The 288,358-nt window shown below is 42.0% G+C and overlaps 3 protein-coding genes, 2 long non-coding RNA genes and 1 other non-coding gene across 11 annotated transcripts; 2 read left to right on the top strand and 4 right to left on the bottom strand.

Annotated features, from left to right (window-relative positions):
• Positions 1–51,687: 51,687 nt before the first annotated feature.
• On the top strand, positions 51,688–83,843 carry LGI2 (leucine rich repeat LGI family member 2). Its single transcript, XM_077136520.1, has 8 exons — positions 51,688–51,900; positions 53,860–53,931; positions 55,599–55,670; positions 57,612–57,683; positions 63,587–63,658; positions 64,395–64,564; positions 70,813–70,977; positions 78,402–83,843. Exons 1-8 carry the CDS (start codon positions 51,698–51,700, stop codon positions 79,217–79,219), a joined length of 1,644 nt encoding a protein of 547 aa, XP_076992635.1. The 5' UTR covers positions 51,688–51,697; the 3' UTR covers positions 79,220–83,843.
• A 50,386-nt stretch (positions 83,844–134,229) lies between these two features.
• On the bottom strand, positions 134,230–146,184 carry LOC143663518 (uncharacterized). Of its 2 annotated transcripts, XR_013165987.1 has the most exons (5): positions 146,144–146,160; positions 145,413–145,547; positions 140,539–140,675; positions 134,483–134,547; positions 134,230–134,387 (listed from the first exon to the last, which is right to left on the bottom strand). It is a non-coding gene; the product is annotated as an uncharacterized LOC143663518 (long non-coding RNA). The 2 variants fall into 2 exon arrangements; XR_013165986.1 differs by lacking the exon at positions 145,413–145,547 and having other exon boundaries at positions 146,144–146,184.
• An 8,514-nt stretch (positions 146,185–154,698) lies between these two features.
• CCDC149 (coiled-coil domain containing 149) lies at positions 154,699–279,344 on the top strand. 5 transcript variants are annotated; one of them, XM_077136519.1, is made up of 13 exons: positions 154,699–154,900; positions 195,515–195,676; positions 197,438–197,476; positions 218,864–218,971; positions 232,345–232,461; positions 233,252–233,424; positions 234,112–234,184; positions 235,990–236,074; positions 239,222–239,366; positions 249,254–249,330; positions 250,677–250,709; positions 255,139–255,255; positions 274,494–279,344. In XM_077136519.1, the coding sequence occupies exons 1-13, from the start codon at positions 154,853–154,855 to the stop codon at positions 274,925–274,927; spliced, it is 1,611 nt and encodes a 536-aa protein (XP_076992634.1). In that variant the 5' UTR covers positions 154,699–154,852; the 3' UTR covers positions 274,928–279,344. The 5 variants fall into 5 exon arrangements, with proteins under 5 accessions (XP_076992634.1, XP_076992630.1, XP_076992633.1 ...); XM_077136518.1 differs by lacking the exons at positions 154,699–154,900; positions 250,677–250,709 and adding exons at positions 178,867–179,016; positions 186,143–186,212; XM_077136516.1 differs by lacking the exons at positions 154,699–154,900; positions 250,677–250,709 and adding exons at positions 178,867–179,016; positions 184,314–184,444.
• On the bottom strand, positions 158,179–164,674 carry LOC143663517 (uncharacterized). Its single transcript, XR_013165985.1, has 3 exons — positions 164,460–164,674; positions 163,417–163,486; positions 158,179–158,359 (listed from the first exon to the last, which is right to left on the bottom strand). It is a non-coding gene; the product is annotated as an uncharacterized LOC143663517 (long non-coding RNA).
• TRNAD-GUC (transfer RNA aspartic acid (anticodon GUC)) lies at positions 271,854–271,924 on the bottom strand. The gene has a single exon. It is a non-coding gene; the product is annotated as a tRNA-Asp (tRNA).
• Positions 279,345–282,677: 3,333 nt separating the features above from the next.
• Positions 282,678–288,197, bottom strand: SOD3 (superoxide dismutase 3). The gene is made up of 2 exons (XM_077136514.1): positions 288,039–288,197; positions 282,678–284,287 (listed from the first exon to the last, which is right to left on the bottom strand). Exons 1-2 carry the CDS (start codon positions 288,194–288,196, stop codon positions 283,525–283,527), a joined length of 921 nt encoding a protein of 306 aa, XP_076992629.1. The 5' UTR covers position 288,197; the 3' UTR covers positions 282,678–283,524.
• Positions 288,198–288,358: the final 161 nt, after the last annotated feature.

The raw sequence follows: 288,358 nt of genomic DNA, 5'->3' as shown, positions 1-288,358 counted from the left end.
TGAGGAAACTGAGTCACTGCGTGGTTAAGTAGGCAACCTTGGAATGATAAGAACTGGGAGGGAGGTTCCCAAAGATGGGGGAAAGGGATGGTTTGAGAGGGTGGCAGCTGGTGGTGGGACCTGCACCTGTGTTTCTTGCCTCTTTCGGTGTGAGTGGCACCTTGGAGAGACACATGGAGCATTGGTTCCTGGAGACTTTCTACCTGGGACCCAGTAAAGAGGTTCCCAGGCTCTACCTTCCAGGAGTCTCAGACAATGAACTTGTCAGCTTGTCCAGTGTGAACCAGAGACCAAAGGGCCCTCTGGAGATGTTCTAGATTAACTTAGAACTTCTGCTTCCTCCTGCCTACCTCTCTGAAGGTTCCTTCCCAGGGAAAGGACTCTGACGGATAGATACCTGACTGTCCTTTCACTTTACATATAGTAAATAAAGCAATTATGATGCTAGAACAAAACTACCTACTCTAAAGTCTGGGAGCTGCATGAGGGTCACAGGATCCTGGTGATTTTGCTTTGGGGCCTCTACCCCTGCTTTGACCTGAACCAAGTTCAAACTCATTGCAACTCTAGTCTAGCTCCGAGAGCATGTTCCCAACCTCTGCCCCCCTGAGGCCCCCGTGGCCTTGTCTTTCCCACCAGTGCAAGTAGCCCCAGCATGCCTCTTGCCTCAGCCTGCCCGGATTGGGTTTGTTTAGGGAGATTAAGAACCAATCCTGGCTTAACCCAGGCTGGCACCAACTTGTTATTATCACTCACCACTCCTGAGCTTCAAACCGGCCTGAACAAATTCCTGTCAGCCATGGTTAAAGGGCCACCCCCCTCCCCATTACAACACCCCATCACACTTCTTGGCAGGTACATGCTAGGAAGAAATCTGCATTTGATTCTTTCTATTTGTGTTTGGTTTTGCTTAACAGGATTTAGAACGTTTGAGGGAAAGGTGTGCTTTAAGAGAGAAGCAGGGGTGGCATTGGACCGGCAGGTGAAGGGAAAGAAACAAATTGGCCCCTCCCTCACCTTTGCTGCAGTCCGGGAGGTCTCAGTGGAGCTGGCTGCAAACTGTAAACTAAATGATCCATGTGGGGATGTGGCAAGTCCGAGGCCCACATCAAGGAAATCACAGTAACAGGAAGTTAATACAGCAGGTGCGTGTTATCTAAGGAATTTAACAGTGTACCGGCCACCACACTGTTGCCGGTGCATTAGCTCTGTTACTCCTCTTGCCCTCATTGCACAGATGAGGAGACTGAGAACCACAGAGAATATACAATGCACCCAGATCCCAGGGCTAGGGAAATGCCGGGACAGGACTTACGGCTGTGGTCTGTGCAATAAGCTAGGTGTTTAAAGTCTTCCTCTCTCCACACCCAACCTGGCTTCTCTATGTCACCCCACCCCCAAAAATAAACAAAACTTCCTCTGCTGAGCTCCATCCCTTTAGTGAATAAAAATCCCACGAGCCTCCAGTACTCAAGTCAGGCAGATGTTTAAACTCACTCTTCTTTAAGAGGAGCTTTTCCGGCAATTTATTTTCTGTCACAGCCGGTGTTTTCTGCCTATGAAGGATGATATTTTGTTCACCTTTGGTGACTTTACCCATCGTAGTCTGCAGTAAATGTCCCCAAACAATGCTTGCACCATCCATTAGGTAGGGCTGTCTTGACTGGCTGTCATCCAGCAAGGCTGCTTTTTTCCAGTCTTTGGTCTAAACCTAATGTCATTTTTTCTTAGCACATCACCCCCTCCTATCTCCTGTTGTGTGCGTGTGTGTGCATTTTTAAAAGATGTTTCAACAGAGTGTTTCTTCTCTATATCTATATGGCATGCATCACAAGACATAGAGCAAGCTCAGTGCTTGATAACACTTTTAAAGCTTGGAAGAGGAAGGTGTAGGAAAATGGTCGAGACAGAATATATATCTGAGAACTTGGAAACAGAAAAGTGAATTCACATATACAGCATCAGTGATAGCAAGAAAAAATATCAGAAATTTTTCCGTATTATGAATGTCACAGGACAGCAAGATAAGTACTTTTCAATCCAAGCAGTGAAATAGAATAGGGCTGCTAGGTTTAGCAAATAAAAATACAGGGCACTCAGTTAAATCTGAATTTCAGATAAACAATGAAAATTTCTGATAAACGTGAGACATACACTAAAACATTATTTTATCTGAATAATGTTTTATCTGAAATTCAAATTTAACTAGGCATCCTAGAATTTATCTGGCATCCCTACAATAGGGCAATGGTTCAGCCATAAGTTTTGGCTCAGAGTGCTTGGGTTCAAACTTTGTGTCATCCCTTACTGGCTGGGTAAACTTGGGTAGACTATTTAACTTCTCTGTGCCTCAGTTTCTTCATTTCTACAATGAGATAGTGAAAGGAGCTGACTTATAGAGCTGTTGAAATGAGAAGCTGCAAGTAAAGGACTTGCACATTGACTGCTAGGCAATAAGTGCTTGATATGTGTCCAAATCACAATGGGCAGCTGTGAGGGTGGCTATTGTCTCTCCAAACGCCTATCTACCTGGAACCTCTGAATGGGACCGTATTTGGAAACAAGGCCTTTGCAGATGTAGTTAGTTTGGTTAAGATGAGGTTATGCTGACTTGGGATAGGATCTAAAGCCAACCACCAGTGTCCTTAAAGAAGGGAGGACACACAGAGGCACATGGAGAAGAATAAGAAGAAGTGAAGAAGGAGGCAGAGAATGAAGTGATGTGACCTCAAGCCAAGGAATCCCTGGGGCCAACAAAAGCTGGAAGAGGCAAGGAAGTTTCTTCTTTAGCATGTTCAGCCCGGCCTAGGTGACATCTTGATTTCAGACACCTAACCTCCAGAACTGTGAAATAATAAATTTCTGTTGGTTTAAGCCACCAAGTTTATGGGGCTTCGTTACAGCAGACCTGGAAAATGAAGACAATGTCTAAGGGGAAAGCAACAGCATCATGGAGAGCCTCCTGCGTGTTAGGTACCAAGCTCTGGGTGCTCCAGAACATATTTGCTGTGTGGTTGTGGGCAATGTGTTGATCTCCCTGAGCCTTATTTTGCTCATCTGTAAAACAGAGCTAAGTTCATCTTCCTTTCGGGATTGTTATATGAAGCATCTAGCATGGGGCTGGTGCTCTTGCTTCATTCAGATAACCATTCCAGCAGGCCAAATTATTGCCTCTTCTGCAGAGTCTTTCCTCCAAAAGGGCTTGGGCAGTCCCCCAAGTTACCTAGAACCTGGCTGAGGAGAGGATGGAGGAGGCTGGGAAGGGGCAAAGGAGAAATGGCACCAATTGGGAGAAGCAGAAGATGTAAAAGAAAGCTTCTTTTTGCAGGAGGAGCTGAGTCTCTGTCTTAGTGAGTGGTGCCCTCTATTTTCTCTTCACTCCCTCCTCCTTCCTGGCTTGCTGATATCTGAAATTCTTTTCCTACAGGACCCAGCCTCTAAATCAATTTGGTTCTTTAAATATTTGCTAAATACCTACCACACTGGGGTGGCAGGTGGCAGGGAAGCATGCATGGGATTGAAATAGAATCAGAGTCTTAGGCTAGAAGGAAAAGCTCCAATGGTAGAATTTGAGAAACTGGGAGAAGCACTTCTGGAAGGAAGAAGAGTTTTTCTGGGACTTCTGAAATTCTATATAATTTATTTAGTCATCAGACATTTTTGAGACTTATTATGTGCCTGTCACTGTGCAGGGGCCTGGAGAAGTAGATGAATAAGAGCCAGCTTCAGTCCCTTACCCAGTTGTTCATGGTCCACTAAGCAAAGCATTAAAAATAACGTGACAAGTGCTATGATAAATATAAGAACAAAGTGCGATGGGAACCCGGAGGAGGGACTGTCAACCTAGACCCATAGGGGATCCCAGAAGGCTTCCTAAAGAAGGTGACATTTTTTTTTTTCTCATTCAAGACATAGTCAATAAAAAATTGACTATGTCTTGAATGAGAAGTGCATGTTAAAGAGGAGGATGAAACAAAAGAGAAAGGCATTTGGGGCAGAAAATACAGCACACACAAGGACACAAGTATCACCGATATATGACCACTCAATAAAAATAGTAAAACAAAAATCATAGCAACGACATTTCCTAAATGCTTGCTGTATAGTAAAGCAGTTTTCATGTACTATCTCATTTAGCCCTCACAACAGGCCTTGGAGATGGATAGTATCAGTTTTCCCGTTCTCCAAATGAGGAAACTGAGTCACGGCTGGATTAGATGATGTATGTACCCTAGAAAAACCATGTTTTAATCCTAATCCCATTTTGTAAAGGCAGCCTTTTCTTCTAATTCCTATTCAGTATTGTATGCTTGAAACTGTAATTAGATCATCCCCCCGGAGATGTGATTTAATCAAGAGTGGTTGTTAAACTGGATTAGGTGGAGGCGTGTCTCTACCCATTTGAGTGGGTCTTGATTAGTTTACTGGAGTCCTATAAGAGAGGAAACATTTTGGAGAATGCAAGCGATTCTGAGAGAGCAGAATAACATAGCCATGAGAAGCAGAGAGCCCAGCCAGTGATCTTTGGAGATGAAGAAGGAAAATGCCTCCTGGGGAGCTTCATGAAAAGAAGCCACGAGAGAAAGCTAGCAGATGACACCGTGTTCACCATATGCCTTTCTGGATGAGAGAAAGAAACCTGACTCTGTTCACCATGTACTTTCTTACTTGAGAGAGAAACCCTGAACCTTATCAGTCTTCTTGAACCAAGGTATCTTTCCCTGGATGCCTTAGATTAGACATTTCCTTAGACTTGTTTTAATTGGGACATTTTCTCGGCCTTAGAACTATAAACTAACAACTTATTAAATTCCCCTTTTAAAAAGCCATTCTGTTCCTAGTATATTGCATTCTGGCAGCTAGCAAACTAGAACAATAATTTGCCCAAATCATCAACCCATCAGCATCAGAGTTCAGCACCAAAACTGGCTTTTCCAGTTCCCAAAGTGAAACTCATAAAGCCTCTTCCATACTCCCTCTGAATCCTAATTTGGAAGTTTCAGCCAGGAGTTCAACATTCCTCCATCATCTTTCTATATATTTACAGTTCTTTCTTCTCTTTGGTGAGAATATCTGGCCTGGTCTGAAGCCCCTGCTACAAATCAGAGTTCCTGTCCTTCCTTTCTACCCTCTTGCTGCCCAATATTCCAGCCATCTGTCTTCACAAAGCACTGAATCAGAGAAAAGTTCTGGGAAAAACAAAATCGATGGCAGGATGTCACCCCCAGGTCTTTAATGAAATTGCGGTGATGCGTGACTTGTCTTGGCCTCCCCCTTCCCCTCCCCTCTTCCCACTCCATACTCCCCAAGCATTTAGCTGTTCTTATCGATTCAGGTTGCTGGAGATGGGAGCCCATTAGGAAGAGTTGCTGAAGTCTGTTAATTTGCCTTCCATTGAGAGTTTATTTTTCACTTGTTGACTTTCCTTATCTCATTTCCCTAGTAGCTCCATTTAGAAATAAATATTGTCACATTAAAAAAGAAAGAAAAAAAAAAAGGAAAACTGCATTGGTGTCATTGCTCCTGAATCCATTCTCTCCTCTGCTCTGCTCTGTGTTAGGGGAAGGCAGCTGGTGGTGAAGGCTGCACTTGCCAGGTTCCCTTGCAGCTGGCCACTGCTGGATTTGGTCAGTGGGAAGAAATGACGGGAGACTAGAGGGTGGAAGGAAGGTAGAAGTCCAGGTATTTCTACTCCCTCTGTATCCCCAGGGCTCCCTGTAGTGGGGCACTGGCCCTGCTCTTTGATAACATGGGTTCAGCCTGGGACTTGACTTACCAGCCCCTGTTTGCCTTCTCAGCTCTTTCATCGATTGAGCAAACAGTCCCCTGGATTAAATTCCCTCCATTTTAAAAACTTAGCGTGGTTTCTGTTTACCTGGTAGTAGCCTGACTGATGCAGAAAGAGAAGCCAATTTGCTAAGCAAAGATATCTGGGACTCAGCTTAGTCTGTAAAGCATTAGCAATCCTATTCAGTATGATTTAGTTCAATCCAATTTAACTCAACCTAATTCAACTTAATTCAAGCCAACAAATGGTACTATGCTAGGTACTGGGGATTCAAAATGAAGGGAAAAAACACTTGCCCTCAAGGAGTTGACAGTATAATTCTAATGGTAGAAACAGGCAAGAGGACTAACAATTAAGGTATTCTGCATGGGGAATTGTACACAGGTATTATCAGATGGGCCCTGGGGAGAGGCGCCTCAATAAACTGGGGGCAAAAAGGGGGCTTCCCAAGGAAGTAAAACCCAAATAGAAAGATATAGAAGAAAGGCTGCCAGATCAGGAGAGCACCGCTATAGAGTAGCTTGGTAAATGTGTACTTGTGAGGTCTGAGAAATCTAATTTCCAGAACACATAGCATGGCACTAAATTCTCAGCTTCTAAAATCCATCCAGGCATGTGGATGAATGGAGCAGAAGAGTTAGCTTAGAAAGAGACACCTAGAGTAAGTTTTGTACTTGATAAAAAGAATAAAAGGGGAAAGAAAAGATTGGTAAATAAATAATATTGGACAGCTGTATAACTATTAAGGTAGAAATAAAGATTTTGCCTCAGACATTTTATAAAAATTATCAGTTAAAGACTTAAAAGCTCCCCCCACTGCAAGAAACCAGAAAAACCTAGAAGACACTGCAGGTTAAAGTTTATAGGATTTGGGAATGAAGAAATGCTTTCTAAAGCATGGTAAAAATTATGAAGAAAAAATTGTTCTACAACTTAAAACTCTATAAGCAATATGGAGGCTGAAACGGAAATAAGCTACGATAAAGAGTTTGCAAAATATATGAAAGACAGAGGATTTGTATTTGTAATATGTAAAGAGCTTTTACAAACAAATATGAGGAGACTCCTATGAGCTATTTGGGAAGGTATTGCCTTAAACAATAAGAATTCCAAAAAGAATGCCTTCTCTCCTGGTGTCAGCCTTATACTGTGAAAGTAAAGCCCTTCATCCTTCCTGGACAGCAACTGGAAGTACAGCCCATTCCAATGACCTGGAGGCTGGCTAGCAGATGCTCCTGTCAGTTTCTAGCATCTGCTTGGTTTTAAACTTTTCTCTATCAGTACTTCCCACATAGTGAAAATGGGGAAAGAAAGTTCATGAAATCCCACCTTTAAATTCTTACAGATAACAGGGTGCAATTGAAGGCCAAACTCAAAAGACAGATTTTCTGCAAATATCTGTAATAGCCCCTCCCTGAAATATATGGATAACTGTAGAAACTGGACATTGGTTGTGCAGATATGCACACACACACCTGGCACTCTACCTACCATCCTGCATACATTTTTGCCTACATTTGTTGGGTGACTATGGTGGTTTGGAGCTGTATGTACACCAGAAACACATTCTTAAACTTAATCCTTTCATGTGGGTGTGAACTCATTTTAAATAGGACTTTTGCATGAAGTGACTTCAGTTAAGGTGTGGCCCATCTCAATCAGATGAATCTTAATCTTATGATTACAGCCCTTAATCAACAGAATGAAATTCAAACACACAGAGAGAAAGCCACAGAGGAAGCACGCAGAAACTGAACATCAACAGAACCTGGAAAATAAGGGAAAGAGACCAGCAGATGCCACACTGTGCTTTGCCACGTGACAAACTAAGGGCCAAGGATCACTGGCAGCCAGCCCCAGAATGCTACAGTCTTCACGGAGAAAACATCACCTTGATAATGCCTTGATTTAGACTTTCTTTTAGCCTCAAAACATAAGTAAGTGAATTCCCATTGTTTAAGCTGACCCATTGCATGGTGTTTGCTCGAGCAGCCTAGGAAACAAAAACAGTGACCATTGGTGAAGCTAATCTGGATGTCCATGAAAACAGTTCCACCTATTACTGTAACATTCTTTATATAATAAATAAAAAAAAAGGAAAGAATTGGATTTGGGTTTGTAGGGCTGCAAGCTGTGTCTGGTAATAAGGCCCTTGGTTTATAGGTTAATTTTTACAATTGAAGAGGCTTCTCAGGCATGTTAGAGAGAGGAGAATTTATAACCCAAGACACTGCTGTCGTTGGGAATGCGGGTAAATAACCACATTGCAAATGTGGTGTGAAGGGGTCAGGCTTGTGTTCAAAGTTGCCAGGCAGAGGGGTGCAAAGGTGAGCTCGAGGCCTAGGAGACAGGTGTGAGAAAAGACCACCCAGCTGATGTGTTTGGACATTTCTCATTTGGGGACATTGTCAGGGTCATTTGGGAATCTAGTTATTGAGGCCCAGTTAAGGAAGGGATAGAGAGCTAGTTGCACATTTTGGATCCTATTTCTGTCATATCACTGAGGGCTTTAACCCCAGTGCAGATAGCTTGGTGACAAGTGGGCTTAAAATGCCAGGCGTGCGACCGTTCAGTAAAAGCTGGCAGCTAACCTCCAAGACCCTTATTATCCACTTGATTTTCTCGAAATTAGGTGCCAGCTGAAGATGAGGTTTTTGATCCTATATTTTAAGCTCATGGCCTCTGGTGGCAATTAACACTCTGAGCCCAAGCCTGGGACGAATTCAGGAAAGATCTTTTCCTAACTTGTGCCCCACCGTTCTACCCTTATATCCATCTTTGGGCACTGGTCACCGCAGTTTCATCTATTAGACCTCTCATGTATTTTAGGGTTAAATACTAAGCTAATGCAATGTCCATAAAAGTACAGAGACCCAAACAAGACTTTTTCTCTCTCACGTGACCCTTCAGGTGTAAGAGGATAATCCAGGTTGGGTGGGAAATTCCGGTATTTGAGATCTGGTCACTGCAACCCTGGTTAATGCTTCTAGCCTGATGCTCAATCACTCTCTAAAGCAGAAGTTAGCAAATTGTTACTGGAAAGGACAAGATAGCAAGTATTTTCAACTTTGTGGCTTATATGAACTCTATTGCCACTCTACACCTCTGCCTCTCTGGTGCTAAAGCAGCCATAAACAAGTGGATGTGGCTACGGGCAAATAAAACTTTATATCCAAAAACAGGCAGTGGGCAGGATTTGGCCTGTGGGGTGCAGTTTGGCAACAACGGTGTCCAGCAGAAATACAATGTGAGCCAAAAATGCAAGCCATGCGTATACTTTTTAATGTTCTATTAGCCAAATTTAAAAAGTACAAACAGGTTAAATTAATTTTAATATTACCTGTTAGTCCGATATACCTAAAATGTTATTATTTTGACACGTAATCAATATTTAAAAATATTAATGCACCATTTCACTTTTTTTTTCTTTTGTACTGAGTCTCTGAAACTCAGTGTATATTTTATGGTCCCAGAACATCTCAATTTAGACGAACCATATTTAAAGCCATATGTGGCCAGTATACTACCATACTAGATGGCACAGCTTGTTACAGTTTCCTAGGCTGCTCAAAGCCAATACAAGGAAGTGGGTTGGATTAAACAACGAAATTTATTTTCTTGTGGTTTGGAGGCCAGGAAAATGTCCAAATCAAGGCATTATCAAGATGATGCTTTCTTCCGGAAGATAGGCTGCTGAGTATCCTTGGCTCCTCTGTCTTATGGCAGTGCACATGGTGGTCTGCTGGTCTCTCCCTTCAAATTTTATTAATTTCAGCTTTTTACTTCCTGTGGCTTTCTCTCTCTGTGTCTGAATTTCATTCTCTTGTAAAAGACTCCAGTAATAGGATTAAGACCCCCCTGAATGAAGTAGGTCACAGCTTAACTGAAGTAGCCTCATCAATAGGACCTACTTACAGTGGGTTCACACCCACAGGAATGGATTAAATGTAAGAACATGTTTTTCTGGGGTACATACAGCTTCAAACCACTGCACAACCCTAGAGGGTTGCTCTTGTCTACAAGGTCATCACTAACTCCTTGGCCCCTCTTTTGCATTGCAGCTCATGGGAAAAGGAAAGAGAGCAAGGAAGCATTTGTCCAATTGGCTTAAGGTCAAGACTCCAAGACTGCACACATCCCAACTTAATACTGGGAGGAATCCAGTCACATGGATACATCCAGTCACAAAGTTTGTTGGGAAATGTTGTCTCTAGCTGGGTGGGCATGTGCCTTGCTAAAAGTTGGCAAGGATACTTTTATTAACAAAAGGATGAAGGGAAAAAGTATTGGTGGTCAGTTAGCAATTTTTGCGATGCTGCCTAAGTTTTATTTATTTTTCCTATGGAATTTTCTCTCTGATTCTGAAATCATACGTGGCCCAAGGGTGGTCCAGCCATTGGATTCTGGGCCCATACTAAATCCAGGATGATTGCCTGTCAAGATCCTTAACTACTAATTACATCCTCAAAGACTCTATCTACAAAGAAGGTCACATTCTGAACTCCTGGATGGATATGTATTTTGGGGGGAACACTAGTCAACCCATTACATCGTCTTACCAGGGCTCAGAATCATAGTCGGAAACCCAACCACCATCCCCTCATAGCCCCAGATTTCTGCTGCTCAAAGTTTTTGAATACAGGATACCCAGTGCCAGGGAAGGATTCAGGGAGCTTCATGAGGACCTCCCAAATGGCAGGAAGAACTAGAAAAAAAAAACTGGAGAAGGATGTACAGAGCAGATGGTCCCTCAGCACCAAAGGTAGCAGAAGGGCGAAGGGGACAGGGAGTAGAGAAGCAAAATTGATGCTTTGCTCACCTCCACCATGAATAAGGGTACCCACCCCATTCCATAGATGGAAAAAAAAACACTTTACATCCTGAGATAAAGCAAAAGCAAAACAAAAAAACTAAAAGAACAGATCACCCTATCTAGTTGTAGTACCCCAAATAAATGAATCCTTGAGCATCTCCTGACAGTTGCTGATTACCTATCCAAGCACCTTTATTCCTGACTTGTGCAATGTTGATGTCTGAGGATGTGGAGGCAATAATCACGTAGCAAAATTGCTGTCATTCCACCATGAACAGACCAATGTAAAATGTGGTAATCTTGGTAGTTTTGCAGGGTTTGTTTTCCTTTTATATGCCTGTTGGGTTTTTTATGTTCTGGTTTCCTTGCAATTATTTACAAAAAGATGCCTTCCCCAAGATCAACATTCAAAAATCTGTAGCATTTCTATACACTAGTAATGAACAAGCTGAGGGGGATATCAAGAAACGAATCCTATTTACAATTGCAACTAAAAGAATGAAATACCTAGGAATAAATTTAACAAAGAGACAAAAAACATATATAAAGAAAACTACAAAAAAATGTTAAAAGAAATCACAGAAGACCTAAATAGATGGAAGGGCATACCATGTTCATGGATTGGAAGACTAAATATAGTTAAGATGTCAAACCTACCTAAATTGATTTACAGATTCAATGCAATACCAATCAAAATCCCAACAACTTATTTTTCAGAAATAGAAAAACCAATAAGCAAATTTATCTGGAAGGGCAGGGTGCCCCGAATTGCTAAAAACATCTTGAGGAAAAAAAACGAAGCTGGAGGTCTTGCACTGCCTGACTTTAAGGCATATTATGAAGCCACAGTGGTCAAAACAGCATGGTATTGGCATAAAGATAGATATATCGACCAATAGAATCGAATAGAGTGCTCAGATATAGACCCTCTCATCTGTGGACATTTGATCTTTGATAAGGCAGTCAAGCCAACTCACCTGGGACAGAGCAGTCTCTTCAATAAATGGTGCCTAGAGAACTGGATATCCATATGCAAAAGAATGAAAGAAGACCCAGCTCTCACACCCTATACAAAAGTTAACTCAAAATGGATCAAAGATCTAAACATTAGGTCTAAGACCATAAAACAGATAGAGGAAAATGTAGGGAGATATCTTATGAATCTTACAATTGGAGGCGGTTTTATGGACCTTAAACCTAAAGCAAGAGCACTGAAGAAGGAAATAAATAAATGGGATCCTCAAAATTAAACACTTTTGTGCATCAAAGAACTTCATCAAGAAAGTAGAAAGACAGCCTACACAATGGAAGACAATATTTGAAAATGACATATAGATAAAGGTCTAGTATCCAGAATTTATAAAGAGATTGTCCAACTCAACAACAAAAAGACAGCCAACCCAATTACAAAATGGGAAAAAGACTTGAATAGACACCTACCAGAAGAGGAAATACAAATGGCCAAAAGGCACATGAAGAGATGCTCAATGTCCCTGGCCATTCGAGAAATGCAAATCAAAACCACAATGAGATATCATCTCACACCCACCAGAATGGCCATTATCAACAAAACAGAAAATGACAAGTGCTGGAGAGGATGCGGAGAAAGAGGCACACTTATCCACTGTTGGGAATGTCAAATGGTGCAACCACTGTGGAAGGCAGTTTGGCGGTTCCTCAAAAAGCTGAATATAGAATTGCCATACGACCCAGCAATACCATTGCTGGGTATCTACTCAAAGGACTTAAGGGCAAAGACACAAACGGACATTTGCACACCAATGTTTATAGCAGCATTATTTACAATTGCAAAGAGATGGAAACAGCCAAAATGTCCATCAACAGAAGAATGGCTAAACAAACTGTGGTATATACATACGATGGAATATTATGCAGCTTTAAGACAGGATAAACTTATGAAGCATGTAATAACATGGATGGACCTAGAGAACATTATGCTGAGTGAGTCTAGCCAAAAACTAAAGGACAAATACTGTATGGTCCCACTGATGTGAACGGACATTCGAGAATAAACTTGGAATATGTCATTGGTAACAGAGTCCAGCAGGAGTTAGAAACAGGGTAAGATAATGGGTAATTGGAGCCGAAGGGATACAGACTGTGCAACAGGACTAGATACAAAAACTCAAAAATGGACAGCACAATAATACCTAATTGTAAAGTAATCATGTTAAAACACTGAATGAAGCTGCATCCGAGCTATAGGTTCTTGTTTTGTTTTGTTTTGTTTTTACTATTATTACTTTTATTTTTTTCTCTATATTAACATTCTATATCTTTTTCGGTTGTGTTGCTAGTTCTTCTAAACCGATGCAAATGTACTAAGAAATGATGATCATGCATCTATGTGATGATGTTAAGAATTACTGATTGCATATGTAGAATGGTATGATTTCTAAATGTTGGGTTAATTTCTTTTTTTCCGTTAATTAATAAAAAAAAGAAATTAAAAAAAAAGAGTGGGCTAGAAAGATCAAAGGTGACGGTGGAGTTATACAGAGAATGTAGGATTTAATAAATGAATATGAGTGCTGAATTATTAAGTTAATATTTCTTTTGGTCTCCAGTATCTTAGAGCAGCTAAAAGTAAAACGAAATTGTGGAACCCTAACCCATACCAAACTCTGAAATCTGTTCTACAACTAATTGTTGTGCTGTGCTTTGAAATTTATTGTTTATATATATATGTTATTTTTCACAAAAAAATAAGAAAAAAGTCAATTGTGATGATAAAAAATATTTATTTCTTCTAGCCTCCTATATTTATTCCTTCTAGTCTCCTATATTCTGGAGCAGCTAGAAGGAAAAATCTGAGAGGATCATATGGTAGCCCATGACAAACTCTGGAATCTGTCCTGTAACCACTTGAAGTGTGCTTTGAAAACTACTGCTTTTTTTCTTTCTTTGCTCTGTATATATGTTACACTATACAATAAAAAAAAGTTAAAAGGAAAAAAAAAAAAAAGACGCCTTCCCTAAAAGCTTTCACCTCTGAATCTTCCTTTCATGGCCTTAGTTGTCAAGGGGTGTGAATGAGAGTGGTAACCAGGGTGAGGCCACCCTCTCCGGCTGCAAGCTCTATTTCCAAATTATCTCCTAATTCTATCCACTTCCCTCCATCTCCACTCCATTAACCTTGCTCAAGTCTCACCTGGCCTATTGCTACAAGCTTCTAATTGGCAAACCTGCAACTTCTTGACTCTCTAGAATCCATTTTCCACAGGGAAGCTAGAGTGATCTTTCTGAAATCTGAACCTGATGACGCCATCTTCTTCTTAATAAGCTGCACTGTATCTCTGCTGCTCTTAGAATAATAGCAAATATGTACTGACTGTGTGCCAAGCAAAGTTCTAAAGTTTTGCACCCACTAGTATTAATTTAATCCTCTTAATAATCCTCCTATTTTACATGTGGAAACAGAGAGATTAAGTAACACAGTTAAAGAGTGACAGAGCCGGGACTTGACCCCAGGGAGACTGGCTCCAGGGTCTGTGCTATAATTTGATGCTCTGGAAAATGGCCCAGTGCCTATCAAAACCCTGCAGGATGCTCTACCATCTTGCCAGCCCCCTCCAATCCAGTGACACTGGGCTTCTTCCCCTTCGTTGTATCCACCCCTCCTGCTCCCATCTACCACGGGGCCTTTGCACACACTCCATCATCCTCTGCTGAAGATGCTCTTCCTTCTCTTAGATGCCATCCCTGGTCTCCTCGAATAGATGAAATCCCTGAACAGAGGCCCCAGGAGCACCAAGAACTTCTGCATAGCACTTGCCACTATTCTACCTCTATTTAATTAGGACAATTATAGAAAATGCCCCCACCTCACCTCCCTTGACTTCTTCCAACTCAGATGCTCAAGTTGTAAGTTCCATGAGGACTGGGAGTTTTGCTCTACACAGGTCTAGCTGATTAGATTTGAAGAAGAAAGAAGTGGATGAGCATGATGTTGATGAATCAGTGGCATTTGATATCATGTTACCAGAAAGGTTTTACCAATGTAGAGTACAGAAAAGCTACAAAAGAAAGAGAGAGGAACTAAAAATGTGGTTTCGTTGAATGACCATAGCATTGTTCTCAGGGTGACCTTCCACAACCATTCACATTTGGTGCACAAGCAGGGAAAGAGCAGGCTGCAGGGGAAAGAGCCTGGTCTTGGGATGGGAAGATTTTGATCTGAACCCTTTCCCCAGGACTGGTGTGCTGTGGAATTCTGTGATTATAGGTGTTCCTTTTTTTCTTCCAATTTTAATATTTTCAAAAGCAGAATTCATCTTACAACTAGCTATACATTTAATGAAATATATTTCTGTTAGTCCCCTGTAAAGCAGCTAGCCCAATGACTGGGAGCTTTAATTCATTAACAGAAAGTCAGATTAGTTTTCGCTGGGATAACCCATGCACTTTCATAATCGGTCACATATTTGGCTACTTGCAATTTTAAAAAGAGAAATGAAAGATGATTTGAGGGGAGCTCTGTCTCTTCTTTACATTTTCATTAATGCTGAACAAAATCTCTTTTGAGTATCTACTTTGTGAGGTCAGCCTTCACCAGCAGCAGCCATGGTAGAGAGAGGCACTGTTAACTTGTCACTAGGCAGCACTCTTAAGGCTCATTTCTCTCTCCCAGTCACTTCCAATGACTCAACAAATATTCTACGTAAGACTGTGCTTCTCCCCCTCATTAAAAATTATATGGAATTTGCCTCGTCTACAAATCATATCATTTTTTTTTAACTCAGAGCCATTACTTGTTCTATTTCTACATTTAATTCTCTTTCCAGGTTATTCTTGGTGAGCATTAGTCGATAGAGCTATATTTTGGTAAAGCAATCTATTTGCTCCGAACCAGTAACTGGAGTATAATCTAAAGTCTTCACTGATGTCACTGTTTGCTCTCCCATTGACTTTCACCAGAATATTAACAATGATAGAAATTATGTCTTCAGGTGATTCTGTGAAAATTATGTCTTTATGAGGGACCTCCCCTTTACCCCTAAAAATGTCACAGAGCCAACAGATGTCTTGACTACCTCTAACTTGGCAGACTACTATGTACGAAGCATAAATTAGAAAACGTATATTCAGATTGAAAACAGAAAGAGCAACTACAGAGTTAGTGCAGAGGAGAGATATATAGAATGGATTGAGTATAACTTTCAAGTAAAGAGATCCAAATTACTTTTCTGCTGACCAGGGGGATTAACCATGGTGAATGACAGAGTTCAAGGCACTGAACCAACTCTGCAGATGTCAGCAAATCATTTTTCCTCTCTGTTTACATTGCTATGACAAGGTTTTCCATTATTTTCAGTGAAACACATTCCTTGCTTTTAAAAAATTGATTTAATTTTTAGAAACAGCAAAAAACGTTCAGAGCTAAGTCGGGTGAATAAAGTTGGTGATGGAGTGGAATCATGAAAACTGTGTGTGCACATGTAAGAGATTTTCTTAACTGACTGCGCTAGTTTGAAAGGATTTATGTACCCTAGAAAAGCCGTGTTTTAATCCTAATCAATCTTGTGGGAGCAAGGGTTTCTTCTAATCCCTATGCAGTACTATAGTTAGGAAACTTGATTAGGTTATCTCCACAGAGATGTGACTCACCCAACTGTGGGTATTAAACTTCATTGGATGGAAACATGACTCCACCCATTCCAGGTGGGTCTTGATTAGTTTACTGGAAACCTTTAAAAGAGAAAAATTTGGGTGAAAGCTTCAGAATACCGCAGAACCATGAAGGAGAGAGTCCACCAGCCAGTGGCTTTGGGAGATGAAGAAGGAAAATGCCTCCCAGGGAGCTTCGTGAAGGAAGACGCCTGGAGAGAAAGCTAGAAGATGCCACCATATTCACCATGTGCCTTTCTAGATGAGAGAGAAAAGCTGAATGCCACTGGCCTTCCTGAACCAAGGTATCTTTCCTTGGATGCCTTAGATTGGACATTTCTATAGACATGCTTTAATTTGGACAATTAGCCTTAAAACTGTTAACCTGTAAACTCATTAAATTCCTCTTTTTAAAAGTCATTCCGTTTCTGGTATATTGCATTCTTGCAGCTAGCAAACTAGAACACTGACTATAAAGCAATGAAAAGTTTGGCTTGAAAACTGGGTTTTAAGACAATTCTCCAAGAAAAATGAATTTCAGAAATAATTTGAACAGTGGCCATGTCCTGGATATAAATGACTCTTTTCTTCCAAAGTCCACTTCAAAATAATTTCTCACTTCTTGTATCAATCAGGGATCACCTAGGAATATAGAAGACACTTTGAGTATTTGCACAAAAGAAATTTAATACAGGAATTTATTACACAGGCAGTGGAGAAGCAGAGAAGTCAAAGAAAGACAGAGATGTAACCCAGAGGTTAGCAGGAGCAGGAAAACACTGGCATTCCTAGGAAGAAGGTGGTATTACAGAGCCCAGGGTCAGGGTCACCTACAAGAAGCTGGAACCATGACAGGTCTGTGTGGTAGGAGATGGAGCTGCCACAGGTGGAGAGGAAGTGAGAAATACCCTAGCTCCTCCATTCCTCCCCACCACCTCCCCACATATCTATTCCCTCTTCAGTCCTTCCCACTGGCTGGAAACTGCCTACAGGGGTTAGAACAAAGAAATGGGGACAGCAGCTGAGGACAAAGCAGCCCAGGACCTGGACCCTCAGGCAAGAACATACTTTAAGTTAAACTGCTTAGAGAAAGGAATCACGTGCTATTTTTTCCCCCAGAATATTTGGAATCATTTTTCTCTTTTTTTATTTCCTTCTTTGTAGTAGATAGCATATCAGTCCCCAAGATGTTTGCATTTAATTCCCAGAACCTGTGAATATATAAATTCATGTAGCAAATGGGATTTTCAGATGTGATTAAGTTAAGGATTATGAGATGGGAAGATTATCCTGGATTACCTGGGTGGGTAAGAGGGAGGAAAGAGGACCACAGATTAAAAAGCAGATGTGATGATGTGATGAGGTTAGAGTGATGCTCCCTGAAGATGTGGGAAGGGGCTGTAAGCCAAGGAAAGCAGGTGACCTTTAAAAGCTGGAAACAAGGGAGCCAATTCCCCCCTAGAGACTCTAGAAAGAAATACAATCCTATTGGCACCTTGACCTTAGCCCAGTAAGACTGAATTTTGATCTCTGGCCTCAGAACTGTGAGATAATAAATTTGTGTTGTTTTACTCAACCAAGTATATGATAATTTATTACAGCAGTGGTATATTTTCTACTTTAAATATTAGGATAAAACATGGAACATTATTATTTCTCCAGCTGTTATAATGTCCAAACTGATTCACTTTATTTTTCACTCTTTCCTCAATGTACCTCTTCACCATGAGTGTTGAGGGTAAAGTTAGATGGCCAAGAAAATAATGGCAGTGACTCCAAAGACTTAAGGCCATACTATTTGTAGTAAATGGTATTACAGTTTTTGGTTTAAATGCTAGATTTGCAGCTATCAGATAGCATTTAAGCCAATATCTGTATTCAGCAGGTAATCACACTGTGTCCTGACAAATGTCCTTTCAGCACTTAGGATTAATATCTACTGGTTGGTTGTTTGGTATTGCTTTGGCTGATGTTTATTGAAGCTATAAAATGCCTTGTGCTATTACTTGGGTGTCTTCATTAAACGAAGCAGTCTTGATTCAAATATGTTAAGCAGGTAAGAATATTTCCTAAACTGATAGCTTATGCCTTTGTAAAGGTTTTTTGCAATCTAATTAATGGAGAGCCCTATGGTACCAACATCATTTTCCTTCCTTCTCTGTTATGGGGGGAAAATGGAAAGAGAAGACAGATTCTTTTCAGACAACAGGATAGCAGACTAACAATAACAGCATCCATAACATAATAATAACAATAGCAATATAATTGAACTATATAGAATCTGTGTTTAGAGAGTGATTTTTTTCATTCTTGCAACCTAAGGAAGCAGGAATCATTGGCCATATTTTGCAGCTGAAGCAGTTGGGGCTTAGCAGATTAAACGCACCCAGGTGACAAGCATCAGAGCTGGAACTTGTGTGACATTGTTAACTGATACATTCAGAATCTCTTTTTCAACTTGGCTTTCCATAATTTGGATCCTGGAGAACACATTGACTCTACAATAATCTATATACAATAGGCATTTGCTAACTATTTATTGCATTAATGTGTGAATACATAGATGGAAATTGTTCATCCGGCCACTACACACCACTAGGTCTGGTATGTGCCAATTCTAGGCCTGAGCAATGTGTTGCAAAGAAGCAAAACTGGTGCTGGTTTGGAAAAGAGTGAATGGGTTGAAATGGTCATTGAGCTCATTCATCCATGAATTCATTCAATCAATCAACCATTCACTCATTGGACATACATCACTGAGGGTTTACCATGAACCAGGCACTCTGCTTTTGGTGGGAAATCACAGATGAAGAAGATATGATCCCTTCTTTCAGGGATATTCAGTGTCTTTTCCATAGGGCCAGAATCCTCAGTCTCCCCTCATAACTTGGAAAAACCCACTATACCTGGGAGAGAACTTGGAGAACATCTTCATATAGGAGGGGATACAGCTGAGCAGCTTCACTGTGATTCTGAATCAGAGAGCTCTGTGTTCATATCCTGGGTCTGTTACTTACTAGTAGACCTCTTTTACTTAACTTGCTCAAAGGGTCAAAGGGAACCATAAGAGTTTATACCCTATTGTGTTGAGGTAGGAGTTCAATGAGATGACATTGCTTAGCCCAGGATCTGTCCATACTAAGTGCTCAATAAATATTTAACCCCTCTGTTACCATCTCTACCAGGCTGTTGGTCCATATGCACGCCCTACTGCCATTTTTGATTGTTTAACATTTGGATGTCTTATCTATTTATCTGTGTTGTAAATTGGTCAAACAAGGGCAAATAGAATATGATGAGATAGAATATTTTTTTGTAATTCTTTAAAAATTAGATTGCACATTATAGACCTCCTATTACGACAACTCCTAGTCCAAGCCACTTCCATAGCCTTGTCTGGCTGCCCCTACTTGTCTGCTATAGTGTATTCTCTACACAGCATGTCCTTTGGAAAATATATCGCAGATCTTGTCATTTTGCTGTCTTCTAGTGGCTTTCCATTGCATTTAAAATGAAACCCAAACTTTTTACCATAGTCTGCAAGTCTCCTACTGACTTTTCTGACATCAAGCCTACTGCTTTCCACATGGATCTCTTTGCATTACCCACCTCAGCCTCCTTTCTTCTCCTTGAACACACCATGCCTTTTCTTGCCCAAAGGACTCTGTCATTCTATTGAGAATGACTTTCCCAATCTTCCTTGGAATTGCCCTGTTTTATTAAATGCTATCTCCCCAAAGTTTGAACTCCCTTCTTATATCCTCTAAACACTTGTCCTGTACATTTTCCTCCATGACACCAAGTATTGCTCATATTTCCTGTCTGTCTTCCACAATGGAAGGGAAACTCCAAGAGCATTAACTGCTTTGTCCAACATTACATATCTCAGGGCCTTAAACAGAGCCTGGTACATGTTAGGTGTACAATGAATATCAGTTTCATGAATGAATTGATGAACCCTCACCACAGTGGTTTTGCCAATCTGAGGTTTGAGGAAACCCACTTCTATAATTCAAAAATAATTTTTTAATATCTAAGATCTTTTTTTTTACTACACGCACTTGAGTTATAATACTTTAACAGTAATAGCAAAATGTTGAAGGATAATTACTGTTTGTTTCTCTCACTGGCCTTGTGGACCATATTAGAGAGACTGGCAAGAAGATTTCTGTGTGTGCCCCACCCATCCAAAATGCCAGTGAGGAAAATTGTGTCCTGAAGCTCTGTGATTGCCTGTGAAAAGTCCAGGAAGTTACCTAAAACTAGGAAATATGCTGGTACCAAAGAAATTAGATTTCAAGCCATAAAAGGCCAGTTCCATAACTTTAAAATGGGTATAGTGTGTATACCATACAGCATGCAAGAGCAGGTGATTTAGCATCCTCAAATGTACCCTGATATCTCCTGGACATTGAATAATGTGACTTGGGAGTAATATGACATGCACAGTGAGTTCTTAGCACTGATGGTTTAATTTGGAGACGGGGCAACCTAGAACTTGGTTTCAGTGGCAGATGTAGAAAGATAATAAGACATAGATCATGCATTCTTGACATGAAAATTTTTTTTTGTGGGCAAAAAAAAGACTTACTGTCTTTATGCATGAAGTACAGTGCTCTAGTTTGCTAGCTGCTGGAATGTGATATACCAGAAACAGAATGGCTTTTAAAAAGTGGAAATTAATAAGTTGCAAATTTACAGTTCCAAGGCCATGAACATGTCCCAATTAAAGAAAGTCTACAAACGTGTCCTTTTAAGGCACCAACAAGAGATTACCTTCACTCAAGAAAGGTCAATGAAGTTCAGGGTTTCTCTCTCAACTGGAAAGGCACATGGAGAACATAGGTACTTCTGCTAGCTTTCTCTCAGGGTTCTTGTTTCATGACGCTCCCCCGGGGGCATTTTCCTTTTTCATCTCCACAGGTCTCTGGCTGTGTGGGCTCTCATGGTTCTCATGGCTTTGCTGTGGCTCTCTCCAAAATACTTCCTCTTTTAAAGGATTCCAGTAAAGTTAGCAAGACCCATCTGGAATGGATGGAATCAAATCTCCATCTAATCAAAGGTTAACACCCACAACTGGGTGTGTCATATCTCTATGGAGATACTCTAATCAAGTTTCCAACCTATGATGCTAAATAGAGATTAAAAGAAACAGCTATGTCCATAAAATGGATTAGGATTAAACCATGGCTTTTTTAGGGTACGTATCCTTTCAAACTGGCACATATGGTATACATACAGGACACAAACAGATATATGATATATTTGTGATATTACAATTTTATGATGGGTACTTAGGAAAGAATGCCTATGTGTTATCTGTAATTAACCTAAAACTGCTCTGAGGTTGACCACTTCATAAATGAGGAGACTCATTCTTGGATAAGTAAGTGGACTTCTGAAGTTCACCCCAATATAAATGGGAGAGAAGGAACTGGAAGTTCTAAAGTTCCATAGTGTTCCAATAGAAAATACTTCTCATAAAAACTCTAGAAGGTATTTGGGTTCACTAAGTGCTATTTGATTACCCTGTTAACAGAGACTTATGGAAAATTGGGAGCTGGATGATTGTTATAGGTTGAATTGTTCCCTCCAAAAGACATGATCAAGTTTTAACTATTGGTACCATTAATGTGGTACTATATTTGGAAATAGGATCTTTGAAGATGGGATTGGTTACAATGAGGCCAAACTGGATTAGGGTGGGTCCTAACCTAATACAACTGTTATCCTTTTTAAAAGAGGGAAATTTAAAGAGGGAAACACAGAGACACAAATAGGGAATTTAAGAGATTGAAGTATTACAGATGCAAAGCAAAGAATGCCAAAGACAGCCGCCAACCAGCAGAAGCTGGTAGAACTAAGGAAGGTGTGCTGGTTGAAAGTATTATGTACCCCCAGAAAAGCCACATCTTAATCTTGATCCAGTCTTGTGGGAGCAGCTGTTTCTTTTAATTCCTGTTCAGCACTGTAGGTTGGTAAATTTTGATTAGATTATCTCCATTGCGATGCAGCATACCCAATTGTGGGTGTAGTCTTATGATTAGATGGAGATGTGACTCCACCCGTTCTAGGTGGGTCTTGATTAGAATACTAGAGTCTTTAAAAGGGGAAATATTTTGGAGACAGTCAGAAATGACAGAAGCCTCAAAGCCTACAGAAACTTCACAGCAGAGCTAACACAGATGTGAATATGTGTAGAACAGAGACACAAATATTTGGAGATGCTTGGAGACCAGCAGCTGTCCCTATGATATATTAAGCAAGCCAGAACCTCAAGAGAGCCAAGGGATGCCAAGAGATGAAAGCCAACCCTGGGGACATAAAGTGAGGACCCTCCACAGGGACAGAGGTGAAAGCAAAAGAGTCCAGGAGCAAGGGACCAGCAGATGCCAGCCTCGTGAATTCCCAGCTGACAGAGCTGCTTCAGACAATATCAGCCTTTCTTGAGTGGTGGTAACCTTTTGTTGGTGCCTTAATTTTGGCACTTTCACTTACTTAGAACTATAAACTTGTAATTTATTAAATTCCCCTCTTTAAAAGCCGTTCCAGTTCTGGTACATTGCTTCTAACAGCTTGCAAACTAACGCCGAAGGCTTCTTCCCTACAGGTTTCAGAGGGAGTGTGAGCCTATTGACACCCTGATTTCAGATTTGCAGCCTTCAGAATCGTGAAACAGCAAATTTCTATTGTTTAAAGCCACTTAGTTTGTGGTATTTTGTTACAGCAGCACTAGGGAACTGAGACCACTTCCTTACAACTTCCCAACAGGAAACTTTCTCAAGGCTTCCAGAGACCCCCATCAGAGACCCACTTATAAACACAAATGAGATCTCCCATATATGCCATTCATGTGTTTTCAGATAAGAACACCGGGTGATAAGCCCTGGAGGAATTAGGTCAACACAACAAAACACTAAAGAGATATATAAAGGAAAATAAGAAAGAAGTGCTAAAAGAATAAAAACAATCAGCTTACTAAATACAGGTCTTTGGGCCTATGAAGGACAGTGAATCGCATTTCTGCTTCTTGTGAGCTGTGTGACCTGGACAAGTTACTTAACCTCTCTGAGCCTGTTTCCTCAGCTGTGAGGACTCAATGAAATATTCTATGACAATAAGCCCCCAGTCTCTGCTAGAGAAGATACTAGTATCCCTGTGCTTGTCCTCCTATTTTCTAAAATGAATACCATTTCCTGGTTCTATATAAAACCAAAAGGGAAAACTGTTTCCTTTTCCTTAATGTTCTCCCACTTCATGGCAATGTTGCATATGTCCAAAAAGGATTCACTGAGTAGAGCGGACAGACACCTCTGAGCCCTAGCTTAAGTTTTCAGATGTATCTATTTACCGTGGGCCTCACTAAGGGCCATCAGTGACCCCCCAACCCAAAACAACCAGCCAGAGAAAGAATAAAGCCAGAAAGAATGTTGAAATCATGTAAAGCATTAAACTGTTATCAACACTCTTGAATACTTTCCAAGCCCCTATTCATATGCAATTGACATAATAATTTCTAATCATTCTTCCTCCTTCATTAGATCACATCTTTTAAGAGCCTTTACTCAACTACACTTTTTTAGCCTAGTTCTTTTCACTCCATGTACTTGAATGTAATTAAATTCCATATTTGACTGACAGGAAATAAAAGTTTCTTGTTGCTCCCCTCTAGTGCTTTTGGTTTTGTCATTCTTCAGCCCAATTTACCATTTTCTCATCGCTCCCTTTGCTCGCTGTGGCAGATTCAGTTAAGAACCCCAGGGGAAAAAAACCAAGTTCTTAATCATAACACACATCCCTCAGGTTGGGAACCCATTGTAAACAGGACCTTTGAAAGATGTTATTTTCAGTTAAGGTGTGGTCAAGGGAATCAGGATGGGTCTTAATCCTATTAATGGAGGCCTTGGGAAGAGGAGAAGCCAGAAGTCAACGGAACCTGGAAGAGAAAAGAAAGGACATCACCATGTGATAGGAAAGCTAAGAGAGTCAAGGATTACTAGACAGCCAAAACACTACCAGAGAAAGCAAGTCTTCTAGCCTCTTATACCATAAGCCAATATATTTCTGTTGTTAAGCCAACCTATTGCATGTTATCTGTCATAGCAGCTGGAAAACTGCTATGTCGTGTGCTTATGAGGCAGCACAGACTGCTAGAAATCCCACGCCCCCTAGAGTCAGAAAGAAATGGAGTTGAATCTTGGTGTTACCACTCCCTGGATGGGAAAACTACCTAAATTCTCTGAGCATCAGTTTCCTTATTTGTGGATTAGAAACAGTGACTTCTGTTGTGAGAATTAAATGAGAGCTTGTGTGCTTTGAGAATTCAGATTCTCAGTTGCAATTGGTGGAAACAGAATTATTGACTCATGGAACAAAAATGTCCAAGGGTATCTGATGCTAGAGACTCCACTAATAATATCATCACTGGAAACCCCTCACTCGTGCAGTGAGGGAGAGAGAAAGGAGAGAGTGCAACTGCCCTGGGTTGTGTGAGGTTTCACCATTCATTACTAGAGCTTCATGACTGAAAACCCACTATGTGCGTTCAGTGTGTGGATATTAAAGAAAAATGATTCTTTTGGTACTCAATTCAGATATTGGAAAGCTTTTAAATATGTTTTTTAAATTGCTGTATATATGAATCTACTTTTCAACTGGGAATTTTATGAACGCTAGATATGAAACAAGTATTTCTGATGAAATTTAGTGCTCTAAATATAAAATACTCCACTATATGTTATAATATAGGTATAAAATTCACCAGTGAATTTCAAAGACTTAGTATGAAAGAAAAGGGAAAATATCTCAATCTTTATATTAATTAATAATGAAATGATAGTTTGGGTATCCTAAGTTGAATAAAATATTAAGTTCATTTCACTTGTTCCTTTCGCTTTTTTTAAAAATGCGGTAACTAGAAAATTTAAAATGACCTATATGGCTTTCGTACTATTTCTATTGGACAGCACTGTGCTAAAGGCAAAGTACAGGGGCTGTAAGTATAATATGAAACAGGGAACCCTGGGTTGGGGGTCAAGGCAAGCTTTCTTTTTTTTTCCTATATTTTTATTGACAAATCTTCACACGCATACAGTCCATACATAGTGTGCAATAAATGGCTCACAATATCATCACATAGTTATGTATTCATCACCATGATCATTTTTAGAACGTTTACATCACTCCAGAAAAAGAAATAAAAAGAAAAAAGAAAAAACCCATACATCCCATACCCCTTACCCATCCCTCTCATTGACCACTAGTATTTCTATCTACCCAATATATTTTATCCCTTATCCCCCCTCTTAATTATTTATTTTTATCCATAGTTTTTTACTCATCTGTCCATACCCTGGTTAAAAAGAGCAACAGACACAAAGTTTTCACAATCATACAGTCACATTGTTAAAGTTATACCTTTGTACAGTTGTCCACAAGAATCAAGGCTACTGGAACACAGTTCAACAGATTCAGGTACTTCTCTCCAGCCATTCCAATGCACCATAAACTAAAAAGGGACATCTATATAATGCATAAGAATAACCTCCAGGATAATCTATCAACTGTGTTGGAAATCTGTCAGTCACTGAAGCTTTGTCTCATTTCTTTCTTCCCCCTTTTGGTCAAGAAACCTTTCTCCATCCCATGATATTGGGTCCTGGCTCATCCTAGAAGTTCTAGGACAAGCTTTCTTGGAGAAGTGATCTTTAGAGTGAGATATAGAGAATCATTAGGGCTTAAGCAAGTGAGGGAGTGGGACAAGTGTGGTGTGGAAGGTCAGAGTATTCCAGGCAGAGAGAATGCCTTCTGCAAAGACTCAGAGCCTCAAGTCAAGAAACAGCCCAGCTCTTACCTGAGCCTTCCCATAAGACATGCCAAAAGTTGTTCTAATGAAACAGTCCTCTGCACAAAGTCATTCAACTTGCACGCACTTGGTACTTTATTCCAGGCAGTAAATTACTCCCTGCAATCCCAACTCTGGCTGCTGAGGGGCACCATGGTACAAAATCACAGGATGGAATTGTAAAGGGAAGTCGCAAAAGAAAGTCAAAAGCTTATGAGAAACATTGAGTATAGATTAAAAGTTAGAGTAAATAACTAATCTAACAAACATAGATGCAAACCAGTCAGGCACACTTAGAGGCTGAGGTGAGCCTGTTATAAAATTTAATGATTTTCAGTTACTAAAACTTTTTAGTCATCACTCAAAAAAAATAGCTTCAATTTACCTCCCATGACTCAGTGGAGGCCATGCCTTCAGGGTATCCTTTTCATAAGAGGCAATAGGACTAGTTTTTATTAAGTTAGCAGAAATAACAACCCCAACAACTCCATAAGGATTTTACCGAGTGAAAATCAAGCAAGATCTACTAGATTCTAATCTCTTTGTCCCCAAAAGGAATTCCTCTTCCATTCCAACACTCATGGATGAGTCTCTGCTCAAGAAGGTGACAATGAAAGAAAGAGGAGAGAAAACAGATTCCCATATTTATTTCCATGTTCAGCCCTGCTGCACTTAAATAAGTCTGGTTTCTTAATTTTTGAAGAAGTTTCCCTTACATTTTGAAATATTGAAACATAGATGATTTAGCACCAGAAGAACATCTTTGGGGCAATCTAATTTTGTCTGCAACTAAATCCCCCAACAAAAATGCTCCATTGAAACTTGGAATGACTGAAAGTCCCTACACCATGATGTTCATGTTCATTCACTCATTAATTCATTCATTCATTCAGATAACCACTTATGGAGCTCTAAGAGGTGAAGCAATTGAACAGAAGTCACATTTGGTTGAAGTACCATTCCCAGTGATGGAAGCAGAAGTTAAGATGCCAACCTTCACACTTTATGACAGAAACATCCTCATCTTAGACCAGACAATGATGAACATTGGTACATTCTTCATTCTTTCACTTATTCAACAAATATCTGAGAGTCCATAATATGTCAGGCACTGTGCTCGGCAATAACAATGAAGAAAACATCACAATCTTTGCCAGGAGCGTACAGTCTCAATGTCATCCACTAATCTACTTATTCTCCAGTATTTATTGAGTGACTACTCAGTACCAGATGCTTTCTAGGCCTTGAGGAGACAGCAGAGAACAAGGCGAACAAGGTCCTTGCTTGTGTTGTATTCTAGCCAGGAAAACAAATGTTAAACAAATGTATAGGATGTCAGGTAGTGAGAACTGCTTACAATGAAAAAAATTGCATGAACAGATGGAGGGTGCTGGAGGTTCATTTTAGACAGGGTGGGCTGGGAAAATCTTACTGAGGAGGAGACACTTGAGAAAAGATCAGAACGAATTGAGGGGGTGAGCCATTGCTGAGAGAAGGTGAGTAATGGGTTATTATTCCTCCCCAGGGCTGAACTGACCTTGAAGGAATCCTGTGGCATCTTTGTCTCTGTGATTCTTGAGTGGGGACAGGGTTTATGGGGGGGGGGTGAGAGCCTTCCCAGGATACCTCATCTCCCCACCCACCCACACCCCAATCTGTCTGAAGTTGATCAATGTCCTCTTCAGCTGAGGACAGGGCACACTGGGAACTGTGGCGAGCCGGCTGGAATATTCAAAGTCAGAGGGACAAAAAGGCTCACCCCATGAAATTGCTTACTTTTACCTCCTGGGAGTCCTTTGTCTGCTTAGGAGAGGAGGAAGGGCATCATTTCCCAGAACTGCTTAATCAGAACTTAATTATCTCTGGGGTCATGAGTTTGAGCAGTGGGATTCCTGTCACCTATCATTGGGAAATGGGTCAGCAACCAGAACAGACTGTGCCACCCTCACAAAGCAGGAGGCCTTGCCGAGTGGGCCCCTCAAGGCTTTCCCACTCATCACTGGTACAGAGACATTCTCCCAATTAAACACATCTGTGCTCAGCACCTGATTAAAAAAGGAATCATGGACACTTAATTTCCTAGTCTGGAGAACAGTGGCCTGCTCCTAGTACTCTCCCAAAAGGCACCTACCCCTCCCCAAATCCAGTAATAAGTGGGTCCCTGGCCTTGTCAAGCCTCAGCACTTGACGACACCAGCTGCAACCTCCTTGCAACTCCCTGTTTTGCTCTTGGCTCCCCTCCTATCTTCCTGACTGCCCCAACAGTCATAAACTGAAAAGTGTCTCTGGGGTGATGGGGTCTAGTGCTCTCAGATGGGGACTTGAGACCCAGAGGGACATTGTTGATTTATCCAAAGCCCAACAAAGCCCTGGTGCTAGGCAAAACCAGGCTCCACTTCCCTCTGCTCCATGTCACCTGTGTGCTCTCTTGATTCTACCCTTTGCCCAAATCTTCACTGGATTTCGGTTTCTCTGCACCTTCCTAAGTGATGGCCTTAATCAGCCTGTTCTCTCTCAGTCGGGGCCCCTTCCTCCATAGAGAACATGGCAGATTGGACTTGAATCTCCATTATGTGAAAGGCCAGAGCCCTGCCTATGATTTCTGTGACTTCCCAGGACTGGGATTCTCCAGGTCCCTCTGCTTTGGGCCTCTGCTCCAAGTGCACAGTCTCTGTTTCATCGGTGCTGACCCTGACATGAAGAAGCAACTTGGCTGGTTTTCACCAAGAAAATCACTTCTCCAGACCTATGTGCTTTGGATAGCTTTGGGGACTGCAGAGTCATGAGGAAAAGCTCCTAGCTAGCAGTGTCCTTCCTTTTCTCTGCCTATTTCTCTACCCCACCTCCACTTGTGGTAAAACTTATGCTGTTCCTTTTCTCCCACAAGGCGTTTGGCCAACCTTTGGAGTCTCCTGTTCATATATTGTTTTTCCAAACAATTATTTATTTGTTTTTCTCCCCATTTGAATAAATAAATTGACCCATTATTCTCCCTGAGTAATTAAACATATCTCCCCCTCCTAACACCACAATACTCTCTCCCATTTCTTTCCCAACCCCTTCATAACCCCAGCCCCTCACCTGCACTTCAGATTCACATTCCCAACTGGCTTCTGGTCGTGTCCACCTGAATATTTCATAAACAACCCAGCCTAGGAGCCACTGGACCCATCCTTCTCCCCAGGAAACCCTCCTCTTCCTCCCCCTCATCTGCTAGGTTCCCTTCATGGCCAGTGATATTGACCTCAAAATTTCCCAAACTGGAGGATAGTATAGGGTTGGGAGCTTTCAAGTCAGATGACCTAATGATGAATCTCAAATCTGCCACTGCCTACTCAACTTTAGACAAATTATAATAACTTCTCTGAGCTTCAGAGACTTCTTCTATAAATTGAGGATAATAATACTTCCATGGTAGTTGCTGCACAAGTCTCAAGTAAGGAAGCTTACATAAAGTGCATCAGAAAAAGGTCAGCCATTATTCTTGCTGTGGTTACTAATCTGTTGCTTTGCTCATTCCATGCAAAATGTCCCTTTCCTTGTTTCTATCTGTTTAGATCCTACCATCCTTCATGGCCAGGCTCCAAAGAGAGTAGCCTTGAGAAGGCCACTCTGACCTTGTAAGTCAGAAGTAATCATCCCATACTCTGCATCCATGGCCCTTCATGTGCACCTTTTAAATAGCAATTGTCCTATGACTTTTGCATTTCTTTAGTTATTTGCACATGTTATTTATCTTTTGCTTAAATGCAAGCTCTTTGAACGCAGGGCTTAAACCTTAGGGATCTTTGTAGCTTCACCTCTAGTCCAGGGCTTGCTATAGTCAAGGAACTGAATAGACATTTATTCAAAATGCTCAATAGATGTTTATTGAATTAACTGATAAACTGTGAATGAATAGAATTCAATAAGCAGTAGCTATCAACCCCTGTAAAGCAATAAATTTATAGGAAGAAATCACTGCTAATATCCCCTTAGGCCCAGAAAGGCCTGGAGATCTTCCATAACAGCTTTTACTGAGTTCCTCTTAGTTCATGTCAACTGCCCAAGCCCAAATGTCGTTCTTGCCATTTGTAGCAGATCTGGACAATTGCAGCTCAGATTTCCTTTTAATAAAAGACTGGCTGCCCAGTGGCCAGGAGTGGTCTCAGCTGACAGACACCAGCTGTTATCTCCTTCAGGTTCCATCTCAGCCGATAAACTGAGGTCACAATCCTTTCAGGTAACCACTGTGACTAAGGAAAATGGTGATGCAAAGTCCTGATTATTTCCGCCCAAGGCAAGACTCCTCCAATAGGCAGCCTCTGCTTCAGAACTGCCTGCTAGGCTGACAGAGTTTTGTCTGGTCTGCATGGAGGTGTGATGCCTTCCATTGCCCCGACCAACTCTTCACCCCTTTCTTTTACAGATGTTACTCCCAAATAAACCTTTGTCACTTTCACCTTCACTTAGCTCCTACTTCCCAGAGATCCTAAGCAGCACACTGCTGTAGTCCAGTGTCCCCAGAAAGCCTAGAAAGAGCCAGAAGGAAGACTGATCTCATCTTCCAGGAGTAGTGCACATTTATTTTATGGCCAGTGGGGAAACACAGAAAATTGAGCTGATCTGACAGTACCCATTTTGTCCAAACCCTGGCCATCAGAAGCCTTTTCCAGTGGCCTGCACATATACCAGAAAAGACACTAAGTGTCCTTCGGTTTTTATAGGGAATCCGGCTATAATTACATTGTCCAAAATATTATAGTAAAATCGATCAGAGAGAATGCTGTTCTGGTGGCAAACTTTCTGATTTCCCAAATGAGTCTAGAAACAAGACATTATGGATGAATTCTATTATTCTCTCTCAGAAGGTAAAAATTAAGAATAAATAGTGTTGTCTTGGATTGTACACCCCAGGGAACTGCTACAGCTTGTGCTGGAATGGGGAGGGGAAAGGGATGTCGAAAGTGGCTGTGGGCAGTTTCCCCAGCAGGCCCTGGTCTGGAGGCGCCAGGATAGTTCCTGATCCCCAAGGGTAAGTGTACCTTTCTCTTTCCCTCCCCATGTCACCCTTCAGTAATTCCCTCTTGGTTCCCAGAGCTTCTTGCCTCAAGCCAGACCTTATTTGGGTCATGGGGTAATTTTCAGCAGGTTCTCATCCTGCTACTCTCCCTGTTCTCTCAGCTGGTACCTCCTGGATATTTGGACAGGTTCACCTTGTAGTTTTTATGTACTCCAAAGTCATTAATGCCCATCCCCAAGCCTTGAAGAATGGTCATATTTGACACTGCTTGGGACAATGTATTAGTGAGGGTTCTCTAGGGAAACAGAACTGACAGGAGATATCTGTGAATATTATGACATTTTTATAAGAATTGTCTCATGCGACCATGGAGATTCACATTCTGTAGGGCAGACTGCAAGACAGGAATGCCAATGAAAGCCCTTGATGAATTCTCCCAGAGAAGGTGGCTGGCTGAAGTAGAGATGGAAATTCTCTCTTCTGACTGCTGAAGTCATCACTTCTCCTTTTAAAATCTTCAACTTATTGGATGAGACATCTCTCCTTGTTGAAGGCAATCTCTTCAGTTGATTGTAGATGTAATCAGCCATAGATGTGATCAACATGATGATGAATTAACTCCATGTAAAATCCTCACAGTCACAATCAGGCCAGTGCTTACCTGACCAAAAACTGGGCATCACAGCCTGGCCAAACTGGCAGACAAACTTAACCATCACAGACAATGTTCCAAAATCAAAGATAGGCCTTCTAACAACTTGATATAAAATAGGGGAAGGAATAGCAGGGACTCTGTCTTTTAGAATCTCATAGAAGGCACTAATGCCATTTTTTCCAACTCACTTATAACACTTACACCAATACCCTCCAGCGGTATTGTTGGGTTAGGACAGCTCTGTCTAGTAGTCTTTGACACTTTGACATTGGCTGCCTAATTTGGACAGTCCTCTTCACATATCCCAGCCTCAGTTTTCCCCTCTGAAAACTAGGAAATAGAACAATTTTGTCCCAGTGTGGTCATAAGATACAATTGAGACAATGAGGGTGAAAATCGTGGAATTACCGTATGAACATCAGATACTGTGTTTGCACCCTCAAGAGTTAACTCCTTCTAAGAAAGATACATATCTCCACACAGGGATGCTTCAGATAGAAGCCATCCCAAAATTTAAGTATAACTGAGGACAAGCTCCATTTTAGGAGCTAAAATGGCCTGCTGGGGACAAACTTGGAATTTACAACTTCCCTCTTCTTGAAATGACTGCTCCTGTGTGTCAACATTTGGACTAACACGCTTAAATGCCCTCACTTAAATGATGCATCACCCATTTCTTACCCAATTAGCAGCCTTCAAGAGTTACTTAAATTCTGAGCTCCAATGCCAGACTAATGATTCAGAATGTGGAGTCATAGTGTTTGTCTAAGGGAAATTTATTTCAGCACAGTGGCGGGTCTTGTCTTCCCTGGTATAGGAGATGGGACGGGGGAGTGTGCTGGAGTCTCCAACATCTTAGCATCTGGCTGGACTTCTGAGATACTGTCCAGTTGCCTAGTGGCTGCCAGTCCAAGAGCCCAGGATATCTACCTGGCTTTGCTACACCATAGAGCAGGCTGAGGCTGCAGGACCTACAGCTGGACCACATCTACCTACTCCATTGCATTCCCACTGTCTAGTACAGTGCCTGGCCCAAGGAGGTCACTCAGTAAATGCTTGTTAAATGGATTAAACTGATATTTCCAGCTTCCAGATAAATGTACAGATTCCATCTCTTGGGGCTGGGGAAGAGAATATTGGAAGAAGAACTAAGACACTTTTGAGATTCTAGCAGGCTTTTTGACATAGAAGCATCTCATTTCCTTGGGTAGATTTTAAGCTTCTTATGAGAATATACAGATATCCAATTGTCTCTATATCTACAGCTATATCTATCTCTACAGTGATTTGTTGCTCCCAATGAAAAGGGAGAGACTAGCTGGCTTACCAATTAACTTGTGCTACCTGCAAAGAGTTTTCACATCCTTCAACTGGTTTCATCCTTCAGACAACTCAGGGTGATATGCATTGTCCACCCCCATTTTTTGAGGAGGAAATCAGACCCTAATAAGATGAGACCTACAAGAGTCCACTGCTGATATGTGAAACTGGGATTCAAACCAGGCCTTTGGACAACACATCCCATGCTTTCTTTGCAACACTACTGTCTCGTGGTACTAGGTTTTGAAAAGCTCAGGAAGAAGAAGAAAAACTAGATTTTGAAGGGCTTCAGAAGGGTTCTGAAAATAAGCTCTGCCTACTTTTATTCATAGAAGCTCTTCTTACAAGACATGTTGAAGTGAAAAGGGAAGACTCAGAGCAGGGACTGTAGGGGATCCTTGCATCCACTTTCTGATTTCAGGAATTCAGAATCACCAACCTCACCCGACCTCCACCTCCCCACCCCTCAGCATTTAGGTTAAGTTTGAGAACTAAGCTCGAACACAAATGTCCCTGGGAAGAGTAACCAAATAAGTAAGCAATCATTGGGATTATATATGGATGCATTCGAATACTTCCCTTAGAACATATTTTAACGTGGGCTAGGGTAGTTTGGGCAGAGGAATAAGATTGTGCAAAACCTTAGATGCCGGGGAATAGGAAAATAAGTAGCCCCAGGAATCTTTAATTTAGCCTAGATTAAAATTAAGTTGAGACCAAAGGACACAGGCTTCAAAGCAGAAATCTTTACAGGATATAAAATCTTTGAAAATGCAAAGCACTGAAATACTGATGCTATGCGTAAAAGAGGAATAGAGGATATTTATAGACCATTATTATGAATTCTATTTAAAGCTGTTCTTATTTTTTAGTTTGTTTTCTTCCTGAAGTAGAATTTCTGTCTAAGTCTATTTGCTAAGAAGAGCAAAGGAGATTTCTCATAAAATTATAATGTTGAGTTGTAAATTTGAAACTGTGAAATTTGTTACACAAAATACTGTGCTTGTCTTAGGAGATTGAGCTGATCCATTGTCTGTGACCTTACAGAAAACTCGACCCAACTCAGCTAATCAATTCTTCTCAATTAAAAGTTTGGACAGTTTTCCCTTTAAGTAGAAACAGAGCTAAAGGCATACCATCTTGTAAACATATATTTTACATCAAAATAAAGTGACTTTAACTGATTAACTTTTTCATTTAATTTTATTTTTATTGATATATATTATGTATTTACCTATCATGTAATCATTCAAAGTGCACAATCAATGGTGCACAATATCATCATATAGCTCTACATTTATCATCCCAATTGACTTTTCTTCCTTTTTTGTGAAAAATAATGTATATACAAAAAAAATCAGTAAATTTCAAAGCATTTCACAACGTTTAGCTGTAGAACAGATTTCAGAGTTTGGTCTGGGTTACAATTCCACAATTTTAGGTTTTTACTTCTAGCTGCTCTTAAGATACTGGAGACTAAAAGAAATATCAATATAATGATTCAGCAATCATACTCCTTTGTTAAACCCCACCTTCTCTATATAACTCCTAACTGATTAACTTCTTAACAAAATAAAATATTTCAAATTTTCCAAGACAAAAGGGAAGGAACGGACCCACAAAATTGGGGAAGAGGGGTAAATGCATCACACGGCAAGGCTTTGAGTTTTAGTTGCTTTTCAGTTTCATCATGCAGATGCTGCATATTGATATTGCCTCAACTGGTTGTGATGGATGAGTTAGGCTTCATTTGACTGCAACAGATCAAAACCCAAATACAGACTATTTATGCCAAAAAGATAATTTACTATCCCCTATAATTAAAAAGTTGAATGGGATGACTTGATTTGAGGCCCCCAAAATTCCACTGGGATCCCTCTTCCAGATGGGCACCTTTCTCAGATATCAGGTTCTCAGGCTCACTCCACTACCTCTTCCAGTTCAGTGGAAAAGCAAGACTTTTCCTGATAATTCCAGCAAAAATAAAGCCATGGTAAGGGACTTTGTTAGGGATGATTGCTCCAGTTGGGCCCATGGGTTCCTCTCCAAACCAGCCACTGTGACTGGGAGAGCTCGAGTTGGCCTAGTTTAGATGACAGATGCAGTGGCAGGTGGAGGTACTTTTCAAGTGAGCCACTTAGGTTGAAAGTGGGGGAGAAGTCATTTCCCCCAAAACAAAATCATGTTTTGTTGCCATGAGAAGGTGCCTACTACATTGATGGTGGGAAGGAGGTAGCAAGGTCACCAGAAAATGGACTAGGACCTCAAGGGCCTTTGGGCTGGTTTAGGAAACTGAATAAGATGTCCACAGACAGCCATTCAAGAACATGATCAAATTCAAGAGGCCCATCGGGGTGGATTTACAATGAGTTCCAGACTTGTAACACACACTGAGTTTATAAAGAAAGGAAATAATAGAAACCATAAACAGCATCTACCTAGGCAACCACAAGAGTGGTGAATTAGGGGGATGTGGTCAAAGTGGGATTGGCAAACTCTTTGATAAAAAACAAAAATAGACAAAACCTTTCTTTCACCCTAAGGAAACATATTTGTAGCCATTTAAACCAAGTGTTTTTTTTTCTCTGAGTTAAAGGGTCACCTTTACTTTTAATTAGACAAGTTGTAGGAATGTTCTTTTTTTCCATCTTCTCCAACACATGTCATTTTCCATTTTTTAATAGAAGTCATTTGAGTTGATCGGAAATGGTATCTCATGCAAAGTGTGGAATTCCCATATATCTCGTCCCCAAACACATACACTGTTTCCTATTATTAACACTCTGCATTAGTGTGGTACATTATTATAATTTATGAAAAATATTATTATAATCATACTGTTAACATAGTCCATAGTATACATTAAGGCACATTGTTTTGTACAGTTTTATGGTTCTGGAAAATTTTTATTCTGTAACATCTATACAATGTAAAACTTCCCCTTCTAAACACACTCAAATATATAATTCAGTAGTGAATTACATTATTTTTGCAATTTCACCAATTACATTAACAATGTTGTGCCACCTTACCGCCATTAATTACTGAGACTTTTCTGTCACCCTGAAGAGACACTCTGTACAATTAAGCATTAATTCCCCATTCCTTACCTTGGACCCTGGCAACCTATATTCTAGTATTTGACTTTATGAAGCTATATATTCTAATTATTTCATATAAGTGATATCATACAATGTTTGTCCTATTGTATGATAGGACATATCCTATCATATGTCTGGCTGATTTCACATAACATGATGTCTTCAAGTTTCATCCATACGTAACATGTATCAGAACTTCTTTCCTTTTTATGGTGAATCATCTTCCGTTGTGCATACAATCCACACTTTATTTATCCATTTACTGATCGATAGACATTTGGGTTGCCTTCATTCTTTGGCAATTGTGAATAATGCCACTATGAATACTGGTGTGCAAGTATCTGTTCCAGTCCCTGCTTTCAATTATTTTGGGAGTTTATCTGGAATTGGGATTGCTAGACCATGTGGTAATTTTATACTTAGCATTCTGAGGAAATGCCAAATTGTATTTCATAAAGGCTGTACCATTTTACATTCCCACCAATAAGGAAAGAGTCTTCTTATTTTTCCATATTTTTTCCAATACTTGTTACTTCTCATTTTTTAAATAGCAGCCATTCTTGTGGGTATGAGATGGTATCTCCTTGTGGTTTTTATATGCATTTCTCTAAGGCTAATGATATTGAACATCTTTGCATGTACTTATTGGCTACTTGTATGTATATATATATATATATGTATATATATCTTCCTTGGAGAAATATTTGTTCAAGTCTTTTGCCCATTTTTCGACTGGTTTGTTTGTCTTTTTTGTATTTGAGATGTAAGATTTCTTTACATATATTGAATATTAAACCCTTATCAAATATGTAATTTCCAAATATTTTTCCCCATTCTGTAAGTTGTCTTTTTATTTACATGATAAAGTCCTTTAATGCAAAAAAGTTTTTTATTTTAATGAAGTCCCAATTTTACAATTATTACATAATATTATAATGATATTCTTCTATCAATTATAACAAATCTACCACACTAATTCAGGGTATCAATAGCAGGGACATATATGGAAACTTTGTTTCTTATTTACAATTTTTTTGTAAACCTACAACTTCTCTAAAAATTAAAAAAAAATTTATTGGCCATATATATGAGGATTTATTTCTCTTAATTCAATTCCATTTGTTTATATTTCTCTTTGTGCCAGTACCATGCAGTTTTGATTACTGTAGCCCTATAATAAGTTTTCTTTTAATTTAATGCAATTTTATTGATACGTTATCTAATCATCTGCCATGTAATCATACAAAGTGTACAATCAATGGTTCGTAGTATCATCATATAGCTGGCATTTATCATCACAATCAACTTTTTTTTTCTTTTTTGTGAAAAATAACATATATACAAAAAATCAATAAATTTCAAAGCATACCACAGCAATTAGTTGTAGAACAGATTTCAGAATTTGGTATGGGTTACAATTCCACAATTTTAAGTTTTTACTACTAGCTGCTCCAAAATACTGGAGACTAAAATAAATTTCAATATAATGATTCAGCAATCACACTCATTTGTTAAATCCTACCTTCTCTATATAACTCCACCATCACCTTTGATCTTTCTCCCACCCTTTAGGAATTTTTGGGCTATGACTATTCTAACTTTTTCATATTGGAAGGTGCTGTTGATAATATGGGATAGATGGAACTAGTTGACGTTCTGGAGAGGTTGGCCCCTCTGCATTTCAGAACTTATCTGGTATAGGGGCCCATCTGGAGGTTGTAGTTTTCTGGAAAGTAACTTTAGTGCATGGAACCTTAGTAGAATATCATATAATGCTCTAGGTGTTCTTTAGGGTTGGCAGGAATGACTTAGGTTGGGGGTTGGCAGACTATGACAGGTAGCAATGTCTAGCTGAAGCTTGCATAAGCATGGTCTCCAGAGTAGCCTCTCTGCTTCATTTGAACTCTCTCACCCACTGATACCTTATCTGTTACACTACTTTTCACCCTTCTGGACAGGATGGAATTGTCGATCCCATGGTGCCAGGACCAGGCTTATCCGTGGGGGTCATGTCCCACATTGCCAGGGAGACTTTCATCCCTGGATGTCATGTCCCACCTAGTGGGGGAGGGTAATAATTTCACTTGAAGAGCTGGGTTTAAAGAAAGAGAAGCCACATCTGAGCAACAAAAGAGGTCCTCCAGAAGTAACTCTTAGGTATACCTATAGGTAGGCTAAGCTTCTTTTCTACATATATAAGCTTCACAAGAGCAAGCCTCAACTGTATGTTGAATGAAATGTCAATAACAAAAAAGACAAATGTTATTATCCCTCACTCATATGGACTAACTATAATATAAAAACTCAGTGAATTGAAGCCGCAAGTATGGGTTATCTGGTTGGGACCTATTATAAAGGATCCTAGATGATAAGCTCTTACATCAGTCACATATACTCAGTACACAGTATACTCACATATACTCAGGAGTTATAACTGCTATTTCTAAATTCTGAGATAGTGAGCTGTTTGTATATAACCTGGTCATTCCCAGAAACTTTGGGTTTTTATGTGATTTATGAGATTCAGGGTTAGAGCTCTGAAGCTATGAAAGTCAGTGTTACCCCATACAATAACTATTTAAAAAGTCAAAACATGGATCAGACTTCGACTAGAGATATGAGTGAAGCTGATCTGGATAGGACTGGGGTAAATCAGAATATAGGGGTAAAGGCTGATATTGTCCACATTCTAAAGCATCAACTTCTGTGTGAGGCAAAAGGGAGAGATGTTTAATTGGTGAAAAATTTTTATTTTGGTAGTGCATTACCTAATTTAACTTGTATTGTCAGTTTAGTTGAACACTATAAGTACATGAAATCTTGAGCAGGGCATGAGATCTTGTTGGTTTGTACAGGTTAGTGTGATGCCCGATATATCCCAGAGTAATTTGGGCAGTGAATAGAAAGTATTTGCAAACTCCACTTGGGGGGCTAAAGAGAAGGGAGAAGCCTTTCCCATTTGAAGAATTTCTGATATTCTTGCAAGCAGTGGGGACAACCAAATCAATAGGCTGAGCCCTCAATCTTGGAGTTCACTCCTATGAAACTTACTACTGCAAAGGATAGGCTAACCTACTTAAAATTATACCTAAGTGTCACTCTGGTAGAACCTCTTTTGTTGCTTGGATGTGGCCCCTCTCTCTAGGTCAACTCAGCAGGCGAACTCACTGCCCTCCCCCTCTACATGGAACATGACTCCCAGGGTGTAAATCTCTCTGGCAACATGGGACAGAACTCCTGCAATGATCCAGGATGTGCTATCATGGAACTGAGAAAACCTCCTTGACCAAAAGGGGGAAGAAAAAAATGAGACAAAATAAAGTTTCAGTGGCTGAAAGATTTCAAACAGAGTCAAGAAGTTATCCTGGAGGTTATTCTTATGCATTATATAGATATCCCATTTTAGTTTATAGTGTATTGGAATGGCTGGAGGGAAACATCTGAAACTGTTGAGCTGTGTTCCAGTCTCCTTAATTCTTGAAGACAATTGTGTAACAATACAGCTTTTACAATGTGACTATATGATTGTGAAAATGTTGTGCCTGATGCTCCTTTTATCCAGGGTATAGATGGATGAGTAAAAAACATGGATAAAAAATAAATAAATAGTAGGGTGGGTAAGGGGTCAAAGAAATTGGGTAGATTGAAAGACTGGTGGTGAATGAGAGGGAGGGGTAAGGGGTATGGGATGTATGAGTTTTTTCTTTTTTCTTTTTATTTCTTTTTCTGGAGTGATGCAAATGTTTTAAACGCAATTATGGTGATGAATACTCAACTATGTGATGGTATTATGAGCCATTGATTGTACACCATATATGGACTATATGTGTGTGAAAATTTGTCAGTAAAAAAAAAAAGAACAAGCCTCGAAATCAAAGCCTTGTTCTATTGATTTTGGTGCCCCTAATGTTGCACAGTTTCAGGGGTGAAATACGTTTCAAAATCAGGAAGTATGAGACTCAAACTTTGTTCTTTTTCAAGGTGATTTTGGCTATTCAGGGCCCCTTACCCTTTCATTTAAATTTCATGGTTGGCCTTTTCATTTATGGAAAGAAGGCCCTTGGAATTTTTATTGTGATTGCACTGATTCTGTAAATCACTTTGGGAGGTATTGACTTCTTAACAATATTTAGTCTTCTAATCCATGAACACAGAATTTCCTTCCATTTTCTAGGTCTTTGATTTCTTTCAGCAATATTTTACAGTTTTTCATGTACAAGTCCTTTACATGCTTGGTTAAATTTGTTCTTGATATTTGATTCTTTTAGTTGCTGCTGTGGTAAATGGAAATTTTCCTTAAGTTCCTCTTCAGAATGTTCATTACTAGTGTATAGAAACACTGCTGATATTTGCGTGTTGAATTTGTACCCTACTGTTTTTCTGAATTCATTTATTAGCTCTCATAATTTTGTTGTGGATTTTCTATATATGGGATCATCTCATCTGCAAATTGGGAAAATTTTACCTCTTCCTTCACAATTTGGATTCCTACTGTTTCTTTTACTTGCCCCATGGTTCTAGCTAGAACTTTCAGTACAATGTCAAATAACAGCGATGACAAAGGGCATCCTTGTCCTGTCCATAATCTTATAGGGAAAGCATTCAGTCTTTTACCACTGAGTATGAGGCTGGCTGTGGGCTTTTCATATATGCCATTTATCATCTTTAGGAACTTCCTTTCTTATTCCTAGTTTTCTAAGTGTTTTTTAAAAGGGGGTGCTGGATTTTGTAAAATGCCTTTTCTGCACCAATTGAGATGGTCATATGTTGTGTGTTTTTTCCTCTTTGTTCTATTAATATGTTGCATTAGATTAATAAATTTTCTTACATTGAAACACTCTTGTATACCTGGGATAAATCCACTTGATCATGGTGTATAATTCTTTGATGTTCTATTGGATTTGGTTTTCTCAAGAAATTTTTACATTTGTATTCACAAAAGATATTGGTCTCTAATTTTATTTTCTTGTGATACCTTTATCTGGCTTTGGAATTAGGGTTATGTTGGCCTCTCAAGCACTTTTTGAGGTTTGGGTGAATAATTTTTCTTCTGTTGTTACAGCAAGCATAAGAATCAGAAGTGTTAGACAATGCAAAGGCTTTTCAAAACTTATAAATCTTTATGAGAAGACCAGGCAGGAGTGGGATAGAATGGGGGACAGAAAGGTAGAGTTGGGTTGGGAAATGGGAAAGGAGGATTAAAAGTATATGAACCAGCAGAAACCATGGAGGCGAGAAGACAGTGGGATGATATATTTAAGATACTAAAAGAGGAAAACTGCTAACCAAGAATTCTTTATCCAGGAAAATTGTCCTTCAAAAATGAGGGAGAAATTATAACATTTTCAATCAAAAAATCACTGAGAGAATTTGTGACCAAGAGACTGGCCCTGCAAGAAATACTAAAGGGAGCACTAGAAACAGGAAAAGATAGAAGAGAGAGGTGTGGAGAAGAGTGTAGAAATGAAGACTATCAGTAAAAGTAAAAAGAAGAAAAATTAGATATGACATATAAAATTCCAAAGGGAAAATGGTAGAAGAAAGTACTGCCCTTACAGTAATAACACTAAATGTTAATGGATCAAACTCCCCAATCAAAAGACATACACTGGCAGAATGGATTAAAAAACAGGACCCATCTACAGAGATGCATCTTAGACCCAAGGATAAGCATAGGTTGAAAGTGAAAGGTTGGGAAAAGATATTTCATGCAAACAACAATCTGAAAAGAGCAGTAGTATACTAATATCCAACAAATTAGACTTCTAATGTAAAAAAATTAAAAGAGACAAAGAAGGACACTATGTATTAATAAAAAGAACAATTCAACAAGAAGACATAACTATCATAAATATTTATACACTGAGCCAGAATGCTCCAAAATACATGAGGCAAACACTGAAAAGAGAAATAGACACATCTACCATAATAGTTGGAGACTTCAATTCCCCACCTTACCAATAGACAGAACATCTAGACAGAGAATCAGTAAAGAAACAGAGAATTTGAATAATACAATAAATGAGCTAGACTTAACAGACATTTATAGAACATTACACACCACAACAGCAGGATACACCTTTTCCTCAAGTGCTCATGGGTCAGTCTCAAGGATAGACCATCAGCTGGGTCACAAAGCAAGTCTCAATAAATTTAAAAAGACTGAAATAATACAAAACACTTTCTTAAATCATAAAGGAATGAAGATGGAAATCAATAATAAGCAGAGGGCCAAAAAATTCACAAATATATGGAGGCTCAACAACACATTCTTAAACAACAAGTGGGTCAAGAAAGAAATTACAAGAGAAATCAGTAAATATCTCAAGGCAAATGAGAATGAAAACACAACATATCAAAATTTCTGGGATGCAGCAAAGGCAGTCCTCAGAGGGAAATTTAGGGCCCTAAATGCCTATATCATAAAAGAAGAAAGGGCAAAAATTGAGGAATTAACTGTCCACTTGGAAGAACTAGAGAAAGAACAGAAAACTAACCCAAAGCAAGCAAAAGGAAAGAAATAACAAAGATTAGAGCAGAAATAAATGAAATTGAGAACATGAAAACAATCAAGAAAATCAACAAAACCAGAAGTTGCTTCTATGAGAAAATCAATAAGATTGATGGATCCTTAGCAAGGTTGACAAAAAGAAGAAGAGAGAGGATGAAAATAAATAAAATCAGAAATGGAAGAAGAGACATATAACCACTGATCCCATAGAAATAGAGGAAGTAATGAGAGGATACTATAAACAACTTTATACTAATAAACTAGACAATGTAGATGAGTTGGACAACTTCCTAGAAAGGCATGAACAACCAACATTGACTTGAGAAGAAATAGATGACCTCAACAAACCAATCACAAGTAAAGAAATTGAATTAGTCATTAAGAAGCTCCCCAAAAAGAAAAGTCCAGGACCAGATGGCTTCACATATGAATTCTACCAAACATTCAAGAAAGAATTAGTTCCAATCCTGCTCAAACACTTCAAAAAAAATTGAAGAGAAGGGAAGGCTACCAAACCTATTCTATGAAATCAGAATACCAAAGCCAGACAAAGATATTATAAGAAAAGAAAACTACAGACCAATTGCTCCAACAAATATAGATGCAAAAATCCTCAACAAAATTCTTGCAAATCGAATCCAGCAGCACATTAAAAGGATTATACACCATGACCAAGTAGGATTCATCCCAGGTATGCAAGGATGGTTCAACATAAGAAAAGCAATAAATGTAATACACCATATCAACAAATCAAAGCAGAAAAATCACATGATCATCTCAATTGATGCAGAAAAGGCATTTGACAAAATTCAACATCTTTTCTTGTTGAAAAAACTTCAAAGGATAGGAATAGAAGGGAACTTCCTTAACATGATAAAGGGAATATATGAAAAACCCACAGCTAGCATCATTCTCAATGGGGAAAAGTTGAAAACTTTCCCCCTCAGATCAGGAACAAGACAAGGATGTCCATTATCACCATTGTTATTCAACATTGTGTTGGAAGTTCTAGCCAGAGCAATTAGACAAGAAAAAAAAATACAAGACATCAAAATTGGAAAAGAAGAAGTAAAACTCTCACTGTTTGCAGATGATATGATACTATATGTCAAAAATCCACAGCAAAACTAGTAGAGCTAATAAATGAGTGTAGCAAATTGGCAGGTTACAAGGTCAGCACTCAAAAATCTGTAGTGTTTCTATACACTAGTAATGAACAATCTGAAGGGGAAATCAAGAAAAAAATTCCATTTACAATTGCAACCAAAAGAGTAAACTATTTAGGAATAAATTTAACTAAGGATACAAAAGACTTATACAAAGAAGACTACAAGAAATTGCTAAAAGAAATCACAGAAGACCTAAACAAATGAAAGGGCATATTGTGTTCATGGATTGGAAGACTAAATATAGTTAAGATGTCAATTCTACCTAAATTGGTTTACAGATTCAATGCAATACTAATTAAAATCCCAAAAACTTACTTTTCAGAAATAGAAAATCCAATAACCAAATTTATGTGGAAGGGAAGAGTGCCCTGAATAGCTACAAATATCCTGAGAGAGAAAAATGAAGTCAGACGTCTCACACTACCCAACTTTAAGGCATATTACAAGCTACAGTGGTCAAAAGAGCATTGTACTGGCATAAAAATAGATATACTGACCAACGGAATCGAATAGAGTGTTCAGATATAGGCCCTCTCATCTATGGACAATTGATCTTTGATAAGTCAAGTCAACTCACCTGGGACCGAACAGTCTCTTCAATAAATGGTTCCTAGAGAACTGGATATCCACATGCAAAAGAATGAAAGAGGATCCATATCTCACACCCTATACAAAAATGAACTCAAAATGGATCAAAGACCTAAACATTAGATCTAAGTCCATAAACATTTAAAAAGAAAATGTAGGGAAATATCTTATAAATCTTGTAATAGGAGGCAGTTTCTTAGAGCTTACACCCAAAGTATGAGCATTGAATAAATAAATATACAAATGGGAACTCTTCAAAATTAAACACTTTGGTGCATCAAAGAACTTTGTCAAGAAAGTAAAAAGACAGTCTACACAACAGGAGACAATATATCAAATAAAGGTCTATTATCCAGAATATATAAAGAGATTGTTCAACTCAACAACAAAAAGGCAAACCACCCAATTACAAAATAGTTGAAAGACATGAATAGACACTTCTCAGAAGAGGAAATACAAGTAGCCAAAAAGCATATGAAAGGATGTTCAACTTCCCTGGCTCTTAGGGAAATGCAAATTAAAACCACAATGAGATATCATCTCACACCCACCAGAATGGCCATTTTCAATAATACAGAAAAGGACAAGTGCTGGAGAGAATGTGAAGAAAGAGGCACACTTATCCACTGTTGGTGGGAATGTCAAATGGTACAACTGCTGTGGAAGGCAGTTTGGCGGTTCCTCAGGAAGCTAAGTATAGAATTGCCATATGATCCAGCAATACCATTACTAGGTATCTGCTCAGAGGACAAGAGGGCAAGGACACAAACGGACATTTGCACACCAATGTTTATAGCAACATTATTTACAATTGCTAGGAGACGGAAACAGCCCAAATGCCCATCAACAGATGAATGGCTAAATAAGCTGTGGTGGAATATTATGCAGCTGTAAGACAAAATAAAATTATGAAGTATGTAACAACATGGATGGACCTTGAGGACATTATGCTGAGTGAGATTAGCCAGAAGCAAAAGGACAAATACTGTATGGTCTCACTGATATGAACTAACATTAGTGAATGAACTTGGAGAATTTCAGCTAAGAACAGAAACTATCGGGAGATAGAAATAAGGTAGATATTGGGTAATTGGAGCTGAAAGGATACAAATTTGCAACAGGACTGATTGTAAAAGTTCAGAAATGGATAACACAATACTATCTAACTGTAATACAATAATGTTAGTATGCTGAATGGAGCTGGATGTGAGAATGATAGAAGGAGGAGGGCTGAGGGCACAAATGAAATCAGAAGAAAGATAGATGATAAAGACTGAGATGGTATAATCCAGGAATGCCTAGAGTGTACACTGATAGTGACTAAATGTACAAATTAAAAAATGTTTTTGCATGAGGAAGAACAAAGGAATCTCAATATTGCAGGGTGTTGAAAAATAGATGGTAATTCATATTTCAAAACTTTAACTTATGTGTAAGACTAAAGCAAAAAATGTATATTTGGTACAAAATGTATAATTTGACTAATGCATTACCTAATATAACTTGAGTGATGAGTTTAATTGAATACCATAAGTACATGGAACATTGAGTAGAGCATCAGAGTTTGTAGGTTTGTCCAGAGTGATGCCCTGATAAATCCCAAAGTGATTTGAACAGTGAATAAAAAAGTATTTGCAAGGTCCCCTTGGAGGAATGGTGAGAAAGGGGAAACAGTCAACTTTCCCACATGGAGAATTCCTGATATTCTCACAAGCAGTGTGGACAACCAAAGTTATAGGCTGAGCCCCCAGTCTTGGGGTTTGTTCATATGAAACTTATCCCTGCAAAGGATAGGCTAAGCCTATTTAAAATTAGGCCTAAAAGTCACCCGCAGAGAACCTCTTTCATTCTCAATTGCAGCCTCTCTCTCTCAGTCAACGCAATAAGCAAACTCACTGCCCTCCCCCTCTCTACATGGGACATGACTCCCAGGGATGTAAACCTTCCTGGCAACGTGGGACCGAAATCCTAGAATAAGCTGGGACTCAGCATCAAAGGATTGAGAAAACCTTCTAGACCAAAAAGCGGAAGAGAGAAATGAGACAAAATAATGTGTCAATGGCTGAGAGATTTCAAATAGAGTTGAGAGGTTATCCTGGAAGTTATTCTTACACATTATATAGATATCACCTTTTTAGTTAAGGTATATTGGAGAGGCTGGAGGGAACTACCTGAAATGTAGAGCTGTGTTCCAGTAGCCATGTTTCTTGAAGATGATTGTATAATGATATGGCTTTCACAATGTGACTGTGTGATTGTGAAAACCTTGTGTCTGATGATCCTTTTATCTACCATATGGACAGATAAGTAAAACATATGGATTTAAAAATAAATAAATAATAGGGGGGACAAATATTAAAATAAATTTAGTAGATTCAAATGCTAGTGATCAATGAAAGGGAGTGATAAGGGGTATAGAAAAAATAGGGGAAACAAAGGCTAAAATATATCGGGTAGATGGAAATACAAGCAGTCAATGAGAGGGAGGAGTAAGGTGTATTATATGTATGAGGTTTTTTTCTTTTTATTTCCTTTTCTGAATTGATGCAAATGTTCCAAGAAATGATCATGGTGATGAATATACAACTATGTGATGATATTGTGAGCTATTGATTATATACTAAGAATGGAATGATCATATGGTAAGGATGTTTGTGTCTGTATGTTGTTATGTTTTTAAAAAACATTTTAAAAAAGCATATGAGGCCTCTGAGAATCTTACAAGATTTCCAGTTTGATTTGAATTTGGGTGTTTTTTTTTCTTTTGGTCTAAAACAGATTCTCAAACCACAGTATTCTTACATTTGCACTCTTTGTAAGATTTTTATTGTTCTTTGTTGATTGTATCAGAGATATTTCTCTGTAATGTCTGTATTTTTAAAATGTTATTCATTTAACCAACCAGATTGTATTGAGGGTTTACTAAAGGAGAATCAACATGTCATCTAGGCTAAAATCTCCTCCTCATTTCCTCTGGTCATCTAGCTGCAATTAAACATCTGCAAGTGGATGCCTTATGGTCATCTGAAACTCAACATATCTAAGACCAAACTTTAGATCACCTCTCTCCCAGCCAAATCAGTCCTCTCTTCTAGGCTTTCTCCTCTCAATAAATGGCACATCTCTCTACCCATTGGCTCAACCCCAAACCTGGGGGGCATTCTTGACATTTCCTTCAATTTCACCCCTAAATCCAAACCAACAGCAAATCCTGTTGATTCTGCCTTTAAACTGTATCTTGAGTCTATCCACTCTTCTTCATCTTCACTGTCACCAGTCAAGTTTCAGTTACCACCATCTCTCACCAGAACTACTTCCACAGCCTTATAACTGAGTTGCCTAGTTTTACTTCTATTCCTCCAATTTATTTTCTACTCAGCAGACAAAAATAAGTGTTTTGAAGTAGATATCAGAGGATGCCACTTTCTTGATTAAAGTCCATCATTGGGTCCCTTTGGCAGTTAGAATGAAATGCAGGTTCTATACCTTGACCTACAAGGTCCTACATGGTTTGTCTCCTTCCCACCTGTCAGTTCTCATCTCATATCTCGCTCTTCCTCATTCTCTCTGCTCTTGCCTGACTTCATTCTGAAACATAAAGCATGGACCTCTTTCCATCCTCATGCCTTTGCACATGCTATGCTTTAGGCCAGGCTACCCCTCTTCCCTTGGTCCTCCCTCACTTGCCTAACTCCCTCTCATCTCAAAGTTCTCAGTTTAGTTCTCAGATAGGCTTTCTTTAACAGCTCTTCCCCCATCTAAGTTAAGCCCCACCTTTCTATTCTCTCACACATACAGTCATAATTTGCAACTGCATATTAATTTGTGCATTCTTTTATTGAATGTCTGCCTCCAATGAAGGTTGAAACCATGTCTGTCCTAGTTACTGCCTTATTACTGATGCCCAGCATTGAATAGGTTCTCAATCAATATTGGCTGAAAGAACTGACAGGTAGTTGGCAGAGAGGGCAAATGAGTGAACAAAGTTTTGGTATGGTAGAACAGATTTGGGACTTTGGATAAAGCTAGTCCTGCTGGCCTGCACGATCTCATTCCCTGTAAGAATGTATATTCGTGTCATGAAAACAGCTTGAGTAAGTAAGTATATATCTGAACAAGGATTTTTATATTTTAAAAAACTCTAGCTCTTTCCTGGAAACAGATTGTGTCTCTCCGATTGTCTATTAAGTTTTTTTTTTCTTTTTAACTGCTGAAGCTCTTGAAACATAACCAAAGTAATTTGCATTTCCATTTTTATATCTTAATTTATAAACGCGCCTTATAATTTACCAGCACTCACTTGCTTAGTGTCTCTCACAGAGTCGAAACAAATACTAACTCTGCCAGCTACGCTACCCGAGTGTCTCTCTGTACCCATCCCATCAGACAGGAATTTTCTAGGTCTCTAGAGGATAGGCTGGAGCTAACTGTAGCGTGGGGAGGATAAGAATAGTAACACTGATGATTTATAACATTTACTTAGGGAAGAGAGAGGAAGGTCTCACTCCCCCCTATTTTATTGACGAGAAAACAAGATGGTATGAATGTGGCATGATCAAGGAGGATGATTTATTTATGAGTGGTAGAGCCAGGCCTAGCATCTGCATCTTTGGAATTCCTCAAGCCAAGGAACTTTCCAGGACCCTAGGGTTTCCCAATGCAAGCATTAGTGACATTTTGGACTTTATAATTCTTTGTTTGGCATTGCTGGATGTTTACCAGCCTCCCTGTCCTCCACCCACTAGATGCCAGTAGCACACACCACAGTGACAACAGAAAATGTCTCCAGATATTGCTAAGGATCCCTGGGGAAGGAGACAAAATGTGTGTGTGTGTGCGTCTGTGTCCCCAAATGAGAACAAATGCACTAGAATGTAACCTTTTCCCTGGTTAAAATGGAGGCACTGAGGTCAAGAAATTTTTCACAGCCCTTCAGCCCTTGTCTCTTCCCTATAATCCCAGGGTTGACCTGAGAATTGCCGTGTCCATGGTGTCACGTAGAACTCCGAAGAGATACCTAGTACCTCCTGTGCGGTATTAAGTGCTTCACATTCCTGATCACATTTAACCCCATAAGGTGGATACAACTATCTCCTGTTTTACAAGTGAGGAAATCGAGGCATAGAGGTGTCATAACTTACCTGAGTTTACAGATCTGGTAAATGACAGGGCTAGAGTGCAAAACCCAAACTTGTTCAGCTGTGAGGTCAGACAGTTTATGCACCCCACTCTTTCCCCTTACTCGGCTCCAACACAGCTGAGAACCAAGTTTCCTTTTCCTGGGTCAGCAGGAATGTGAGTGGCCTCACCCCCTCTTCTCTATAAAGCAGTAGCGCAGCCCTCTTTAGACAGACACTTTAGCACACACACCCACGATGGTCTGTGTTCTCACCCCATATCACTGGGCTTCCAGGAAGCGTGCTTTCTGAGCAAAGCTTTGCAGCCCATGTGGCAACCCAGCACCCACGGTTAGACATACAGCAAGTCTGGAGTATGATCCTACTTGGCTGTGTCCTGTGTGATCTTGGGAGAGAGAAAAACATCTCTGAGGTCAATTTTCCCACTTCTCAGGGTAGATGTGAGAATTACATGATGATGAATGCAGACCGGCTAGCGTTGGTGCTGGCTGGATAAATGGTCACCTACAAGGAATGTCCAACCCTAGTTTCACTTCCTCCTCCACGAGTTGTCCACAGACTCATTATTGACTCGTGAACCTCTTTAGGTAAGTCTGTGACCCTCATTTCTATATTTGTCCCCCCTAGACCTCAAGTTTCCTGACAATAAGACATGTCCCTTTGTCCCCTCTCCCACAGCAGTCAGCCCAGTATTTTCCTCATGGAACATGCTAGATTGCTGAAGAGGCAATCACTTTGAGAATTCTTATGGTAATAAACTTTGCATCAGGTTTTGCCTTTTCTGGGCATATCAATACACGAAATGGTTTTGCTTGGACCTAGCCTACTCATGGTGCCCTTGATTACTCACTCTGAGCCGTCGTGGCTATTAGCCGTAATTTTGGTTCTGCTTTGGTCACTTTAATTATTTTCCCACCGTACACTAACTTGTGGTTAGATCCAAGCTCATATGATCAAAGGTCCAGAGTAGAGGAGGGGCCCAGCAGGGCTCCCTTACCTGACAGCCCAGGCTCCAATCCCCACCTTTGCAGAGCCATTTACTGTCCGGCTTCCTGATGAGCTCTGTGCCTTAGTTTCCTCATCTGTAATCTAGGGGTGTTAACAGGACCTGCCTCAGAGGGTTAAGAAAGGATTAACTGTATAGTGCCTAGAACGTCCTCAATCTCAATTATTATCCTCCGCAAATAGGTTGGGGTGGGGTGACCAGAGTGCATGTTAGGAGAGGGTCAACTTTCTGGCAGGTTTTTTAGCCCTTTCTTTAGCAAGCAACAGGGAGCCCCCACAGCCGCTGGGACAAGCACCACGGCAGCAGCTTTCCTTTCCCACAGTCCTTCAATATGGAAGGGTGGATGGCTTCGGTCACTCCGGGATGCTGTGGAAATCGGAGCCAGACCCCACTGCCTTATCGCCAGTGACAAGCAAAGCCACACCCTTGGGACCCAAGGACAGCCGTTCACTTCAGTTTTCTCTTAAAAATTAATAAAGGAAAATTCTGTATTCTTCGAAGTGCCCAGAACACAGTCCCCCACCCCCTCCACTTTTTGTTTTGGGCCTCCCCAAATTATTTCGAGTCCGTGGAAGGGTTTGGGGGCGGTCGATCCTCTACAGTCAGGCTGCCACGGGGGTCTTTCCCCAGGCAGGTCCCACCCACCCCACCCCCGCCCCTCCTCCAAGGTCACCCAACTTTTCCCTCTCTTCCCAGTACCCAGGGAGGATTCTGAAAGGGGTGGCAGAGTAGGGGGCCGGGGGTGTGTCCGGAGGGCCCGCGGGCTGCGTGGGGCGCGGCAGGGGAGGAAGGGGGTGGTGGCGCGAGCCCCCCCTCCCCGGCGGGGCGGGCGCCCGTCATGCATTATTCATTGGCCAGAGCCGGGCTGCAGGCGCGAGTGCTGATGTCAGGCAGGCGCGAGTGCGGCGGGCGCAGCGGCGGCGGCCGCCCAGCAGCCCGGGCTCGGGTGGGGGGGCGCCGAGTGGGGGTGGCGGCCAGCATGCTGCTCGGCTGCGGCTCGGCCTCCCACACCCGCGGCGCCCCAGTCCTCAGCGGCGGCGGCGGCGGCGGTGGCCGAGCAGCGAGCGGCGCCCGCGTCCGCAGCGGCTCCGGGTCCGAGCGCGCGGCGCGGCGGCGGGGACCGGGGACCCCGGCATGGCGCTGCGGAGGGGCGGCGGCGGCTGGACGCCGGGGCTGCTGCTGCTGCTGCTGCTGAGCGCCGCGTGCCTGATCCCGCGCAGCGCGCAGGTGAGGCGGCTGGCGCGCTGCCCCGCCACTTGCAGCTGTACCAAGGAGTCCATCATCTGCGTGGGCTCCTCCTGGGTGCCCAGGATCGTGCCGGGCGACATCAGCTCCCTGTGAGTGGGACCCCTCCTGCTCCCCACCCCGCCCCGCGCTGCTGCTGCCGCCGCCGCGGCCAGAGAGTTGCTTCTGGCGCTGGGGAGGCGAGACGTGGACCCTGACCCGGCTCCCCGGTCCCCACCCCCAGCCCCCGCTTTTTTTTTTTTTTTTGCTTTTGGTGGGGGTGAGCTACGACGTGGGTGGAGTCTCGAACCCTGGGGAGCATGGAGGCAACCTGCTTCCCAGAGCCTGCGTGTTTCTCAAAGTGTGGCCCAAAGGCCACCTACATCAGACCCACCTGGGGGAGCTTGTGTTAATGCCGGTTCCGGCGCCCGCGCTGAAGCAGGGTCTTTGGAGTGGAGCCGGGATTCTGCCTTTGGCGTCCCCAGTGATTCCGGGGCACATTAAAGTTTGATAGGCACTGGAGCAGGGGATAAGCGTGTGTGGAGGCGGGTGGGGGGTGGTGTTTGTGTAGGGGCGTGTATGTGAGCAGCTGAACTTGACTGGAGGGAGTGCAAAGAGAAAGGGCGAGGCCCCAGTGTCCCACCTCGGCCCTTGGGAGATGGTTCGCACCTTTGTCTTCTCAGACATCTCCATGCGGCGGGGTAGGAAGAGCCGGGGTGATGGCAGACAGCTTCTGGGAGGGAGTGGACTGCCCCTGTGGCCTGGAAGAGGGGTGCACAGAGGGCTTGGCAGACCAGACGGCTGGGGGCGTGTGGGGTGCCCCGCCCAGCCGCTAAGTGCTGGATGTCAGCCTGATTTCTTGCCCTGAGTTCATGAGGGTATCTTTGCCCCCTTTTCCCCTCTGTTTGAACCCTGGAGGAACTGACAGGAAAGGGCTTCACATTTATCCACCTGCTGAGAGATGCTTTCAACTTGCCTTGACACTACCACGCGGAGCAAATGACCAGCTCTCCTAATGTCTGTGGAAGCAGCTATTGGGCTAGACCTTTACTGCTGGGAAATGTTTCCTGCTAAAATGAGTCTCTTGTTCTGGGCTAAGGTGATGGGGTGGGACCTATTCAATTATAAAGGGAGGGAATCCTGGGACTGTCATTACTGGTTTTCAGGGCACTCTGTCTTGTACTAGATTCCCCTGCCTCCCACCAAGGGTGAGACCCCAGAATGTCCTGCAATGAAGGGGTCCCGGTTTGCATTTACAGAAAGGCAGGAGACCCTGGCAGGCAGTAAGAGAGGGGCTCTTTGATTCCTAATATTGGTAACTTGGGTGACGTGGAGGATTCCGGGCAATTAGAATTCCCCTTGTTAAGTCCTTTAGACCAGCAGCTGCCTAATTGGTCTGCGTGTTAGCTCAGTTGTTCTGAAATAATATATTGAGGCCCTGCTGTGACCAGAGGGATAGGGGACATCGTGGCAAAATTAGAGCCAAGGCCTCTTGCCCCCAGGATGACCGTTTTCTCTGGCAGATGGCATTGCTTCCCACTGCACATTCAAGTTCAGGTGTCTCTGAGTTTTCCCCCAGGGCTTTCACGGTGCATTTAATCAGAAGTGCTCTGAGTGCCTTGCTGAGATGTGCTCCCATAGGGAATGCTTAATCCTACCCCAGAGTTTCGTCGGCCAACATTAGAGCTGTGTCTACACAAACAGAATCATGGGCAGAGGTGAAATAATTATCCATTTTCAGCCCAGGCCTCCTGTAGTTAAGAAAAGGAGATGAGGGAATTGATTGAAACTGACTGTGATAATGTCTGTGAAAGGAGCTAGACCAATGTTAAAGGTTTCTCTTATTCAGACAAGTTTTCATATTGATTCCAAGTCATTGGAAAACGGCTTGGCTCTTCACTTCCCTGCCCCTGAGAAGACTCTGGCCAACTGTTTTAAGATCGTGTCAGTGCTTTGTTCCTGAGAGGAAGAGTCTCAGGAAAACTGGAGGGTGAGATTCATTGTCCACCTGCCTAGCACTTCGTAAAAGAAACCTGGGCCTCCTTTTGTCCCTCTTTTGCCTTTTATCCTAGGAGTCTGGTCAATGGAACTTTTTCAGAAATCAAGGACCGAATGTTTTCCCATCTGCCTTCCTTGCAGCTGCTGTGAGTATGGGAAGTTCTGTCTGCAAAAGGGGTGTCCCTCTGCCTCTTTGTGTCAATCCTTCATAAAGTACCCAAGTCGAGAGTAAACAGTGGCTGGCTCTTAGTGTTAACTTGTCCTGTGGTGTCCCCAGCAAGCAAAGTGCTGAGGCTCTTTGCTTGGTTTCCTTTCATTAGTTTGAAACAATGTTTTGCTCGGGGATTTTATTGTAGATCTGGACACCCATATCTGGCAACTGCAGAGATGATTACTTTGAATTATGACTGGAACGTCACCTAACTGAACTGTTCCCTTGCTTTAAAAGAAAGCCTGCATTTAAAAATCTGAATCATAGTCTGTAAATGGGAGTATTTCTAGTTTACTGATTAATTCAACTGACCGACAGCATCCTTCATACTTTATGTGCATAATTTTATGGAATCATCACATCATCCCTATAAGAAAGGTATTTTTATTTCCCCATTTGACAGGTAAAGAAACTGAGGTTCAGGGAACCTCAGTAATTTGCCCCAGATCACAGAGCCTGGATTCTAACCCGGGCCCAAAGCCCACCCTTGTAAGTAACTCTACATCTCAGCCCTTCGTGGAAAGCAAAGGCCAAGTTACTGTGGCGAGAGTTCATATCGTGCCCTGCAGCTCAGTTAATGTTGGCTGATGTAAAGAAATGTCCAAAAAGCAAGTTTCAAAAGCAGATCACGGGCAGGCCACGGTGGCTTAGCTGCCATGCCGGAGACCCGGGTTCAATTCCCAGTACCTGCCTGTGTTAATAAAAAAAGATAAAGCAAACCACTAACAGGCAACACCAAGAATACACAGCTCATGCTCTTTATCTATTATCCATACTGATTTTTTAAAGCTGAGATGATGTTGAAATTAAAATAAGAAATATGCTAAGAAAAATATGGAGAAATGAAACATAGATCATCACTCAATGTAAAGAAACTTAAGTTTCATATTTTTGTTCTTGAAGTGTTATATGCATACCATAATTTTTGTTTAACATGTTTAAACCTGAAATTTCTTAGAAATTGCATTTCTGTTAAAATATACTTTTCATATGATAGAAATTAAATTTTAACTGGTCTTTTGCCAAATAGACTTAAATGGTGACTAGGTACACTCGTCTAGAAAAATATGTGATGATAGAATCCTCTGAAGGTTTCTTAAACAATTTTTAAACATTATTTCTCATGGAAGTGTATGATGTAGAAGAAAGGTTTTCTGTTATGTTTTGTTTTGCTTTGTCCCTGCTGTGTGACTTGGTCAAGTCAGTTACCATCTCTGGGCTCAAAGTTCTCTAAAAGGGGAAATGGTTCAGAGCCTCTTATAACTCCAGTTCCATGATTCCTTGTACATCATAAAGCTTTCATTGACAGTTTAATTGTGCTGAGCATTAGAATTTTTAAAACAGTGGATCATATTTACCAGACCCACAGAGAAGAAAGGAGGGACTAATGGGGATAACCAGAAAATTTGGCCCAAAGGACTCCACTAGCTATCATCCATCGGCAGCTTCTGAGAGTCAGGTTGTCCACTTAATGGGCCATTCCTAAAGCAAGACAAGCCTCTCTGTGCCCACAGATTAAAAAATAGCAAAAGAAATAGAAATGACTTCACCATGTGATTCAAGTTTTACATCTCTGCATTGAAACTTGTCCTTTATTTTCAGTTTGTTGAATTCTAACTCATTCACTGTCATCAGGGACGACGCTTTCGCTGGACTTTTTCATCTGGAATACCTGTAAGTTTTGAGCTTTGTCTTGTTTGCCAAGCATTTGCTTTCTCAGTAGAATCATTGGAATGCCTTCCCTGCTGGACCAGACTCTTTGAGAGAGTTTAGGGGTAGAGAAAACTTCATTCTCTTTTCAGCACTGACCTTTTAAAGTTTACTTGCTTATAAACATGTTGGGCAGGAGGAGGTTGGAGACAAAGAGGGTCAAAGGAACAAAGAAAGATATTCGTTCATTCTTTGCTGACATTTAATTTGCCGTGGAGTAAGCACAATTGAAAATTGAGTTGGATATTTTTACCTCTCTTTAAGAGGCATGGATTTGCTGATCAGCAAGGAATAGAACTGAAGGGTTCAGAGGGTTACTTATTTTTATATAAATTTTCCCCTTTTGGGGGCACAACTTCATGTCTTTAATTCAGCTGTTCTACGTCACATTTTCACTTTCTCCTGTGAGTAGTTGCTGAAGGTCTAAGTTTCTTTTCTTTTCTGTTTTAAAAAGGAAAAAATTTTTTTTTTCCTTCTCTATCGATGAGCTTTACCCTCTTTCGATTGTGATCTTCCCCTACTTTCATGTCTTTTTTCCCTGTAAGTCTTTTCATTCTCCTCTTTTGTAACTTTGTAATAATATTAATCCTGCTATCAGATTGGATTTCCTTACTTAGCATTCAGAGAGATTTTTAAAGCCTTGTCTCTGGTTTCTTATCTGAGGTCAACAGGTAGATGTTTGAATTCTAAACACATCCTGGGCAAAAGAAAATTCTCTGATGATTTTATGTCTTGAGGAAAGATGTCTGTGGAGCAATTTTTTCTCCAGAATATACATAATATATACCCTCTCATGCATATTATGGAAAAAGTGGTCCCACTGAAGTACTGAACCCAACTCTAGTCTATCAAAACTCATAAACAGCCAGTGGAGGTAACAAATATTAAAGCGATTAGTTTTCTCTTACAGGCAGTTCATTTTGCTGTCGACGCTATTGGGGAGGAAATTAGAAATAGAAGATTACTTTATCAATCTATGCTGAGGTCCATTACTAAAGAACCCTCTGGGTTTAAAAACATCAGGCATCAGAAGTTCTTAGTGCAAGAGTCAAGATTATTTCCCTCCTCAATGATATCCTGTCGCAAACCCTCTCCCTTGGACCATCTCATCAAAGACTCTCTCACCTTTGATGTAATGCAATAATGTAAAGCAAAATTTAATTCTTTGTGGCCTTAGGGAATTGCCATGGTGCATTTGCTGTTACCCACAAAGACTTTAAAGCATGGCCAGAGCTAGTCTTGCAAGGTCCCATACATAAGCCCTAAGGCATTTTAGTACAAAGAATGATATTTGGCCCGTCTCCCAACTTCATGGTGCTTCCTACTTTCTGGTGGCTTAGAGATCTTGAGAATATCCTGGCTCACCTATTTGTTCAGAGAGTAGACCATGCAGGACATGATGAAGTCAACTTTGCTGGAAGCCAAGCTTAACAGCACTCTCCTTCAGCCAGATCTCTAGTATGGAGATATAAAACAACGGGCTCCCCTTGAGGGACAATATTAACAAATGTATTAATAGCCAGACACTGTGAAATGTAAGATGGATTGAGTAGGGAAATCATCTGGAAGCATTCCAATCTTGCTGAGCTGTGAGAATTTCTTGCCTTTGTATAGTGCTTTCCTTCCCCTCCTCCCAAATGCTTTTTACTCATATTGCCAACTCTGGATTTGGAGACTTCCATGCTGCTTCTGGAAGGAGTGAAGAACATACAGTCACGTGGGTGCATTGTTGCACAAACATCTCCTACTCCCACTTGGAGTCTAATGTAGCTGACCTAGTCCTCCGAGATACATTTTTAAGATTCATGAATGTTTTCAGATATTATAAAGAAAGCTTACCAATATCATTTTTTAGAGATATTAAGCAGAGGAAATTCAGATAAGTTATACTGCTTTTCTCCTTAGGTTCATCGAAGGGAACAAAATAGAAACCATTTCAAGAAATGCCTTCCGTGGCCTTCGTGACCTGACTCACCTGTAAGTCCTATTAAAGATGTTGTAGATCCTTTAATGCATGGAGTAAGATTCATTTACCGTTGCCTATCACTTCCTTGACTGTTGTAACATTTCCATATTGTAACATTTTCTGTAGGATGCTTGTTTCCAGGTTGCTCAAGAGGTTTCTAGGTGATCGGTCAGACAGTAGCTCATTTTGGTTACTTGCAGCTTTGGTTTTAATTCTTTTCTCCATCATCCTGAATCACCATTACCTGAATCACCATCCTGGGGCTGTAGGCAAAAGAAGGAGCACTCTGAATTGCCAGGGTCCTATGTCGGTTGGCAGATGAGATGGAATGGAAACTGACACGTATCATGCACCTGCTCAGGATGCTTAATGTACCTTCTCCTTTTCATCTTTCACAATAATCTGTGTGTCCCTCCAAATACAGATTTGGTAACTGAGGCTCAAATGACTCATTGAAGAATGTTGAATATAGGATCAGAATTGGGACAAAGTAGAATGGAGACATTTCAATGGTTCTTCTAGTTTGAAAACAAATAGCATTTTATTTTATGTTGGATTAATCTTTGGCTTCAGCTAAGCTGTCTGGGCTCTATAATAGCTTTCTGGAGAAAAGAGCTTAAACAAATTGATTTGGAATTGGCATATCAGAATGAAGCAAGTATACACACTTTGCAAATTTGTGAAACTGTAAAAAATCATGACTGTGTTTATAAAAATGTAAAAGCAGTCGTTATTTTAGTAGTAGCAATTTGTTAGCCAGGAACCAGATATAATAAATATAATAACCACTTACATTATAGGTATTTTTTAACCGTTTGTATAGGCATATTATATAGGTGTTTATATAGGTTTATATAGGTATATAGGTATATAAGCGTTTATGGTTAAATATAATAACAGTTTACATTATAGGTATTTTTTGTTTGAATCAGATAACACGTATCTCATCTCTGGAGTCAACCTCTCTGTGGTTAAAAGAAGATTGAGAAATTGGAGGGTTTGAATGAGAGTGTTGGGCAAGGGTGGTAGTGCCTTCAGTGTGTGCATTCCTGACAGATACAAATTTGCAAGATAGTCACTCCTGCCGAGCCCTGTCGTTGGCACTTGACATTGGCATGGATGTTTCTCATTAGGCTCAGGGAGCACTTGATTCTGAATCACTAGTAAACAAAATCCCTGCCAGGAGTTAAAAACTGTAGAGTAAGGAGATGAGAAACTACAAGTGTGGGGGGGGGGGTTGAATCTGGATCAGCAGTGGATCTTGGAGACAGTCGGATTCTTATTGGCATTACTGCCTCAGATTTTCTCCTCTTCCTATTAAAGCCTTGATTTTTTTTTTTTTCCAGAATCAACCTTAATGCCAAAACCTCACATTCTTGTAGAGACTAAGAACATGGCTTTGGTCATGTCAGCTTGGGTTCAAATCAGAAGGCCATCACTTGTTGATATCGCTTAGCCTTTCTGGGCCTCAGTTTCCCCACCCTTCACAGGGGGGTGATTAAACTGATGTCCTAGGATTGCCGTACATTATGACTTAATACTGGCTTCCAAAACATCCGACACATTACCAGTAGTAAATGCTGAAGGTGTGATTGGTGTTATTTATTGTTATCATCATCATCATCATCATCATCATCGCCTCCCTCCACCCATTGAGAATTCCTGATTTTCTCATGGAATGCTGAGCAGCCTCAGCAGTTGGGTGGCCAGACAGTATACTAAGAAGACAGCTGTGGGTGTCTGGAGAGGAACAGCTGTGAGCAGATAAGTCCAGTTCCCAGAAGTCAGGAATGAGGGGCTTTGTTTTTGAGCACAGGCTTTGGGCAAATTATGACCCGAAAGCAAAACCCATGTGACTGGTTGAGGGAACCCAGATGGCAACTTTCATTTGCACAACTGGCTTCCGTCCCCCATCTGTAGGAGGATATGTATATGTATATACATGTATTTGTGCATGTATGTCCATGGATGCGTGGTCTTATGTACATGTGGGTACTTAACTAGGTTTGCATGTGCATGCTTGTGTGTTTGTGCACACAGATGTGTGTTTATCATGTGCGCATGTGTGTCAGAGGCACCTCCTTTTCTGTGTGACATGCTGAGAGCTCAAATCCAGTAGTGGCCAAGGGAGTCCTCACTTGGGTCCTGAGCACATGCTGATGATGAGAGGAGAACAAGGTCCGTTCCAGAGTGTATGACCTCCCTGCAGCCGAGCTCACAGGGTTCCTCTCAGCCTCATTTCCCTGAATGGTTTCAGCACACCAGGATCGCAGTCGGCCCATGTGCACACCCAGCTCATCCCACTGATGGGTTTTTCCTACATCCTTTCCCCTATTCTTGCTGCCCTCGATCTCCTGGAATTTTCAATTCCTTTCATAGTACCGATTAAGTCCTAACTTCCTCATGAAGCCATGCCCCACTCTGCCCGCCTGTAGCCCTCACTGATGGCTCCACTCACCTGGCACTTTTCTGTGAATGCTGACAGTGCTGCTTGGTGCCATTTCATGGATTCCTTTTATCTCCTTGTTTTAGTTTTCCTTGCATAAAGCAGATACCACGAAATGGGTGGGCTTAAGCAATGGGTATTTATTACCTTACATTTTGAGGCCGGGAAAATGTTCAAAACAAGGCATTATCAAGGCCACGCTTTGTTCCCAAAGACCAGCCACTGATGATCCTTGGCTCCCTGCCACGTGGGAAAGCACATGGTAATGTCTGCTGGTCTCGCCCTTCTCTTATGGGCTCCGTTGCTTTTACCTTCTAGCTTTCCCAGCTTGTTCTCTCCCCCTCTCTCTCCCTTTCTTCCTCTCTTTCTCTCTCTGTTCATTCCATGCATGAAGGACTCCAGTCACAGGATTAAGGATGGGTCACACCTTAACTGAAGTATCCTATCCAAAGGTCCTACTTACAATGAGCTCACACCCACAGGAATGGATTAACTTTAAGAACATGTTTTTCTGAGGTACATACAGCTTCAAACCACCACACTCCCCAGCAGTGTTTAAAGCTTCCTGAGGGCAGGGCCCATGAGGATCTTCCCTTGGCTCCATAGTTCCTCTGTGCCTAGCACAGAGCAAAGCCAGCAGAAAGGCATCCTTTCAGGTCTTTTCTGATTGATTTTTCATGATTGATGGTTTGCTTATGGAGCTGGGTTTTCCGTGTGTACTCTACTTCTGGGCAATAAGGTGACTTTCAAAAGCTCTTTCCTCTAAGCTGGACCTATACTTAGTGATTTAAGCATGTAATAATACATTGTTTAAAGAATGAGCCACTCTTTTTTTTTTTTTTTTAACCTTCAAGCAAAGAGCTGACTCCAGTGCTTTAGAAAGTCATTATCTGGAATTTGCTTGTTTCAATTAAGATCTGATTTTTGCCTTTTATAAACTTTTCCAACACCTACAGACTCACATGCATGTGTAAAGAAGCATAGATCAGGTTTAAAGCATTGAAGGAGCGGGGGCCAATCTGTAACTAAAATCTAGGACATTTGTTTTCCAGCAGTCCTATAAAGCCCAAGAGACAGAGAGCTGTTAAGTAGAATTAGAAATGAAGTAAGTGCATGAATTTATAGACGAAATGAAGTGGAAAGCTGAGATGTTATGCATTGAGTGTGACTGGGGGAGATTAATCATCTAAATAACTCTGCTTTCTGAAATCTAAATGGAATATTTGGCATGGTTGCTTCTTTTGGTCTTGACTACTCTGTAAATTTTTGTCATTTCAATACAGTAACTCTCAATTAGCTAAAATGATTAGTTAAACAGTTAACCTTTACTTAGCTAAAAAAATTTTTGTACTTTACTTTCCAAAATAGTGATCATCAACCAGGAAAAAAAAACAACTAAATACTCCTTCAAATTTCACAAAGCAACTTAAGAGTATGCTTTGACTGATTGTATAGTTGGCCTATATTCCAACACCTTTAAAACCTAAAGGCACAAACAAATCAATCGGGAAAGACAGATAAAACCATACATGAAATTGCATTTCAATTCATTTTCAGTTTCCTATATGGGAAGGATTATAATTCAGAAACTTATGGGTGGTCTCATATTCAGTTGATATCTTGAAGCAGGACTGTTTGGATTTTTAAAATGGGCTCAAAGTGTGGTAGCTTGCAGCTATGCACCCCAGAAAAATATGTCCTTAATCCATTCCTGAGAGTGTGAACCTATTGTAAATAGGACCTTTTAATCAGTTAAGGTGTAGTCCAACTCAGTTAGGGCAGTGATGAATCCTATAACTGGAGTTCTTGTAGAGACCACAGAAAGAGAAGCAGAGGGAGCAGCCAGAAGCTGGAAGTCAGCAGAAGCCATAAGAGAAAGGAGAAGACACTGCCATGTGCATTACCATGTGATGGAAAAGCCAAGGAACTCCAAAGATTGCCAGCCAGCCAGAAGATACCAACCGGAGGAAGAGGCATACCTTCTAGACTCTGAAACCCCGAGCCAATAAATTCCTGTGGTTAAGCCAACCCATTGTCTGGTATTTGTTTGGGCAACTGGGAAACCAAAGTACACAGCCAGCCAGCAATAACGAGGAACATGCATTCCTTTAATTCACCTTTCCGAGAGGGGTCATTGGATGCCCACACAGGTCCATTTCAGGTATGTTTTTAAAGAGCTTGGCTGAACTGCCTACATGACCATCATTTATATGTTTTGCTGTTGTCTTCATGTGTGTAAAAGAAAAAAGAATAAGCATCAGTTTCTTGGCTGACTCACACCAGTGCATGGTCCTGTGGGAAATCACAGTGAACATTGTTTCAACACCCAGCATCTGTCCACATTAACAACCCTGTGTGATGGACACTCATCCTCAGTGGGATGATGACCAACCAGGGACTGCAAAATCCTGAATCATTGGAGAAAGAGTGCTTGAGTTTGTTTTGGTCTAATTCCTCATGGTGGGAAGAGGACTAAGGCATTTTAGAAAAATCTTCGACACTAGGAGCAAAATTGCAAAATGGTTGCTGGTCTACCTCCATTAATGGGAGAATGAAATTGATCACAATAAATCATTCCCTAAACATTCTAGTAAATTAAGATTCTGTTACATTATCGTCAAGGGTTCAAGCTGAGTGTCTTCATGTAAAGGAGAATTTACTGATTCTTTTCTTAGAGCCACAAGCGATAGAATTCATTAGGTGGACCCTTAGCAAATTTGTTGGGTAAAGACTGTTCTTTTATCATTCTCATATTGGTGCTTAATTCATTTATTCAACAAAGATTTACTTGAGTGCCTTCTATGTTCTAGGCACTGTTCTAGGTGCTGAGGATACAGCAGTGGACAAAGATAATAGTCTTGGCCCTTGTGTTGAAAAGCTAATATACAAATAGATGGCTTAAGTTCATAGTATGTAATGGCAGTAGTGACATGGAGATCAAACAGAGCAGAGGTCAGGAAAGTCTCACTAAGGAGGAGACCATTGAGAACAGACCTAAAGGAGGTGATGGAGTGAGCCATGTTGATATCTGGGGAGAGAGCATTTCAACAGAGGTAGCAGCAGGTTCAGAGGTTGAGTTGGGAGCATGACTAGCCTGAATAGACTCAGCCAGTGTGGCTGAATCTGAGTAGTTGGAGATGTGGTCCCATAGAAGAGGAACTATTCAATGCGAGGTTTTATAGAGCATCAAAAAGACTTTTGCTTTTACTCCAAGTGACATGGAAAACCACGGAGGTTTAACAAATATGCATAAAGAGGTTAAGAAAGTCTTGCTTAAAAAACAAAAAACTTCAGTTGCCAACCCAGCATCTAACTAAACCCATTTCTTTATCTTGGTATTGGTGGCCAAAGCCAGGAATTGAACCAAAGCAGTTTAGAGCTCCATTTTAAATCAGCTTTATTTAAGGGACTTCAGAGTGACAGGGTGTGGAGATAATCACCACATTAAAGCGTGACTTTTTGTTCTAGTTCTTTGGCCAATAACCACATAAAAGCACTCCCAAGAGACGTCTTCAGTGATTTAGACTCTCTGATTGAACTGTAAGTAATGAAAATTAAGTTTATGTGTGCTTGTCATTTTCACCCAGTTAATCATGTCTTTAAATCCTCTCCCCTTTACTGAATTTTTTATGCTGTAGCAAAAAAATCCATAACAAAACAGCGCGCACTGGGAAACACCATATAGTTGGAATTGGGCTGACTTTTGCTATTTTGTAGTATTCTTAATACCATTAGGTTAATGGCAGATCAGGCTAGCTGGGTGGGAGGCTTCCCCATTCCCCGAGATAGCTTATCCATCTGCTTTTTCTTCTGGCGCTGGTTACTGCTTTAGTGGACGTACTTTAACAAGAGCTTAAGGTTTCAATTGTGCTTATGAAAACTGTGTCCCTTTAATGTCTTGTTTTTGTTTATGACCACCCGTGCTAAGAGTGTTCTTCTGTTATCCTTTCTCCCACCACCACCGTTTTCCATCATGGCATTTGGTGATGGTGTCAAGGGGGTTTGGAGAGATGATGATATGTCAGTGCCCCAGAGTACTCCATTTACCATTTGCCATAGAGTTAAAAATCATGGACACCGAGGAACATTAACCAAAGTTGGTGACAAATACAAAAAATAGGATGCATTGAATGCAAATATATATATATATATATTTAAATCTGATCTGTGGGTATTGAATATATCAGGATGTTAACAATTCTGGAATCTCGTATTCCCACCGATTCATTTCAAGCATGTCCTTTTCTGTGTGTTGGTGTTTTGTTTTGCTTTTTAGAGATTTAAGGGGCAATAAATTTGAGTGTGACTGCAAAGCCAAGTGGTTGTATCTGTGGTTGAAGATGACAAATTCCACCGTTTCTGATGTGCTGTGTATTGGTCCCCCCGAATATCAGGAAAAGAAGCTAAATGATGTGACCAGCTTTGACTATGAGTGCACAACGACAGGTATTCAGAACTTTTATCAACAAAGGCTGCTGTCTAGAACAATCTTTCTTTTTTCTTTTAGAATGTCAGTGGGAGGGGAGAGGGAAAAGGGGGTCTAAAAGTTTTCTGTCAAACTTACTTTAGAGAACATTTAGACATTCTAAAGAAATGAACCAATGTGGTAAGGAAAATATATCAACAGTTGGAAGGTTATTGGCTAACTGCACTGGTTTTGATTTTGTTTCTTTATAAAATTCAAGGTTCTAAAAGGTCATTTTTTTTTAAGGTCAAAGTATAAACTTGTGAGTTTGATGTAAAAAACATTCTCAAATCAGTCTAGATTTCCCAGAAAGCCAATGCAGAGAGGCCAAAATTACTAAATTTAGTAATCAAGTTACTAAATTATTCTGTTGGCATTCTTCATAAAAATTTCTTGGAAATTTAGCTAATAAATACCAGACTTTTATATCTATAAATCATTTTTTTTAATTTCCCTGTAAAAACAGATAACAAGGTAAATCATAACTCAGGGCAGAGTAGAAAATATAAATGAGCAACTACTTGTCAGAAGAAAAAACTCACATCCAGGGAAGAATTATAAAGAAAGCTTGACTTTGTTTTCAAGAATCTGCCTCAAGGTTTCATGTCATACATTTTTCAGATCATAAGGTAAAATTAAAACATTGCTTCAAGTGTCACAACTTGTAAAGAGTTGGTGAGTTTCTTCCATAGAATCTTTCAGTTCTAAAACCAGGCTTTAAAGGAAAGGGGATCAATTGACTGTATGAAACCTGCTTTCCAGACTTATAAAAATAAACAGTTAAGCTGAAAGTTGATATCTACAAAGCCTCAAGGCATGCCAGGGGAAGCAGCTGGAATGAGAACTCGAAAAATAGTTACAGAAACTCAGGAGACAAAACCAAACCAAACCCAAGAACAAGCTATCACATGTAGACCAATCCCTACTGCCATCCTTGAAACAAGTAAACAAACAAAAACCCACGGTATAAAAATTATTTCTAGTTATCTTTATTTGTAAATAAGGGACACTTCAAGGTCTGTTCCTGTCTGATGGAAAACCTGAAACCTCACGGAGATGCCCTTGTCTCTGCCCATTGACCAAGGACTTATTCAGCTGTGTAATTGGCAGGTGCCCTTTGACCAGCTGAAGCCACCAGGAGGTTATTTATTGTATTGTAAGACCAGGGCAATAAATCAGAGGTCATGGCCAATGACATTTGCACCAACAAGTGGTATTTAAGGCCATTTAGAATTAAATGCCAAACCAAAGCTGGCTGAGACAGCCGTCTGCCTCTTCCCCAGTCTTTCCATAGAGTTCTCAAAACCTAGGTGAAGTCAGTGGCTTTTTCCATTGTTCTATTTACACCTGGTCATAGTGTCTGGAGACTTCGCCAGTCTCAGAGAGGAACGACGGGGGCGACAGAAGGCCTTGGGAACTGGGAATAATATTTTTAAGAAAACATGTTTCCTGACCTTTGAGACCTGAATACAGCTATGAAAACGATCCAGGCTCTGAGAATTGGTATAGGAAGGGAAGTGACTTGAAGTGATGTAACCAGTTCCTGGAATCTGTCTTTGTCTTCGCCAACAAGCTTCTTACTAAAATTGAGAAAGTCAACATGAGGCTTTCTGGTGACGGGGAGGGGATTCTCTCTTTGCTATTGCTTTATCTTGAACAAATTAGCTCATGCTCACAGTTTCTTCCAACATGAAGAAAATGGCACAAAAAAGAGGAGACCCACACCCAAATCGATAGTGCCTACAAGCCCTGCAATGTGACAACTAGGTCAATAAATTGCGAGTTCTTGAACCCCCCATCTTCTGCCCACACCCAGTCTTGCCCTCTCAGGTGCTTCATTAAAGGCCTGGGAGAGGAAACGGAAGATGGAAAGTCAAATTCAAGAGACCGTAGTACAGTAATCACATCTTCACTAAAGGGATGAGAAGATGCATGTTTTTTTTTTTCAGAATACGGTGTTTTCCCTTCAGTTCAGCTTTTCAGGAAAGTATCAATTCTTCAGGTAGCTGTTTCGCTCTGTTTTTCCCAGGGAGGGAAGGCCCTCTTTCCATTCTGTTCCTTGGCAAAGGGGTGTAATTAACACTGCAGAGCCACCACAGACTGCTACGGCTTTTTAGATTAATCACAGTCCTTCCATAACCCTTGGCTCCAAGTCTATTTTTAACCCCCTCAAAAATCCCTGTTTCCTACCGAAGATTCCCCATGTTGGGTGGATAATTCACTAAATTCCTTAGAGGGAGTAAATTTTGCATCCTAATTGTCCTGTTAGCTTCCCTATTTCAGGGCTGATGAAAATGCAAAGAGAAATAATGCATTAATGTGCAGTTTCTCTCCCAATGGGATCGGCATCATGTATAATTTATTTTCTACAAGGGCTATAAATAGCTATGTAAAAATCTATTGATACCAGAGGGAGCAAGGCCTAAATTGTAAGAGTCCTACTGACATCATAAACTTAATCCGATGTGAATGGAAGTGGAAGCTTTCTTTTTTCCGGAGGATGCTGTTAATACTTTAATGCTAGTGAATTGATGTCATATCAGAGTGTGTTTTCTTTGAGATCTTTCCGCAATGAACATGCTTTTGTCATTTGTGAAACATAAGTTAAGGGGGTCAGGAAAGCTATTTAATTTCCTCTAAACTCATCCCCCCATACAGACAAATATATGTGCAGCCATCATTTTTGCACTTTTCTTTTTCCTCCCTCCCTCTCTCCCTTCCTTCCTCCCTCTTTCCCTTCCTTCCTTCCCCTATGAAGAATTAGATTTGTAATTCATGTGATTTAACAGTCTGTGCTATGCCTGATAGCCAGTGTAAAAAAAAACATTGTGACTATATGAAATATTATGAAACTGGGATTTTGACAAAACAGATGAAAATAGGACCATTAAAGACTAGATTAGTAAAATGATCTCTATTTTAGCAGCTATTTTTCACTTTGGGATTCTTTAAAAAATATGTATCTTAAACTTTTTGGTCTGCACTTTAAACGCCCTGTGTTTCTAAGCTAATTTTATCCCAGTGTTTCTGAGAGTTAAGAGCACAGTTGGGAGACTGAAAGGAGCAAAGAGGCGAGTGAGTTGCGAGCGTCGTGGGAGTGTCGGGAACCTCTGGCAGACTTGGATGAGGCCAAAGCAACCCCAGAGCCAGGAGAGGAGGTCAGCGCCATTTACGCAGCTGTATTCTCCCAGTCCTTTCATATCCCTTGAAAAGGAAGCACGCAGTGCCTCCTATTCTTTCCCTCTTTTTTTCCATCTATCTACATACGAGCAGAGAAAACCAGCAAGGTCTTGTGGAGTCAATATGAGCTTTCTGGCTCCTGCACTGGTTCTGCCCGAGCCAGCAGGAGTGAGCAGAGGGGGGCAGTTTTCTGTGTGCAACCTTCAGCTGAGCAAAGCGGTTATTTTGGGGGAGTGCGTATAAGTGTGGGGATGTGCCTCGCAGGCAGTTTAAGACTATCTTTGTTACATTAAGTGAAACTACTAAGTGATTACCAGGCAAGCCACTGTACTGAGAATTCAGATACGGTCTCATATTTACATATTTAATCTCTGCAACTGCCTTAGGAAGTAGAAAATATCCTCAATTTACTGATGAGGAAGCTGAGGCTCACGTTTCCTGGCCAAGGCCATACAGTTACAAGTGGCAGAATGAGAAACTGAAGTGCCATCTGTCTAGCCTGAAAGCCCCAGCTTTTCACCAGGATACTCTACTCTCTGTAAGGGAGGTAGGGAAGTGGGGAGGTTACCTGACTGCTAGACACACCTGTTCCCTATCCCCTACCCCCACCCCAGTCTTCCTTGGGCACCTCTTGCCTGTTGGAGTACAGAGGCAGCCTCCTCTTGGCTCCTGAGTGCACAGCCTGCTTCCCTCTTTTCCTGGAGCCTGCCTGCCTCATTCATTCAGCCACCCCCACCTCCCATCTACCCCTTCTCCCCTTCTCCACCCACCCCCAGCAGTCTTGAACTCCAGAGAGGACCGCAAGGGCAGGACATTATTAAACCAACAAGCATTTATTAATCACCTGCTGTGCACCCAGAATGGGGGGTCGAGCATCTCCAATGTGAGTGTGGATTGAACATTGTTCTAAAGGAGTTCCTTCCTTTCTCAGACCTCAATTCCACATTCATCAGGCACCCACCATGAGCTGGGCCCCATTGGTTAATTTTCACCAGCATTATGGATCTGTCCCTGCCATCAAGCCTGGGAGATAGGTGTCATTACCCACATATTGTGGATCAATAAACAGAGACCTTGCAAGGTGAAGTGGCTGGCTCTAGGTCTCAGGGGTTGAAAGTGGCTTCAAGCAGTCCTACTGCAGGCACAGAGCTCCTTCCTGTACACAAACCGCATGTATTCCCTCGGCTGTAACCTCCTTCTCCCCTGCACCCTGCTCCCTACCTGTTTTCAGCCTGTCCTTCTCATCCTTCCTCCACTTTTCCCACCTCAACTCCTGCTCAGCTGCTCTCACCTCCTGTCTTCTTGCTTCCTTTTGTATCATCCCTTCCATACCCAGTACTGAATGGTCCCTTATCGCCTTTCTCATGTGCCCTCTTTTAGGAGGCTTCCAAATCAGCAGTAATTTCTTGAGCGGTTGCTATATAGCTAGGTGCCATGGGAGGCCCCAAGTAGTTTAGGACCCAGCCCCAATCTCAAGCAGCCCTGGGTTCAGGAGCCATGTCCCATTGTCTGTGTGATGCTGGCAAGGCACTCACCTTCTCTGGCTTCAGCCTCTAGTTCTGTAAAGTGCTCAAAGTGCCAAGATCGTTCCCATTTCTCCAAATCAGACTCCGATGTTATCATAGTAAATAGTAACCTTTATAAACAGTGCATATTTATGAGCCCAATTGTCAGGAAAGAGCTCTGGGGACTGCATTTGTCAGGAAAGCATTGCAGAGGAGATGGGCTGAGCAGAGATGGAGAAGGATGGAGGAAGAGAAGAGGAAAGCTAGGGTTTCTCATAGGAACAACTTTCCTTAGCCAAGCACCTTTTCTTAAATTTAATTAGTTAAAATATATATATAGATACAAATAAATTTTTATATGCTTATGGTAGGGGGTCACATTTCATTCTTTCTCCATTTGACTATCCCATTATTGCAGCACTAATTGTTGATTTTGGAGTGGCAGGGGGGCCTTGCATGGGCCGGGAATCAAACCCGGGTCTCCCACATGGCAGGCGAGCATTCTAACACTGAATTACCCTTGCACACCTTTAAAAATACATATTTTTAAAGATTCATCTTCACTGGATTTCTGTAGCTATCTTACACACCCATTCTCCATGCTTCTGAGGACATGGACTTGGTCCTTTGGCAATTGTGTGTTCCCACTGAGATTTACTACAGTGAGCCCATTGCAAGTCAGGGAAGCAGCACAGAACAACAGGCACCCACTGACACTGGGCATAGGAGCAGAGCACGAGCTAACGTGGGAGGCCACATGTTGCTACAAAATCCTCACAGAGTTCCGGTAACCACTCACTGAGCTGCAGGACACAGCACAGAAATTCCTTAGCCCCACATTTGCATCCAGCACCCAGTGAACACACTTAGGTCAGCTTTCCCAGCTGCTGACTTTATAAACCTCTGAAGATTTGGTTTTGTTTCCAGATGTGTGAAATGCACTTTGGGGATTCGTGTGTAATTTTGGTTCTGAACCTGCAGAAGCAGTGTTTTCCAGTAGGGGTAATCCACAGCTGGGGAGAATAATAACAGGTAATAATGGGTCCCGTTGTCAGGTAAGTTAAAGAAGTGCCACGGCAGACAAAACTAAACAGGTTTCTTTACTGTAGGGGCTGTTCTGAGAGGGCTAGACTAGAGCATTGACGAAATGAGTTTGAGAACAGCACTTCCTCCTTCACAGGGCAAATTTAATGACACTTCCAGGAAGGCTGCTCTGTGGCATCCTTTCTGTCTTGCCTTTTGAAGACCAGGTTTCAACAAGTTCCTCTAAAACATGGAGAAACCCTAACTGGTGAAGCTGTTTATCTAAAGGAAGTTGTATTAAAAACTGTGCACTCAGGCTGATAATCTTGTGCAAGCCAGCACCCTTCAGGAATCTTCCAGACTAAAATAAGCTGTGATGTTTATATTGCTTCTCACCTGTGCTGTCTCCACCCTGGTCCTTTGTAGGACTGACGATAAAAAGGGATAGAAGGGAAATGGTGGTTGATGATTACCACAAGAGACTTTATGGATGCTTTCTTTTTTTTAATACCCATTCCCAGATTTTGTTGTCCATCAGACTTTGCCCTACCAGTCAGTTTCGGTGGACACGTTCAACTCCAAGAACGATGTGTACGTGGCCATTGCTCAGCCCAGCATGGAGAACTGCATGGTTTTGGAGTGGGATCACATCGAGATGAATTTCCGGAGCTACGACAATATCACAGGTGCGTGGCGGCTTTGCTCAGATTGGCTGACCTAATTTCGGCATCTCCTGAAGCCCACCAGAGGAGAAATGTCCTCTGTCATAACGAGGGGAAGTTTGGGGAACACATTCTGGCCAACCTCGTCTTCTCTCCAACTTTTTCTTGGTGTAGTCAGTTATTGGTGAGACTAGAACCCTCAGGTGGTGATCCTGTTTATTTGGGGTGATTCTTTTGAAACGGGAGAGCCAACCTCGTCTTCTCTCCAACTTTTTCTTGGTGTAGTCAGTTATTGGTGAGACTAGAACCCTCAGGTGGTGATCCTGTTTATTTGGGGTGATTCTTTTGAAACGGGAGAAGGTGATGGGTTGAATAGGGGGAAGGCACTTCCCAGTAGGGGTAAAAAGTCACATCGTGTGCATATAAATATATGTGTACGTATATATATGTGTGTGTGTATAATGCATTTTATAAAACATATAGATATATACATTGTCTTAGTTTGCCAGCTCCACTATAACAGATACTTCAGATTGGTTGGCTTGAACAGCAGGAATTTGTCTCACTATTTCAGAGGCTTAGAAGTTCAAAATCAAGGTCTTGTCAAGCTGTGCGTTCTCCAAAGTCTGTACCATGCTGGTGGTTTGGCAGCCATCCTCTGTCTCTTCCTCACTCTTGCTACCATGTCCAGATTTCCTTTGCTTATGATATGACTCCAGTCATATTGGATTAAGACCCACCCTGATTCAATTTGGCCTAATCCTAAAAGGATCTTTGAAGATGCCATTTACAAAGGACTTCACACCCATGTGACCGGGCATTAGGACTTGAACATGTTTTTGTGGGGGACATGGTCCAGCCCACGGCATACATTTTTGTGGCTTGGGCTGCTGTATGCTAGGTCATTCCATCCTGAACTTAAGCTGTAGGCCTTTTGGACTTCTCATTTACCCAATCTTCAAGCCCCTTGCCATAACTTTGACTGCTGGTCCTGTCATCTGACATTCTACAGGCCTCCTGCTCAGTGTCACTCACAGATTCTGTGAACAGTCCTTTATCCTCTTTGTGTGCATCGTCCACTGAAACACTGAGCAGGCCAGGCTGAAAACCAAGTCCTGGGTACACCATTGAGGCCTTCTCCTGACCACCCCCCATCCTGGCTGTGCTGTTCTGCCTTCTCAGGAGTGCCAGTTCTTGACCAAGTGGTCAGCCTGTTTGCCTCCATCCTGTCCACAAGGCTGACGTAACAGACTTGATCAGATGCATTTCTAAAGACCAAATATTTTCTGTCTACCAAATTTTCTTGACCTGTCTCTTAGTTTGCTAGGGCTGCTATGACAAAATATTATGGACTAGTTGGCTTAAAGAAAAGAAATTTATTGTTTCAAAGTTCTGGAAGCTAGAAGTCCAAATCAAGGTACTGGTGAGCCGTGCTTCCTCTGAAGCTGTAGGATTCTGGTGGTGGCCAGCAATTCACAATGTTCTTTGGCTTGTGGCATACCTCAGGCTCTGCCTCAATCACATGACCGTCTTCTTCCTACTTACTGTATCCAAATTCTAAGAACACCAGTAATATTGGATTAAGGTCCACCCTAATCCAGTTTGGCCTCATTTTAACTAATGACATCTCCAGAGATCCTACTTACAAACAAATTTACATTCACAGGACTGGAGGGTAGGCTTTAAACATATATTTCTGGGGTCACGATTCATCCATACAGTACCCATCTAGTAATCTGCTCAAAAAATTAAGTGAAGTTAGTTTGATACAACTACTTCTGCTTTATTCACTTGCCTACCATCAAGTTAACATGAGCCAGGATCTAAAATTATTTGCTTCTTTTAGAAATGATTTCTATGAGGCTAACACACATGTTCTAGAGCCCTCTGTACAGCACAGTCCAATAGAACTTCTTGTGAGGATGGGAAACATGCTTTGATGTACTCTCAAATATAAGCACCTAGCTACATGGTGGCTGTTGAACTCTTGGCATGTGGGTAGTGTAACTGGGGAACTGAATGTTTCATCGCATTTAGTTTGAGTGCATGTAAATTTAAATACCCACATGTGGTAAGTGCCTACCATACTGGACATTTCTCTCATCGTGTGACGTTCTAGGGACATTTTGGCTCTGTCTCTTGCTTTTCTTGACCCTTGCCAGGTCCTGACGAGCACTGCTTTCTTTTACTCAGGTCATACAAAATAAGAGTAAACACATTCCTAAATCGGCCTCTGGTATGTGACTCAGTCAACTCTTCTTTCAGTGCTGTCAGGGAATCCCAGTGTCTGAGCATTGAGAAAAATGGGCGGATTTTTAAGTGAGTAGATGAGTAGACAAAGTCAAAGTAACCCTTCCAAGATTTTTCATTTATCAAAGTGAACTCTGATAATAGTACCAACTTCATAAACAGCATCATAAAGGCCTAATTATTTCCTTTAGAGGTTCCCAATTTGGAGTTAGAGCAGCCTTTTAGGGCTGCAGTGTGAAGCCTCTCTCGGTAGAACTTCCGGGTTGGGAGGCTTCTGGTAACCTCCGAGACACCGACTGGCTTTGTAGCAGGTACTGGGACAGGAGGAAGGCATAAAGAGTGTTGTTTCACCCTCGGGGAGAGGAGCTACTAATGAGCCTAATCTCTCAGCACCGAGAGGTCTGGAGACACATCCGGATGCTCTGAAGATGCCGTTTCAGGCAGCTGCCTGTGGTTCCTGAACCATCTGGTCTCCTAGTGCTGAGCCTACATTTCACCAAGCAGCTGCTCCATTTGGAAATGCAGATTCAGCGCCGAGTGGCGCAGGTGAGCCTACCCAGGGCGGCCGAGGCCTTGGGACCTCGCAGCAAAGGAAAAGGGTGGTGAGTGAGGGGCCCCAGATCCATGTGTCCTTTTGCTTCCTCCTTTCTTTCCTGATTCGTAGGACAGATGAGGGATGTATGAGCTGGCCCCTCTGCCTTCTCTCCTCTCCTCACTTTCCAGGAGGTAGGAGCAGAGCAAAGCTTTGCTTTTATACAAGGAAGAGTGTTTGTGGTAGACCTGTGAAGTACAGGACACTGGTTGATCTCATTGAGATATTGTTGGGGTTGCCTGCTGGTACACAGAGGACAGAGCCTTCTTTTCCAGAGAGAGATGGCATGCAATGCTCAGTTGTTGCAGAAGAATGAAAGCAGATTGTATTTCTGGCTCTGCCATGTACTAGGAGGTTTACTCTGGGGCTCAGTTTCTTCATCTGTAAAATGGACAATAGCTGTTTCTTCATGTGGGTGTTGTGAGGAGTCAATGAGTACTAGGCGTAGAGCAAGCATTGCCTAATGCCGGCTTCCTTCTTGCAATGTTTTATAAATGAAGAAACTGAGGCTCAGTCATGTTGAATCATTTCCTTGCATCTGGCCATTGTCACCTCTCACCTTTGTCCACCCCCAGGTTTACCTTCTGTGGAACGGATGGCACTGTCCTCCTTCTGCCCTTCTAACATACTGCTGGTGGCATCCCCAAATTCATTGGCTCATTCATTCATTTACAAAGATTTCTTGAGCACTTACTCTGAACCAAGCATGTTCTAGCTGCGGGGGATATAGCAGTGACCAAAACAAATAAAAACCTCTGCCCTTAAAGAGCTTATGCTATAGTGAGAGAGTTAGACAATGATACAGACAATTACGATACATATCATATATAACATATTCAATAGCAATATACTAAAGAGGAAAAATAAGATGGGGGAGGGAGATTTGAAGGGGGGTGGGGGTAGCTGAAATTTTAGATAGAGTGTCTGATAAAGACCTCATTAAGAAGAATAAAGACCCATGGGAAATGAAGCTCAAGTGATATGGATAGCTGAGATGAGCTTTTCAGGCAGAGGGAACAGCGAGTGCAAAGGCCCAGAAGCAGGCGGGCATATGTCTTGTTTGAAGAACATTCAGGGACTGGTTTGCAAGAGCACAGTGATCCAAGGGATGAAATATGGGAGACAAGGTCAGAGCAGTAAGAAGAACTCATCATTTAGGGCCTTGTTGATCCAAGGACTTGGGTGTTTATCTCAGGGCTCTGCATAGCCATAGGGGATTTGGGGCAGAGGAGAAATCTGAGCTGATTTGTGAACAACTAATGCTTTAGGATTAGCCTTCAGGGGGCAGGGGTCAAAGGCAGAAGCAGGGCAGTTAGTTATGAGACAGTTGCCATAATCCATCAAGCAACCAAGGCTTGGATGGGATGGGGTGGAGACAACTGAGGAAGGTGAAGTACAGACGTTGTCCAGGGGCAGAGCCAGGGCTGGATCTTGCTTGTTTCCAGGAGTTCCTCAGTGCATCAGTCCTGAAATCTGGATCTTCTAAATGGGGGAAGACCCCAAAATGAAGCTCCCCAGGATTCAACTCTCACAGCCAACTCCAAGAAATGAGATCTGACAGTACAGTCATTTTGCTTTTGACCTCCAAACATCATGCTTTTTGTTTCTCCTGGCTCTAGCTCTCATTACTTTGTGATGTTGGCCAGATTACTTAATTTCATGAGCTCCTTTCATCTGTAAAATGGGAATTCCATGAATTTCTATTTCCTCTCTAAAATGGGCTCATCACATAGTGATGCCACGGGATTATCATAAGAATTTAAAGGCACAGTGGGCATCTAGGATTTAGTACAGTGCCTGGAACTTAGTAAACCTTCCGTAGTGTTAGCTATATCATTTGGGGATTAAATAAGAGCAGCCCTACTTCTTCTCCCATGACTCTATCTCTTTGATGTCTATCAGAACCCTTCTACAACTTTCATAAGTCTGATGGAATGCTGGAGCTAGGAGGGGACAGGCTGAGGGAGATGGGGAAAGTGGTGGCTACAGAAGCAGGATGATCACTTGGGGAGACAAGAGTGTGTTCATCTCTCCATAGCCAGGAGTCTCACCTGGTGTGAGGGCAAATGCTATGGCACATTGTACGTGCACTAAACAGATGACAGATGGCCAAGTAGGGCCATAGCCCCTGGAACCACTTGCCTTGAACATTTTCCCCTGGCCAGGCCTTGCATGCTTCATTTGGCAGCTTGTTTGGCCCTGGGGTGATCCCAGAGTTGGCAAGGGCTGGGCAGGATTTGCTCAATACATGCCCAGTAAGAATGGTGACCCTGCCTCCTCCTTTGCAACCCCATTGGCCATGATGCAAGGACATCTCCAGCTGTTTGTCCATCTGCAAGGAAGAGAAAGAAACCCATGGTGATGTCCACCCTAAGCTTTCTCTCCTGGTTTCTTTTTCTTTTTTATCTCTTCTCAGCATTCCCATGTTTGGTTTGCCCTTTGATTTCTGCATGCTAAGTATGTTCAAACCTGCCACCTCTCTTCCTACATTAAAAGAAATAAACAAACAAAAAAACCCCCATAAGGTGATGATCTCTGGTGCTACTTACAGCTTCATGGGGTAAAAGTGTCTACCTGGAGAGAGACCTTATGGAGCTTCTCCAAGACAGGAATCTTACTGTCTCCCATGGCCCCTTGACTGAGGCAGGTGAGTCTCTAGGCTGCTTGCAGGTGGCCAGGGTCTCCAAGCCAGGCCGCTCAGGAAGGGCCTGAGATTCACTCCCTGTAAGTGCCAACTGGTGGACATGGATGCAGTTTTGAAGAGCAGTTTGAAGGTTTAAAAATCTGCCCTGGCAGAAGGTTTACCCTGGCAATTCCTACATTTAAGACTATCACCAGATGATTTTCAAAACAGTGTCTCTACAAGGGAACATGTTACTTACAAGAGAGATAAATTAGAAATTACTGCCATGTCCAACAATAGGGGACTTATTAAATAAAATATAGTGCATTCATGCAATGGAATATGGCGTAGTATTAAAAAAACCAAGTTGTAGTAGAGTCAAGGACATGGGAAAGTGTTCCCAGAATAGTGGTCAAATAAAAATAGGTTATGAAGAACGTATAGTGTAAGTCCACATTTATATTTTTTCACAAGACAATATTTGAATATGTTCATAGATTAAAGAAGAAAAGAAACATACAAAGATGTTAATGGTGTTATTTCAGCGATTGTAGAACAAGTGAATTTTCTTTTCTTCTTTGTCAGTGGAGTGTAGACGAGAGTCAGAATACCTAGGGTTTGCATCCCAGGCTCCATCATGTGCCAGCTGTGTGACCTTTGTAGAGGTTACTTAACTTCTCTGTGTCTCAGTTTCATTCTTTGTAAAATGGGAATGATGATATTAGTAATAGAACTTGCCTCATAGGGTTTTTGTAAGGATTAACTGAGTAAATACATGTAGCATGTTTAAAACAGTGTCTGGGCACAGTTCACACTTTACAAGTGTTATCTGTTATTATTTTCAGTATTTGTTTTGGTGATCACTGAAATATTTTTTACTCAGAAAAAATAAAATGCAGTAATTTGTCTTAAACAAAAGAAAGGGACCAGGCTCTTGCAAGGCCAAAACAATGAGGAAGAAAGTAATGCTACCTTGAAAACCACACACTGACTGTCCCCAATGCTAATATTAAGGAATTGGGTAATTTTCCTTGTAATTTACAGATCTAATTCACTTTGGTCCAAATGACCAAATAGTTAAGGGAAAGAAATAACTTTTAAGTGAATGATCTAGATAGGAGGGTCACTAATCTTTGAGATGTAGTGATCCAATGGCTTGTTAGTTGGTCCTCGGAATGGGAGAGTCAGGGAATGGTGTGAGGGTCTGTGAACAGTGAGGGAGAAGATGGAAGGAGGTGACTCACAGAGAACACTCACCACTGGATGTGTTCCCCTTGTGCCTGCAAAGTTCTAGCATTGTGACACCTGACCTAGGTGATTTGGATAACTGTTCATTCTACAGTCATTTTTCCAGTGAACTACAGAGGCAGGGTCTTCTGATTATCAAGATAATTGCTTCAATTATCCAATAATGGTTGCTACCATTCATTGACCGCTTCCTATGTGCTGGCACTTCTTACCAAATACTTACTGCCAATGCTCTCATTTAGTTGCTATAGTAACCCCCTAAGGTCAGGGCTGATAGCATCATCAATCTCATTTAATAGATGAGAGTTGAGTTAACTAGCCCAGAGGCAGGCACAGGGCAGGGTTTTGAACCCCGGGCCCCCAAAGTCTAGAGTTGTAAGTTTTACCACCACTCTATTCTATGCCCGCTTGGGTTCCTCTGACTTTGGAAATCAGATGACTTTAAATGTCTTTGAGAGCCCTCATACATTTCTTTCTCGTGCCTCAGAGACCCAACTCCTCCACCTTTTGACCGTCTAATGAGCAGAAGCCCATTTAATTGCCTCATTCTACTTCACAGAGATTATTTGGGTGATAACACGAAGACAATTCATTTGGCATTTTAATATATGTATTGAATTGCACACCTGCCTCTAAAGACTCCAGAGGCCTTGGCAGATCTTGTCTATCTATTTTCTACAGCGATGTGTCTCAGCTGGGGCTGCACTAATCACTCCCCTTTCTTTTGGAGAACAGGTCAGTCCATCGTGGGCTGCAAGGCCATCCTCATTGATGACCAGGTCTTCGTGGTGGTGGCCCAGCTCTTTGGCGGCTCTCACATTTACAAATACGACGAGAGCTGGACCAAGTTTGTCAAATTCCAAGACATAGAAGTTTCGCGCATATCCAAGCCCAACGACATCGAGCTGTTTCAGATCGACGATGAGAAGTTCTTTGTCATCGCCGACAGCTCGAAAGCCGGTCTGTCGACAGTTTATAAATGGAACAGCAAAGGATTTTACTCGTACCAGTCCCTGCACGAGTGGTTCAGGGACACGGATGCGGAATTTGTTGACATAGATGGAAAATCGCATCTCATCCTGTCCAGCCGCTCACAGGTCCCTATCATCTTGCAGTGGAACAAAAGCTCTAAGAAGTTTGTCCCCCATGGTGACATCCCCAACATGGAGGACGTGCTGGCCGTGAAGAGCTTTCGAATGCAGAATAGCCTCTACCTGTCCCTCACCCGCTTCATCGGGGACTCCAGGGTCATGCGGTGGAATAGTAAGCAGTTTGTGGAGATTCAGGCCCTCCCGTCCCGAGGTGCCATGACCCTGCAGCCCTTTTCTTTCAAAGACAATCACTACTTGGCCCTGGGAAGTGATTACACGTTCTCCCAGATCTACCAGTGGGATAGAGAGCAGCAGCTATTCAAGAAATTCAAGGAGATCTACGTGCAGGCGCCTCGTTCCTTCACAGCTGTCTCCACCGACAGGAGAGATTTCTTCTTTGCATCCAGTTTCAAAGGGAAAACAAAGATTTTTGAGCATATCATTGTGGACCTAAGTTTGTAAAGGTGTGATTGGTGCATTTAAAAGACAAGTAGCGTTAGCTCTCACAAGAGAGGACCAAGGGCGGGGGGAGGGTAAAAAAAAAAAGCCAAACTCAGAGCTCTGTCATTAAAAATGCACTGGGGAAATAGTTAGAAGTTTTCAAACTTTTAGCACTCACATTTTAATCAGGGATTGCATTTACTGGCTAACTGCATGACACGTCCGTTCTTCCATTTAAAAAGACATCCTGAAGTGTGTAATTAGTGAGAAAAGAGGACTCTTTTCTTTTACTAAGTGTGTAATTAGTGAGAAAAGAGGTAAGCATTAACTCTTACCATCTAGGAAGGTAATGTGTTTTTCTTTAAAAAATAAAAATGAAGAAGGATAGACTTGGATAAGATGGGACAGCTCTTCTAATGAAATAAAAGAAACCAAACTGTGGGCCCTTCTCCTTCCATTTTAACAATCTTTTTGGTAGGAACTCTTAAAGCCAAAGTCAGCTGAAAAGATTTGCTGATGATTACTTTAAAATCTTATAATACTCAGCAATGTTATTTTGAGCCATCTCAGTTTCCTAAAAGTAATGCCCAGCATTCCTGAAGCTTCCCGAAAAGCAAAACTGTGGCTATTTCTTGTTGACTGACATGGATGTTAACAATGAGCACTATTAACAATTTGATAGTTGAAATTTCTCCCTTTGCCACCAAGAAAATATTCTGAAGACATGTATCTAGACCCAGTATGGGTGGTTAGTACAAGAGTGAAACAAAGCCATGTCCCCCTCTTCCTCATGGTTCTAAGCTGACCCCTGTGGTGGCCAGAGCAGTAATGCTTTGTCTGATGGTCTCCATGACTCATCTGCCTCTTTGACCTCATCCTTTGAGTTTGTGAGTAGCCCAGCAGACATCCCAAAGACTGAATGGTGCTTTTCATCCCTTCTTTTAGAGAGTTGAACAGGTGTTTCCATCCGAGTTGCATTTGGTAGGATTTTTGCAATGACATTTTGTGAAGTCCAAGGGGAACTTCACACAGGTCTTGATTCACTTTGAAAGCCAGGGGTGGCCCTTTACGCATGCATGTCCTTGCCCTCTGGACAACGTAATGTTTCAAGAAATTGATACCAACCTACCCACTTGCCTGCCTGCCTGCCTGCCTGCCTGCGTACCTTCCCATACAACCATCCTGTTTAGTTTATTTGCTTGATCTTGCTGCTTCCAAGGCAGCCCCACCAAAGGTGCTGCAGAAACACCCATTGTAAGCAATGCTCCTTGCACTTCCAGCAGCTTAGCAAAGGCAAACTCCCAGGGCCCACTCTCTCCCAAAGGGCTATGTGCTGTTAGAGGGATCATGCTTTACAGCCTGGGGAGTGAGTGGGTCTGAGGCTGATTAGAAGGGTCTGGCTTTAGAGCCAAACAGCTGAATCCCACAGGTCAGGTCTGCACTCAGGGGACCAAGGTGGCTTATTTCACAATTTGTGGAGGGTTCTTAGGGATGTTCTCTGCTTGGTTAGCCAGCTCTTTTCAGAAAATATGAAGCTTACCCTTTTAAGAGTGGTTGGTTCTAAGAAAGTAACCCACCAAACTTACTTCTAGCCATGAAAGTTGCACAATCATACTGTACTGTATTATTTTTTAACGATTGTTTGCTAAGTCATGAGTAGGAAGTTGTTTTCCCACAAATATGAATGTATTTGTTGTTTCCCGACTTTAAACAATGCAGACCAAGGCAATAAATGGCACTTAGGAGAACAGTGCATTGATGGTACATCAGCACTCTTGGGGCCTCTCTGGGACTTCAGGCTGAGAACTTCCAGCTTAGGAAACCAGAGATTTTAATGAACTAACTCACCCACACAGGGTATTATTGCTTGAAACTTATTTTCAACTAAGCACCAGTGAACAGAAGAAAAGTGGTTCTTTTTCATTTTTTTCAGCACAAATCATTCTTTTCTTTGTATTCTTTTGCTTTCCTTTTGCATTCTTTTGCCTTCTTATTTGAATTGACTACAAATGCCCCCAACCCCTCATAGGACACTGAAAGTGGGACAGCTCTCTGCTATTCCTCTGGCTGTAAAGACGGGCAAGCTATTTTTTCTGGCACATGGAACTCCTCAGACAAGCCTCGGTGGAAAAACTGGCATTGGCAAATGGTGTCGGAGACATTGAAACCGTCCCGGTACTTGTGCCAGGTCAAAATGATGTTCTGATTCCAGGCACTTGGAGAGAAGCAACTAGGGCATCCTTACACAGGGCTGCATCCACAGACAAGCCAACGTCATAGTTTCCCCTCCAAGGGTGAAGTTGGATACTGGCCATCTGAACTCACCACTCTAATAACTGGTGCCAAGGATCTGGAAACCCAGGAAGCATGAGGTGCTGGGCTTGTGATGGGGAGGGTTTGTTGGTCCAAGTGGGGGATTTGAGGGTAAAAGAGCTAAAGTATGGTCCAGAGATGGGAGAGGAGAGTGGGTAATCCACTCAGCTGCAATCATGTTTTCTTTTTCTTTCCTTTTTTTTTTTTTGGTCCTTTAAAAAATTTTGTATCCCAGATTTGGGACCAGAATCCCTGTGCTGTGGGAGGAGATATTTGTCTTGGCCAACTTCCTGAAGGAACATAGATGTTCTTGGCACAAGGTGGCAGAAGTTTTGCTTCATTAATCTTGCTGCTCCATCTCAAGAATCCCTGAAGTTTTAAACAATGTCTGCAAGAAGCTTTCTGCCAGTGCTAATGGAAAATAAACAAAAACAGCTACAAAAGTACTCCCCAAACCAAAACAGAGAAACACTGGGGACCATCCCCTGCAGAGATCAGCTTTCTTGGGGGCTGCTCTAGTCTCTTCTTTCCTCTCCACTTGGTGATGATGTTCTCAGCTTGTTTCCTCTTTGTAATCCCTGGGCTGGGCTTCCAGACTGCATCCCTCTACCGTCGGAGACCCACTGCCTTAAAGCCAGGGCTTGTCCCCAGACCCATGGGGTCGGGAATGATCTCCTATAAAAATTCCAAAACAAGCCTTAGGTTTGAATAGCACTGTGCTCTTGGGCAGGATAACAATTCAGGCAAAGCTTTATATATTTTTTCAATGCAATTTGTGCTCATTTCATCTGTCCATGAATAGTTCTTCCGTTTATTAGAGGGTAGGTCTTATTCTAATCTCAGAGAGGAGAAAATAGACACAGAATCAAGTCAATTGCCTGCCCATGATTATTCGGTGGTGAGTGGTAAAGCTAGAATTTCCCCCTGAACGGCAGTCTGGTGTTTTCTTTCTTCAGTACTCTGTCGTACACTCCCAAAGAAGGACTTTCATTTGTATTATGATTTTGAATAGAGCAGCACTTTGGGATAAAATATGCATAGCCAGAAGGAAAATGTTGCAGAACAGGCACCATTCAATCAATCGGTCCATTTAACAATTAAAAACACTGCAGAATTGCTATTACATGCAAGACCTTACTCTTCAAAGTCTTCCAGAAGTTTCTGATAATTTTCTGCTGCTCTAAAGAGACTCCTAATGGCACGATTGTTTCTTCCCTGACCCAGTTGAGGGAGGGATCTAAGGTTGATGCACATCTGTTTCTTCTCAGTGTCCGCCAGATAAACAGGAAGATTTTTACGAGGGAAAAATTAAAAACCCGACTGCACTAGTGATGATGAATTGCTCCAGCCGTAATCAGCCTTTGGGGGGGGAGCACGCTGGAAATGGCAGTGTTGCATTTTTCTTCCCCGTGGAGTAAGAGGCTGTGTATTTTTAGGAAAGAAATCAGCGTGGGATGCCGGCGGTTTGGCTGGAGTGCTCACAGTGGAAATTTCTCCGACCGTGGGTATTATGAAAGAGAAATGGAGGTCTACGGGAGGGGACTCTTATTTTGCATGCCACCTAAAGAAAATCTTTTTAGCAGGCTTCCTGATTCTTCTGCGGAGATTTCGGCCCCTCGCTCCCAGCAGATTCAGAAGAGAGTTTTTAGTTAATTAGGCAGTGGCCTGGGATTCTATAGAGCACCGCCCTGGAGTGGAATGCAGAATTCTAGGTGCTGAGGCAGTGAGTTCTGTAATCCAGTGTTGGGGTAATCCGATGTAAAAGAAATGGGCAGAAAAATGGGGCAGATGGCTGTGGAGGAAATGCTTTCCGGAGAAGAGAAATAAACTGGAAGGAAAAAAAAGTGATAATATCGTTGGGTCAGCCAGGCAAGTAGAGGGTAAAATGAGCAGGCAAATTAACAGCGTGCTGATAATTAATGAACAGAACCAATTGTGAAGATAATGGAAAGGAGAATTGTAAAGCCACTGAGATCTAAACAGAGGCACTCTTATTCTTACTGTGTTCCATCGCTTGTATCAGAAGCTACCTTTTTTTTTCCGGTAGGAAACTATGCATTCCCTGTTGATCCCTTTGACATCAGGATCATATGAGAACTGTGACAAAATAGCCAACATGCCATTTGGTATCCTTTTTATGTATTTTAAATGCATAATTTAGATAACATAATTGTAGTTTATATGTATACGAAAGCAGACTTTGCAGTATGCAAGCTACAATGGATGCATTTTATGCCTGTGTATATATTTAGCTCATTTTGGTAAATGGAGTTAACAAACTACATGGCTCTTAAATGTATATATTCTGTAAGCCTATGAATAAAAAGAAGCTCGTGCCTAACATGGCTCTGATCTGTAGCCTGATGGAATATGGCTTTGTCCACTTGGGTCATAGAGGTGAAGACTCCCCTGCAATTGGCTATATTTCACAGGTCAGCAGAGTAGGCTCATTTGCCTTTGTTGTCATTCCCTGTTTAAATGAAAGATGGACTCCACAGCTTCTTCCACTTCTGGAAACTAGAAACTCATGGAAGAACTGGATAGTTATACCTCCATGTAGTCTGTACAACCATAATCTTGATAGATTGACCAAGAAGGCTAAGTATCTGGGTATCTTGATATTCTACATGGTAGGAAGGAGATAGGATTGAAGGAGGTCTCATTGGAAGGTTCATAATAAACTCTCTGAGGGCAGGATATTTGACCTGTTCTCTGCATGTCCAAGTACCTGGCACTTAGATGGCACACAGTAAATGTTTGCTGTATGCACATCTGTATCTTTAATCTAAGATCCGTTGGATTTAAATAGACAAGTGAAGGGCCAAAACTGCAATCACATGTGGCTGTGTACCTGCAGTGTATTTGCTATGCTGTGGGCCTTTTCAAAAAGTACAGAGCAGAGTCTCTGCCTTCGTGGGACTTAAAATTTACTTAAGAATAATTGCATGTGACTTTAGTCAACGATACACAGTTTAGTTAACATTCTGCATCATACAGCAATGTGTGATTAATCACATCATGAATGAAGTGTTTGGAAGTTCTCACCAAATATTTATTTACCAACTGGTATGCATGGCAGTGTATTCATTTTCCGATGCTGTGTAACAAATTACCACAAAGTTAGTGACTTAAAACCACACACATTCATTATCTCACAGTTCCTGGAGTCAGAACCCTAGGCATGTCATAGCTGGATGCTCTGCTCAGGATCTCACAGGGCCACAGTCAAGGTGTCAGCCAGACACGCTTATCTGGAAGTTCAATTGGGGAAAGAGCCACTTCAAAGGTCATTCAGTGGCAGAATTGATTGTCTTGTGATTCTAGGCCTGAAGTCCCATTTTGCAGCTGGCTCTCGGCTGGGGGTAGTCTTCAGCTCCTGGAAGCCTTCTTCATAGGTCATCTCACAGCATAATTGTTGGCTTCTTCAAGACCAGCAGGAATAACCAGAGTGACAACGCACCCCTTTTACTACAGTTTGAAGCAGGTCATATGTCTTGCTGTCACACAAGGGGAAGTGACTATATATAATGGTGAGACTTAGTGTGGGGAGGGCTTACCTTAAGATATCCAACAGAACCGATGACCAGGAGACCAAAATAGGTACCAACCATACACAACTATCTGACTGGACCCAGTGCATTCCAGAAGAATATGGGCTGTGAGTGCAAATAATAAATTCATAGGAGAAAATATCACTTGAAGCCAGGAAAAGAACCCTTCTGAGAAGCATGGAAGGGAGAGAAGGGTCTGGTTCTTTTTTGTTATTGTTCTATCATGAAAATGTTAGGTTTTCGTTTGTGGAGAAGTTCAGGAAAGAACTAAACTTTCCCAAACCTGCAAGTCAGAAGCTCATTAAGGTAGAGACCAATCCTAATACCTCAATGCATTTCATCTTGGAAGAAAGTGCGCTGTCTAAATTGCCCAGTTCCTGACCGTGTACCCATCAGGAAGGCAAGTACACTCATTTTCCTATTTCACAGAGAGCTAATTGAGGGCTAACCATCTAAGAAGAATTGGAGGCATAAGTAATGTGTCACTTTCATTGATCAACTGTCCTTGCAATTGGCTTCCGTACCTGCTACCCAGACAGGACAATCCTGTACTAACTGGGGCCTAATTGGCACAAATGACTTTTTCTAATAAATTGGTACCAGAACTGAGACCTAAGGCCTTAGACAAATCCCACCGCCTGGCCTCTGCTCCACATAGCCTCTTGCTAAACTTGAGCTTCTCCTGCTGCCAACCAGACAGCAAATCAAGGGAACCCAGGAAGAGGGGGTCTATAGCAATGGAAATGCTATCCGAGAATTTCCTGCACTTTTCTGAAATCTGTAGGTGAACTCTGATGAGTACTCTCTTGCACACACCTCCGGGTGTCTATTCCAGGATCAGATTTCCTGGAGTAGACCAAGAGACAAAGTGTAACAAGTTCCCTTCTTCTAACAAGTAACAATTGCTGGGGCAAGACAAATTATGAAATATAGTCCCACTCTCTGTGCACCCCCTTCCCCCAACACACACACACACACACACACACACATACACATCCCCAGAAATGACAGCTCCGATAAGCATCTCTAATTACAGGGCTGAGAGATTCCAGGTTGTGGAGCCAGCCCAGTTAGTTGTCTCATTCCCTATTTGCTTTCAAGGGCAGTGTGGGCTAAAGAGAGTATGAAGGCAGTGTTGGGGCCTCAAGAGAGAGCAGAACTCTTGACACTTGTCCCCAATGCAGGCTCTCCCCTGCTCTCCCCTGCTCTGTGAATTCACTCTTACTCTCCTATGTTTGTTTCTCCTGACCAGTGTAAGAATTCTGGACACAATGCAACTCCAAAATATTTTTATTTCAAGTTCAAATGGTTCCTCTATCCTTTGAATCATAGCATCTTGGCTCATGAATCATGTAAGAACCCAAATGAACTTTTTCACTTGATTCTTCTCAGCTAATATTATTTGCATACCCCCTATATGAATAGCGCAGCGCTAGGAGCTGAGGATACAAAATTAATCTTAGCAAATGCATTGAAGAAGCTTTTAAAAATAATGCTTTACTGCCATTTTAAGGTAACCTGAATTAGTAATGTGACCCATGCAACCATTCTCACCCCATTGTGGCCCTCAACAAAACGGCTCCCAAGCAGTCATTACACGTAATTCTAATCTTCACTTGTGTCTCTAAAAGAAGAGAAAAGCCACTCCACAGCTCTCCACAGGTTGTTTCTTAAATTCGGTCCTACCTCTTGCACCTACATCTCTCCCCACTTCTCCTCCTCCACTCTCCAACAAAACTCTACCTTACATCACCTCTCCATCCACTGCCTGGCCCTTCTTTCCTTTTCTTCATAGAAACTTTCTTGGGCCAACAATAAAGGGAAAGAAGTTCCAAATGTTCAAATACAGATATGTTTATTCTTGCTAAAGTAAAATCAGTACATTTTAAGATCCTCTCTCCTTTGCCTCCCTTTTTCTGCACCTTGTCAACTGGGATGTTTTTAAAATATGTTCACAAATTATTTGACACTTCTCCCTTCAAAAGCTGGAGTCTGATTTCCCTCCACCTCGAGTGAGAGCTATGCTTCACGACTTCCTTCTAAAGAATAAAAAGTAGCAGAAGTGTGGATGTGAGGCCCCCAAGAGTCAGTTGTAAGAGCACTGTGGCTTCCTTCAGACTCTGTCTTGGATTGCCTACCTTGGGGAAGCTGGCCACCATGTTGTGAAGACACTCAAGCAGCCTATGGAGAGGCTCTCAGGGTCTGGGGCCTCCTGCCCACTCTCAGCACCCTGTGAGTGACCAACCAGAGATGCGGATCTGTCAACCCCAGGCAAACTTCAGAAGATGGCAGATCTGGCCGCCATCTTGACTGTGTTGGCCTCACGAGAAGCCCTGAGGCACAGAGCCTTCCAGGGTTCCTGACCAATTGAAACTTGAGATAATAAATGGTTACTGCTTTATGTTGCTGAATTTGTTGCAGTTTGTTATGCAGTAGCAGATAACTAATGCACCACCATTTTTATTGGCTCATGGGAATGAGGTTGCTGCCAAATGAATCCATTAATTGGAGAAATTTTATGAACCAACCAACACACTTCCCCCATACACACATCACACCCATACACCTTGCATATCCATACACACACATCAAACACAGTCCCCCCATGTGCCCCATACCACACACAACCTACCACACATGCACTGTACATACCATATACACACACTACCCCAAACATACCACAGAGCACATACACTCCATACCACACACACACCACCCCCTACAGCCTGCACACACTCCCCACACAATACAGACACACATAAACCCACATACATATAAAGGAGAGAGGCCATTTTCACAAATAATTCATGCTCAGGTTGATATATGCCTCATGAATAAGCAGCAGTATTGACATAAAAGTAGGAAACATTCAAGTTAACTGAAAAATCAGGGTTGGTATCTTGAAGGCATTTGAGCAGAGCCTTGACTGGGAATTGAATGTGGACGTGGAATATAATTGCCTTGACTTAATTCCCCTCTGGAAGATTCCTTAGAGGCAGCACAATCAGGCAGCCTGTTTTTTGTGGGTGGTGAGTGACCCTGGGAAAGATGAGAATTCCCTGTAGACCATCCAAGATACCTCCTCAGAGATATCTTCTTTCAGCTCTTAGTGTTTGAGTTAACCCTGCTCCAAGCCCCTGTCTTCTATCTGAATACAGCACTTAGCAAGAAAAAAGGGAAAATGCCAGAACAGCACCTTTTTATTGATGAAGCTTAGATGGATATTTTGATTTGCTAAAGCTGACAAAATGCAATATATCAGAAGTGAGTTGGCTTTGACGATGGGGATTTATTAACTTATAAGTTTACAGTTCTGAGGTCATGAAAACTGTTCAAATTAAGGCATCAACAGGATGAGACCATCTCCCTGAAGAAAGGCTGCTAGAGATCTGGGACTCCTGTCACTCAGCTGGGCACACGATGATGTCTGCTGGTCTCTCCCTTCTCTCTTGGGTTTCATTGCTTTCAGCTTCTGGCTTCAGTGGCTTCCTCTCCATTTTCTGTGTGTCCTCTCTCAGCTTCTCTCTTGAGCATTTTTTCCTGTCTTCTGTCTTTTATTCTCTTACAAAGGACTCCAGTTAGATGATTAAGACCCACACCTCAACTGAAATAACCTAATCAAAATGTCCCACTCACAATAGGTCTACACCCACAGGAATGGAATAAAAAGAACATGATCTTTTCTGGGATACATACAGCCTCAAACCATCACAATGGTTAACTTATCACCCACAGGCCCAGAATCTAATTTACATACCTGGGCTCAGATTCCCAATATGAAAAAGAGGAAGCATTTACTCTCTGTGGGCAAACCCTAAGGGGAGGATGAGATTGACTTTAGCATGTCCAGTTTCTCCATCCTAACTCACCAATATTATTAAGACACCCCACCTCATCTAGGATAGAGTGGGGCAGGCAGAGGGTGTCAGGAGTGGGGTGTTCCTGGGCATCCCTCCACGTGGAAGGAAACATCAGGAGAAGGAAAGAATCCTCTCCTCTGGTGTTTTGGTTTGCTAAAACTGCGAGAACACAATATGCCAGAAATGGAACAGCTTTTAAAAGGGGAATTTATTTAGTTGCAAGTTCTAAGGCCATGAAAACGTCCAAACTAAAGCATCCAGGGAAATATACCTTGACTCAAAAAAGGGCCGATGACATTCGGGGTTTCTCTATCAGCTGGGAAGGCATGTGGTGACGTTTGTTAGCTTTCTCTCTGGGCTTCTTCAAAAGGCTTTCCGGGGGGTGGTATTTTTCTCCTGCATCTCCAACGGTCTCTGACTGTGTGGGCTCTGAGGCTTTTTCCAAAATGGTTCCCTCTTCAAGGACGCCAATAAGCAGCCCCACCTTGAATGGGTGGACACACATCTCCATGGAAACTATCCAATCAAAGGTCCCACCCACATTTGGGTGGGTCACAGCTCCATGTAAACAACTTAATGAAAAAGATCCCACCCCACAATATTGAATCAGGGTTAAAGAACATGGCTTTTCTGGGGTTTGCAACAGTTTCAAACCTTTCCCCTGGCAGCATCCACCATGCTCTACAAGACAACATTGTTTTTCTATCCTTGAGGAGAACTGGGCAGCACAGGCTCCCTGATTCCTAACTCTACCTGCAAGTTATCTGCAAGGACCACTGGAAAAAGGTCTTTCTGCTTTGAAATAGCCCAGCAAAGGCGGAAGTTTAGCGGCACCGAGAGAGAATCCTTCTCCTTCATCAGCTCTTTCTACTTTTTTATTTGCCATTTTATCAGCATTGCACATTGCAGAGCACCAAATATAGTGAAATACAATGTCATTCCAGGGTCCTGAAAGAAGAAGCAGGTCAACTTTAAATTTCTTTCAATAACATAGAAAGTCAGGAGAATTTTCTCTTATTTCACATTCTAGCCAAGTGGAGTATCTGCTCTACTTACTAAAAATGACACAGTCTCTCCCCCGGTTTCCATCTGCGTTTACGCTGTGCACATAATGCTGAGGTGGCTTTTTCCCCCTTATGTTTACTGCCAACGCATTTACATTTTCTGTCACAATAAATAACCCAGTAAAACCTTCCAAGGGGAAGGTTCTAGCCCTACCTCTTTCTAAGCATGGAATCACAGGCAATGATTTATAGTTGTGATAGCCCAGGTGAAGAGAAAAGTGGACATTTGTAAAGGGAACAATAAGTGAATGCAAACAAATGCTCACTGAGCTGTTGGGAAATTAAAGCACGTTAAATGGATTTTCTCTAAGCACTACTGTCACGGGCCCAGGAGGAATCAAACAGAAGGAAGCTCTTGTCCAGAGGCTGCGTCCCAAGGGACCACCTCTCTTTCCCCAGCAACCAGCACACTGCCTAGACCGACGGGAGTCCTGAGTTAATAATAATCCTGAATGAATGCTGGTTGAGTGCCAGGTACTGGACAGAAAGGGTGTTACATGCCCTAGCTCATTTATTCTCACTATAATTCTATGAAACATGTACTGTCATATTATTTACAGGTGAAAAAATGAAGGCACACAGAGGAATTGAGGACTTTCCCTGATCACACAGCTAATAAGCAGTGAAGCCAGGAAATTGACCCAGAGCAGTTAGGACACTTGCTCAAATTCGCACAGCAAATGATAGGGGTCACCAGAGAACACGCAAGACGGCCAAATATTGCACGGGCGAAACTTATACTAAAAAATTATTCATTGTTTTTCTGAGGTTCAAATTTAACAAAGTGTCTTGTATCTTTACTTACTAAATCTGGCAGCTCTACTCCAGAACTGATAGCACCTTTAACTCCTGCACCACACTGTCTTCAAGATGCTCAAATTGCAGTTGGGGAGAAAGTGATTTCCACTCTTATTTAAGTTTGAATTGAACATCATATGAAGGTGTTTTTTTTTCTTTTTGCCTGGGCAGGCACGGGGAATCGAACCCAGGTGTCCGGCATGGCACCTGCTGAGCCACCATGGCCCACCCCATATGAAGGTTTTTATTTGTAATTTTCATAAGCACTGGGGAGGGGGCAATATTATTACCTCATTTTACAGATGAAGAAACCGAGACCCAGATAGTTCATGTCGCTCACCCAAGGTCACACAGAAAATAATAGTCATAGCCTAGCCTTACATGGCACTTGCCCAGGGCCAGATGCTGTCCTTAGAGTTCTATACATAGGCACTCATTTAGTCCTCACAGATCCTATGAGGCAGGTATAATCATTACCCTTATTTCACAAATGAAGTAGCAGAGGCACAGAGAGGTTAAGTAACTTGCCCTGAGTCACACAGACAGGAGGAGGAGGAGCCCAGATTTGAACCCAGGGAAATCCAGCTCTCACGTTATGTGCTCTTATTCTCTGTGCTACACTCTCTCTTTAATCAACAAATATGCAAAAGTCACAGCTTTGTCGGTGCCTAGTGCTGATCCAGATGTCTTCGACTCCAAAGCCCATTCAAAGTAAAGCCTGTGTATGTGGTAATTGGGGTGTGGAGTGACACAAGAAGGGGCGAGGGGACCTGTTGCTGTGAGAGTACTATGATAAACTGGATAGGTTGTCCGGGACCCAGGTCGTCATTAGTCTGAGGTTACTCTGGGGCCTTGATCCCAGCTGGTTGCTCATCCGGGCCTTTTGGCAGTGACCAGGACACAGGAGACCAGGCTTCAGCCTGGAGATGTGGCTCAGGGTAAAATCCTTTGGAGGCCACTTGTCTCAACTCTCTGCTGTGACAGGTGGGAAGCTGGGATGAGGCATCTTGCAGAAAGGTTAAGGACCTGACAATTTCCTGCTGATGCTTTGTCATTAAAGTAGAAATGTGATGAACATGATGCTCTTTAGAATTCATAACTTTAATCATCTCAGTTTGAAGGAATTAAGATGGCAAAAGCCCACACCCTGGGGAGTTACCGCAGCACAGCAGGGGCCCGGTGAAACTGGGGCCCCTTTCCCTGGGGGCACACCTCTGCCTCACCTTGGTCTCCACCTCACATAGGAGGACTCTAAGGCAAAAACTGTGCTTCTCTATGGAAGGTTGCAAAAAGGTTGCATTTACTGACAGATGCTGTGTTAACTGCTACACAATGTACTTTCTTACATTTTTGCATTTCCTTGGGGGAATTGAGTCATTCACTCATTCATTCGTCAAATATTTGTTAAGGACCTGTTATCTGTCAGGCACTGTACTTAAACACCAGCCGTGCAGTTTCTAATGAAATAGAGACCGAAACCCACTTTTGTGGAGCTGTAATGACGATTCTGAAATGGAGTGGTCCCCAAAGGCCTTCGGAGAGGCTCTTCATGTGACCTGCCTCTCCCGTGATTTGCAACTTTTTGGAGGACAAATAAAATCATTGTCTCAGCAGGAAAAAAAAAAAAATTTTAAGCCCATTTGCATTTAAAAATATGTCCAGACTTCCTAAGCAATGGCTTCCATATGTTTCACATTTTTAGTATTGACCACTCGTAATGAAGATTCTAAAAAAAAAGGTGATATGTGGCTTTTTTGTTGTTTATATGGAGGAAAGGTACGAAAAAATAAAAACATGTACAGAGTCTGACTGCAACCAACCTGGCCCAAGTTGTCATCATCTCTGGTCTAAATTCTTGCAATCACTGCCTCGCAGGTCTCCTCATGGCCTCCCTGGCTCCCCAAGTCTGTTCCCCACGTGACGGCTGGAGCGATCCTGTTAAGCTCCTAAATCAGATCAGAGTTCAAAGTCAAGGGCTTACTATCATGCCCAGAGAGAAAGCCAAGTCCCTCTAATGGCCTCTTAGACCCTAAACTACTCTCTGTTGCACACACACACAGAAGCTTAATTGATATTATTTATGGACCCCACCCTGCTGGGTAATGAGTAACCCAATTTTAGTCTGATCAGTAAACTTAGTCTAATCCAAAAATGTAAATAGTCCTGTTAGATCATTCAGAATGTTATGAGTTAAATTGCTCTGTTGGTTTTTTTTAACCCTCTTCAGCTTCTCCTTCACAACTTTTGGGGTCCTCATGTTGGGGGGGTGGGATAGGAAAGGGCCTCATATGCACCTAGTATCTGTGGGATGCTGTCTGGACTCTGCCCTGCCCTGGTCTGGTCCCTGGCCTGGGAACCACTGGGTCCGGTCCATCCTGTCTAATCTTGCTGGGGGACCTTGGGCAGGTCCTCAATTTCCTCATCTGCAAAGTGGGGATCATAGAAAGGCTGATGCAAAAATTAAATACAGAATGAAAAGCACTTAGAACAATGCCTGGCATTTAGCAAGTACTGCATGTTAGATATCATCACTATTATTGGCCAGAACCCAACACTGGGTCTGGTCATTTGCCCCAGTCTCGGGGCGCTGACCCACAGTGGTCTCTCTGCCCTCTTTGCAGGCGTCTCTGCCCTTCCGCACTCTCAGCACCTCTGGGTCATCTCACCAGGGCACAGAAACTTGGGAATCCCAGAGGGCCAGAAGCGCTGCTTCTGACCTGGTTGCCAGCCCCTCATTTTGTCCCATATTGGAGGGGGACATGTGGTGGGCTTCTCCCAGATGCTCACAGCCTCTGCTTGAGGCACAGGGGGCAGCAGAGTTCTTAGCCCTCCCCTTGACTACTGCAGCCCACCTCCCGCCTCCAGAATCTCACCCACCTCTCTCTGCCGCCCCTGCCTCTCCCTCTCCTCTTCCTCCCACAATTATCCAAAGGAGAGGGCATGGACTTCCCGTTTCCACTGCATCACACTGCGGCTTCTTTTTCCTTTGTTTTTATGGTAAAACTAAAATCTAGTCAGCCAGCCTCTAATACAGTAACAAAACTAAAGGAATTTAGAAAATCCTTTTCTGTTGACAGTGCTGGCTGTCAAGACTCTTGTCTTGCTAAAGAGGTCAAGGAAGGCGGCTTAGAGACTCAAGCTGATGAATGGCCTCTTTCTTTAGGATAGAGCCTGTCCTTTCCTTCCCCAGGGTAACTGGGAATTATGATTATCCCCAGTGGAGAAGCACTCCAGCAGGTCCACTAGGTGGGGATGTTGTCGAAGGGAACTGAGCACCAGATGGCTGGTTGACCTAAATGTCCTCCAAGGTCCTTCCTGTCTGGGGAGAGACACGGGGCAGGGGCCTGGGGAACCAAGGGCTCTTCTGGCATTTCAGCCTGGGGCCCGGGTCTGAACTCTGGCTTTCCCGCTTTGCCCCCAGGAACCAGTCTCAGACTGGAGGGGCTGCTTAGAGCAGGTCAGCTACCAAGACCCGCCTGACAGCAATAATTTCAGGGGCCACAGAGCCAGATGCCGAGGCCCATGCGTCCACTCAACTCACCACACCCATGCCTTCCCACTCACAACCAACGGAACCAGCCACCAGGGGCAGAAAAGGTAGAATGAAGGAAAATCTATAAAAATAAGAAAATATTTCTCTCTTAAGGCATCATGTGAAAATGCCAGAATGAATCATCACCAAACTTGGTGGGTGTGTTTGGAAAGGTCTGCTTTGTGACATGCTGGTCTGAGTTGGGGGTTCCTCAAAGGGACAGACAGGGGCTGAAACAGGTATCAGAAGAAGTCCACATGAAAACCGAGTGGGGAAAACATGTGGTATAAATTAAGATGATGAGGACACAGAAAAACTAGTTTCAAATCTGAGCCATAAATTAAAATTAATTATGTGAGTATCACAGACAGTATTTTCCAAATTTGGCCACAGCAATATTTCCCATATTGATGCTTGAGTCTGAGCAGGCTTGTGACTTACTTGTAACCAATAAAATGCAACAGAATTGGTGCTGTGTCCAAGACTAGACCATAAAAGATGTACTCGTTTTCTATGCTCACCATCATACACATTTACTAGTCACAGTTTCTGTGGGTCAGAGGTCTGGGCATGGTTAGCCAGGATTCTCTGCTCAGGGTCTCCGTGGATGAAATCAAGGTTGACTAGGCTGTGTTCTCCTCTGGAGGCTACTGGGGAAGGATCCACTTCCAAACTCCCTTGGGTTGTTGGCAGAATTCATTTTCTCATGGCTGTAGAATCCATGGCAGCTTGCTTCTTCAAAGCCAGCAATGGGTAGGGAGAGTCTTTGCTGCTTGGAGTCTCGCATTTCAAGGAATGTCAGGCTCTTCTTTTAAGGAGGTTGCCTGATTAGGTCAGGACCACTCAGGATCACCTTCCCGTGGCTGAACTCAAACTCAACTGTTTAAGGATGTTAATTACACCTGCAAAATCCTTTCACCTTGGTCATATAATGCAACAATTGCAGGAGTGATATCCCAACACCTCTGCCATACTCTGTTGGTTAAAGTCAGGTCACAGGTCCTGCCCTCAGGAGTGGGGATCATGCGGGCCTCCCTAGGCTGTGCTTCCTGCAAAAGTTTCAACAACTCTGTCTGGTTTGCTGGGACACCCACCTGGAGCTCTGTGTACCATCTAGGCACGAGTCCGACTCCCTGCGGCTGCCATGCTGTAAGGAGGCTCAAGCTGGCTCATGTAAGGAGAAATCCCAAGACTGCACAAAGAGAGAGAACTCAGTGAACTGCGTGAGAGACTCTATGTCACCCCGCTGAGTGCTTGCTGAGTTCCTGGCCAACAGAAGCAGTGAGAGATACTGAAACAATTATTGTTTTAAGCCACTATGTTTTGGAGTCATTTGTTCTGTGCCAAGAGTGACTGGAACATCAGGCATTCCTAAAGGGAAATGTCCAGTTTAAAGAGAGCAGCTTCTCGTAAGGGAAACTGTATGGGATGAGTATCATAAGGAATTGACTTATTTAGCAACCCTTCCCCGCCCCCTACTCCCCAACCCCCATTACCTATTTTATTTTTGCCCATTGCTCTTATCACCATCTGGCATACTATATCCTTAGCCATTTATTTACTTATTATTTGTGCCCTCAGCCCAAAAATATAAACTCCACAGTGGCAGAGATTTGCTCCCTTATGTGAGTGCCTTGCAGGTATGGGGCCTCAATAAAAAAATGTATTATGTAAACTGTTGATGACAACAGTTTAACAACTCGAGGGAGGCCAGAACAAGGAAACAAGTGTCTAGAAGGGTCCAAAGAGCAGGTAACCATATGGAAAAACAGCTGGGACGGTCTTTAGAGAGTACTCAATTCAAGGTCACAGTCCATTCTTAAGGAAGCAGATGTCCAGAGAAAAGGGCATGAGTTACACAAGAGGCTAAAGGCAGAGCTGATTACCAGAACTCAGTCCCTTGACCTTCCTTCTTGGGTTCTCACCCCTGAGTCATGATGATTCCACGTGAAGGCCCCAGCACCTAGATGGCATCTTTGGTTTTCCAGTAGAGTTGTGCCTGAACAGGTACAAATTACTTTACTTTCATTTCTCCATTGAAATACAATTAGAGAATTATACCGATCTTTTAGGCTATATTATGTTTGAATTTGATTTCAGGAAAATCCAGGGGTTTGTCTTAGCTTAGGTTTTCAGAAAGCTGGGCCCAAGACAAAGGTTTAGTTACAAGGGGTTTATTATTGGGATGTGCCATTCATGGGTAGAGGAATGAAATCAGGGGGAGTGAAACAAGTGGACCACTGCTGTGAGGGCCTGCTGCTCCACCCTCCTAGGGCCTCCTCAGTGGCCTTATGAATGTATCTCAGAGCTGCTGGCCCAGGAGATGAATGGACAAGCATTTATCCATCTACTCCTGTTCCCCATTGGCCAAAGGTGGCCCCAGAGTTGTTAACTCTTTCCTGCTTCTGGTTAGGCATGTACTGAGGAGCCCCATATGACGGTATCAGATAATCACTGTGCCAGTTTGAATCTGCTGTGTACCCCAGTAAAGCCCTGTTCTTTAATCCTCATTCAGTATTGCTGGGTGGGATCTCTTTGATTGTTTCCATGGAGATGTGACCCACCCATTCAAGGTGGGGTTGCTTACTGAGTCCTTTAAGAGGGAGTCATTTTGGAAAAAGCTCAGAGCCAACACAGCCAGAGACCTTTGGAGGTGAAAAAAGAAAATGCCTGCAGGGAAGATGCTTGAATCAAGAAGCCAGAGAATCCAGCAGATACCAGCCGGATGTTTTCCTAGCTGACAGAGGTGTTCTGACCCATTGGCCTTTCTTGAACCAAGGTATCTTTTTCCGGATGTTTTAGTTTGGACATTTTTATAGGCTTAGAGCTGTAAAGTTGCAACTTAATAAATTCCCTTTTTTGAAATCCGTTCCATTTCTGGTATATCACATTCCAGCAGTTTTCAAACTAAAACAATCACCAAGGCAACTTGTCTGGACGCACCAATGCAAAGCTGGTCAAAACCTTCCTAGAACCAGTAGCTACAGCAGTAGCTGGAGTAAGAGGGGGGCTGAGATTTTAAGGAATGTTCAGGAAGTGACTGTCTGAGTCCAAAGTCTCAGTTCTCTTTAGCAAAGCAGGTGCCAATCCTCTGGAGGAGGGAAGCAGCACAGAGCTTCTGCTATCAGCCGGTGGCATTTTTGGCCACTCACATGGTCTGAATTTCTAGTCTTGGAGTCCCCTAGGAAATTTCATTTGTGGAGTCAAAGTCATAGGCAGTGGGGCTGGGGGTAGTTCAAGTGCCTTTACATTTGGAAAGAATTGAAACAAAATCCCCCTCCGGGAATTCTTGGTTGCTTCTTAATGGCTCTCACTTCCTTGACGCTGTGTGAGTATCAAATTTGTCTCCATGGATCCTGAGTGTTTGGAGGTTAGCGAAGGGGTGGGAGCTTAGCCTTTCAGAGAAGATGCTGGGAGAAAATTAACCTGTGCTGACATGGAACAGTTGTCATTTTCTGGGAACAGACGATTTCCAGGCCCTAGGCTATGCACATAAGAAGCATTTTCTCATTCAATTCTCACCGCAAACCTTTGAGGTAGATATGACTCCCATTTTATGGAGGAGCAGGACTGGCTAGATAATTTGCAGGGCCCAGTGCAAAATGAAAATACTCATTCAAAAGTTATTATAAAGTTCAAGATGTCGACAGCAGAGCATGAAACTTAGATGTGGGGCTATTTGAAGTGGGTGCCCAGTGCAACCGCACAGTTTACACACCCATGTAGATCTAGCTGTAGAGGAGGAAACCAAAGGAGGTTAAGTGACCTCCCTAAGAATACACAGTGGCAAGAATTGAGCCATGGTTAGAATCCCAGGTGTCTAGCTCTGTAGAAACTTTCCTGAGCTGAGGGCAGAGGAGTGTACTGAAAAGGATACAGCACCTGGAGTCAAAGGGCTTGGGTTTGAGCCGCCCCTGAGTCGTTTCCCTAGACAAGTTTGGTCTATGCCTTAGTGTCCTCAATACAATACACACTGTGAGCCCAGCACTGTGGCAGCCCCTGGAGATAGAGATGCATGGAGGTAATAAAACTTGTCTTCAATTTGCCTGTGTCTCAGAGGTCAGAAGAAAGAAAGTGCTGGATCTCAGGTGAATCATTCCCTGCTGAGGAGTTAAGAGCTCATGTGCCTTTCCTCTGGGGAAGTAGATTTTAATAAGAGACCCTTACAGAGCAGGGCATCAACTGAGTACAGCTGTGTCTCTCATGGCTCTAAGCTGCAGGCAACAGACCCCAATTCTGGCTCACTAAGCAGAAGAGTTTACTGAAAGGCTAGTAGAGTTTGTTCTGGTTTGCTAGCTGCTGGAATGTGATACACCAGAAATGGAGTGGCTTTTAAAAAGAGGAATTCATTAAGCTGCAAATTTATAGTCTTAATGCCATGAAAACATCCAAATTAAGGCAAAGCTATAGGAAAGTCCAATCTAAGGCATGCAGGGAGAGATATCTTGGTTGAAGAAGGCCGATGACATTCAGGGTTTCTCTCTCAACTGGAAAGGCTCATGGCAAACGTGGTGTCATCTACTGTTTTCTCTACAGGCTTCTTGTTCATGAAGCTCCCCCAGGGGCATTTTCCTTCTTCATCTTCAAAGGTCTCTGGCAGCATGGGCTCTTGTGGTTCTTGTGGCTCTCCAGCTTTCTCCAAAATGTTTCCTTTTTTAAAGGATTCCAGTAAACTAATCAAGGCCCACCTGGAATGGCTGGAGTCAAATCTCCCTCCAATCCTCCCTGCAATTGGGTGTGTCACATCACTGTGGAAATAATCTAATCAAGTTTCCAATGTACAGTATTGAATAGGGCTTGTAAGAAACAGCGGCCTCCTCAAGATGGATCAGAATTAAAACATGGCTTTTCTAAGGTACATAATCCTTTCAAACTGGCACAAGGCTTAACATGTACAACCACTTTTTTCCAGTTGTTTCTGGTTCTAAGTCTTCCTTCAGTGGATCTCAAACTGCTAAGTGTCTGCACATTTGGGTTTTCTGAGTTTCACTTTGGGGATGTCCACTATTAAGGTCAAAAATTTCCCCAAACATAGCAAGGATGCTCAAACGTTTGGGCCAGACTGAAAACACAGCAAATATGTAATGACAATGATCAGTTGGGTTTGTGTTCATCTCATGTAACAGAAACCCAACTGTAGTGACCTAGTCAAAAGAGGTGTTTACAATTGTAAATAATGCTGCTATAAACACTGGCGTGCAAATGTCCGCTTGTGTCTTTGCCCTTAAGTCCTTTGAGTAGACTTTTAAAATTTTAAAAAATTTTGAAAATATTGAAATCATACAATGTATATTCTCTGACCACAATGGAATGAAGCTAGAAATCAATAATAGAGAAATGAAAAATTCACAAATATGTAAAAACTAAACATTATCTTAACCAATGGTTTAAAGAGGAAATCAAAAGTGAAATTAGGAAATCTTGAGGTGGATGAAAATGAATAGAAAGCACATCTAAATTTATCTCTTGTATGCAAGGTTGATTCATCATAAGAAAGTCAATTAATGTAATACACCGCATTGAAAGAATGAAGGAAAAAAAACACATGATAATCTCCATTAATCCGTAAAAGGCATTTGACAAAATAAAACACGTTTCTTGATAAAAACACTTAGCGCACTAGGAATGGAAGGAAACTTTCTCAACATGATGAAGGCCATATATGAAAAGCTCATATCTAACATCGTACTTAATGGTGAAAAACAGAAAGCTTTCTAAGACCAGGAACAAGACAAAGATGCCCATTGTCACCACTGTTATTCATTGTTGTATTGGAAGTTCTTGCCAGAGTAATTAGGCAAGAAAAAGAAATAAGAGGCATCCAAACTGGAAAGGAAGAAGTAAAACCTTCCCTATTTTCAGACAATATGATCTTATATACAGAAAATTCTGAAAAATCTGCAACAAAGCTCCTAAAGCAATAAATGAATTCAGCAAAGTAAAAACAAAGGTGTTTATCCTGCTCACACAGAGAAAGGTCCAGAGGTAGGCAACCCAAAGCTGGGGAAACTACTCAAGGAACATGTCTCCTTTCTCCTTCAAGCTCAAAACCATTCTTAAAATGTGACTGTCAACCTCATGGTTCCAAAGAGGCTGCTCCACCTCTAGACTTTGTGTCAGCATTCCAGGCAGGAAGAAGGAGGAAGAACAAAGGACAGACACCACATATCAGCTGCATCCCCTTTTAATTGTGTTAATAGTAGCTTTCCCAAAAGCTCCAAATCCAGGAGACTGCCATACATACCTTTCTGGCAAGAACTGGATTGCATGATGCATTTGTTTCTTTAGGCTCCTGCAGCAAAGTACTACACATGGAGAGTATAGAACAGATAGAAATTTGTTCTCTTACAGTTCAGGAGCCTAGAAGTCTGAAATCTAGGTATCAGCATGGCCATGCTCTCTCTGCAGACTCTGGAAAAGAATCATTCCTCACTTCTTCTTGCTTCTGGTGGTTGCCTGCAGTCTGTGGCATTCTTTGGCTTGTGACAGTCTCTAACTCTTGTCTTCCTATGGCATGTTCTCTGTGTGTCTGTATGTTAGTTCCTGAGGCTGCTGAAGCAAATACTATGAAATGGGTTGGCTTGAACAATAAGTATTTATTAGCTATGGTTTTGAGGCTAACAGAAAATTCAAATGAAGGTGTCATAACGTGACACTTTCTCCCTGAGTCTGTGGTCTTTGGGGGCTGGCTGCTGGAGTTCCTTGGTCCCTAGTCTGTCACATGACTAGGTGCATGATGGCTTCTCCTGCTCTTACCTTTCTCTTCCAGGTTCCTTCGGTTTTAGCTTCTGGTTGCTTCCTCTGGGTCTCTCTTTCTGCGTCTGAATTTCATTCCATTTAAAAAAGAACTCCAGTCATAAGATTAAGACACATCCTGATTGAAGTGGGTCACACCTTAACAGAAATAACTTTATCAGAAGGTCCTACTGACAATGGGTTCACACCCACAGGAATGGACTCGATTTAACAGCATGTTTTTCTGCTGGGCTGGCCAGAAGTGTGCCACAGCAGCTCAGACACCACTACAGCTGAAAACTCCTTCACATCTTCCCACTGTCCATACCGGTCCTATCCAACAGAAATGTAACACAAACCATATGTGCAAGCTACATGAGTACTTTCCAATTTTCTAGTAGCCACATTAAAAAAAAAAGTAAAGGGCGGGCCGCGGTGGCTCAGCGGGCAAAGTGCTTGCCTGCTATGCCGGAGGACCTCGGTTCGATTCCCGGCCCCAGCCCATGTAACAAAAACGGAGAAACAGAATACAATAAAACAAGAAAATGTTTAAAAATGTTTCCCTTTCTTCCTTCCTTCCTTCCTTCTATCCTTCCTTCCTTCTCTCTGTCTTTCCTTTAAAAAAAAAAAAAAAAAAGAGAAACATGAAGTTAATTTTAATCTTTTATGTAACACGATATATCTGAGATAGTATCACCTCGACATATAATCGATGTTTTAAAAAATATTAATGAGGGTGGGCCACGGTGGCTCAGCAGACAGAGTTCTCACCTGTCATGCCAGAGACCCAGGTTTGATTCCCGGTACCTGCCCATGAAAAAAAAAAAAACAGAAAGAAAAAGAAAATATTAATGAGATACTTTAATTTTTTTCCTTCTGAAGTCTTTATAATCCCTTGTGCATTATTTTACACTTACAGCCCATCTCAATCGAGACTAGCATCATTTCAGGCCTCAGAGTCACACATGGCTGGCCACTTCTACAGTGGACAGTACAGGTCTATCCTTTAGGAAACTGGTTCTTAGTGAGGCTTTTAAGAATGGGGGTGGGGTGGGCTGGGGGTGCAGTAACCATCTTGGTGGGCAGAGGCAGGGATACTGTCTTGCAAGACCCTTAACAATCACACAGTGCCCAGGACAGTCTCCACAATGAAGAATTGTCCTGCCCAAATGCCGAGAGTGCTCCCATTGAGAACCACCACTTTAATGCATGTGACATGCTTAGAAAAGTGCTTGGCTCCTAGTAAGCCCTCAAAGTGAGTTTATTAGGATTATGCTTATTAGTCAGTCAAGTCCAGATTTCATCTCCTAGAATATAAACCCCTCCATAATCCTCATCCCAACCTCCTATTACCAAAAAAATTGCACACGTGCACACACACACACGTGTGCATATATATACACATACTTGTCTGTATGCACACGCATGCACTCTGTATAGATGGGTAATTTCTATGTCTACTATATGCATAAAATGTATGAAGGGGGTAGAAAAGTTTCCAGATCCTCCATATATCATATTTCATTGGTTCTCAAGTCTACCTTGAGAATTGGAGAATAAGTATGATTTGCCCCTTTGTACAGATGAGAAAACCATGGCCAGAGAAGAAACCTGAAGGGGTTCCATAGCTGGTGAGGGGCAGAGCTCTGACCTTGTGACGTCAGCCCTCTTCCTTAGAGATTGTCCCTGAATCCGGGCGCAGTAGCAATACCAAGACGGCGAAACCAATGTATCCGCCATTCCCAAAGGCCCACCAAGCCCTTCCTTCCTTGGGTGACTCACCACAAGAACAATTCTCCCCACCCCTGAGCCCGAGGCTCACCACACAGTTCCACTCCTGTCCTAGAAATGCGCTGGAAGCAGGCGACAAAGAGAAACATCTCAGCGCAATTGCAGCCTCAACAATGACAACTGATGATGCACAATAGCAGGATCTGGCCTGTAATCAGTTTCAAGCTATACTTAGCTATTTAAGCGTCCATTCTGCTCACTGCCGAGCGCGTGTGGGGAGAGGCACACAGCCCTCAACTTCAGCTCCTTGCTCATCATCCCGGCGCACCATGCGGAAAAGGGACCCCTTTGTGACAGCACGGCAAATTACAGCCCAGGCAATCTGGAGTCTCAGCTAGAATGGATTCTGCTCTCTCCTAAAAGACAAATCTGTTTTAAGCTTAATTATAGTCTGTCATTACCCACAATCTTGTAATGATCCAAAGTCCCTGGCAAAATGATAATAATAATAAAAAAAAAGAGAGAGAGAGAGGGAAAGAGAAAGAGAGGGAATCAATTCAAATATGAATTGAAAAGACACAGACAAGCAGGGAAGGGAGGTGATGGTGGCATTCTGGAGAAACAATTGTGAAATGAGGATCAAAGCTTTAGAGTGGTAAATAGTTATTCTGGCTCCATTGTCAATCTACCAGGCCCCAGGGCTCAGTGTTAACTTTACCCACTTTCTGAATCTTTAATCTTATTGCTCCGAAGCTCACCTTGTAAAAGGTAGGAGCAGCTCCCAAGATAAACTGATGCCCAAAATCAAATGACCTAGATTTAATAAGACAATCCTTCTCAGTTCCCGAGAGGATTCATGGAGCAGACTAAAAATGTTCAGTGATTGCTTTTGGCATGTTAGCAAGAAGATGCTGAGGTTTCTCAGAAGACACCTTTTAAAATGGTTCTCTTTGTCAGTTTCCATGGACAGGACTGTAGTTCTCTTTCGGGTATAGAGGACCCTTGGGAGCTCCCCCTTGTGGCCATATAGGGAATGGAAATTTCTCTCTTTTCTCATGGCCCCCCTCAACCCCAAAAGCAAAATTGAGACATAGGATTGACCCAAGCTAGGGGGTCCAGGACTGGATGCTAGAGAGGTAGGCTCAGGGGAGTCTCGGATGTCACTCAAAATCTTCTGGAGCCCAGATGTCCTCCTGAATCCATGAAGCTTCCTGAAATGACCTGAATGTCAGGAGAAATTTCTTTCTTTCTTTTACCTTAACTTCCTTCGCAGTTATTTTCCATATGTCGCTTTGTGAGAATTCCCGGTTCAAAGAAACCTTTTAAACCTTTCTTGCTTCCACAATGAGCTTCTCAGTGCAAATTGAGTTTTCTGGAATAGCTATCAATGGATTGGGTGTGGGCTTTGGTTTGGAATATGGAGCTAGCTGATTGTGTTTGAAGAGTTGAATGAGTCAGGTTCCTGGAATGACCCTGGTTCACAAAAAGAACTTGGTCACCATCCTATGGGGCTCCACATTTTCTTACCATGCACTCTGATTTCAAGAGGGAAAGCTGGGAAACCACAGGGAGTCTTCGTAGTTTTCAGAACAATATTAGGAAAAAAATACGGTAGAAATCATTATGTTGCACATTAAAGAAAGCTAAACTCATACTGGCTTAGGCAGTGTATGGAATTTATAAGCTCAGGTAAATGAGAAGGTTTGTAGGCCTCAGGTAAGGCTTGATCCAGTGGGTCAAAAAATATCACCAAGGACCCCATTTCTCTCCTTCTCTCTCTGCTGCCTCCTAAAGTGAAGCAGACATTATTTGCGCCCTCCCCATTTTCCCCTCAGCCTGCCCTGAAAGTCACATGCAGACATTTCAGTAACTCTAAAGACTCCCTGCATTTTTCTGCCTGAGGGCATTCTCTCTCCCTGGTAATGTGCTCAATTGGCTGGAAATACCAGAGTTCAAATTCCAGGACTGACCCTCAACCACTGTGAAATCAAAGGTAGTGAATAATTACCCCAGTTTTCTTGCCCCTCAGTTGATTCATTATAAGGTGTGTACTATACCATTTCTCAAAGTGTCCCTTGGACAACTGAGCCACAATTGCCCGCAGAAGTCTTATTTCATCCACTCTTTATTGGCTTCCATCCTTGCCCTGCCACATCCCTACTCTCTCACCTTGCTTCCTGGGATTCCTTCTGTTCCAGCTTGCTAGTTGCCAAAATGCAATACATCAGAAATGGAATGGCTTTAAAAAGGGGAATGTAATGAGTTGCTAGGTTATAGTTCTAAGGCCAAGATAATGTCTCAAAAGTCTATTGAAATCAAAGGCATCCAGGGAAAGATACTTTGGTTCAAGAAGGCCAGTGAAGTTCAGGGTCTCTCTTTCATCTGAGAAGGCACATGGTGAACACAGTTATGGTTTCTCTCTCAGCTGGAAGGGCTCATGGCCTTCTCTTCTAGCTTCTTCGCCCTGGCTTCTGGTTTCATGAAGCTCCCTGGGTGGCGTTTTGCTTCTTCATCTCCAAAGTGCTGGCTGATGGACTCTGCTTCGTGGTGCTGCAGCATTCTCTGCTCTCTCCGAATCTCCCATTCTCCAAAACGTTTCCTCTTTTATAGGATTCCAGAAATTTATCAAGACCCACCCAAATGGGTGGAGACATGTTGTCACTTGATCCAGCTTAAAAGCCACTCTTGACTAAATCACATCATCCCGGGAGATGATCTGATTACAGTTTCAAACATACAGTATTGAATAGGGAATGGGATTTTGATTAAAACATGGTTTTTCTAGGGGACATACATCCATTCAAACCAGCACACCTTCCAAAAAAAAAAAAAAACTACCAGCACCCAAATCCTTGTCTCAAGGTCCCTTTTGGGGGAACCCAGGACAAACACAAAGTTCACTCCTTCCAGAAAGGGGCCACAGATGTTGGATGGCAGATTACGAGCTGTCTCCCTACTGAGAAATCCTTCAGACATGTGTGGGAACCCAAACCATAACGTGGTCTCACCCCACTAAAGCCCTGAACGTGCAGCCGCCTGCACAACCAAGCACCCTGTTAACACTTGAATTTGCCTCCCTCAAGAGGGAAGAACATACACATGGTTCTTTGAACAAACACCAGACCCCTTAGTGATTTGATGTCATTCTTCACCCTGTATGCCTTTTTGGAAAAATACGATGTTATCACACACTCCCTTGAATTTCCTCAGTTAATCTATAACTCCTTCCACACACAGAATGAGCAGTAAGAAACCACCCCATCTGTCATGAGACTCTTTCTAAGTGTATGGTCTTATACACAATGAAGCGCCTTTGTCTCAGGCCCCTCTGTCTGGCCCCTTGTGACTTTCGCCTAATCGCAGGACACTCCCTGTGGTTCTCGGAGTGGTCCCCATCTGAGCTGCTGCCCCTATCTTGAGTAAGTTTTAAATAAACTTACCGACAAAGCCAGTGCCTGGTGTTTCCTTCAGTCTCGTAGCTGGGACCTCTGTACCTGCAGGCCCAGGTCAGAGAAGCTAGAGACCCTCCCTTTCCGGCCTGGGGGCATTTCTGGGAAAGAAATCAGTTAATCAAAGAAAATCAGAATCTGTAGCCAAATTGTCAGCCTTTCTATTCACTGAGCAGCACATGGAATGCTGACACCCACTTAACTCTGTGGTGGGCGTGGGTAGTGAATGGCCAGAGGCACGATGGAAAAGTGGGAAGGCAGGTGTTTTTATTTGCAGGGAAGACAGAAACAACAGCAAAAGGGACTGGTTCCAAATGCAGCCCTACCCTTCTACTGCTTACTCTGGGGTTTTCCTCATTTTCCAAATGGTTGTTGACTTCACTGACCACCCACACCAATCACAGGCCGTCTACCACGTTCGGACGAGCGTTGTCCCGCGGAAATGCAATGCACGCTATAAATGCAGGACACACGTGCAATTTTAAATTTTCTAGAATCCACACCCTAAAAGGAAAAAGAAGCAGGTGAAATTCATGTTAATAGTATGTCTTCTTTAACCTGGTATATCCCAAACATCATCCTTTTGACATGTAATCAATATAAAAATTATTATTGTGATCTTTACATTTTTTTATCAATAGGTCTTTGAAATCCAGTGTACATTTCACATTCACAGCAGATCTCAATTCGGACCGGCCACACTTTAAACACTCACTAGCTACATGTGGCTGGAGTTGTACAATTTTGGACAGCACAGATTTAGAATATAACTTGTTACTTTGTTTTCATTGGGATTTAGAGTTTCAGAATTCTTTCATGTTAATATATGAAATTAATATATCAAATTAATATATGAATATGAAATAATATTAATAGTTGGTCAACATGCCCAAGAGGCCAAGTCATGTTGTATAAGCATCACCATGTTGATAATACTTTAGGTATTATCAGGGGAAGTTATCCTCTGTTAACTTTGCTTGGGATCGGAGAGCTGGGACTTTAGCTGTGCCTTCCACCATCCCACACATATTTCTTATGGCTTCAAATCATTTTATTTTTTATTTTTTTATTTTTTTAACATGGGCAGGCCCCGGAAATTGAACCCGGGTCCTCAGGCATGGCAGGCAAGCACTCTTACCTGCTGAGCCACCGTGGCCTGCCCCAAATCATTTTTTTATCCTCATCAATACCTAGTAGTTGCCAGACAGCCTTGTTGATTGACAGGTTTCATTAATTAACCACAAATGACAGAAACTCAATCCAAATTGGCTTAAACCAAAAAAAGTGAAATTATTGGCTTATGAAATGAATGCACTGCTTTCAGGAATGGCTGGATCAAGGGGCAAAACAGCTTCTGATTTGACTCTTGGCTCTTCTTTTGTCTGTTCTTACTTCCATCCACAGATAGGATCTCCCCATGAGGTGCAAAGAGGGTCAGGCTCCTACCAGTTTGCTATACTCGGGAGAAAAAGAATACCACCTGTCATGGTTAGGGACATGTGTCAACTCGGCCAAGTTGTGGTAGCTGTTTATTTGATTGGGCAAGTACTGGCCTGTCTGTTGCAATGAAGACATTTTATAGGATTAGGTCATGATCACGTCAACTGCATCCACAGCTGATTCCATTTGTAATCAGCCAAAGGGGAGTGTCTTCTACAATTAGTGATGCTAAATCTAATCACAGGAAACCTTTTAAGGAGGACTCAGAGGAGACAGGCCCCAATTCCTGCTTGGGCTGGTGAGCCTCTCCTGTGGAGTTCATCCAGACCATCCATCAGAGTCATTGGCGTCACAAGCCTGCCCTGTGGATTTTGGACTCTGCGTTCCTGCGGTCACGTGAGACGCTTTTATAAATTTTATATTTGCAAGTGTTCCCTGTTGATTCTGTTTCTCTAGAGAACCCTAACTAATACACCACCTTCTCAATAATTCCAGCAGAAGTCCTGGGTCTAGCTTGTGCTCATGCTTACCCTAGAATGAATAACGGTACATCAGGTCTAGGACATTTATCCACCCCTGGAGCCATGAGAGCAAGATGGCAAGAGGGGTGGTCTCCCAAAACTCAAGGGTAATAACGGGTGAACAGAAACCACAGATGATCCCCACGTGGGTCGTCCATGTCTGTCTTTGGAACTATGTAACTAGAAATGACTTTTTCTGGCTAGTTCCTTTATTTGACTCATACCAGCAAAGGAGGAACTAGACATGTAGTGTCTGCGTTTTGGGTTGGCCCATGGAAACTTCTCTAGTAGCCAGACGTGCCCTCCAACCCCCAATCAGCATAGTTACCAAAACTCTCCCTGGCTCTGGGGCTGCTGTGAATTCCCTGAACACCTGACAACACTCTGGGGACATCCTTTGGACAGTACACTACCAGCAGGGGCCTGAGGATGGCAGTTTGGATAACTGTGTGATAAGCTGCCCACCCCCCAACCCCCTGAGCACCCCATTTCCACCTTTCTAGTAGCTTATTAGATTCCCAAGTATACCCTCCCTTCACCCTCCCTCCCCACGGGCCCAATTCCTGGGCCAAACTGGACCTAAGCAAGAAGTTAACTTCAGCCTGCTCCAGCTGGGGGACTCTGCATTGTCTGCCATTTTGCCTTCCGGGGCAAATGGGCCCAGGGGTGATTGTAAGACACCCAGATATATTAGTTTGGATCCTTTTGAGTGCAAGGTACTTTAAAACAGAATAAAACGATATAGGAAAAGAAGGTAATTTATTGGTTCATATAACTGAAAAAAATCCAAGATAGGCACAGCTGAACTTTGTCACCAAATCTCTTCCTCTCTTCTACCCTCCCCTTTCCTCCCCTCTCCAATGCTCTCCCCTCCTTTTCCCTTTTCTTGTTCCTCCTCCTTCCTTCCTTCTCCTCTTCCTTCCCCTCCTCATTCTCCTCCTCCTCACCCTTTATCTTCTCTCTCCCCCCCACTCTCTCTCCCTGTCCTTCCATCTCCATTTCCTGGGTCTGCTCTTCTCTGAGTTGCCTTCACTTTGGGGCAAGCTATTTCCCTTTGGTGGCTGCCAGCAACTCCTTGCTTTAACCTCAAAACACTGCATCCTCTGCAGAGAGGGCCTCTTCCCCAGGTGCTCTAGCAAAAAGACCCATGATAGGCTTTGCTCAGACCATCCTTGAACCAGTTACTGTGGCAGGGGGTGGAATGAACTTATGGCCAGTCCTAGGTCAACTGCTCACTCCTGGACGGTGGGGAAGAGAGGAGAAGGGAGGAGGAAGGTTTCCCAGTCCACCTAGACTGAAAGAGAAGGAGACTGGCTCCCCAGGAAAACTAGAAGATTTGCCAGAAGATGAGAGAGTAGAGGCTGGGCAGGTGAAAACAACAGATGTCCAATGCACAAATAATGGGCCTCCTCTCCTCTTACCTGTGGAGATCCCTGCTCCTACACTGCAACCAACAGTCCACCAGAATTCCCCTCAGACTTGACCCCAACTGTTGGGCATTGCCCTTGCCTGTCCCTCCCTGGCTCTGCCCTGGATCCTGGGCCTCCACTGCAGCCTAGAGACTTCCAGCTTATTGCCCATGGTCAGACAACTTCATTTTCCATGAACCATGAACTCAAAACCCCAGTTTTGGAGGGATCTCCCCTCTAACCTCTATTTCCATTCATTCATTCAACAAATATGAATTGAGCCTTACGATATGCCACCCATCTTCTAAGCACTAGGGTTAAAATGGTGAACAAAATAGACCAGACTTTGAGTTGGGGAGAGAGAGACAGTTTAAAAAAAAACACACAAAAGTGAGCAAAGATTATTTCAGAGGTTGAGATATTCAATGAGGGTAGGGGGGCAGAACCTTGAAGGAGCAAAAAAGCCGGCCTCACATGAAGCAGGGTGGAGCTTTTCAGGCTGAGGAAGTGGCAGGAGGCAGGGCAGGCCATGTGCGTTTGAAGCATGGCAAGGAAGGAGATGCTGGGCAAGTGTGCGGGCAGCATTACCGTAAGACAAGGGCTGGACTGTAAGCAGCAGCCAGCTATGAAGGCTTTGGTGGTGGGAGCAAAGGGCTTGATTTTTTTTTTTTTTTCTAAATGCAAGGGAAAGTTTCTAGAGGGTTCCAGACAGGGGATTGGTGTGATCAGAGTCTCATTTGCAGGGCCTACCCACGAGGTTCTTGAAGTCTCCACTTTCAAGCCTGCACCTTGACCTCATGTAGGTCTCAGGGGAGCAAACACAAATGGGAGCCCCATAAACTCACAGAAGCCTTGTGCCAGTTTGGAAGGAGGCATCAGAAGTAGAGACCCTCAGAATAAGGGAGCCCCAGAGTCTCGTTTTGTTGGACTGTGAGGCCATGCCATTGAACATGGGATGATGTGATTCATTCACATATTCTCTCAACAGACATGTATTGAGCACTTATGGTATACAGGCATTCGTGTGAGGGGTGTAGAGATGACTATGATGTACCTCACCACTAACAGGCTTGAAGTCTGGTGAGGAGAAAAAAAGGAAAATCATATCTGCTTAGGGCTTCCTAAGTGCTGGGGAATTATATCATTAAATCCTTTGGGACAAGTCAACTGGGAAGACTCAGAAAGTTCCAGTTATTTGCCCTGGGGGCTACAACAGTGCTGGGAATTGAGGTCATGTCTGCCTCTCTCTGAAGTGGTTATTCTCTTTTCTAGACCCACAAATTTGCCATTTGAAAAGTCTGCATCTCCTGGAATGGCTGCTGGAGCTAAGCTGTGAGAGCTCCTTTTGTAAAATTGAAGGGATTTTCACCTCTCAGGGTTCCGGGTTGTGTGGGAGTACACCCCCATGGAAGTGGGGGTAGGGGGAGAAAGGAGCCCATGGCATCCCAGTCTCTGCCAGGCCTGTGATTCTCAAACCACAGATGGTTTATTTGTGGGAAAAGGAACAGGCACCTGTGGGTCACCTTTGGGAGCAAACTGTCAAAAGTCGTTGTGCCTGAGGCTGACCTAGTTTGGCAGTGGGCTGCACGCAGCCTTTCTCCTTCTCTGGATTTGTTCCAGGCATTTGTTTATTTGCAAACCACTCTATTTGCCGCTAAAAATACTCCTCTGAAGCAGATGCACAACTGACCATGACTTTCCCCCAAACAGCCCAGTGCACAAGCATTGAAGGGCTCCCCCTCAGGCCCCCGAGGCCCAAGGACCACAAGGCAAACCGTGTAAGGCCTTTCTTTAAAACAGGCTGCTCTAGTCGCTCCCATAACCTAAAAAGGAATCCCTCCCTAAGATATTTGCTGATCAGAAAGGTTCTCAGTCTGGCTGACCGCAGAGTATTACACAGACTTCTTCAGTTGTAACACAGAAAACTCAATTCAAACTAGATTAATCATGCACACACACACACAAAGAGAAGTATTGTCTCAAGGAGCAAAAATTCCAGAGGATGTTTCAGGTACAGCCAGATCCAGCTGTTTAAGGGATCGCCAGAATCTGTTCTTATTCTCACTTTTCAATTCTAATTTCCCCTGGGTTGGCTTCTCTCTCAAACAGGTTCTTCCCTCACAATGTCATAATGGATTCCAGTAGCCTCAGGCTTACATACTCACAGCACCAAGTACCACCAAAAGAGAGCTTCTTTCCCTGATAATTTTTTTGCAGGTTTATTGAGATATAGTTGACATACAATAAGCAGTATGTAATTTGATAAATTTGAACATACATACACACCCATGAAACTATTACCACAATTACGGTAGTGAGCATATCTATCATTCCAAAAAGTTCCCTTGTGCCCTTTGTCATTCTTTCCTCTCCTTCTTTGCTGCCTATCCCCAAGTAACTATTTTTTTTTTTTTTTTTTAAAGAGAGAGGGAGGAAAGGAAGGAAAGACAGAGAAGGAAGGAAGGATGGAAGGAAGGAAGGGAGGAAGAAAGGGAAACATTTTTAAACATTTTCTTGTTTTATTATATTTTGTTTGTTTGTTTGTTTTTTACATGGGCTGGGGCCGGGAATCGAACCGGGGTCCTCCGGCACGGCAGGCAAGCACTCTTGCCCGCTGAGCCACCGCGGCCCGCCCCAATCCCCAAGTAACTATTGATCTGCTCTCTGTCTCTTTAGATGAGGTTGCCTATTCTAGAGTTTCATATAAATGAAAGAGTATATAGACAGTATGTACTCTGTTGGGGGTCTGTGGGGTCTGGATGACTTTGAGTTTAATTTTCTCTTGTTTTTCCAATTCTTAAGTAGAAGCTGAGGTCAATCATTTGGGATTTTTCTTCTTTTTTATTGTAGGTGCCTACTGCCTTAAGTTTCTCCCTAAATACTGCTTTAAGGGTAACTTACAAATTCTGATATATTGTGTTTTCACTTTCATTCAGTTCAACATATTTTCTAATGTCATTTTAACTTCTTCATTGGCCCCTTGGCTATTTAGAAGCATATTTTTAGATTCAAATTGTAGAGAGTTTCCCAAAGATATTTCTGTTACTGATTTCAGATTTAATTCCACTGTGGTCAGAGAATTAAGTTGTACAACTTGAACATTTTTATAACTTTCTTAGTGTTTGTTCTAGGTATTACAATATACACATGTCCCTTATCATATTCTACTGGTGTGAATGTTTAACCACTTCAAGTGAGGTACAGAAACCTTACCTTCTTTAAGTCCCTTTAATCCCTCCACTTTTAAAATATAATTATCTTAAATACTTTCTCTACATACATGGAACACAACATCATATTATGGAATAATAGTTTAGGTTTAGGTCAAGTACTTAGTATGATCTAAACTTAAACTAATGAGAAGCAGGATAATCTACATTTCCTCTTATTTTTATCATTCTAATATTCTTTCTTTCCCAAACTGCCAATTTTTTTTCTGTTATCATCTTTTCTGTTTAGAGGACTTCCTTTAGCCTATCTTTGAGGACAAGCTTGCTAGCAACAAATTCCTTTATCAGAGAATGTCTTATTTTCTCCTTCATTCCTTAAGGATATTTTTGCCAAATATAGAATTAACAGGTGACAGTTCTTTCTTACAGTACTTGAAAAATGTGTCACTACCTTCTTGGCTCCCTGATTTCAAATGAGAAGCCTGCTTTAATTTTAATTGATGTTCTTTTATGAGTAATGTGTCGCACTTTGGCTGTTTTCAAGATTTTTTTTTTCTGTCTTTAGTTTTCAAAAATTTAATTATGGTGTGTTTTGGCATGGATTTCTCTAGGTTTATCCTATTTGGGGTTTGCTTACCTTCTTGAAAATGTAGTTTTGCTTAATTTTGCCAAATTTGGAGAGTTCTCAGTCATTATCTCTTTGAATATTTTCATTCCTACCCACTTTCTCTTCTTCTTCTTTGATGTTGATGGTATGAATGTTTGCTCTTTTGTTATTGTCTGATAGCCCCCTGAGGCTTTGCCCATTTTTTTCCAGTCTATTTTCTCTCTATTTTTTCAGACTGGGTAAATCCTGTTGATCTGACATCAAGTCCACTGTTTCTATTCTGTGTCATCTTCACCCTACTAAAGAACCTAACCAACAAACTTTTTATTTCACTTATTGTATTTTTCAGCTCCATGATTTCCACTTGATTCTCTTTTATAATTTATTTATTTGCTGAAAATTTCTGTTTTCTCATTTCTATCAAGAGACTCTGTTAATGATTTTGAAGTTTTTTTTATGCAGGATCCTTTAAAATCCTTGTCAAATAATTCCCACATCTCATTCACCTCTGTGTCATCATCTGTTGGTTGCCTTTTCTTATTCATGCTATGATTTTCTTGGTTCTTGGTAAGATGAATGATTACTTTCTTATCCTGTACATGTTGAATATTATATTGTGAGATTTGGATCCTATTTAATCTTCTTTATATTTAGCAAGCAGTGTTCTTACTGAGTTATAGCACGATGGTAGAGTGGGTCCTGCTGATACAGACATACACCACTTTGCTACCTCTAAATGGTAGGTAGTGTAAGCTCAGCTCTTCACTAGGCCCCCACTGACACCAGAAGGGGAAGGGAGACATGAATACCAACTCTCCCTGTTTCCTACCACTTATTATGCCTTGATGATACATGGTAGTCAGGGCTCAGCTTCCCACTGGGCCCTATGGACGCTGGGGAGAGGGCTGTGAAGCCTTGTGCTGACTAGTCCCACCTTGAACTGTCTCATCAAGTCTTGCTGCTGGATCGGAGTGAAGATTCAGCTCAACCACTGGACTCTGCTACCACTAACTTGGTCAGGGAACCAGAGGACGATCTGCTTCAACCAGATGGGGAATGGAAGATCAACTGCCTACTCCATTCTGTTGACATTACCCTAAAAGAGTATTCAGATCACTGTCACCTTTTCTGCTAAACAGGAATGAAAGGTTAGCCCAGTGCTTGGCTCTGCTTACACAACCTGTAGAGAATTGCCTGCTTCCATTGAGAGAGGTAGAAGATCAACTTCCTGCTTAACCCTGCTGAAACCACTCATGCACTCACAAAGGTGTGTGTTGTGTTTTTCATTGTTGCTTGGCTGAAGTAGGGAGTGTATTGCCAAAAAAATTTTTCTGCTATTAAGTAACCCATTTCCCAGTTCTTTGAATATAGAGAACAGGCTTTTCTTGGAACTTCTTTTGTCTTTGCCTGTTGATGATTCTGGATTGGAGATTTCTGGAGTAACCTGTCCAGTATAATTAGAAAGCAATGACTCAAAACCATGTTATTTCTCATGTCCTGAGATCCACCTTATTTTTTTCATCTTCCAATCTTCCTGTTGACTTGAATTATTTCAGATTTATTGGGACTTCTTTTTATTTTCCTTTTCTTTTTTTGGGGGGGGCTTATGGTCTGGGAATAGAACCCAGGTCTTCCACATGGAAGGTGAGCATTCTACCACTGAACCACCATGCCCCCCTATTGGGACTTATTTTTATGGTCCAGAATATGGTCTATCGTGGTGCATATTCTTGAAAAGAATATGTTTTTTTGTTATTTTAGGGGGGAATGTTCTGTATAAGATCACCAACCATCTAAGTTTTCCCAAGATTCTACTGGTTTGAGCACTGAAATTCTCACATCCTGGGAAACTGCTTACTCCTTTGCAAACTGGGACAGTTGATCCCCTAATTCTATAAATGCTAATTAGGTCAAATTGGTTTGTAATATGTTCAAGTCTACTATAGGCTTGCTGATTTTTGGATGACCTGTTATTGGGAGAGGAATATTGAAATCTCCAACCATGATTATAGATTGTATATTTCTTTTTTTTTTATCAATTTTTGTTTCATGTATTTTGAAGTCCTTTATAGGGCCATAAATGTTTAGAATGGTTATATTCTTTTGATTAATTGACCCCTTTATCATTATAAAGTGACTTTCTTTATCCCTGGTAATATTCTTTTCTTTAAAATCTATTTTATTGGATATCAATATAGCCAATCCAATTTTCTTTTGATTGGTGTTAGCAAGATATACCTTTACACATTCTTTTACTTTAAACCTATTTGTGTCTTCATAATTAAAGTGCATTTACTGTAGGCAGAATATAGTTTTATCTTGCTTTCTTTAATCCATTCTATCTCTGCTTTTAATTGTGGTGTTTAGCCCATTTGCATTTAGTGTGATTATTGTTATGCATTTGTTTTCTGCCTTTGTCTTAGTGATTATTTTACAATTCCATTTTAATCTCCTTTCATGACTTATTAGTTTATCTCTTTGTTTTGTTATATAAAGATTCCTCTATGGTTTATGTATACATCTTTAACTTATACAGTCTACCTTTAGGTGGTATTATAACACTTTCTGTATAATAAAAATACTTGCAATAGAAGTGCCTCCATTTATTCCCTCCCAGCCTATATGTCATTGTTATATATCTTTATAATATACATTAAACACAAACAATGCATTGTTCTAATTTTGTTTAAATAATTATCTTTTCAAGAGATTTAAATAAGAAGAAAATCACATATTTGGCCATTTCTGGGGCTCTTTCCTTGTGTAGATCCAGAGTTCTGCTTGGTAGGATTTTCTTTCTGCCTGAAGTATTTCCTTTAACATTGCTTGTAGTGGAGGTCTGATGATGGTGAATTCTTTCAGCTGTTGTGCATCTGAAAACATCTTCATTTCACTTTTGTTTTTGAAATATGTTTTCACACAGAATAGAATTCTAGGTTGACAGTTTTTTCTTTTAGCACTTTAAAAATGTTGTTCTACTATCTTCTAACTTGCATTTTTTTCTGAGAAGAAATTGGTTGTCATCCTTACCTTTGTCCCTCTGCATACAATATGTCTTTTTCCTCTAGCTGCTTTTAGAATTTTCTCTTTATCACTAGTTTTGATCAATCTTGCTACATGCTTTTGCACTGGTTTGAAACTGTTAAGTACCCCAGAAATACCATTTTCTTTCAAGCCTAATTCGATCTTGTGGGGGCAGCCCTATGATTTAGGCTGGAACCTTTGATTAGCTTGTTTCCATTAAGATGTGATACACCCAAATGTGAATGTGGCCATTTGACCAGATTATTTCCATGGACGTGTGACCCCACCCATTCAAGGTGAGTTTTAATTAATTTACTGGAGTCCTTTAAAAAAAATAAATATTTTGGAGGCAGCTCAAATGCAGATATTTAGAGATGCTTAGAGTGTCAATGCAGATGCTTGGAAAGCCGTTAGAAATCAGAGCCCATCAGACATTGCCATGTGCCTTCTCATGAGATGCTAAGCAAGCCAGAATCAGAGAGAGCCAATACAGAGAAGCTAAGTGAGAGCCCACAGATGCCTTGAAAGGAAACCACTGGAATCAGAAGCTGTAAGCAATGGAACTGGAAACAAAGACCAGCAAATGCCAGCCACGTGCGTTCCTAGCTGAAAGAGAAATCCTGGACACCATTCAGCTTTTCTTTGAAGTCAAAGTTTCTTTCTTTGGATGTCTTAGTTTTGACATTTTTATGACCCTAGAACCATAAGCTTCTAACTCAATAAATCCCCTTTATAAAAACTGATCCGTTTCTGGTATATTGCATTACAGCAGTTTTAGCACATTAAAACAGCCTTGATGTCATTTTCTTTATGCTTCTTGTGTTTAGGGCTTGTTGGACTTTTCATATCTGTGGGTTTATAGTTTTCCTCATATTTGAAAAATATGAACCACTGTTTATTCAAACATTTTTTGTCCCCGCCCCTTTCCTCTCCTTTGCAAGCTCCAATTATTCTGACAATCAATTTAAGATTATCAAGCATCCTAAACAGCAGGAAAACAATATATAATGGAGAGAAAAACTATTCAATAGAAATCAACGCAGAACTGACACAGATGTGACACAGTTGTTAGCAGACAACCATTGTCCCTCACTTCACTGATACCCTTTTCATTTTTCAAAATTCTTTTTTTCTCTGTGTGTTTCATTTTGGGTAGTCTAGTTCCATGTCCTCAAGTTCACTTATCTTTTGTACTCCAATAACCACTCTGTCATTAAATCCATTCTATTTACTTTTTATTCTCAGATATTGTAGATTTAATGTCTAGACATTAGATTTGAGTCTTTTTTTCTTATAACTTCTGTCCTATGAAATGTAGTTATAATAACTGCTTAACTGTCCTTGTCTGTTGTCAGATCTGGATGGTGTGATATGTTATGGAAACAGTGGATTGCAAGGTCATATGCCACCTCTTTTGTTGTAAAGTAGCCCTCAGTTTAGGGAAATGTAATGTTGGATCCTAATGCTAATAATCACTTTTTGTGAACATTTTGATAGTGGTGCTGACTGAGGAACTGCAGGTAAGAAAGTCAAACTTCCATCCAGAATACATATCAACCTAGGTCAGGATGAACCATTGCTCTTTCAAGGTAGGAGGCTTCTGATATAATAAATTTTCCTCAAAGTGGATAGCTGGATTTCTTAAGGAATATGGAGAACTAATCTTTGATCTCTGTTACTGGCAAATCAGATATTCAAATATCAGTATCTAAATCAGCATTGGTGAGAGAATGTCCATGCTATTGTGTTCATGAAGAGCTTCTATATTTGCCTCCATGGCTACTTCACTCAAAACCAATTGCACAAAAAATGGCATGGCCAAGGACAGACTTTTGTTAATAACTTCTGGCTGAGTCATACTGCCCACTTGGTTGTTTAATATATCTTATTCAGTGGGTGCTTTTTGGTGAACACTAAAGTCCTATTCAAATCCTATTCAAATATACTCACACTTTATATCCATTGTATCGGTTTGTTGATGTTGCTAGAAATGAAATATATCAGAATTAGAATGGCTTTTGTAAGCAGAATTTATTAAGTTACAAGTTTACAGTTCTGAAGCCATAAAAATGTCCAAATTGAGGTATCCAGAAGAAGATACCTTGGCTCAAGAAAGGCCGATGTCTGTCACATGAGGAGGCACATGGTTGGCTAAGTGCATCCGTTCATATAATACATATGGAAGCCAGAGAAATAATCAGTGGGTACTTTCATGAACTCAGTGGATCCACTACAAAACAGGCTTTGCTCAGGGTTCCATTTATTATCTATCTCTACTCTACAGTCTCAATTTATGTCTCAACTCTAACAGTGAGCTATGTTATTATTTTCTGATTCATAGTGGTATTATCAAATTAGACCTAATATCCAACAGTCCTTAAAAGATCCTTTCCCTAGTGTGTGATTATGATCCAGTGTGTGGTTGCCTTAGATTCCTCTGAGGATGGTGATACTTACTCTGGTGTTTCAGAAACCATCTTTATGAGGGTTTGGCTTCTCTTCTAGCCAGTGGAGTCTGAGTCTGAGAATTGGTTCAGGTCTGGAAAATACGCAAAGAATCATGACCTTCCACTAAGGCAGCTGACCTTAGACTTCTGCTCCTTCATCATGATTGATTTGGATTATATATACTAAACAGTGCCTCTATCAGCTACCCATCTCTCTTGCCCTTTGAAACACCATGTCCTATGAGCCAGAAGGTTGTGGCGAAGATATGAAGTAGCTGGGGTAAGTGTGAATTTGGGGTGTGTACTAGGGAAAACTGAAGTAACAGAGCATTAAGATTATTTACAGTTATAGCTTGAAAGTACTTGGGGCTGATTAATTTCTCACAGGATGGCAATATAGTAAATTCAGAAGTTCAGGCTGGAGAAGAAAGTCAGAAGGCTATCAGCCTTTAGACAAAAGAGGACAGCTTTCAAAGTCACATTGGAAGTCTTTACATATGTTAATCAAAGGTCAAAAAAAGGGTGAGTTGGGACCGTCATGCCTGGGGCAGATTCAGAGAAATCCTCCTTATGAGGTCAGATTAGGTTAACTAGGTTTTCTGTCATCTCACAAAATTCACTGACGCTTTGGTTTTCCACCTCAGCAAAAGGAGAAATGATTCAACATGATCTAATTAATTTGGCAGAAGATACACGAAATCCTTGAGTTTATAGTTTTGCTTCTCAATATTCTAACAATTGTGTTCCATATTTTTCAAAACCACTTCTAGCCTCTAACACATACTCTAGGCTTCCTGCCATCTTCTCGGGTGAAGATTAAAGCAAAGATTGTTTATTTTCCTCTTATGTGTATGTGTGGTTCTTGTTTAATTAAAGTCCTTAGAAGGATTTTATTTTTATTCCTTCAAAAGGCTTCCTTCAAATGTTATTTAGGTATATTATTCCTCTTCCTTTTTTCACCGGAGGAACTGAGTTTTATTCAGAAGGAGTCATCATGGCCATGCTGAGGTATGGAAACTTCCAGGGATGACGATAACCTGAGACAACTTTTTTTGGTAATCCAGGTTGTGGGAGAGGAGGTTGAAGTGAAGTGTGCCCTTCAGCCTCAAGACCATCAGAATGAGAAGGAGGGGTAAGGGGTATGGGTTGTATGAGTTTCTTCTTTTTATTTCTTTATCTGGAGTGATGCAAATGTTCTAAAAATGTTCGTGGTGAGGAATAGACAACTACGTGATATTGTGAGCCACTGATTGTGAACTGTTGTTGGACTGAATGTGTGTGAATATTTTTCAATAAAAACATATTTTTAAAAATGGAACAGTTTAAAAAAAAAGAAAGAAAGAAAAGATCATCAGAGGCCCTAAACCAGAGGTTGGTGAAGTAGTTTTCATCCCATTTCCAGTTACCACCCACTTGTCAGTTCTTCCCAGCCCAAGTAAGAGTTTATGACAATTTAAGGTGGAGGAAGGTTGTGTCTTGGAGGGAATGAGCACTTTATTAAAGGGTGGGGTGGATTTCATGGAGCAGCAGGGTAGTATCAGCCAGGGTTGCTACTGATAGTTGTTACAATGAACAATTCTCAGTGCTTTGACACAATAGAGCTCATTTCTAGTGCATACAAAGATCAACAAAGAGGTGCTTAGTCAGGTAATGCTCCTCCAGGTGATGGTTTCTGTCCCCTAGCGCCTTGGGGGCCAGGAGATTTCAGTTCCATTGGATCCTCAGCATGCAGCTAGCAGATGAGTGGAGAAAGATGGAGGATTACAGATATTTAATAAGCCAGGTCTGGAAATTGCACACATTGCTTCTGGCTATATTTCATTGGTGGCTATAGGCTCATGACTCCACTTAGAAGCAAAAGTACTGGGAAATGTGGTTTTTCCTGTGTGTCCAAGAGAAAGATGAAGTAGTTTGATGAGCATATAGTGTTGTCTCTGCCATAATACTATAGGGGAGCCAGGACTTAGAACTTTATCTGATGTATGCATTGCCTTGCCTCATACCAGGGAAATAAGCTCTGATAGTCTTAGGCCTTCAGAACAAGGTTGTTGATGTGAACTGTTTCAACCCAGTTCTGGGAGGGCTTGGGTCGGGGTAGCCTGAAGACCAAAGGACACTTCTTACGTGGAGTTAGGCATGAGTTTATTAGGACTTATGGACTGGAGAAGACCTTCCAGGGTGGCAGCTGACCATGGAAAAGGAAGGTTGGCACTCAGCAAATGGGGTAGGGGAGTTCAAGGGCTCATAAGAGTTTAAGACAAGGGTGTGAAAACAGTTTCAGCAGGGACTTGTGACACAGGGGTTTGTTATCAACAGCAATCAAGGGAAGAGAGATTTAATCCTTTGTTTAGGATACCATTTGTACATTCTTCCCCCCTGAGGAGGTCTGATGACCTTTAATGTCTGTCCTGGGCATGTAGGCAGTTGTGTGCAGTGATGAGCTCTCAATATGGAGGGGAATCCCGGCCCTGGATACGTACATGCATGGGTTTCTTTCCCAATTTCTCTCTCCTTTGATTCTACACTCTCTTTCTCTTTCCCCCAAATCCCCCTTTTCCAAGCTTCTCATCCAGTGTTAAGCTGCTTTTTCAAAGGAAACACTACTTTTCCTATGCAAAATCCTGATGCTAATGGCCACACTGAAGTACCAGATATTCAGCTCTCAAAAGGAAGGGAGCAAGCTCTTGTCTTAAGAATAGGGGAGAGCAAGAGGCCCCAATCTGCTTTATTCCCTTTTTACAAGAGCAACACTCATTTCTTCTCCAATAACCTAAGTAGCACATATACCTTAAAACCAAGGGTCAATAGAGTTTAATCATATTTGAGAAAAGCATATTCTAATATCTCGGACCAGGAATGCAGTACAAGTGTCAATACATTAGTTTTTAATGGTGCTTAGATTTTGGGCGGCCTCCAAATCCACTAGATTCCTTCTGCTCTTCAAATTCTCATCCAACAGATCCTCTCCAAAATGTGTTGATAGATCCCTTCCAGTTTGTACTCCTATGTTTATAGAAGGAAGTATTTTCCTAGAAGAGAGATCTATGGCATATAGATGGCATAATACATAATATGAAGGGCCACCCATTACAGTTATCTACAACTCAGATAGGTAGCATGACCAAAGTCTACCCCAGGACTGCCAGGGCCTCCCACTAAACATCTTATAAGCTGAGAAGCAAGCAATCTGGGCTTGAACACTCCTACTTACCTGGGTAACCCGAGACAAGTGATGTCACCTTTCTAGACTTCAGTTTTGCCAGAGAAGTTGGGTATTATAGCTCTAAACGGCAATTCCAGGAAAGAGGTATCTAAGAAATGTTGCTGAATGCAATCTCAGAGCATCTGACATCTAGTAGGTGCTCAATAAATCATTGTTACTTGAAAAGTACAGGCAGGCCATGGTGGCTCAGCAGGGAGACTTCTTGCCTGCCATGCTGGAGGCCTGGGTTCGATTCCCAGTGCCTGCCCATATAAAAAAAATTTTTAATTAAAAAAAAGAAAGATACATGTTTGTATGGTCCCCAGGTCGTTTCCTGGATAGCCTCAATATTCAGCATTTGTGTGAACTCTTTCTGCTAGAGTCATTCTTCCAGGAAATTGTAAGTAGTAGCCCGGTGGATTGGGGCGGGGCCAGACTGAGATGGAAAATAGCGCTTGATTTTCCATGCACCAGTTATTAAGGCATTTCCTTGAAGGGTGACATATCAATTTATTCTCATATTTTTAACTATATGATACCAGGATTTTTTTTTTTACCAGTTTCATAATAAATTATATTTGGATATTTGGGAGATACTGGGGTAAACAAAGGTCAAAAGGATTCCACAATGCGGGACTTTTCAGAGCCTCCAATATAGTCATGTGTAATGTGAATCTTCAAGAGGAAGTCATGGTTGTAAAGCATCTCTCAAACATATTGTCTTAGTTGGGCATCATTGAAGGCAGAAACTGAGGAATCATTAGGGTGCAGAGGGGTTATTTGCAAGATAGTTAGAGAAAGTACTGTGCAGGAATGAGGAAGCAAGAAAAGGAAGGGGGGAAAAAAGACAATAGGCAATGTGTTTATTGTGGGTTACTTCCCTGAGCAACTGGGGCTCAGTCTGGTGGGAACCCTCAGAGAGACGGTGTAGAACAGGCTTCAGAACTGACCCTCTAGAAGATAAAGATACTGGACTATTTCTCCACCAACTCCCATGCCTCCCTGGTTGAGGGTCACTCCTGGAAGGGGGTAGGGTGTCTCTTTCAAACTTCAGGCCTGCCCCATGCTGGGGTGGGGGGGGGTTAGGGTCTATTTCTGCATCTAGAGTCATGTCATAAGGGTCACAAGGATCAAACTTTGGGAAATGTTGTTTTATTTGATTTTTTTCATCAGATTCTGGAGTGAACCCTTTATCTATCCTTCTACAGGCTGACAGAAGGAGCCTTCCTGCCCCAAACTTATTCTTCTTTTGAGACATCTTTGTAGATCTCCAGTGACATGGATGTCTTCAAATAGAATTTCTCAAAGTCCAGCCTTCTTATAAAAAGAAAGCCATTTAAACTTCACCTAATTCTGAACTGAGGTGGGTCCAAACAGGACTACGTATGAATGTAAATTATATGCCACATAATACTTTCAGGCGGGTGGCATTGTAAACATCCTAAAACCAAATCAAGAACAATTGTTTGGGACATTAGGGATCGGTGCTCTAGCATCTGCAGTGACGAGGAAGAGGAGGATCTGAGAAAGGAGCGGTCTGATGCGCTGAAGTCATGGAAGCAAAGGGAAATGGAAACCCACCTGAAAGAGGACAGCAGAGAGGAGAAAGAAAAGACCTGGCCCTCACAGAAACCCTTTGTTCTCTAAGACCCAAGAGACCACGTCTATATCCAGCCCTCACCTTCTGCAGAGCTCCGTATGATGCATCTGCAGTGTGGGCTTTTGTGAAGACTTAGATTATTAAGATGCAAATTAATAATCATAATTCTTGGCCTTTAAATTGCTCCTCTTCCTGAAAGGCCTCAAAGAGCTTTACTATTTACTGTTCCTCACAAAATGCTGTTTTCTCCATTAACACTGTCAGGTATAAACAGTCATAAAACAGATATAAAAAGAAAACATTTTAAATACAGTCACTATTGCAGGTGCATTTTGGATGGGAAATGTATTTGGTCGGATAAATTGTTATCAGCTAGGCTTTCCCTTCTTTTTCTTTCTCTTTTTTTTTTAAGCAACCATAAAAACCCAGAGTAAGTTACCATGAAAAGCTATAATAATGCTAATTTTGTTCCCATTTCCTGGCTTTTTCCACTAGACTTGAGGCTCTTTAATATGACTTTAAAATTTTTTCCCATTAATAATCCCCTTTCTTTTGGGCTCTGCTCTTTTGAAGTGGTATTATTATTTCCCTCTGTGACTGATTGCAGCATATTTGCTGTTTAAAATCAACTCCTAATGCATGAAAGCACATTCCCAAGGGTCAGGCTGTCCACCCTGAAGTTTAAAAGCGTCCAAAAATGAGTGACGATGCATCATTCGGAATGGAAACATTTGGGGCAGCTTGCCCTGGATCCTCCTTGGGAACAGGCAGATCTGGGCCATGGGGGCGCATTTCAATGAGGAGGCAGGTGTCTGCTCCTGCTGCCTGCATCCTGGTAACAGCACAGAGACGAGTGGTACCCACACAGGGCAATCACCGCTCAGGGGCAGCAGTTTCTTGCATGCCCCTGCCCACGGATCCCTCATCTCCTACTGGCAATGGAATGGCTGCCTTTTCCCCAGCAGGATCTGCTGCAATACAGGAGGGAATTCCAAGGGCACACAAGATGCTGAGCTGGAGTGAAGGGGGAATCTGAGCCCGTGAATGTTGGACTTGAGGAACACAGGGATCACGCAGCCTAGAACTGAGAATTGTGTCAATTCCTGTAGCAACTTTGGCCAGGTCTTCCTCATCAGAGGCTCCAAAGGACAGTTACAGGTACAGTAGGTCCAGAAATTAGGAGAAAGGTTTGTTATCTTAGGAAACACAGTTTGCTTGGTGGAGAAAAATCTGATTGTTGAATAAATGAATGAATGTGTAAATGAAACATAAAAGAAAGATTTGCATGAATCCCCACAACTCGACGAGGTAAGCACTATTTCATAGGTGGGAAAATGAACGACTGGAGAGGGTAGGACCTTGCCAGGAACACACAGCTGGCAAGTGAAGAGGAGCTAGATTCAAATCTTTGTCTTACTCCAAAGCCTGAAATTCTCCACTCCAGCTTCCAACCTTGGTTTCATATCCACCCTCACGTCCACTTGGCCACCAATCAATGAAAACAGTAAGTGACATGTGGTCATGATGACAAGCATTGAACAGCACACTTTCTGTGCCAGACGCTGACCTAGGTGCTTTATGTATATTAATGAAATCTTCACAACACTCTCGTGAGGTAGGGTTAGAATCCTCCTTTCATAGATGAGGAGACCGAGGACAAATAATCATTTCTTGGTGAATGGTGAGAACTGGATTCAGACCCCAGCAGTTAGGCTCCCGAGATCAGGCTCGCAATCTTTGCACTGCCAGCTGTGACAAAGGCCCTCTTGCACATTTCCTCTGCCCCTCTTCCCATCAGGATGGACAACCTCACCTCTGCCTTTCCGGGTGGGGAGTCACTGCTGCAGCTGCATGGCCCTGACATAAAAGATGGCACCTTCAACTTTATTCCCGTGTTATGAGCCTGGCTCTCTTATCCTAGGCAAAACCCATTTGCTCTGTCTCCCATCCTTCTGTTCACAACCACCCCTACCCAATGCCTTCTCTATGAATCTGCAGGTCCCTAAAACAATCATCCACCTAAAAGGCCCAGAGCCCTGGGGAGTCCATGTCCTAAACCCTGACAGAGTCTTGAGGAAAAGGACCTGCCTTTTTCTTCTGACTACTGCCCTCTCCCATTCTTTCTAACTCCACAATTTACCATTCTTCTGGGGATGTGGTCCTTTCCTTCCACCACAAGGGTTGATGGAGTCAGAGCCTCCTTTCCTGGCCTCAGTACCTCAGGGGATGAGCAGTGCCTGCAGAGTGCCCTCTTTCAGGGTGCTGAAGCTTTCGTATTTAGCTTGTGTGCCTGTGGAAATGTTTGTGAGTTACTTGAGACCAAGAATCATACCTTATTTATCTCTTTACCCCAGGGTGTGATACAGAATCTGGCTCATTATGGGTGACCTGTTGGTGTTAGTTGGATGAATGAATAAATGAATGTATGAGCCTAATGTATTTTGATAATATGGGATGAGGGAGGGCCTCTACCTCTCTACAGGTGATGATTTGGAAAGAATCAGCTGAGAAGTTCCTTTCTACACAAGAACAGGCCCCCTTAGACACAGAGGGTGGGGCACATTGTGACCAGGGATATAGTGCTTGCCCTGGTTTCAATCAGAGCAGTTCTTCTCTTACCTGCTATTGGGGCTTGGATCATGGCCCCCACTGGAGACATGTTCACATCTTAATCCATGTTCCTGTGGGTATGAACCCATTTGTAAGTAGGACCTTTTGAAAATGTTGTTATTCATTAAGGTGTTGTCAGATTGAATCAGTGTGAGTCTTAATCCACATGGCTGGCCTTATAAAGAGGAAATTCAGGTGCAGTTAGTGCAAGAAAGTTACAGGAGAAGACCAAGGAGACCAAAGACAGTGATATCCTGTGACAGAGGACTGCCATCCTCAGAGCATTACCAACCCTGGGAGAAAGCATCGCCTTGCTGACATAGTGATCTTGGATTTCCAGCCTTCAAAACCATGAGACAATAAATGCTTGTTGCTTAAACCAGCCCACCATGCGGTAGCTGTCATAGCAGCTCTGGACCACTAAGACACCTGTTTTACTTAAGAAGTTTCTGAGCATATCTGGGGGTTCCAGAAGAAAACAGATGCACAATTTCAATGGGGTAATTCAGGAGAGTTAATGAAGAGGTTATTTACAATGGCATGGGCAGGGTTAAAGGAAACCCATAAGAGATGATGATGCTTTGGGATTACCCATGTCTGTAGGGGCAGGATTGGGAGAAAATTCTGGAAGAGACACAGAGAAAGGTGTAGTTGAAGAAAAGGGAAACCAGGTAGGAACACAGCTACTGCCAGCCAGTGGCCTGGCAGGGAGAGGGCAGAGTAATAAACAGCCTGGTCTCTTTCTTCTCCATCCTTTGATCTCCTGCTGGCACCTCCCATTGGCTGAACCCATGGAAGCCAATGGGCAACGGAGTCTCAGTACCCTGGAGCTCAGGGCAGGGTGAAGATTGTGGAAGTGTGGATCTGGAGGGCCACAGTAAGAATCATTATTTGATAAATAGGCTCCTCCAATGAAAAAAAAAAATTAAGCCATCTCTGTTTCAACCTCCTCATTTCACAAGTGAGATAATTGAGGTAGGAAAAATAGGAAATGGAATCGCTTGAAATTGCAAACTCAGAATCTGAGTCACAGGATTTGCAAATCCCTAATTTGTCCTCAAGAATATCCTTCTAACTTTTTTCTTGCGGGCATACTTCAGAGTCATATGCTTTTCTAAGCATGGGTTTGCAACCACTTGCTGATTTTTCATGCTAGGTCTCTTAAATCATCCACCATCACCCAATGCCCCATCACTCTGATGCCTCTGAATTTACAGTTCCAGTTAAAGTTACGTCCATGAAAGGGGGAGGAAACTAATGGCTCTCCCTACCCCTTTGAGCCCCTAAATTGATTTGGCATCGAAGCCACTGTTATATTTTATACTGAGTCTTCTGCATCAGTTCATTGAATTTTAGCTGTAGCTATATAAAATCCTCTCCAGTGAAATTATTTGGCCCTATTGCGGATGGTTTTGCCATTATCCATCAATGCCACTAACTATCAGCAATAAAAAAAAATCTCCTTTCTCTCTTTTCATTGTAATGAATTTTCTAAACTCAAATTGAACCTTGGAAGGCACTTTACTGGCTTTTTAATTTTTGAAAGACAGCATTTTGCATTTTTACTCAAATGGGTCGTGGTGAATTTTGAGTATTTCCTATTTGTTGTTGGGGAGATCCAGGGAATCCTGGCTTGGATTCCATGGAAGGGAAGGAGGGGCTTAGAAAGGGCTCACAGAGAGCAGTTTCACTTTAGACAGGTATGATTAAGTAGTGGTCAGGAGGGAGGTATAAAAACCTGGCTGGGATTATTTCAGTGTGTTATTGAATTAATAAAGAGGAAGCAATTGACATAATTTATCCAGTGATGGCAAAAATACATATTCTTGTCCTGCGTGGGTATCCAATTTCCAAGTCAGGGGGGATAAAGATTGAAGAGGACTTAGGAAAAGCTTACAAAGTGGCTTAGACAGAAGAGGTAGATGCATTACAAGGATGAAACAATTTATAGTGCAAAGAGGGAAAGCTTGGACCCAACAAATAACATTGTATTGAAAACCTAAATCTTAACTCTACGAGTATGTCTGAAGTCAGTATAAATGAGATTTTCAAGGCAAATCTGAAGGGTAATGAAGCTGGTATTAAGATTAATTTGCACTAGAGGATGGCAGGGAAGAAACTACCATTCCTTGCTGGAATAAAGCGGCCACATATTCACCAGTACTGTGGTTTCCCTGGCCGGTCATTTAATATATATGTGCCCTCCTCAAAAGAAAGCCCTTCAATTAATCCGCATCTTATTCTCTCACTCATAATCCAATGGGATCAGCATTTTAACCAATGGGTCATCAGGCAAAAAGATAAAATTGAGAAAGCCCTCTTCCTTTGTTGCAACATTTGCATTACTTTTGCAATTAGCAAAAATTAAGATATTTTAATTGAAAAAGATATATTTGGATGATAGAAAATTTGAAGTACAAAAATAGGCTTTCATTCCTCTTCAAGTATTGATTACTTCAAGGAAACATATGAAGATAGTAGATACGTTCTATTAGTTAAGGTTCTTTGGTTGCAGGTGACAGAAGCTGGGGAGTCCACCTTGAAAATGGACAGGAGGGCTTTTCTTATTATCCAAAGGAAAAATAAATAGTATTCTCTTTCAATATTTTTGAACTTGGATTCCTGAATAGTCTTCCTGCTTCAGAAGCCCTATCTCAAGCAGGAGTACACTCTGATGACTCCCTGCCATCTTTCCAGATCATTCCCTCTATAATCCTAGTTCCAGCCTTCAATACCATTGTCCCTACGAACACTGTTCTGTCAATTACCTCCCTGTGTGTCTAACTCCCTCCGTATCCAACATACACCCCTGTAACCTTTCTCTTATTACAAATCCTCCGGAGAGGCATTTTAACATTGCAGGCCACAGGCTCAGAGTCAGATTGCCAAGTTCAAATCCTCCCTCTTACCATATCCTTTAAACAAGAGCTTATATCTGTCTCCATTTCCTCATCTATCAAATGGGAAAAGAATAAATAGCATCTATCAATAGACTCATTATAAAGATTATATGGGTTAAAATTTGAAAGGTACTTTAAATAGTGTCTGACACATAGAAGCCACTATATGAATGTGTGTGGAATAACTTTTAAAAATACTCACACTTGTTGAAAAAAAGGCATCTTTCTCTCTCCCTTTTACAAATCTGGATAAAACCAATTTTACATTTACTCCACATATGCACCTTAGCAGGTAATTGTGGCTAGGGAAAACCATGCAAACAGGTTTTATTTTAAATTTACAAATTTACGACCATATACCTCATGTGGCCCCAGAATCCTACCCTATTCCTTAATCAATAAATTCTCTCACTCTTTTATTAAGCATTCTTCTCTCTCCCCGAATCTCCACTATCCCTACGCACTACATGGCTGAAGACCCCTTGTTCCTCTTTTCACTGAGAAACCAAAATAGCTAAAAAACTTTCTCATATTTCAACTACCACATTTGCATCTGCATCTGAATCTACCTATACTTTTCCTGTGTAAAGCCAACACTTCCTTTTGGGTACTGGACCCATCCACTCTTATTTACTCAAAGACTTAGCGTCTGCAATTATTTCATCTCTCCCCTGCAATATAAATCCCCCCCCTCGATAATGTCTATTCCCATCAATGTACAAACATGCTGTAATTGTTAAAAAACTTAAAACCTTCCTTATCCATACTCCCCTGGCAATTGATCCATTTCTCCCCTGCTCTTCTCAAGCAAAAGTCTTTGAAAGAGTTGTCCACATTAGCTGCCTCTATTTTTGCATCATTTCTTCTTTCCCTACTACTCCACTGAACTTGCCCTTGTAAAAGTTAACTCTGCATTGGCCAAAGACAATGAGCAAATCTCAGTCCTCAGCTTACTCGACCAATATCAGCAACTTGGGTGAGCGCTGCTGCCTCTTTCTTGAAGCATTCTCTATGCTTGGCCTCTAAGGCATTAATCTCTTTCTTATTTTTTCTCTTCTTCCACAGGCCACCTCTTTTTTTCTCTGATGCTAATCCCTCTTTCTCTTCCTGACCTCTAAAAGTTGAGAGTCGCAAGACCCATTGAGTTTCATGGTTTTAAATCACCAGGTATTCAGTGTTGGTTCCAAATATATATCTCCAGTTCCCCCCTCCCCTGACCTCTAGACTCTCAATCTCTCACATGATTCTGATCTCTGTTCAAATGTCTTTTCCTAATATTATCACATCTACCATAGCCTCCCCAGACACCCCCATGTTCTCTGTGGTAGATATTCTCCCATGATGGCTGCCATCAATTTCTCCCACTGGAAGGTGGAGTCTATTTCCTCACCCTTAAATCTCGCTGTTTTTGTGACCTGCCTTAACCAATAGAATGCAGTGGATGTGGCACTGCCAGTTCAGGCCCATGATTTAGGAGACCTGGCAGCTTCCAGGTTTGCTTTCTCTAAGGAGGCTTGCTACCATGCTGTAAAGAAGATTAGGCTAGGCTACCGAATGACACTGTGAAAAGTGGGGAGGTGGTGGGGGAAAAGAGAGAGAGAGAGAGAGAAACATATGGAGAACTACCAAACATGGAAGAACTCTTGGACCTATCAGGTTGATACAATGCTAGCTGAATTTGGTAAAATGCTTGACCCCAGGTGATGCCACATGGAGCCAAAAACCAGCTGAGCCCTCCCCAACTCTCATGACAAAATCAGGAAAAGTAATAAGTTGTCATCTCAAGCCATTACATTTCAGTATAGTTTGTTACTCAACATTAGACAGCCAAAATATTTTCTAACTCCTCAACTGTTTATTTTTCTTCATAGCAATGATTTCTATAAGAATTACACAGTTATTAGTCTACGGGTCTGCTGTTTATTAACTTTCTGTCCCTTTAGAATATAAACTCTATGAGGACTTTGTCTTGTTCACCACTGAATTCCTAATGCCTTGAACAATATCTGGTTTATTTTAGGACTCAATAAATATTTGTTAAATAAATTAATGAACCAAGAATGCTAACTGGTAAGCTCACTTTTCCACAAAAATTCATATCCACTTTCATGGCAATATCTTCCTTCAAATCTCAACATCCAATTACATTTGCCTTTTAAACCAAAGATCTCTATCTGGTTACTAGGGAAACAAATCCAGAAAATACTTTGGGTCAAGAGCTGCAGCGCATTTTAAGATGGCTTGGGCATTATCACCATTCACTGGATAGCACAGCACTATCCTGTGGGTAGGTTAATGACAAAGTACCACTTAGTCCTCTATTTTCTCAGGATAGATTTCTAGTGCCACCCAGCCCCTCCCATTTAAATACATACAAGTCCTCACTTTTAGGAGAGAGCATCCAAGCAGGGGCTGATAGTTTCTTATTAATTCCTGAGATCCCACCAATTTTTCCATCAGGGCAGCATGAGGGCTGGCCCCTCTTTGTTAGTCATAGAAGATCATTTTCCAGTATTTTTCCTCCCTGAGTCACTGGCCCACACCATGCATTGGAGACTGCTACTTTGGGGAATGCCTCTCTCTGAAATAGGTTTACTGTGATTTCTTTCATGCCTGGTTGGAACACAGAGTCATAATTAGAACGAGGCTCCTCTCCAAGATCATTGCCCTGATCATGCTAAATTAGTTCACAACAGCCCATTTCTTTCTAAATGAAGAGGACCTTTGCCTTTCTGACTGTAGGCAGGTGAGACTGATTGCCAGGTCCCTGACACTTCTCTCTGACTAACGATTTCCCTGGCGTTTTCAGGTATTCTGCTCTATACATTTCATTTTGAGAGTTACATGGCTGGGTTGTAATTTAATTTTTCTAAATTTAGTCTGAAGATGGCTCAGGGCCAAAAGAAGGGGATTATGGTTTACCAGGAATCAACATTTAAGCAAAGGAAAGTCCTCTCTGGGGATCTGGATTTATTTACAGAGTTTGGGGACTCAAAGGAAGACCAAATAGACTCAGCAGCCAAACGTCCCTGACTTCAATTTAACAATCTTAAGGGCAAAATCAAGCACAATATAAACAAAGTAGCTCTAGTCTTTTCTGCGCATCTTACCTTAACTCCTGCCACCTTTTGTCTTGTTTCCTAGATGTCCCCAAAGACCCCATTCTATCTTCTAGTGAGGATGGGTAGCTTATTAAGGCAAAACAACTGCATTGCTTGAAATGCTTTCTGATACTACAAGAACAATCTGGCAATACAGAAACTAAAATTACTAAAAGGTCTGATCTGTTGAAAATCTTGATTAGAAAAGGTACTATTTATGTGCAATACCTTGCAGAAACCTGTTATGTGCCTAAAACTCATACTTGGTAATACGGGAAATAAAGAAATGAATCAAATTTAGATCTTACTCTCTGACTAATAAGGACATTAAAAAGACAGGCTATAATATAGTATAGTAGCTCAGAGCCTGCACCGTGGAATTAGACTGGCTGGGTTAGGATCCTGGCTCTGAGTAGGAATACTTAGCCTTTCTGTGCCTCAGTTTCCTCATCTGTAAGTTGGAGTCTAAAAAAGCAGCTACCTGATAGGGTTATTATGAAGATTTAATGGATTAATGAATATAAACAGAAGAGTGCTTAACGTAGCGTAAGTGACTTCTATTTTTATATGTATATAAATAGTCACCATGAAATGTGGAAAATAACTATTACAAGGAAGGAGTCAGAATTCACAGGTGGAAGACAATAAAGTTTGAGGAATCCTGGGAGGCTTCCTGGAAGATGTTTGAGTGGCAGATACAACCATGTTTACCAAGTATCACATTTGCTTCCTTCAACTTTCCTGCTCCTTTGGAGTGAGGCAGTGTCACGTGATTAGTTCTGGTCAACAGAATGTGGTGAAAGTGCTGGGCTAGGCTTGCACGTGTAAAGCCTTTGTGTGATAATTTTTGTTTTCTCTTCCCCTCCTGCAGAGGCCACCCATCCCAGATGCTGCCACCATCATCAGTCTGAGTCCTTGAGTGTTGGTGTAGAGTAGAAATGTCCCCTCCCAAACACACACATACAACCCTCACAATGGATATGCAGCATGGAGAAAAAAAGCAAAAAACCTTGTGTCAAGCTACTGGGAATTTAGGTTTGTTTCTGCAGTGTAATCAAGTCTGTCCCGACCAGGGCGATTTAGCTACAATATCTGTATTTGATAGTGGTGGTACAGCAATCCAAGCAAAGGCATGGAATCAAGACAAAAGAGAGCATGTTGCACAAATATTTGATTGGAAAGAAAAACTAGGTCAGGTAATGGAAGGCCTTAAATTCCAGACCAAAGAGTTTAGACTTTATTCCATAAGGCAATATGGAACCACTTAGTTTCATGGAACAACTAAACCAAGTGGTTAGCTGGGCAGGCAATAGTGGCTCAGTGGCAGAGCTCTCGCCTGCCATGTCAGAGACCAGGGTTCGATTCCCAAGTGTCTGCCCATGCAAAAACAAAACATATAAACCAAGTGGGTAGCAACACTGAGAACATTTTGAGAAGTCAAGAGGTTATCATAAGATCCAACTGTTTTCAGTGGTATCTGCTTGATACAGAGGGTCCCTCCCTTCAGCAATACAGGCCAGAAAACTAGTAAGTCAGTACTAAGAAAAGTTGGATTTTACGAGCTCTAAGACAGAAATTTGTTACCATGATTCTTAATCCATCTACATAAACCCTGTCAAAGTGGCAGGAACACTTTCTGAGTTTACTACTGGGGCTGGAACAATGTCTCAGCATGACAGTTTCTAGAAAGAACAACCCAAATCTCTCATGCTTCTATTCATTCAGGGGGGACATTTATTGAATGAAAGCACTTCTGGAACTGAGAGTGGTCTTTAAATACCTCCACAATCAAAATTAAAACTTAAAAGGAGACATATTTGTGCCCCAAGTGGAAAAGAATCAGTTGTCTAAGAAAGTCAAGAATCATGGCTTTTGTACTTTTTCAAGAAATACTAAAACCTGTTCCTATTGGTTAAGGCAATCCTAGGGGATGTAACAAATAAACACCAATCTGCGTAGTAGCTCAAACAAGGTAGCCATCTGTTTATTTCTCGCATGAAAGCCCTAAACAGCGCTTCTGATTGGTAGGTAGCTTCCCTCCAAGTGATGAGTCAGGGGTCTATGTTCGTCCCTTCCTGTGGCTTTGTCATCTTCCATGTGTGGTTTTCAAGATCATTGTCCTTATCTAGATCAAGGTGTTAGAAAGAGAAAGAGAATGAAGGGTTATGCGTGGAGTTCAGTGGGCCAGGTCTGGAAGTGGTACATGCTGCTTTTGCTCACATTTCTTTGGCCAGAACTCATTTATATGGTCCCCTCCAGCTGCGAAGTGGCAGGTATATGCACATCTAGGAAAGAGAGTAAATGCATTTAGGGAACAATATTAGACTCTGCCGCTCCTGTTAAACAGAATCTAGAAGTTTACCAATTTGTGCTTTCATTAAACATTTATTGAGCATCTGTTCTGTTCAAAGCACAAGTTTGGGGGCTGGGGAGGTGGGGGATGCAGAGAAGAATGAGACAAAGTCTACCCTCAAGGAGTTTGAAATCTAGTAGGAGAAAAAACTATATATATGAGGCAGAAAATGGCAAAGGCCCTGAGAGAGGATCATTTAGGATTATTTGGGAGTTCAGCGGAGGGAAATGGGGAATTTTGTGATGGGAGTGGGGTGTTCCAGGCAAAACATGAGCAGAGGCATGGAGGAAAGAACTCAAGGAGATGTTATGACATAAAGTCAGGGGTTCGATTTGATGAGAATGAAGGGTATAAGAAGAGAAGAGTGACAATTTGAGTTAGAAACTTTGTTGGGGTCTAATGCCCTTAAACTCTCACTAATCATATGTGTTGTACATCCTGAGAGAGGCTATTCAATCACTTATCTCCACTGTTTCTATTTTTTCCCATCTATTTTTCATTAAGCAGGTACCTTGCTCCCTTTCCACTTCAAATAATTATAAAGATGATTATGGAAATGATAATGGTGATGGTGCTAATGATTAGGAGGCAGAAGAGATTCTGTAAAATCTCCTAGTTGTTTCAGTTTGCTCAAGCTGTCAGAATGCAATATATCAGAAATGGATTAGCTTTTACAAAGGGGATTTATTAAGTTACAAGTTACAATTCTAAGGCTGTGAAAATGTCCAAATTAAGACAACAGGATACCTTCTTGGAGGAAAGCCTGCTGGCATTCAGGGCTCCTCTGTCACCTGGGAAGGCATATGGCAATGTCTGCTGGTCCTCCTCTCCAGAGTGTCTCTGTGAGCATTTTCTTTCTCTCTTAGCTTTTCTTTCTCTGAGCTCTCTCTAAAATGTCTTTCTCTTAAAGGACTCCACAGGAGGAGTAAGACCCATCTTGAATGGGTGGGGTCACCTCTCCATGGAAACAGTGTAATCAAAAGGTCCTATCCAACAATAGTTCTGTCCCCACAAGATTGGATTTTCTAGGGTACATAAAAGATTCAAACCAGCACATGAGTCTACCCAGAAATCTTTCTGTCTCACTCTGAAAAGCATCCTTGAGACCATCATTAATGAGCTGTCATGGGTCAATTCCTACTCCCTGGAAACTTACATGAGAAAAACTGCAGCAGATCAGGGACTGCTTTTGAGAATCTGCAATGCTACTTGACCATCAGTTGAGTGCACACAGAAGTCACAAAGCAGTATATTTAGGCCAGCTCTAGATAGGAACAAAAAATCTTCACTGCATCAAGGACTGAAAACCAGAGGTGTTGAAATTGGTTTTTCTCTGTTCTCAGACTTTCAGAAAAGTACCAACAGGTAAGAGCTAGAGAATCAAGTTAAGAAGTGCTCTGACTCTTCATTTAGATTAGGCAAACAGACCAACTAAATGCATGACACTGTAGTAAACTAGCAGATGAAGCTGAGCAATAATATAGGATCATTTAGGTTGAGAATAAATGCCAGCTAAAAAGAGGTGTGTGCTGCTGAGTTTGTTACTGGGCATACAACCTGGTCCTGTTGTTCTTTGCCCTCCTTAGTGATATGGACTGAATTGTTCCCCCAAAAGATGTTCAAGTCCTAACCTTGAGTCCATGAATATGATTGCATTTGGAAACAGGATTTTTGAAGATGTTGTTCATTAAGATGAGGCCAAACTAGATTACAGTGTTTCCTAATCCAATATAACTGGTATCCTTGTAAGGAGAGGAAATTTGGACACAATCAGTAAGAGACGGAGAAAAAGAAAGGCAGAAAGAAAGAGAGACAGGGCCATGTGACAGAGGCAGAGATTGAGCTGTGCCACAAGCCAAGGAACATTGTGGATTGCCAGCAAGAACTCTACACCCTTCAGAAAAAGCAGGGCCCTGCTGAGATCTTGATTTCATACTTCCAGCCTCCAGAACTGAGAGGTATAAATTTGTGTTGCTTAAGCCGAGTCTGTGACACTTTGTTAAAGCAGTCTTGGCAAACTAAGACACTTACCTTCTGGACAAATTAAAGAGTGACAGGAAGACAATACTTTGTGAGCTTGAAGCAAAAATGACCCACATTAGCTATCATTTACTGAATGCATAACTTATTGATTTGTCATATATTGTTTCTGATCCTCACACAACCTTTAAATACAATTTGCTCCATTTTATAAATCAGGAGAATGAAACTCAGGAGTGAAATGACATGCTCAAGTTCATTTAGCGTATAAGTGGTTACAAGTCACACTCCTTTATATCTGCTAAGTCAGGCTTGGGGAGTAAGGGGCTAGAGATGTGAGAAGGGGTGATACCTAAATATCCCAAGGCAGTCATCATTTCATAATTTGGAAATACTTAGATTTGAATACAGAAAATAATGGGGAAAGCCTAACTGTCCATCAACAAATCTGTATGGATTTATCAGACCCATTTTACTCTAACTCAGGGTTCTATTGGTCTTTAGAACAAACAATTAATGTGGCCATTGACATAAAGTGGTACATAAGTGCTTGCCATATAATTCCCAAAGCTCCAGAGAAAACATAATCAAGCCTTCTGGAGCATCACAACTGAAAGAGCATTGACTACAAGTGCTTGATGTTAGATAAGGAGGCTCCAGACTCAAGTTGTGGTAGGCTGAATAGTGCCTCCCCTCCTCCAAATTTTCATGCCCTAATATCTGGAACCCATGACTGCTATTTTTATGGCACAGGCTTTTCAGATGTGATTAAGTCAAGGATTTTGACATGCCGAGACTATCTTGGAGTAATACAGTGGACCTAAAAGCAATCACAAGCATCCTTACCAAAGGGAGGGAGGGGGAGATTACAGACAGAAGAGCAAGAACAAGATGTGATGATGAGAGCAAAGAGAAATTGAAACATGCTACACTGCGGGTTTTAAAGATGGAGGAAGGACCCATAAGCCAAGGGATACAAGGAAAGCAACTCTAGAAACTGGAAAAGGCAAGGAAAAAGATCCTCCATCAGAGCCTCCAGAGGTAGTAACACTTCACTGACCCCTTGAGTTTAGCCCAGGGAAAATGATTTAGGACTTCTGACTTCCCAAACTGTAAGGGAATGAATGTGTGTTGTTTTAAGTCACCAAGTTTGAGGTAATTTGTTATAGCAGCAGTAAGAAACTTATATAAAGGTCAAATCCAATCTTACTTGGATTCTAGCCACTCAAGAAACTATTTTTCATTCGATAAATATTTACTGAGATATCATGTGCTAGTATGGTTCTAAGCATTGGTGATACAGCAAAGAACAAATAGACAAAATATCTGCATACTCTAGTAAAGGAGTCAGATATTATACACAGAAATAAGAAAACAATGTCACATGTTAGAAAGTAATAAATTCTATGGAGAAAAAATTTGAAATGAGGAAGAGGAATATGGAGTACTGTGGGTATTGAATTAGGTGGCCACAAAAAACTTCATAGAGAGTAGTAAAGTTTGAGCCAAGATTTGAAGGAGTTGAAAGAACAATGGATGGAACTATGTGGAGGTAGAGTATTTAAGGCAGAGGGAGAAAAGAACTGCAAAGGTCCTGAGCCTGAAGAGTATCAGGCCAGTGTGGGTGCAGCATAGAAAGAAAGAATAAGAGTAGTAGCAGCTGAGATATAAGTTCTTGATTACCCAGTAAAGCTCATATTGGTAGTGATAAGGGGTCAACGAGTTCATTAAGAAAGCAAGAGAAATACAGACTTTCTATGCTAAGTCTCCTTCCTTTACACATACCGTCCACTCTGTTGGCATTCACAGGTATATTTCAAAACCAGCTTGCGCCCCGTGTTGATTTGAAAGTGTATGGATCACAGAAAACCACGTTCTTAAATTTAATCTATTCCTGTGGGTGTAGTAGGACGTGTTGATGAGGCTACTTCAGTTAAAGTGTGATTCACCTCAATAATGACGGGTTTTAATCCTTTTACTGGAGTCTTTCATAAGTGAAATGAAATTCAGCCAAAGAGCGAGAAAGCCACAGGGAGCAAGAAGCTGAAGTGGAACCCGGAAGAGAAGGAGATCCACCATGTGCCTTGCCATATGATAGAGGACAGAAAACATCACCTTGATGATGCCTTGATTTGGACATATTCCTGGCCTCAAAACCATAAGCAAATAAATTCTCATTGTTTAACCTGATCCATTTCATGGTATTTGCTCAAGCCGTCTAGAAATCTAAAACTGCCCCCTTCTCTGATTCTCCCCTCCCCTTATCTTTCCCTCCACCACTCTTCCTTTGTGGGTGCCTGTCCCATCTACACACAGCCCTGTCTTGACCTCTTTTATGCCACCACCATCCTGTATACATATATCCAGAAAAGCACCTAGAGTGTTGCTTTGCACACAGTAAACACTAAATGGTGTTTCCCTTCTTTATCTCTTAAAAATTTTAACATACCTTCAGGAGTTTTCACTACAAATCAAACATGAACTGAGTTTTTAGGGAAGACCTAGTTTATGTACAAAGACATAAAGATGTAATAGAATCCTTTCAAAGAGCTCCCTTGCTAATGCTAAATCGTCGAGAACAATGCATTGCCTGACAGTTTCAGATTCCCAGACCAGAGATAGAATATGATAGAGGGGAGAAAAGGGGTGAGCAATTTTATAAGGGTTCTTTGGTCCCATCCTTCTTCCAGGCTATAGCTTTGTTCATGGTACAAAAGAAACGATTCATTTGGAGTAGACTGGATTTTGTGGATGTGCACAGGTGTGGGTGTCCTGACTTTTTTTCTAAACTGAATCTTAGAGATTAAAAGTATATACTGTCCTTTAAAGGATCTAAGAAATTCAAAAGGAATTTCATGACCCATGAAAGTTTGTATATATGTGTGAGGGTGAGTCTGGGTGAGTGTGTGAAGGAGAAACAGAGAGAGAGAGAGAGAGAGAGAGAGAGAGAGAGAGAGAGAGAGAGAGAGAGAGAGAGAGAGAGAGAGAGAGAGAGAGAGAGAAAAGGGAGAGAGAGAGAGAGAGTACCTGAAGCATATATGTTAGAGTGGGAGGATGGATTAAGTTAGATAAGAAAGTTTAATAAGCATTTGAATGTTTAGCCAAATATAGAAGCTGTTTCTAGAGAATGACATCATTATATGGGAAGGGGGTTGTTTGTAAGTAGAACACTTCAGTCTAGCGGAAGGTTTCAGCACCTGCTTTAATCAACCATACAACTACTTTTATGAAGATTTACACTTATAGAAGTTTGAGTAGTTTTCTTGAGTTCCTTCCCTTTGCTTATAGTTTGGAATTTTTCCATGTTTTGGACGCAAATAAATGCAGCTGTTTGCTCTGCAAGAGCTGTGGAAAACATATTTATGCTGCATTTGTAATATAAAGAATGTTCAATTGAGACTGAATTTGGCTTCTTGCCTTATGTTTCAACTTTTCTCTTTAATAGCATAAGGTCCTTCATTCATGCAAATGATGCTATTGACTCATCAGTGTAGTATAGAGAAAGAACAGGAGTTGGGGCATAAAAACACCTGAGTTTTTGTTCTGCTTTGTGAGTAATGACCTCCTTAGATGTGGCAGACTGTGTTTTTCAAAAATGGCCTCAAAAATATCTCCCATCCCACTCACCCCTTTATAATGTGACCTTAACACTTTCTTATTGAGAGGAGTCTATGACCCTCTTCTAGAAGTCAAATGGGTTTGTGACTTGCTTATAACCCATGGAATGTGGTGGAGGTGGCCATGCCATGCATGGCTTCTGCAGCTGGGATATAAAAGACAATGCAGCTTCTTCCTTGTTCATGGGAACACTCATACTTTAAACCCAGGGGCTATGTTAGAAGTTCAACCATCCTAAGGCCACAGAGCATGTGAGGAAGCTAAGCAGCATCGAGTGGCCATGTGCAGGCACTCCAGTCAATAGTCCTAGTCTTCAAGTTCTTACCTGAAGCCCAAATGTCAGGCTTGTGATTGAAGAAGTCTCAGATATTCTAAACTTCCAGTCACTCCCAGTCTTCAAGTATTTCCAGCTGTCTTGGGCCAGAGAAGACAAGCCATCTCCATTATGCCCCTTCTGAATTCCTGACATACATAATTTGTGATAATAAAATGGTTAATATTTTATGCTATTACGTTTGGTAGCAATAGTAACAGGAAGAGATATTTGGAACCTGGAATTGGGGGACTAATATAACAAAAAACTAAAACATGTAGCATTAATTTGGGAATCCAGTGGCAGGTAGATTCAGGAAGCAACTTGAGGGGGTTGTTAGGGCAAGCGAGAAGGTCCTCAACAAGGGTGTTGATGACAGATTATGGGAAACTGATGTAAATGTTATCAGAAGCTAAGGGAAATGTGATCCCTGCTAGATAGTGGAAGAAAGTTAAAAAAAAAAAACTATTTCCTGTGATAATGCATAAAATAGAAAACATGCCTATTAAACTCAATCTAGCTAAGGAGACTTAAAGACAGAGTGTTGAAGGATACTGTCTGACTTCTTCTAGTTGGCTATAGCTAAATGAAAGAGGAGTTAATTAAACTAAAAAACATGATATTTTGTTTCAAATGTAATTTGGAGGATATAGAAAGGTTCCACAACAGTCTTTTCAGCCAAGAAAAAGTTGCCAAATAAAGAAGTAGCTTTTTGGCCAGATCAGATTCAGGATGAGGCTGTACAATCTGTTGTTTAACCTTCAAAAGATCTAAACTGTTGCTTCATAGATATTTTCAGGCAGGTAAAAGACTTTCTAAGGATTTGGGGTGCACATTATACAACCTCTTCATTACACAATAAAGCCTTTAAGAATTTTGAGAGTATTGTCCCCACAATAGCTACTCAGGGGTCCCAAGATAAGAAAGGTCTGGCCTAAAGAGAATGACAAGTGTGCTTTTTGTCTAAAAGAGGGGATTTACATATTAAAAATACAGTTTTTTTTAAAAGGAACTGTATCAGCTTTGACTTCAAGGAAGAGAGAGAGGACAAGATTTGAAGAGGTGTTATGGACCCCTAATCTTTTAAGGTCAGGAAGCAGGCTGAGAAGCCTACTCAGTTGCAGACACAAGTCATTTTTTATGGAAAAGAAATGATAATTCTGAGGGCAGAAGCAAGAACTACAAAGAAAAACTTCCAGAGAGTTGACTGAATCCTAATCAAGAAACTGGCTATATGTGTCCAGATTTCAGAATTGCTATGGACCAAGGACCTCTGATATCTTCTGTTTTCGAACAGGAATGTCTATAGTAGTTATCTATGCCTGTCTGTCTTAGTTTGTTAATGCTGCTGGAAATGCACTATATTAGAAATGGGTTGGCTTTTTTTTTTCAAATGGGTAGGCACCGGGAATCGAATCTGGGTCTCCAGCATCGTAGGCAAGAACTCTGCCACTAAGCCACTGTTGCCCACCTGGGTTAGCTTTTTATAAAGGGAATTTATTAAGTTACAAGCTTACAGTTCTAAGGCCGTAAAAATGTCCAAACCAAGGCATCCAGAAAAAGATATCTTGACTCAAGAAAGGCTGCTCTGGGAAAGACATGGCTGGTGCCTGCTGGTCCTTTGGCTTTTGGTTTCAAACAGCTTCACCATGGGCATTTTCTTTCTGGATCTCCAAATGTCTTTGCCCCTATAGACTCTGAGCTTTTTCCAAAATGGTTCCCTCTTAAAGGACTCCAGTAAGTAGATTAAGACTCATCTGAATGGGTGGAGACATCTCCATGGAAACCACCTAATCAAAAGTTTCCACCCTAAACAATGGGTCTGCCTCCACAAGACTGAATTAGGAAAAAGAATGTGACTTTTCTGCATTACATAACAATTTCAAACCAAGCACACTGTCTTCCCATTGAATGCTGCTTGTATGGGAGAAAGATAACTCATCTTTTTAATTCACAGGTTACAGATCAAGAAGAATGGTACTTAAAGGAGTTTGACTCAGAAACCTGTACCTAAGGAAACTCTTCCACACTTGGACTTGGATCTCATGAAACAATGAGATCCTGACTTCAAGGTGATGTAGTAATAGGATGAGACTTTGGGTGTCTTAGAAGAGAGGGGACTGCATTTTGTATGTGAGGGGGTATGTGGCCAGAGGGTGGACTGTGGCAGATTGTATTTTCCAAAGATGCTTGCAGCAATTTCTTCTATCCCACAGTCTCCTCTATAATGTAAACTTGACACTCCTCCCATCAAGAATGGACAAGTTTTTGACACACTTGTCACCTGTAAGCTGTGATAGAAATTATGCTGAATGGCTTCTGAGGCTAGATAAAAAAAAAAGCAATACAGCTTCTACCTTGTTAGCTGGAATTGTCATGTTTTCAACCCTAAGGCACTATGTAAGAAACTCACTGCTTAGTGGCCAGGTTGTTGGGAAGGAAAGCCACATAGAGAGACCATGTGTAGGTACTCTGGTCAACAGTCCTAGTTTTTGAGTCCTCTCAGAGCAGGTGTGATAAAACAAACCTTCAGATAACTCCAGCGTCCAGCTATTACATCACCCTTCATCACTGAGTCTTTTAAGTTGAGGATCCATGCATCATGGAACAGAGCAAGCTGTCAGTATTGTGCCTTTTTGGAGTTCCTGAACATAAAATTTGTGAACGTAATAAAATGTTTTAGGCCACTGAGTTTGGGATGGTCTGTTACGTATCAAAAGTAACTGGAACCCCATATTAGTGACAGGCCCTTCCAACATGAAAAGTTAAAATGGCCATAGCCTAAACACCCCTAAAGAGAGGGATGGAAAGATCAAAGGTGATGGTGGAGTTATACAGAGAAGATAGGATTTAACAAATGAATATGAATGCTGAATCATTAAATTGACATCTCTTTTGGTCTTTAATACCTTAGAGCAGTTAGAAGTAAAAACCTAAAATTATGGAACTGTAACCTATGCCAAACTCTGAAATATGTTCTACAACTAATTGTGGTGCTGTGCTTTGAAAGTTATTGCTTTTTGGCATATATGTTATTTTTCACCAAAAAAAGGGGGGAAAAAGTTTATCGTGATGATAGAAAAATATTTAAGCTTTTTAGCCTCCTATATTCTGGAGCAGCTAGAAGGAAAAATCTAAGAGGATCATATAATAGCCCAAGACAAACTCTGGGATCTCTCCTGTAACTACTTGTAGAAGAGTGCTTTGAAACTATTGCTTTTTTATTTCTTTGCTTTGTGTATATGTTATATTACTCAATAAAAAAGTTAAAAAGAAAAAAAGTAACTTGAGTCCTGGATCTCCTTTTCCTTCACATTTGTAAGACAGCTTGGTCTAAGTGACTTTCAAGGTCCTTTTGCAGCTACAAAGACTTGAATATCTGACCTCCACTTTACAACTTATAACTCTTTGGATCAGACTGCTGGCTGCTCCCCTCACTCCAAATTCTTTCTAGGCATATGGCCACAAACCAGTGCGTACATTTCCCAGCCTCCTTTGCAGTGGTGTGTGGCCATATGACTAAGTTCTCACTAATGGAATACAAGTGGAAGTGACATATGCCACTTCTCTCTCAGTTCTTAAAGTGAGAGACTGTTTTTTATTTTATTTTTTTTCCCTTTCTATAAGCTGAAATATACCCAGTTTCAAATGGGGTCCTGGGTGAAGGAAAAATCATAATATGTTTGGAACCTAGGCTCTGAATTACCTTGGGATTCAGGATTGTCCTGCCAGCCTGTTATGGGAAGGAGAAATTAAATCCTTTTTTATTCAAGCCATTGTATATTTGGGACTCTGTGATACTGAAATTTACCTTTATACCTAATTAACATACACTTCAAAGGCTTCCAATGCATATATGATGAATTCTACCTTCTGTAACATGGTGAAGGCTCTGTTCCTCTCTCCAGTCCAATCTCTTATCATTCTCTTCCCCTATCTCTGTATTCTGGTGACACTAGTTTTCGTTAAATTCTTTGAATGAATAAAGACCTCTTTCCTTCTCATGATGTTCTTTTTTTCCTGGGTAATAGTCCTTACCAGCCCATCCTCTTGCTTAGCTAACTTTTACACATCCTTCAAATCTTGCTTTAAATGACACTTAGATTCCCTATTATATGCTGTCATAGCAACCCTGCTCTATTTTTCGTTCACAGTACTTATCACATTGGTAATTGAATAGTTATTTGCATAATTGTTTGAAATTTGATTCCCCATTATACCATAAACATCAGGAAGTCAAGGTCCACCTTCTTGTTTCCTGCTCTATTTCCAGTTCCTGAACTGTAGCTGGCACATAGTAGGTTCACAAAAAGTATCTGCTGCATGAACTTGTAAAATAGTTGGCCAAGATTTTCAGTTTAGGTATGTGGCCGTAGAAGGTGGCAAAATATTAACCTGCCCATATGGGTATCAACCTGTGACTTTGGCTTCATAGTTATTTTGCTCATGAATCAGCTGCGCTTACCCCACCAGTCTGTGACCCTCCTGAGTTTGTTCCCTATAGGCCATCTCAGGTGTCATCAGGGACGCTTCTGATAATACAATCTCTCTCTTTAAAAAATTGGTTTATGGATGAAAAAGTCCAAAGTATGTGGGATGCTGAGTTTAGCAGATTCTGTATGTAAATTGGTATTTTGCTGGTGATCAATCTTGTGCTAAAAATGGAAAATCAATAAAAAAAAGAAAATCTAAGGGGAAAAATAAGTTGTAGACATTTTTGGTCCAATGAATTTCCAAGTCCAAGGACATTGCATCAGAGACCAAGGTTACTGTCTTTTCCAAAGGAGAGCATGAGAAACTGGACTACCACCTCACATACTCAGAATATAGCAGAAGCTCCCAGTGATAGGAAAGTTCCAAAGACAATGTGTTCCTATTGTACTCACTGGTGAAGGCCTTCATAGTATCTACTTTGAACTAAAAGGGGATTCATCACATGTGAAAAGCAGGTTCTGGGTCTCTAGAACTGCAATCCATTGACCTGCTGGAGGGACTGGAGCTGAACTGGTGTTGGCCACTGTCTGTAGAAACAGCAACAAACTTAAGGACATTGAAGAGCATAAAAAAGAGCAAAAATGAATCAGAAACACCCACATCACAGCCTTTAACTGGATATCAAAAATGGGTTTTCACAATAAAAAGATATGGATTGTACTAAGGAAGGATACATATTACAGAGTCAGCACCAATTCAGAGCCACTTCTGATTAAAGCAAAGGATGATTAAGCATTCTTTGGGGAGCAAAGATCTATATAATATGAATTTTTCCCAGATAAGTTTTGTAGATTGCCCAGCTAACTTTTCTAAGCAGAAATAGGAGGAAGTTTCATTGAAACTTCATAGAGGGGTGCATGGATTTTGGAGGCTTGAGTTTGTCTTTTATCCATTCCTTACTTAAATGACTTTGATCAAGTCATTAAAAAATAATCTAAAAACCTCATCATCCTTTTCTTCTAAATGGGAATAATCAAGAGTGATATTCAAAATATTCAACAGTCCATAAGGTCGATAGCAGAAGCTGCAGTCCCATGAGTGGCTACAAGAGGATGCCTCCAGGGACACTAGTTCTTGAAGACACGTTCCAGTCTTGGAGAGCCTGGGGGAACCAAATATTTACCTGCTGGAGGGCCTGTCTACCCTTTTATGATTAGGTCAACTCTGGCCAGGGGACACACAGAGTTAGTAGCTATTGTGAGTTCATCAGGTGATGCCCTGGCAGTACCCATCTGGGTCTCCTCTGGACTGGGATGTTAGATGGGGGAGAGGTGTGAGGATAGGGGGTTCACTTAAGTGATACAGGACAGCTGTTATTTACTAACCTGTATGAAAGTATTTTAATATATCAATATCCAGTAGGATCAACCTGGCATTTACTTGCTGATTTGCAGACCTGGGATAATTCTAAATAATTATATAGTTTCGTAATGATTAGATAAGGTAACACATGCCAAGTGCTTATCAAAGTGACCGGCACATGGCAAGGGCTCAATAAATGTTTATTCATACTATTATTGAAAAGATAGTTTTAAAATTGAGCTCGACAAATTATTAAGCACATACTATGTGCTAGGAGCTGCACTGGGCACTAGGCATATGGAGATGAATATGGCACAATTCATGCCCTCAAGAAGATTATTTGTAGCAGAGCTTACAAACTCTTTTCTACTTCTGGATCTTTCAGAATGAAGGGAAATGGAGGGTCTTCCAGATTTTTAGTCCCTGTTGCTAAGGAGTTAGCAACTAAGGAGTTAGTTCTACCTTTCTTTCCACACTCAATGTACTTGCATTCCTCGATCGATTATTGCTTTTGGGAGTCTCTTATGTCATGGTCTGGTTTAAGTGATCCTTGAACTGGAAGATAATCAGAATTCTGCTTTTGATGAACCTCAAACATCCTCAGCAGTGTGAGACAGCAAAGGCATGGGAATCAAAAGTCTGGGTTCCCACCACAGCTCTGTCCCTAACAAGTTCTGTGACCTTGTGCACATTGCTTTATCACTCTTGGTTTTGGTTTCTTCATTTGCACAATAAGGAGTTGAGGTCTGTAAGATTTCTCACACTTCTAATGTCCTGAGAAACAGTAATCTTTCTTGCATGATACTCAAAGCTTCCCTGTCCTTTTGTATTAGAGTACCACACAAATTTAAAATTCTGCTTTAATTTCATAGCATCACACATCTGAAAAAGTAGCTGGTCCAATCTGTTCATTGTAGAGAGGAGGACACTAGGTCACAGTGAGGCTAAGGGGCCTCAGTTTCTACACTCACTACTCCAAACCCACCGCTCCCTTTGAAAGGTTTTATCCTCTCACTAGTTCTTATACTTTGGCAAGTGGTCCTTGTTTCCTCTTTTTCAAATGTTCTGGGATGTGGTGAGTAAATTTGCCCACTCATGTTTCCTTTGATACTGCACTCTCCCAGCTTTCCAAATGCACCTAATTTTCATGGTTTGTTCTCATTTACTGAAGAGTTTGACTCTTCATCTCTTCCTGGAGTACCCACTTCTGGAAACTCCATTTTTCGGCAATGTTAAAGAGTTGGAAACATGGCTACTAGACTCAGAGACCCCTGAGTCACCAGTCTCAGTTTGGTATCATCCCACAGCCTAGCTCAGCATCTAGAAGTTTAATAAATGCTTGTCGAATGAATAAATGGCCCTATTTGTTAAAGGAGACCCTTCTGAAACTGTCATTTATCATCCTAAGGTTTTTCTTTTCTGGCTCGTGGGAACAAATGGGCTTAATAAATGGCAACCATTGTGCCATATAAGGCCATGTATGTTTTGTTTGTGGGCATCCAAGGGGCTATGTCCTCTTTCCCCAAAGGTGAGCTACTGGGTGGGATAGCAGGGAATAGGTAAAGCTTGCAAATATTCTCTTTGACAGTTTCTATTTACAAATCATGCTCACCTGAGGTTTTGCATTTCAATTAGTGAAAAAAGGAATTTGTTCCTTAGTGACCAAATGAGACAATAGCATTAAAATAGGTGCCACTGGGTGGGCCATGGTGGCTCAGCAGGCAGAGTTCTCACCGAGTTCCCAGTGCCTGCCCGTGCAAAAAAAAAAATAGGTGCCACCAAGTATTTCTGCCCCCACAGATGTAATAAAGGCGGCCAGATCGTCCCCACCTTTTAAAACAGTTGCCTAAGTATGCCTACAAACCATGGCTCTGGGTTGAAGACAAACTCCTGCAGACAGACTCCTCTTTGTCCTGAGACCAACTGAGCTGAGCCATAGCAGATCAGGGATGGTAGGACTGTTTGGACATTGGAAGGGCTTGAGCCTTTGACCAAAGGTGGGAACCGGCCAGTGCCAGTAAAATTTGTCTGGAACAGGAAGGAAGGTACAGCAAAAACCCTTTAGCTGGGCTCTGCATCTTGGCGTCCTGAATCTCCTGTCTCAGTGCAATTCCAGGGAAAAGAGTAAGGCCTGGCCTTACTGTGAAAGGTTCTGCTGTGCTGTCAAGGTCATGGCCACGCCAGAAAGGCTCTGCGAAGGACCAAGAGAGGCACATCATTAGATTAGGGCCATGACCTGGTATGAGGGGGAAAGATGAAAAGCAACATCCAGGGCGCTAGAGGACAGCCTAATGGACAATAAATATTTTACCAGCTGCGGCCATTTATATGGAAGGCCACCTTTTCACCCTTCCCATCAAATTGCTGGCTTTATTTTCCCCCCAAGCCCCATTATTCTTCCATAATGCGAAAAAGGAAAAACAACACTCCTGTCACTCCGCTAACAGATTCTGGGCACACAGTAGGTCCTAAATAATATTAATTCTCTTCTTTTTTCTCTTTTTCTATTGCAATAAGCCTGCCCGTCTCTGCTGGGTAAAAACTGTCCCCCACCCTAAGACAAAAATTAGACAGGAGGACAAGGTAGGTGATCCTATTTGAGACACTCATCAAATTTTCTTAAAAAAAAAAGCCTTTCAGAGTGACAGGGTCAGTCCCTCTCCTGGCCTGCAGGAAAGGCCATTGGCTCCAAAGTCAGATGTTTCTATTTTCAGCTCCCCAAGTCCACAGAGCATAACCTCTGCTTCCCCAAAGGCCACGCAGCCAACCCGCCCGCAGCACTGGGCCTGCAGCATCTCTGCATTTCCATTTCCATAAATTTACATCAAATCTGTGCTGAATCATATCCCCCCCATGCAGAAGAAATGAAATACATTATCAATAAGTACAACAAATTTGAATAATCTGAGAGCGTGTGACTTTCCCGTGTCTCTTCTCTATTTAACCCCTTCCACGGGCCCCACCTGGCTCTGCTCCCCCCCACCGCTCCCCCCAAGGTTGGTTCACTTTTCTCCTGCAGTAGCTTTTTTTTCTTTTATTCTTTTTTTCCCTCCTGCAGTTTTTATCTGACCCCCTCCCATCAGGTGCTCCAGGATCTGCCTCTCTCAGTGTCCTTCTTTTCCTTCCTCTCCTCCTCCAAGCTCATTTCACAGCGCATTCCCCTCTCCTCCTGTCGTCTGCGGCCCCCTTCTCCCAACTCCTCTCTCCGCAGAAGGAGCTGCCTCCTTTTCCTCTCGCTCCTCCCCATCCCCCACTCCCCGTGTCTCCCGCAACGCCCAAGCCAATCATGCGCTGGCCACATCCCGAGCGGCCCGTGCCCCCTCAGGATGGCAATTGCGGGTCCCGGGCCTGCTAGGCTGTCATCAGCCCCACTCAGTCATTTGGAGCGCTTTGGCGACGGTTCAGCGGGGAGTGGAACTTCCGTCTACCCCCCTGCTGCCCTGGCTGATTGGCAGCCAGGGGGGCTGGAGGGGTGCAGCGCGCAGCTGATTGTTTGCTGCTGGGCAAGGAGGGCTTTGCGGTGGCGAAAGAGGGTCCCGGGGCTCGGGGAGGTGGGGGTGGGGGGAGTGGTGGCTAAGAGAGACAGAAGATGCTCTGAGTCAGGAATCCCGCCAGAATCAACAGTGGGCCTGTCTGGTCCTGCCGTCTGTAGGGAAATTATGGGTAAGGTCATTACAGGGTAGCCTTGGATAGGAGGAGGAAAGGGAAGCTTACCTTGTACAGAATTGGGGCCAGTGGCCAAGGGGACCTCAAGTCTCCACAGGAGTCCTGGCTGCAGTGCACACTGGGACCTACAGTCCCCCTTAAAGTCAAGTGCTAAGGAAATCCTTTAGCAGACCGGCCATCAAAATAGCTCTCTGTTGACAAGAACAAGAATTAAAGGAAAGAAAATTTTTAAAAATCTCTATAAACCATGGCCATAAGGGATCATTTTCTGCCCAAGCTCATCAGTCTGGGGTTCTTAATCCAGGCAAGAAAAAAGTAACTGGGGGAAGGAGTGGCCAACCATGAATAGTTCCCCATCTGTAGTAGTAAAGAGAAAAACTGAAGCCAAAATCTTGTGAATTTGCTTAGTCTCCTTTAATGAGAATGCTGATATTTTTGCTTGGACAGCCAGAATTTGAACTGTCTGGAGAAGTGGCATCAAAAGCTTTAAGGCTTTCCTAGGTGTCTAGGATCACCAGGTCTTGGCTAAACTCATTTTACAAGTCGGTAGAATACCGGTAAGGAAAGACTTGGTTTTCTAACAATAAGCTCAAGTCATCCTTTCCTTTTCAATCTCTAGAGACTTTTTTCCCCCGGTCTGGTATCCGTGGGTTCGACTTCTTAGATTAAACAATTTTGAAGTTCCCTTGTCTAAAACCCGCTCAAACTTGTAAAAGTAAAAAGCATCACTCAAAAGCAAAAGCACCTGAACACTTTCTTCTAGCACCACGTGTGCCTATAAATAAATAAATAAAACTGGCCCTGGAGCTATGAATACATATGGAAAAATTGGGTCTCTGGAGATGATTTTTCAGAAAGCTAAAAGGAAGTGAAAAGAGAGGCTAAAGTTAATGTTCAAAACTTACTGCCAGGGTGGCAAATTTAAGACAAGGGCACCTAGTTTTAAATTAGGTCAGTGCATATGGACTATCAGATGGAATGGCTAATGTGCTGTTTTTATCAGAGGTAGGGATAGTTGGTGAGTATTTTATTATTATTATTTTTTAAAGTTAACCACTACATAATTAGCTTTGTTTTTATCAGCTTGGGTTGCTGTCAATGAGGTATCGAGAGGTCTTCTGGTTTAGGTGCCTAAAAGCTTAAACTGCATTTAATTATTATTATTACTCAATGTCAGACTACACAAATGAAAAGCGATAAAAAAGAATTGCTTGCAGCTACACTGCCTTGGTTTGTGATTTCATCATATCTCACAAGCTAAGCAGATCCGGGCTGGGACTTGGGGCATGAAACCTCTAAGGAAAACCCAGACAACTGGAGATGTCGTTTCAAGTGAGTTGGAAGTTTCTCCCAATCAGGAGGGCTAGAGACTTGCCACTCTTTAATTTTCCTCCTCAATATTATTTATTTTTGCATGGGCAGGCACCGGGGATTGAACCTGTGTCTCTGGCATGGCAGGCAAGAAGTCTCCCTGCTGAGCCACCATGGCTCGCCCCCAATGTTATTTTTAATAACTGACTGACTTACTTCAGGAGATGAAAGGAAATAAGGGAAGTGGAGTCACACAGATGGTTGTCTTAAAGATACATAGGCTCTAATATGAAGATTGCTTGACTCCCTGAGTGTCTTGCTGTCTGGAATATGTAAGTGATGGCTCCAAAGGGCGGGTAGTACCGCAAGCCTCAGCTAAACGTGGTAACTAGAAAGGGGGTGGGGGGCTGCTTTCTCACCTGAATGCCAGCCAAGAGCAAGGTGCAGACCAGGAGGCAGCAGAAGGCAGATGGACCAAGTTCTGCTCATCCTTCCTACAATCTATTTCATTGATGGGTCAGAATGAAACCAGATGGTTTGCCAGAGGGCAATATATTGGCAGACGGAACCTTGCTTTTGAGGCATGAGACATCAGGCTGTTAAGAACAAGTGCTTGGCGCCGAGTTAACCCTGGACATCCAGTTCTGAGATGACCTTCTTTCCACCTCCTTGGAGTAAAAAAAGAATGAATTAGATGACCTGGCTTAATCAAAACATCTAGGAGCCTTAGCTGCTTTCCAGTTTCTACGTTCTTTCTCCTTGTTCCCCATAGCGTTCATTTTCAAATCCTAGATGGTAAGCTCTTCCAGGGCAGAGCCCATGGTCTGGATTTGTCTTAAACTTTCCAGGATGAGAACAACCCCTGGCCTGCCAGGGACTCTTTTTATTTATTGGTTTGTTTGTTTATCAATCACATAGTTGCATATTCATCATCATGATAATTTCTTAGAACATTTGCATCAATTCAGAAAAAGAAATGAAAAGAAAATAGAAAAAATTCATATATTCCATCCCCTTACCCCTCCCTTTTATTGATCACTAGCATTTCAATCTACTAAATTTATTGTTCCCCCTATTATTTATTTATTATTAATCCTTACGTTTTACTCATCTTCCATAAGGTAGATAAAAGAAGCATTAGACACAAGGTTTTCACAATCAAACAGCCACATTGCGAAAGCTTTATCATTATACAATCATCTTCAAGAAACATGGCTACCAGAACACAGTTCTACATTTTCAGGAAGTTCCCTCCAGCCTCTCCATTACACCTTAACCAAACAGGTGATATCCATTTAATGTGTAAGAATAACCTCCAGGATAATCTCTAGACTCTGTTTGGAATCTCTATAGCCATTGACACTTTATTTTGCCTCATTTCTCTCTTCCCCCTTTCGTTCGAGAAGGTTTGCTTAATCCCTTGGCACTGAGTCCCAGCTCATTCTAGGATTTCCATCGCACGTTGCTAGGAAGGTTCACACTCCTGCGAGTCATGTCTCATGTAGAGAGGAGGAGGGCAGTGAGTTTGCTTGTCATATTTGCTCAGAGAGAGAGAGGTCACATCTGAGTAACAAAAGAGGTTCTCTTGGGGGTGACTCTTAGGCCTAATTTTAAGTAGGCTTAGACTATCCTTTGTGAGGTTAAGTTTCATATGAACAAACCCCAAGAATGGGGAGTCAGCCTATTGCTTTGGTTGTCCCCACTGCTTGTGAGAATATCAAGAATTCTCCACTGGGGATTTTCCCCCTTTCTCGCCATTCCCCCAAGGGGATCTTTGCAAATACTTTTATATTCACTGTTTAAATCCTCTGGGATTTATTGCCAGGGACTCTTTAAATGAGTATCCAACAGGTTTTGGTATGAGAGTCTGTATCAGTTATCTGTTGATACCCAAAATGTAGTGGTTTAAAACAGCAACTATTTATTTACCAATTTGGGCAGGTGCTCAGCTGGGTAGTTCTGTTGGTCTCAGCTGGACTCACTCATGCATCTGGAGTCAGCTGGCAGCTGATGGCCTTATTCATGTTTGGGGGGTGCATTGACTGTGGGGACATGGGTCCTTTATCATCCAGCAAGCTGTGCTGGGCTTGTTCCTCTGGTGGTGAGCCCCACCTTACAAAGCGCTTCACAAGTCTCTTTTTTTTGCAGCACATTTGCAAACACATTGGCCAAAGTTACATGGCCGAGTCCAGACTCTGTTACAGATTGGGGTGGTGGTGGTGGTGGTGGGATGTGCAGCCAGGAAGGGGAATTATTACTGCCATTTTTGCAAACAATCTTCCACCTCAAGAAAACAAAGATGTTGAGAATTCAATATTTCGTACTCCAAGGTGTGCTACTTCATTTTCAGGTTTCTAAGATGCTGGAGATGGCCTCTTGGATCCAGAAGCCCTAAGTCAAAAGCCTCTGTTTCTTCACATTTCAGGCCTCAGGGTCCTCATCTGATAAATGAGGAGTAAATCCATCTCATATAGTGTTGTTGTCAGGATCAACAGGGGGCTAAAAATAATAAATGTTGGCTGTGATGTCCCCATGACTGTAAAATGTATTTGCAGCTTCTCAACTGCACAGCTCATCTCCACCAGGAGTGTTTCTACAAGTAGGAAACATTTACTTACCATTGTGTGTGGTCGACCAGAGGATTTTGGATGGCAGGGGAGTACCACCTTCACCTTTCCTCTACAATTCTCTTTGCAGTCCTCCCTCACTGGAGAAAATCTCAATTTGATGCCAATATGTCTTTTAATACATGTCTTGACATTCCCTAAGCATCTGGCTCACAGCTTTTGGCCCTACTTGGGATAGTAGTGTTTTATTTTAATTTTCACATTTGCTTTTTTTTAAGTACTTATGACAACTGATATTTTAAAAATAAAATATAAGTACAAAGTCGCGTTATAGACAATGTTGAGTATATAATAATATATGTTCCATCCATCCCTGCAGTCAACACATTTATTGAGCGCCTACTACTTTATCAAACGCTCATGAATGAACAAAGCAAAATTCCCTGCCCTGGTGGCGCTTCCATTCTAGCGCCGGGGATGGGGAGTTGGGGAAGGGCTGGATTTGGAGACTCGCAGTTTGAGGGGACCTGCCCGCTGAGCCCGCCCATGAGAGGGGTAATTTTGGGGTCAAGAGTCATCTGCTGGGTAAGATCCCCGCCGCTCTTGGGGACCAGGCCCGGCGCGGATCCGGAGTTGGAGGTCAGGGGTCCCCGGCTGCGCCGGGCGGCGGCGGCGGGGCGGACGGGCTGGGCGGGCCCGGTGCGGCCCCGGCTGCGGCCGGGTTGTGGCTCTGGCTGCGGCCGCGGTCGGCCCGGCTCCTCCTCCTCCTCTTCCTCCCGGCGAGGCTGACGTGGAGTCAACAGCGCGGGCGGCCGCAGCAGGTTGCGGCGCGGCGGATCCGAGGCGCCGGGCCCTCTCGGGGCCGTCCCGGGGCCGGGGTGGCGGCGCGGCGGGAGGAAGAGGAGGAGGAGGAGGAGGAGGAGGAAGAAGGCGTCCGTACTGCCGGCCGGCGCTTGGAGGAGGAGGAGGAGGAGAAGGAGGAGGCCATGAACGGCGACCGCACCGAGAGCGACTGGCAGGGGCTGGTGAGCGAGGTGAGGCCGAGGCGCCGGCCAGGCGGGATTGCGGGCGGGGGTCCGCGGCCCTTCCGCCCCCCGCGCGGCGGGGCTGGGAAGGGACGCGCCGGGGGCAGCGCACCCTGCGACCGCGGCGCGCCTCTCCCGGGCCGCCCTCCGAGTGCGCGGTCCCTCCCGCACTTTCCCTTTTACGCGGGCGCCACTTTCTTTCACGCCATCTGGTGCCAGCCTTTGGGGAGGGGCCTTCCCTCCGGGCAGGGTTTGATCCTGGATTGGAGGGAGAAGCCAAGGGATCCGGGAGAAGGAGCCAAGCCCCACCTGCCAACCTGGTCACCACTGTTTTGGAGCCAAGCGATTGGACGCCTGGTACTGAAATCGAGGTGGTGCTATGGAGGAAAATCCGGGCTCTTGGGTAACTCCGCTGCCAGGTGGAATTACCTGCAGCTGTGGTTTGGCTGGGGGAACTCGGTGTCCTCCTAAGCCGTTCATTCATTGACTTAGTTCTCTCACCACTTGCTGACAGCCGGCCTATTGTGTGTAAGGCGGTGGGCCAGTTATCGAAGCTGTGAAACCCGGGTGCAGAAGTGATTGGGTTTGTGGAAGCCGAGACACCCTCCCACCCCACCCTACACACACACTGTTTTTTTCATAAACATACCCCTGGGGTTCGCCCTTAGGCTCCTATGCCTCTCACTCTTGGTTCACTTTAAAAGTTAGTTGATCTGGGGCCGGTTCCCTGGCTTCTCCAAGTGAGACCCATGTGCTGATGTCTCCTTCTCACCAGTAAATAGCGTGCCTTGTCCTACCATCCTTAGTGCTGACTGTTACTTAAGTTACTTGCCCATGCTGATCAGACTGCACCATTCTCTCTTCTCTTCTGCCCTTTCTCATGTGGGAACCATCCCCCATGTCTTGAGCTAGGCCAAGTTGGGGCTACTTTATCTTTACTCCTGTGCACACAGCACAGCCTATTATGGTTTGCTCTTTCCATTCCATTGTTGGGTGCTGGAAGGGAAACCCTGGACTGTGGCTCTCTTTAATCATTTTCTGAGGCTCCAGGTGAGTCTGAGAACAGTACCTAATGTCAGGTGTGTGCAAGGCATTGCATTTCTGAACAAGAATTAGATGTTACAACTTCTGTCCTGGCTTAGTTTGCTTAGTATTGGTCTAACTGAAATCTCTCCCAAATGTACAGTATTATGATAAATTGTATTGTAGCCTGTCTCTAGCTCTTCTCAGTGTCAGATTTAATGTCAAGGGATAGCTCTCCGTGGAACTTTTCTCTGAGCCTACCAAGAATCATACTCAGTTGTCAAGGAGGCTGGAGATGGTTTATTCTCCACCTAATGGTATAGGACTGGGCCTTGCAACAGCATCTGGCTAGGAGCTTGTGATTCAGTGATGAGCAAGAAAGACAACCCCTGCCCTCAAAGAACATTGTGAGCTTATGGTATCGTTTAGGAGGAGAGTCACTCAGTAAACAACAAGAGAATGCTAAAGGATGGGATGTAATTAAGTGCAAAATCGCATGGGATGTCGCTCAAGTGGGCTTACCTCTAACTTGGCCTAACTTCATTGCATTGCAACCAACAAACTGTTTTTTACCTGACTCTTTATCACCAGTTCCTATATACTGAGCCTCGTACACAGCAGATGCCCAATAAATGCTTGCAAATGAGTGAGTGGATCCTGAAATGGATCTTTCAAGGAGTTATCCTGCCCATTCTAGCTGTATTTCTCCAAAGCAGTGCCTTCTTGCCTTCCACAACACTCATAAAATGCCTAGACTGGGGAAGGCGCACAGCTAGAGTGATGTGGGAGATGTTAAAATGAATACAACTTGCTTCCCACCTTAATAATAACTTATGGCTGTTTCTCGAGCACGTTCTCTATGCTCATTTATGTGTACAACCTCATTTATGTGTATGATGGTATAAGGCAGGAATAATCTCCTATTTTTACAGATAAGGAAACTGTGGCTCTGACAAGCTCAGGAACTACTTGGGTTGATAGCTGGTAAATGGCAGAGGCAGTATCTAAACCCTGGTCTCTAACTCCAGACCCTCGCCTGGGATCCTATGCCACACTTTGTATTTTAGCCATTTAGACAGATACATCTGCCTGTACCTTCCACTAGACAGCAGGTTCCCCAGGGGATGAGACTCCCCAACTAAGGGGTCTAAGTTTCTTAGGCTGTCACCTGCATCATCGTCATACTGGGCACCTGTGAAGTATGCAAGTTCCTGAGTTGCTCCCTAAACCTGCTGAATGAAAGTGGCTGGGGATGTAGCCCCCCAGTCTGACTTTCTACAAGCTGAGCTGTCCAGATGGTTCCCCTGCCCACTCAAGTTTGGCTGGCAGGGGTTTCTGTGTGTGTTCCCCATGTCTGGTGTGGAAGGATCGCTGGCACCCAGCCACACTGGATTCCAGGGTGTGCGTGGTCAGTAGCTACTGGTGTTACAAAGTGGTTTGGGAATGTTAGTGTATAGGGAAGAAGTCATGGGACATCTATCTGATTTGGCCAAATGGGCTGTTCAAAGGGCTCACAGCTGTTTCTGCAGAAGTCAATTTTTACCTCCCTACCTGGAACCTCCCTCCATTGCCTTTCCTGCCCAGAGCCCTGTGCTCTCTTTCAATCAGTTTGCGTCCTTGTCTTGCCTCTAGGAAGCACTTTTCATTTTAAAATGATCTTACAGAGATAAGTTTTATTTTCCTATTTTTAGTGTAACAAGCTGAAATCACAAGTCTTCTCTCAGGCCCTGAAGTCAACATGGCAATGCATGCGAAGGAAGCAAGGTCTGTGTTCGATTTGGGAAATTAAATGTCTGGGCAGGGGGTAGTCCTATTCTTCTCACCACCTCTTTCAAAATCAGGGGGAAAATCTCGAAAGGGGGCCGTGAAGACAATCAGGTACTTTTTATAGCCAAGAGAAAATTCCTGGTCATTGCTCAGCCTACCACCCCTAGGATAAACTATGCCTAATTCAATTTCACTATTTGAATTTTGATTAATTAATTAGATAGCAATCAAGCTAGTATTCACTGGGCAGGTTGTGTGCAGTGGCGGTAAAGCAAAGAAGATAATTAACCTGGGGCTTCAGCCCAAAGTAGGGTCACTGCTCTTTGGAAGAGAGAGGTTGGGTGGGAGTATGGTCCACCCCTGTGGTGATGATTAGTTTTGGGCCTTCGTAGCTAACGCAGACTTTGAAGATATTTAGAGACCTCAGGATAAGTCACATTTCGACTTTCTTTCTTAGTGTAATGATCAGAAACCCAACCCAAACTGATTAAGCTTAAAGAGAATTTATTGGCTGATATGACTGTTAGTTTCAAGATGGGGCTGGCTTTGGCACAGCTTGACTGAGTACTGAAGGTTTCTCTCCTTTGGGTTTGCTTCCTGCCTGGCTTCAGTCTCAGCATCCCATCCACTCAGGTTCAAGCCCGGAGGGTATGGGCGACACCACCTATGGCCTTTGTCCTGCAAAGAATTGGCACAAGAAGAAAACTTTTTGACACAAAGTCAGAAAGCAAGGAAGTCTCTGACTGAAGCCAGAGCCAGAGCTTATTTTCTGCTAGCTATTTATCAGGTAAAGGGGCCATTTGGAGTTAAGCTATTCTTTGAACACCAAGGGAGGTACCTGATTGCATTGAGGAGGTATCTTTAACTTTAAGAACAAAGCAGAAATTTTCCCATGAGTAGGAGGAGATGTTCCAGATAAGAAAATAACACAAAAAAGCAAAGCAGACAGATATGCAAGTGGCACAGATAAACAAAGCAGACAGATATGCAAATGGCACAACAAAGCAGACAAACATCTTTAGCTGATTTCAGCTCTCATATTGACAAACAGACAAGCAAGCAGACAAGCACAGTGGTTTTCCATTGCTTGAAGACATGCAAACATATAGCAAGCTTACAAATGCTTTAACCATATCCTCCCTATAGAAGGGGAATAGGGGGACACTTATCCAGCAAACTCTGGCAAAGCCCCAAAAACCATTCCCATTGAACCCACTTTGATCAATCTCCCACCTGGAAGAAATTGCTGGAGAGTGTAGTGATCTATTGTCTTAGGTCTGTAATTGGACATGCAGGCCTGCCAGGTCACCTCCCAAATAAAGTTTAGGGACTGTTTGCCAGAAGCGGGGAATGGACGTTGAGGGAGTCATTGCACCATGCACCATCTGTGAACTTTGGTGTTTTTTTTCATCTTCAAATAGCATAGAAAAAGAATACCTACTTAACAGGCACTATAATTGTGAGGATCAAATGAAATAATGCTTGTAAGTGCTTAGCCCTCTGCCTGGTGAGCAGTACATGTTTTGTAAATATTAGTACAGTGAGGATGAGCTGGGGCACAAACTCAGATGTGTGAGACATATAAAACTTTGTGTTTTGCTATACCCCCCTTAATTTTGATAATGAATCCCCATTGTGAGGGTGGTAGAGAAGTCATATGGTTGGAGGCACATCTTTCCCTCGTTCTGTGCTCCCTTTCCAGGGGGCTGTTGGCGTGGGTTTTGGGGTGGGGCGCATGCACTTGGTCTCGGCTCTTTTCATGGAGCAACGCTCTCATTTTAGCCTCCTATCTGGTCACTGAAGGTCACTTGTGTCCTTCCTTGTCCCCCTCTCAGGCTATCTGTGCCATGTCCACACTACTTTATGGTGAATGAAAAACACTGGCTGCCCCTTCACTGTTCTGGGCATGGTGGACTTTGCTCCCAAGCCCAAAGTGAAGCCCTGATTCACTGAGGCTGTAGGAAGCTTTGTGACATAATTGTGCAGGCTGGGTTCAGAGAATTTTAGATTCTTTTAAAAAAACTTTCCTAAGAAAGAAGTATTTACTTGTTAGTGAACAGGCCAAGCCACTGTAACAAAGATCCTCCAAAATATAGTGGATTAAATAAGATAGACTGCGAAGAAGCATGAGGGGACTTTGTGGAGCGATGGACGTATTCTGTATCTTGATTTTGGTGATGGTTACACCAAAAGGGTGAATTGTTTTTCTATGAAAATTAGACCTAATCAAAAAGAATAAAAGAAAGGAAATAGAAATGGATAGTCAAGGCAGCCATTGCGACAGAGAGCTTTACCCCTTTGCTTTCAGATTCTCTGCCTTTTCAGGTTTCCATGAACATTAACCAGGTCCTTCCATCTTAGCCTTCCCTCTTCCCGTACCCTCATTCTCCTCTCCCCACCCCAGGCTAATTAGGCCAAGCTCAGTGTTGTTTCACAGAAGCTCACTGCTATTCAAGCCCTTTCATTGCCGTGGTTCTGCCTTCCCTCAACTTTGGAGAGCTTTCCTAGTCTTTTGAGAGTTGGTGCGGGAGGGGACCACTGGGGAGATTTTTCTAGGCCCTGAGCCCCTTAAGGACCAGGCTTTCAACGCTTAAGAGCCATCACTTTGCTAACTGTGTTCTCTTCTGTCTCCCTTCGGTAGCTTCTTAAAAGGGGGGAGTGGGGTGGGGCACATGGGAGCAGTGGGGGAAGGGTTACAGGAAGTGGGGATAAAGTGACTGGATGGGGTATCAGTTAACATTGCCATTAACTATTACTGCTATGAAATGAAACAGCAGTGTGCAATAGCGAGCGATGGGAATGTAGGCAGTTGATGTGACTTGGAGAAGTGGGAAAAGACTTTTTGGAAGAAGTGGGACTTGAACTGGGTTCCTCCCAGTGAGGATGGCATGGAGGAGGCAGGTGTGAGCCCCGAGGAGACACTCTCGTTAAGGGCAGAAATGATTGGATCGGGCATAGCGGATATTGAGGATGGATAACCAGGGTGGATCAGATGGTGAAGGACTTCAAAAGCCAAGCAGAAAGATGTGCCTTAAAGGCCCCTTTGCAGCTGTTAATAGAGAGGCACTGAATACTTTTTCAGCTGGGATAAAAGTATGTGCGGTAGATTTATTTCCATTACACTCAATGATCAATGAGCCTACTGTTCACAAGGTGCTGTGCTGGGCAGTGAGGATACAAAGGCAAATTCAATAGCACGAAAAGATAAGTTAGGATGAGCTACCACCATTGGCATTCCCAGTTACTCCCATTGCACTTAAATCATACTCATTCCACATGTTTTTTTTTAACTAACTCTTGACTTATCTACCAGACCAAGGTACCTTGAACTCCTTGAGAGTAGGAGCTATATTCTGCTCATTTGTAACATGGGCACTTGGCACTGAACCTTACCCATGTGGATGCTCAGTAAATGCAGACTATTACTGCTTGGATATTTGAATGAATGAATGAAGTGACAAGGGGAAACAGCATCAGTAGGAATAGAGAAATAGGGATGCGTAGGAGCACCATTTTAAAGGAAGACCCCTGCAGGACTTCATAGCCAACAGGATTGGGAAGGTGGAATAGAATGGGTCCAAGATGACCTTGATGGGTGGCTGTGACAGGAGGTTGGGGTGTGAGCAAGTCTGGTGAGAAGAACACAAGTTCCAGTTAGAATTCCGCATTGTTCAAAGTTTTCTGGGAGTACTTGAACTCTTGCGAGGCAAGTTTAGTGCTTGCTGGGAATATTTTTGATGAGCAGCTATCTTCATAGGGGCAGGCTAATTTCAGAGTAAGTTTATTAAAATTAGTGTGTGGGGGAAAGTGAGCACAACTGCTATTTTTAACTAATGGGATTCATGTTCTCTCCTGTACATGGAAATTCGCATATGTGCTTCTAAAATTGACAATTTCTACTCTTATTATGTTAAGAAATTAATTTAGTGACTTTTGCATTGAGTAAAATACACTGGCTAAAGATTCAAAGAGGACTTTGGTTAGTCCCTGAATGAAAATGACCAGAGTGAATAGTATTATCTCACCCGCTGCTTGGTTGGCCACCACCAAAAATCAAACTGGGACTTTGGGAACCTCACAGTAGAGAATTTTGCCTAGTTGAGAGTTTTCATCTCTTTCTGGCCCATCAGGAAAGATGGCACCAGTGGCAGGAGATACCTGGCAGCACAAGCTTTGGTAGATATTTATTTTGAAGTCCTCCCATTTTCATTTCACCTCTTCTAGTCAACTCTAGTATTCATTGTACTACTCATTGTCTTACTCTATTTTATTGTAATGTACATTCTAATTCATTCAGGAAATAAGACCTTCTTCGAGCTGTCTATGCTTTATACAATTAGCCAGATAAACCAGTTTTTAAATAAAACACTTTTTACAAGGTCCTCCTGCAGAAACCTTCAGTGGCTCCCCATTACCTGGCATTTGAGGCCTTCTTCAAGCTGGCCTTGACATATCTTTTTAGCTTTATCTAGCCTTATCTATCTAATGATAGATAACAGATCAGCCAACTGGTCTGTTACAAGTTCTGTCCTCCACCTTCTGCTCACACCCTGACCTCATCCGGATGGGCCCCCCACTTCTTCCATGACCACAGCCTTTAACAGTCCTTTAAGGTGGAGTAGAAGTCCACATCCCTCAAAACTCATCCCAGACCACCCAAGCTTTGGTTCTCTTTGTTTTGTTGCCTTATGTAGCTTAGGTTCTGTATGACTCACTTAGCACTTACATGCTCCTTGAGAAAGGAAAGAGTCTTCTCTGTGTGTGGGTCTTAACTCCTATGCGGGTTAGTGAGTAGCACTGGCAGGGACTGTGTGGGCGGCAGGAGACAGGAGTTATGAAGGGATGAGAATTCATGCATGCCTCCAGAGGAGCAGTCCTGACAGAGGGCACTCAGAGCAGACTTGTCAGAGGGCGTTCCAGAGCCCACCTAATTCTAGATCACTTGTAAGCTCTCAGCTTTGATTTTTCATTAATGAAAAGAGACTCATGGATATGCCTGTCCACTAATAGCTTTATTATTGCAGACATAAAGGTGGAGACCAGTGACATCAGGGCAGATCTGTCTATGGATTAGGCAGGTTGGTTGGGGTGGGAGAAGGTGAAGGATAGTCCAGGGATGTTTAGTGGGACAGGGTGCATAGCAGGGGAAATGATCAACATTCAACATACCAGACACATCCTGAGTACCCATCATATGTCAGGCCTTAGGCCCTCAAGGAGTTTACATTCTAGTGGTGATAGAGAATGTGGATAAGCCAACTATATGATGATATATGTTGTGATAAGGACTTTGCAGACCAAGGAGAAATTAGTTGGATTGGAGGATTGAGGAAGGTTCTGGATGGAGGTGGCACCTGGGTCAGGAGGGTTGGGCAGGATTTCAGCAAATAGAGATATAAAGGAAGTGTATTCTAGGCAGAGGAAATGGAGACAGCGAAGGTACAGAGGTAGCAAAATGCAGAACTTGTTCGGGAAATCTCAGATCATCTGGTCTCTTGTTGGTGACACATAGTAGGACATCAGCTGCAGTTTGTAAATGTAGACCTCGAATACCCTGTGAGCTGTATAGAGAATGCTAGGTTCATTCTAGAGGTGACAGGTGGCATGCGGTATGAGGGTACCCTTTGAGCAGGGGAGAGGAAGATTTCTGGATGTGTTGGGAAGGTAAATATTCTGCCAGGAATGCATGTGAGAAACTGGATAGGGATGAATGTTGGGTAGACCCAGAACCCCACCTGTGCCTCTGCTCCCTTCCTTTCAATCCATTTGAGTCTGTGTTCTGCCTCTTCTTTGCTGCTTAAAATGCTGTTACCAAAAAAAAAAAAAAAAAATGCTGTTACCAAGGCCAATCCCCAAGATCAACCTCCTAACACAAAGTGCTCTGAACTGAACTCATCTTCTCTCTGCCTTCTGCCCTTCTGCCCTCTTCTTCCTCCTTCCTTTCCATCTCAATTAATGGCATCATAAGGAGTCTTCCCCGATCCTTCTTCCCAGCTTACCTCTCCCTCCCAATCTAATTGTTCATCAAAGCCCATAGATTTCTGTTTAATTAAATCCTTAAGTAAAGGTTCTGCATCACCGTTCTGCATTACCCCACCAGGGTAGGGGAAATGGTGCCCTTCCCCCTTCTAATCCTTTCCTGGTCTTGGAGGTTCTCATCTATTCTCCCCAGTATAGTTGCAATATCCTCTAGGTTTATCTTTCCCCTATACTGCTAATACATTCCAAGCAGTGAAATTATTTTTCTAGTCCTTTGCTTAAAGCTCTGGGATGGCTTTCTAGGGACTGCAGAGTGACGTTTAGCTCCCTCAGTTGGTCTTTAAGAGCTTTGTTCCCTCCTCATTTCCAGGAATCCCCTTGTATCCCTTATACTCCCCGTCTCTGATAGGAACCCTCACTATTACCAGGTCACTCCATGCTCTGAGGTATCTCTAAGCATTTTCCTATGTTCCAAGGTGGTCTGCTTATACCTTAATACCCAGCTCAAATGTCACATTCCCCCCTTAGGTTTCCTACTTGCCTTGGGCCTCAAGAGTTTGAGAAAGAGGATGGTGTATGTATTGCAGTTGGGCAGATTGTGAGGGGGGATTGTTGTCAAGGTAACAAGATGGGGTGATGGGATTTCTGAAGATGTGGGACCCTCCAGGAGGTGGGTGGTCAGCAGTGTCCAGCAGAATGCCAAGGTCATGTAGAAAGTTAGCAGATACTTAGGAGGAAAGAAGGGAGAGAGTAAATAAGGGAGAGGAAGGAAAAAGAGAAAGAAGACAAGACAGTTTACCTTGTCATTGTCATCATTCTCTTTGAAGCTGGCCTTGTCCATTTGCTGGTGTGCTCCACTTCCAGCCTGTCCCCAGACTGATGGTGGCCCTAACAGAGCTGGCAGTCATAGCCTCGTGGCCCCAGCAGGTGTCTCGTGTCCTGGCTAACTTCCTGGCTCAGGCTGTAGTGGGTTACATAAGTCATCTAACTCAGCCTCTAGGTAGCTTGGACAAATCTCCTGACTTCCCTGATCTCTTGTTTGCTCTGGACTTTATACAATGAGAATAACAATACCTGCTTTGTGTCTCAGTTATGATGATGATAAAATGAGATGGTGTATATGAAAATGTGTTTCAAGTCCTCAATGCTTTACAGATAATCATAAGGCCCAGGTGATGTTCTTATCCTGGCCTGGGTTTTGAGAAAACTCCTCCGCCGGACTTTCAAAGATGCTTCTGCCGAGGAAGGTGATGTGTCAGCTCCTGGCTGGCAACATGACTGCCATCAAACATTCACAATGATGGGGTGCAGATTGAGGTACCTGCTTGCTGTGCCATCTGCAGACTTCATGACCTAGACAATATTGGAGCAGGGATGGGACTTCCTTTTTCTGGCCAGATCCAATTTGCTTTTTAATTTGCTCCAGACCGGTGAGTGCTGCCATGGTCAATCTGTAACGTTTTCTTCTTTCCAACAGTCTCCTACTTTGCCAGACCTTCCATCGTGCTTACAGGCTAGTCAATCAATACCTGGGCTACTTCAATTTCCACAGCCTCTTCTGGGCACTGTCTGACTTTGAACCCTTCTTACTGTTGCCCAGTCCATCTCTAGTCCTGATTATTTTGCTCCTCCCTCTTCTCACCTTCCTTTGTCTCCAGAGCCATCTGCTGACCACTCGACTTTCTTCATTAGTTGGGGTTTCAATAAATCCTCGCTCTTTCTAAGATGATTTCAGCACTTAGGAAATGATATAGCATTTGCTTGAAAGAAACAAATAAAAGCCTCCCTCCTGAATTCTTTCAGGTGCTTCCACAACCGTCTTCCTACGTCCTGTGTCTCTTCCGCTTTTCCATTTCCATCCAGTGCTGCTGGATGAAGTGCCTGGAAGCAGAATTCTGATCCTGATCCTTCCTTGCTCAGAGATCTCCACAAACTCCTTTATCTTATGAGGCCTTTCTTACTTTGATCGAAACCAAATTGCTTTGCTCCAGGCAAATTGAACCACTCCTGCTTCTTTCTGAAGCCTAAGATTCCTTGCAGAGAGCCTTTGCCCAGAACTCTTTCCTTCTCTTGTAGGCTCCATCAGGACCGCCTTTCCCCCTAATTCAAAGCTCACGTTCCCATTGCAATCCCAGAGCAGCTGGGCATACCTCTGACCATGCTTCTCTTTTGCTGCCTAATATTGAGTTGGAATATGTGGCATATTGTATGCATACCTTGTCTGAAGTTACACCAGAGCAGGAATGGACTGACCCATCTTTGAATTTCCCACTGTGCTCAGTAAATCCTGCATGTATTAAGAGTGAACAAATCTGAAAAAGATAGCTGACCTCATAGTTGCATTGAAAAACTGCTGAATTAAAATAAGGACCTCCTTTTTTTTTTCTTCCTCTGAACACCATTCTCATCTGTTTCTTTCCCTAAAGACACCTCATGTCCATTTTTTATTCCACCAACCTTCCAACTTTCAAAATATAGATTGTGATCTTTTAAAGGTAGTAAGTCAAATCACCTTTTAATAAGCCAAACAAAGCACCTTTTAATAAACTCTAAAGGACTTATGAATATACTAGAAGTTAATCCCTTCCTCCTCCCCTCCCTTCTTTTCCTTCCTTCCTTCCAAACTGAAATTTTATTGCATCAGATATATTGCTTGAAAAAGCCAGATAGAAGCTGTGGCTGGGAAATCATTTGGTTATAAAAAGCTACTTACTATAATGGGGTTTGACCTGTATTATTATGTGTCTGAACATGCACTGGGCTTTTACTCTGCTCTTGACTAGAATTTAAGCCTGCTTCAAAGATTATTTGACACCTACAGTTGACTCCCAAACAAAAACAAAAAATTGTTCGGTGTCCTCTGGAAATCTTATCATGAGAAATCATAATAAAAATAATTCCTTGCATTTGTCTTCCTTCAGCTGATATGTAAGAGTATTTACTCTATCCAAAATTAGGGTGGGATGCAAAGTCCAACAGGGCATTGTCTCAAATGTTTTTGGAGCATTTTCCCTTATCTAGTCTATTGTCTTGACTGGTTAGGTCGTCTCTGCATTGTATAGATGAAGAGATAGAAATTCAGAGTGGTTGAGTCCTTGCGTATGGTCATCTGACAAGAAGTGAGTGTGTAGAGTAGATCTTTTAACTGCAAGTCAGATCTGTTTCCCACTGAACCACATGGACACTGGGAGTGTTGGTTTGAAGCAAAAGATGGCAACCCCCATGTAGAGGAAGATGCCTTCCTTCCGCCTCTCTTGCTTCTGGCTGACTTGGATCCAAACCCAGGAACTTAAGCTGCAAAAGAACATTTTTAGGATCTGGCTTCCAGATTCCTGTCCAGACTGCAGGGGAGGCTGGAAATTAAACAAAAGTGGTAGCAAAAGACCTGAAAATGTGACCCTTCCTTGAAGATCCCTTCAAGGTCAGGCACCACATCTGCTATTGTTACTGGTTGAAGGCAGGGTGTGCCGGGAGACCTACCCTGTCCAGGCAGAGGCTCCAGACGAGTGGGGGAAATTAGGAATGCCTGGCATTTCCCCCAACCTGCACTCCTGCTGCACCCCTTTACAGAGTTTTCTTAGGCAGCTGCTGGCCTACCCTTGATGGCTTGAGTCTGTGAATGGAGAAAGGTTTGGAAAGAAATGCAAGTGACTAGATGTATTATCTGGAGATGATATTACCCTTGGGTAGTGGTGGATTTTAACTTTGAATATTCGAGTAAGATACATTCACCGTTTCCCCCCACCCCTTCAAGTTTAGAAAATCCAGATACGTTTAAAAGAAAAAAGTCATCCATTACCCAGAGAAACCACAGTTTACATTTTAGTATATAGTTCTGTGGATATTTCCCATGCCTTGTAAAAAGGCATTTTATATTGTATACTGATTTATTTTTTCATTTGTTTTGGCTAAGATACAGGGAATACATACATTTGAAATGTAATGCTTGAGGCCAGCCAGATCAAGGTAGAGAACATTCCCAGACATCTCTGTTTGCTCTTTTCCAGTCAACACCCTTTTCCTGCCCCCACTATTATGACTTCTTCACTAAATCCTGTTTCTATAACTTGTTCTCTTTCCTCCTCCACAATCAGTAGTGAATAGCTTCCACGTCTAACGCATCATCCTCCGGATCATCAGCATCAAAGTGGTCAGAATAGCAACATAAGACTCCACGGTATTGACAAGCCATTCATTTGTTGGACTTTGAGCCTATGTCTTAGAAATACTTAGGATATCGTTTCCCATGATCAGGAAACTCAGATGTCGGGCATCAGGGATTCTGTTTAGCTATAAAATAGGCTGCAGGGTCAGTGACCTTGAGTTTTTCCTGTGGTTTGTTTGATCTTTTTAAAATATTAACTATTTTTTTATTAGAAAACTTGTAAGTTTAAGAGAGAGATTATGCAGAAAATACAGTTCCCATATACTCCCTGTGAACACAAAGTTTTCTCTATTATTAACACTTTACATTGTTGCAGTACCTTTGTTACAATTGATGAAACAGTATTAAAATTATGCTATTAATTAAAGTCCACAGTTTACATTAGGATTTGCTGTGTTGTATAGTCCCTATGGGTTTTAAAGAATTTTTATTCTAGTAATTTTTATTCTAGTGTTGTTAATTATATTCACAATGTTGTGCCACCATCGCCACCATCCATTACCAAAATATTTCCATCACCCCAAACAGAGACTTCATACAAGCATTAACTCTCCATATTCTGCCCTCACCCTAGCCTCTGTTATCCTGTATTCTAGTTTCTGACTGTGAATTTGCTTATTATACAAATTATTTTGTGTCAGTGGCATCCATACAATATTTGTCCTTTTGTCTGGCTTATTTTACTCAACAAGATATCTTAAGGGTTCTGTTTTACTTTGCTAGGCTACTGAAAGCTAGTACTATAACATGAGTTGGCTTTTTTTTTTTTTTTACATGGGCAGGCACCGGGAATCAAACCTGGGTCTGCAGCATGGCAGGCGAGAACTCTGCCGCTACGCCACCATTTCCTCGTACATGAGTTGGCTTTTTTTTTTTTTTTTTTTATTAACGGAAAGAAAAAAAAGAAATTAACACAACATTTAGAAATCATACCATTCTACATATGTACTCAGTAATTCTTAACATCATCACATAGATGCATGATCATTGTTTCTTAGTACATTTGCATCAGTTTAGAGGAACTAGCAACACAACAGAAAAAGATATAAAATGTTAATATAAAGAAAAGAAATAAAAGTAGTAGTAGTAGTAAAAAACAACAACAACAAACAAACCAACAAGCAAACAAAAACAAAAAAAAACCCTATAGCTCAGATGCAGCTTCATTCAGTATTTTAACATGATTACTTTACAATTAGGTATTATTGTGCTGTCCATTTTTGAGTTTTTGTATCTAGTCCTGTTGCACAATCTGTATCCCTTCAGCTTCAATTACCCATTGTCTTACCCTGTTTCTAACTCCTGCTGAACTCTGTTACCAATGACATATTTCAAGTTTATTCTCAAATGTCCGTTCACAACAGTGGGACCATACAATATTTGTCCTTTAGTTTTTGGCTGGATTCACTCAGCATAATATTCTCTAGGTCCATCCATGTTATTACATGGTTCACAAGTTTATCTTGTCTTAAAGCTGCATAATATTCCATCGTATGTATATACCACAGTTTGTTTAGCCACTCTTCTGTTGATGGAGATTTTGGCTGTTTCCATCTCTTTGCAATTGTAAATAACGCTGCTATAAACATTGGTGTGCAAATGTCCGTTTGTGTCTTTGCCCTTAAGTCCTTTGAGTAGATACCTAGCAATGGTATTGCTGGGTCGTATGGCAATTCTATATTCAGCTTTTTGAGGAACCGCCAAACTGCCTTCCACAGTGGTTGCACCCTTTGACATTCCCACCAACAGTGAATAAGTGTGCCTCTTTCTCCGCATCCTCTCCAGCACTTGTCGTTTTCTGTTTTGTTGATAATGGCCATTCTGGTGGGTGTGAGATGATATCTCATTGTGGTTTTGATTTGCATTTCTCTAATGGCCAGGGACATTGAGCATCTCTTCATGTGCCTCTTGGCCATCCGTATTTCTTCTTCTGGTAGGTGTCTGTTTAAGTCTTTTTCCCATTTTGTAATTGGGTTGGCTGTCTTTTTGTTGATGAGTTGGCTTTTAACAACGAAATTTATTAGCTTATGAGCTTTTGATTTTGAGGCCATGAAAATGTCTAAATCAAGGCATCATCATGGCAATATTTTCGACCCAAAGTCTGACTGCTGGCAATCCTTGGATCCTCTGCCACTTGGCAGTGCACATGGCAGCTTCTGCTGGTCTCTCTCTCCTCTTCCGGGTTCTGTTGCCTCTGTGGTTTTCTCTCTCTCTTCTGAAATTCATTCTCTTATAAAGGTCTCCGGTAAAAGGATTAAGAGCCATCTTGGGCCACATCTTAACTGGGCTTTTATAATTTTGATTGTTATAATTTAGGCCTTTGAACCATTTTGACCTAGGTTTTGTATATGGTATGAAGAAGGGGTCTATCTTCATTGTTTTGACATGGATATCCAGTTTTTCCAGCACTATTTGTAGGAAGGTTCTTTCCCCATCGACTGGATGTCAAAACTCAGTTGGTCATAGTTATGAGGGTTTATTTCTGAACTCTCAATTCAATTCCATTGGTCTGTTTGTTGGTCCTGTGCCAATACTGTTCTGTTTTGATTCGTGTAGCTTTGTAATAAATTTTAAAATCAGGATGTATGAGTCGTTCAACATTATTCTTTTTCAAGATGGTTTTGGCTATTTGGGGCCCTTATCCTCCCATATGAATTTAATGATTGACCTTTTCATTTCTTCAAAGAAGACTTTTGGAATATTGATTGATATTGTGTTGAATCTGTGAATTACTTTGGATAGAATTTGCATCTTAATATTTAGTCTTCTAGTCATGAACGCAGAATTTCCTTCCATTTCTTTAGGTCTTCTTTGATTTATTTTAGCAATGTTTAGTTTTTCATGTACAAATCCTTTACATCCTTGGTTAAATTTTTTCCTAACTATTTGATTCTTTTGGTTGCTATTGTAAATGGATTTTTCCCTTGATTTCCTCTTCAGATTGTTCATTACTAGTGTATGGAAACATTACTGATTTTTGCACCACTTTGCTAAATTTGTTATTAGCTTTAGTAGCTTTGCTGTGGATTTTTCAAGATTTTCTGTATATAAGATCATGCCATCTACAGAGGAAAGTTTTACCTTTTCCTTTCAAATATGTGTACCTTTTGTTTCTTTTTATTGCCTAATTGCTCATTTTAGTACAATGCTGAGTAACAACCATAAAGGTAGGCATCCTTACCTTGTTCCTGATGGTATCTTGTTCCTGATAATGGACGCTTGTTTCTGAAGCTTTCAGTTTTTCACCATTGAATATAATGTGGGCAGTGGGTGTTTAACATATACCCTTTATCATGTTGAAGGACTTTCCTCCTATTCCTAGTTTTCCAAGTGTTTTTATCAAGAAGGGGGTTGAGTATTTTGTCAAATGCCTTTTCTGCATCAGTCGAGATGATTGATCATGTAGTTTTTTGCTTTCATTCTATTAATATGGTTTATTATATGAATTCATTTTCTTTTATTGAACCACTTTTCATACTTCATCATGGTGTATGATTTTTTTAATATGCCATTGGATTCAGTTTGTTATTATCTTATTGAGGATTTTTGCATTTATATTCATAATGGATATTGTTCTGTAATTTTCTTTTCTTGTGTTATCTTTATCTAGCTTTAGTATGAAGGTAATGTTAGCATTATTATTATCAGTTGAGGAGAATTTCTCCTTCTACAGTTTTTAGAAGAGCTTGAGCAAGATTGGTACTCTTGGAATGTTTGGTAAATTATCCAATAATTCCATCTGGTCCTGGGCTTTTCTTTATTGGGAGATTTTTGATGACTGATTGTGGTGATTTGAAGCTATAAGTACCCCAGAAAATCATATTCTTAAACTTAATCCATTGTCAGTAGGATCTTTTGATGAGGTGCATCAGATAAGGTGTGTCCCACCTCAATCAGGATGGGTCTTAATCCTATTACTGGAGTCTTTTATAAGTGGAATGAAATTCAGACAGAAAGAGAGAGAGAGAGAGAAAGCCACAGGGGGAGCAGCCAGAAGTTGAACATCAGTGGAACCCAGAAGAGGCCAGGAGATGCCACCAGGGGCCTTGCCATATGATAAACTAGACCATGGATCATTAGCAGATAGTTTGAAAGGAGAAAATATTGCCTTGATGATGTTTGATTTGGATGTTCTCTTAGCTTCAAAATCATGAGCAAATAAATTTCCATTGTGTAAGCTGAATCATTTCATGGGATTTGCTTGATCAGTCCAGGAAACTAAAATACTGATTCAATCTCTCTACTTTTTATTCATCCATTAAGATCTTCTATTTCTTCTTGAGTCATTGTAGGTAGTGTGTATGTTTCTAGGAATTTATCCATTTCATCTAAGTTATCTAATTTGTTGATGTATAGTTCATAGTATCCTCTTTTCTAAAAATGTTTTTTTATTGTGAAATATAACATATATGCAAAAAAAAAAAAGGCAACAACTTTCAAAGTACATTTTAGCAAGTAATTACAGAACAGATTTCAAAGTTTGGTATGGGTACCATTCCACATTTGCAAGTTTTTCCTTCTAGCTGCTCCAAAGCACTGTAAGCTAAAAGAAATATCATTGGAGTGATTTAGCAGTTATACTCGTTTTTTAAATTCCATCTTCTCTGTTATAACTCCTCTTCATTCTTTTATCCTATTCTCAACTATAGGGATCTTTGGGCTATACCCACTATAACCTTTTCGTGTTGAAAAAGGGTGTCAACAATATAGGATAGGGGATGGAATTAGGTTGATATTCTTAGAGAAGCTGGCCCCTCTGCGTTTCAGGACTTATCTTACCTAGGAACCATCTGAAAGTGATACATTTCAGGAAAGTAAACTTAGGACATGAAACTTTTGTAGAGTCTCAGTTAGAGCCCTAGGTGTGCTTTGTGGTTAACAGGAATGATGGTAGTTGGGGTTTAGCAAACCATGGCAATTAGCAATATCTAGCTGAAGCTTGCGTGAGAATGGCCTCCAGAGTAGCCTCTCCATGCCATTTGAATTCTGTTAGCCACCAGTACCTTACTGGTTACATTTCTTTTCCCCTTTCTATTCTGGAAGGTATTGTCAATCCCATGGTGCTAGGGTCAGGCTCAACCTTGGGAGTCATGTCCCTCGTTGTCAGGGAGACTTAACAAATTGATTTAACAATCTGCAGTTCTTAGGCCATGAAAATGTCTGACTCAAGGCATCAACAGGAGAATACCTTGACTTTGAAAACAGGCTGCTGTCTTCTGAGACACCTCTGTGACATGGGAACCTTCACTCTGAGGTTTCATTGCTTTCAGCTTCTGCTTCCAGTGCCCTCCTCTCGGCACTTCTCTGGGTCCTCTCTTAGCTCCTCTGGGGGTTTTCTCTGTGAGCGTCTTTTAATTCCATTTCTTAGCTTATGTGTGGCTTTTATCCTCTTACAAAGGACACCAATAACAGGACCAAGACCCTACACTGGGGCTCTCCACAACTGAACCAGACCAAAAGGTCTGACCCGTTATAGGTGTGCACCCACAGGAATGGATTAGAAGAGCACGATCCTTTGGGTATATACAGTCTCCAAACCACCACATTAATCTTTTTGAGAAACTAATTTCTGGTTTCATTGATTCTCTTTATTTTTTAAAATTCTCTGTTTCATTTATCTCTAGTCTCGTTTTTATTTTCTTCCATCTTTTTCTAGATCCTACAGTTGTGAGGTTTGGTTTCTAATTTGAGATCTTACTTCTTTTTTACCATAAGCATGTAGAGCTGTAAATTTCCATCTCTGCATTATCTTTGCTGCATCCTATATGTTTTGTTGTGTTGTGTTTTGTTTGTATTTGTCTCAAGGTATTTCCTAATTTCCTTTGCGATTTCTTCTTTGCGACATTGGCTGCTTAAGAGTATTTTGTTTGATTTCTACATATTTGTGATTTTCCAGCTCTCCCTCTGTAATTGATTTCTAACTTCATTCCACTGTAGTCAGAGAAGATACATTGTATAATTTCAATATTTTGAAATTTTTTGAGATTTGTTTGCAACCTAACATATGGTCTATCCTGGAGTATAACTCATGTGTGCTAGAGAAGAATGTGTATTCTCTGCTCTTGGGTGAAACGTTCTATATATCTGTTATGTATAATTACTTTTATAGTCTTGTTCATCTTCTTTTTCCTTATTGATCTTCTGTTTAGATATTCTATCCATTTTTGAAAATGGTATATTGAAGTCTCCTACTGTTAATATAGAAACTTTTATTTCTCCCTTCAAATCTGTCAATATTTGTTTCATATATTTTGAGACTCTTAGATGCATATGCATTTATAATTATGCCTTTTTTTAATTGATCATTTTGTTAGTATATGGTGACCTCCATTATCCCTTGTAATGTTTTTTGACTTAAAGTCTGTTTTATATGATATTAGTTATAGTTAGACCCAGTTCTCTTTGTTTTCTTTTTTTCCATCTTTCCACTTTCAATCTACTTGCATTTTTTAATTAAAGGGAGTCTCTTATAAACTACATATATTAGGGTCATGCTTTTTAATCCGTTCTGCCAATCTCTGCTTTTAACTGGAGAGTTTAATCCATTTACATTTAAAATAATTGCCAATAATGCAGGTCTTTCTTCTGCTATTTTACTATTTTCTCTTTGTGAGTCTAATACCTTTTATTGCCCCTCAATTCTTCTGTTAATGCCTACTTCCACATTTATTTTTTTGGGGTAGTGTACCATCTGAGTCCCTTCTTATTTCCTTCTGTACATATTTTTTTCAGATATTTTCTTTGTGGTTAGCATGAGTCTTAAATTTAACAAGTCAAATCTATAATGGTCATTTAATTTCATGCCAACTTGATTTTAATAACACACACAACACTGTGCCTACAGCACCCCATCCCCCCATATTTTTATGTTTGTTACAAATTGTATCTTTATAAACTAGCACCATAGATTGATGATTACATTCTATGCATTTGCATTTTAGAACTTGTAAGAAGTAAAAGGTGGAGTTGCATATCAATAAAATACAATAAAATAGTACTGGCTTTTATAATTAACCCATATGGTTATCTTTACTAGAGAACTTTATTTATTTATTTTTTATGTCAGTTTGTTTCTCTGGCTAGTACCTTTCCTTTCAGTCTGAAGGAATCTCTTCAGCAATGCTTGTAAGGCAGGTATAGTGGTGACAACTTCCGTCACCATTTATCTAGTAATGTTTTACTCTCTCTCATTTTTGAAAGACATTCTCACTGGATATAAAATTCTTGGTTGGCAATTGCTTTCTTTCAACATTTAAAATATTTCATATGTTCTTGCCTCCATGATTTCTGATGAGAAACTGACATTTAATCTTATTGGGACTGTGTTGTACATAACACATTGCTTCTTTTGCAGCTTTCAGAACTTTCTCCTTATTGGTATTGAATACCAATCTCCTTGGTATTCAATAATTTGACTACTCTGTGTCTGGACATTGATCTCTTTGAGTTTATCCTGTTTGGGGTTCATTGAACTTCTTGAATGTGCATGTTCATGTCTTTTGTTAAATTTGTGAAGTTTTTGCTGTTAGTTCTCTGAATATTCCTTCTGTTGGTTTTTCTCTCTCTCTCTTCTCCTTATGGTACTGTCATAATTTGTGTATTGGTACACTTTATGGTGTCCCACAGGTCTTAGGCTATGTTTACTTTTTCAAATTCTTTTTCTTTCTGCTCCTCAGCCTGAATCATTTCAATTGGCTTGTCTTCGAATTCACTGATTCTTTCCCTGCTAGCTCCAATTTGCTGTTAGAACCCTGTGCCAGTTTGAATCTGTTGTGTACATCAGAAAAGCCAAGTTCTTTAATCCTCATGAAAATGTGACCCACCCAGTTGTGGGTGGTTTCTTTTGATTAGATGGTTTCCATGGAGATGTGTCTCCACTCATTCAGGTTGGAGTTGCTTACAGGAGCCCTTTAAGAGGGAACCATTTTGGGAAAAGCTTTAGAGCCAATAGAGCCCACACAATCAGAGACCTTTGGAGGAAAAGGAAAACGCCCCCGAAGAAGCCTTATGAAATGAGAAGAGAAAGCTAGCAGATGTCGCCACATGCCTTTCCAGCTGACAGAGGTGTTCTGAACCCATCGGCCTTTCTTGAATCAAGGTATCTTTCCCTGAATACCTTATTTGGACATTTTCATGGCCTTAGAACTGTAAACTTGCAGGTTAATGAATTCTCTTTTTAAAAGCCATTCTGTTTCTGGTATATTGCATTCTGGCAGCATTAGCAAACTAATATAAACCCTCTAGCAAATTTTCATTCTACTTATTGTGGTCTTTAACGCCAGTATTTCTGTTTGGTTCCTTTTTAAAATTTCTCTTTATTGAGATTTCCATATTGTTCGTTCATCATGCTCCCGATATCTTTAGTTCTTTCTCTGCATTTTCCTTTATCTCTTTGAGCATACTGAAGATCATTTTTTAAAAGTCTTCGTCCAGTATGCCCCAAATCTTCTTCATTGAATGTTTCTCAATTTTTATCACAAGGAGAGTAGCTTGGCCACAGTTGGCAAAGGAAATAAAACACCTTTCACAGTCTTTGCTAATTGACTCTGTATTGACTGGTGCTCTTTTTTAGAGTTTAGCTCTTCTATCAAGAAGATCAACCCAAGGTGGAGAGTGAGGTGCAACATCCTCTCTGTCTCTGAGCTGTACCTTATCCTGGGCTTGTGCTTGCTCATGGCCTTAGGAATTTCCTTGTTTACAGGAATTTGAGTGTCTTTTTTACTCCCTATAAAATAGACTTTTCCTCCATCCTGAGTGCTCTATTATGTATCTTAAAACTAGTAATCCTTTGCCCCAGGCCTCCTTGACTTAATTGTTTCTTTTACTGCTTTAGCTGTCTACAAGTTGCTTCTCCCTGAAGAGCAAGTTCCTGGAAGGGCAAGCCAAAGATGAGTCTCCTGGCTCAATCTTTTAAGCTCCTACCTGATAGATTAGCAGTGACATGTAGACATCCCATATGCACATAGGGGCAACTTTGCTCCCTCCAGAACACAGCCAGGGCCCTCAATGGGAGCACAGGATGGCTCCGTGCCACATGGGAGGGTGGTCAATAGGGGTACACGAGCTTCTACAGTTTTTTTTTTTTTGGTATGCTGTATGGCTGGGTCACATTTCATTGTATTTCCTTGTGAGTATCCCATTATTGCAGCACCATTTGTTCAATTTTGTTGTTGTTGTTTGCTTTTGGCGGGGGCTGGGAGAGGAAGTGCATGGACTGGGAATCAAACCCGGGTCTCCTGCATGGTAGGCAAGAGTTCAACCTCTGAACTACCCTTGCACCCCCACTTCTACCATCTTTAAAGCTGTGTTTTCTTGATTCAGCACTCGCCTAGTTATTGCAACCCTTTTACTATTTTCCAGCCTTTTGAGGAAGATGGTACTGTCAGATTTTTCTTGTTGTTCAAAGATTCTGTGGGGGAATGACACCCTGGAGTGCCTTATGATAACCATCGTGGTCGACCAGACACTTCTGTGGTTTCTTGAAAGGCCTGCTTGTGTCTTCCCTGGCTCACTTAGTTTGTTTGAAGACGTGTGTTATGCTGAACATTGTAATAACCACTCCCATGTGTGTTTGAAAGGGTGTTTCACATCCTAGCATGGAGCATAAAGGTGTTTACACAAGAATGCATTCGAGGGTGTTAGTTTATCCCATTCCTCTTCAACTTCCTAAAAACCTATTTTAAAAAGTGGAGAGAAATACATTGGACAACTTAAACACCTGGTTTTAGAGAGAGGTTCTTTTAAGGTGATACTGGGGAGCAAGAAGAATAAAATAGCTCTTTTGGTTACTGGAATTATTTTTGAGGACACTAATAAGAAGGAGAAAAACTCAACAGTCTCCTGGAAATACTTTCCTACCCAGTTATGCTCAGTTAAGTTTTTTTTTTTTTTTTAATCAGTTAGGTTTTGAAAATACAGGCCTTATTGGGCACCTTCCTCTCTTCATCCTCTCTTGCTTTAGCTTTTGATTATTTTACTACTACTATTACTGTTCTGATTGCTACTACTACTCTTGTTATCATCATTATTAATATTGGAATAAAGTTATATTAAATTTGCATTCATTGAACACTTGCTGTGTATCAGCCACAGCATGAAGTCTGTTTCATATATGATTCATTTCGGCCACACATTTGAGGGAAAAAAGGGACATTTGATGAAGCAGCTCTTGTGTGTCAACACCAAGTGCTGGGTGTTTTACATATGTGATTTCATTTATTCCTCATGACAGCTGGGAAGCATCTGGAGTTACCATCATTTTACAGCTGTGGTCAGTACAACAAAGAGATGATGATAAATACTACATATGTCGGAATATGGTAGTAATACAGGAGCTGGCATTTGAACCCTGGTTTTTTCTCATTCTAAAGCCCATGTTTTTCCTGCTCTACCACTTAGCTTCACCAACGAAACAAATGAATGAATGAACAAGCAAATAAGTAATTAAAGTAAGCCAACCAACCTGGTACACTGGAGTACTCAGTTTTAGGAAGTATGGATTTTGTATTATGGAGCCCAGAAGCTAAATCTTCTTCCATTTAAAACCCTGTGAAAGCCTTGATATAGGAATTTTGTGTCTTGGATATTCAAAGTCAACTGGAGGTGGCAACATAGGGATCTATTTCAAGTTCAATTATGAATCCTACAACATAGGGTGCTAAATTTCCACAATATCAGTTGTTGTGGCACATCGGTGTATTCCTTAGGATTAGTTTTAACCAAATACCAACAATAATAGTAGTTTATATAAGATAGAATGATATTTCCCTCTCACGTACAGAACATTTGGAGATAGATTAGGGCTGGAGGGCTGGCTCAGAATTTATCAGGACCCCAGTGCTTTCTGTGTTTCTGGCCCACCATTTCAAGAGTGAGACTGTTCTCTTTTTAAACCAGTGTGTTGCAGGAAGGAGGAAGACCTGAAGACTGTGCCGCTCCCTTTAGGAAACTTCTTAGAAGCCCCCTGTGACGTGTTTGCTTACAGCTTATTGGCCGGTGCTCTGTGTGTAATAGAGGATCATTGTAATGCTTACCTCATAGGACCCCATTGTGAGGCTCCAGTGAGCTGATGTGTTTGTGTAAAGGGCTCAGAACTGGCAGGGCACACAGTAGGTGGAAGAGGAATATCTGCCACCATTGTTCCGACTGATGCTTCCATGATTGCACCTGGGATCTGGGCCTATCACGCTTGGTAAGTCTTTTCCAAGACTATGTTTCGCTTACTTTAGTCTTTTTACTCTTGTACTCACTGCAGACAGCAACTCATTTAATTAATAATCATTAAAGATGATGATTACGGCTGATGACGATGATGATGATGATGAAGATAACCACTCTGTAAATGTCATCTACATGCCAAGTATTGGGCTGAATGCATCATTTTCATTATGTTTAATCCTCCCACCAACCCCATGGAGAAGATACTATCATGGCCCACTTTATAGATGAAGGGCTTAGGCTCAGCAAGAAGTGGATCGACTTGCTGAAGATCATTTGGCTAAAAGTGGTGAGGCAGGGATCAGTATCCAGGCAACTCTGACCCCCAAGTCCAGGGTCTTCATAGCCTTTTAGGCCTCTCTGCCTCTGAAATTTCATCTCCTTTTAAAATGATCAGTCTGGTCATATGTTTAGCAATCTGTCTAGATGTTAATTCTATGGTGATCCTGATTATCATTGAATTTTCTTTACTGAAAGAGAAATGTCCAAGCTTTATATTACCTGTATCAGTGATGTCTGAATGCACTTCTCCAAAGGAAATTTTGTCCCAATATCAGATGGCTGTAAACCCCAAAGCGTAAACTGGAACAACCCATTTTATTATCATTTAAATACTCTCCTGAGTAATGGGACAAAGGTGGTGATTGTGGTGGATACACTGACCATCAAGGAAAGCAAGTTAAATTATGCTCAATATTGGTTTGCAGTTCATTGGTGATTTTGTAGCCAGTGAGGAATTTTCCATCTTCCCTGAAAGCCATAATTAACTCGGGGCACCCTTGGGAGCCTTCAGCTAAGATAATCACCCATTCGCACAGTTAACCAGTCAGAGAAACAGAGCTGGACAGAGTCCCTGCCTTAAGAAGTAGTTACAATTTCGTTTGTCCTCTGAAAACTGGGGATTTGACTTACCAGGATTGCACGCTCACCCATATCCCAGAATGAATCTCCACATAACTTTTTGCAGCAGGGCTGAGTTCTGACAATCTGAGGAATTCACTAATCAGTCATGCCTGGAGTTGATGGAGAGGAACTAAGAACAGTGAAGATGAAGTGCTGAAGCAAATTAACGGTGCTCTCAGGAAAAAAATGAGCAAGTGTAGAGGGAGGGAGAAAACAACCCCAGCCCCAGGCTTCAGCTGGGGAAACCTTCATCTTATATGTGTAAAGCAGGGTCCAAGTGGTCCTTTAGCGATGACGCTGCTGTTCTCATCCAGAGAATGATCACAATTGGTTGTAATCTTGGCAGATGGCAGTGAGGGCTCTATTTACTTGGATAATTAAAAGAGTGATAGATTTGTATGGCTGATTTCAAGATCTCTAGTCTGCAGATGCCTGCCTTTGGGGGCAGGCTGGGATGGAGCACCTCCTTGCTTTAGAGTATCTGCACCTGATTCAAGTACGGCAGAGATGGGAGCCAGGGAATAGTGTCACAGGTGCTCCATCTCAAGTTGAATCTCCATCTTGAGCACTCTGGCCTTCTTATGAGACTGTTCATCCCAGGATGGAGACAGTGATTTTTTTGGAAAGGCAAGTTCTGCTGGCAAACTTAGGTATGGAGATTGTTTTCTTTCGTTGAATGGGGTAGACACAATTCTTTTGATTACCGTGATAATGAATAAGATCGGAGACTTTAGAATTTGAGTACTTTTTATTTACCTGCTTTGGTCTTCTAGAACCCTTACCGTACTCCTTTGAAGGAGATGAGGTACTTTGGCAGAAAGAGCATGAGATGGTCCTGGGAAAACCAAATCCCACCTTTTCCACCTACAAGCTGCATGATCTTGGGTGAAATTCTTTACCACTTGGAATCTCGGTTTCCTCATCTGTTTAAAGGGAGTAGTGACATCTATCCTTTGGAGCTGCGATGAGGTTTTAATGACTTGTATATGTGAAATGCTGAGTCATCCTTGGGGACCCAGTAGGCTCTGAAGTGATAGTGGTTATTCCTATCATCATTTATAGAAGTGGAAACCAAAGCACAGAGTGGGTACATGGCTTCTCGTAGTATCAGCGGTAGATGATGGCAGTGAAGCCCACATCCTTTCATTCTAAATCTCTAAACAATAATGCCTATGTCTGTATCTCCCAAATTTTCTTTTATTAGAGGATGGTCCAGGAAGCAATTCTGGTTTTAAAAATGCAGAACTCTCAATACCTCATTGGCAAAATGGAAACACTGCTACAGGTTCCCTGTGCTACGTGGGGTATGGGGACAGGTCTGAGAAGTTAGGAGCCTATGGATTCGCAAGGGGGCTGTGTGGTTCATCAGTGGCAGGGATTTTTATGATATCTTTTTGAGACAAAGGGAAGATGAGCCACAGCAGTTTTACAGCTCTTAAAGTTGGTCTGATCAAAATGGTCTACATGCTTTGCTGGCTTTTTATTGCTACCAGAAAAGCCCTCTGCAGCTGGATTGAATTGTAACCGTATAATATGATAATTGTAACCAGGTAGTTGATGGTTTCATTTCACATGGGGCTGCTCTGTGTCTATAATGTGGAGCCACAGTATGTGAGGCTAGTGACATAGGCTGCCACTGGCTCCTGGAAACCTAAAGGAAAAAGGAAGGACCTCAGATGCCTGGATAATTTTAGTGCCCCATCTCGAACACATGATCTCTGAAACAAAACAGAATCTGTTACCCCACCATCAGTATCTGGCCCTGCGGCAAGGTCGGATTGGCCTAACACTGGGGAGAGAGCAAATTCACTCTGGGCAAGAAGTGGGTTTTTAGGTGCATGGTCTGGGAATCTAACCCAGGTCTCTGGCATGGAAGGCAAGCATTCTACTACTGAACCACCCATGCACCTGGCAAACAGTGGTTTTAAGGAATAAGTGCTATTTTCAGCAAAGAATCTAGGGCTCCTGGCCCATGAGTGTTCAACTAGAAGGAAAGCCAGCCTCTCTCATCTTTTTAGGCCTAAAAAGAGCAGTATAGGAGAATATAGACACTGAGAAGATGGGGAGAGGGAGGAAAGGAGAACTACCAGAAGTAAAAGGATTGAGATAGATATTCAGCTAGACCTTCATTATTCCAAACTTCAGTTAACCAAGACTGTCAGTGAATTTCACATACCCCCCAGCTATTATAGTTCACATTATAAACTCTTCCAATTACCTGAAATCTCACTTAACTTAAATTTCATCACATTTCCTGGGGCATTCAAATAATCAAAGTTTGCCTGTCTAAAGTAATACTGGAGAGGGGGATATGCAATGGTGAGTCTGAGAAAGATGATCATAAAAAAAAAAAGTCATCTTAGAGAATGGCATTAGAATCATTAAGCTACCAACTGGAAATTGCTGAAATGTTATCTAAAACTCACAGAAGTGAACAGAGATTTTAAAAAGGGCTGTGAAAAAGTGCTCAGGGGGTTGTCCAGTTGGAGAACGGGGTGTGGACATGGGCAGGGAAGGCTGGACTGAAGGCATGTAGGGAGTTGACTCGCATGGCTGGGAGTGCTGCAGGCTAGAGGATTTCAGTGAAATGAACATCAGTGTGTGGTTCTTTCTGCAGAACGTTTTATTCTGTAGATGCCCAGAACTCAGGTCGGGAGAGGTTAAATATATGTGTATATCCAATTGACAGTCTTGTATGCCTGTCTAGAGTTGGCAAATCTGCAGGACTTTTAAGAGTGAAGGTGCTGACCAGTATATGACTGTGTAATGGTTGAGAAGTGGTTTTTTTTTTTTTTCACTTTTTATTGCAATAGCTAAAAAATTCCCATTTTCACCACTTTCAAGAATATAATTTGATAGTATTAATTGTACCCATTAAGCAATAACTCTTTCTTCCCACCCCAGTCCTCTGGCCATCTATAAACTACTGTCTGGCTCTGTGAAATGTGCATCTTCTAGGGGTTTCATATAAGTGAGGTCAAACAATATTTGTCCTTTTGTGTCTGGCTTATTTCACTCAGTATGATGGCTTCAAGGCTCATCCATGTGACTGCATGCATCAGAACTTTGTCTTTTTACAGCTGAGTAATATTCCATTGAATGTTTTGTTTATCCATTCACCTGCTGTTGGACACTTGGGTTGCTTCCATCTTTTGGCTATTATGAATAATGCGGCTGCATATGTTGGTAGATAAATATGTTTGAGTCCCTGTTTTCAGTTCTTTTGGGTATATACCAAGAAGTGGGATTGCCAGGTCATATATATCTATTTCCAACTTTCTGAGAAGCAAAAAAGCTGATTTCCTCAGGGCTGCACCATTTTACAATGCCACCAGCAGTTCTAAGGGTCCCTATTTCTCCATATCCTCACCAACACTTATAATTTTCTGTTTTTTTTTTTTTTTAATTAGTAGTCATCCTGGTGAGAATGAATGGTATCTCATTATGTTCTTGATTTACATTTCCCTGGTAACCAGTGATGTTGAGCATCTTTTCGTGTGGTTATTGGCCATTTATGTGTTTTCTTTGGAGAAATGCCTGTCAAAGTCCTTTGCCCATTTTTAAATTGGGTTATTTGTCCTTTTGTTGTTGAATTGTAGTCATTTTTTATATATTCTGGATATTAAACCCTTATCACACATATGGAAAGTGCTCATTTTAAGAAGGTAAAAATGAGGCAAAAACACTGAGTGCTATTTTGATAGTTCTGTAGGAGTTCTCTTGGGACCTACCATACACACTGAGTTATGCAGCTGGATATTTTTTTTTTCTAAACATGACACTAAAATCTTGGAGATGAAGATTTAGGCGTAATAGATTGGTGGCTCTTATATGGACAAAAAATTTATTTAGGTTAGTGGAACTAAAATTCATTTATCTCTTAATATTCTTTTTGAGCCCTCAGTGTGGGCCAGGGGCTGTGCTCATCTCTGGAGATGCACGGTGAATAAGATGGGCCCTAGCTGCAAACAGACCTCACAGTCTGTGGGGAAAGCAGACAGCTGGGCAGGTGGCTGTGATGCTGCAGTCATCCGGTACCCAGAATGCTGTGTGGCACCAAGAAGCAAGCCCTTCCTCTGCCTGGGGTAGGAGGGGAATGGCATGGCAGAACGCTTCACAGACAGGGACTTGTAAGCCTGGGTCCAGTGTGGGATAAGAGAGGAGACTGGCAAGGAAGAGGGAATGTGGGATTCGTAATAGGTGGGTTTAACAGGAACCTGGAGGGCAGGAAAAAGAGCAACTGAAGATGAAGTCAGAGAGGTGGGTTGTGGCCAGTCATTGAAGGGCTCTTGTTTGCCAGTATCCTTATAACATCATAGATTTTTTTTTTAAGGATTAGTGGTAGGATCTGGTTTACGTTTTTCAAAGGAACTGATGCCTGGACTAGAAGGCAAGGAGACAAGAGGAGGCTGTCGTGATGGTCCCCAAAAGAGATCATAAGAGCAGAGCAAAGCAGCAGTCCAGGAACAGAAGTGATGGCTTATTTGAGGCTGGAGAAGGTATTGATGGTTGCTATTTATGTGAAACTTATTTTTGGTTAAGGAAAAGAGGGTATTACCAGAAAGAGAATGGAGGGTAGGGTGGGAGGAAAGGGCAGTAACAGAATAGAAAATACAAGGTGGCAGGGGTAGAAGTACCTCTAAGGAAAAGAGTGAGTCTACGGTGGTGAAGTTTCTAGATTACTCCTGAACCTGAGCCCTTCAGTCATGTGTGTTTATCATAATGCTGCAAAGCCTTTTATGAATTAGCAGCCCATGTCCTTGCTAATGAGAGCTAGCCTGATCCTATCAGCAAAAATCGCCAAGGACTACGAGTCGCTGTTTGATTTGAAAGGGTCACTCGGTGGAGAGGAACCCCTGACTCCCCAGCTGCCTTCATCTCTGCAGCAGTTATCTGGTTGTAAAGCCATCCAAAAAGTATTGTAGTATGTGAGATAGTCATTTAATTATTATAATCTTCCTTGTAGCAATTATGATTTGCGTTAATGCAGAGAACAGTAAATGGAGAGATAAAAGCTACTCAGTGGTGAAAACTGTGGGTTTGGGTTCTTTAGATAATAAGTACAGGCTCCCTTCCTTGTGTTTCAATGTGGACACAAGTTAACGTGGACAACTGAGTTTATATGCTTGGCCTCAAAAATATAATTGAAATGCAATTCAAAAGAAATTTATTTTTGAGAGGATAATAAAAGTATTTCCTGATAACTAGAATATGTGCCAGAACAGGGCATGTTTTACCAAGCTCATTCCATTCACATTTCATGGATCACTCAGTATACTTGGTGTATGTTTTTTCCTTTCTCCAGCTAGTTTTCCCAGCCACCTCACTGTGAATGCCATTGCACTGTATATGTGTTTCTGTAAATGATTAATAGTGGCTCTGAAGTTAATTAAAAAGGATTATCGTTAAATAACCACCATTTCTTTTTCAACCTTCATTCACAAGCCTTAAGAAGGGAGACCTTAGGAAAGTTGAAAAATAAACTCAATAGAATGGATCCCTCCTGAGTTAGTTTGGTAGACCAGATGTTTCCTTACTTCCCAGCATTCATTTCTTTTCCTCAACAGCACCCCTGTTTGGGGCAGGGGGGTGTATAATATTGTTGGATACAGTCTAGAGAGAGTGCCCTCAGGTTCTCTGTCCTCCCCCAGGCAGAGCATAGCATGTGACCTGTTTTAGGCCAGTTGGAGACAGCGTTGGACAGAGGGACGGAGAGACTGGGACCTATTGGAGCTCTCTGACCATGCCTTGCTGCCAGTGAGCCCTGGTGGCTGCTGATTCTGCCTCCTGGATGTCTGCCTGCTTCTTAGCCTGGCTCTCTGCCTTCCTGCCAATTCTGTGAGGTCCAGCATCCTTCCAATAAATCCCTACGTTAAAGCGTCAGTTACTGTTGCTTATCATCAAAGAATCCTAACTGGTGATCCATAGTTAGCTGTTTGCTTCTGCTGCTTATTACTTTTGTGATGGAGAGCAAATTGACCTCTGTGAGCTCTCATCACTACAATGGGGCTGATCTTACAGCCTAGTGCATAGGACAGTCATGTGAATTAAATATATCTAACAGTAGAGATTCAGCACAGGGTCTGGAAAATAATGTCCACTAGATATTGGCTGCTGTTGCTACTGTTATAAATGAATAATACTTTTCTTCCTTCCTTAATTACTATTATTAAAGCTACTATTATTATTCCCAACAGTGCCTGACACATGATAGACATGCAGTAATGTGAATTTCTTTTCTCCTCTCCCTCTCCTGAAACGCGAGGAGTGAGTATCCCTGGTCCCTACTCTACCCATGAACTTGACAGTTAGAATTATGCCTTGACCAAAGAGTGAAAACTGGGGTATAGGGAGAATACGGTGTGAATCCCTGGGTCCCACCTGGGTAACTAGAAAGTGATGTTTCCTGTGGTTTTTCCTGCTCAGCTCAGCCCTTTGGCATGTGTTTGGATCGCCCCATGACCCTTACGGCCGCATGTGTGGTTCTGATACCAGCCACCAAGGCTGAGGCTGAAACCACGTGTCCCTCAGGTCTCCTGGGGAGTGCCCTGTCAAACAGTACTGCACCGGACAAGGTGATAACAGGCCACGTTAAGAAACTGCAAAGCCAACGTGTTCTTTGTAGGCCTTGCAGCTCAGATCAGGCTACACGATCCAAAGGGGCATCTGCAAAGTGGTCCCTGAACCCCAACCCTCCTCCCTTCGCTCTGCAAGCTTGGTAACAAGTTCTACCCAAGCTGCCACAGTCCAATATAATTTACACCAAACTGATGTTAGGATGAATTTTGCTTTCTAAGAGGATTCTTCTTATCACTACCCTGTTCAGAGACCCTTGGAGCCCCTGATTGCCAGAAGGAAAAAATCTGAACTCCTCAGTACCATCTCAAAGCTTGCTCTGACCTGGCCACCATCTATCTACCTTTCCAGCTTTTTCTCACGTAGCTTTTATTGCCCCTCACTTCCCTGCAGCCAGCCCGAGGCATCCCTACCTGTGCTAACAACGTCTGCCTGTGTCTCACCTTTGTGCTTTGCCATGCCTATTTCTTCTGCCAGGTGTATCATTTTCCTAGTCACCTGGACCTATCACAACTTCCTCTGACCTCAGATAATATGAATCCCTCTATTTGTTCTTTGGTATCTATTTCAAATATCACATATTCCACTAACTCTTTGAGCACATTCTTTCCAACCTGTGGTCACTCTTTCTTTCCTCATGATAAAAACAGAAATAGTAACCACCATGCATGCTTTAAATGTTCTCTACATATTTACCTTTTAATTCTCACATCAAGCCTATGAGCTACTGTAATCGTTCATGCTTGACAGAGTGAAACTGAGTCACAGAAAGGCTAGGTAATTGATGGCATAGCCAGTGAGTGGCAAGGCCAAGATTTGAACTCAGGCATTCTGGCTCCTTCTGCTGTTCTCTTAACAATTACTCCAAACAGCTTTTCCCTGTGTTGGGGCAGCTTTACCTGCACTTCTTTTCTAGCATTTAGCATGTTGTAGTTAGTAACTATTAGTGAAATGATAGCTAGTTATCTATTATTCTCATCTATTATTATTATTACTGTTAGTAAAGTGCCAGGCAGCAGTCTAAGTTTATAGACCTTTTTTTCATTTTTCTCTCTAGCCATGAATTTGTATGTGAATTTGGTAGAGTGTAGAGAGAGCTGAAGTTGGAGTGAGAAGGGTCCTTAGTTCAGGTGCAAGCTCTGGGTCTGCTAGCCGGCCTTGGATAAGTCACTTCACCATTCTGAGCCCCAGTTTCCTCATCTGTAGAATAAAGGACCCAGTCTTGATGATTCCTAACATCTCCTCTAGCTCTAACGTTCTGTGACTTTGGGAGTAAAATGGGGACAGTATCACATTTGTCACAAGGTGTGGTGAAGTGGTGAGGAGATCATGTATGAAGGTTTTTCCTTCTCTCTCTCTCTTTTACCAGCTGTATACTATACATCATTCTCTGTGTAAGGGATAGAGAATGATCAAAGAAGAGTCCCTGCTGCCATGGGGGGTGGTGGAGAGAAGCTGAAAATCAATCAATCAATAAATATATAATTCCAGGTCAATTAATGATAAGTGCTATGAAGGGACGTAAGAGAGGTTATGGGGATTGGGAATGAGGGTGGTGGCAGACAGGGACAAGCTTCCCAAGAAGGAGAAATTAGAGCAGGGACTTGAATGAATCCTGGTTCTACAAGCCAGGGGACAAGCCACACAGTCAAAGCTGAGCAAATAGCAGTGCAAAGACCCTGAGGTGGGAATAGACTTGATGTGGCCAAAGACTAGCAGAGAGACCAGTGAAGATGGAGAGCAGTGGGCAAGGGGGAGTGGAAGGACTTTGGATTTTGTTTCAAATGTTATGGGAAGTGATGGGGGTTTTGAGCCAGGGCATGATCTGCTTTTATTTTAATAGCATCATTATCTTTACTTCATGAAAAATAGATTGTAGACGGCAAGGGTCAGAACCCAAGAAAGGTTGATGGTAGCTTGAATGAAGGCAGTCGTGGTGACGGTGGTGACAATTATTCAAACTCAATATGTCTTGTGAAGGTAGAGTCCATAGGATTTGCTGATGGATTAAATGAGTGCTGGGAAAGAAGGAGACAAGGCAAGGATGGTTTTGACTGACACATGGTTTGTATCATTCTCCAAGAAGAGGAAGATCAGGGTGAGGGGGTGGCAGGTTTGGGGGCAATATTAAGTGTTCAGTTGAAGATGTCTGTTACACCACCTGGAGGTGTTTGAGTAAAAAGTTCAGGTGACAGCTCTGAACTGGTGACATCAAATTGGGCGAAGTCAGTGCAGAGATGGACTAAATGAGATTACCTGTAGCAGGGGGATGGCTACTGAAGAGAAGAAGTCTGGGCCTGACTTTTTGAACAATAAAGCATCACATGCCCAAGATTCAGCTGGTAAAGAGACCAGTGTGGTAAACCACTTATCAGCCAGCACTTGGTGTCTTAGTTTGCCACAGCTGTTGCAAAAAAGTACCACAAACTTGGTGGCTTAAACAACAGAAATGTATTGTCTCATGGTTCTCAAGACTAGAAGATCAAAATCAAACTGTTGACAGGGGCACGCTTCCTCTTTAAGGGAAGGCTGCATGCCATCCCTCTCCCCTGGCTTCTGGTGGGTAGTAGGCAAACCTTGGTATTCCTAGGCTGCCTCTATCATATTGCCATTTCTCTCTCTCTGTGTCCAAATCATATTGGACCAGTCATATTGAACTAGGGCCCACCCTAATCCGTTTTGGTCTCATCTTAACTAATGAAATCTTCACAGATGTTATTTCCAAATCAGTTCACATTCACAGAGCAGGGATCCGAACTTGAACATGCCACTTTGGGGGACAAAGTTCAGTCCATAGCCCTTGGCGAGTGAGGATGCTTGGTTACTTGGAGCTGACTGATCACTGAGCAGTCTATAGGGGGGCTTCTTATACCAGGAGGGTTGGCTGTTTCCCGTGGTGGGGGGGCTTCTTGTACCAGGAGGGTTGGCTGTTTCCCGTGGAGTAGGATTGAAAAGGCCCCAAGAGGGCTTCTTGTCTTCCAAACAGAGCCTCAGAATACCATGAATTAAAATACATTCCTTTGAGTTCCAAAATTATCTCTGGTAGCATCTTGTTAAAAATATGGTTTTACCCAACAAAGGTAACACCTTGAACTGTTAATAATTTATTTGTTGCCAACGTGAAATAGTAAAAAGAGCCTTACATTTGCAGTTATAAGTCTGGTTTGAGCTGACAGTTGTTAGTTTTGTGACCCTGGGAAAGACACTTATAACCTCTCTGAATCTCAGTAGTGTGTCCATAAAATGGGAAAAATAATTCTCATTTCACTTGTTGTACAGTGTCGAATATCAAATGAGAGTGTCTGTGAAAGTGTTCTGTTAGCTTCAAAGTGCTAAAAAAATAATACCTTATATTAAAAAAAATTTACAAAGACTTTAGCATGGTGCATTTCATCTCAAGCTCATAGTAACCTCAGTGAGGTGTGCAGAACAGGTATTAGAGTTGTGCCTCAATTCCAAAGAACTAGATAATTATTTCCATTACATAATGGCCTTTATTCTGGTGCATTTTACTCCTACTCATCTCTCAAAACTCATCTCCAAGCATCATCTCCTCTCTGAAGCTTTTCCTCCCTGTCCAACACCCACCCCAGCCTCACCCTTGCATCTCTTGATGGCTTTCAGTAAATATTTGTTGAATGAATAAATAAATGTGGCTGGTCATTTATTAAAGAGTAGTATTTTTCAAACTTAAAATGGCAGTCCACAATAAAAGTGTGAAAATACGTATATGTGAGTATTCATATACACATAGTCAAAAAGAAAAGTTTTGTGAAGCAGTACTTACCCTTTCTGCATGACATGTACTTTTGTTATTTGCTATGTTACTGTATTTTATTTGCTTTTTTTTTAAGAAAAAAGGAGGGTTGCAATAATGTGTCATGACCCACAGTTTGGATTGTACATGCATATACTGTTATGGTATGTGCTGGCAGTCATAGAAGCTTGTTTTTTGCAACTGGTCAAGTCACTTGAGTTATGTGTGAGGTTTCTCCCAGCTACAGCATTTGATACTAGTTCTAAAGGATAAGGAAGTATGGAGGACATGGGAACAGGAATATAAAGACTATGGCAGCTTGAAGACTTACTGCATTTAACATTCTTTTAGCCTTTCCGAGATGTGTGGAGGAAGAAATAATCTGATGAATGCTTAGTTTTCTGGATAGTTGCTCTTTGCAAAAAGTTTTATTTTAGTCACACATCATCAAGACTATGTAGATAGATATTTGCAAGAGTGACTTTCTAATAAACGTCAGGTTCAGCATCCAAAATCCTTGGGGCCAAGATGTGTTTTGGAATTCAGGAGATTTTGGACTCGGAAAGGAAAGAGGATAACCACACCATATGTCATGTATCATCCCCAACAGAGTCTCAAGCAGCATTCTGTAATCAAACACATGGATTTTTTCTTCAACAAATGCATGAATATTCACACTGAGCTAACGACTGTAAACACCCTCGCATCAGCTTAGGACACTAAAGAGAAAAGAAAACATTTTCAGTTTTTAGAATTTGGGGGTTTCATGAAAACTCATAAGGGATTGTAGAAATAATTTTTTTTTTTTAAACTCAGGTACCATGTCTTTCCTTTCCAAAATCAACAGGAGCATTTATCCATTTAGGAGACCAATGCTTGGCTCAGTGCCTAGCACATAAAAGGCACCCAGAAAATATTTGTTGAGCTTACAGAAAATTTCTGCTGTGATCAAACTGTTTTTGAGAAAATGACCCTACAGTTCTTTCTGAGATCCTTTAGTCCTATCTCATTTCTTATAAGTGAGTGGAAACCTTATTGTTTCCTCTTGGCTGCCTCCTAAGGTGCAGAAGGCAGGGACCCTTGTGGATTCTGTAATATTTTCCTTCTTCCTTCAGGCCTTGAAACTCAAAAAGAAGAGATGTTCCCACTAGTTTTAGGGGGAGTTGGGTGAAGAAATAAAGAATTTTACCCTTTTGTTCTAGGTCTAGAAAAGTAGCCAAGTTCAGAACTCCCCTTGCTTGTGCTAGGAATACTCACTAGCTCCCCCACTCCTGAATGTTTAGGTTGCCAGGTATTAAGGTTTCACAGGCTTGATTCTACAAAACTCTGGATTCACATTCTGGCCCTGCCCATCCTAAACACTTTCAATTAAGCCTCATGTCTTCACTATAAAATGTACGTGATAACACGCTAACCTCATTGAGTTGTTATGGGGATTAAATGTGAGATTGTGCCTGAGGAGCATTTGTCACAAAACTTTGTTTTTTGTTGTTGTGAATAGTAGTAATAATAATGGCAATAATATTAATCCCCTTGGTCATTGTGGAGACTTAGCAGAAGTACAGACTAGTGGCAAATCTCTACCAGCCCCCATCCTCACAGTACAATATGACTGCATTGTCAGGATGGGCTAAGTTATGCTTCAATAACAAACATCCTTTAAATCTAAGTAGCTTACCAAATTCTCTGTAGATCCAAATGACTTCCAGGGCAGTTGTCTTCTCTACTGACTCCACACTCCAGAAGGTCTTGTTCTTATGGCTCCTCTGTTTTAACGCATGCTTCCAGAATTGTTGCATCAGAAGAAAACAATTCATTAGGATTCATACCTCTGATTCCTAGGTGCTTACACCATGGAAGGGATTCATGTTCCTTCTTATTTTATTGGATAAAAGCAAGTTGTACAACTCCCTCTTACTCCAAAGCGGTGGGGAAGAACAGACCTGCCATGTGAGAGCTAGACATATTGGAGGGAGGAGAGCTAGACATATTGGAGGGAGGCACTACTGTCTGCCACATAGACATTTACCTTTTCCTCAGTCTTTTAGAAATAGCTATTGCAAACACAGCTTCAGCCCCAGCATCCTTTCCAGCTAAGTTCTAGAGCTACCACTGCATGGATGATCTGGAAGTCACTGTGCTGGTTCAGTCCTAGACAAGGCAGGCGAAGTCAGTTCTGGGTGCATGAAGTGAGTGGTATGTCCTATGCTAGTGTCCCTCACCCATAGTGTTTTTCCACTGCACCCTCTTCTCCACCCCATGATGAAATCATGAGTTCTTCAAGTCGAAGGGCATTGGGAACCCCCTCATTTTCCAGGTGAGACAACTGAGGCCCAGGAAGTGTTTGCTTTGTTCCTTGTGTTGTGTGGCTTTCCCAGGGTGGTTACCCCCTTGCTAGACCTACATCTGGGTGGAGACTTCCTGATTCTGATTGTTGGTTTTCTGTGGTCTGCCTCCTCCATTATCTACATTAGTACGTTCTTCTTCAGAACCTAAAAGAAGCAAGGTCACTTGGCTTGTCTGAGTTTCCATTCTCTTTTTGATTTCTTCAAATGCGGAGATCTCTGGCATTTCAGTTGAGTAGCCTTTGCCAGTTGTTGAGAACTGCTAACTAAGGAGGCTCTTCAGGAGCATGCCTTATCTCTAAACGTGTGGGCTACCGGCTGGCCTCTCTCTCCCTCTGGCCCACTTTAATTGGTTCCAGTTTTTGGAACACCATGAGACTGGAGGCTTCCAGAGCTGAGGTTTTCAACCTGTATACTGAATAAAAATTGCCTGTGTTCTTTGCTAAGAGTATAGATTCCTGAGCCCAGCCACCAGAGATTCCTGTTCAGTGGGTCTGAACCAGAGCCTAGGAATCTGCATTTTTAGCAAGCATCCCAGGTGATTTAAAGCATTGGTTTACTTAGGGTTCCTTGGAGATGCCTCAAAGACCACCATGTCAGACTGAGATAGGACCCCCAGGGAGGTCTAATGTGGCTTTCCCAACCCACCTTTAGCCACAGCAACTTTGCTTTGAGCCCTTTTCTAAATAAGCCTTTGGACTAAGTCTTATCAAAAGAGAATTCTACTGATAAAAATAACATGGGATAAAATGTTTAAAAATCAGTGCTCTAGACTGGAATAGGCAGAAGAAAGAGCAACCCAGCAGTGACCTTCTAAAGGCCACCCTCCTCTTGGGGTGTCTCTATTTTCTACAGAGAATGCATTTGCTCTTACCCTTTGATGGAACTGAACAATGTCCTGTTTTCCGTGTGTCCTTCAGGGGATACAAACTGCAGAGACTCTGCTCCTCAACAGTTCACTAGGTCTTGGCAGGGACTTTAGACCTAGAAGGAAGGGAAACCTGGAATTGCCCTCCACAGCTTCCGCTGGCCCCTGCGTGGGGAGGGAAACAGCCTGTTTCCTGGACCCTAATACACTGCCACTCAAGATCAGGGAAATTGGCGCTTCCCTTTGCGGGGACTGGTAAGCGGTGGCCCTTACCCATTCCCCTTCCACAGACCAGATGATGTATCTAATCTTGCATCTCAATTAGGGTTTTCCTCTCTGAAGTCAGAAGATACTGAGTATCTTTGGGGCCTTAGGTTTGGGTCTGATAAATTAAAGGGACAGAGGTTGCTGGTCTTTGTACCCCTGATACTGATAGCACTGATAGCTGAGGCTGCTGATTCCAGGAAAGGGACTGGAGGAGCAAGGGCAGATCCATTAAATTGTGTGTAAATGGTATTTTTGCCTGTGAAATCTCAATACCTCCCTTAGGACATTGCAGTTCAGGTTTTTTGAGCCACTCTTCCCTGATATTTCCTTGTTGGGGATTTTGCTCTTGAGAGATCACTGTGGCAACAGAACCCTCTTGCCTCCATGAAGATGATGTCAGAGTCCCAAAATCCAGGACATTTTAAGGCAGGGTTCCAACCTTATTACTGCCAGGAATAAAATCCATCCAAGGTGGAAGTGTCCTCTCTTAAAACTCAAATCCGTCTCAGATGGCTTTTCTTTCCCCTTTGTTTTTGAAGCGAGGCAATTACTTTTTAGGAAAAAAAAATTGTGCTAATGCACAAAACTCTTTCTTCCCTCCTTTCATTTATTTGAAATTGAACTTAACAAAGTCAGTTCCAAGCAGGCGCTATATATGAGTAATATTTTTTTGTCCATAATGGTATTGGGAGTTGCTGATTCCCTCTCTGCTTTGTGTGAGCGTCCATAATGACAAAGTGCTTGTGTCAGAGTATATAATGAAACTATAAATTGTTTTCATGAATGCTCTGAATTTGGTCTTTTACGGGGCAAATTCAAAAGGTATTTAGTGCCACATTTCACATATGTGAATAACATCAGGCAATGTGATATATCCAGTGAAAGCAGAGAGAGTCTGGCGGGCTCACACCAGCCCTGGCGGGGGGGTGATTATTAGGTGAGGGTGCCCCCATTCAGGAAAGGGGGAATGGGGGGCAGGGGAGAGGAGGAAACTCGAAAAACTCTAAGGCAAGAGTTCCAGCTAGGTGCACCCCATCATTTTTGGAAAATTCAAGTGTGGCTAACATACGCAGCTCGTAAACATCATTCTCGTGGGGGTGGGTGCCTGCACTGGGATCACAGAAGTTGTACGTGTCATGGCCAAGTGGGTGAACAGATTCTCAGGATAGTCTTCTGAATTGCGTGGGCAGATGTGATCTATTTCAGTGATATATGGTTCAGTTAAATGTCTTGAACGTCATTTTCTATGTTTTGTTCCTGATTATAGACCCATGTAGGTTTATTCTAGAAGATTTGGGAAATGTAGAAAAGCATAAAGAAGAAAATTTTTCAAAACACATGCAGCTAATAACTGTTAGTGATATCTTTAAAGATTTTATTCAGTACCTTTCTATGCTTAGTATTTTGTAAATTTTAATGAACTTTTACCATTTTTTCCTGTATCACATATCTTTTTTAACGAAATAGAGTTTAGCTATGTATTATATATTTGAATATATGTATGTATATGTGTGTGTGTATATATATATGTATTCTAATAGTCTGCTTATTTACTTGTCATTCATTTATTTTACCTGCCCCAGTTTGTGAAAATTCATGAATATCCCAGGTTTTGATTCATTCAGGAGGGGAATGTGGGAAATGTCTCTGGGTATATGATCTCTGCAAAAGTCCCCAAGGTGTGTTGTTAAACAACGGATGTGTTCAGTGGAAGCCTGCTGACGTTTTTGACCAGTCGCTTGAATTTGCTTTGCAGTACCTGGTGTGTAAAAGGAAGCTGGAGAGTAAAAAGGAAGCACTGCTGATTCTTTCCAAGGAGCTGGACACGTGCCAGCAGGAGAGAGACCAGTACAAACTCATGGCCAATCAGCTTCGAGAGCGCCACCAGTCCCTGAAGAAGAAATACCGAGAGCTGATTGTACGTATTACTTCACAGTGATTTTTCCTGTTCCCTCATTAAGATATAAAGAGGGGATCTTAAAATGCTGTTTCTCAAAAAAAAAAAAAAAAACACCCCAATTATGTTCAAAGAGTGCAGAAGTAGAAAAATGAAAGTGTTGAAGTTGCCACACCCGTTTCCTCCATGACCCAGTCCCACTCACTCGATACCATATGCGTCCAGATTGCTTTTTCTGCACATATGAACCTATACACGTGTACATGTGCATGTGTTTGTAGGTGGCTGTTTGTTTATTTAAAGAGTGTTTTTTTAAGAGGATTCATTTTATTATAGTAGCCAGTAGCCACCTGTGGATATTTAGATTTAACTTAAAATTAATTAAAATTTGGGCAGGCCATGGTGGCTCAGCAGGCAGAGTTCTCACCTGCCATGCTGGAAACCCAGGTTCAATTCCCGATGACTGCCCATGCAAAAAAACAAAACAAAAAATTAAAATTAAAAATTCAGTTCCTTTGTCTCACCCATCACATTTAAAGGGCCCCATAACCACAGGTGGCTGGCAGCTGCTGTATTAGACAAGTACATGTGGAACATTTCCACCCTTGCAGATTTCTGTTGGACGGCATTATATAAATATTGTTCTGAAACTTGCTCTTCTCACTCAGTACTTAATTTTGGATACCTTTCTAGGCCATACAAGCATATTTAACATTCTTTTAAAAAGTCGACTAGTAATCCCTGGTATGAATAGTTCCATAATTTTTTAACCTTTCCCATGTCATTGGGCAATTAGATTTTCTCTAAGTTTTCATAAGGTGCAATTTTTAAGGATGCAAATTATACTGAAAAGAAGGACACCAAGTGCATAGTGCTGTGTTGTACTCGCTTCTCTTTTTTCTCATTAATGTAAACTCTTTTTTAAGTGCTGACATTATTGCTAATATTTAACCTCCTATGCTGATATAACTGAACTGTCTGGGAACAGTAGTGGACTCCTCAGGTTAAAAGACTGCTAACTTTGACGTGGAAAGCATCAGGTAGAAGAGAACTCATTAGTGAGCATTTACTCATTCACCTGAGATATTCGTATTCCCAGATAGCAGGAAAGGGAAGAATTAAATTCTTTTAAGATACGTCTGATAGGACTGGAAGTTTTGGGTTAATTTTTGAGCAAGCCCTGTCCCTGCCCACTGTAGCCTCCCAATTCTCCTGCCCACAAAGAAAACCTAAGTGTTACGTGTGTGTGTATTTGTGTGTGCATATATAGATGTGTATGTGGGCGTTTGGGTGTAGATGTGGGTGACCAATAGTCCCACTTTGCTCAAGGCTGAGGGAATTATAGGGCATGGGACTCAGAATACTAAATACAAGAAAAGCCTGACCAAACTGAGGACGTTGGTTGTCCTAGTTTGTGTGTGTGTTTGTATCTTCTGTCTGTCCATCACTATTCTTTTGGATCAAAGTATTTCAGTTGAAGCTATGCTCAAAAATAATTTTGATAAATCCAGTTTTGTTCCAGTTCACATAATTGTAGAGCATATGTATATTCAGTCCTAATTAGCACTGATTCCCTAAGGGTTTTCCCAAATAATCTGATTTAGTTCATAGTAATTATTATTTTTTAAGTATATTTGCCCTTGGTTCAGCAGATGACTGGTTGCAGGGTGGCAGAAGGTAGGGGAAAAGGCCTGGATTTAGGTTCATAATTTGGTTCATTTCCTTGAATCCAAGAAAATCTATTTGGGGAAATAGTAAAATGGAACATTTGCTTCTTTGTAGGATGGAGATCTGTCACTTCCCCCTGAAAAGAGGAAACAGGTAAGATTTATTTCTAATCTTCGATTATGCTGGTTGTGAAGGCCTAATAATACTGGGAGCATCAGGGAACCCAAAAATGTGCAGCAAAGAGTTTCTTTTAATTTCTCAGCATCCTTTGCATGTCTGGGTGGGGAATGGGAGTGGTGGAGTGATACTGATGGCAAAGAGGTTTCAGAAATTGGGTGGAGGAAACACAGTAAATGCTAACAGGGTTGAAGAGGGTACACGTGCTATTTGCATTCCCTTTCTTGTTGGGAATCCTGGAAAAACAGAGAGCTCAGGGCTCATGGACTCTAGCATTTTTAGAGGTAGATACTGTTCTGACATTTAGATTCTTCCACTTCAGGCTTTTAAAAAGGCACCTTACCATGAAAACTCATAAATCACCTGTCTTAGTTTGCCAAGGCTGCTACAACAGAGTATAGTTGGTTTAAGCAACAGGAATGTATTGTCCACAGTTTTTGAGGCTAGGAATCTAAAATCAAGATGTGGACAGGACCATGTATTCTCTGAAATCTGTAGCATTCTTGGGGTGGCTGGCCATCAATCCATAACTCTATCTCTGCCTCTGTCATGTGCTGTAGTCACCTTTCTCCCATCTGCTCCTTCCCTGTGTCTGAATTTCCACTGCTTATAAAGACTCCAGTCATGTTGGATTAAGACCTGCTCTGATTCCGTTTGGTCTTCACATCTCAAAAGATGCCCTTTACAAATTATTTTCCACCTGTAGGACTGGGGTTTGGGGCTTGAACATTTCTTTGAGAAAGACATGATTCAATCCATATCACTGTCCTTTTGACTTTATTTTTTTTTATCTCCCAAATGGTAGCCAGCACCATTTACTGAATAAGACATTTTTCCCCCCTGACTTTCAATGGCCATTTTTATCATTGGTCAAATTCTTATATACACGTGGATCTAGTTCTGAACTTTCTGTTGTTCTCTTGAACTTCCTGTATAGTCTTGTGATTGTACCACATTATTGTAATTATTTTTGCTTCATGTGCTTTTAATACCTATTTGGACTAGTCTCCTTTCCTTTACCCTTCTTTTTTCAGACTTTTTTATCAACTCCTCCTCTGATCCCATCCAAAAAAAATTATTGGCATTTTGATTGTGATTTTTGTGAAATTTATAGATTAATTCAGGGACAGTTGACATTTTTAAAACCTTTTTATTGTTAAATATAACATATATACAAAGAGAAGAATGAAAACGCAATGATTTTCAAAGTACACTTCAACAATTAGATGCAGAACAGATTTCAGAGTTTGTTATGGGTTGCCATTCCACTATTTCAAATTTGTCCTTCTAGCTGCTCCAAAACAATGGAGGCTAAAAGAAACATTTTTTTCTTTTTTGTGAAAAACGACATAAATACAAAAAAGCAATACATTTCAAAGCACATCACAACAATTAGTTGTAGAACAGATTTCAGAGTTTGATATGGGTTACAATTCTACAATTTTAGGTTTTTACTTTTAGCTACTCTAAGATACTGGAGACTAAAAGAAATATCAATATAATGATTCAGCAATCATACTCGTTTGTTTAAGCCCTACCTTCTCTGTATAACTCCACCATCACCTTTGATCTTTCTTCCACTCTTTAGGAGTATTTCGGCCATGCCCATTCTAAATCTTTCATGTTGGGAGGGCTGTCGATAATATGGGATCGGGGGATGGATTGAATTAATGGTCTGGAGATGCTGGCCCCTCTGCATTTCAGGACTTATCTGGTCCAGAGACCCATCTGGAGGTTGTAGATGTCTGGAAAGTTACCCTAGGGCATGGAACCTTTGTAGAATCTTATATAATACCCTAGGTGTTCTTTAGGATTGACTGGAATGGTTTTGGTTGGGAGTTTGCAAGTTATGGTGATTAGCAATTTCTAACTGAAGCTTACATAAGAGTCACCTCCAGTGTAGCCTGTCGACTCTGTTTGAATTCTCTCAGTCACTGATACCTTATTTGTTATACTTCTTTTCCCCTTTTTGATCAAGATGGTATTATTGATCCCATGGTGCCAGGGCCAGACTCATCCCTGGGAGTAATCTCCCATGCCTCCAGGGAGACTATCACCCCTGGATGAGGGACAGTTAACATTTTTATAATATTATTTTCAGGAATATTATAAGTCAAATTTCTTTTAATCCAGTTACCAAAAATAATTCTTTATTTCCAAGAATATCTTTGTTAGAACTCACCTTCACTTCACAATTGTTCTATACTGACATGCCCCCAAATCATAGCTTTTGGGGAGGATTTAAGGGAGCCAGGATGATGATGATGTTAATGCTGTAATGTTAATGTTTGTGTTCCATGTTATGGGAAAACCTCTGTACCTGAGCAGGGCTTCAGACTGGTGGATGCAATTGAGGACACAGAATTGCCTGGTCTCTTCCAAGCTTTAAAGGCTAAACCAACATCCTGTTTCCATTCATTGATGATTGTATCAGTCAGGGTTCCCTAGAGAAATAGAACCAAAAGAAGATATCTGTAAATATAGGATTTGTCAAAGTGTCTCACACAATCATGGGAATGCAAGAGTCCCAAATCCGTAGGGAAGGCTGCGAGGCTGACAACTCCGAGAAGGTCCTTGACGAACTCCACAGGAGAGTTTGCTGGCTGAAGAAGCAGTGAAAATTCTCTCTTCTCCCTTAAAAGTCTTTAACTGATTGGCTCAAATCCAACTGATTGGAGTATCTCCTTTATAGAGAGTTGTCCTTAGTTGATTGTAGATGTAATCAGCCACAGCTTCAATCAAGTGACTGATGATTTAATAAACCAGCCTTCTAGTTTATCAACCAACCAGGAAGTATCCTTGCAACAATAGTTAGGCCACTGCTTGCCTGACCAGACAACTCATCACCTGGCCAAGTTGACACCAGGATCCAACCATCACAGTGATACACCTGGCACCACATATAAACTGCTTAACTTCATCGCCTTGACATTTCTGATGCTAAGTGAACAATATGCTCAAAACCCCTAAAAACCAAAACAAAAACAATTATGACAAAACTTTCCCTGTCAAATAGCAACTCAGTCCTACAAATACCCATACAGTGCTGGTCCCTTAATATTTTATTTGATTGTTTTATATCACTCAGAATTTGATCTAAAGTTAATCCATGAAACTGATGTTTGTTTTTAAAACAAAATTACATAGAAATTTATCGTTAATGATTTAAAATTGGGTTCTTTAATCTTGAATAGCTAGATATTTTTGTTTTTGTGGGTTTGGTGACTATAAGTAGTCAACTTTGCTGCGATTTTAAAGTTTGTTAGCATTCATGAAGGAGTTTTACAGTTTTAAGTGAATTCATTTTCCATGACTTTATAATAAAAATTTACATTGACCGAGGAGAATCTGATAAATTCTAGTAAGTCTTTCTTGATGCACTCTTATGGTTCTAAAAATACAGTTCAATGTCCCAAGCATTGGCTTTGTAGCTTTTAATAAAGAATGTAGTTTCCGTCCTTTTAGGATTTAGTGTGGTGGTTGTGAGCTTGAGCTTTGCAGCCTTCCTGCCTGAGTTGAAACCACTGACTGGCTGAATAGTTAGGGTGCTTGAGGGGAAGTGACAGAAAGTCTGAACTGTTTAAAGAATGAAGGTGGTGAATACAGGCATACCTCAGAAATACTGCAGGTTCTGTTTCAGACCACTGTAATAAAGTGAATATTGCAATAAATTGAACCCATGCATTTTTTGGTTTACTGGGTCATATAAAAGTTATTTTTACACTGTACTGTAGTCTATTAAGTGTACAATAGTATTTTGTCTAAACAATGTACATATTTTAATTCTAAAATGCTGTATTGCTAAAAAATGCAGACTATCATCTGAGCCTTCAAAGATTTATCATGTTTTTAGAGGTGTAAAGTCCTGCCTCGATGTTGATGGCTGCTCACTGATCAGGGTGGTGGTTGCTAAAGGGTGGGTGGCTGTGGCGATTTCTTAAAATAAGACAACAGTAAGTTTGCCACATGATCGACTCTTCTTGTCATGAAAGATTTCCCTGTAATATGTGATGCTATTTGTGACAGCATTTTACCCATAGTAGAACTTCTTTCAAAATTGCAGTCAGTCCTCTCAAACCCTGCTGCTGCTTTATCAACAAAGGTTATGTAATATTCTAAATCCTTTGTTGTTATTTTGACAATGTTCGTAGCATCTTCACCAGGAGCAGATTCCATTTTAAGAGACCTCTTTTTTTTGCTCATCTGTAAGAAGCAACTCCTTATCTGCTCAAATTTTATCGGGAAATTGCAGCAATTCAGAGGCATCTTCATGGTTCACTTCTAATTCTGGTTCTTTTGCTGTTGCCAACACATCTGCAATTATTTCCTCCACTGAAGTCTTGGACCCCTGAAAGTCATCCATGAGTGTTGGAATCTGCTTCTTTTAAACTCCTGTTGATGTTCATATTTTGACCTCCTCCCATGAATAATGACTGTTTCTAACAGCATCTAGAATGGTGAATCCTTTCCAGAAGGTTACAATTGACTTTATCCAGATCCTTGAGAGGAATCACTATCTATGGCAGCTCCAGCTTTCTGAAATGTGTTTCTTAAATGATAAGATTTGAAAGGTGAAATTACTCCTTGATCCATAGGCTACAGAGTGGAGTCTGTGTTAGCAGGCATGAAAACAACATTAATCTTGTTACATATCTCCATCAGAGCTCTTGGGTAGCCAGGTGCATTATTATTGAGTAGTAATATTCTGAAAGGAATCTCTTTTTCTGAGCAGTAGTTCCTCGTAGTGGGGTTAAAATATTCAGTAAGCCATGTTGTAAGGAGATATGCTGCCATCCAAACTTTGTTGTTCCATTTATAGAGCACAGGCAGAGCCTATTTAAGGGCCCTAGGATTCTTAGGAATGGTAAATGAGCATTGGCTTCCACTTAAAGTCACCAGCTGCATTAACCGCCAGCGGGAGAGTCAGCGTGTACTTTGAAATTTGGAAGCCAGGGATTTTTTCCTCTCAGGCAAAGAAAGTCATGGATGACATCTTCTTTCAATAGGGCTGTTCATCTACACTGAAAATATGTTGTTTAGTGTAGCCACCTTCATCAGTGATTTTAGCTAGGTTTTCTGAATAACTTGCTGCAGTTCTCTATCAGCACTCATTGCTTCTCCTTGCACTTTTATGTTATAGAGACAGATTTGCTCCTTAAACCTCATGAACCAACCTCTGCTAGCTTCCAACTTTTCTTCTGCAGCTTTCTCACCTTTTTTAGGCTTCATAGAATTGAAGGGAGTTAGGGCCTTGCTCTCGATTAGGCTTTGACTTCATAGAATGTTGTGTCTGGTTTCGTCTTCTATCTAGACCACAAATACTTTCTCCATATCAACAATGAGGCGGTTTCACTTTATTATCATTCTGTGTGTTTACCTGAGTAACACTTTTAATTTCCTTCAAGAACTTTTCTTTTTTAAAATTTTTTATTGATATATATTATATATTCACATACCATGTACTCTTGCAACGTGTACAATCAGTGGTTCACAGTATCATCATATACTCATGTATTTATCACCACAATAGACTTTTTATTCTTTTTTTATGAAAAATGACATTGATAAAAAAGCAGTAAATTTCAAAGCACACACAGATTTCAGAGTTTGGTATGGGTTACAATTCTACAATTTTAGGTTTTTACTACTAGCTGCTCCAAGACACTGGAAACTAAAAGGAATATCAATATAATGATTTAGCAGTCATACTCATTTGTTAAACCCAAGCTTCTCTCTAACTCCACCATCACCTTTGAACTTTCTCCCACTCTTTAAGAGTATTTGGGCTATGTCCATTCTAACTTTTTCGTATTGGAAGGAGCTGTCAATAATATGGAATAGGGGGAATGAAACTAGTTGATATTCTGGAGAGGCTGGCCCCTCTGCATCTCAGGACTTATCTGATACAGGAACCCATCTGGAGATTGTAGGTTTCTGGAAAGTAACCCTAGTGCATGGAACCTTTGTAGCATCTGGCTGGGGTTTGGCAAACTGTGATAGGAGGCAATGTCTAACTGAAGCTCACCTAAGAGTAGCCTCCAGAGTAGCCTCCATTTGGACTATCTCAGGCGCTGAGACCTTATTTGTTACACTTCTTTTGGTCAGGATGGCATTGTCGATCCCATGGTGCCGGGACCAAGCTCATCCCTGGGAGTTATCTCTCACACTGCCAGGGAGACTTTCACCCCAGATGTCTTTTCCCACATAGGGTGGAGGGCAATGATTTCACTTGCAGAGTTGGCCTTAGAGAGAGGCCACATCTGTGTAACAAAAGAGGTCCTCTGGAAGTAACTCTTAGGCATACCTATATGTAGGCTAAACTTCTCCGCTATATACATAAACTTCACAAGAACAAGCCTCAAGATCAAGGGCTTGGCCTATTGATTGGGTGTTGCTAATGTTTGACACAGTATTAGGGGTTCCCGAGTAGTAAAGTTTAATAGTTGCATCTTTTTTCTCCCACCCCTCAAGGCACTTTACCAATACTTTTTGGTTACCTGCTTAATATACTCTGATATGTATCCAGGCATTACGTTAATTATACAGGATTAAAGGCCCTTATTCTTATTCTGGACTCCCTGTGTTTGGGTTGTTGAAATGATCTATCCAGACAAATTTAGATTATGTACTATAGAAAATTTAGGTTCTGGACAAAATAAACCTTTCCTCCTTTGGTCTCACAGAGTAGATGAATTTCTGAAACAGAAACCATGTCTTCTTTACCCCTGTGTTCTGAATTACCTTAATCCTGACCTGATCGACTTTGTTTTGTCTCTAAATACCAGGTTATACCTATATATCACAGCCTCTCAAAATCCAGAAATAACAGTTACCACTCCAGACTAAATGTAACTACTATAAGAGCTTACAATCTAGGCCCCAGTTTTCTTACAAATATTTTCTAAATGAGATCATACAATAAATGCTCTTTAGTTTCTGGCGTGTTTTGCCTCACCAAATGTCCCACATGTTCATTCACAACATGGCATGCCTCACAATTTCGCTCCTTTTTGTAACAGCACAATATTCAATCATATGTTTACACCGTGGTTCACCATCTACGTCTCAGTGTATCCTTCAACCACCTCCATCCATTGGGCATCATATGTAATGTCCAAAGTCAGCAGTCCATCAACACTCTCAATTTTAGAAAATTACACTGTTCCCAAGAGAAAAATAACTGATGAACACACCCTCACCAAATATAAAATCCAAACCTCCCCTTAACTCTTGTCCCTCCCCCCATTATGTACTGCTGGTGTGGCTGTGGTACTGCCACTGTTTTCCTGTTAAACATAGCCCATAGCATGCAATAGCAGTTTTTCCCGTATACCTTGAAATTATACACTCTTTATGTAAGATTCATACCTTTGAAGTAGTTAATTGGTGGGACACATAGGTCTGTACAACCCATTTCAATAATGTTCACCTTCAATATGGTAATATTACTTATACATCCACTAGTGAACCACCTTCACTTCTATCTATTCCCTTTCATTTAAGTTCAACCTCATTAGCTAACCGTTCTCACATCTCTAGCTTCCGTGAAGAACTTTTCTTTTGCATTCACAGCTTGGCTAACTCATGCAAGAAGTCTAGCTTTCCACCTATTTTGGCTTTTGACACTCCTTCCTCACTAAGCTTAATAATTTCTAGCTTTTGATTTAAAGTAAAAGATGCATGACTCTTCCCTTCACCTGAACACAGAGACTGTTGTAGGGTTATTAACTGGCTTAATTTCAGTATTATTGTTTCTCAGGGAATAGGGAGGCCTGAAGAATAGGGGGTGAGATGGGGTAATGGTTGGCTGGTGGAGAGCTGTCAAAACACACAATATATTTATCATATGAGTTTGCTCGCTTATGGACACAGTTCATGGTGCTGTAAAACAATTACAATAGTAACATCAAAGATCACACATCACAGGTCACTATAACATATAATAATACAGAAAACATTTGAAATATTATGAGGTTACCAAAACTTAGCACAGAAACACGAAATTGGCACTTGCTGTTAGGAGCATGGCACCAATATTCTTGCTCAATGCAAGGATGCCACAAGCCAATTTGAAAAAAAAAAAAAAGGAACCCCCACAATATCTGTGAAGTGCAATCAAGTGAACTGTAGTAAAACAAAGTATGACTGTATCTCACCTAAGTAGAAGTCCAGAGGTAATATGGACTTTCAGTAGTCTAAAGCCAGTGACTTCATTTGGGTTATCATGTAGTTACGCTCTCCACTGTGTCAGCAATATTTAGAAAATAAAAATACAGTACATCCAGGTAAATTTGAATTCCAGTTAATCAACTGCTGGGAATTCATTCATGTCCCCCACAAAAGGCATGTTCAATTCCCAAACCCCGGTCCTGTGGGTGTGGACATATTGTAAAAAGGATCAGATCACTTGAAGATACTTCAGTTAAGGTGTGGCCCAACTGAATCAGATTGGGTTTTAATCCAGATTGCAGGGGTCTTTTATAAACAGAATGAAATTTAGACAGAAAAAAGGAGATGCGATAAGGAGCCCCCAGAATCTGGAAGTCAATGGAACCTAGAAGAGAGAGGAGAAGATGCCACCATGTGCACTACCATGTGATGGAAAAGCCAGGAAACCACAAAAATCGCCCATCAGCCAGAATATATTAACCCCAAGAAGAAGCAAGCCTGTAGCCTCTGAAACCATGAACCAATGCATTGTATGGTATTGGCTTTAGCTCTGAGAAATTAAAACAACATCGAATACTTTGACAATTTTAATATGTCCCATGCAAAATTTCGGATGAACCTATACTAAAAAACTATCTGTTGCTTATCTAGATTAAATTTAACTGTCTCCTGTATTTATCTGGCAAATATCCCATTGTGACAATTTTAACGTCAGCTTCTTCTCAATGTTCGTATCAGCTTCCTTCTAAGGCTGGTTCCCCCACATATGCAAGACAGCTGCCAGGTCCATCCAGACATAATACTGCTTTGTTCATGTTTAATAGGAGAGGCAGAAGCCCTAGCAATGAAATATAAGTCCTTTCCTCCAGTCTGACTGGGCCCATGTAGGATGTGTTACCATGTCTGTTCTATTATCATTCTCCAGATGAGTGTAGAGGAGCTATTGGGTGTCAGCAGTGGTCCATCAAACGAATTGGGTGGCCTTGGGCAGATTTCTTTCTCTGCATCTCAGCTTTCTCATGAATGAAGTGGGGATAAATATGGCGCCCACCTCACAGTGTAACCGAGAGCCATCAGTGTGTTAATCGAACAGAACCCTCAGTGCCGTACCTACAACAGTTATCAATAAATGTTTATCATACTCTCCTCTTCCTCACTATCACTTAAAAACAAGTTTTCGTGTGTTGATTCTGTCCGTCACAGCTCTTGACTCTGTGAAGGACACTCTACCCTCATGAGGACCTTTTAGTTCTACGCGGCAACTAGAAGGAACTTGAACAAAGAGGACCTCCTGGCTTGCAGAACTTCAGAAGGGTTGGCTGAGCACCATAAGGGAGGCAGAAGTGCAGCCGGCCCGCTAAATAGCTGCAGGTGGGGCTCTGCTGACCCTGGACTCTTCTCTGCTCTCAGCCATCTCTGAGCCAGTTGTGATCTCTCTTTGGGGAGCCTCTTCCTCCCCACAGTGGGAAATGTGGCTGTCAGTGCACCAGGACCTCAGACCCCACAGCTTTGGCCACTAGAAAAAGTCTGTTCCTGAGTCTCGGGGGAGAGCTCCTGTGGACCAGGCTCAGGCCTGGGGTACTTTTTAGGGTCATTTGGACTTGGCTGGCCATCCGATAGATAGAAGGCAGCTCCTCTCTTGGCCTGTGAAGTGGGATGGGGGTGGAGGATGTCCCCAGAAAAAGCAAGGGCTTCTGTGTAGACACTGTCATGACTGTTCTACCTGCCTTCTTAAACAGTCTTGAAATAACAGATAATAATAATGGCAGCCAGCATTATTGAGTGCTCAGGCTTTCGGTGTGCCAGGTGCTAGGCTGAGGACTCATGTAATTCTCACACAGCCACAAGAGGGAGGTACTATGATTGTTATTGCCGCCATCTTACAAATGAAGAAATTGAGGCATCCAGGACTTTAAGGAAAATGCCTGAGGGAAATAGTGTAAGTAATTGGATGGGAACCGGAGTTTGAACTCTGCAGTCCCACTCAAAGCTCATGCTCTCAGCCACTGAACATCAACAAGTATTTATGGAGCCCTCCTGGGTGCCTGGTGCTAATTCAGACAGTGGGGACTTCTCATACTACTCATACCACAAGAGGCTCCCCAAAAAGAGATCACAGCTGGCTCAAAGAGGGCTGAGAGCAGAGCAGAGTCCAGGGTCAGCAGAGCCCCACTTGCAGCTATTTAGCAGGCCGGCTGCACTTCTGCCTCCCCTCATGGTACTCAGCCAACCCTTCTGAAGTTCTGCAAGCCAGGAGCCTCCTCTTTGTTCAAGTTCCTTCTAGTTGCCACGTAGAACTAAAAGGTCCTCATGAGGGCAGAGTGTCCTCCACAGAGTCAAGAACTGTGATGGACCAAGAAAAAGTCAGGCAAAAAAAAAAAATGTGTTTATGCAAATTGCACTGTCGCTAGGGTGACCACACATTCAGATTTCCCAGGGCTGACTCTGTTTACACCTCCTGTCCTGGCATAAGTTTTGTTCGTGCCCCCTTTCACTCTCCAAGGTGTCTTGGTTTAGACAATAAATAATATAGTCACCCTAATTCTAGTATGAGTGTTGTAAACAGACAGTAAGCAAAGTAATTAAAATATGTAGCATTAGGGAGTATAGGAGAACTCTCTTTGCATTTTGCACAATCTTTTTATAAGCCTAAAGTACTCTAAAAATAGTCTGTTAATAAAAAAATTAAATATATAGGCAGTGCCTTAAATGTTCATTTATGTGAAAAGTTGTAGTACAGAGGGAGGGAGAGAATTTTGTCTTCATAATGGATGAAACATGCTTTGACAAATAGTGGGGGCCCCAGTATTTGTAGAAAAGAAGACTCTTACTTACCCCTTTAAGATATTTGTAGCTTTAGTTTTTCTTTCTTTCTGTTTGTCTATCGGTCTATTTCTATTTAATTTATTTTGTAAGCATGTGTTTGTATTTTGGGTAGCAAGTATTAAAATGTCCTCTTCACTAGCTCAGTGTTTGGGGAAGAACATCTGGTATTAAATTTTTAGGTGCTGGTTACAAGGAAGCTTTCCATGTAGCCAGAAGCACACAGCGCTGGCATACAGTTATGAATACGGAAAGGGGGAGGCATGATTATCTTCTAAATATTTTCATTAGCGGGAAGGGGGTGAGAGCATGCACCCTGGCCTAGTCTCCTAACTTATTTTACCTGTTTATCCCCGAGGTAAAACAGAGAGTGAAGTATATCTCTTCCAGTTTCAAAGCAAACATACCTTGTATAACTGGAAGGCACTGGAATAAGAGCCAGCTGCTGAAGTAACCGATGTGACAGGGAGATCGCAAGATGTACATGTTGGAAAAGGAGACGATGCTGCATTGAGCAGCTGGGTGCACTATCAGCCTTGAAGCTGCAACTTCCATTTCTTCATTCAGAATGGAGAATTTCCATGGCCTCTCCCTTTCCCCTGCTCATTTCTTGATTCAGAAGGAGAGATTTCTATGACCACTCTTTGTTGAACTTTCCCCTGTTTCAGTTCCCTTTCTTTGGACCAGCAGTTTCCAAACTTTTATAAATCACAGACTCCTTTGAGAATATGATGAAAGCTGTGGATCTTTGCTCCAGAAAAGGCCACATGGACACTCCCATAAAAAAAAAAATCTCACATTACAATGTCACAGAGTTACACACCCCTGCAGCCCATCCATGGTTCCTTGGGGTTTTGTGGATTGCATTTATGAGCTGCTGCTTGAAATGTATTAAGGGTTCTTCTCAAATATAGGTAGAAAACAATTGCACATTCTTAGTCTCTGCAGTACTGGGTGCTTTTCAGAGACATTGTATATATATATATATGTTTGTAATCTCCTGACAGTCTCCTGAGGTCCACTGGCAGGCATGAATTTCATAAAGTTTCCTGGGTGGCAATAGATTTTAAGAGCTCAGACTCTTGGATCCATTTGCATGAATTGAAATCTCAACCCTTCTACTTGCTGGTTGGGTGATCTTGGGCAAGCTGTGCAAGCTTCCTCAATTTCCTCATCACCAAATTGGACATAATAGGACGTATTCATAAAGTTCTTATGAGGAATTGGTGTGGTGATGCTCATTACCTGGGAGTGATGAGTGCTCAAGAAATATTGGCTGTTTTTCACTTTCTCTCATGACTTGTCCCGCTGCAGGTTAATAGAGCAGGACTAGAATACAGATTGGCTAGCTTGTAGTTCAGAGTTGTAGTTCAGTTTTTTGTTCTATGTTTGATTCTGAGAGCATTTGAATAGAAAGGAACCATAGTCGATGTTCAGTTCAACCTACTCTCAAAGCCCAGAGACTGAGTGTCTTGTTTGCTGCCCGCTGCTTGGGAGTTAGAGAGCTTGAAACTGAACTAGAAATTTCTACCTGGTAGTCCCGTGTGCTTTCCTGTTACTACTGAAATCTGGCCATAATTTTTTTCTGGTTTTTTTTTCTTCTTCTCAGAGGACAGACTGTAACTTTTATGTTTGTAGTTAGAAAAATATAGCTGCCATCTAGCTTTCCTTTGGAACTTAGAATCCTTTGAAAACAACTCAATTTTCAATGGCAAATCGTCGCTAAAGAAGCTGTGTAGAAATTGTGACAGTGGTAACTACACTAACAGTTTCTCATGGGATATTGAAATGAAAATTCTTCTTGATACTCCAGGCAGAACTATATACAGATCACCTCTTTGCACTGCAGTGAGAGGTCACCCAAAGATCTCAAACAACCCTTTAAATATTTTTCTTTTGCTAAACAAAGAAAACAAAGGGGAATTTAAATTATCTTGAGTTAATCTTCTGATAAGATGGGATTTTGGGGGGTCATGGCTGCACATTTCCCCATGCAACCTTCTCCTTGAATAAAAAATCAAACACATCTTTGAGATCTTTTTCTTTTTCTGCTTTGATTTAAAGTAGACATACCATGGGAGATAATCCTTCTGGTCCAGGAGGAAGCCATTGCTTTCTTGCCTCTACAAAGCGATGTTTATTTAGACGGTGACATGCGCCAAGATGACAACCCTAGAGAAATCAGAGCATCGAGGGGCCCTTTGTGGGATGTGCTGGGGATGCTTTTGCTCCAGTAGAAAAGTCTTCTTGGTCCATCCCTCGTGACTGCAAATTAGAGCAACTTTGTATATGTGTCCTGGGTTGTTGATGCCTAGAACCTAAAACTTCCTTCAAAGATCTTTGAGTGCTTTAAGGTGTTGTTTTTTTTTTTTTTTTGTAACACTTTGAATGGCATCCCTTAACTGTTTTACACCAGGGAAACTGGGAAAAAAACCCAGGGTCCAGTCAGTTGGAGACCTCACCAATCGTAATGGAACAGCAACTTCCTTCTGAACCCTCTGCCCTTGCTGAGCCTTACAGTCATTTCTTGAGGAAGGTGGGAGAGCATCTCCCAATTTATAGGTGAGGACCTTTTGGCTTGATGAGGCTAAAGAAATTGGGAACTATTAACAGAGCCACTGAGTGACAGATGCAGAATCATAATGGCCAAGATTATTTATATTAAGATCATAATGGGCAAACATTTATTTACATAACAACCTCCCTAACCTATTCAAGAGCGTTTGCCTGTGGGGCTTGGAAATGCATTCATTCGCAAGTGTGTGTTTTGAGATTACCAGGTGGCAGTAGACTGCTGCCTGCTCCTTGCACAGCCAAAAAATATGTATAGAATAAGCTCTTGGGTGGTTTTTTTTTTTGTAAATAAGAAAGCTGTTGCTGTAGCAGAGGTCATCACTTTAGCAGTTGCTATGAATAGGGGGCCCTTGCTAAGCAAAGCAAGTTTCACTTATTACTATTAACACATGAGTTACTATCAGACCAAAGCAGTGGAGTAGAAATTGCAATTAAATTTGCTATCAATCAAGCTTCTCAAGTACACTTGATGTTTCATCAGACTTTTTTTTTTTTTTAACATATTCTTGCTTAATCTAGTACTTTTCCTTATTGAAGGTATGGATTTAGGGGCTCAGGATATCAGTTTTTAAAATATCATGTAGTGGAGCAGCACTTTCTAAATCTGGCTAATTTTCTCCTTCCTTTTATTGAGGAAGTGCCTCTGTCTTATTTTTTTCTTTTTCCTTTCATTTTTGAATTCCAATTCTGGTTTCTATGTCGGCAGTTTGGAAGGTATATTAGAGGAATTTTTTGGTACACATCATTTTAGCATTATAATGTAGAATAACTTTTCTGTGTGTAGGTTATGGAAATGATGTATATCTAATAAATTATAAAAATTCGGGATGGCTGGAGGGGTTGTTCCTGGAATGTTGCAACTTCCCTCTCCTGGTTGCTGTTCTGAATTATTTAAGGATTTGGTGAAAACACATAGGCCTGTCCTTCTCACTCCCATTCCTAGAGTCTAGGAATAGCACATAGTTGGAAGGTTAATCTTACACATTTTTATCACTTTCCATGCTTTGTTCTTAATCCACCTTTCTGCTTTTTAGACCAGGAAGGACTGTAGCATGTAGTGAGTTCTTCCTGCTCCTACCCATCTGAAAGATTACAGCTGATTCTTACAACTAGTATCCTAAAATCTTGTCCTCATTGATCAGTGCCGATGGCATAATAATTGGAAACAGGAGACCTTAACAGGAATTGTTATTGCCAAATTTGAGATATAATTTATTTTTTAAACAACTATCAGGTCTTACAAGGTTGAAAAAAATGGTTGCAAAACAATGGTTTACAAATTGTTATGAAATACTTTGAGGCCTTTTAGGGGGTTTGAAACACAGGCAGAGACCAAGAACTGGAGTTCAAGACATAGTAGTACTTGAAAAGCTGGGGTGAGTCACCGGTGGAAAGAGAGCACCCCTCACCCACGTGCTAACCCGCATTAGCCTACTTGCCCAGAAGGTCTACAAAGGGGCAGGGAAGAGGTTGGGGTGGCACCCACACTGCTGACTCAATGCCCCATCGCTGCCTTCACAACAGCTGTTGTAATTTGTAGACATCAACCCCGTGCAGAGAGAATTTCCATGAACATCACATCACAGTTCCCACACCATTCGCTGGCCTTGGTGAAAGGCTACTGAGTGTATTTGGGGGTTGGAATGGGGTTCATTTGTTCCCTGCCTGAGGGAAGACATGTCAGAATGGAGAACTGTCCTATTCACAAGGCCTCAGGTCTCCCGGCTATATTGTCATCAGATCTTTCTTTCCTCCATTCCCCATCCCAATTTGAATAGATAAGATCCTAGCTGAAAAAGGGACTTGAATATTTGTGTTCTGCACTCTATCCCCCTGTATTCAGCATTCCACTATTACCAGAGCTAAAATGTCAACCTTTAATGTCGGCCCTGGCTAGATCTGAATATTTAAAAGAGGCTTCTTTTTAAACCTTTTTTACGTTTTGCTATATATGCTACCCCCTGCCCCAGAGATTTAGAGGAAATAATCTCTCGGTTTTGTCTTCCTTCCCTGTGAAATCCTTCCCAGTGTTAGAAGGTCTGCCACTTTCTTCCTGACATTTCCTTTACATAGTGCTGCTATTCTAAACGGATGGTCACAGAGTCCTTTTCAATAACACCAAGACAAACGCTCTGCATAGCTGATAAATTATAAGCAGGCGCGCGTGTTAGCTTGATGGATTGTTATAGTGAATGTGTATGAGTCATGGGTGTTATTTTTGGTCAAAAGAATTGTGTGAACTTTTCTCCTCTATTTTGAGTGCTTTGAAATGTGCTACTTATTTTTAATTCTTTTAAAAAATATTTTTGTTCTTTTAGGAATATGTCAAAGAATTAGGCACCATATCAGAATAGTCATTTTCTAGTTTTTCAAAGTCATTGTTCTAGAGTTGAGGAGGTGGAAGGACTGAATAGAAAAGAATTGGGTGTTGACAAGTAATCCAGAATGTGAAATGTAAAAGAAAATTACAGTCACCAGGCTTATATAGTGGCCTCTCCCTAACCCCATCCCATCCCCCGGACTCAGTTTTAAAGCTAGGATAGATTTATCGTGAGAACTCATATTGCTTGCAGCAATATGATTTTAATTGGCCATTGTTTTGCAGATGATGTAGAAATGGCTGGTTTTATTTGGGGAGATTTCTTTTCAGTCTGGCTGCAGTGTAACAACATTTGATCATCAGGCCACTGGGTCTCAAAATTGTGTTTTCCTAAAGATCCCTACCCTCACTGGAACCATTGTCTGATGCATATACTCAATACTGTCCTCCTCCAGTATCAAGTATCTGGCGGTGTCACTGAGCCCGATGCTATTCAACATGCCACCCAAGGGCTAGCGCCAGGGTCCTCAACAACATAAGTACAGAAACTGAGAGTAAGTCTTTGGGAAATTCCATTGCAATTTGACAGCACGATTTTATGTCTGTTGAATCGAATAATGAAGACTTGGGGTTTTATCTTGGTGTCTTTTTTACTTCACTTTTCTAGTAATTCATTTTTATTGTATTTTACAAAATGATCGATCCGTGAGGGATTCGAGGAAGAGAATTGATCTCTCAGCACTGACAGATTGAGGAGGACTGGTTTGGCTGCTGCAGTTACCTTGGTCAGTGAATGTCAAGGTTGTCCCACCAAGATGAAGGGTTCAAGTCATTACTGATTCAAAAGGGCAAAGTTAGGAAGGTTGAGGGTTTTGATTGATTATTTGTCTTTTGCTGTGTTTTCCTTGTTGCTCGTATTACAACTTCTTTCCCAGCATCTCTTCCAATGTCCAAGAGAAGGCACCTGTACAGGTGAATTTTGCAGTGTCTCCTGCAGTTAAGAGAAGTCCTAGGAGGCCACTTTCAGCCAGGCAAAGCAAGCAATAGGAAGTACCTCCTTCCCTTCCTCTGGCCCATTGGTTCTGGCCCGGTGAGCTGTCCTTCCATCTGTAAGGGGGGATTATACCTGCTGACACAGGAGGGGATGGATGAGCCAATGTCTGAGAAAGGTTCTAGAATTCCAACTCGTGATACCTTGTGGTAAGGAAGGAGAGCTCCGACTGGAGGGGGATGGAGGGGCAGGAAAAAAAAATCAAGAATTGAATCATCTTCCAACTTCACTGCAGCCCCTCGCTCAGCCTACTCTTGTGGCTTTGCGTGCCCAAATAGGTTTCAAGATGTGACAGGGGAGAGAGGGAAGCTTGCCTTTTTCCCCTACCTGGAAAACTTTCCCCCAGATATCCACAAGGCTTACACTCATTCTCTTTTTTCAAGTCTTTGTTCCACTATGATCTTCTTAGGGAGGCCTTCTCTGACGATTTCCCCTGGCACACTGTATTTCCTTTGCCTTCTTCATTTTTGTCCTTAGCACTCCATAACATGCTGAGTTGGTGTTTATTTTACTTATGCTATTGTTTGCCTCTCCCTGCCACTATAATATAAGTCTAACAGGGGAAAGGGTTTTTTGTGTGTATTGTTCACTCCTGTAGCCTGGCCTGTGGTAGGTGCTTGATAAATATTTGTTATATGAATGAGTGAATGAATGAGTAGAAAGCATTGAGGCGGCAGGATCACAGAGGAACCAGAAGTACATCATGGATGAGGCTGTGTACACATTTCCAAAGAGGTATCCAACTACACTCACCCAACTATGCCTTCCGAACATTGGAAAGGCAGTACTTTGCAGTCAAAGGAAGGTAACCAGGCTTTAACCAGTACCTACTCTCTTGCCAAGCACTTTGGTGGGTGTGCTAAGTTCATTATTTCATTTAAGTATCTAACAACCATTGGTGAAGTATTGTTACTTGAATGAATAATAAGTTCATTATTTCATTTAAGTATCTAACAACCAGCCAGTGGGTGACACAACTGAGTTCCAACTTAGTCTCATTCCATTGAAGAAAATTTCCACAAACTGTCAACTCATCACAACTTTGCTTGTCTTTCTTTGCCTCGCTGCCTATAAAATGGAGATTAATTATCCTTGTCCAACAAACTTTTATCTGATGAGAGCAGAAATCTGGGAAAATTGAAATCTAACTGTTCTGAGACATGAGCTTTGTGAAGGTGGGACAGAAAATTAGAGTTGAGTGATTTTCATCAATAAGTGAATATAAGGCAAGGCCTTATTAAATCCAGCCAATGGATTTGAGAGTTTTTTCTATGCAAGATCCCTTGCTTGACACTGGTTTAAGTGTTGGCACTTGTTTTCAGTATTCTAGATCTCTTTCCCTTGGCTGAGACCATAACTTCTAAACTCATCTCATTGTCTTCCAGTTAAAAAATATCTGTGGAGCATCTACTAGGTGCTTGAGATAGGTCAGTAGATGGAGCAAAGTTCCTCATCCATCATGGAACTTCTATTTTAGTCAGTGGAGACAGGAAATAAACAATAAATAATGAAGTAAAATATATGATAAGTTGAAAGATCGCAAGTGCTGTGGAAGAAAGAAAATGTAGCGTAGGGAAAGGGATTGGGAAATTGGGGTGGGCTGGGCGGGTTGCAGTACTAAATAGTGTTCCAGGTGGAGTCCATTGAAGAGGGGAGGTGGTGAGCCAAGAAGTTGTCTGGAGGGAGAATGTTCTAGGCAGAGAGGACAGTGCCAAGGCACGGGGATGGGATCATGCTTGTCATGTACTGAGGATGGCAAGGAGGTAAGCATGGAGGTAAGCATGGAGGTAGCTGAGTGCAAGAAAAACAGAAGAGCGGGGCTGAGGTCACAGAGGTGCAGCAAGCCAGGTCATACAGGACACGGCAGACCCTTGTTGGAACTTTGGTTTTTATCTTGAATGATGTGGGAGGCCATTTCAAGGTTTTGAGCAGAGGCATAATGTAATCTAATTTGCTTTTTTACGAGATCACTCTGGCTACTATGTGTAAAGTAGATTGTAGTGGAGTAAGAGTAGAAGCAGCAAGACTAGTTAGCAGGCTAAGAAAGTAATCCAGGTGCATGCATGACAGTGACTTGAGCCAGGTGTGAGTGTGAAGGTGGTGCAAGATAGAACTCTGGGGATAAATTGAAGATAGAGACAACAGGATATCCCAGTGGGTGGGATATGGGAGATGAGGAAAGTGAGGAGTTAGGGATCCCAGGGTTTAGTTTTTGTGTTCTTTTATTTCTTTATTCCCTTTTTAGTATCTATAACAGAATTGAATGTTTATGTTCTAGTTTGCTATCTGCCGGAATGCAATATACCAGAAATGGTATGGCTTTTAACAAGGGGAATTTAATGAGTTGCTAGTTTACAGTTCTAAGGCCAAGAAAATGTCCCAAGTAAAACGAGTCTATAGAAACGTCCAATCAAAGGCATCCAGGGAAAAATACCTTGGTTCAAGAAGGCTAATGAAGTTCAGGGCTTCTTTCTCAAGTGAGAAGGCATATGGCGAACACATTCAGGGCTTCTCTCTCAGCTGGAAGGGCACATGGTGAACATGGCGTCATCTGCTAGCTTACTCTCCTGGTTTCCTGTTTCATGAAGCTCCCCAGGAGGCATTTTCCTTCTTCATCTCCAAAGGTTGCTGGCTCATGGACTCTGTGCATCTCATGGCTATGTCATTCTGCTCTCTTGGAATCTCTCATTCTCCAAAATATTTCCTATTTTATAGGACTCCAGTAAACCAATCAAGATCCACCCAAATATCATCCCCTAATCCAGTTTAACAACCATTCTTGACTAAATCACATCAACCAGGGGGATGATCTCATTACAGTTTCAAATATACAGTATTGAATAGGGATTATTCTACCTTTATGAAATGGGATTTATATTAAAACATGGCTTTTCTTAGGGGGCAGACTTCCTTTCAAACCAACACAGTTCAAAAAGTATTTATTAGTATTGAAGGCTTTGGAAATTTAACCACTACTTTTGGGCTAGTCCTTAACAACTCTGGATTTGGGTTTCTTTGGCTAAATGAAGAGAATCCAAAAGGTAATCTCTAAAAGCCCTTGTATGACTATTTCTGCATGATTTCTTTCCAGGAGCCTCATCCTGATTACTTGCTTGCTTCTTTTTCTCCTTCCTTCCTTTATTTTTCATCATGAGTCTTTAAAACATTTGCTGTTACTCAAGCACTGGCTGGAGTGGTGTAAATGGATACTGAGAAAGTAGGAAACAGAATTTCTTTCAGTAGCTTGTACTCTTCTTGCTAAGGTTAGATAAGATAAATGACCTGAGAATTAATAACAAATTGCAGTTAGCAAAATATAAACATCATAGAAGAAGGAGCTGTGGCAAATTGAGGAGGCAAGGTTTGGCTGGTGGAAAGGCATATGGTTGGCTGGGGAAGAGTCAGGAATTCCAGGTTCAGGGACGTGAAGCTGTGGGAGCAAAGTAAAAGGTGCCAGCTTGCTCTGGGGAAAGGGGGCAATGATGCCATCTGCATTGAAAGGAGGAGACTGGCTCATGGAGTACCGCACACACAGACTAGAAGGAACTGGGTGTGAGCCGGGGGCAAGCCTTAAGGAAGAGATGATGTCATGAAGATGGGGAGCGAAAAAGATTATGCTGCGGGATGTGAGGGTAAAATTCAGTGGTAGAATTCTCACCTGCCATGCAGGAGACCTGGGTTCAAATGCTGGCCCATGCACATCCCCAAAACAAACAAAACAAGCAAACAACAAAAACAAGAATAAACAAATGGTGCTGCAGTAACAGGATACTCATGTGGAAAAACAATGATATGTGACCCCTGCCATACAGCATACAAAAAAGAAAGATCATCCTGGTTTCTTGGTACCATGTGAACAGGTGCAGGGAAATGAAGAAGTGGAAAAGCCAGCCCAGGGTGCAGAGACCTCTATATCCTGGTTCTGAAATTGCCACACATGACCGGTATTTTCTCTGGCCATTTCCTAGAATTGTGGTCAAAATTCTGAGTGTTGAGATAGCAAAGAAAAGCTCATAAAACAATGTATATTGGGGGGAAAAAAAACAAAAATGAGAATATGAAGCTTTACCTTATTGTTGGCCCAAATTTTAGAATCAAACTCTGTCCACTTTCGAGATTTTTAGCGATGGCCTCTTAAAAAAAACACAAATACAGTGGACTCCTAATTTACTTATCTGAGTATCCTCTATGAGTCATTCCAAAAACAAAAGAACGCTCCCAAATGGAGGTTCATGGCCAATTTCATTTCCCTCTATGCAGTGTGGTGGCATTATTTGCACACTGGCAATTCATATATGCATTTATTCAAGTGGGTTTTGTGTCCTTCTCCGAGGCTCATACACGAGCACAGATAAGCCCAACAAAGCCCCACATTTATCCACTCCTCCATTTCTGATTGTTTTTCATAACATGTTGATATTTCCAGGCCAATCTTGCACAACTATTGAGAGATTCTCAGGACCGAAATAAACATCTGGGCGAAGAAATTAAAGAACTTCAGCAAAGGCTTGGAGAAGTCCAGGGCGACAATAAGGTATTGTGAACATTTAAAAGGAAAAGGCTCTGCTGTGTAATCATGTGCCAGAAGTTTAAGTTTAGCAAACTGGAAAAATGTGATGCAGCATTTGCTGAAAAATTTGTTATAGATTTTTACATTTGCAATGTAAATTCACGGTTTAGCTTTTTTTTTTTTTTATCTTTATTGCATTCCCTTTGTGTGTATGTGTGTACATGTGTGTGTGTTTCTGGGTTGCTCTAAAATATTGTCACAACCCATTGTAGAAGTTTCATTATGTTTAGGTTGGTGGTGAATATCATTGTGGTTGAGGGCAAAATAAAATCCAAATGCTATACTTTCCCCCCTCTATACAAATAATGGATTTGTGGCTCAGATGATTTGGAATTATTCACATTCGGTTTTGAATTTTAAGTAGTCATCCTACTAATTATGTTCACATAACCAATTTATTTTATTGCTAAATTTGGCAATTTGTATGGAACATTGCTCAAAATCCACTGCTTGGTATTAATCAAACTCCCCTGTTGGCAACGTTAATTATAAAATATGAACTCATAATCTCCAAACTAAATGTGTGCATTCTCACTCCCAGCTGAAGCTATGAACAAAAGTACAATTGAGAAAGGGAAGAAAAACTACTGAAGTTTAATTCTGTAGCCCAAAATAATTTCCCTTTTTGCCAAGATACATTCATTTTCAACTCCTTGGCCTAGGGAGCTTTTGAAAGAGAGATGGTGTTGGAGTTTGACTCAAGAAAACTCTGTGAGGGGTGCAGGGAACCTCTCTGGGGTAACGTCTTTAGATGCTACCAAATTCCTTGACAAATGGCGGGGAATTTCTTTGTGGCTGGGAGGTGGTGGGTCATTGGAAGACACCATTTGAAAAACTGCTAACTCTTTTTAAAAAAGCTCACAAGTGTGTGAGTATCCAAAGCCCAACTGTGGGGGTACTGGAGGTGTGAGAGGCTCCCTTGAGGGCATATATTTAGTTGGGAAACCTTCCTGATGGAGGCTCTTCTCTCTCCACTTCCTCTGCCTTTTTAATTTTTTTAAACCTCTTGGAGCCAACATAAATTTCAAAAATTAGGCTCTGCTCTTCCCGGTCATGAAATAGGGGAAAGAGAAAAAGCCCAGGAGAGGTTCTAATTAACACTGGGCAAGCTAATCAGGCCTCTGGTGTGGTTTTATGCATCATTAAGAGGATTTAAGTTCTGGTAACCTAAGGTGTTTGGTCAATAATTAAAGGCCAGACCTTTTTAGTCACTTCCCCAAGTGATAGCAGCAGGGGAAGGTTTTCTAGAGAACCAAGGAAAATGCATGCAGTAGTAAACCCACGGAATCTTACAGATGGTTTGCAGGGGTGGTTTTTTTAGTCCAGGTTCTTCTTGACTCGATGATTTTTTTTTTTTCCTATTTTATTTTCTTTTGGTTTTGTTTTGTTTATCTGAGCCACTTCCCCCATCCCCCTCAGCTTTCTTAAATACATTCTGCCTCACTTTTTGTCCACTTTTAATTTCTTTATCTTTTTGGTTATTGTGGAATAGGCATGACGTATATTAGGAATTTGCACCTGGTATTTCAAGGAAAGAAAGAGAGGGCTGTGTGTGTGTGTGTGTGTGTGTGTGCACACATATGAGCGAAACCTATGCACAGCTTGGGGGGTCCTTTTGCATTTCACAGTCAGAACTTCACGATTTGCTTGCACTTGGGGTCTTTAGTCCAAGAGCCGACACATTTATCAAACTTTGTTTTCTCACCCAAGGTTTAGAATTTAGTGATTCATATTCATGGTCTGTGAAGCAGTTTGCCTGCCAAAAGGTGCGCAGAAGGTGGTGTTAAAATGCTCACCAGACCCCACATATCAGGATCTGGCTTCTCTCCCTCAAAACAGACTAATTGCAATGAGCCCCAGAAATTCCATTTATCCTCATTTGCATCTGCAGCTATAGGGCTGGTTTATTTTCAGCCCCCTGTGAGTCATGGTCATCCTTCCACCCCCACCCCAATCCTCAACATTAAGGCCAGATTACTCATTCGTTGATGACACCAGGCGGCTTTAGAAACTCAGAGGCCCCCGGCTCAAAGGTGGCTGTGACTGTGCAGTGGGGATGGGCTAACCCCTTGTTTCTCTGATTTATCATGCCATTCGCTGTTCCGTCCCTTTCATCGCCCTCCAAATCCAGTCCCACCTCCTTGCCAGGGCATGCTAGGCCGTGTGTGATCTGAACCCTAAGGATTTCTACAGCTGCATCTTTTGCTACTAGACCCATCCTATTCCAGCCCCCCCAAACCTAATTTCAGCCCCTTTGCTGTGCTGTACTGCCCTGTATCTCAGGGCCTTTGTACATGCTGTCTCTTCTGCCTGGAGCCCTCTTCTCCTTTACTTCACAGTGAACCCCTGCAAGTCTTTCATGTCGTAGGCCAGTTGTTCCTTTATGCTCTTAGAGAAAGGAGCTAGAATATGACCCCCTGCAATGCCCTGCTCTCTCCCCTTCCCTCGCACGTGCATGGTGTTGTCCTCCCCCTCAAGACAACCACCACTATGGAAGCTCTTTGTGGGAAGAAATCCTGTCTTGTTGTGTCCCTAGGAATTAGCATTCTTAGTTCCTGATACATCATAGGCATTATTTAATACATGTTTGTTGAAGGAATGGAATAAAATCATTCAATGAGTGAATAAATAAAATGAATGAGTAAAAAGAAGAGCAAAAGAGTTCAAGGAAGAGGAAGAGAAAAAGAAAAAAAAAGGGAAAGAACATGAGAAAACAAGCAGACTGACCGCCCTCTCTAAGGAATGGAAAGTGGTTGAGGAATCTGGAGAAAGAAGCTGGAAAAGCAAACTGTCCCATCAGGAAAAAAAAAACCCAAGGTGTGAGACTTTGGGGGACCCACTATAGACAGAGCAGAGAGTCCATTGCTGAGCCTTGGCAGACAAAGGGTGCATGTCCTGTTTATTGGCTGCTCCAAGCCCATTAAATTCAAGGATGCTTAATAATTGTTGTTGGATGGACTCCTAACTCCGATTCCAAACTGAAGGTCTGATGGCATCCTTTTATGAGCAATTGTTAAAGTGAAAGATTTTTATCTCCAAGTTGCCATTTTAACTGGCGACCCTTATCCATATTTTGGGAAGCCCAGACTCTAGATGTTAAGTACATTTAAGAAACAAGGCAATGGGAAATTACTTGCCTTGGATATTTTAGGGTAGACTAATTTTTCCATTTGTTCAGCTAGAGCCTTGTAACCCTACGTGTCATAAAACATTTCCAAACAGCTTCTTGAAAGATTTGTTGCCACCCCAGCTTTCAAGCAGCTTAGCGCTCACATCAGGGCTGGAGGGTGGGTTCCTGTGACAGGGTGGGGGTCTTGATTCATCACTCACCACCTGCCACCTCTCTGTCCTGTGCCCAAGAATTCCTCAGGGCTCCCAGACTGAAACAAATCCCCAAACCAGAGGAGAGGTATGAAAAAGGGAATGACCAGACACCCTTTCCTTCCTTGAAAATTATAGTTCTTAAGGGTTAGCGAGGAAAGAGGAGGCCTCTGGGGAAGGGAGGACTCACACCTCCACAGTTCACCCTGGGAAAAGCTGTCCATGGACTACCCAGCACCATCAGTGTGTCAGTCTGTAAGGACTAAGAGCCAATTATAGCAAAAGGCCCAGACCATGTTTGGGGCCTCAGGTCTGAAGAGGAGCCCACTTGGGGAACTGCAGCCTCCCTTCCAGCCCTAGAGTCTGCTTGCTGCCTCTTCTCAGCATTTAGAAAAGAGTGAATTCAGGGCAAGGGGACCAGGAAAAAGAAAGGGGTCTAATTTCAGTTGTATTGCAACCCCCAAAAAAGATACATGAAATCCTAACCCTTGGACCTGAGAATGTGACCTCATTTGGAAATAGAGTCTCTGAAGACGTGATTAGATGAGATGAGTCCAAACTGGATTAGTGCAGATCCTAATCCAATATTACCAGTGTCCTTATAATAAGGGGATATTTGGACACAAGAACAGCAATAGAAAGAAGGCTATACGACAATGAAGGCAGCTGAGGTGCTGGAACTGCAAGCCAGGGGATCCCAAGGATTGCCAGCAAACACCACAAGCTAGAAGAGGCAAGGAAGGATTCTCCACTACAGGTTTCAAGGGTACCTGGCCCTCTGGACACCTTGACGCTGGACTTCAAACCTCCAGAACTGTGCAAAAATGCATTTCTGTTGTTTTAAGCAATGGCGTTTGTAGTAGTGCATCACAGTAGCCCTAGGAATCCAAGGCAGGGCCATTGAGATATAAGGGTTAGTAAGAGGCAGTCTCTGAAACTAGCAAAGGGCATTTGAGTCACAGACATCCAGCAGTGAGGTAGCGAATCAGCTTTCTGAAGGAGGAAGTCGATCCCTGTAGTGTGTTACCAATTTCCGTGGTGTAAATACTGATGCAGTAACAGACTTCAAGCTACTGAAGCAAAGTCACTGAACATGGAGTTGAAAAGAGATGTACAAGCCAGTAAGAGCTGGCTTCTGCCTACCACTGTGAAGCCGTGTGGGCTAGTATAGTCTAAGTCAACTTGTAGAAATCATTAGACCCTGACTGAAATTGTAGCTCTGCCAGTTAGATATCTGTGTGGCCTCAGGTGAGCCCATTTTCTTCTTTTACCTCAGTTTTCTCATCTGTAAAATAGCGATTATAATACCTCCCATAGAGTTGTTGTCAGGTTTTTTCGTTTATTCCTTAACACATGATTGGGGCAGCCTTAATGAAGTACCAGAAACTGGATGGTTCTAAGAAGATCCTGCTTTACCTTTTCCTAGCTGGCTCCAGGCAATCCTTGGCTTGTACCAGCATAATTCCAATCTCTGCTTCTGTCAGCATGTGGCATTCTCCCTTCTGTGTCTGTGTCTTTTTTCTTCTTATAAAGACACAGTCACGTTGGATTAAGGGCCCACCCAACTTCAATATGACTTCATCTCAACTAATTGCATCGCAAACAACCCTGATTCCAGATAAGGGCACAATCTGAAATACGGGGGTTGGGACTTCTATGTTTATACATGTATATATATATATATATCTTTTTTTTTTAAAACATGGGTAGGCACTGGGAGTCGAACCCGGGTCTCTGGCATGGCAGGCGAGAAGTCTGCCGGCTGAGCCACCGTGGCCCACCCTGTATATATATATTTTTTTGTAGGGCACAATTCAACCCACACCAGGAGCTTACTGTGTGCTAGTTAACATTCTAGGAGCCAAGGAGACATCATTCTAGGAAAGATAAGGTATCCTCACTCACAGAATTATATTCTAGTTAGAGAGGCAGACAGTAGGAAAGTAAAATACATAAGATCATCAGACAGTGGTTAGTGCTGGGAAGAAACTAAAACAGGGCCATGAGATTTAACAATTGTGTGTGTGCGGTCGTGTTATTAGGTGTTTGTACCCGGGATGATGTGGCACCCGGTGCCCGGAAGGCATTCAGTATAGGCTAAGCAACGCTGTTATCTTTAGCACAACACAGGCCCATAATGGCTTAGAATCCACTTGTGCGAGAATTCCACTGGGACTCTCAAGGGCTTCCTTCCTATCAATCGACTCTTTCCAGTCAACCGGCCACGTGCCCCCAAACAGAGAATGAGGCTCTGGGGTAGAAGCCTGGCATCTGGCAGATGGATCCCGAGAACACAGCCCTCTAATCCTCACCCCAGACTTCAGCAGCTCCAAGCATCATTGCTTTGGTGCCGAGCTCCTGGAAGCTATTTTTTTTAGCATTTTGTGTGCCTCTGGTGCAATAAGTACCTATTAGGATGCACCAGGAGCAGCAACCCATGTTCGCACTGAAGCAGCCAGCAGTTGGCTTTCCTGTCCTTTCACTTTTGTTTCTCTTTGTGTTAAAGACTGTGGCTCTTTCATGCAGAGGACCAACAATGCAAGGACACGTTCAGAAGGCAAGGAAGTCCAGCCTGGCAACTCCCCCTGCCCATGTCACACATCGACATTTTCCACACATACCGCCCCCAGCCATGGCAAATTTAAATTCAGCTGTTGTGATTTCCCATAAACACAGGGTTTTGCCCTTATTATTGAACTTCATGTTATACCAGCTGACAGTCCTTAAGTATCTCTGTTTTATTTGGTGCTGGCATGATAAAATGATAGAATCCCTCTGCGATCATACCTCTGTTGATGTGGGACTTTTGGATGGACTCTGCAGCAAACCAATTAAGTAATAGTCGCAAGCCAATAAAGACGGACCAATGAGCATGCAGGTGACTAATTAAAGTGTACTTTGTTAAAAAGGGTGCTTTTTAAGGGTGGATGTTTGTAATGGTCCAGGATTGGGGATCAGAGAGCTCTTTGTAAATCATGCCACTTTATGCTTCAAAGGGAGCAAAGACACCCCATAGGAAACCCAAGTGAAGGGGGCACACTAATGAAAAGCTCTCACCTTGGGGCATTATAGAAATTAATTATAAAGAATGAAAATGAGTGATAAGGGACCCTTCTCCCGCCTCAGCCCCATCGTATCTTGTTCTAACTGGAATCTTGGGTGTGAACTATATATAGGCCATTCTCAGCTAGTTCAGCATTCCCTAATGTTTTATCGCCAAATAAGTTAGAGGCTTTAGGTCTTCAGAGATTGTAGTTGAGCCTATCCTGACTGATACAAGTTCGGAGTCTGGGTCGACCATGTGACCAGTACACGACATTCATCCTGTTAAACATGTTTCCTGATTATATTTCTTAGTACAGACCTGGTGGTTCTGAAAGACAGCTCTGCTCAAGGCTTGTTTACAGTAAACCATATCAAAATTACACTAAAGTTAAAAAAAAATGAATGAAGCAGCTTTAACACTTGGTGAGAAGCTATAAAGTTTGTGGCTCTGGGAGCAATGAATGCTGGCTGAACTGGTTTAGGGTCATTTAGAACTTCCTAGCTCTGTTACCTTGGGCCAGTTGCTTGACTTCTCTGTGCCTCAGTTCTCAGTTGTACAGTAGAACAATAGCACTTGCCTCATGGGGTGCTTCAGTTCAATTCATTTCAACACATCTTTTTTGAACGCTCATTGTATGGTTTAGGGATAGCACAGAAAATTAAGCCAGTGGTGAATTCCTACTTTCATGGGTTGTCTAATGGAGGTGCATAGACAGTAAGCAAATAAAGGACTACATATGTCATATTTCATAGCTCCTGGGACACATAGAGTTTTGCATTTTTGACACAGTCAATAGTATTTTGGAACTATGATCGGAACTTTTTATTTTTTCTTAGAAATGCACAATGCTGGGTTTTATGGAGTCTTAGATTTGATGGAACACAATGTAATATGTTAGAGGTTGATCAGTGCTGAGTAAAACAATAAAGCAGGCTGAGGAGCTAGAGTAGGTGGGGGAGGGTACATTTCCATGGGGTTGTCAGAAATGAGCTTGCTGCTCATGGGTCCTTTGCACAGAGACCTGAAGGAAATGTGGACACCACGTTTTCAGATATGTTGGGAATGAGGCTCCTAGGTAGAGAGAGGGCAAGAGCAAGGGCCCTGTTGCAGGAGCGAGCTTGGGGTGTTAGAGGAACAGCAGGGGGTGGGGCTGGTGTGGCTTTTGTGGCTTTTGTGAGGTTTAAATGTGAAGAATTCTATCAAGACTTAGTCCAGAGCACCCTCTGTAAAGGAGAGCCTTTGGGTGATGGCAGAGGTCGTAGTTGTTGTGGCATAGACTCCTGATCCCTGGACAGCTGGGGTTCAACTCCCAGCTCTGCCATTTACAAGATTCATGATTTTACCTCTCTGGGCAGGTTCCTTTACCTCTCTGTGTCTTGGTTTTGCATCTGAAAATGAGAATAATAGTACTTCAATAGGGTGCCTGTTGGACTTCATGGGGTCAATGGTTAGAACCACCAGGACAGTGCTTGGCATGCTGGAAGTTCACATGAGTGTTGGCTCTAAATGTTAAATGACTGAGTTGTTTGGCTTAGGAGGGCTCTGCAGCCTTGTGAACTGAGCAAGGGCCTGAGGTCAGGGAGACCTGACTACCCAGTCCTGTGTCAACCTTTTTGAGCCCAGGGAGCTGATCCGTTAAGAGATAATATTGCCTGCCTCCTGGAGGGTGGGAAGCATCGAATGAGGGGCTTCCCATGTTTAAGAAACATTTGAGGACTTCCAACGGCTAACCAGACACTGCTCTTGGTGCCTGAGTATTACAGAGCATGTGACAGGCGAAGTCCCTGCCATCATGGAGCTTCTGGCAGGGAGGGGACAAGCAGATAAATGAGATAATTTCCAGTAAATACTATGAAGACAGCAAAGCAGGATGGTGTCAGGGAGAAGGACTTGGGGAGTGGAAGAGCTTAGCAGTGGTATCCAGGGCAGACTTCTCTGAGGAGGTGACACTGGATGTAAGACTTGAATGAAATAAAAGTAGCGGGCTTGGGGGTGCAAGAGTAATTCAGTGGTAGAATTCTTGCCTGACATGCTGGAGACCTGGGTTCTATTCCCAGTCCACGCACTTCCCCCCAAAAAACAAACAAAAATTCAACAAGTGGTACTGCAAATAATGGATACTCACGTGGAAAAATAATAAATGTGACCCTGCCTTACAGCATACAAAAAAAAAAAAAAGTAGTAGGCTTTGCACAGACCTGTGAACATTGTGTTCTAAGAAAGAGCAGAGCAAGTGCAAAGGCCCCGAGGTAGGACAGAGCTTGGCTTGTGTGTGGCACTGAAAGGAAGCCGGTGTGGCTAGATCACAGAGAGGGAGGAGAAATGTGCTTAGAGATGGGGCCAGGAGGCAGGTGTGGAGCGGGTCAAGTTGTGTCTTGTCAACTCCAGTAAGGACTCTGGTGTTTAATCCAGAGCAGTGAAAGGGCCCTGCTGTGCCCAGTGTAAAGCTAGCACAGGGCTTGCTCAGCCCAGGTCATTACTTGGGAGGTATTGTTACATGCCCTAAGAGTGTGTTAAATGGTCACCAGAGCCTTGGGGTGGGGGTGGGGGTATAATGAAAACCACTGTTGTTTATAAGTGACAAATTCTTTCATTTGAAACTAGAACTGTAATGTCACACGGGTCTAGAGACTTGAACTCAAATATACACAATGGAGTGACCCACTGGCGCCTTTTAAAGCTCTTTTTTCATGGGTATTTTCAAAAGGTCAGGGGGGCAGTTGGAGAGGATGAGGAAAAAACCAACAGTAAACGTAAAGGGCCATTGTATACTAAGTTACCCGGCACAGCACTCCACGAGATAAATGTTTAATAAATGCCTTCTGGTGCTGCCCTCTCCCCAGGTGTGCTCTTTGCAGCAGCACCTGAGGACCAGGGCGAGGAAGGGCTGGCATCCGCTTCCAGATAATGATTCTCTCATCTCATCCTCGCAGTGACCCTGGCAAATAGACAGCTTCTGGGTAACAGCTGTGGCCAGTACCTGTACCTGGGGCGTGCACTTTTAAGGCTCTGCAGAGAGTGATCAGTGATCATTGCATTGTACCTTTGCAGCAGCTCTGCCTCCCTGCACAATGCTCAGGGGGTGTCATTCATGCTGTGGGAAAAGAGACCCCTGGAGTTGCACAGTGCACAGCCTGGGCAGCCATACGTGGCTGTTCTATCTACAGGGTAGCATTTGTCCCCCCGCCCCCTTTTTTTTAACCAGTAAGCCTCGTGCAGCCCAGTGAAGTGACCTAGTGAAGTTAGATACCTTGCCAAGGGTGCAGGATTTGAACACAGATAAGGCCCAGGCCGTGATCCTGCACATGACTATTTCTCACCGACTATTGGAAGAAATAGATTCAGGCATATGAAAACAAGGCGAGGTAGGGAATGTTGAGAGTTATGATAGATAAAAGGCCCAGAAAAGAGCAAGAAAAAAGCAATCTGTGCTGGGGGAGGCCTCGGCAGGGGAGTTGGACTTAATCGGCAGAGGTGGGGGGGGCACCCCAAAGCCATTTTGCCACGTCGTTTCACAGCCTTGTCCCTCTGCCACATCCCAGCTGCAGCTGCAACTCATCCATGAGCTAATGACTCTTGCACCCGTAATTCATTCAATAAACCTTTATTTCTGTTTAAATCAGCAAATGAATGCATCTACACAGGGCACCCATCCACTTCATGGGTTGGCACAAGGGGCTGGCCAGGAGTTCTGATGGCCCGTTTGAGGGAATTATGTGCCCCAAGCGGTTGCTTCCCAGTCGTTTTCCAAGGCAGAAAATCAACATCACTTGCCTGCATTATACAGATAGGGTTGACTTGAGAATGCTGCTTCCAACTACTTAGAAGAAAAAGCAGACTTCCCTACCAGCTTTAGTGTGGGGAAACTTAGACGGAGGATAATGATGATGATAATACTTATGATAGCAACTAGCCTTTATTTAGCACTTTTTGTGTTCCAGTTGATGTGCTCTGTATCCCATCTTCTCTTATATAGGGCTAGGTCCTAAAGTCAGTGTGTAAGGAGCAGAAACTGGCTTCTAGTCAAAATTCCCCTTGATGATCCTTTAAATTGTCCATAAAGTCAGGCACATGGATGTATGTTAACCCCAGAATAGTCCTATTATGTATGATCATGAACAGTGTGATTTTGCATAAGTGTATCAAGCAATTGCTCTCCCATATCACTCTCAATCTGGAGCATTGAGTGTGCAGGGGTTGGTAGAATCACCCAATTCTTTGAATTGTTATTTCTCTCTCATCCTCTCTCTTCTCCCTCTCAGTCAGTTCACTGCTCTTCTTTTTACTCCCCTCATCTTTTTGCCAAACACGTATAATTTGAATTCCTGCAAGTTAAATGTTCATTTCAACACCACCCTCTCCCATTTCACGCTTACAGAAACCCTCCAAGAAAGCTCTACTATTATTCTTGTATTTTTACAGAGGAGGATACTGAGGGTCAGAGAAGTTCAGGCGCCTGCCTGAGTTCATACAGTGAACCCCTGGTCAGGCCGATTTAGAGCTTGCAGCTATCTGCTGGAAGGCAGGAGAACTTTTCCTAGGGCCCCCCCACCATGCCATAATGACTTCCTTGCGCCCTTCCAGCTGATTGCACTTGAGTTTCAGACCCAACTAATGATCCAGCTATTACCAACTTGGGGCTCACTTTTAAAAATAAGTATTTCAACCAGTCCAGCCCTGAGAGTGAACAACCAATATTGTATGCACATTAAACACCAAATGATTGTTAACATATTTATTGAAGCTTAACAGGCATCCAGTATATAAAAGATGACTCTCTATATGGCTGTCAGACCTCAACAGACATGTTTAATAATTAAATGGCATTAAGCAAACATAATTGTGTGATTCTAAATTAAGTGTTCAGTGAAGCGTATCGCGAATAGAAAACCACAGCAATGTTTTATTACTTAAAGTTCAGGCTGTCAGACTGCCTTTTCACATTTCAAGGAAAGTGCCTTGCTTTCAAAGAAGTCTCCCTGAATTCCTGTTGCCCTCATGCCAAGAAGGCTCAGGCCTTCTCATTTCTGGGCCCTTTCATCTGAGAAATGTTTTTTATTTGGCTTGCTCTTTGTATTTCTGCATATCCGCTTGCAGTTCTGAAGTCCTGAACCAAGAATTGAGTAACCCGAAAGATGTTTACCACACGTCAACTTTCAGCTGAATCAACCATTTCTGCCATAAACCTGGTTTCCTCCAGATAATCAGATTCCATTAAGCACAGCCATCTGTATACTTCAACTCTTATATCCTCTGCCAGGTCTCTGTACAGCTGTCTCACCTGCCTGAACACTGCCCACCCAAACCCACTGGTGCTTTAGCTCCTAGTAGGGATGCAATACATATATGTGGGATTCAATGGAGTGTTTTTCAAGTAATGACCCCAAACAAATGCCATTTGTAAATACTCTTTACTTTTCTTCAGTCAATTCTTTCAAAGTTCATTGCTGCTGTTTACTATTTACTGTTTCAATTTAACTGATATTCTGCCTTGACTTAAATTAATTTTCTATCTTTCACCTACCCTTAAATGCTTTAGAGACTTTAAAAGTAGAGCTACTTTCTCTACTGGCAACTAATTCCTTAAGATTTGTGCAGGGAAAGAAAGAATATTCCACAGACCTTAGCTCCTGGGCTGCAGAAGACGTGTGCAGCCGTGGAAAACTGTCTCTAGGATCTCATATAGGTGAAGGCCATCCATGTACACCTGGCAGGAGTGTCTGGAGAACTGGCTAAAGACCCATTTAGCAGAAGCATGGGGTGGGGGTGGGGAGTGCTGTAACTTTTAAAAGTTACTTTTCAATGGTGAACTGCTTGGCACTATGATGGGAAAGTAGGGGAACACCTTAGACCACCAGATCTTCCTCGAATCTCTTAGATATTTCCCATTGCAGCTCTGGTGGGGCTTAGCCAGGAATTTGGGGCTGCTATGAGTTCTGCAGGGATCCCTTGGGCAAAGACATTTTTGAAGACCTGGATTTTATTTCTAGGGGCTTAAAAACATCTAAATGAAACTATATTATGAAAGTCATGCATGCTTATTTTAAATGTTAAAAACAAAGAACAGATAGACTCACCATCACCTAAAGAGACATATTTTAACATTTTCATGTATTTGGCATTTTTTTTCTTCTGTACAATGAATTGTTAGATATAGCTGCAATCATACTGCGTATTAAAGTTAGTTAGTATTCTGTCTTTTTTCCACTGAATATGGCATCATAAGCAAAATCCAGAGTATTTACATAGTTCCCACAACAATCATTTCAAATGGCTGCAAACTATAGACCATTGACTGACTGCCTAGAGTAATCAAACTGTAGTTTACTAACCATCCCACTATTGTTGGACATTGTTTCTAGTTTTTGTTGTTGTTGTTTACTGTTGCTATAAATAACAGTGCAATCTCCCTTTTTCTTTTTTTTTTTTTTTTCTTTCCTTAAGCTAGTTCCTGCCTGGGATTATTCTTAGCCCAGATTGTCAGAAGTAGAGGTGCAGAATCATTGGGTAGAAACATTTTTAAGGTTCTTGATAATATAACTCAATTGTTAAGTGGGTTATCTCCCTATACATTCCCCCCAAAAAGGAGGAGTGTGCCCTTCCTGGCATTGAGTTATCAGTTTTTGATCTTTGCCAAGTTTAATGAAGTCCCAGTGTTTGTTTTTGCCCCTGACTGTGGCAGTGTCCCACAGGACACCCACCTTCAAATGCCCAGGTCTGTGTTCCCATTAGTTTTCTACCTGGGCTGTTTGTGTGTGTGTACAAAATACAATATATTTAAAATATGCACATTTTAAACCATGACATTAGCAGGCAATTTCTTTAACCTCGTACCTCTCCCCAGGATTTTTTGAGACAATCTCCTTCAAGTTTCTGCCAAGTATCCTTAAGGAGAGATAGTTAGATGAATGGATGGCTATATTCATTTTAACTTTCTCTGTGTTTTCTTTTCCTACTGATGAAAATGCAGCTCTTGAGAATGACGATCGCCAAGCAGAGGCTTGGAGATGAAGAAATCGGGGTGCGGCACTTTGCAGCCCATGAGCGTGAAGACCTGGTTCAGCAGCTGGAGACTGCTAAGGAGCAGGTTAATCCTAATAGCTTTCAGAAGTGAGAAACAGGCTGGCATAGCTACACACAACACAAAGAAGTGTAGACTGCGCTCCCTGTTTCTCTGGGGTGTGGGGGCAGCTGCCCGGGATGTGAAACAGAACAGGAAAGAGGACACAGGTTGAACATTTTACATTCTTGGCACTTGGCAAGGCTCCCAAGCTGATCTCGTGCTTCTGGCTTCCAGCAGGTCTGTCCCTAAGACTTTGGATGCCATTGCAACTAGACATTTGCCTCCTCCACTTCCCCAACCTAGGGAGGACAAGAAGAGACCTAAACTTGACAAAACTGGCCTTAAGTTAACAGTTGCCACCAAAATGCTGAGCAGTGCTTTTAAGCAAAATCTCAGTAGGAAACAGCTAAGAGAGCTTAGACTTCTTCTGCCCATGTTATGCATTGATTTTGAAGACCAGAACACAGTTTCCTAGTCGAGAGTGGATTTGAAAAAGTATGTATTTTTTGAGACAGACTGCTACTTGCACTGTCTGGACTCAGCCTCCCCATGCCTCTGGCTTTAGGGCATACCGCAGGGGCTAAGGGTTTGGATGTGTTTCTCAGTGTGCTGCTCCCCCATCTTAGATAGAGTATCTGGCAGGAGGATGTCCCCTTGGTTTTAGCTTTGATCATATTCCATTGGGTGGCACACCTCGGCTTTATAGCATGCGGGTGGTATTAATAAGCTCTCTAAAAGTCAGTCAACCAAGCGGAAGGCCATAAAGAAGACATGCCAGGAACCTCTTGAGTAAGGGCACTGCCTTTGATTTCAGATTGAGTCTTTGGAGCATGACCTGCAGGCCTCTGTGGATGAACTTCAGGATGTTAAGGGAGAACGATCCTCCTACCAGGACAAAGTGGAGAGGCTAAACCAGGAGCTAAACCATATCCTGGGTGGGAATGAGAACCGTATCATTGATGTGGATGCCCTGTGCATGGAGAACAGGCAAGTGGCTGGACCCAGGCCTGCGCTTGGGTGCAAGGCTCACTCTCCACTGGCCTGCAGGCTGGGAGGTATTTGCAACACTGTTTATATTAGAGAAAATTGCCTCGCGGTGAAAGGAAAGTCACCACCCCAAATGATGATCATGCATTTATTGTAAGAAGAAGGAAAGAAGCACCAAATGCCTACATGCCTAGACACCTATCCCCTTCCCTCCTCCTGCAGGTTGGGTGAGAATGTTGAGGACCCAATAACAGTGCCCGTTATTGGTACCAAGGAGAGGGAAAAGAATAAGAAAATAAATTGAGAAATTCCCTTAGCTATTTCATTTCCCCAAGGCAAATTTCAGCACATGTGTGTGTCTAACTTAATGTTATGTCTGGTGTCGCCTCTTTCTGCTATACCTCCCAGTGGAATCATCTTAATGAGAATTATGTGAAAACTGTGCTGATATCCCTTAGGGGATCTCTGCAGAGGGTGGTTTTAAAGTGGGGTGTCTCTAATTTGGGCACGTTTGACCTTGATCACATCCATTTCAGAAGGTCATAAAGATGCACTTTTTCTCTTCCTTTTGGTGCTAGAAAGGCAAGACATTATATTTAAAAGATGGCTCTTCAGGCATGTGGTTTCCTTTTGTCCCCTTTTACTTGAGTGCCCTGAACATTTTTAGCAGTATATATTCTCTTCTAGGTACCTTCAAGAGCGATTAAAGCAACTCCACGAAGAGGCCAACCTCCTGAAATCTAATATTGCCAAATACAAGGTAGCAGAGTCGTGATGATGATGGTGATGATTCACTCCTGTACATCTAAATGTTATCCTATTCTAATTCTCTTTTATGTGCCAAGCATATTTTAGTGCTTGCTTGTTCTCCCAGAGAGAGTCCAATAAGAACTTGAACTGAGATAACCCGTGAAAATTAAGCTGAAAGCAACAAGCAAAACCAAAACAACTTTTGCAAGATTTCCTTCTGCTGTGATCTGTGTAACACACTGAAGTCACCAGAATATGGACTTATCTACCCTATACCCGGTCCATATGCAGTTGGGTTTCTCATCTAGTTTTCTATTAAATGTTCTGTATCAGATGCTATTTTTCTCATAATCATAAGAAAAGGTTCCTGAGTAATGAAGAAACAAAGATTGGGAAATCAGTCTAAACAGTAGTGTTCACGTCACATTGAAAGGATAAAATGTTTAAATTCTCCCCACTGTTATTCAGTCTAATTCCAGCACCATTAGTTTGATAATATCTATTTCTGCAGATGCTGGTTGTAAGTGTTATAATTAGAAAAATCTCCTGGGTTTCTCTGCTTTGAAAATAGATTGATTTCTCTTCCCGAGGGTAAAGTTTTGCAGCAGTCTCAGTGCTTGGGAGAACCCCGATCGTTCTTCTGACTTTTGATGCTAGCTTTTTGTCCTCAGAAATTTCCATGCTGTTCTTCTTTCCATTCTGTAAGGCTATGTTTTAGTTTTCACCAATCCTATATGTATATATACATGCAGCCAAAGAAAAATACAGCTTAAAATTGTATAATTAATATCTTATTTTTTTTAAATGCAGTTTGCATTCATTTAACAACATTTATTCAACTCTATGAACTAAGCCCTTGGCTATATACACCCATCAATTTTTATGTAAGAGTCTGTTCCCAGGAATGACATGTAGTGGTACATATATACTTTCTTAATCTCGTATCCAAGGCCACCGTAGCTCTTTCCTATCTAGCTGCAGCATCCTTCCAAATTCCACTAGTTATCTATTGGGCTCATGAGAGTAAGCCTGTTCTCCATCTCACATTGTTTTAGTTTCCTAGGTTGCTCAAGCAAATACCATGAAATGATTTGACCTACACATTGGGCATTTATTTGCTCATGGTTTTGAGGCTGGGAAATTGTCCAAATCAAGGCATCCTTAAGAGAATGCCCTCCCCCTGAAGACTCTGCTGGTGATCCTTGATTCATCTGTTATGTGGCAAGGCACATGGCAGCATTTCCTGGTCTCTTCTTTTTCATTTCTGTTTCAGCTTTTTACTTCCTATGGCATCCTCTCTCTCATGTCTGAATGTATTCATTTATAAAGGACTCCACTTATAGGATTGAGAATCCTGATTGGGTTGGGCCACATTTTAGCTAAAATAACCTCATCGAAAGGTCCCACATATACCCACGAGAATGGATTAAAGTTAAGAACAAGTTTTTCTGATGTACGTAAAATTCCATACCATCAACACATCTGTTGCAAAAACATTTCCATAATTAGTGATGTTACAAGTTCAACCAAGGTACCTGCTTCAGATTTTATTCAATTTAACAAATTTGCATTGAGAGCCTTTTGTTTGCAGGGTACTGTGATGGCGGTGCTTGCTGGCTGCCCACTTGTTTTCTAACTCTTTACTGGGACCATGTAGTTACCATAAAGCTTTGGCAGGGACTCAGGAGTCTAAATGTTGGACCCACATTTGGAGTCTGTGCTGGATGGGAGGATGCAACTACTGTAATAAGGTTTTTTTCCCCAATATTGGCTTTTCTGAAAGAGTTTTTTTTTCTTCTCCCAATTCTGCTTTAGAATGCACTTGAGAGACGGAAAAACACAAAGGGCCAGGGTAGATCCAGCAGCAGTGCTCTGACTGGCGTCCTGTCTGCAAAGCAAGGTAAGAGTTTGTTCTCCAGGACGGACCACTCCTGAGTGCCCACAGGTGCCGTCTCTTTCAACCCACCCACCTATTTTGTGCATTGAGAACTGAGGCATTCCTTATAGCAGAGGTTCCTATACTTCAGCCTGCCTTGGAGTTGTTAAAACACACATGGCTGGGCCCCACCTTCAGAAGGCCTGGAGTGGGACCTGACAATATGCATTTCTGAAAAGTTCCCAGGCAATGCTGGTGCTGGTTCGGCAATCCCACTTTGAGAACCACTGCATTAAATGTTTTTCTAATGACTGGATCCCAGTTGAGTTTATCCCTCTGCCTTGTGCTCATCTTTCAAGAACGTTTCCCTTTTCTAGTCACCCATGTGGCATCTCTAAGGATGCATTTCACCTTGTTGAGTATCTCCTTTTCCTGGCCTCGAAGATCAGAATAGAAAAATCCCATAGCTGTCAAAATCATTTTATCATGGACCATGTGCCTTTTTCAAAGAAACTTTTATTGATTGCAATTTTGTTTCTTCTTGTCGATTCTGATGAAAAATAATGATCTCCCAGGAACAGTCCAGGGGAATAAATAGCAGAGAGCTTGCTTCTGACACTTAATATTCCATAATCCAGTTCTGAACATAAGCCTCAAGTTGAGCATTCTCAGCTGGCCCACTTTTTGGCTGTTGGCAGTGTGCAGATCAGCCACCATCGTGTGGCCGTTGCAATTCAAGCTAGAATGGCTAAAAAAAGAAAAAAAAAATTGCTGCTTCCAGCCTACCTAACAACCCAGGCACTTTTCCAAGTACCTTCTTTTTTTCTTTTCAGCTGGAAGAGGACACCTAAGAATTATTTAAACAAAACAGAACAACAGTGCTTTACAAAAAACGTGAAGTAGCCCTTCTAAGTTTAGCTCTGTATGCCATGATTTAGCAGACCATTTTTGAATGTTGATTCCTAGTGTTTTCCACGATGTGGGGTAAACCATCGACTCTCAAACACTAGTAAGCCACACAACCGGTCTAGAAACCCATTTGGCAGCATAGTATAAAACACTTCAAAAGGATCCCCTTTGAAGCAGCCAGATCAAATTTTAATCACATATACATGTTATGAGAAAGTTCATCATGCGTTACTTATAATTTTAAAAATCAGAAACAAATAAATGGCCAGCAATAATTAAATAATTATATATCTATACATGGATTACTAGGCACTCATTAAATTTTGTTTTAGGGGATTTTAATGGTGATGAATATTGTTAAGGGAAAACAATATTGTTAAGGGAAAACAGCAAAGCTTTTTCCCATTTCTTGAAGAAGGAATTCTGTATCTGTGTATTTACATATAGACATATAGGAAATGATATTCAGAGGTACGTAGTGAGAGATTTATACTGTTTATTTTTTCTATCTGGTATGAATACAAGTGATTGTTATCTTTTTGTATTATCTCTTAGTTTTCCCTTTCTAAAAAAATATGCATTGCTATTATATTGGAGGCAGGATGGAGAGTACACTAAAAAAAAAGAAACTCAAGCCAAACTTGAAGAGCAGACACTTAGATCAGAAAGGAGAGTCTGAATGACCCTATTTTAGCAAAGAGAGGAAGAGAAGAGGGGCAGAAGTGATGGAACTGGTAGTTTCTGAGAGTTATTTCAGCAGTTCCAAGCCCAGCCAGACTTAAATAGAAGAGCAGAGTTTTAGCAGCATCACACATGAAAGAGTTGTAGAGGTTTTAGTAGACAGTATTCTCCTATTTTTCATCAGTGGTGTTTTGTTGGCAAAGAAGCTAATGTAATCTGACATTTACATTAACAGGTGTGTGGTATCTGGAATAAAGGAGGGGATAGTCCTGCTCTGTGTGAAGCAAGTCATACCTCTCCTGGAATTGTCCTTTAAATATTTTTAAGTGTTGTAGAGACAAATCAGAAATGAATCATTTTTTAAAGCTGGCCCCTTTAAAACTGGGGAAAAATGTAAGAGAATTTTGTTTCGGAGCCATCAGTAGATGACTGGAGATTTATAAACAGAGACTTGACTGAGGCGGGGTGAGCAGAGGAAGGCTGCGCGCCATTTCACATGGACCAGAATGCTGAAATTACACTGAACTGTGTGTGTTGTTTGGCTTCAGTTTTGAACTTAGCCATGGATGTGATTTGGCAGTTTGTGCAATACAAGCATCTGGGAACAGCCAGCCTTTGTGTAAAGTACTCTTTCCCAGCATGTAGCCATTTGCAGTCCACTACATAAAATGTTGCCTTATCCTCGCACTTCTTACACTATTATTTACTTAATATTTGTCTTTATGTCGATTTTAAAGCATTTTACTTAGCCTTGTCCTAAGTAGCAGTGGCTGTTAAAATAACTGGTTTGCTGTGCCATTTATAGCCATTTCTAAAATACTTTCAAATAAATACATATCTATTAAAATAAAAAGTGTATCTTGTATTTTAAATAATCTCCTAAATCACCTCTTTACCCACCAGGAGTAACAGATCATGGGAAACACTCATATAAAGCAAGCAGCTCAGGGGGGCTGCAGGGGTAGTTCAGTCGTAGAATTCTCACCTTCCATGCGGGAGACCCAGATTTGACTCATGGTCCATGCACTTCCCCCAAAACAAAACAAACAGATAAACAAAAATTCAACAAATGGGGCTGCAGTAATGGGATACTCATATGGAAAAATAATGAAATGTGACCCTGCCATACTGCATACAGAGAAAAAAAAAAAAAGCAAGCAGCTCAAGACTCAAAGTCAGTTTTATTTGAATGGCTGTGCATTCAAAAACATTCAGCAAATGTTTAAACTCCTCTGAGCCTTGGTTTTCTGACCAAGAAATGGGAATAAATAATACTCCCCAGGCTTTTTTATGTCTCTGCATTAGTATGAAAGTGCTCTGAAAAATACAAAATGTTGCCCAAGTGCAAATGATCATTATCCTTTTAAAACACCCGATAAAAGTCCACAGAGACGTCCTCCTTTGTGTTTAACCCTCACACTGATTTTGTTTTACATTTGACACTTAAGGCAGACTCTCAATGCAATATGGCAGTATTTAGAACCTGGGAACATATCATTATTTAGGAAAACTCAAAATCAGTTTGCCTTCCAGCATTCCAGAGAATTTAAGACCGAGTTGTGAATTTTATATTCTACCCAGTTCAGGATTTGTTATCGGAGGATCACGGATGCAGTCTCCCGGCCACGCCACAGTCCATTTCTGATCTGAAGTCTCTGGCAACAGCCCTATTGGAGACGATCCACGAGAAAAACATGGTCATCCAGCACCAGAGGCAAACCAATAAGTAAGTGGCTGGGCCTTTGGGTTGGGGTGGGTAGAGGAAAAGTGCAGTGAGGACCCCAGAAGGAGACTACAACCAGGTGGAAATACTGACTTTAAAGAAGGAGTTGAGATCCCCTCAATTCTGGAAGGAAGTTAGTAAACTGGAGCTCTACCTCTGCATTATGAAGTCCTCTTGGCTACCAGCTGGAATCAAGCAAGGAAATAATACTGATGATCATTTATTGAATGCTAACTCTGAACCACACATGGAGTAATGCTTATTACTTAGGGAATTGCAATGGCATGATTGCCTGGGTGACTTAATCCACCTCTCCTTTGGGACCTCTGGGGAGAAACTTCCTTGGCACCATTTTAACCTCACAGCATGCCTCGGGGGGCTCTGAATTATAGGAAACACCCAGGCATCAACTTCTACAGACAGCTGGGCCTGCGAGGGAGTCTCATGTCACTCTTCCTAATGACAGTAGAAGATGGTAAAAAGGAACAATAATTAAAATAGAATGTCTTTTTTGGTTTTTATAAGCATGTTGACTGCGCTGTGTCAAATCAAGCAAATTAAAGCAGTTTGCTTACAGAAGCAGAATCGAAAGTGTTGGGGAATGGTAAATAAAGTCAAGGCAGTGAACTTTGCAAACGGCTGGCGTCAGAAACTACTGCCGATGCAATGGCGCAGTGCCCCATGCACGGAAACGCCCCCCTGCGCTTGGTCTGGTGCACCTGCTACCGTCTGGAAATTCTTAATTTTTGAACATTTTGTACCAGTCCCTACAATTTATGTAGCTGGTTCTGCTTCAAATACATATACTTTGAGCCAAAATGAAGGTGAGGGTGAACTGAGCAGGGGCTGAAATGCTAGGCTTAAAGCAAGAAGGGGAGGGATCCAGGTGCCGGGGTACCTTGAGAAGGTTGGGGGGGGGGGTGCCGGGGTGGGGGGGAGGCATCTGGAAAATGATTGAAAGTATTGTAAAAACAAAATGGAAAAAAGAGAAGACGGTAGTGAAGGGAAGATCGCACAAGAGATTAAGATATATATAAAAGAAAGCAGAGAGCGGTGAAGGGAGACCTCGCAATCTCAAAGGGATGACAAGGGTAATTTATTGACAAGAAGAAGTTTGAAAAATTCTTTAAAAATGACATATTAACCAAAGAATGGTACAACCAGATGCTGAAATGCAGAAATGCAGATACTTCTCGGGGGAGGAAGAAGGAATCTGAATCTCCTCAGAAAAGGGATGAGGGCTGGAGATGCCTTTTTTCTCGCTTTCTCCAGACAGAACCCCGGGTAGTTGCAGTGTCCATTGTTCACCGCCAGCCTGTTTTGTCCTTACCATGCCCTTTAAAGCCACTCATCCGGGCTGTTTAAAACCATCTCAGGCTGCTCAAGCCCTAATCTGTTCCCAGCAGGTGACCTGGGCTGCTTCCCTTTACTGAGACAACAAAGACTATTCATCCTGAGCCCACCCCCCACCTCGGACCTGCCACTCCCTCTCAAACCAGTGTCTGCTCCGCCCTCTGGTTCCTTCCTGTCTCCAGGAAACACACCAGGCCAGAGTCCTTTGGGTCCACGATCTCCTCTTTCCCTCACCCCTTCAAACCTCTCCCTCTCCTCTGGCTTCTGTCTCTTCACTCACAAACCCCTCAGATCATCCTGAACTCCCAAAGACTTTCCTCAAACCTGTAGCTTTCCAGATATTCCCCTCACCCCCACTTTCTGTAAAAAGGGATTCCATGCACTAGTTTCCTGTAGCTGCCATGACAAAGTACCAGTCACTGGGTGGCTTAAGACTGCAGAAATGTATCCTCACACAGCTCTGGAGGCCAGAGGTCCAAAGTCAGTGTCATCAGAAACCTGTAGGAGAGAATCCTTCCTTGCCTCTCGTGGATGCTGGTGTCTGCTGGCAATCCTTGGCGTGCCTTGGCTTTGGAATCTCTGCTTCCATTTTCACAGGTTGTTCTCTTTGTATCTGCGTCCAAATGTCCATCTTCTTATAAGAACACTAGTTACAAGGGGGCAGTGGTGGCTCAGTGGCAGAATTCTCACTTGCCATGCTGGAAACTTGGATTCGATTCCTGGAGCTTGTCCATGCAAACAAAAAAGAACACTAGTCACTGGATTAATTCATTATGACCTCATCTTAAACTTGATTTCATCTGCAAGACTCCTGTTCCCAAGTAAGTTCATATTCACAGGTACTGGGGCTTAGGACTTCACCGTTTCTTTTGGGGGGGGACACAGTTCAACCCATAACATTCCACCCACTTATTCAGCTTTGAGCTACCCCAACAAAGGGTGTTCTGGGAGGCACCTATGTCAAAATTACTAGGGGGCACTTGTTTAAAAATGCGAACTTGTGGGGATTTGCCCATGGGAAAGCCAAAATTCTACATTTTAATGAGCCTCTGGGTGATTCCATGCACAGGAAAGGATGATAATCTCAACACTGATTCTTCCAAACACCTTTTCCCACATTTTCCACTGCAGTTTTCTTGTGAAGGTTACCAGTGACCCCTAAGCCCCACTTGCCAAGTGTCTTTCTTCTGTAATTCTTTGCAGCATTTGACTCTGTTTGGCTACTGTACTGGGTTGAATAGTGTCCCTTAAAAATTCATGTCCACCTAGAACCTCAGATCGTTATCTTATTTGGAAATAGGGTCTTTGCAGATGCAGTTAGTTAAAATGAAGTCATCTGGATCAGAATACACCCCTAAATCCAGTATGTCTGGTGTTTGCTTAAGAATGGGAAAATTTGAACACCAAGAAAAAGACACAGGGAAGTTGGCCATGTGAAGACAGAGGCAGAGACTGGAGTGATATGTCTACAAATCAAGGAACTCCGGGGGGTTTCAGAAGCTGAAAGAGGCAAGAAAGGATCCTCTCCTAGAGGTTTAGGAGGGAACATGGCCCTATAGACACCTTCTAGCTTCCAGAACTTGAAGAGAATAAATTTCTCTTCAAGCCCAGGAAATGAATACAGCCTCATTTCCATCTTCAAATCCACCTTCCCTCCTCCTCCTTGTCCCCCATCCTTCCATCCCAGGCCTGCTCCTTTGCTGTGTCTGTTCTCCTGTCCAGCCTGGGCATCATGTTCTCTGCTTTGGAACTGCATCAGGTCCCCTACGAAAGACATGTTCTTATTAATCTGTGGTCCTGTGGATGTGAACCCTTTTGTAAAGAGTCCTTTTAAAGATGTAATCATTAGTTAAGGTGTGTCCAAACTGATTCAGGGCTGGCCTTATCCTAATTACTGGAGGCCTTATAAAGAAAGGACATTTGGATTCAGTCAGAGAAGCCAGAAGTCAGAGAAAGCCATAGGAGGAGACCAAGGACATTACCATGTTATGTAGGCAGAGATGAAGGTCAGGGATCCCCAGTGATTGCAGCAGGCCATCACCAGCATGCTACAGATTCCAAGAGAAGGATGGGCTTGCAGATGCCTTAATTTGGGACTTCCAGCCTTTAAAACCGTGAGCCAATAAATTCTTTTGTTTAAGCCAACCCATTGTGTGATATTTGTCATAGCAACTCTGGCAAATTAAGATGCTTGCTTGGCTTCACCTTTCATTCTTTACAGATTCTTCTCAGATCCCTTGTCTCCACCACCCCTTCAAGCATAAGATCCACATAATTCCAACTGCTGGGTTGATGATTTCCTCTGATATCCTTTCAGTTCCTCAAATTCAGTGAGTCCAGAGCCTGAACCATCAATTCCTTAATACATTTTAAGACATTTAAAAATGTTTGTGCCCTTTGCCCTTTGGTCTGCTTCTAGAAATTTATCCTAAAGAAGAAATTCATAGTGGTGCCCCAAGATTTGTATGTAAGGTTGTTCACTGTGGATCTGTTTATAAGAGTGAAAAAAAAAAAAAATGGAAGCAACTCAAATGTTATTTGATTGGAGAATGGTTAGAATTATAGTAGACCCATTAGCTGCAATATTATAGAATGTTAGACAGCCATTAAAGACATTATTTTGAAGACTTTTGCATGGGGCTCTACCAGCAGTTCTATCACCCAGGTTCAACAAACGTCCACATCATTTGGGTTTACATTGTACTAGTGCCAGAATGCTTCTCTATTTTGGTCGCCGTTCTCTCCCAATGCTTGGGACAGTGCCAGACCCACAATGGGGCTTGTATTATCTGTTGAATGAATGATCGAATCATCTTCTAACCCTTCATTCTCTTTCCCTTAACACTGATATCACCTTAATTCTACAGTCTTCATGCATTCATTTATTAGTTCCCTATATATTTCCAGCATGCTTGCCATGGCCTTTGACCCCTCAGTCTACCTCTCCTGCATGACCTTTCTGCTTTCTTCCTGCTGGATGATAATCTCTTCTTTGGGAAGAGCCTCCCACTAGTCCCCCATGCTCAGACCCAGCCCCACTTCCCCTGCTACCTACCCCGGCTCTCCCACACCCACCTGCCAGATTTTGTCTTCAGTTACAGTTCTGATCTCGTCACATGCGTCCACTAGAAAGCTGGGCTGAGTCCCTGCTGCCTGCCAGACTCAGCGGCCACAAGGCTGTGAGCCTGTACTCCCTCCTCTGCAGTGGGCACCCGCCTGCCTCGCAGATTGACTTCCTCATGTGCTCTTAACCATAACCCACTACAACCACACCAGCTCCCCAAGTTCCATGTGCTCCCTTCCTCTGTTGAGAGAGAGACACATTATCATTGTGCGGTTTTATTTCTGTTTTAATGACTTTTTTCAATTTTGATTGTTATTTAATAACTTTTGCACTACCCCAAGCCTCAAAATTTTAAAAGGATTTTACATAGAAAAATTTCTCAGCTACCCAGTTCCTCTTTCTGGAAGAAAATACCATTCTTTGTTTCTTATGACTACTTCTGAAGGATGCATGTATGAACAAATTCATAGTATACTTCTACATGCACACATACTCATTTATATGTATATAAATATGGGTAGTCCACCACCTCCCTCTTTGTAAACACATCATAGCTAGTATGTACCCCCAAAAGGGTGGTTTTGTTTTTCACTGTTCAGTGCCTTACTTTTGAACCCTCTGTATAACAATTGATGTTGGAGATTGCTTTCAGTCAGTATGTGAAGTATGTAATGTACCATTTTTAATGCTTAGAAGGTCTCAAATTTCATACTTTCAATAAGTTTGTTATTAGGAGATATGCAAAAAAAATTATACAACAAGTGGGGTGAGGGTTAGGAATAGAATGTAAATTTAATCTCCTTGCTGTTATCCCCCTTGATTTAACCTTTATAAGTGAAATCATAAAACAGGAATAAAGGTATTCTTCTCTGTAAGCATGTGCTTCCCCTACTAGTTCCCTGCTGCCTGGCACCTAGCCCCTCTGCCTCCCCTTGAGAGAAGGTCCCATGGGAGCCATCTTGAAGAAGTGGTGAATAGACCTGGGACTTTGCAATTTGAGGGGATACGAAGTTAATAGGTATTTTCCTTGACACACTTCTTGCCAAAGAGTTGCATGTGTCTGGCTGTCACTAAAGAAAGGATGAGGTTCTTTTTTTATAATCTGGAGGATAAATAACTGGTGGCAAAGCAGTAATAGAAGAGGCATTTGTAATTTAGCTGTCTCCCTGAATAGCGCACATAGCCCTCCAGTCCTTTCCAAACAGCCGATAACCTTGTCTGTTGGGGAAGGACGGTTCATATATGACGCCATATTGGCCTTTCTCCATCCATCCTGCTGTGTCTAAAACTACTCCCTGCTCTGCCCCTTCCCTGGTCAATGGTGATTTGAGCTGGGAAGTTCAATATTTTGGGCAGCAGCCAGAGGCTCAGAGCAGAAATTCAAAAGAAGGCCACAGTGGAGGGCTGGCAGGACTATCCCACGTTGGCAAGAAGCCACAGCCCCTGCTTCCTTTTTAAGACCAGGATCTCCCCAAGGATCCTCAGAGAGCGAGGACAGAGGCACAGCGGGACCTGAGTTCTGTCTCTGCAGATCCCCCAATCCCATCAACTCCCACTAGAAAGTCTCCCTGGAGACCTGGCATCTTGGGGATTTTCCTAGACTACTAGGTAGACACATACTGAAATCTCCCCCATCCTGAAACAAATCACAACAAAATAAAAACTTTATCTTAAATTCTGCCCCATCCTACAAAAACCACAGAAATGTCTCTCTAGATGTGTCTGTGCCTCCAGCTACTTTCCTAGCTGTCTCCTCCTATTCCCTGCTAAGGGACTTGAAGAGTCATCTATATTCACTGCCTCAGCTTCTTCCTAGTCTGCTTTTGTTCAGCCCTGCCACTTGTATCTGGATTTCACCCCTTCCGCTGTCCTGAAACCGCTCAGATTCTCATGCGTCTCACACGGCCATCTAGGGATGCTTTGTTCATCTTTCACCCTGTGAGACTACTCTCTAAATAAGATACTACACACCGCCCCATCCCCTGGAACTCTCTCCCCTTGATTCCCAAGGCTCAGCATCATCCTGGCTTCTTCCCTCTCCATCTGCTCCTTCTCTGGGCCTTTCTGGCCTTCTCAGGAGATATTCTAGTCTCCCTGTTTTTCTGACTTCCCACACCCTATTGGTGAGTGGATCTACTCCCCCAGCCTGAACTCTCATCCCTGTACTCCCAGATCTTTGCCTTTTGGCCATATTTCTGGCAGGACCACCAGGATAACCCATCGGCACCTCAAACTCCTCATCAACCTCCTTATTATTACCCCAGCTCATTGCTTCCCTGCCTCCCCACTGGGTGGTTTTGGGATACCATCATCACCCACCTGAACGATACACTCCTAACTGGTCTTTCTGCTTCTGGTTAAATTCCTTCTATTCCAACCTCAACTCCATGTCAAGGATACTTTTCGTAGACTTCAAACTTCATTATGTTCCTTTCCTACTTAAAGCCCTTCAATATCTCCACATAGCCGACGTGATGAAAGTCTGAACATTGCAATATGGTAGATAAGATTGTTCCTGATCGCGGTCTCTCCCAACCTCTCTAGACTCATCTTCATTTTATCTCTTCAATTCTACTTTATGAAAATACTTGTGTATTTTCAGGGCCAGGATTTGATTCTGGTACCCCCACTTACATACTATGTAACCCTGAGCAAGTGAGTTGACCTCTGAATGCCAGATTTTTACCCACAAAATAAGTAGAATAATAACTGCCTCATCAGTTGTTGCAAGGGTTGAAGGGAGGTATCGTGTATAATGTTTAGTGTACAGAAAATGTGTTTAAGATACATCAAGTTTTATTGAAGCCTACCACTGGCCCTGAGTGTGTGTATGTATGTGTGTTTGTGTCTCCCACCAGATTTTTAGTCCCTCAAATACAGGGACAGAATCAGCCTCTCTTCATTATCCCCTACAACCCTGTAGCATGGTGCTTTATATAGAGTTGGATCTCAATAATTGTCTGCTGAATTGGTCAAATTGAACTGAAGTGACCCATTCCTGCTTCTCCTCTCTCCGTCTATCAGCACTACCAGTGATTAGGACTCAACTAGACTCTCCTCTCTCCAGGAGTTCAAAAAAAGCATCTTGTTGATGTTTTAATGCACTTTGTCATTTGAAGCAACTTGGGTTATATTTTGCAAATCAATTGTGGCTGCATCCATATTTCAACATGTATAGTGTTTTAACAAGTCCTTGCTGCAGGCATGAGAAGGAATATGAAGAACCTCTTTTTAAAGTGATGCTACTGGGTGCTGGTTGAGAGCATGTCCTCTGGAGGTAAATTGAGACCTCAATTCAAATCCAGACCCTCCACCGACTTGAGTCTTGCATGTCATTTTGGTCAAGTTTATTAACTTCTGTCCCTCCTTTTTCTAATGAAGGGATAGAGCATGGTGAGTGAGAGAACTGGAGTTTGGGAAAAGACAGAGATGAATTCTGTGTCCTTCAGCAAACTGCTTAACATCTCTGTTCCTTGTTGTCCGCGTGTGTAAAAGGGGCTAATAATACAACCTACATCATAGGAATTTTTCAGGTCAGGTGAGAAAGTCTAGGTTAGATGGTTGCTCAGCAAGTTCTCTCATTTGTACTAAGGACTCAGGAAAAAGGTGAGCGGCTGGCTGTGTGTTAAGGGTCCTGTTGGAAATTGTTGTTATTCTTCTAAGTATCCAGCCCTGCATGACATGCCAGGGAGTCAGGCCAAAGAAGAAAGCTGCCACCCCTGACACACTTTCATAAGGCTCCCTGAGAATAGATTGCTGGGGAGACCAACAAATTCGCCTCAGCCCGTTTCTGGGAGATAAGGCTCTGGCTTCCAGAGACAATAAAAGAAATAGAAGCAAATAAATGCCCCTTTGCCACGTTGCCCTTTTTTTGAACATCGTCCTGATGGCCTCCCCCACCATACCCAGAAGAGTTAAATCTTTTGTTTCCAAGAGCCAGCCACATACAACTGATCTGATCCTGTTAAGAATCAGATGTCAACCTGAACGCTGTTGTGATTGCATCTGGAACCTATCAGCGAGTGAAAAGGGAGCTGGGATCAGAAGGTCTGAGCAAAACATTGAAAGTGAGATTATGAGGAATGGTGTTTACTGAAGAGCCAGGGACATGAAAGCAAAAACAGGCCCAACAAGTGGAACAGATGCTGAAAATAATTGATAGATACTATGCAGAGTTTTAAAACTGAAGAAAAAGAAGAAAAGAAAAGCTGTAAGTGCCTGGATGAGGAAAATCGCATATAGTAACGTCAAAGAGTTTTCTGTGAACTCAAAGGGAATATTAATTAAGATGCTGCAAGTCAGTTCAGGTAAAATAAGGATGAATTCCAAGCCATATTTATGTGCAGATATATACATATTCATGTCTCAGTATGCACGTGGGAGTGTGCAGCTATCTCTGGAATATAAAGGTAGGAGAACAATTCTGGTGTTCTGATTTCTCCCGCTGAAAGGAATTGAAACTTTGTTATTAACGTGATTTCCGCATTATTTTAGCACAGCAGTGCCAAGAAAATCCCCCAAATAAAATAAAGACTGGGTTTTCAATTTCCAGACCAATGGAGAGTGATTGAAGTTTTAAAGGACTGTCAAATCATTTCCCAGCTAGAGTAACAGAGGGGAAATAGATGACCACATTTATGTCTGATTATTCATGCATATAGACAAAATTTGGCTTCCTGGTAAGCAGGGTGTTCTTTCTAAAATATACATTCCAGAGTTTCTGGATGCTGGTGGGTATTATCCTTCAAAATGATCGCCTTGGAAAGCAATTCTAATCATTCTGCAATTATTGAAAGCATTTTTGAAATGCCTGTATTTTCACTCTTTCCATAGATCATTTCAAGCCTCATACATGCACAAAAGCATTTGTTTAGTCAAATACGTTTATTAAACACCTACCATGTACCAGGCATTGTGCTAAATATCAAAGCTGTGGCTATCGATGATATAGCCTTGGCCTAAGTCTTCCCCAGATCCAGTTCTTTTATTGACCCATAATAACGTTAATTACCGAAGATGTTCGCCCACCTTATTTGTTAGTTTTGACTGTTTCTAAGATCAGAACCACCCTCAAAAGAATCAAGGTGTCATACAATTAAGAATATTCAGAATTAATTGCCGTCTAAAACAATGAGCAATTCTCATATAGAAATTCTGTAAGAAGCTGGGCAGTGGCGGGATAATTGTTTAGTTTCCAGGGGAACCAGCTTGGGAGGGAGCAGACTCATTTAAATGGCAATATTTCACTATTTCTTTACTCATTCACTTTATATTTTTATATTTGCTTTCAGTCGAGTATATATATTGTACACACATACCCACCTAAGCATTCTCTATTTTTACCATGTATCTAACCTCTCACACCATTTCCTCTCTCTTAAGGCATTCCTGAGTTTCCCAGGTAGCCTTCTCACATCCCTGAGAGCTGGTGATATGCTCACTAATCTGTTACCATTTTCTCACCCTTTTCCAGAATCCTCGGGAATCGGGTGGCTGAACTGGAGAAAAAATTAAGAACTCTGGAAGTTTCTGGTTTGTGGAGTCTTCCGGGTAAGTAAAACTTCCTGAAAACTGTTTTCCATGTTATTTATTTATTTATTTATTTATTTCTAAAAGGGAAGCTCTCACATAATTTTCAAAGAACGTTTTCTACCTTTTTAGTGTCTTTTATTTGAAGTTAGTCGTTACCGAGAAATCTATAAGTGCTTTGAACATTGCAGCTCACGTTCAAGAGGGAAAATTGGAAAAAGACAGTAAATATTCAAGTTTTCATTTGTGAAATGACCAGATTTTGTTGACCTGAATTGTGTAATTGTCCTTGTTTATGTTTTTTTATTTTGTAACTTTTGTCAATATAGTGTGTTTCATTTTTTACCTGTAAGTATTTTATAGAGATTTGTTCAATTTAATGATCAGTCCTAAATATGAATGTAAGAAGCAACAGTTTTTCTAACCAAATTCCCTACCCCCAGTACACCTCATAAAATCTGTTGCCCCTGCTTCTCTTTCCTTCCCCTATCCCATTTTTATGTAGTTTGAAAATCAGAATTTCCAGTGGAGATTTTTCACAGTTGAACACGGTATGAGGATACTCTGATATTTTGCTTTAATTAGCTATATTTATCCCATTTGTCTTGGTAAAATACCCCCTTCCTGAGACCATCTTTAGCTATTCTCCTTTGTCTTTACACTCTTCAGAAACTTATATTTATCATTTTCCACCACCTCCTCTTTCCCTTGAAGCAGCGTTCGTTGTTCATATATTTTTAGTTACCTAACCTTTCTGCACAAACCAGTCTCCTCTACCCTTGAATCATATCAGTTGCTTCCCTGTAATGTATGATAAATGAAAATTGCCCTGGGGAGGTGGGCAGCAACCCAACAATTTTTCTTAATGTAAATCTGAATAGCCACCTTAGGCTGCCTAGAAGTGTGTTTTCATAAATTGGAATTTTCAGCAGAGATGCCTTGAACTCGATGTCAAAAGACCTAACAGAACTAATTAGTGGCAAGTGCCATCCTGGGGATTTGAATGATCCATTTTGTACAAGAACCTTTTGATGTAGTTAAAACCTTATCTTCTCTGAAGGCCTTTCTTTTATTGCATTGAATTTTAACAGAGTTGGGCAAACGTATCGTACATTTGTGTAGTAGATTGTCATTTCTGTACATGTACTGGAGTTTTGATTTATTTTTTTCTCAAAATGACTAGGTGAAATTTCACAATGTTTTATTTCTGTAGCTTAAAATGATGGAAGTTGAATAAGCGTAAGAAAATGCTGTGAATTTTCTAATTCTGGGGTTGTTTGGGTAGACATCCAGTGGTTATTGTGCAATAATAATTGTCTCTTTTCTTTTTCTTTCTTTTCTTTTCTTTTTTTTCCCGCTGCTGGAAGGCCTGAGCTACAATGTTTCAGTGGGATTTGGGAGTATGTTCAATTTGAAATATCTGTCTTGTGGCTAATTTCAGCAGCACATCCCTGCATGTAAATAAATAGAAATACATTATCATTATCTATGTATCCTTGAACCTTTCTGATTAGAATAGTCCACTGAAAAAGAATTCAGTTAGTAGAAAGCAAATATTAAATGATAAAATTAGCTTGGAGGGAACTGGCTAAATGATTTTTTTTTTCATGGGCAGGCACCTTGAATCGAACCCAAGTGTCTGGCATGGCAGGTGAGACCTCTCCCTGCTGAGCCACCGTGGCCCACCCTGGCTAAATGAATTTTATGCCATTATCTTGTTTGTTCTAATCTTTGGTCTCCACATAGAAAGTGGGAGGACAGCAAACCACATGGTAATTTCCCAGATCTAATACAGTTTACATAGAGATCATAGCATTGCCCTTGTGCAGTGATGGAGGATGTTACAATAAAGCATTGTGTTGAGATCATTTCAAACTACGGTGAAAGGGGGAAAAGGACCTCTTCCACTGTGAATCAGATTAGGCCCGTCTGGCTGCTCATTACTTCATGTGTCTCTTACTTAACTACCAAATAGTGGAGCAAGAAGCTATATGTTCTTTTTCTTCTTTCTTTCCCCAGGTAGGAGCCAAATAGTGTTTAGTCCCAGTGGCTTCAGAGGATTGCTACTTTCTCTTATTTACCAGCATCTTGAAAGGATCAGGGCCTCCTCTAATAAATCAGTCCATCAAAGTACTTATAACATTTGAGCATCAACTTTGTGAACTCAGTGCTGTATCAAGCATTCTAGGCATGCCCATCACCCCCACCTCTCCAAGAATCTACCATCCGATTAAGAAAGTGGAATGAATATATGTGAAGCAGCATGAGGAAAGAACAGAATGATACATAACTCAGTGTTAAATGAGTGATAAAGACATTAGTGTGCGAGAGAATGACAATGAGGAGTCATTGAATGCTAGACCTGGAAGGACAATTGAAACCATAAAGAAACAGCAAATACCAGAAATATATTGCACAACACCAATTCCCCTGCCAGTGGCAGGCATTGCTTATCAATCCTAAGGTTCTTCCTTGCTCATCTCAGATGTGGCTCTCAAGATAATCCTTACATTGGCTTTCCAGGAATACACCGCCTGGTCAGAGTTAACACGTGAGAGAAAATATGTTCTCCTTTCCTAATTAGTCTAATCACTTTATATTTGATAAGGAAACGGTTGACTCAAAAAGTTAGATGATTAACTAAGCTGCAAAGGCTGGCATTAGAATTCAGGTCTTGAGATTTTCATTTCCGTACTTTTCCACCCATACTGGATAACTGTACTTCAGAGAAAAGAGGAATGGGGTGGATTAGACCAGTTGGGGACTAGCTCACGAAGCAAGTCAGATTGGAGAAGAGGGATTCAGAAGCCAGAAAAATCTGAGAATCTGAAGGGTAATGGTGAAGGAGCCTACTCCTCTTTAAGGCAGAATTACTGTTGGATTTTGAGGATTCTATGATATTTCTTTTGACTTCCCTCTTCTGCCTTCCTCACTCTCTTAACCAACAGTATAACACTTTCAGTGTCGCTTGCTAGAGTTGGGGAAAAAGTGTGATCCTACTGGGAAATAGACAGGAGTTATACAGATTTGACAAATGTTGCAGCCAGCAGGTGGAAAAAACAAAGGGCTGTTGTGAAAATGCAAGAGAATGAGCGGGCTGGGCTGACCATGCCCCTTAAAAAGGAAAGTCCACACAACCACCCCAACCCCCCTCCTATCAGCCTCCTTAGAGTTTTTTCTTCTCTCAGTCCTTGGCCAGCCTCTTCAGAGAGAACAAGTGCTTTGGTGGCTCAGAGGGGAAGTTTCCTAGATGCATTCATGCTCTAAAAAGAAAGACTGAAGGCCAGAAATAATCTGATAAGAGCAGAAATCCTGGCTCTTTGGGCTTTTCACTTTAGCTCTGTCTCCTCCACTCTAGGCATCAGCCTGAGAAGAAAAATACATGTCTTGAAAGTACATGGTACATTTTAGAGAAGAGGATAAGGGACTTTGAACAGTAAACAATCAGGAAAGCTTCCAGAAACTCAGGCACTGGTGGAATTGAAGAGCTTTGTTTGACCTTCTACATTAGTTGTACTTTGACAATAATTTGTGCATCACCCTCGCCTCCACTCACCATCCTCTGTCCCCTCTACAAGCTGAGATGAAACTATGAGAGAGCAGACATCAGATCAGAGCTTAGCTTACTCAACGTGATTCCAATTTGGACCTAATTAGATATAATTCGTCAAACTAAGAGCCTTCCAAAGGATGTCTTTAAATCCTTCAAACATTTTGCAAGAAAGATCAAATCTTGGCATTTTGCCATAATATCGAGAAAGTATCTCACACAGCAGAGACTTAGAGAGGTGTTTATCTCCTCAGCAACCACCACCTTAATTGGGGATGGGGTGAGTGGCGGTTCCTATTTCTCTCCTCAACATGCTTGTTGCTCAGAGTTTTGGAGAGAATGTTATTGCTACTAGTCCATTGTGGACTGGATGATGACTGAGTGGTTGGATAGGGTCAAAAAGATTTTCTGCCAAAAGACTTCCTTGTGACAAGAAAGGCTGAGGACCTCCCTTGGGCTGCCTTGTGTCACTCAGCTACAAGTAAACTCCCAATTCTGATCATAATTCTGTTTGTTTGGCCACCAAGAGTGTCTCTTACTGTGTACCTGAGGGCTAGAAAGTTGCCTGCCCATCTTCAAGAGAAAGAGGGACCATGAATGCAGTCTTTGTCTTGAAAACAGTAACCATTGTCTTGAAGAGAAAACAAAAGAAACCCACCTTGAGGCATCTGCCAGTGAATCGTGGTAACCGAAGGCTGGTTCACCATTAATTAATTCATCAAAGTGTTTCTAGATTGTGTCTTTGCTGTTTAAAGGGAAACCTCACTGGATTAACTTCATTCTGAGAGCTTACTAACAATATCCCACGCTGTAGGTCAAAAATTCCCTTTGGGAAACCTCCCGAGATAGTGGCCCTGGAGATTTCTAGCATTTTCCCACAGGAAACATAACAAAAGCTGTGCTGGTGGAGAACAGCAGGGTCAACTCTCTATCAGGTCCTCCCTCTCCTATGAGGACCCTCAGATAGTAGAGAAATCGGGGAGCTATGCCTCTTAATAACACCCCCTATCTGCCTATGGCAGCAGCAAGCACTCATACCCGCCAAGGTGTCAGGGTTCTCAAGAATGCATTAGGTATTTATCCCTTCATCAGGTATTTGTTGAGCACCTACCATAAGCCGAACTCTGTACTATGGTCTTGAAATCAAAGTTAATAAATATAGTCTAATGAGAAGACAGTATTATAGACAGGTAAGAGGGACTCAGAGGTTACAGTGATTGAGTTACATCTAAGGTTCAGCTGGTTCTCCAGAGGAGTGACCATCTCTACACAAATATCATCCTTCACTTTAATGAATCTGAAACATGGAATTTAAAGCCTCTGATCTGACCTCCAGAAATACCGAGTGACTTGGCTTCATAGAGAAGGCCTTGTTCAAAGTCTGAGACCAGAGCACAGGCTGGGCCCATGGTCCCCTGGGGTTTTCATGCTATCAACATTTCCTGGGATCAATGGCACGGTGGCTCCTGGCAGGAAACCCCCCTGAGGCCTCATGGACTAAATTTGGACTCAAATCCTGCCTTTAGGCTTTTCTGACCACTTAGAGCAGCTTCGTTTCATGTCCATGTGTTCTGTATCTGTGTGTCTGTGTTCATCAGATGCATGTTTCAAAACCACACCTCCTTGCTTGTCACCTCCATAACTTACCTTAGCTTCCAAGTAGAATTGTGATGGTTTTCCTTTTCTCCTTGTATTTGCCTCCAGCTTTCTGTTGTCTACCTAGGATGTTCATTTACTGAACATTGACTAATGCCTAGCACCTTGAATGAATAGATCCATTTCATCCTCATACCTCCCTATGAGCTGGGTGCTGTTTTTCTTACTCAATTTACAGATGAGAAATCTGAAACCCAGAGAAATTAAGTGACTTGCCCAGGATCACCCAGTTACCAAGTAGTGCAGTCCAAAACACAAACACTGTGATCTGGTTCCAAAGGCTACAGTCCTAAGCACTCTGCAGTATCATTATTATCTCACCCAGATCAAAGTCACTCAGTGTTCTTCTAACATAACAGGTAGCCCTTTAATGGTGGCATTTGTGGTAGCTATGTCTTGACCACACTCTTAAAGTCAATATCTTTAATCATAGACACCTAGCCCTGGCCCCTCACTGCTCTGTCCCCAAATTACAAGAAGGGTGTATTGGCTATTCCCCTTCCACAGCTTTACCAAAAATGAAATATATTGTTAATCCCAACAGCTATTTAACTATGTGGGAGAAATGTAACCATAACTCCACTGATGAAATGTCATGTTCATTTTCCTTTCTTCCATGACAGGAGGCAAGGACACCATACTGTTCAGCGACCCTAGTCTCCCTGCCATGCAGAAGTCAAGATCCCCACTGCTGAAATTTACTGAGCCGGCCACTGAGAACAAAGTAAATCCCAACAATGGTAATCACATCTTGATTTCTCCTTCTTTCCTAGCCTCTGTGCTGGCACATAGGATGAGCTCAGGGGAGATCAATTGCTTTCCCTTCCCATAGCTTCCCATAGGGGTACCCCTGGCTCATTCCTCCTTTGTCATCTTTGTTTGCTGGTTCTGTCAGAAGAATGCAAGTCCATGCACCCTTGGCATGTGACTAGAGGTCAAGAACTTGGGTTCCCAAATATACATTCATATTTGAGCTGCACATCATATTGGCTGTGAGAACTTGGGATGGTGACAGAATCCTTGGTTTCCTCACCTATAATGGGGAAATTATGGTGCCAATCTCAGTGGCTTCTTGGCACATCGCTTGGTACATGGTAAGTACTCTGTTGGATGGAGAAATAAAGCTTTCCTTTACTAGGTACAGAGTTTCTGGATGGGGTATTTTGAAAAGTATCAAAGACCCATTTAGGGTGCCAGATGAGCTGACAAATACAAAAGCCAGGTCACTTCCTGTGTGGCAGCTTTATTTCCACAACAAAGCCATCCTTCACGTCTTTCTAAGTTTTACTTTATTCTTCATCCACTCTCAGTGCAGTGGCCAGCTTCCAAGATGGCACCCAATGATACCCACCTCCTGGTATTCATGCCCTCATAGAGATAGTTCTTTCCCATTGAATCAGTGTTGATCTGTGTGACAAATAGAATATGGCAAAAATAACAGTATGTAACTTCCAAGGCTATGTCATAAAAAACACTGTGGCTTCTGCCTTGCTCTCTCACTCTTTTGGATCATTCACTCTGGAAGAAACTGGCCGCCATGTCATGAGGATACTCAAGTACCTGATGTGCTGTTCATGTGGCATGGAATTGAGGCCTCTAGCTATCTGCCATGTGAGCAAGCCATCTAGAAAGCAAATCTTTCAGCCCCAGTCACGCCTTCTGAAGACTGCAGCATTTTTAATGGCAATCTCGTAAGAGACCTGAGCCAAAACCACTCAGCTAAGCCATCCCTGATTTTTCAGAATTATTTTTTAATTAGAGAAGTTATGGGTTTACAGAAAATTTATGCATAATATACAGGGTTCCCATATGCCACCCTATAATTAACATCTTACATTGGTGTGATACATTTGTTATAATTCATGAAAGCACATTTCTATAATTGGTCTGTTAACTATAGTCTGTAGTTTAACATTGGGTTCACTGTGAAGTGCACTTCCATGGATTTTTTAAAAATTATTTATTCTAATAACATATATACAACCTGACATTTCTCCCTTTAACCACATTCAAATATATGATTCAGTAATTTTAATTATGGTCACAATGTTGTGGTACCATCACCACCACCATCCATTACCAAAATTTTTCATCATCGCAAATAGAAACTATGTACATTTTAAGCCTTAACTCACTCTTTCCTACCCTTACCTCAACCCCTAGTAACCAATATTCTAAATTCTGATTCTCTGTGAGTTTGCTTATTCTGATTATTTCATATTGGTGAGATCATAAAACATTTGTTCTTTTGTGTCTGGCTTATTTTATTCAACATGTCTTCAAGGTTCATCCATATTGTTGTTTGTACCAGAACTAAATTCCTTTTTAGGGCTGAATAATATTCCATTGTGTGTATATACCACATTTTGTATGTCCATTCAATGGTTTATGAACACATTTGGATTGCTTCCATCTTCTCACAGTTGTGGATAATAATGCTATGAACATGGGTGTGCAAATATATGTTTGAGTTGCTGCTTTCCATTCTTTTAGGTACATATCTAGAAGGGGAATTGCTGGGTCATATGATAATTCTATATTTCACTTTTTGAGGAACTGCAAACTCTTCCATGGTGGCTGTACTATTTTACATTCCCACCAGCAAAGAATGAATGTTCCTATTTCTCCACATCCTCTCCAACACATTTAATTTTGTTTTTTTTTTTTTTTTAATATTACCCATTCTTCTGGGTATGAAATGCTATCTCAATGTGGTTTTGATGTTCATTTCCCTAATGGCCAATGATATTGAGCATCTTTTCATGTGATTCTTGGCCATTGTTTATCTGCTTTGGAAAAATGTCTATTCAAGTAGTCTTCCCATTTTTAAACATTTTTATTGTGAAACATATATACAAAAACGCAATAAATTTCAAAAAGAACATTTTAACAAGTAGAGAACAAATGTCATAGTATGGTATGTATTTAAGCTCTACAATTTCAGGTATTTTCTTCTAACTGCTCTAAGACACTGGAGACTAAAAAGAAATATCAATATAATGATTCAGTAGTCATACTCATTTCTTAAATCCTATCTTATCTATTGCTATTCCTCCTTCTCCTTTGATCCTTCTCCCACTCTTTAGGGATACTTGGGCAATGACCATTGTAACTTCTTCATGTTGAAAACAGGTGGTGACATTATGGGATAGGGAATGCAACTGTTGATGCTTTAGGTGAAACTAGTAACTCTAGGTTTGGGGCTTATATGTCTGTTGCCCATTTTTTAATAGGTTGTTTATCTTTTAGTTGTTGAGTTGAAGAATTTCTTTATATATTCTAGACATTAAACCGTTTTGGATATGTGGTTTCCAAATATTTTCTCCCATTTGTGTAGGTTGTAATTTTACTTTCATGATAAAGTCCTTTGATACACAAAAATTTTTTAAATTTTGATTTGATCCTATTTATCTGTTTTCTCCTTTCTTGTTTGTACTTTGGTTATAAAGTTCAAGAAGGCCTTGCCTAACGTAAGACCCTGAAAATGCATCCCTACTTTTTCTTCCAGTTTTATAGTTTGGGCACTTAACTTTAGGTCTTTGATCCATTCTGAATTTATTTTTGCATATGGTGTAACATAGGAGCCCTCCTCTATTATTTTGGAAATGAATATCCAGGTTTCCCAGCACCATTTGTTGAAAAGACTATTCTTTCCCAATTGAGTGGGTCTTTTCCCCCTTGTCCATAAATGAGAGGATTGATTTTTGAAATCTCGGTTCAGTTCCATTGGTCTATATAGCTGTCCTTGTGCCAATGAAAAGCTGTTTGACTGTGGCTTTGTAATAAGTTATAAGATCAGGAAGTGTAAGTCCTCCAACATTGTTCTTTTTCGGGATGGCTTTCGGTATTCAGAGCCCCTTCCCCTTTCATAAAATTCGGTGGTTAGCCTTTCCGTTTCTGAAAAGAAGGTTGTGGAAATTTGTATTGGGATTATGGTGAATCTGTAAATCCCTTTGGGTAGAATTGATATCTTAACAATATTTAGTCTTCCTCATGAACACAGGATGTCTTTCCATTGATTTAGGTCTTCTTTGAGTTTTTTTTAGCAATGTTTTGTAGTTTTCTGTGTATAAGTCCTTTACATCCTTAGGGAGATTTATTCCTAGATATTTGATTCTTTTAGTTGAGATGTTAAATGGATTTTTTTCTGGATTTCTTCTTTCAGTTGTTCATTACTGATTTTGGGGTGTTTATCTTGTACCCTACCATTGTGCTGAATTCATGTATTAGCTCTAGGAGCTTTGTTGTGGATTTTCTTTTAGGATTTTCTATATATAGAATCATGTCATCTGCAAATAGGGAAAGTTTTACTTCTTCCTTTCCTATTCAGAAGCCTTTAATTTCTTTTTTCCTTTTTTTTTTTTTTTTTTTTTTTTTGCCTAATTGCTCTGGCTAGAACTTCCAGTGCAATGTTAAATAACACTGGTGATTGTAAGAATTTTGGTTCTTGATCTTGGAGAGCTTTCAATTTTTTAGCATTAAGTATGGTATTAGCTGTGGGTTTTTAATGCATCCTCTTTATTATGCTGAGAAAGTGAGAAAGGTTCCTTTTATCCATAGTGATCTAAGTGTTTTTATCAAGAAGGGGTACTGAGTTTTGTCAGATGACTCTGTGTGTGTGTGTGTGTGTGTGTGTCAATTGAGATGAGCATGTGGTTTTCTTCCATTACTCTGTTAATGTGGTGTATTACATTATTGATTTTATTTTGAAGCAACCTTGTATACCAGGGTTAAATCCCCCTTGATCATGGTATAGAATTCTTAATCCTCTATTGGATTTGGTTTGCTAGTATTTTCTTGAGGACTTTTGCATCTATATTCATAAGACATATTGATCTGTAACCCTCTTTTTTTTTTTTTTTTTTTTTTGATGGCATATTTATCTGGTTTTGTGTTCTGGTTTGCTAGCTGCCAGAATGCAACATACCAGAAATGGAATGGCTTTTAAAAAGGGGAATTTAATAAGTTGGTAGTTTACAGTTCTAAGGCCAAGAGAATGTCCCAATTAAAACAAGTCTATAGAAATGTCCAATCAAAGGCATCCAGGGAAAGATACCTTGGTTCAAGAAGGCCGACGAAGTTCAGGGTTTCTCTCACAAGTGAGAAGGCACATGGTGAACACAGTCACAGTTTTTCTCTCAGCTGGAAGGGCACATGGCAAGCAAGTCATCATCTGCTAGCTTTTTCTTCTGTTTTCCTATTTCATGAAGCTTCCTGGGAGGTGTTTTCCTTCTTCATCTCCAAAGCGCTGGCTGATGGACAATCTTCTTCATGGTGCTGCAGCATTCTCTGCTCTCTCTGAATCTCCTTCATTCTCCAAAATGTTTCCTCTTTTATAGGACTCCAGAAACTTATCAAGACCCACCCAAATGGGTGGAAACATGTCGCTACCTAATCCAGTTTAACAACCACTCTTGATTAAATTACATCTCCAGGGAGATGATCTGATTACAGTTTCAAACATACAGTGTTGAATAGGGATTAGAAACGGCTGCCTTTACAAAATGGGATTAGGATTAAAACATGGCTTTTCTAGGGGACATACATCTTTTCAAATCAGCACACTTTGGTATGAGGGTAATGTTGGCATCATAGAACGAATTAGGAATGTCTCCTCCTCTTCAATTCTTTGGAAGAGTTTGAACAGGATTGGTGTTAATTCTTCTTGGAATGTTTGGTTACAGTACCCTGTGAAGCCATCTGGTCCTGGGGTTCTCTCTGCTAGGAGGTTTTTATTACCCTTTCAATCTCCAGTAGTTCTTTGTTTGTTGAGATCTTCTGTTTCTTCTTGACTCAGTGAGAAGGTAATTTGTGTGTTTCTAAGAATTTATCTTTTTTATCTAGGTTATCTAATTTGTTAGTATCCTCTTATAATCCCACTGAGTCAGTGGGTTCAGTAGTAATGCTCTCCTTTTCATGTCTGATTTTAGTTATCTATAGCCTCTCTTTTGTCTTCAACAGTCTAGTTAAAGATTTTTCAATTTAATTGATATTTTCAAAGAACCAACTTTTGGGTTTTTCATTCTCTTTATTGTTTTTTATTCTCTGTTTCATTTATATCCATTCCAATCTTCGTTATTTCGTTCCTTCTGCTCATTTTGGGTTTAGTTTGCATTTCTTTTTCTTGTTCTTCCAGTTTTGAGGTTAGTCTCTGATTTGAAATCTTTCGTCTTTTTTTCATGTAAGTATTGAGAGCTATAAATTTCCCTTTCAACACTGCTTTCAATGCATTCTATAAGCTTTGGTATGTAATATTTTCATTTTATTGGCTCATGATATTTTCTAATTTCCCTTGTGATTTTTCTTTAACCCATTTGTTGTTTAAATGCACAGTGTTTAATTTCCGCATCTTGGTGAATTTTGCATTTACCCCTCTGCTGTTGATTTCTAGCTTCGTTCCAATATGGTCAGAAAAGATGCATTGTACAATTTCAATATTTTTTAATTTGTTGAGACTTATTTTGTGATCTAAGATATGGCATATCCTCTAAAATGATCCACATGTTCTTTAGAAGAATATGTACTCCGTTGTTATTAGATTAAGTGTTTTATATATTTCTGTTTAAGTTAGTTGATTTAGAGTATCATTCAGATCTTGTATTTCTTTATTGATCTTCTGTCTAAATGTTCTATCCATATTGAGAGTGGTTTATTAAAATCTCCTACAATTAATATACAACCATCTATTTCTCCCTTCAGATGTCAATATTTGTTTCATATATTTTGAGGCCTTGCTATTCGGTTCATATATATTTATAATGTTACGTTTTCTTGTTCGGTTGATTCCTTTGTGAGTATATAAAGACCATTTTGTCCCTCATGACAGTGTTTGACTTAAAATTTGTTTAGTGTAGCTACTCAGGCTTTCTTTTGGTTACTATTTTTGTGGTATTTTTTTCCCATTTATTCACTTTCAACCTACTTATATCTTTGAATTTCAGTGAGTTTCTTGTAAACACCATATGCTTCTTATCCATTCTTCCAATCTCTGCCATGTGATTGGAAAATTTAATCCATTTACATTTAAAGTTACTACTGATACTGCTGAACCTTCTTCCATTTCTTAAATCTTTTTTATCTCTCAATTCTTCCATTAATGTGTATTTTCATATTTATTTGATTTTTTTGTATTTTACTATTTGAGTCCCTACTCATTTATGTATGATATGTTTTTCAAAAACTTTCTTGTGGTTACTATAGGGTTAAAATTTAACATCCTAAATATATAACAATCATATATGATTTTATGCCAACTTAATTTCACTAGCATGCACATACAGTGTTCCTCCATCTCACCATCTTTATTTGTACTTGTTACAACTATATCTTTGTACATTGTATGTCCAAAACCATAAATTTATCATTATTTTTTATGCATTTGCATAAAATACATAAAAAGTACATAAAAAGTAATGCAAATGTATAAAAAGCACTTCTGACTGGAAACATTTCTCCTTCCTGTAATGCATATATTGGTGTGCTAGATGGTGTCCCAGAGGTGTCTTGGGCTATTTTTGCCTTTAGTATTTCTTTTTTCACTTTCAGCTCCTCAACTTGACTCATTTCAATTGTCTTGTCTTTTAGTATGCTGATTCTTTCTTCCTTTGTTGAAACTTTCCTGGGAATTTTTCATTTCAGTTATTGTCATCTCCAATGCCAATATTTCTGGTTCCTTTTAAAAATTTCAGTCTCTATTAATATTCTCATATTGTTCATTCATAGTTTTCCAGATAGCCTTTAGTTCTTTCTGTGAATTTTACTTCATCTCCTTGAGTTTATTGAAGTTTTGTTTATCTTTTTTGTAATTATCCAGTATGTCCAAAATCTTGTCTTCTTCTTTGATGTGTTCTGGATTTTTATTGTCTTCCTTTGGATGGGCCATCATTTCCTGTTTCTTTGTCTTGCAAGCTTTTGTTGCTCACTATACATTAACATTTTTAAGTTTTACCTCTGGGATTTATTCCCAGAGATATCTGTTTCTTGAGTTTGTAAACAGCTGGTGATATAACAGATATTTCTTTGAGTGTCAGGAACTAGCAAAACCAAGCAAGCCTAAGCAAAAAAATGCTTTTCACCATCTTTGCAAATTGGCTTTGCATTGACTGGTGCTTTCGGACAGCGTTCAGCCCTCCACTCAGGAAGGTCATCTCAAGGTAAATGCAAAGTAACGTGTCCTCTCTTGTCTTTTCTGGCCTTGTGTCTTTTCCTGGACTTGTGCTTGCTTCTAGCTCTAGAAGTTTCCCCATTTACTGGAGTTTGAATGCCTCCTCTACTTTCCAGGAAACAGACCTTCACACTTTCAGGGGTATTGCACTACAGATCTTAAAGCAAGTAAGCCTTTGCCTTAATTGTTTCTTACACTGCTTTCCTTGTTTCACGCTGGTTTTGCCTAGCGTGAAATTTGCCTAGCATGAAATTTGCCTAGGTAAATTCTGGGAGTAGAGGAGTCTCCTCAAATCATTCTTTCCCAGCTAGGACAAGCCCAGGGACCCACAAAGGCAGTGCAGTCTGGCTCCAAACTACCCTCTGGAAGGGATGAGGGAGGGGCCAGAAAGGGTGCCAGGACTTCTTCCAGGGCTCCCCAGAGCTGTGCTTTCTTGACTTGGCCCCTCCCCAGCAGAGGTGGCCTTTCAGTTGTCCTCTGCAGCTCTGAAGAAGCAGACTACCTTTTAGTCTCCCCTACCACCTACTCCAAGGTGGGTTAGAACAATGGCCACCCTGAGAGCCAGGCCCCCAGTAATCGGAAATAGCTAATCAGAAGCTGTGATAGTGGCATCCAGGGGTGAAAGTCTCCCTGGCATTATGGGAAATGACTCCCAGGGCTGAGTCTGGCCCTGGTACTGTGGGATCAACAATGCCATTCTGACCAAAAATGGGGAAAAGAAGTGTAACAAATAAGGTATCAGTGATTGAGAGAGTTCAAGTAAAGTCAAGAGGCTATTCTGGAGGCTACTATTATGCAAGCTTCAGTTAGACATTTCTACTTACCTACCATAACTTGCCAAATCCAACCAAAACCATTCCAGCTTGAAGAACTCCTACATCATTATATAAGATTCTGCAAAGGTTCCATGCAGTAGGGTAACTTTCCAGAAACCTACAGCCTCCAGATGGGTCCCTAGACCAGATAAGTCCTGAAATGCAGAGGGCCCAGCCTCTCCAAAATATCTGGTTCCATCTCCCTATCCCATATTATCGACAGCCTCTTCCAACATGAAAAAGTTAAAATGGGCATAGCCCAAATACCCTTAAAGAGTGGGAGAAAGATCAAAGGTGATAGTCGAGTTATATAGAGAAGGTAGGGTTTAACAAATGAATATGATTGCTAAATCATTTTATTGATATTTCTTTTAGTCTCCAATATCTTAGAGCAGCTAGAAGTAAAAACCTAAAATTGTGGAACTGTAACCCGTATCAAACTCTGAAATATTTGCTACAACTGATTGTTGGAATGCGCTTTGAAATTTATTGCTTTTTTGTATATATGTTATTTTTCACACACAAAAAAACAAAATTAAAAAAAATGAAGTGAGCTAAGGTCATACAGATCTGCGTTGTCAAATAGAGAGTTTTATTTGTTCACTGGAAAAAAAAACAAAACCTGGGACCTATATTTTTGTCTTGTCTAGGAAAATAAATTAGTACTGCCTTACTAAGCCATTACTATGACCCTTTTAACAAAACAATGTTTTAAAATTAAAAAAAAAAAAGCCATAATAACCAATTGTCCTGTGCCCATCTGGATCTTGGGGAAGTGGATTTCTGTGTCCCTTTCTGGCATCAGCAAACTACATCAGAGGCCAGACCCCACGGCTCCTTGCTGTGAGAGTGAGAAATGGACACATGTAACTACCTCACAGAGAGAGCCATATACTGATACTTACCATAGTCTACCAGCCTCTCTCTTGCCCTCCCTGGATGCTGCACAGTGTCCTACTGGATTCTGAATTTCAAAATAGTCGATTCTGACAGTTCCTGCCCACTTAATTGTTGTTCTGGTGGAGAGACTGACTCCTGGTGCCCCCTACTCTGCCATCTTCCCACAGTTACTCCTGAATCCTGAGTCTTAAGCTGCTAAGTTTTTAGGTAATTTCTTCCACACCAGTATGTAACTAATGCACCCAGCATGTGTAGATTAGGGTTCTTTTCACTGAGTATCTACATTTCTTCTCTCTCTTCTCTTGCTCAGACTCATGCCTTCCACCCTCACCTCCATACCAATGTGCTCAAAATAGCTTTCCCCCTCTGGGTCCCATCTGCAGGGTTACTGTCCAATTTACATTTTGCAGAGCCTGCTGGACTTAAGCACATGGATATTCTATGAACATCTCCAGAATCCTATCATCAGTCCTGCCTGCTCCCTCCCTTTCATCACCCTTTTATCTACCCAGGCTTGAAATCTTAAGAGTCAGTGACCACTTTTCACTTTCCCTCCCCATCCACATTTGATCTGTAGCCAAACGCTTTCTTCAGAGCTTCTCTCACCTTCATTCCCACCACCTCTGGCTTGGTTCAAGCCCTTTTACCTCCTCAGCAGGGCTCTCACCTCCTGGTTACTTTCCTTGCTTCATTCCCTCTTGGTCCTGAGCTGGAGGTGGAGCTTCTGGAACACTATGGCTTCCAGCTGTCTTCAACTTAAAATCTCAACTCCACAGCTGGCCTAGCCTACCTTTCTAGCCTAATGATTATTTGACACAAAAATCTGTGCTTTTACCAGCACAGCAACTATATCAGTTAACTCTGTTATTGTGTAACAGATCACCCCAAAACTTAGAAGTTAAAGCAACAATTATGTATTATTTATCACAAGTCTTCAGGTCAAGCAGGCAGTTCTACTCATCTGAGCTGGGCTCACCAGCGCTCACGAGTGCATCTGTGTAGCTATGTCGTAAGGCCTGTTCAAATCACTCACTGTAGCTCATGGAGTGGTAAGTATAGGAGCCAGGATGTTCTGGGATTCCAACAGAAAGGTTCCCCAAGCACATGCAGGGATAATTCCTAGTGAGAGCCCCTTACTTTAGTGAGTTCCATATTGGCCAGAAAGCAAGTCTCTTGCCCGCCAGCCAGCTTGTGAGTGTTTACAGGACTGGTCTATAGCATCCCACGGCCCACTGTGCAATTGGGACGTGGCTTAGCTGGTGGTCATCCCATGGCAACATCCAGTGTCCACATGGAGATTTGAATCCTTTCTGCGCCAGCCCTGTGTCTGCTCCAGGGCTTGCTGAGCCTCAGGTTGGGCCTGGCTCTTTGAACCCAGTTGGAGCATGAGCCTGCGTGATTATCACAAGGGCCGTGTAAGGAATGGCCTGATTCAAAATGATGGCTTCCAGAGTCCCATCCTTAGCTCCCGTTGTTCCAGCCCTGTCCCCTTTCTTCGCCAGCATGGGATGGGAACAAGGAAGTATTTATGTGGTGGCTGTCAGCGGCTGCGATGGCCTCATCACCATTGCAGCTCTGATTAATTCCAACTGAAAGCAGCTCACACTCAGGAGGACAGAGCCCATCAGAGACCAGCTAACAAAGGATGACAAATGTCTCCTTCAGGCCAAGACAGGCCAAAGCACATTTTGGGGGGACAAGCAGTCTTTTCTATAAAAATCTGTTCATCTTGTAGAGAAAATATTTTTTTGTCCTTCTGCACTATTTGTTCCGTAATGCGTTTATATCAGCCAATTGCCTCATTATTCATATTAGCATGTGCATTGTTATTAATAATAACTATTAATGAGGCTAATTCTCTGTTTGTTAAAACAGCCCAGAAACATTACTATTATTCATAATAATACTTTCTGACTGTTGGCTAGTTCAGAAATCTTTCCTTTGTGAAAATGGCAATGATATGTGTTTCTTTTCAAAGGAAAAGGAAAACTTCCACGGCTTGAGTTAGTTTGCCATTCTAGAATCAGAATTAAAGGAAGATTTTCCTCCCGGAGCAAGTATCCAGATATCCTAGTTAAAAAGCACAATTCTGGCATTTTTCAGTAACTTTGTCTCCGATACTGCTTGAGTATACCTTTTGGATATTTCTTGCATAAACAAAAGGGGTGACTGGGTTGGTAAATCCTGCTATTTTCCCACAATCCAATCCCAGAGACTTGACCCTAATATCTTTATAGTCCTGAGACTTTGCCTTAGGACCCGAGCCTTCCTTGGAAAAAGTTAAATCCTTGACTGGACTGAACAACAGAATTATAGTCTGTTCATCTCCATACTGTAGCCACATTTTGACCCTATAATGATGACAGCAGTGCCTCCCTCCCACCTTCCCCCCTGCCAAAAGTTCTCCCTTGTAATCTCAGAGGTTTGCTACTTAAAAAGATTCATACATTTGGACATGAGTGGAATGTTATCTAAAGAAATGGCACAAGGCAAAGTTACAGCGACAAAAGGCCCCGGTGTAATTTAAACTACTCTCTCTTGGATGTAAATTAAGGCACAGAAGATTAACCTGACCCAAAGTAAAACCACACCTCAAACGGTTTAGGGGTTAGGTTGTTATGGGGAAGGTTAATTAATTTTTCCAGGGCACCCGAATATACTATTAAGAGTCCTGGAAGAAGTCATTTCATAAGAATAATTTCTAGAAGGAGTTTATTCATCTCACGTTAGTGAAAAATTTAGCTGCAGAAAAGACCGTGATTTATTCCTTTTGAATAAAATTCCCCGCACTAAGCAGGAAACTTGCTCATTCTGACTCCCATCACTATTTCCCATGACCCCCATAGAGCCACTGTAAAAATTTTCATTTGATTGTATTAAAAGTATGTGATTGCTTCCCTGAGCTACCTTAGTTCTAGCTAAATATTGGTGCAAGTTAGAAATCTCTTTTTTTTTTTTCATGCCATTTTAAGAATTTTGGGAGTAGGGACCCAAGTACAACCTGAAATGAATACCATAAATTCAAGGACTTCTTTCATATATTAATGCATTGAATATATTAATACATTCACTAATCCATGTGTAGTCATGTATGTTTGTGTACTTGAACATTTAATACCCCCCACTATAGAACACTGGCAAGCATTTTTTAACAATTAACAGGGAGGTACCATTTCACACCCACAAGAATGTCTATACTGAAAAAAACGGAAAATAGCTAGTGTTGCTGAGGATGTGGCGAAATTGGAACCCTCATACATTGCTGGCAGCACTGTAAAATGGTATGGTCTCTGTGGAAAACAGCGTGCAGTTTCTCAAAAAGTTAAACATAGAAAAAAAAAAGTTAAACATAGAATTGCCATATGACCCGGCAGTTCCATCCGTAGGTATATACCCCAAAGAATTGAAAGCAGGTATTCAAACAATTAAATGTATGCCCAACTTCATAGGAGCACTATTCACAATAGCCAAAGGTTGAACTAGCCCAGTGTCCATCAGTGAGTGACTGGATAAACAAATTGTGATATAAACACACAACAGAATATTCTTAAGCCATAAAAAGGAGTGAAGTAATGATACATGCTAGAATGTAGATGAACCTTGAAAACATTATGCTAAGTGAAAGAATGCAAACACGAAAGGTCACATAGTGTATGATTTTATCTATGTGAAATATTCAGAATATGTAAATCCATCAAGACTGAAGAGATTGGTGGCTGCCAGTGGCAGTGAGGCGGCTGGGGGGGGGGGGTAGGGAGCAACTGCCTTAGTGAGTGGGGGTTTCCTTTTGAGGTGATGAAAATGTTTTGGAACCTGATAGAGTTGGTGGTTGTACAAACATTGTGAATGTGCTAAATGCCACTGAATTGTTCACTTTAGGATGATTCGTTTTATGTTATGTGACTCTCCTAAATAAAAAAATGTCCTAGTAAATGTGGCCAAATAAATAACCAGGGAAGATTTTATCTTTAAGGGGAATTTAAGTATGTATGTATAAACACAATTTAAGGGTAAAAAAATCCAAAGCACTAAGTTGCCAAGGATGTCCAAACAGCCTGTGGGAACTCAGAGGTTGGGGAGATTGTTTCTGGCTGGATTTAATCAAATAGGCTTCCTGGAGGAGGTGAGAGGTAGAGCTGGCCCTGGGGGCTCCTCAGCTGGTGCTACACTGATAGCTGTGGAGGAATCAACTGCCTGAGCAAAGGCCCTGTGGGGACCGGCTCAGTGTGGCCTGAGCGCAGGGATACAAGGAGAAGCTTTGGGGTATTAGGTAGAAAGGGAGACTGGGGTTAGATCATGGAGTGCCTTGAATGCCAGGTGAAGAGCTTGGGCTTTGTTCCCTGAGGCAGTGGGAGCCTTTGAAGGACTGTCAGCTGGGGAAAGGCATGATCAGATTGGTGCTTCCGGCCCACATGTCAAACTTTAATGTGCACCCAGTCTCCTGGGATCTTACTAAAATGCAGCTCCTGGACCAATAGGTCTGGGTTGCGCCTAGAATCTGCAGGTCTAACAAGCTTCCAGGGGATGCCGCTGCTATGGGTTCAGGGACCCCCTTTGGGTAGCAGAACTTTAGGGAAGATTCCTTTCCTGATAGGTAAACTTAGAACCAGAGATTAGAAAAAAGAAACTTATTAGGAACTAAATAAGGTTTCGCTACGTTACAACATCCCGGTTTTTAATCCTCTATCTTTCCTTCTGGTGCCACACATGGCCCTGGCCTTCCTCTTTCAACCATATTCACACACAGCTCTTTCCATCATACTTACGATATGGTGTCCCCATCGCACGTTATTGTGCTCTCCGTTACTGAAACTTTACAGTCACCTTGTCGAGCATTCTGTCCTCCTTAAGCACCAGAGGCCTTATCGCTACCCTCTCTCTATCTCCTGATAGCCTGTGTTGTCAAATGTGACGCTCAGAGTTTGCTCTATTCAGTCATTTATGCGTTCATGTATTTTACTGTAGACCCAAGGAATGATCTCATTTCCAGGTATGATACTTACTGAAGTTAATGATTGGATTCTTAAGAGTATAAAGCATAAAGTAGATTGGATCAAAAGTCTGTCCCTAGGATTTGTCTATGGTCATCGAAAAGGCCAAAGAAAAAGAAAACTGCTTCCTTTGAATGTGAAAAGCAAATGTGTATGAGAAGAACTAGTGGGGTGAGGTGTGGGAACAGGGGCGAGGTCTACCTCCCACGGTTGGAACCCACAGTCCAGTGGGTTGAAGAGACCCGGGGGATTCTGGGGTGTCTGTGATCTGAACACAAGTGCTGCTGCTTTTTCATTTTGTGCCACCATTCTTTATCTCAGTTGTTTCGTTTCAGTCTTATAGTGTCTGATCTCACTAATGTTTCATTTCTTCTGGGGTTTCTCCAAGTTTTTACCAGGGTTCAGCCATTTTTTTAGTTTCTTAAAATTTGTTGACACTCGATTAGCTAAATCAAGGCTCAAAACCACATGCTGTTATTACTAATAATATTTTTATGCATTGCATTAAAATTAAAATGGATCATGCATATAACAGTATTACATATTGCAGAAGTTCTAAACTGAATTTTAATTCAAACTCTTAAAATTACATCTATTTTTTTAGGTTGTATCTACTTAGATTTATGTGTTTCATAATATATTATTAGATGATCTATTAAATCCTCAGAAATACATGATGTTCTTATTAAGTCAACACATACCTGTCACCTGTCAGGGACTGGGTTTATGAAGTAGCAGGAGTGGTTTTCCCTGGCTTTCTGAATGCTTACCTGCTCATTGGATAAGGTGATGATGTGTGAGTCACATCCGGCTGAACCTTGGGGAAATATGCCCAAGCGATTTATATAGAGAGCCAATAGCATTGTAGGCTGTGCTTAGCGAGGGTCTGCTCTGGGAAGGGAGTGGACAGATGCAAGAAACATTTCTGAGGGATGTAGGCAGTACCTGGCAACTGATGGGTGGGAAAGAGAAATAAACCAATTCAACTTCAAGGTCTTAAGCCCACATGACCATGAAGCAGAACCAAAATGGAAAATGAGGGGGAGGACTATTGAGAGGGGGATTATCTTTAAAAAGTGCCAGCAGATCATCTAGGTGGAGGCTCTGATGGGGAGCTAGGAAGATAGGTCCATAGCTCTGAGAGGGAAGGATCAGGGCTCTAGATAAAGATGTGGGAGGTAAACTCATGGGCAGAAGTTGAGGCCATGTGACAGCCACCAAGTGAGAGAGAGGAGAAAAAGGAGAGAAGGAGATGGCAGATCTTTGCGAAAAGCCACCTGTGAGGGACCAGACAGAGATCTTTGGGTCAAAAAGGAAACTAGGAAGGTATTTGTAGTAGGCTGAATAATGGTCCCCAAAGGTATCAGGTCTTAATCCCTAGAACCTGTTACCTAAAATTGTTACCTTATATGGAAGGAAAGAACTTTGCAGATATGATTAAGTTAAGGGTCTTGAGATAAGAAGATTATCCTGTGGGACCTGAAAGCAATCACATGTATCCTTATAAGAAGGATGCAGAAGAAAATTTAACACACATAGAAGAGGAGAAAGCAAGGTGACCACAGAGACCAGAGGTTGGAGTGATGTGACCACAAGCCAAGGGATTCTGGCAGCCACCAGAAGCTGGAAGAGGTGAGGAATGGATTCTCTCCAGGAGGCTCCCAGGGAGTCTCACCCTGCTGACATCATGGTTTCGGCCCAGGGAAATCCATTTTGGACTTCTGACTTTCAGAACTGTACAGGAATAAATTCATGTTCTTTTAAGTCACCAGATTGCAATAATTTGTTACAGCAGCCAGAGGAAACTAACATTGTGTGCTCACAGAGCCAGACTGGAGGAGAAAAGGAATGCTGTGTTGTTCCAGTAGCCAAGGCAGATGGTGTAAGAGAGGAATCTGGCCAATGGAGCCACGTGCTACAGAGCAGGTGGGGGAGGGACCGAGTGAAGAACAGCGGATCTGGTGATTCAGAGGTCACTGACGGGAAGGAGTCACAGCAGACTGAAGGGCCTAAGTTCTGAATCAGGGTTGGAAATGGAAGCAGTGGATGTAGACCTCTAGGTCTGCAAGCTAGTGATAGGACAGACAAGATGATAATGGGTGGAATAGTTTGGAAGATGCATATCTTTTTTTTTAATATTGGTAATGCAAGCACAGTTAAAAGATGTAAACACAGAAAAGTTTAAAATGAATGCTTTCCTTCACCTTTGCCTCCTGCCATTGACCTTCAGTTTTAGCGCATATCACCAGGAAAACGTTTACATGTGAGCAAATATATCTATACACATAATCCCCTATCGAAGACACTTAGAGTCTTTCCAGGTTTTTGTTGTTGTTGTTGTTTTGTATGCTGTGTGGCAGGGGTCATATTTCATTCTTTTCCATGTGAGTATCATTGCAGTACCATTTGCTGCTTTTTTCTTTGTTTGGTTTTTCGTTTGTTTTTTGTTTGCTTGTTTGTTTTGGAAGTGCCTAGGCCAGGAATTGAACCTGGGTCTCCCACATGACAGGCGAGAATTCTACCACTGAACTACCCTTGCACCCTCTCTTTCCAGGTTTTTGCTATTAAAAACAATAGTGAGGAAGGGTACAAGGGGTAGCTCAGCAGTAGAATTCTCGCCTGCCATGTGGGAGACCGGGTTCAATTACCAGTCCATGCATTTCCCAAAAAAACAAAAAAGCAAAAGCAAGGGAAAAACAAACAAAAAAATTGAGCAAATGGTGCTGCAATAATGGGATATTCACGTGGAAAAATAATGAAATGTGACCCTGCCATATAGCATACACACACAAAAAAACAATAATGACCAGGTTCGGTTTCATGAACCCCAAAAAAACACAATAGTGTGTGTCTAGGTACATATGCCTTGACAAGCTTGTACCGACAGGTAGATTTAATAGTAAAATTATTGGGTGAAAGGGTAAATGCATTTAAGTCTGGAATACGTATTGCCCAGGTGCCCTTTACAAGGGTTGTACTAATTTTTATTCTCTTTACTAATGTACAATTGTGTTCGTTTCCCCATATCCTCAGCAACACTAAGCTTTATCAAACCTAACTTTTGCCAGTCTGATAGATGAGAAACTGCGTCTTATGATTTAGATTTCTCAGAAGAGATATTATGGATCTTTTAACATGCTGTCCGCTTCTACTTCTCTTTTTTCTAATTTTTTTTTTTTTGCTCCTTTTTTTCTGTGACTTGCCTGTTTTCATTCAGCACTTCAGAAATATTTGCACACAGAAATTCTACATGCCATATACTTGGATGAATTCCATGAACTTAATGTTGGGCTGTAAAAGAGTCTGGACAGTATGATTCCTTCTTTAGCTCAAAACCAGGCAAAACTCATCTTTGGTGTTGGAAGTCAGGAGAGTGGTTTCCCTTGGTCAGGAGAGAGTGACTCGGTGGCAGGAGGTGGCGGGGGGCACAGCTATTTGTTGGAGAGTTGATGAGGTTTTGTTTCTTGTCCTGGTTGCAGCTTACAAGGGTGTGTTCACTTTGTGAGAATGCACTGAACTGTATGCTTCTGATTTATGCACTTCTTTCTCTGCTGTACTTCCATTAAAGAAAAAAGAAAAGAAAGGAATTCTTTAAAAATCTTCTCGAATGCTTATAACATGCCAGACACTGGTCCAAGCACTGTGAACAAATGAGATGAGGCTCCTGCTCTCTCATGGACTCACATTCTAGAATAAGGTGAAGATGTGTAAATGCTTAGCACGGTGCCTAGCACAGAAATGCACTGGCTGTAATGATCATTTTGCAGAGGAAAAAACTGAATGGTGCATGCAAAAAACTAAAGGTAAGCATTGAGTGGCTGGAAAGAGATGAATACATGAGAGAACCATGGAGATGAGGCTGCAGAGTTCAGCCAGAGCAGATCAGGAAAAGACCTGAGGAGGGACCTAAATGAAATAAATTGCCATTTATCCTGAAAATGATGAGGTGCCAGCGAAAGGATTTAAGCAGCAAAGTAACATAGTCAGATACTCATGTTCTGAATTCTGGGGAGTTGATGAGGTTTTCCTTTCTACCCTCCTAGGATTTTCCTTCTGAAAGTTACAGCTTTTAGCCTTAAAATACACCTACAGGTATCTGGTGGCAAGCCCAATTACTGGGGGGTTCCACTGTCGTTCCATTCAGGGTACCAGGAAGTGCTCCGAGGAGACCTCCATCCAGGCTGACATCAGCCCAGTTGTGGCTGTCCTGTTCATTTCATCGCTGTGGGGCCTGAGGGCTGAGAAAAATTGGAATCTCAGGAAACTCAGAGCCTGGCATTGACTGCACATGCCCAGGTACTGAGAGCTCGCCCCTTCAAGCTGCTTTCGCAGTTATGCAGAGCATCCCTTGCTTATTAGGTCTTCAGGGGACATCCGAGAATCTCATTTTGTGTGAGAAATGGAGGACAGACAGGCCATGCTGATGGCAAGGCTGGTGAGCAGGAAAACAGGACTAACAGCTGGCACTCGAGGCCCAGGTTCTCTCCCATCCAGTTGTGGCTCTAGAATTTCTATATCTATTAAGGACAACAGTTGAGTGTGGAAGGGAGGACCTGAAGCTGCTTTTGCCGATAGCATTTTATTTGAAATTGAGGAAACCTCAAGTATCTGCATCAAAGAATGGGGTGCTGTTGGAGAGTATGGGGGAGGGCACAGACCCCTCCCCAAACGCTCCCTCTGCTTCCCACCCTGAAGAACCTGAGCCTTTTTTCATTTCTAAAGAGCTCCAGGTCTTCCCTGAGCTGCAGAACCAACAAAACCTTTGTCCTCAATTTAAATATTTTATGGGCACAGGAGCCACCTTTAGCGAGGGAAGCTGGAGATAAGCAGGCCCCTGAAAAGGATGAATTATGAACACAGCCCAAATGCTTCCTTCCCCTCCATTAATAATGCTGTAATCACCAGAGTGCTTGCTGGCTTTTTTCATCTGAGTCCTGTGCTCCCCCTCAGCTCCAGGGCCCCGGCCCAGCCAGGTGGGGCCCCCGAAAAAAGTGTGCACCTTTCTCAGAGGCCTGGTGACAAGCAGGCTGGATGGAAGGTTGGGAGGAGAGGGGAAGCCAGGGCTGACTTCCTGCCAGAGGTCTGACGCTGTCCTCTTCTGTTTGCAGGGGAGGTTCAGAAGCAAGAACAAGATGAAAGTTGTGCCGCCGCTGAGGCGTTGACAGCGCTGGAGGATGCTGGGAAGCCTGCTGTCAACTCCCCGGCAAGTCAGAGCCATGGGAACCAACGCAAGCACTTTCATCCTTCATTACCCCAGTTACCTTCCGAGGGAGAAGAAGTAAACAGGCTTAGAAGGGAAATAATTAAACTGACAAAGGAACCGGCAGCTGCAGAACTGGTAGGGGTCAGAAGAGAGAGTCCTGGAGAAGGTCCGAGCCACGAGATGGGACCATCCCCACTGCACCTGGCCTCCAGAGGAGAACCCCCCACGCCTGGCAAAGACTCCTTGAAGTCCAGCCAGCCAGCGCCCGCAGATTCCACACTGGAAGACGACATAGATGTCCCAGAGGGTGAAGGCACGAGGAGCACCATGAAAACATGAAGGGGAAAGGCTTAGACGTGATGACACGTAAGGGGGACAGTAAGGAATTAAAAATCAGAATGGTATGCAGGAGTTGCGTGCTCCTACAACACCTCCAAGCCTGCAAGTGAGACAAGACTGATCCTGTGTGCAGACTGAATGTTCTGACGATGCCAGTATGGTCTGATTTATTAAACGTAGGTCCTCAAGCTTCTCCATATCATCTCTTTCTGCCAAAGACACACCGCTGTGAACACGGCAAGGCACGGAGATTGTGCCCACCGTACGGCTGGTTTTCGGCATCCGTCTTTCTATCAACATTTGTTTCATTAGAGATAAGATGGTTTTCTATTAGGGTTTAATGTGGTTGATCAAAATTGTGAGATGAGCCTGGAACTGATAGGGTTTTGTGATCCCCTCTTGGTGATGGTTAGGCAGATGGAGAGAAAGGTGGACCTGAGCCTCAGTGGATCCAGAGGGCCCACAGCTGCGTGTCATCAAGACAGTAGGACCTCCCTGCGTGGGTCCCTGCCCTCTGCTGGCGGCACTCTCTGTCACGCTCCGACTGACAGGCGGAAAGGGTTGCTCAGGCAGGCTGAGAAGCTGGGGCTTCTTCTGGTTAGAAACCGACAGCCCCTGTTTGCTGACTACTAAAGTTGAGTTTTCCGACCTGTAATTCTAGAGGATTCGTTGACCTGAAGGGGGCCCCCAGTGTTCTGATTTTTTGTTTCTGAGATGAGAGGCTGGTTCTCTTCTTTCAACCTGTAGCTGCATTTAGGATTTTATGGTCATCTGGGATTGGGAAAGATCACAGCTGCTTCGGGAAACCCAGTTTCCCATACCACCTGAAACCATGAACTTGTTCAACAAAATGTTACAGCTGCCTCCTCTGTGCCAGATATTGGGGTTTTAATGACACAGAGCTAGTGCCCCCTGTAGGGAAGAAAAGCAGGCAAGTTAAAAATAAAAAAAAAAACTTGATTACAGCACCAAAAGGAGACTGACTGGTGGAGCCAAGTTCACGGGGTGGGAAAGAAGGGAATGGTCCACCGTACTTGGTTATTTCTTTGGGGATAAAAATGAGCATTTCTGGTGCTGCAGAAAATGGAAGGATCATCAAATGTAGCCCTCTCTTTGAATGGAGCTCAATTCATTACCCCAGGAAGGCCTGATAAGAGATCTTAAAGCCCAGAATGCCTCTGAGAGCCAGAATCACTCCTTTGAGATACCCTCCTGCAGGAAAAAGAGAGGCTCCCAGGGTGGCTGGGGTAGAAAGTTCTTCCTAAAAATAGGATGTTTATACCAAGCTTTTGGCCCTGGGTGTGAAACCTGCACCGAGGGCCAGCCTGCCCCTTCCCCACACCCTCTCCCCCATGCTTCCCTTCCAGACTTCATCTGGCATCATTCAGCCAGCAGAGTAGAATCCCATCCAGTTTCACTTTCACTCTCTCTGAAGAGGGCAAAGTACAGACAAAAAGCGTCCTGTCCTTTGCCAGTTAGACACTTGGCGGGGGTGGGGGGCATCCAGCAGCTTTCTTCCCACTCACCAGAGGTCGCCCCCATCCAGGAAAATGGGCATCCCAGAGTCATCAGTGTTGCTCTCGTGTAGATGGATTGGCCATGTACCCTTGCCCGCCATGCCCCGATACTCCATTCATCCCTCCTCACTTTCCCCTACTCAGACCCCCCCCCCCCCCCAGCTTCCCCTCGAGGGAGGCGCTGCTGCAGCTGCAGAGCCGACACAGGCTATCAGCCACAGAAATAATTTTCCTGCTGGGCTAGGCTTTTACCACCTGCAAGTGTTCAGCACTGCCACGTACGATGCCAGAGCCACCAAAGGAAACCACAGCCAAATTTAATGAAATAATAATAAAAAGAAAAATCTGTCCCAGCAGAAGCTCTGGTTTTGACCCCCAGTCTGCCAGGTGTACATCTTTAGGGCCCTTCATTGTCTTCTGGGAAGCAGGGTTTATAATAAACTCCAACATGCATTTCATCACAGTCAGGAAAACGGCAGTGAGTCCTAGAGAGTCTGGGGTTTGAGGGGAGGGGGGTGGGAGAGGGGTGAAAACCAGAAGTCAATGTGAGCAATCAGCCTGAGAGGGTCTGGTGTTATTAGACAGAATTAGGGCCAAGGAGTTGATCCTGTTATATGTGTAATAATAACAACATCCAGAACACAGCTGTGACATTGGCCCACCTCTGCAGTCCTGGCCCAACGTGGCCCTTCTGTGGCACCGACATTAAAAAGTTTCAGCAATTACCTATGGCTCTTTTGTCTTTTTAAGAGTCACTGAGAAAGCATGCAGCATTCTCTCCCTTACTACACCAAGTAACCCTGCGTTAGGATACTCACAGCCACAAGTTACACTTAAAGAAACTTAAACAATAGGGAAATGAATTATATTGCTTAACAAAAAACTTCACAGGGCAGTTCCAGAGCTGGTTAATTCAAGAATGCAATCAAGGACTTGAGTTTCCATCTTCCTGCTTTGCCTGCCTCCATAGCCACTATTCATGATAGCAAGATGGCTGCAAGAGCACCGGGCATCACTGCTGTCCCCAAAGGCAGAAGAAAGTTTCTCACCATATGTGTGATTTTAAGAGGAAGAAACCCCATTCCTCTCATATTTCACTGGTCAAAACTGTCACATGTCAATGCCTAAACCAGTCCCTGAGGAGGAGGATGGAAATTATCATGGATTTAGGTTCATCAAGATTCACCCTTTGGATTGAAGAAAGGCTCTTACCCTGAACATACAAAAGGGTGATGGCCAAAGCAAAGTTAGGTTTGGGAAGTATAGAAGAGTTGGGAGTAGATTTGCATGGGCCATCAATGATACCATCTCTGAACCCCACATGCCTGTTTTTGTTTTGTTTTTTAAAAAAGTCAATACTATTACTGATGAATTTGAAGTTGGAAAGAGGAGCAGTTGTTTGTTTGTTAAGAAAAGAGCCATCTCATTTCCCCTCTGTGACTTCTTACCGATCCATCCTATTGTGTAGCTGGAATTTCCTTTGCTTGTTTGCCTAGTCAAGTGTGTTTGTCCTTCCATTATTTTTCCAGCTCAGTTGCCAGCAGATTGCAGAACAGTCTGGAAAAATGAAACTGAGCTGACAGGTCTCTTAATGAAAGCTTGTTTGCACACTCCGCATTTCTTGTGATCACTCAGTACCTGAGAGCTTCTAGGTGAGGATTTTTACATATGTGTGTATGTTGTACTTTCATTAAGGCCCGTGAAGATGGGTTGATTCTTGTAAACCAGACATTTCTCATCCCTAACTCCTTCTCTTTCCAAGCCTCCTCTGCCCACCTTCCTCTCCATTTCCTTATCTCTTCTATGCATCATGCGACTATTCCCCAAAGCTTCTCTAGCTAGAAGGCTCCTGAAGGCATTTAGTTCAATCCCTGCTGGAATCGCCTCTTGTTGGCAACCTTAACTAAGCTAAATTAGTTTTTCCTTCATCCTTCTCTTCTGTGCCCTTGTTCCCAAACACATACCACCATCAGGGATACAGATTTCTAAAAGAATGGTATTAGTCATTCATGTGCTGGAGTGAATTTTTCAATGTATTTTCATCCCACTTCACCATGTGGCATAAAAAGTTTGATCTCCCCTTTAAGGAATTTCAAAGACCAGCTGACTTGGCCGCTGAGATTATCTTCTCTTTTATTCAGTTTTCAGCATGTCTTTGCCCTTCTTGGTTTTTCTGCTCCTCCAAAAAACGGGGTTCTCTTCTACTAACATTGTTTTCCTGCAGACCTGTGGATGGCTTTCTCCCTTCTTTTTGAAAAAAGTCAAGCTTCTCCATTTTATTCTGGAAACCTCCATTTAGAACACTCTTCTTCAATAATTTTGAAAGTACCTTCAGTGGCTCCGGTTAGGATGCCAGAAAGCCAAAGGATTTCCCCAACCCGCTATTTTAATAAATTCCTTTTTTTTCCAGATGCCTTTCTGAACAGAAAATTTGGAGATCAGACATGTAATTGGGAGATCAGTAGTGAATCTAATTAGAAATGAGAAGCAGAAAAAACGAAGACTTGTCTCAATGTTGTGGTTGCTCACACAAAAAAATAAAGTTGATACAGCATGAAGGCAATTTAAAATGATAGATACAGATATGTTGCCTTACCTTCCATATCACTTCTTTACTAAATGAGATTTTTTTTTTTTTGATGCATACTGAAAAGTTTGACTTTCTGGAATCTATGTGAACTCAGGAATATATTTTGGGATCTTAGCCAAGATCAGTGATAGCCTATTAAATTTAAAACAATTGGCTTTTCTTTTTAACAGGCTGCTATTTTGTAGTTTTATTTAAAGAGAGAAGCAACTTCTATTTATTTGCAGACCTTGCTTTATTGGATTCTGTGATCATCGTGTATCATAACTTTATCTTTTTTGTTACCTGAAATAAAAACGTGGTAATTTTCCTGATATAAGATGATTGTCTTGATTATTTGCGTCATTCTCCTCCTCCACCCTTGCCAAGGCCAAGCAGAGGCCAAGTATTGTTTCTAGCATCTTATAGCAACTTATCAGCTGCAATCTGTCACCTAAAATGATTTGATCATAGGGTAGTCATGAAAATTATGGAGAATGTAAAGATTTTATGCATTCAGTCAAAAATTTCAGATCTAAAATCAGTGGGTTTATTTCCTGCAGTCTTTCAAGTTGACCAAAGTGCTGGCTGATTTGCTCTATTTTCTTACATTTTTGGTATTTCTGTATATGTGTACTGAAAAGCCCCACTCAGAAAAAAATTCACTGCAATTCTGAGAAAAAGCTTATCCTAAACATCTAAAGATAGCATTTCTAATTATTGTCTACATTGTGTTTAAACTGTGCAAACTTGAGCATTATTCTCACTTTACCAGCTGTGTCTAGGTAGAGTCATTACATCAAACGCTTCTAATTTTACAAAAAGAAATCAAAACAAGTGTGTGTTTAAGTCCCAGTGACAAATGCAAACCCTGTGAGTCAAACAGGCAAACTGATTAGCAAGCTGGCTGGGAAGTCAAAACAGCAAATATAAGGAGATTAACAAACTAGGTCTGTAAGATGAGAGGAGTAAAAATAGTCTCCAGGGGCCAAGTGGGGTCTCATGGGGGCAGTTTGGTGGCACACAGAAGGTTTTGTATCAAGTTCCAGGTGTCTGCCCTTTCTGGCCCATAATCTTTCCATTACCTTAGGTCCCCTCCCCCCAGTCAGAGTCTTAGAACTGGGATCACAGAGTTGTCTCACCAGGCTCTCACTGGATGCAAAAATCCTTCTTACAAACCTCAGAGATAGTAACCTTTCCTTTACTTGAATCCTTCTAGTTGCATGACACTCGCTACCTTACGAGGTAGCTCATTCCATTGTTAGGTGGCTCTGTTTCTGACCTTAGCCATTGTTATTCATCAGAGCTGACATAGATTAGATCCTTATTAACTGTGCATGCTATGCTATGCCCTACTCCTGAATAACTCTTGATTTAATCCTCAAGACAATCCAATGAACTGATCTTATTGTGTAGATGAGGAAACTCGGGCTCAGAGAGGTTAACAGACTTATTCAGGTCACAGAGCTCATAAGTGGCAGAGCTGGAGTGCAAACAGGCCTTTCTACCTGAGCTCTCAACCACTATGCCATATGCATTCCTTTGCCCTTACAGTGAACTGTAATTTGCCATCCCATTCTTCTCTCTCTTCATTCCTTGGTCCTCTCAAGCCCCATAAAACAGTTTATCAATCCCATTCTCATGAACTGAGAGAACAGGAATGGGTGATGATGTTTAGTTGGGTTTAGGGAATAAGCAAGCAGATGTGGTTCTTCCAGCTTGGCTCTGCAGCCCTGTCTAGGGGGAGCAAGGGCAGTGACGGGATTAAGAAAAGAAGGAAAGTAATGATAGAGGAGTACCAGCCTCCTTCTGAAAAATAAACCCAACCCCCTCCCCCACCCCCAACAGTTCTGATTTTGCCTCTAATCTGGGCAGACGAATAGAAGATGGGGTGTTTGGTATTTTATTCCTCTCCATTGTGTGTTCCTATGTAATTGCAGCCTAGTTTCCACAACTTTTAATTGTGGGGATGGCAAACATGACTCTTCGAGATCAGGATATTTAAAGACTCAGTTCACTCATTCCTTTTCAGTGCCAACCTGTACCGTTCAAGCTAATATTTCAGACCAGTAAGAACCAGTTGGTGGAGCAAAGTCACCACGCAATAACCTTTTTTCTCCAGTTGTCACTTGGGTTCAAGGAAAGATTTTAAAATAACAAGTTAAGTCCTAGTTAGAGGTATAAATAACCACAGAGGACAGGTTTCTGGCTGAGATTCAGTTTGACTCACTGCCTTACGAGTCTGGGAAAAATGGGAGCTGCCTCGGGGAAACCAGGGCGGAAAGGCCATGGCTAGGAAGTGAGTCTGCCCCAGGGGGTTAAGAAGCTATTACAAGTACTTTAATTCAGTAACATGAAGGTATATATGCAAGACTGTTCTAGTCTATGTATAGATTATAATTTTCAAAAGGGAAAAGTGAACCCCCAATGAGCTTTAATCAAAATCAGTTCCCATGCCAGAGACCTGGGTTCGATTCCTGGTGCCTGCCCATGCAAAAAAAAAAAGTCAGTTGGCCTTTTTGGTGTTCAGTGCTTCCAACTGCCTTTGCATTATGAAAACCATTGTCCTGGCCGTGGAAAATACAGACAGCTTCAGACACTGATGCCACCCTCCCTGCAACTCGCCCAGTCACATTGCTCCTTGGGCCCTGTCTCAGCCATCTGGAAAAGGGACCTAATGCCGTACTCAGAGGCAAATACAAGAAGCTACTGGCACTCACTTCCTTTCCTCCTGAGCCAATGGTTCCGGCATCAGAACCACACAAGTAAGTTCTTGCAAATAGATTTCCTCCTCTCCCTTTGGATTCTGCTTTCCACGGATGGGGCCCAGGAAGCTATATATATATATATTTTAACTTTCCCTAGTGATTCTGGTACTCTCCATTTTGGGAGCTCTCCTAAGGACAGCACAATCAGTGACCGAAAATTACTGCCCCAATGGGGTGGGGAGATGAGTGGGGAGAAAGTCCTTTCTGAAGGGATTTGAGAAATGTCTTTACCACCTCCAAAAACAATAGCTAAGCCCAGTGTACCACTTTGAATCTGTTGTGTACCCCCAGAAAAGCCAGGTCCTTTAATCCTCATTCAGCATCGCTGAGTTGGATCTCTTTGATTGTTTCCATGGAGATGTGACCCACCCAATTGTGGGTGGTAACTTTTGATTAGATGGTTTCCATGGAGATGCATCTCCACCCATTCAAGGTGGGGTTCCTTATTGGAGTCCTTAAGAGGGAACCATTTTGGAAAAAGTTTTAGTGCCCACACAGCCAGAGACCTTTGGAGATGCTGAAGGAAAACACCCCTGGGGAAGCCTTATGAAATGAGGAGAGAAAGCTAGCAGACGTCACCATGTGCCTTTCCGGATGAGAGAGATGAAAGAGTCTTTGGGTCCAGAACCTAAAGACCCAGCAGATGCCATTCACATGACTTCCCAGCTGACAGAGCTGTTCCCGGTGGCATCACCCTTTCTTGAGTGAAGGTAACCTCTTGTTGGTGCCTTAATTTGGACAGTTTCATGGCTTTAGAACCATAAGCTTGCCACTTAATAAAGTGCCTTATTAAAAGCTGTTGCATTTCTGCTATATTGCATTCCAGCAGCTTACAAATTAAAAGATCCAAGAAAGATGCCCCAAATAAACAAAACAAGTAATGGTAACCAAGGCCCTGATAAAGTACTGAATTGCTGGTTTTTTAATGTGCAACACAAAGAAGGCAAAACATCCCCCAAAGAAGCCTGTCTCCAGGGATGGTGGGCAGGAAACAGCTGAAGGCACAGGAAAGGGGTCCCAACCGCAACTTCTCGTGTGGGGGTTCCACCAGGGGAAAGGGGCACCCTAGGGAACCTCCGCAGAGTCTCCGAGCATCTAGGAAGAACTTCAGGTGGGGTTGGGGGCGGGGTGGATCTCAGGGCAGAAAGTGGTGTCGGGAATCATGGGTGATCAGGGTGCAAGGGGAGCCTCAGGAAATCTAGAGAGCCCTCAGGGCAGATGGCATACGTCAGTACTTGGGGGCTCTCAGGTCGCCTGAGGTGGCGAGTCTCTCCGTACCTGAGGGGCTCTTAGGGAGACTTCAGCTATAGAGGAGGAGGTGGGACCTCAGGGCAGAAGGGGTCTCGGGATGCAGGGGAAGCCTCAGGGCAGAGAGGGGCATCTCAGGCATAGAAGTGCACGGAAAGGGCCTCAGAGCACATTGGGGTGGGGGTGGTCTCAAATCATAGAGGGAGTAACTGCGCACAGGTAGGGTCTCAGAATGTGGAGAGGTTCTCAGGGCGCAAGAGGGGTTTTCAGGCAAGGGAAGGGATCTCAGAGTGTGGAGAGGAACTCAAAGGCGAACTGGGGAAGGTCTGGGGGCATATGTGGGGATCTCAGGGCTCAGAAGGACCAACCCAGGTCGCGGAGAGCACTCAGGGGTGTATGCGGGGGCTCAGGGTACCGAAGAGTATTTCGGGCGCAGAGAGGTGCAGCCGGGTGCACGGGGAGGGGAGGTCTCCGGGCGCCAGCGGGGTGGGGGTGCACTCAGGTGGCCTTTTTCTCGCTCTCCCGCCGCCGCTTCTTGCGCTTGGTGTGCTCCTGCGCCTGGCGCGCCCACGGCGCGGGCCCGCTCAAGCCCACCACGCAGCAGGCCAGCCGGCTGCCAGCGTTGCCGTTCTCCAGGCTGGCCTGGTTGCCGCCGCGGCCCAGGTCGTCCTCGCCCGCGTGGACTACCACGGCGCGGCCCACGATGGAGTAGGGGCCGGCGAGCGAGGCCCCGAGGCCCGAGCGGTACTTCCAGAGGCGGCCGTTGCGGACGCCGAAGTTGCCGAAGTCGCCCGGGTGCCGCGGGTGCGGCACGCCCAGCGGGTTGTAGTGGGGCCCGGTGGAGCCGCAGCCCTCGCTCAGGTCCCCGAAGTGGTGCACGTGGATGGCGCGGCTGGAGCCGTTCGCCTCCACCGGGAAGCCCTCCAGGTCGAAGTAGGCCTCGAGCTTGACATCGGGCGCCAGCTGCCGGAAGAGGACTTGACCGGAGACGCGGGGCTGCGCGGCGCCCAGCGCGGCCGACGGCCGCACCTGGCAGGAGGCGTAGAGCGCGGGATCCGCTCCACGGTCCGCCGCCCGCCGCTGCGGGAGCTCCTGCCAGATCTCCGTCACCATGACGTGCACGTCGCGGATCAGCTCCGCCGTGCTGAAGCTGAGCTCCGCCTCGTCCGAGTCGGCGGAGGCGCGGGAGGCGCGGGCCGCCAGGAGCAGGCAGGAAAACAGCAGCGCCAGCATGGTCGCGGCCGGGCACCTGCGGGCACCCCTGCGGGGCGGGGGCGGGGACGCAGCGAGTGTCAGTCCCTGGAAGCCTCGAGACTCAGGGTCCTCACCGTCATCAGATCCAACCCCCTCCACCCCCTCCAGAGGGGGTCCTCGCCCCAGCCTTTCCTTCATTCATTCGTTCAGCACGCATTTCTTCAGGGCCTGCTCTGTGCCAGGCACTGTTAGGTGCTGGGCTTGTAAAGATGGATGAGCCTGATCCCCGCTGCCAGGAGACTCATAGGGATCTTTCTGAAACACAGATCTGATGGTGGCCCTCCCGTGTTTAAAACCATTCAACGACTGCCTTAAAGGTCAGGTCCAGTCTGCATAGCTGGAGGGTGGATCCGGGCGCATGGGGCTGCCCCAGTGGCCCTTCCAGACCCGCCCCCTCCCTTGTCTTACAGCCTCATCTCCCCCTACTGTCTTTCTAGTTTAAGCCGTAGGTAAGACTTGCTGTCCCTGACTTCTTGGTCTTTGCATATGTTGTGCCCTCTCTTCGAAATGCCCTGCCCCTCTTCTCGGCAATGGTCAGTAGCCTTACAATTGTCTGAAGACAGTTTTATTCATCAGTATCCCCAGCACTGGGCCCACACCTGGCAATGGGAGATGTTTAATATGTGATTGTTGAATGCGGAATTCAAATGAGCAGCAGACACATCAACAGATTCCAACTCAAAACTATGCTGTTCTCGTTGAAAACATAGCCTTATGCTGGGGAAGGGCAGAGGAGGGAGTGCCCATCTCCCCTGGGGACTCCAGGAAGTCTTCCCAGAGGAGGTGGCATTTGAGCTGAGTCCCACTAGATGAGTAGGTGTTTTCCAGGGGAGCCAGGTAGGAAGGCCATTTCAGGCAGGAAGCACGACATGACATGCTCACAGGCGGCCACAGGGCACAGTTCGCTTGGAGGGTGGTGAGAAACTCATTGCGGCTGGAATATGGCCCGGCAACAAGGCAGGAGTTGAAGCTTAAGAGACGACTGTGAGCCAGGAGAGGCTAAAGGTCTGGGTTTGCTTTTCTGAGGAGTGTGGCTATGAGCCAGAGGACTAGTACTGATGGAAGAGTTTAAGCAAGGAAGTGGTGCATGAGTTATTAGTTTAAGTCTGGCAGAAGAAAGAATGTGGACTGGCCTATAAGATAGGGATGAGATGGGAGGGAGCACAGGAAACAGCCTGGGCTGAGATGGAGACACAGAGAAGCAGAAATAGAGGCAGTGAGCAGGGAAACCAGTTAGGAAGCTGTTGTAGTAAACCAAGCCAGAAATGATGAGGGATTGAGTGGAGGCGGAGACAACAAAGATAGAGGAGGATATAAGTTTGGGAGATGTCTTGGGTATTCCTGGTGGGAGGGAAGGAGAGGGAAGAATTGAGGATGACTCAGGTTCCTGGCAGGGAAGCCCAGGTGGCTGGATGGTTGTACCAGGCCCCAAGAATGGAGAGAGAGGATGAGTTCAGCTCAGACCTGTGAGATGCTGCTGGGTGTCCAGTTTAGGGTGCTCGGCAGACAGTTGGAAACCCCTAGACAAGGCAGTGTAGCTGGGAGGGGTTCTCAGAGCTGGCTGCACATTAGATTATGGTTTTTGAAAATCAGATGCCCAGGCTCTACCCCCAAGAGACTCTGATTCTGTGGAATTTTTTTCTAAGCTTCAAAGAAGATCCTGGGGTCCGACCAAGGATTTTAAGTGTCTCATGCAAATTCGAATCCCAACTCCCACATACACTAACTTTAAGCAATGGGGATGTTACTGATTCTGTCTTAGCTTCAGGTTTATTACCTGCAAATTCAGGCTGGGAATACCACTGAAAATCATGAAGGGGTTAAATGAGTTATTATATGCCAGCTGTCCTCTCATTTGTACCTCTGGCCACAGGGGTCAACACTGCTTCCAGAAAATTGGTTTCAGAGTCAATGGCACTTTCCAGGGCTTTCTCCAACCCCAAAGAAGTTGCCATTTTGAAAACAAGCTCCAGGAGTGAGTACTTATTCTTTACGTAACCATTACAAAAAGGCAATTATGGTGATTCAAGAAGTGGATTCTGGAACTTGCAGCCTGGATCTGAAGCTTGCCTTCCACTTACCCTCTAAGGGCTAGCTAGCTAGAGTTGTTATTTTTATTGTCGAGTAGCAGAGTCAATGCTCGCCTGCAAACTGATGGCACCACCTCCCCTCTAAGCCTCAGTTTTCTCATCTACAAGTAGGGAGAATAGGACTTTCCTTAGAGGCTTGCTGTGAGGTTTGAAGGAGACAGAATTGCTAACATTTATAGAAAGCATGTGCCAGGCACGTTATGTATGTTAGTTCATTTAAGCCTCACAAGAACTCTATGTGGTAGGTGCTATCATTATCCCCATTTTAAAATGGAGGAAATCGAGACACAGAGAGGTGAAGTGTCTCACCAAGGTCACACAGTCAGTAAGTACCTGGGGCAAGATTTGAAGGTGGGCAGATTGTTCCAGAGCTCATGCTTTGGGCATCATGCTGCATGGCTCTCCCCTAAGGGCCTTCGAACAGAGTCTGGCACACAGACAGTTTTCAGTAAATGGCAGTTCTTCGCTGCCAGAGAGAAGCTGTGGCTAAAGACAGAGATGTCAGGGCCATTAGCAGAGGAGAAGGAAGTCCCAGGGAAAGAGTCCAAGAAGGAGCAGCTGGAGAGAGAGAAGAAGCAGAGAAAGTGATATCAAGGCAACCACCTCTGATGTGGCCGAGATGTGGTGTTACTATGTAAAGTGCCTTGGGCGGGGGGGAGGGGGAACATCCCTACCGAGCCCTCCATCATCAGTGTCTCCCACCTTCACCCCCACTCCTGAGGCAGCCCTGCCACTCAAGAGAGCTCTGCTGATTGGAAAACCTTTCTTTACTAGCACAGAACAAACATGTTGTTTTCGGTGTGTGAGGAAAGCTTTCCTTTTCACACATGACTGGGTACTAATTAACATTTTAAGGAGATGTTTATCTCTTAAAACAAAGAAGGAAATTATTCATCTAAGCCACCTAACCTCTGACTCTGTTGTTTCTACTGCCTTTGACTCCTCTTTCCCTTGAGGTCTCCCAGCACAAGGCTGGTGCTTCCTGCACACTCTCCCACTTAGCTGGAGCTGTGAATGACCCAGTGTGTTTTACTGGGGTGGGGCGGGGGGGAGAGGAAGGGGAAGTGCTTTTTTGCCTAGGTCTGGAAGGGGGGAGGGGGCAAGGTTATCAGAGGAGGGAGCAGGTCCCCCCACGCTGAACCAAAGGAGGTCACCAAGACTGATTCTTCTAGGTCTGTCACTACCAGTGAATGTGACCCTCCTGGAGCCTTTGGTGTTTCCTAATTCCTCAGCATACTCCTAGAAGAAGCCCATGCAGCAACGATGCAGCAGCTGGCCAGGTCCTCCCCTTTGTTCCTTTCCAAAGCAGGTGGCTTTTCAGAGCACCTGCCTCTCCTTTGCAGTCCCCAACCCATAAGCCATGCAACACCCAAGAAAGCAGTATTTGTCCCTCCAGATTTCTTTTTCTCTAAAACTCAAGTCTCCTTGGACTGGCCTTTGCATATGAAAGGAAAAACAGTTTCCCTCTCTCCGTGGCCTTCCCCACCCTCTCCCTCCCCACCCGCTTACCCCACCAGGGCAGCCAGGCACGGTCCCCAAGTGTGTTCCACCCAGGGGAGGATGAGCCAAACACTGTGCCAGGAGGTGGCTCATTTCCCCAAGCCGGGCTCAAAACGTTTAATAAGCATGCTCTGAGATGAAGAAAATGAACCTCAACTTAGCACTCACCTTTCCAGAGCTTCCAGAGCAGCTTTCCTTTCGGATAATATAGGGAGTAGCACCCCACCGGCTGCAGGAACCCCGGCTGCCACCAAGAGGTTCGGTGGGTGGGAGTGCAAGAAAGCCAGCCCCGGGGAGTGGTCAGCCGCCGGACGGAAGAAGGTCATTGGGCCGGTTTAGGGAGGGGAAAGCAAGGCAGACTGTCTCCCCTCCTCCCCTCTGTCTCCACCTCCTCACACCCCCTCCACCCCCAGCCCAGCCTTCCCTTGCCGAGACTTCATTTTCATGACTTCACTGGCCTGTGCAGACGTAACCAGTGACCTTCAGCA

The sequence above is a fragment of the Tamandua tetradactyla genome, chromosome 19, assembly GCF_023851605.1.
Source record: "Tamandua tetradactyla isolate mTamTet1 chromosome 19, mTamTet1.pri, whole genome shotgun sequence".
Lineage (NCBI taxonomy): Eukaryota > Metazoa > Chordata > Mammalia > Pilosa > Myrmecophagidae > Tamandua > Tamandua tetradactyla.
The sequence above is the reverse complement of the archived record's forward strand: the minus strand, read 5'-3'. Positions and strand labels throughout refer to the sequence as shown.

Coding starts and splice junctions, on each gene's coding strand:
- LGI2 (XM_077136520.1), top strand. CDS start 51,698: ATGGCGCTGCGGAGGGGCGGCGGCGGCTGGACGCCGGGGCTGCTGCTG. Junction 53,932..55,598: donor CTGCCTTCCTTGCAGCTGCT/GTGAGTATGGGA, acceptor CTTTATTTTCAG/TTTGTTGAATTCTAACTCAT. Junction 55,671..57,611: donor CTTTTTCATCTGGAATACCT/GTAAGTTTTGAG, acceptor TTTTCTCCTTAG/GTTCATCGAAGGGAACAAAA.
- CCDC149 (XM_077136519.1), top strand. CDS start 154,853: ATGAACGGCGACCGCACCGAGAGCGACTGGCAGGGGCTGGTGAGCGAG. Junction 195,677..197,437: donor AGAAATACCGAGAGCTGATT/GTACGTATTACT, acceptor GCTTCTTTGTAG/GATGGAGATCTGTCACTTCC. Junction 233,425..234,111: donor GCCCTGTGCATGGAGAACAG/GCAAGTGGCTGG, acceptor ATTCTCTTCTAG/GTACCTTCAAGAGCGATTAA.
- SOD3 (XM_077136514.1), bottom strand. CDS start 288,196: ATGACCTTCTTCCGTCCGGCGGCTGACCACTCCCCGGGGCTGGCTTTC. Junction 284,288..288,038: donor GCTCTGGAAGCTCTGGAAAG/GTGAGTGCTAAG, acceptor CCCGCCCCGCAG/GGGTGCCCGCAGGTGCCCGG.